A 288,358-nucleotide genomic window follows, 5' to 3' on the forward strand; every position below is an offset into this window, starting at 1 on the left:
GTGATCTTTAACACCAAAGCCGCAGGCACTGAATATAAGATGCAAAATGCAACCTTGTACTGAAATCACATGTGCTATGTAATGTGAATAGTATTGTTCACCGTGAAAAAGTATAATCATTGTTCTGTAAAATGTATCTTTTAAAATACTTCTCTCCCTTTTTTCCCTCCCTCCCGCAGCTGCAAATTTTTCAAGCCTCCCTCCTCCGTCCCGAAGGCTATCTCAGTTAAAGCGGCGGAAAAAACGCACGCGAGATGAAATGTTCTCGGAAATGATGCAATCGACCCACGATGAAAGAGCTCATCTGAATGAGTGGAAGGACATGGTATCAAAGTACAGGAAAGATTCCAGTGAACGTGAGGACAGGAGGGACCAACGTGAGGACAGGAGGGACCAATGTGAAGAGAGGAGGGACGCTCAAGATGAGAGGTGGTGGCAGGAGGATCAGAGGAGGCAGGATGCAACACTGGGACTACTGCGGGATCAAACGGATATGCTCCGGCATCTGGTGGAGCTTCAGGAACGACAGCAGGATCACAGAGTGCCGCTGCAGCCCCTGTATAATCGCCCACCCCTATCACCATGTTCCATAGCCTCCTCACCCAGACGTGTAAGAACGCGGGGGGCGGGGGGGGGGGAGGCTCCGTGCACCCGCCCACTCCACCCCAGTGGACAGCCCAAGCAAAAGGCTGTCATTATTTTGAACTTTTGAAGTGGTCTTTTCCTTTCCTCCTATCCTCCTCCCAAACCCCACCCCGGCTACCTTGTCAGTTCTCTCCCTATGTTTATAATCAATTAATAAAGAATACATGATTTTTAAATGATAGAGACTTTATTTCCTTTGAAAGCAAGCTGTGATCGAAGGGGGGAGGGTGGTTTGCTTACAGGGAATGAGTCAATCAAGGGGGTGGGTTTTCATCAAGGAGAAACTAACAGAACTTTCACACCATAGACTGGCCAGTCATGAAACTGGTTTTCAAAGCTTCTCAGATGCGCAGCGCTTCCTGGTGTGCTCTTCTAATCGCCCAGGTGTCTGGCTGCACATAATCAGCCGCCAGGCTATTTTCCTCAGCCTCCCACCCCACCATAAAGGTCTTCCCCTTACTCTCACAGAGATTGTGGAGCACACAGCAAGCAGGAATAACAATGGGAATATTGGTTTGGCTGAGGTCTGAGCGAGTCAGTAACGTGCGCCAGCGACCCGTTAAATGTCCAAATGTACATTCTACCACCATTCTGCACTTGCTCAGCCTGTAGTTGAACACCTCCTGACTACTGTCCAGGCTGCCTGTGTATGGCTTCATGAGCCTTGGCATTAAGGCGTAGTCTGGGTCCCCAAGGATAACTATAGGCATTTCAACATCCCCAATGGTTATTTTCTGGTCTGGGAAATGAATCCCTTGCTGCAGCTGTTTAAACAGACTAGTGTTCCTGAAGACGCAAGCGTCATGAACCCTTCCCGGCCATCCCACGTTGATGTTGGTGAAACGTCCCTTGTGATCCACCAGTGCTTGCAGCACCATTGAAAAGTACCCCTTGTGGTTTATGTACTGGCTGCCATGGTGCTCCGGTGCCAAGATAGGGATATGGGTTCCATCTATCGCCCCACCACAGTTAGGGAATCCCATTGCAGCAAAGCCATCCACTATGACCTGCACATTTCCCAGAGTTACTACCTTTGGTAGCAGCAGCTCAGTGATTGCTTTGGCTACTTACATCACAGCAGCTCCCAAAGTAGATTTGCCCACTCCAAATTGATTCCTGACTGATTGGTAGCTGTCTGGCATTGCAAGCTTCCACAGGGCTATCACCACTCGCTTCACAACTGTGAGGGCTGCTCTCATCTTGATATTCTGGCGCTTCAGGCAGGGGAAAGCAAGTCACAAAGTTCCATGAAAGTGCCCTTACACATGCGAAATTTTAGCAGCCACTGGGAATCGTCCCACACCTGCAACACTATGCGGTCCCACCAGGTTGTGCTTGTTTCCCGGGCCCAGAATCGGCATTCCATGGCTATAAACTGCCCCATTAACAGCATGATCTCCAAAGTGCCGGGCTCCGTGGTTTGAGAGAATTCTGGGTCCATGTCCTCATCACTCTCGCTGCCGCGCTGCCGTAGCCAACTCCTCCTCGCCTAGTTTTGCAGGTTTTGGTTCAGCATAAACTGCACGATAATGCGTGAGGTGTTTACAATGTTCATGACTGCTGTCTTGAGCTGAGCGAGCTCCATGCTTGCCATGGTATGGCGTCTGCACTGTTCACCCAGGAAAAAAGGTGTGAAACGGTTGTCTGCCGTTGCTTTCCTGGAGGGAGGGGGAGGATGTACCCCGAACCACCCGCAAAAATGTTTTTGGCCCCATCAGGCATTGGGATCTGAACCCAGAATTCCAATGGGCGGAGGAGATTGCGGGAACTATGGGATAGCTATGGGATAGCTACCCACAGTGCAATACTCCAGAAATCGACACTGGCCTCAGTACATGGACGCACACCGCCGAATTAATGTGCTTAGTGTGGCCGCATACACACGACTTTATACAATCGGTTGTCAAAAATCAAGTTCTGTAAATTCAGAGTAATCCCGTAGTGTAGACATACCCTTGATCTAAAGACTTTGAATTGATGGAGATTCCACCATGCCCTTTGGTAAATTTTTCCAATGATTAATTCCCTTCCTTGTTAAAAAATTGCTCCTTCTTTCTATTTTCAAATTCATCTAGCTTCTGCTCCCAGCCAGTGCATCTCCCTCTGCCTTTAGTAAATTAAAGAGCCCTCTTCTATCAGAAATCTCCGCCCCATGTAGGTACTTACAGACTGTGCTCTGGTCCCCTCTCAACCATCTCTTTGTGAGGCCAAGAGAAGATAGCAAGCTGCTCCTTAAACATCTAGCTACAATGTATACAAAGGAATGTAGGAGGAATTTTAGTTGGGGGAACAAATGCCGGAGATCTCAGGCTACCACTGGCCAAATGTCCTTGGAGTTTCTCTAAATTATAGATATTTTTCTTGTCCAAAATTGTCATTATACTCTGTGGGCTGGACCTCATTGTGATGAATGGAAATGAAGTGGGTCATCAAACTAAAATAGAAGAGCTGTAGTTTGATGCAGAGAAGCAACATCTAGGTTAGGAAGAGAGCTGCTGGGGAAATGTTTGTGTGGTTTTTTTACATGCCAAATTTGGACTTTCACCAAAAAAAGAACATGTCACAAAACAAAATCAAAAAAATCACTTCTCAAGAAGTGATTGTACCCACCAGATCCATAGCCTCCTGCTTCCTAGCCCTCACCCCAATCTAATGATGGAACCCACCTCCTTTGAAGCCATCTTACCAGGTTCAGGTGTGGTGTGGTTCTCTGGGCCAAAACCAACCATCCCTAAGGCATCCAGGGCAGCTCACTGTCTATCTGTCCTGGTGTTGAGGATGTTCTGGATGGCGGCTCTTTTTGTCTTTGGCTCCCCACAGGTCTTCTCCAGCAGAACACCGGAGACACAGAGGTCACTCACTGGCTCCAGACTATGTAGCTGAATTCCAAATCTAGCCTTGTTTTTTCACAGCAAAAAGAGAAAGGGAGTGCACACCGAAGACTGAGATTTTGCAAAGCACCTAAAGGTTTTGGATGCCAGTGAAATTAGTGGCAAACTGGGCATCTAAATCTCTTTGGTGATTTACATGTGGCAGTCACAGCATGTGTACCCCTTGGGCTGCCGTGCTGTCAGGTAGAGAGGAGATTAGCCAGCTTCCAGTGGGTCATGCTCCCCCAACACAAATTAAAAGTGACTAGGAAAGTATTATTGACCCCTTCACATAACACAAGAAGCAGGAGTCACTCGATGAAATTAATAGGCAGCAGGTTGAAAGCAAACAGAAGGAAGTATTTCTTCTCACAACGCACAGTCAGATAAGTTCGTGGAGGATAGGTCCATCAATGGCTATTAGCCAAGATGGTCAGGGATTCAACACCAGGCTCTGGGTGTCCCTAAATCTCTGACTGCCAGAAGCTGGGAGTGGACGACAGGGGATGGATCACTTGATAATTTCTCTGTTCGGTTTATTTTCTCTGAAGCACTTGGTATTAGCCACTGTCAGAAGACAAGATACTGGGCTAGATGGACCATTGGTCTGACACAGTATAGCCATTCTTATGTTTTTAAAAATGACCCCAGTAAGCCTCAAACTCACAACACCTGATTGTCAAGACTAGTGCTCTGAGCACTGGAGCCATATCTTAGCACTATAAAAGCATGACATGGGGCTGATGTGCTGACATACATTCAACAGCTTGGCATGTGTAAGTGATACATTATCCTTTCCCTGAAAGATTAGGGTGATTCTGTGAAGAAAGAAGAGGTCCCATTGGATGCCTTCAGGTATCTGTCCTATTTCTGAGGGGCAGAAATGTGCCCTTGGAAATTTAATAGTGAAAGAGAGAGAGAGAGAGAGAGAGAGAGAGAGAGAGAGAGACTGACCGGTGAGTGTTCTAAGTTATTTCCTCTGGGGACTTAAACAAGGTTCTGGACTTTGAGGAAGGAACAGGTTGGTGTGGGAGGGGGGTCGAAAGTTCTGGCTTGCTCCCCCATTTGCTCTATGCTATTGACGGAAGGTGGACTTTGGAGAGAGACACTCAGAGGTGTGTGCTCAGATACACATAACACAGACACACACAGGAAACAACACCAGTGACAGAAGGCTCTGACTGACCCAAGCCAAAGACACAACCACACCAATCACAAACACGCACACAAGAGACATAACATCAGACATGCAATACTCACACAAGAAAGGAATTCCACTACACAAACACACACAAGCAAACTCCGAAGTACACAAGAGGGATTCACACAATGGAAACACACACAAGCCCAAATATGAGACATGAAAATGTGTGACTCACAAAAGCAAGAGTGTTGGGTTTTCCTTTTTGAGCTGTGAATACCAGTAGAAAGGTGCTTGTCCTTGTGTAGGTTGTTTCTGTCCATAGAGAAGAATAAACTACATGGATATAAAGTATCATTCTACTGGAATACCTGCACCGAACTAGGGGTTGTACCAGTATGATAGCTAAATTGGTACAAAAACTGCTCTGTATCTATTCATCTATCCCCCTACACACACATCTCTCTCTCTCTCTCTCTCTCTCTCTCAACATTTGTACCCACCCAGTTCTGGGAATGTCTGAAGACTGCCAAATGCTACAGGAAAATGGGAAGTTGTCAGTGCAATGAGCATTCCCAGCACATAGCATTCATTGAGCTGCCAAGTTGGGGAGGAGGCCACCAGGTGTTATTACCATGCGAATTGGGTTTCTTCAAAGCTTCTGAACTAGCTAACATTCTAATTTTGCTTAGTCGGTCATATTGGTCCGTGTTTCAATCCTTCAGTTTCATCAGCTTTGATTAGCCAACTCATCTCTTCACTTCTGGTGGGGATTTGGGACCCAAGCAGGGGGGCTGGAGCCAGGGCTCCTGGGTTCTCTCCCCAGCTCTTGGAGGGAAGTGGAGCCTCCTGGATTAGAGTGGGGGAGGCTGTGACAGGACCACAGAGTTCTATTCCTGACTCTCAGAGGGGGTGGGTATAATGTGTGAGTGATGGCAATATAGCATTCAGGCCTGTATATTTGCCTGAGATAGAATTTTGGGTTTTGTTTGCCCATTTGTCTTTTTATATTCTTGTATTCTTACTAACATGTGTGAACAAAGAACAAAGACACTGTGTGTTGCTTCTGCCCAACCAGATGGGTTTGTTAGTGTGAAAGTTACTAATGACCCCCCTTAATTCCAGCAGTCGTTATGTCAGCCAGCAGCCATTAGGGGGAAGCAGACACCTTAAGGACACAGTAGCCTGAACTTTTCAACTGTTTTCCCTTCAAGGCCTTAAGGTAGTTGGAGCTGGTCCCAAGCTGGTTTTCACTGACCAGATAGCAAAAGCACGGGTCTAACCACCACCAATCAAGTGTTAACACTGCAAGGACCTTGGTCTAAATGTGTATAAAGGATCTGTAAAATGTGTATAAAACAGAGTTTTTGTACTAAGGTGCAAAGCTCTCCTTTCTTCTGCAGAATAAAGCAACTCCTCCTTATCCCTGTCTGGCTGTTATTGGCTCTCAGCTAGGTGGACCGAATATTTCGGTAACAGTTTCTGGCGACTCCGCCGGGACTCTCCTAGCTCGGACATTGGACTCCGGACGGCTGCGGCGAACTGGGAACGGCGCCAATGGGGTGTTTCGCCCCTTTTCTCTGCTTCACCACAGCCCCTGGGGTTCGTGCTCCGATAAGGTGAGTCCTAATAGAATAAGGAGACACTATCTGGTTCTGGTTTGGTTTGGTTTTGGTTTTGGTTAACCGGTTAATGAATTTCTGTCTTATACATTGGGCGTTAGGTGTGTGGACGGAACTGAGCCTCTCATTCGTAATTCCTCAGAGTGGAAGCCATCGCGTGCGATGAAGCTCTGAGGTCGAATTGGGATCCTTCTGTCCCGTCCCCTGTAGCGGTCAGTATTAGTAGAAATTCCTGTAATAGGATCCTATTAGACCATAATTCCCTCTGTTCTCTGTGTAATTCTCTGTTAGAGTGTCAGCAGGCAGATAGGTGGGTCTCCGATTAGGCCATAATTCCCTCTGTTCACTGTGTAATTCTCTGTTAGAGTGTCAGCAGGCAGATGGGTGGGTCTCTGGTAAAACCCTCAAAGGATAGTCCTTTGAATTATATGTTAAGCAAATGGCCCTTACCCAGTGTTCAAAAAGGGATGTCAAGGAAGCGTTTTTTATAACTTTGCACCCAGGATTGGCCAGCCCTGGGGACTGCGTGGCCCGAGTATGGCTCCTTTGATATTCCTACCCATTTAACCCCCTTATGCCTGACATTGGAAAACCAAGCGCCGGGGCAAATGGACTATTGGTTTTTGTGGGACGATGAGGCCCATCATCGCATGAAGAAGGTACAGATTCAAGCCCCTCTATTCCCGAAAGCTTCTGCCCCTCGTGAGGCTAATTATTCAAGCAAATCAGCTAGTGGAGCCACCAGCAGTGGGTACACTACCTCCCTGTCTGTTCCCAGCCTTAGTCCGTCCCATACAAGGAAGGGGGCACTCTATGGGGACGAGGTAATTAATATCCAAGCACCTCTCCGGACCATCCCAGTCCCTACAACGGATGGGAATGTTGTAGACCGTTATGTTCATGTCCCCTTTACCACTGCTGACCTTATGAACTGGCAAACCACTACACCTTGCCTTAGGGACGACCCGGACGTCGTTCACAGACGATTCCGTGCCATTTTCCAGTCTCATAATCCTGATTGGCAAGACGTGGGCCAACTTTTAGATTGCTTATTGCGCACGGAAGAGAAAGAGCGGGTACTGAGGGGGCCCGGGAGGCTGCCGAGGCTGCCAATGACGGTCGCAATTTTATAAGGCTCGCCAATCCGCCCCATTGGAACCCGAATGATTTGACCCAACAAGCAGATCTGAAGAAATTCCTAAACTATATTTTGACAGGCATAAAACAAGCAAAAAAAAACCCCTTTAAATTAAACAAAGGTTCATAATACTGTGCAAAAAAACCCCACACCCTTCTAACTTTTATAAAAAACTTTGTAAAGTATTTTGTATCTATACTAATATAGATCCCAAAGCCATGGACACACAGTCCACGGTCAGGCTTATTTTTATTTCCCAGTCAGCCCCGGACATCAAGAAGCGGTTGCAGCAGCTCGAGGGTGCTGAAGGAAAATCCCTGGAGGAACTGGTAAGCGTGGCCACCCGAGTATATCATACAAGGGAAAAAGTTCAAGAGACCAAACAGGTGAGGATGCTAGCAGCCCTTATAAACACTGGAAATAAACAACAGGGAGGGCGGCAGGGACCCCCCAAGTGGCAACCAAAATCAGATTATGGGGGGACCCCGAAACATGCCAATGACATATGTAACTACTGTAAGCAGCCTGGCCACTGGAAGAGAGAGTGTCCGTACCAACCTACCGGACGACAACCCCGTCGCCCAGACCGACCTCAACAACAGATGGCTGTAACAAGAACAGACGCTGTTGCTAGTGAGGAATGACGGCAACCAGGGGGTCCTTTTGTCACCTATTCAAATGATTTTACCACTTATGTCTGTTCCTCCACAGACCCCCAGCTTCGCCTAACATTGGGAGGAACCACCTATTCTTGTCTTTTGGATTCAGGGGCTGCACTTTCTACTGTTACTGCCAAGCCGGAAAAAGGAAGACTTACAGATAAGAGCATTCCGGTAATGGGTATAGGCGAAAAGCCATTTGACTGTTCTGTATTACAGAAGGCTGCTGTAGAAATCTCTGGTGTCTCCACCTCCCATGCCTTTCTGCTAGTCCCGGATTCCCCAGTTAACCTCTTAGGCAAAAATCTGTTGTGTAAACTACGTGCTCAGATTTTCTTTTCAGATGACAAAATTATTCTTCGGTTGCCTCAAACCCAACTTCCCCAGCTATGTGCTGTTCTAACCCAAGTTTCAAAGGACCCGATCCTGCCTGCGGACCCAATCTTACCCGAGCGACTCAAACAAAAGGTAAACATCTCCCTGTGGGGCACTTCAAGGGCAGACTTGGGGACTCTCCAGACAGAGCCAGTGCGTATAACCCTGAAGCCAGGCATTGAAATTCCTCGGATTCGTCAGTATCCCATCCCCCAAGAAGCTCTGCTTGGCCTCTGGAGTCTTATCACCACATTCCTGCGGTTGGGAGTGCTGGTTTACACCAAGTCTCCTTTCAATACTCCCATTCTGCCAGTAAAAAAACCTGACATAGACTCAGAGGGAAAACCGGTATACCCATTTGTCCAGGACTTACGTGCAGTAAATTAGGTTGTTCAAGCTAGACACAATGTGGTGCCAAACCCTCACACAATCCTGACTGCCATTCCAGCAGGTACTGCTTGTTATTCAGTAATAAACTTGTGTAATGCTTTTTTTAGTATTCCTCTAAATAAGGACAGCTGGGGCCACACTTACCAATTCAATTTCAGTCCCTACCCGCTGATGTTCCTGCCCACCGGATCGCTCCAGGAAACTGGGTCTATGTAAAAAAGTGAAAACACAAGCCTCTCCAACCCCGGTGGGCGGGCCCTTTCCAAGTCCTTCTTACTCTCACACTGCTATTCAAGTAAAAAAACAAGACACTTGAATACACCACACCTGAGTCAAGCTAGCCCCTAGGAAGGGGCCAGAAGCAGACGACTTCGGACCTCGAGGGAGCACCGCCAGCTCTTCCCACCGCGACCCGGAAAAGCCAGAAGCAAACAATACCTAAAAAGCTGAACCTCTTAAGGAACTAAAGCTTCTGTTCCGGCGGACAAAATCCTAAAACTTTATAACTATGGGTTCTCAGACGGTGCTGCAGTGGCTATTGCTTTTGGGTTTGCCCCTTGTACAAGCTAACCCACACCCAGCCGCTAAATCTCTTCAGTGAATAGCCACATTGGGACACTTATCTAATTGTTTGTTAGCTGTGTCACAAAACCCGCTCTAAAAAAAAAAATAATTGTGGGCTGTACCTGCAAATCTTTCTAAAGTACTCTCCTTACAGGTAATACAAAAAACGAAATGGGCATAAGTTAAAAAATATCAATATAACAAATATAAAAAAAAGTCTAAAGTTTGGCATTATTACTAGGCAGCTAAGGGGGTCCCTCTTTTTAAAATTCTTAAAATCGGGTATAACATGCCCCTTTGTTTAAAAAATGCTAAAAAAAGCGGGAGGGAATTGGGCTACCTTCCCCTGGAGGCCTGTAATCAAACCCTTCGGTTTGAGGTCAAAAATGGAACCTTTTACCCTTTAAATACCCCTAAAAATGCCCCAAAACCCCATTGTCTCCTGCACATGGCCATTACTGTAAAACCAACAGGCATTTGTTATCAAGGGCAGTAGTTTCCCTCATTTCTCCCATTAGGCCCCGTATATATTATATAAATATTTATTCTGGCATTCTGTTGCCCCACACATCCCTTGAAAGGATGTCTGAATGCCCGGAGTCTATGGGATCACTTGCAAGTTTTACAGCTAACATATTTGGGGTTACATATTGTAAAGCCATTTTAAACAATACCCATGCCCTAGGAAACTTAAATGTTTCCCATTAAAGGTGCCAGGACCGGCTAATAAGTAACTCCGGGCGCTGGAATAAATGGGTGACCGGGCACCATCGAGTTGCGGGTAATACCCTTACCCTCTATTTAGGCCTGGTCTACACTAGGAGTTTATATCGAATTTAGCGCCGTTACATCTAATTAACCCTGCACCCGTCCACACCACGAAGCTATTTAGTTCGACATAGAGCTCTTTTAAATTCGACTTCTGTACTCCTCGAAAACGAGAGGAGTAGCGCTAAATTTGAAATGGCAATATCGAATTAGGCTAGGTGTGGATGGAAATCGACGGTAATAGCTCCGGGAGCTATCCCACAGTGCACCACTCTGTTGACGCTCTGGACAGCACTTCGAGCTCGGATGCTCTGACCAGCCACACAGGAAAAGCCCCGGGAAAATTTGAATTCCTTTTCCTGTCTGGGCAGTTTGAATCTCATTTTCTGTTTGGACAGCGTGGAGAGCTCAGCAGCACTGGCAACGATGCAGAGCTCTCCAGCAGAGATGGCCGTGCAATCTAATAGAAAGAGGGCCCCAGCATGGACTGATCGGGAAGTCTTGGATCTCATCGCTGTGTGGGGCGATGAGTCCGTGCTTTCAGAGCTGCGCTCCAAAAGAAGGAATGCAAAGATCTACGAGAAGATCTCTAAAGCCATAGCAGAGAGAGGATACAGCCGGGATGCAACGCAGTGCCGCGTGAAAATCAAGGAGCTGAGACAAGGCTACCAAAAAACCAAAGAGGCAAACCGACGCTCCGGATCCCAGCCCCACACATCACGTTTCTATGAGGCACTGCATTCCATCCTAGGTGCGGCCGCCACCACTACCCCACCACTGACCGTGGACTCCGAGGATGGGATATTGTCCACGGCCGGTTCCTCGTCGGAAATGTTAGGTGACGGGAAGATGAGGAAGGAGATGAGGAGGACGAGGCAGTCGACAGCGCTTGCACCGCTGATTTCCCCGACAGCCAGGAGCTCTTCATCACCCTTACCGAGATCCCCTACCAACCGTCCACAGCCGTTACCCCGGACACCGAATCAGGGGAAGGATCAAGCAGTGAGTGCTTTAAACATCTAAACATTTAATTTTAACATAAGTGGAATATTCATATTGTTAAGAATGGGCTTTTCATTCACTCATTTAAACATAGAAACTTTTATTTATAACAAAACAGGAATATTAACTATATTAGTAATTTGGTGTTCATGATTTAGTTGCCTTAGTCAACTATTTAGTTCTAACTATGTATAAAAAATCAAATAATGTCCGGATATTCATGATTAGGCCACCACAGGACGATCCACTCTGTAGTCCCTTATGCTGCACTTAAAGGAAAAGACGGTCAATGTGCCCGGGAATGGACAGAGAGTCCTCCTGGGATAGCTCGGCATAGCTCTCCTGGAGGTACCGCTCAAGCATGCGCATCAGGTTCCGCGGCAGGGCGATCTTGTTCGGTCCACCGTGGTAACACACGTTCCCACGCCATGAGTCCATTAGGTAGTCCGGGATCATGGCACGGCACAGCATGGCGGCATACGGCCCTGGCCTCTGCATGGTCTCCCGAAGCATCCTTCCCCTCTCGGTCTCCGAGATCCTCTAAGGTGCCACAAGTACTCCTGTTATTTTTGCGGATACAGACTAACACGGCTGCTACTCTGAAACCTGTCATGAGAGTAATATCACACATGACGCCCTGCTTTAAATTAGGGAGGGGAATGTTAGTATTGGGACTGCTTTGCAGCCACGCGGTGGAGGCGGCAGAGGGGCAGCATACAGGGAGCTTTCCTGGGGACAGCCGTGAGGTGGTGGGACAGGGGCAGAGCTCATGCTTCCCTGATTGCTGCCAGCAGAGAGTGGCCTTGCATTCAGTGCGAAAGGAGCCCAGTGCTACTATTACATTTTTAAGCTGCCACAAGTCTACGGCTTACCATGTTTTCCTGCAACAGAAGTAGAGGTGTCCTGCCACGCTTCTCTGATCGCAACTGCAGGACCCCAGGCACTGAAGGCGAGGGCCGAAAATTCGACCTTGTCCTGAGTGCGCATGTGAAAGGTCCAGTGCATGGTGTTGTTCACAGAGAAAGACTATGTTCTTTGTTAGCAACTTCATTTATCTGTCTCAGGAATTCACTCCCTTTTTCCCATTGCCACAGACACATCTGCGACTGTCTCCCAACCCAGCCTGGCATCACACTCCCAGAGGCTAGCGCAGATTAGGAGAAGGAAGAGGAAGACGTGTGAAGACATGTTTTATGAACTTATGGACTGCTCACGAGAGCAGGCAGCCCAGACGACACAGTGGAGGGAGAACTTGTCACAAATGCACAGAGCAGTCATGGAACGGGAGGAGAGGTGGTGCCAGGAGGACCAGCAGGCTACTCAAACCCTGCTTGGACTAATGAGGGAGCAAACGGAGACGCTCCGGCGCCTAGTGGACGTTCTGCAAGACCGGAGGCAGGAGGACAGAGCCCTGCTGCAGTCTATCTCTAACCGCCCTCCCCCGCCACCAAGTCCCACACCCCCCTCACCAAAAGTCCAAAGAAAGAGGGGCGGCAAGGGCCGTTAAAACTTTCAGTCGGCCCCTGCACACTGCTGCAGCACTGGAAGGCTCTCGTTCCACAAAGTTTGAAAAGTCCTTTCCTACCCATCTCACACTAGCCCACGTCCAAGTTTCCTCCCCCCCTTTTCATGTGCGGTTCATAATAAAACATCTGTTTCTGTTAAGTACTGTTTCCGAGAGTGTCTTTTAGAGGGGATTCTGTCTGAAGGGGGGGAAGGGGTTTGTTACTTGGACAGGACAGTCACCTGTAGCAGGCTAAGAGGCGGGGGCAGGTCCAGCATCAGGACACATACACAGTGCAGTCACCAGTTACCCTGGTCAGTCTGGGAGGCGGTTTTCATGTTCTGGGGTGCGAGGGGGTTGATCTGTGACTTTGTGGTGGGGGAGGGCAGTTAGAGATCTTATGCCGCGGTCCTTATCCTGGATCACAGAGCCACGCAGCAGGGGGTCTGTTACCCTCCGCCCCCTGCCAGAAAGTCACTTGGCCGACACATACACGCAGTCCCGCCCAGGACTGCTGGCAGGCTGCGTTGAAACAACCAATCCAGCACTGCGGAGCCTGTCATTCCCGGAGTTTAGAAGCATCATTTGCATCAGAACACTAAACCCGCCCCCCGCCACAGTCTGCGTCCCCGGTTTAAAACATTCCCGCGAAAACAGTAAAAAAGAGAACCTTGTTCATTAACAAAACGGAACAGATTTTATTTGTTGGGAAGGTGGGGAAGGGGGTATGTAACTTGGAAGGATAGTCAACAGTAACTGGGTAAAGAAACGGGGGCAGGTTCAGCATCTGTGTCCACAAAGTAAACAGTCACTGGAGACCCTGCTCAGTCAGGAACCTGGCTTTCAAAGCCTCCCTGATGCACAGCGCGTCCAGCTGGGATCTTCTAATCGCCCGGCTGTCTGGCTGGGCGTAATCAGAAGCCAGGCTATTTGCCTCAACCTCCCACCCCGCCATAAAGGTCTCCCCCTTGCTCTCACACAAATTGTGGAGCACACAGCAAGCAGCTATCACAATGGGGATATTGGTCTCGCTGAGATCACAGCGAGTGAGTAGGCTTCTCCATCTCCCCTTGAGACGGCCAAAAGCACACTCCACCACCATTCTGCACTTGCTGAGCCGGTAGTTGAATAGTTCTTTCCCTGAGTCCAGTGCGCCAGTGTAGGGCTTCATGAGCCAGGGCATTAGCGGGTATGCAGGGTCCCCGAGGATGACTGTAGGCATCTCCACATCCCCAACAGTTACTTTGTGGTCCGGGAAGTAAAGACCTTCCTGCAGCCGTCTAAACAGACCTGAGTTCCTGAAAACCCGAGCGTCATGAACCTTGCCAGGCCATCCAACGTTGATATTAGTAAAACGTCCCCGATGGTCCACCAGTGCTTGCAGCACCATGGAAAAGTATCCCTTTCGGTTGATGTACTGGCTGGCCTGGTGGTCCGGTCCCAGGATAGGGATGTGAGTCCCATCTATAGCCCCACCGCAGTTTGGGAATCCCATCTCGGCAAAGCCATCTATGATGAGCTCCATGTTTCCCAGGGTCACTACCTTAGATAGCAGTAGCTTGACGATTGCCTTGGCTACTTGCATGACAGCAACCTCCACGGTAGACTTGCCCACACCAAAGTGGTTAGCGACGGACCGGTAGCTGTCTGGCGTTGCGACCTTCCAGAGGGCTATGGCCACTCGCTTCTGGACAGTCAGGGCTGCCCGCATCCGGGTGTCCTTTCGCTTCAGGGCAGGGGACAGCAACTCACACAGTTCGAGGAAAGTCCCCTTCCGCATGCGAAAGTTGCGCAGCCACTGGGATTCATCCCAGACCTGCAGCACTATGCGGTCCCACCATTCCGTGCTTGTTTCACGGGCCCAGAATCGCCGTTCAACAGTATCCACAAGACCCAGTGACAGCGAGATGTCCTGGGCGCTGGGTCTCATGTTCTCAGAGAGGTCGGAGCTAGTGTCCGACTTCATGCCGTCACGGTGGTGCCGTAGCCTCCTCTCATGATTGATCTGCAGCTGCCTCTGGTCCAGGTGAAGGAGAAGCTGCGAGGCGTTGAGAACTGCCACAACTGCAGCGATGGTCGCAGCGGGATCCATGCTCGCACTGCTGTGGCGTCCGCGCTGTCAGTAATCAGAAAAGCGCGCGAACTGATTTCCCGCCGGCGCTTTCAGGGAGGGAGGGAGGGCGGGAGTGACGGACGGATGACGACAGGCGCCCCAAAGCACCCTCGACACATTTTTTTACCCAGAAGGCATTTGGGGCTCGACCCAGAATTCCAATGGGCAGCGGGGACTGCGGGAACTGTGGGATAGCTGCCCACAGTGCACCGCTTCCAATGTCGACGCTTGCCCCGTTAGTGTGGACTCACAAAGTCTCACAAAGTCGAATTACTGTCCTTAGTGTGGACACACACGTTCGACTTTGTAATATTGATTCCACATAGTCGAATTAACTAAAATCGAAGTACTCTCGTAGTATAGACATACCCTTAGAGACCCCTGGCTTGTATTTTATCTGTGGCCACAATGTCTACAAAGCTCTCCGTTCAAGTTAGCAAGGTCGGTGTGGTGTGGCCCGGGTGTTACCAAATGTCCAAGTAAACAACACATTAAATGCCAGCCAGATCCTCAACCTGGGCAGCTATGCCCATAAGTTTTTCACCCCCCCCCCTTTATAAGTACTCAAGCAAAACGTGCCAACAATCCCCTAGTAGTCAGGCAAACGGGGTTTCACTCCTTTGTTCGTGCGCTCATTCCTGGGTTAAAAATAGCCAAATTTAAAAAAGCAGTAATAAATATTTCTGTAAAACTAAAAAAAAATAGCCAATGCATTAATAAACGCTTTCCAAAAGTTGAAACAGGAGGTTAATAAAGTGGCAAAAATAGCTTTGCAAAATAAACGTGTATTAAATGCTATAAATGCTAAATTAGGGGGGGCTTGTGCTCGCATCAAAAAAAATGTTGTTTCTATGTTAATTATTCTGGCTTAATTAAGCAGAATTTACAAGCCATTAAAAATGCTGCTGTTGTTTTTCATACTGTATTTCTTAATCACACCTTTAGTTTTAAGGACCTCCTTCCAGACCTTGGGTCATAGTTTACGGGGCTCTTTCAAACAATTGTTAAATAAATTCTTTTCTTTCTTTTCTTTCTATGTGTTATCTAAATAATAATACAATGTGCCAAATGCCTATGTAATGCTATAATCAAAAGCTCTGCTGTCCATAAAAAAACCCAGTATCTGTCCCTCCAGCTTAATCACAAATTGTGTAACGGGCCTGACAATTTTTGAATTTGTCAGGCCCGAAGGGGGGACTGTAAAAGTTACTAATAACCCCCCTTAATTCCAGCAGTCGTTATGTCAGCCAGCAGCCATTAGGGGAAAGCAGACACCTTAAGAACACAGTAGCCTGAACTTTTCAACTGTTTTCCCTTCAAGGCCTTAAAGTAGTTGGAGCTGGTCCCAAGCTGGTTTTCACTGACCAAATAGCAAAAGCACGGGTCTAACCACCACCAATCAAGTGTTAACACTGCAAAAACCTTGGTCTAAATATGTATAAAAAATCTGTAAAATATGTATAAAACAAAGTTTTTGTACTAAAGTGCAAAGCTCTCCTTTCTTCTGCAGAATAAAGCAACTCCTCCTTATCCCTGTCTGGCTGTTATTAGCTCTAAGCTAGGTGGACCCAATATTTCGGTAACATTAGTATAATGAGAAAAGATAAGGAAGAGAGTTAAAGTGTTGCTGGGTTTGGTGGGAATTTAATAAACGATTGCCTCAACTCCTATCTCAAGACAAAGGCAAGCAATCAGTCAGGATGGGTGAGGGGTTGGGGTGAGTTATAAGAAACACTATAAAGCTAAAGAAATGGTGCCCCTGGTTGAAACACAACCTCATTCCCTACCCCTCCCACTGGGTACAAAAGAGGTGATACTGAAGCCCCCAGAATTATGACCCCCCAAAATGAAACATGACCATAAATTATAAGAGGTGGGACCAGGGGAATGTAGTACCGGTAGTACACTAGATTTCTTTGTACACATTAAGTATCAAGGGGCGGCCGTGTTAGTCTGTATCTACAAAAACAAGGAGTCTGGTGGCACCTTAAAGACTAACAGATTTATTTGGGCATAAGCTTTCGTGGGTAAAAACCTCACTTCTTCAGATGCATAGAGTGAAAGTTACAGATGCAGGCATTATATACTGACACATGGAGAGCAGGGAGTTACTTCGCAAGTGGAGAACCAGTGTTGACAGGGCCAATTCAGTCAGGGTGGATGTAGTCCACTCCCAATAATAGATGAGGAGGTGTCAATTCCAGGAGAGGAAAAGCTGCTTCTGTAATGAGCCAGCCACTCCCAGTCCCTATTCAAGCCCAGATTAATGGTGTTGAATTTGCAAATGAATTTTAGTTCTGCTGTTTCTCTTTGAAGTCTGTTTCTGAAGTTTTTTTGTTCAATGATAGTGACTTTTAAATCTGTAATAGAATGACCAGGGAGATTGAAGGGTTCACTTACTGGCTTTTGTGTGTTACCATTCCTGATGTCCGATTTGTGTCCATTTATTCTTTTGCGGAGGGACTGTCCGGTTTGGCCAATGTACATGGCAGAGGGGCATTGCTGGCACATGATGGCATATATAACATTAGTGGATGTGCAGGTGAGTGAGCCCTTGATGGTGTGGCTGATGTGGTTGGGTCCTCTGATGGTGTCACCAGAGTAGATATGGGGACAGAGTAGGCAACGAGGTTTGCTACAGGGATTGGTTCCTGGGTTGGTGTTTCTGTGGTGTGGTGTGTAGTTGCTGGTGAGTATTTGCTTCAGGTTGGGGGGTTGTCTGTAAGCGAGGACTGGCCTGCCTCCCAAGGTCTGTGAGAGTGAGGGATCATTTTCCAGGATAGGTTGTAGATCGTGGATAATGCGCTGGAGAGGTTTTAGCTGGGGGCTGTATGTGATGGCCAGTGGTGTTCTGTTATTGTCCTTGTTGGGCCTGTCCTGTAGTAGGTGATTTCTGGGTACCCATCTTGCTCTGTCAAGGAGGGACACTAGGGGACGAGAGCTGAGGAAGCGTTGTTCTAAGTCAGCCATAAAAATGTTGGCATACTGTCGGGCCATACTGTTGGGCCATGCGGGTACCCATAGCAGTGCCACTGACTTGAAGGTATAAGTTGTCCCCAAATCTGAAGTGGTTGTGGGTGAGGACAAAGTCACAAAGCTCAGCCACCAGGCGTGCTGTGGCCTCATCAGGGATACTGTTCCTGACAGCTTGTAGTCCATCCTCATGTGGAATATTGGTGTAAAGAGCTTCTACATCCATGGTGGCCAGGATGGTGTTTTCAGGAAGAACACCAATGCATTGTAGTTTCCTCAGGAAGTCGGTGGTGTCTCGAAGATAGCTGGGAGTGCTGGTAGCGTAGGGTCTGAGGAGAGAGTCCAAATAGCCAGTAATCCTGCTGTAAGAATGCCAGTGCCTGAGAAGATGGGGCATCCAGGGTTTCTGGGTTTATGGATCTTGGTTAGCAGATAGAATACCCCTGGTCAGGGTTCTGGGGGTGTGTCCATGTAGATTTGTTCCCGTACTGTAGCTGGGAATTTCTTGAGCAGATGGTGTAGTTTCTTTTGGTATTCCTCAGTGGGATCAGAGGATAGTGGCCTGTAGAATGTGGTCTTGGAGAGTTGCCTGGCAGCCTCCTGTTCATAATCTGACCTGTTCATTATGACTACAGCACCTCCTTTGTCAGCCCCTTTGATGATAATGTCAGAGTTGTTTCTGAGGCTGTGGATGGCATTGCGTTCTGTACGGCTGAGGTTATGGGACAAGTGATGTTGTTTGTCCACAATTTCAGCCTGTGCACGTCAGCGGAAGCACTCTATGTAGAGGTCCAGTCTGTCATTTCGACCGTCAGGAGGAGTCCACGAATTGACACCTTCTCATCTATTATTGGGAGTGGACCACATCCACCCTGATTGAATTGGCCCTGTGAACACTGGTTCTCCACTTGCGAAGTAACTCCCTGCTCTCCATGTGTCAGTATAGAATGCCTGCATCTGTAACTTTCACTCTATGCATCTGAAGAAGTGAGGTTTTTACCCACGAAAGCTTATGCCCAAATAAATCTGTTAGACTTTAAGGTGCCACCAGACTCCTTGTTGTTTTTGTAGATACAGACTAACATGGCCGCCCCTTGATACTTAATGTGTACAAAGAAATCTAGGAGGAATTGCAGTCGAGGGAACAAATGTTGGAGGTCTCAGGCTGCCACTAGCAATATGTCCTTGGAGTCTCTGATGGGTATAGATGACAATTTTCTAAAAGAGAAAGTATCACACTCTGTGTATGATAATTCTATATTCAACATGTGTATTCTGATTAATAGAAATCAAGTTGGTCACCAAACTAAAATAAAAGACCTGCAGTTTGATGCAGATAAGCTACATCTAGGTTAGGAAGATAGCTGCTGGGGAAATGTTCTTTTGTTCCATGCCAAATTCAACTTTTCAGCGAAAAATGAATGTCACAAAACACAAAGGAAAGAATCACTTCTCCAGAAATGATCATACGGACCTGCTTGTGCACACTCGAAGCTGTGTCAGTTCCCCTCAGTCCTGACCCACAGCCCATTGTTATCCTAGCCCCAGGCATTGACCCCCAGCTCGTCAGTACCCCTCAGTCCTCACCTGATGCTACACTACCCTGTCTGCCAGAAGCAACCTTGCTACTTAGTGATGGACCAAACCGCCTCTGAAGCCAGCTTAATAGGCTCAGGTGAGGCGTGGTTCTCTGTGCCAAGACCAACCATCAGTAGAGCATCCAGGGCAGCCCATGTGCATCTGTGGAGGATTCTATGGAGGATGCTGCACATGTGCTGGATGGGTGCTCTTTTCATCCTGGGCTCCTCACAGGCCTTCTCCAGCTGAGCACTGCAGTCTCAGAGGCCACCGACCGACTCCAGACAATGCAGCTGATTTCCAATCCTAACCTTGCTTTTTATGCCCACATGCAAAAACTATAAATAGATATGGATGATGAAAACTGCTTCTTGCCTTATGACTATCAGGCCATCATGTTTTTGAAAGCAGAGGACAAAGAAAAGGAAAGAGATTTGTGAATCCAAACACACCAAAGACAGATTTTGCAATGTGCCTGTAGCGGGGTGGTCACCCACTCCTGCCTTAAAAGGTTTAAATCAGTCCAGGAAGAGGGCTGAGCCTGCGAGGGCTGCTGCTAGAAAAGCAGCAAGCCTCGGCTGATTGGGGAACCAGCCACAGATGTGGCCAGGCCCCAATCAGGGCCCAGCTGGCCCATATAAGAGGGCAGTGGGCCAGGAGCACACAGACAGTCTCTCTCTAGATGTGGAGAGGGATGGGTCTGGCTGCTAGGAGCTAAGCAGGGTACCAAGACTGGAGCAGGGCTGCGGAAGGCCAGAGGAGCTGGGGAGCTCCGGCCTAGAACCCTCCCCCAGGCTGTAGGCCTTGTTAAAGGACAAAGAAAGGTACTGGGGTTGCAGAAGGCAGCCCAAGGTTAGGCAGAGGCAGCAGGTCCAACCCCCCCTTGCCGGTGATGAGTGGCACTTACACTGCAGTCTGCCCCAGATAACAGGGGCTAGGTGATGACTGGCAGTGGCCATAGACTGAGGCAAGGTGGGGATAGAGGGTGGGGGTTCCTTGGGGAGGGGAGACCCAGATTTGTGGGGGTACTGCCAGGGGGCAGCACCTTGGCCTGAAAGGGGCACCGGGGTACAGGAGGGACACGGGCCCAGCGGCAAGCGGGACACCGGCCTGCAGAGGGCGCTCCGGAGGCTGAAGATACTAATTTCCTGGACAACCAGCAGGGGGGGCCACAGGGGTGAGTCTCGCCCCACCACAGTGCCCAAAGAATTTGGACACCATGAAAATTACTGGGAAACTAAGAGTCTAAATCTCTTTGGCTTTTTCAAGGTGGCAGTCCCTTGGGCTGCAGTGCTGTCAGTACTGGAAGAGAGATTAACCAGCTTCCAGCAGATCATGCTCCTGCAACACTAATTAAAAGTGAAAAGGGAAGTATTATTTACCCTTCACATTACTCAAGAACCAGGAGTTACCAAATGAAATGAATAGGAATCAGTTTTAAAACAAACATAAGGCAGTATTTCTTCATACAACGCACACTCAAGCTGTGGAGCTTGTTTGCCAGGGGATATTGTGATGGAGAAAAGTTGAACTGGATTCAGAAAATAATTAGATAATTTCATGAAGGATAGGTCCATCAGTGTCTCTGAGCCAAGATGGGCAGGGATGCAATGCCATGCTCTGGGTGTCCTTAAGCCTCCAAGAGCCAAAAGCTGGGACTGGATGACAGGGGATGGGCCACACGATAAATTGCTCTGTTCTGTTCATTCCCTCGGAAACACCTGACACTGGTCACTGTCAGAAGACACGATGCTTGGCTGGAAGGACAATTGGTCTAACTCAGTATGTCTGTTCTTATGTTCTTAAAAATGACCCTAATAAGACTTAAGCTCACAACATCTTACGAGGTTGACAGAATTTGAGCATTTTGTTCCAATCCCTCCTTTCTTCTTCCCCCACACATCCCATGGACTTTGAGGAAGGGAGCTGAGCTCAAGAGGACTCCGCGCATGATGCCTGAGAGGTGGATCTGAGCCCACATGGGTAATAAAACCCACCTCACCCTGAAGAGATGGCTCTAGTCCAACTGCAAGTTGTTGGTTGAAGATCGTAGGAAAGAAATTGTGACTCAGAGTCCTAGGAAGATCTGAACTTGCAACTATTTGCATACAAGACTCAGTGGTGTAGCCACAAAACATTTCTACCCTTGCACTTCAAAGTCAGCTGGATTCAGCCCATGTGCTTACTGCCTGACACCAGTATTCTGGAGGGAATTTTTAACCTGAGCCCTGAATACCCAGACATCTATAGCACTGGAGAAAGAACCCAGGAGTCGTGGCTCCCTGTTCTCCTTGCTCAAAGCACTATGGTAGGACTTCCCCTTGCCCTCCAGTGGTTCTTGTCACACAGACAGAAAGCAGAATGCCAGAGTCCGAAGTGCTGGCAATGCAATGTTTATTGGGGTTACCAAGCATATCCACAGCTCGGTACACCAGTAAAGATTTTTCTGTCCCCTTTTTCCCAACTCCTCCTTCTTAGCAGGCTTAATTATACCGGTAGTACATTCCCCTGGTCCCACCTCTTATAATTTATGGTCATGTTCCATTTTGGGGGGTCATAAATCTGGGGGCTTCAGTATCACCTCTTTTGTACCCCGTGGGAGGGGTAGGGAATGAGGTTGTGTTTCAACCAGGGGCATCATTTCTTTAGCTTTATAGTGTTTCTTATAACTCACCCCAACCCCTCACCCATCCCGACTGATTGCTTGCCCTTGTCTTGAGATAGGAGTTGAGGCAATCGTTTATTAAATTCCCACCAAACCCAGCAACACTTTAACTCTCTTCCTTATCTTTTCTCATTATACTAACAAACCCATCTGGTTGGGCAGAAGCAACACACAGTATCTTTGTTCTTTGTTCACACATGTTAGTAAGAATACAAGAATATAAAAAGACAAATGGGCAAACAAAACCCAAAATTCTATCTCAGGCAAATATACAGGCTATATTGCCATCACTCACACATTATACCCACCCCCTCTGAGAGTCAGGAATAGAACTCTGTGGTCCTGTCACAGCCTCCCCCACTCTAATCCAGGAGGCTCCACTTCCCTCCAAGAGCTGGGGAGAGAACCCAGGAGCCCTGGCTCCAGCCCCCCTGCTTGGGTCCCAAATCCCCACCAGAAGTGAAGAGATGAGTTGGCTAATCAAAGCTGATGAAACTGAAGGATTGAAACACGGACCAATATGACCGACTAAGCAAAATTAGAATGTTAGCTAGTTCAGAAGCTTTGAAGAAACCCAATTCGCATGGTAATAACACCTGGTGGCCTCCTCCCCAACTTGGCAGCTCAATGAATGCTATGTGCTGGGAATGCTCATTGCACTGACAACTTCCCATTTTCCTGTAGCATTTGGCAGTCTTCAGACATTCCCAGAACTGGGTGGGTACAAATGTTGAGAGAGAGAGAGAGAGAGAGAGAGAGATGTGTGTGTAGGGGGATAGATGAATAGATACAGAGCAGTTTTTGTACCAATTTAGCTATCATACTGGTACAACCCCTAGTTTGGTGCAGGTATTCCAGTAGAATGATACTTTATATCCATGTAGTTTATTCTTCTCTATGGACAGAAACAACCTACACAAGGACAAGCACCTTTCTACTGGTATTCACAGCTCAAAAAGGAAAACCCAACACTCTTGCTTTTGTGAGTCACACATTTTCATGTCTCATATTTGGGCTTGTGTGTGTTTCCATTGTGTGAATCCCTCTTGTGTACTTCGGAGTTTGCTTGTGTGTGTTTGTGTAGTGGAATTCCTTTCTTGTGTGAGTATTGCATGTCTGATGTTATGTCTCTTGTGTGCGTGTTTGTGATTGGTGTGGTTGTGTCTTTGGCTTGGGTCAGTCAGAGCCTTCTGTCACTGGTGTTGTTTCCTGTGTGTGTCTGTGTTATGTGTATCTGAGCACACACCTCTGAGTGTCTCTCTCCAAAGTCCACCTTCCATCAATAGCATAGAGCAAATGGGGGAGCAAGCCAGAACTTTCGACCCCCCTCCCACACCAACCTGTTCCTTCCTCAAAGTCCAGAACCTTGTTTAAGTCCCCAGAGGAAATAACTTAGAACACTCACCGGTCAGTCTCTCTCTCTCTCTCTCTCTCTCTCTCTCTCTCTCTCTTTCACTATTAAATTTCCAAGGGCACATTTCTGCCCCTCAGAAATAGGACAGATACCTGAAGGCATCCAATGGGACCTCTTCTTTCTTCACAGAATCACCCTAATCTTTCAGGGAAAGGATAATGTATCACTTACACATGCCAAGCTGTTGAATGTATGTCAGCACATCAGCCCCATGTCATGCTTTTATAGTGCTAAGATATGGCTCCAGTGCTCAGAGCACTAGTCTTGACAATCAGGTGTTGTGAGTTTGAGGCTTACTGGGGTCATTTTTAAAAACATAAGAATGGCTATACTGTGTCAGACCAATGGTCCATCTAGCCCAGTATCTTGTCTTCTGACAGTGGCTAATACCAAGTGCTTCAGAGAAAATAAACCGAACAGAGAAATTATCAAGTGATCCATCCCCTGTCGTCCACTCCCAGCTTCTGGCAGTCAGAGATTTAGGGACACCCAGAGCCTGGTGTTGAATCCCTGACCATCTTGGCTAATAGCCATTGATGGACCTATCCTCCACGAACTTATCTGACTGTGCGTTGTGAGAAGAAATACTTCCTTCTGTTTGCTTTCAACCTGCTGCCTATTAATTTCATCGAGTGACTCCTGCTTCTTGTGTTATGTGAAGGGGTCAATAATACTTTCCTAGTCACTTTTAATTTGTGTTGGGGGAGCATGACCCACTGGAAGCTGGCTAATCTCCTCTCTACCTGACAGCACGGCAGCCCAAGGGGTACACATGCTGTGACTGCCACATGTAAATCACCAAAGAGATTTAGATGCCCAGTTTGCCACTAATTTCACTGGCATCCAAAACCTTTAGGTGCTTTGCAAAATCTCAGTCTTCGGTGTGCACTCCCTTTCTCTTTTTGCTGTGAAAAAACAAGGCTAGATTTGGAATTCAGCTACATAGTCTGGAGCCAGTGAGTGACCTCTGTGTCTCCGGTGTTCTGCTGGAGAAGACCTGTGGGGAGCCAAAGACAAAAAGAGCCGCCATCCAGAACATCCTCAACACCAGGACAGATAGACAGTGAGCTGCCCTGGATGCCTTAGGGATGGTTGGTTTTGGCCCAGAGAACCACACCACACCTGAACCTGGTAAGATGGCTTCAAAGGAGGTGGGTTCCATCATTAGATTGGGGTGAGGGCTAGGAAGCAGGAGGCTATGGATCTGGTGGGTACAATCACTTCTTGAGAAGTGATTTTTTTGATTTTGTTTTGTGACATGTTCTTTTTTTGGTGAAAGTCCAAATTTGGCATGTAAAAAAACCACACAAACATTTCCCCAGCAGCTCTCTTCCTAACCTAGATGTTGCTTCTCTGCATCAAACTACAGCTCTTCTATTTTAGTTTGATGACCCACTTCATTTCCATTCATCACAATGAGGTCCAGCCCACAGAGTATAATGACAATTTTGGACAAGAAAAATATCTATAATTTAGAGAAACTCCAAGGACATTTGGCCAGTGGTAGCCTGAGATCTCCGGCATTTGTTCCCCCAACTAAAATTCCTCCTACATTCCTTTGTATACATTGTAGCTAGATGTTTAAGGAGCAGCTTGCTATCTTCTCTTGGCCTCACAAAGAGATGGTTGAGAGGGGACCAGAGCACAGTCTGTAAGTACCTACATGGGGCGGAGATTTCTGATAGAAGAGGGCTCTTTAATTTACTAAAGGCAGAGGGAGATGCACTGGCTGGGAGCAGAAGCTAGATGAATTTGAAAATAGAAAGAAGGAGCAATTTTTTAACAAGGAAGGGAATTAATCATTGGAAAAATGTACCAAAGGGCATGGTGGAATCTCCATCAATTCAAAGTCTTTAGATCAAGGGTATGTCTACACTACGGGATTACTCTGAATTTACAGAACTTGATTTTTGACAACCGATTGTATAAAGTCGTGTGTATGCGGCCACACTAAGCACATTAATTCGGCGGTGTGCGTCCATGTACTGAGGCCAGTGTCGATTTCTGGAGTATTGCACTGTGGGTAGCTATCCCATAGCTATCCCATAGTTCCCGCAATCTCCTCCGCCCATTGGGTTCAGATCCCAATGCCTGATGGGGCCAAAAACATTTTTGCGGGTGGTTCGGGGTACATCCTCCCCCTCCCTCCAGGAAAGCAACGGCAGACAACCGTTTCACACCTTTTTTCCTGGGTGAACAGTGCAGACGCCATACCATGGCAAGCATGGAGCTCGCTCAGCTCAAGACAGCAGTCATGAACATTGTAAACACCTCACGCATTATCGTGCAGTTTATGCTGAACCAAAACCTGCAAAACTAGGCGAGGAGGAGTTGGCTACGGCAGCGCGGCAGCGAGAGTGATGAGGACATGGACCCAGAATTCTCTCAAACCACGGAGCCCGGCACTTTGGAGATCATGCTGTTAATGGGGCAGTTTATAGCCATGGAATGCCGATTCTGGGCCCGGGAAACAAGCACAACCTGGTGGGACCGCATAGTGTTGCAGGTGTGGGACGATTCCCAGTGGCTGCTAAAATTTCGCATGTGTAAGGGCACTTTCATGGAACTTTGTGACTTGCTTTCCCCTGCCTGAAGCGCCAGAATATCAAGATGAGAGCAGCCCTCACAGTTGTGAAGCGAGTGGTGATAGCCCTGTGGAAGCTTGCAATGCCAGACAGCTACCAATCAGTCAGGAATCAATTTGGAGTGGGCAAATCTACTTTGGGAGCTGCTGTGATGTAAGTAGCCAAAGCAATCACTGAGCTGCTGCTACCAAAGGTAGTAACTCTGGGAAATGTGCAGGTCATAGTGGATGGCTTTGCTGCAATGGGATTCCCTAACTGTGGTGGGGCGATAGATGGAACCCATATCCCTATCTTGGCACCGGAGCACCATGGCAGCCAGTACATAAACCACAAGGGGTACTTTTCAATGGTGCTGCAAGCACTGGTGGATCACAAGGGACGTTTCACCAACATCAACGTGGGATGGCCGGGAAGGGTTCATGACGCTTGCGTCTTCAGGAACACTAGTCTGTTTAAACAGCTGCAGCAAGGGATTCATTTCCCAGACCAGAAAATAACCATTGGGGATGTTGAAATGCCTATAGTTATCCTTGGGGACCCAGACTACGCCTTAATGCCAAGGCTCATGAAGCCATACACAGGCAGCCTGGACAGTAGTCAGGAGGTGTTCAACTACAGGCTGAGCAAGTGCAGAATGGTGGTAGAATGTACATTTGGACATTTAACGGGTCGCTGGCGCACGTTACTGACTCGCTCAGACCTCAGCCAAACCAATATTCCCATTGTTATTCCTGCTTGCTGTGTGCTCCACAATCTCTGTGAGAGTAAGGGGAAGACCTTTATGGTGGGGTGGGAGGCTGAGGAAAATAGCCTGGCGGCTGATTATGTGCAGCCAGACACCTGGGCGATTAGAAGAGCACACCAGGAAGCGCTGCGCATCTGAGAAGCTTTGAAAACCAGTTTCATGACTGGCCAGTCTATGGTGTGAAAGTTCTGTTAGTTTCTCCTTGATGAAAACCCACCCCCTTGATTGACTCATTCCCTGTAAGCAAACCACCCTCCCCCCTTCGATCACAGCTTGCTTTCAAAGGAAATAAAGTCTCTATCATTTAAAAATCATGTATTCTTTATTAATTGATTATAAACATAGGGAGAGAACTGACAAGGTAGCCGGGGTGGGGTTTGGGAGGAGGATAGGAGGAAAGGAAAAGACCACTTCAAAAGTTCAAAATAATGACAGCCTTTTGCTTGGGCTGTCCACTGGGGTGGAGTGGGCGGGTGCACGGAGCCTCCCCCCCCCCCCGCCCCCCGCGTTCTTACACGTCTGGGTGAGGAGGCTATGGAACATGGTGATAGGGGTGGGCGATTATACAGGGGCTGCAGCGGCACTCTGTGATCCTGCTGTCGTTCCTGAAGCTCCACCAGATGCCGGAGCATATCCGTTTGATCCCGCAGTAGTCCCAGTGTTGCATCCTGCCTCCTCTGATCCTCCTGCCACCACCTCTCATCTTGAGCGTCCCTCCTCTCTTCACATTGGTCCCTCCTGTCCTCACGTTGGTCCCTCCTGTCCTCACGTTCACTGGAATCTTTCCTGTACTTTGATACCATGTCCTTCCACTCATTCAGATGAGCTCTTTCATCGTGGGTCGATTGCATCATTTCCGAGAACATTTCATCTCGCGTGCGTTTTTTCCGCCGCTTTAACTGAGATAGCCTTCGGGACGGAGGAGGGAGGCTTGAAAAATTTGCAGCTGCGGGAGGGAGGGAAAAAAGGGAGAGAAGTATTTTAAAAGATACATTTTACAGAACAATGATTATACTTTTTCACGGTGAACAATACTATTCACATTACATAGCACATGTGATTTCAGTACAAGGTTGCATTTTGCATCTTATATTCAGTGCCTGCGGCTTTGGTGTTAAAGATCACTGACGCAGGAACGGGCAACAGAATTTGGCTTGCATGCATCCATGGTAGGCCATTGTCTTTCAGCTTCTGCAACCTTCATTAAAGCAGTGCCCTCCTTTCCCATACCAAGCAAAGCCCATTGAGTGCTGCGGTTTTCCTGTTAATGTGCAGCAGCAGAAACCAAACTAAACCCCACCATCACCCATCCAATTCTCTGGGATGATTGCTTTACCCCGCCCCCCACCGTGTGGCTGGTATGAGGGAAGATCCCTGCAGAAACCAAACTAACCTCCCGCCCAATCCAATTCTGTGGGATGATCACTTTACCCCTCCACCACCACGTGGCTGGTATCAGGGAAGATCCCTGCTAACCAAACACGAAAAGTTCAGCGCCAATGCCGCCCCCCCCACCACCACCACCACTTGGCTCTCTGCAGGGAAGGATTTCTTTTCAGCCTCAGTCAAACAGCCCAGTACGAACGGCCACCTCTGTCCTCTTAATTAAATTCCTGTATTTCAACCATGTTACCATGAACAATATCACTTTCCTGAGGATAACACAGCAAGATAAAGAACGGATGTTGCTTGAATGCCAGCAAACACTGGGACCATACGCTGCCAGGCTTTGTCATGCAATGATACCAGATTACTTGCTACTAGCATGGAGTGGTCAAGTGCCCTACCATGGAGGACGGAATAAGGCTGCACTGCCCAGAAACCTTCTGCAAAGGCTTTTGGAGTACCTCCAGGAGAGCTTCATGGATATGTCCCTGGAGGATTTCCGCTCCATCCCCAGACACGTTAACAGACTTTTCCAGTAGCTGTACTGGCCGCAAATGCATCCCAAGTCCTCAGGGCAAATTAATCATTAAAAAACATTTGCTTTTAAACCATGTTTTATATTTACAAAGGTACACTCACCAGAGGTCCCTTCCATGGCCTCATTGTCTGGTATAATGCCTTGGTAGGGATGGGAATGTACTTCAGTCAGGCTGAGAAAAAGATCCTGTCTCTTGGGGAGAATGGAGTGCTGTGTGCTCTCCGCAAGCTCGTCCTCCTCCTCCTCCTCCTCATCTTCCCCGTCCACAGAATCCTCAGGCCTGGCTGAGATTAACCCCTCCTCGGAATCCACGGTCAGAGGTTGGGTACCGCATGAGGAATTTTTGGTTAAATTGGAAAATATGGGGATCAATATGAAAATCCAGAGGTGGATAAAGAACTGGTTAATAGTGAGAAGTGTAAGGTGATGCATTTAGGGATGACTAACATGAATTTTAGTTATAAGCTGGGGACGCATCGGTTGGAAGTGACGGAGGAGGAGAAGGACCTCGGAGTCCTGGTTGACCGCAGGATGACTATGAGTCGGCAATGTGACGTGGCTGTGAAAAAAGCTAATGCGATCTTGGGATGCATTAGGCGAGGTATTTCTAGTAGGGACAAGGAGGTGCTGCTTCCGTTATACAAGGCGCTGGTGAGACCTCATTTGGAGAACTGTGTGCAGTTCTGGTCCCCTATGTTTAAGAAGGATGAACTCAAACTGGAACGGGTACAGAGAAGGGCCACTAGGATGATCCGAGGAATGGAAAACCTTTCCTATGAAAGGAAACTCGAGGAGCTCGGTTTGTTTAGCCTAACCAAAAGAAGGCTGAGGGGAGATATGATTGCTCTCTTTAAATATATCAGAGGGATAAATACCAGGGAGGGAGAGGAATTATTTCAGCTCAGTACCAATGTGGACACGAGAACAAATGGATATAAACTGGCCGTGGGGAAGTTTAGACTTGAAATTAGACGAAGGTTTCTAACCGTCAGAGGGGTGAAATTTTGGAACAGCCTTCCGAGGGAAACGGTGGGGGCAAAAGACCTCTCTGGCTTCAAGATTAGGCTAGATAAGTTTATGGAGGGAATGGTTTGATGGGATAACGTGATTTTAGTCAATTAGGCAATAACGTGCCATCACTGGTAAAAGGAGGGTCCGGCTAGAGAATCTTGCCTGTATGCTCGGGGTTCTACTGATCGCCATATTTGGGGTCGGGAAGGAATTTTCCTCCAGGGTAGATTGGCAGAGGCCCTGGAGGTTTTTCGCCTTCCTCCGCAGCATAGGGCAGGGGTCGCTTGCTGGAGGATTCTCTGCGACTTGAAGTCTTTAAATCACGATCTGGAGACTTCAACAGCTGAGTTAAGGGGAAGTGGGTGGGTCAGCTTTTGTGGCCTGCATCATGCGGGAGGTCAGACTAGATGACCATAATGGTCCCTTCTGACCTTAAAGTCTATGAGTCTATGAGTCTATGGTGGCAGCCCCCCCTAGAATTGCATGCAGCTCAGTGTAGAAGCGGCATGCCTGCGGCTCTGACCCGGATCTTCCATTTGCTTCTTTGGTTTTCTGGTAGGCTTGTCTGAGCTCCTTAACTTTCACGCAACACTGATATGAGTCCCTATTGTGGCCCCTCTCCATCATGCCCTTGGAGATTTTTTCAAATGTTTTGGCATTTCATCTTTTGGAACGTAGTTCTGCTAGCACGAAATCCTCTCCCCATACAGCGATCAGATCCAGTACCTCCCATATGGTCCACGCTGGTGCTCTTTTTCGATTCTCGGACTGCATGGTTATCTGTGCTGATGAGCTCTGCGTGGTCACCTGTGCTCTCCATGCTGGGCAAACAGGAAATAAAATTCAAATGTTTGCAGGGCTTTTCCTGTCTACCTGGCCAGTGCATGCGAGTTCAGATTGCTGTCCAGAGCGGTCACAATGGTGCACTGTGGGATAGCTCCCGGAGGCCAATAGTGTCGAATTGCGGCCACACTAACCCTAATTCGAAATGGCAATGTCGATTTCGGCGCTACTCCCCTCGTCAGGGAGGAGTACAGAAATTGATTTTAAGAGCCCTTTATGTCAAAGTAAATGGCTTTGTTGTGTGGACGGGTGAAGGGTTAATTCGATTTAACGCTGCTAAATTCGAACTAAACTCATAGTGTATACCAGGCCCAAGACTCAGTGTCTTTCTACAAGCTATGTATCAGTATAAAATCAGTGTGCATTGAATCAGCCATTTGCTAGCAAAGAGTGCTCACGTATCTCCCAAACCCATTCTGGAAGTAGACACCCAAAACTAATTAAAATTCAATGACTCTGCCCTTGTAGAACAATTGGTGTACTAAGGAATGTGGGTGGTGATGGATAATCACCAGAATATGAGTTCCCAGTGCCAAAAAATGGCTAATGAGATCTTTTGAGGCATAAACAGGGGACTCTCGAGTAGGAGTAGACAAGTTGTTTTACATCTGTTTTTGGACCTGGCCTGGCTGCTGCTGGAACACTGTGTACAGTTCTGGTGTCCAAAATTCCAGAAGGATGTTGGTGAATTGGAGAGGGTTCATAGAAGAGCCAAGAGAATGATTAGATTATCAGAATGCATGTATTGTACTGATAGACTTAAGGAGTTCAATTTAGCTTAACAAAGGGAAAGCTAAAAGGTGACTTGATCACAGTTTATAATTTGCATATGACACAAAACTGGGGGGTTACCAACACTCTGGAGGATAGAGCTAAAATTCAAAGGGATCTTGATAAACTGGAGCACTGGATTATATACAACAAAAAGAAATTCAACAAAAAACAGCAATTGTAAGGTGTTACACTTAGGGAAGAAAAATCAAATGCACAAATACAGAATGGGGGATTGGTGCTGAGAAGGAACTGGGAGTTGTGGTGGATCACAACCTCAACATGAATCAGCAATGTGATGCTGTTGCAAAAATAGCAAATGCAATTTTAGGTTACATGAACAGAGGCATAGCATGCAAGTCACAGGAGGTGATAGTACGGCTCTACTCGGCACTGGTTAGTCCTCAGCTGGAGCACTGTGTTTAATTTTGGTCAGCAATATATAGAAAGAACGTAGAAAAACTGGAAAGGATCCAGAGGTGAGCAGCAAAAATGATTAAAGGGATGGAATGCAGCCATATGAGCAAAGGCTGAAGGAACTGGGTATATTTAGTTAGGAAAACAGGAGAGTAAGGGGGGACATGATAGCGGTCTTCAAATACTTGAAAAGCTGCCATAAAAAAGATGGAGAGAAGTTGTTCTCTCTTGCCAAGGACAAGGGGCAATGGGTTCAAACTACAGCATTTAGATTAAATCTTAGGAAAAACTTCCTAACTGTAAGGATAGTAGGCCACTGAAACAGACTGCCTAGGGAAGTTGTGAAAGCTCCTTCACTGGAGGCTTTCAAGAGGAGGCTGGAGAGCCATCTAGCTTGGATGGTTTAGTTAAAAGAATACTACATCTTGGGAGGGGGTTAGACTAGATGATCCTTGTGGTCCCTTCTAACCCTATGATTCTGTGATTCTGTGGAGGGCTGGTGCCAGAAAAAGAAGGTGTCTATGGCCTAACACAGTTTGCGAACCCCATTGCTGCAAATCCATCCACTCTGTCCGGCACATTGCCGAGAGCCACAGAGCTGCATAGCAGGAGATGCTTAATAGCCTTGCACACATCCACTGTGGATTTTCCAACTGCAAAATGGTTTCCCAGCATGGCAAGCTCCCAGAGGGTGATAAAATGTATATAGCACTGAACAGATGTCTCCAGTCTAACTGCAAACTGTTAGGCAAGGCCCCAGGGAGATTTGACCTCACAACACCTCATCTACAAGACGAATGGGGTACCTACTCAGCTACTGTACAACAATCTTACCCCTTCACTTTGAAGTCAACTGGACCGAGGCCATGTGCTTACTGCTTGACACCAGTATTCTGGAGGGAACTTTCCAGTTGAGACTGCAATGCACAGACAGCTCCAGCACTGGATTCATAGATTCATAGATTCTAGGACTGGAAGGGACCTTGAGAGGTCGTCGAGTCCAGTCCCCTGCCCTCATGGCAGGACCATATACGGTCTAGACCATCCCTGATAAAGAACCCAGGGAGTCCTGGCTCCCAGTTCCCCTTCTTTCAAGCATTACACCCCTCCCCTCTGACAGTAAGGAACGGAACCCATGACTCCTGAGTCACAGCCTCCCCCAACTCAAACCCATTACATCACACTCCCTTCCCAGAACCAGGCATAGAACCCAGGACTCTCAACCCTCCATAATCTATCCCACGAGACCTCATTCCCCTCACAGAACCAGGGGTGCAACCCAGAAGTCCTAGCTCCAACCCCCTCTGCTCTTTTCCCAAATCCCCACGAGAAGCTGAGCTGAGTTGAACAGTTTAAAGCTGATGAAACAGAGGAAATGAAGGACTGTAACAGATACCAACATGACTGCCTAAGTGAAAGCAGGACATCTGCGAGTTCAGAAGCTCTTAACGATGCAAGGAAACAAGGGCCAAAGAGTCCCAGTTTGCATGGTAATAACACCTGATGGACGCCTCCCTGGCTTGGATGCTCTAGCAATTATACCTTTCAAGAATGCTCACGGCAATAACAACCTCCCATGTTCCTGGAGCATCTGCCAGTCCTCAGACACACCCACAATGGGATGGGCTCAAATATAGGGGGGAAGAGAGAGAGAGATAAGCTTTTGCACCAATTTAGCTATTATAACCATACTTTATAGCTGTATAGCTTATTCATCTCTACTGACAGCAATCTGCTATGCCAGCACCTTTCTACTGGTATTCACTGCCCCAAGAGGAAAACCCAACACTCTTGCTTTTGAGAGTCACATATTTTCATGTCTCATATTTGGGCTTGTGTGTGTTTACTTTGTGTGAAGCCATCTTGTCTATTTCAGAGTTTGCTTTGTGTGTGTGTTCTCTGTATATGAATCATTTGCTTGTGTGAGTCTTGTGTTTCTCGTGTTATATTTCTTCTGTGTGTGTTTGTGGGTATATGCCTCCGGCTTGCGTGCATCTTGCATTTTTTCCTTTCCACCTTCTGTGTGTTGCCATCTTTTCTCCATGCATTTGTGTTTCGTATGGTTAGTCCTCTTCCTTGTGAATGTCAGAGCCTTGTCTGTCTCCAGTGTTGTTTTCTATCGCTGTTTTTGTCTATGTGCATGCGTTCCTCCGAGTGTCTCTTTCCAGATACCAACTTCCTTCCCTTACCTGGAGCTGATAGGGGAGGAAGCCAAAACTCTAACCCAAATCAAACCAACCCAACCTGTTCCCTTTGAAAATTCCAGACCAGGCTTTGTTCCCTAAAGGAAATAATTCACAAAATTCATCTCTCTCACTCTCTCTCTCCCTCTCTCATTGTATCCTTCCCCATCTCTCTCTCCTTCTTGCATTATTAAAATTCCAAGGTCACATTTCTGCCCCTTACAAATAGAGTAGACACCCAATAGGAGTACTTCCTTCCGAGAATCACCATGATCCTGCTGGGAAAGAATCACACATCACTTAGCTGCTGGGCTGTGCAATGTTTGTCAGCACATCAGCCCTTTGTCAAGCTATCCCACTGGTAACACAAGAACATGACTTCCTTGCTCCATGGTCAGTGGACTAGTCTTAGTGATAAGGTGTCATATGTTCCAGCCTTGCTGGGGCCATTGTTAATTTGTGCTGAGGGAGTTTGAGCTACTGGAAGCTGGCTAATCTCCTCTCTGTGACAGGGCAGTCAGGACCAAGGGCCAAAGCAAGGGCAAAGCTGAGGCTGGAAGAAGTGGAGAAATTTATAGTCAGGTTCCAGGACAGGGTCAATACCAAAGGTCAGAGTCCGAGTCAGGGGCCAGGTCAGGAGACAAAGTTCAAATCAAGCTGAGGTCAAAGCCAGGAGCAGGAAGGGTCATGGCAGCTGCAGACGAGCCACACTGCTGTCTGGATGCTTTCTGGAATCCCCCTTGGGTTTATATAGGGCAGGGAGCCAATCAGGACAGGAGCCATGAGGCTGCTGCCTGCCAGACCCCTTGAGGTGGGACTTCCTATGGTCTGGGTCCACGGTGGGTCATGGGCAGTGGAGCACAAGCTGGTTACAGCTGCTGCTGGGTAGCAGCCTACAGATTCTAGCAGCTCTGAAGGCCAAGGGTCTAGACCTGTGGGGTCTTATACTTTCCCTCTGTGCTGGTAGCATCTGGTGTATGTGTGCTGTTACTGCCACCATCAAATGGCCAAAGGGATTTGGATGCCCCATTTCCCACTAATTTTCACAGCATCCAAACTCTTTAAGCCCCTTGCAAAATCTCAGCCTCTGGTGTGTTTGATGCCCGTCTCTCTCTTCCTCTCTCTTTCTGCTGCAGTTTCAAGAATACAATGGCCTGAGAGATGAGAAGAAGCAGTTTCCCTCATGCAGCTGTATGTGTATTGATTGCAGGTGGATGAAAAAAGGATTAGGAAAATGGACATAACATTTATGAGAAGAGGTCCTTTAAATACATTAGGAGATTGAAAAAGATGAAGGAAAGTGTAGTTCTTCCACTTAGTGGGAAAAGAGAGATAGTAAATGATGACTTCAAGGGGGCTAATGCCTATTTTGCTTCAGTCTTCACAAAAAAGGTAAATGGTGATCACATACTCAACACAATATATATTAAGAAGGAGGAAGGAATGCACATCAAAATAGGGAAAGGACAGGTTGAATATGTAGATGAATTAGGTGTATTCAAGTTGGCAGACCCTGATGAAATTCATCCTAGGGTACTTAAGGAACTAGCTGAAGCAATCTTGAACCCATTAGCATTTATCTTCTAGAGTTCATGGAAGGATGAGTGAGGTTCCAGAGGAATGGAGAAAGGGACACATAGTGCTTATCTTTAGAAAGGGGAACAAAGAGGACCTGGGGAATTATAGACCGCTCAACCTAATTTTGATACCTGGAAAGACAATAAGAAAAATAATTAAACAATGAATTTGTAAGCATCTAAACGATAACAGGGATAGGAGGAAAAGACAGTATGGATTTGTCAAGAACAAATCATGTCAAACCAACCTAATTTCCTCGTTTGACAGTCCTACTAGCCTACTGGATAGGGTGGAAGCAGTAGATGATATCTTAGTAAGACACAGTCCCACATGATGTTCTCATAAACAAACTAGGAATATGTGGTCCAGATGAAATTACAATAAGGTGGTAGACAACTGGTCGAAAGACCTTACTCAAAGAGCAGATATCAATGGGTCACTGTCAAACTGGGAGGGCCCTGCACTTGCAATCCCTCCTGAACCTGTCCCATGACCCCATTGTGCGCTGCAACCCCCAGGTTGAGAAACACTGACCTAGATGAGTTGAATACCCCCAGAAGACCTCTGGGTACTCCCTGGTTGAGAAACACTGTGTTAAGGAGTGTGGTTCATGGTGGATAATCAGCTGAATGTGAGCTGCCAGTGTGACACTGTGGCCAAAAGGACTAATAATAATATAGGGAGATATCTTATCTCCTAGAACTGGGAGGGACCCCAAAAGGTCATTGAGTCCAGCCCCCTGCCCTCACTAGCAGGACCAAGTACTGATTTTTGCCCCAGATCCCTAAGTGACTCCCTCAAGGATTGAACTCCCAACCCTGGGTTTAACAGGCCAATGCTCAAACCACTGAGCTATCCCTCCCACAAATTAAGGGAGATATCCTATCTCCTAGAACTGGAAGGGACCTTGAAAAAAAGGGACCACTGAGCTATCCCTCCCCCCTGGGATGCAGAAAAAGGGACTCGAATAGGAGCAGAGAGGTTATTTTACCTCTGGTTTTGATACTGTTGCTGCTGGAATATTGTGTCCACTTCTGGTGTCTACAATTCAAGTAAGATGTTGATACATTGGAGAGAGGTATGAGAAGAGGCATGCAAATGATTAAAGGATTAGAAAACATAACTAATAGTGATAGACTCAAGGAGCTCAATCTATGTAGCTTAACAAAGAGAAAGGTTAAGGGATGAGATGATTGCAGGAGATAAGTACCTACATGAGGAATAAATATTTGGTAATGGGATCTTCAATCTAGCAAGGTCCAGTGCCTGGATCTGGAAGCTAGACAAATGAGGCATACATAGAGCACATTTGGCATAAATATGTACTAGTGAGAGTAATTAACTATTAGACCAACTTAGCAAGGGCGTCGTGGATTCTCCATCGCAGACAATTCTGAAATCAAGATTGGATATTTTTCTAAAGGACCTGCACAAGGAATTATTGGGGGGAATTTCTCTGGCCCATCCTTTCGAGGAGGTCAGACCATATTATGGCAGTGGTCCCTTGGAACCAATGAACCTACAAGCTCAAGCAAGCTGGTTCTCCCAGGTTGCCTGAAGGATGGGGAATGCTGTGGCAGTGGAAAATCCCCAGCACCAAAGAAGGAAAAAGACAGAGGAGGTTTTGGAGCTGCTATTCAAAAGGGACATGCTCTTTGAGCAGCAGGACCACCACATTTGAACAGGTTAGGGGGACAGAGAGACACCCTGAGCAGAACCTGATGGCTGAGTAAGAGGAGAGGGGTGCAAGGGAGCCCTGAAGGGACAGTCCAAACCCCAAAGGGTTCTCGGAGGGATGATGACACTGGAGAAAGGGGTTTCCCTGCAGGTTTTGTGGATTTTCTATAGCTCTGTACCTCTCTTGTGCTTTCCCCATGAATAAAGTGGGTGTGTGCCTGGAGACTCAGGGCCAGAGAGACCCTGCCTCAGCTCTTCCCAGCCCTGAAAGGCAGGAGCACAAGGTTTGGGTGTGGTGCTGCAGCCTAGTGAGTGTCCATCTTGGGGAGCACATCCAGGGTTATAACACCCCAATGTGGGGGTTCTTCCACCTTCCTCTGATGTGTCTGTGGCTGGCCATCATCAGACAGAGGACAGTGATGGACCCGTCACTCTGAGCCACTCTGGCACTTAATTATTATTAATTAATTATTTTTATTACAGAGACGCCTCAGAGCCCCATTTCTGGACCAAGGCCCTGTCGTGCCAGGTGCTGTGCAAACACAGCACAAAAATCTGGTCCCTGCTCCAGAGAGTTCACAGTTACAATCTGAGTGTAAGACAAAAGACTACAGATGGAGACAGACAAAAGGACAAGCAAACCTAAGCTGCCATTCACCATTGGTGTGACACAGGTGGAACGTCAGTGAATTTCCCTGCTTCTTTTTTTCCTATGTGTCTTATCGTGGGCTGTGGTATGTGATTGCTCTAATGGTGCCTTGCATCATGGGTTTGCAACATGGTGTCATTGTCACTGGGTACAACACTCACTGGCCGGACTGGCGCCTCCTCATGACATTCTGGGCATTAGCTCGAGTCCAACATTCTCCTCCCCCATCCACGGTTGGCACACTGTCACTCCATCCACCTGCAGCTCCTCCCGCAGCCTCAGGAACAGCTGTGTCCTCTTTGTGGCTCAGCTCTCCGGACATGTCACTGTCCATGTGCCCCCTTTCCAGCAGAGGTTTAGCTCCTCAATAGTCCTAGGCAGTCTTCCCGCTCACTGCCTCGGTGCCACTCACCCAGTGGATGGTAGGGGAACCCGGGACCGCCCTCTTCTCCAGGTGCCAGCCCAGGGACCCTCCGCTCTGCAGTCTGGGCCTTCTGTCCCTGGCCTCAGAGGCACCAACTTTCTATTGTGCCGGGGGGTTTGACCCCCTGCTCTGCCCCATGCCTCGCCCCCACTCCACTCCTTCCCCCAAGGTCCAACCCCTGCCCCATCCCTTCCTGTCCCTGCTCCGCCTCCACCCCACCCTTGCACCACCTCTTTCCCCAAACCCCCAACCCACCCTGCCCTGCCTCTTCCCGCCCCGCCTCTGCTCCATCCTGCCTCTTCCCACCTGTTCCACCCACTCCTCCAAGGGCACCCTGCCCTCTCTCCTCCCCCACCTGTCCCCCAGCACCTCCTGCATGCCATGGAACAGATGACACAGAATCGGTGCCTATGCCTGGCCTCACTGCTCTATCCCTGGGCTGCTTCCTACCACTGGATCCCTTTGTCTTCCTGGGCCTACCAGTTCCCCAAAGCCTCCTCCCACTTCCCAGGGAGTGACGGCCTCCTGCGGTTCCCTCTCACCCCCTCCCTTTCTCCTGGGAGTGTCTGCCTTTTCCCAGCAGCCCCTTCTGCTTTCAGCTCCTGGGTTTTATAGGTCCCACCTATTCCTGCCCTGCTGATCCCCCTTAATCAGCTGCCCAATGAGTTAATTGGCCCGCCTGGCCTGCACTGAACCCTTCAGGGTGAGTGTGGGGTAGATACCCCATTATAGTCACCAACAGTTTTCAATGGTTTGTAAAATACTGTCTCCCATTTCTTTCCAGCTAGATGAGAAGCGGTGATCCAGAAACTGATGGATTTGAGATGACAGAATATAGTCTCCGTGGTAAGATGTTGCAAGGTGATAGCACAAGCATATAGGGACAAAATCAGAAGGGCTAAGGCATAAAATGAGTTACACCTAGCAAGTCACATGAAAAGGTGATAAGAAGAGGTTCTTTAAATACATTAGGAGCAAGAGAAAGATGAAGGAAAATGTAGGTCCTCTACTTAGCAGGAAAGGAGAGGAAATAACTGATGACATCAAGATGGCCAAGGTGTTTAATGACTCTTTTGCTTCAGTCATCCCTAGAATGGTTAATGGTGACCAGATCCTCAACACAGTAAATATTAGCAAGGAGGAAGGAATGCAAGCCAAAGAAGGGAAAGGACAGGTTAAAGAATATTTAGATGAGTTAAATGTATTCAGGTTTTCAGGGCCTGAGGAAATCCACCCTAGGTTACTTAAACAACTAGCTGAAGCAATTTTGGAACTGTGAGCCATTAACTTCAAGGACTCCTGGAGGACAGGTGATTTCCCAGAGCAAGGGTGGGCAAACGTTTTGGCTCGAGGGCCACATCTGGGTATGGAAATTGTATGGCAGGCCATGAATACTCATGAAATTGGGGTTGGGGGGCACGAGGGAGTGAGGGCTCCAACTGGGGGTGTGGGCTTTGGGGTGCATCTTTGGATGAGAGGTTTGGGGTGCATGAGGGTGCTCTGGGCTGGTAATGAGGGGTTCAGAAGACAGAAGGGGATCAAGGCTGGGACAGGGGGTTGTGGTGTAGGGGGGTGAGGGCTCTGGCTGGCGGTGCATACTTTTGGGTGGGGATGAGGGGTTTGGGGTGCAGGAGGTTGCTCCGGTCTGCAATGGAGGGGTTTGGAGGGCAGGAGGAGAATCAGGGCTGGGGTTGGGCCCCAGGAGAGGGTCAGGGATGCAGGCTCTGGGCAGAGCTTGCCTCAAGCAGCTCCCGGAAGCAGTGGCATGTCCCCCATCCAGCTCCTAAGTGGAGGCACAGCCAGGTGGCTCTGCACGCTGCCCCATGCGCAGACCCCTGCAGCTCCAACTGGCTGTGGTTCCCGGCCAATGGGAGCTGTGGACGCAGCCCGCGGGCTGTAGTTTTCCCACCCCTGTCCCAGAGGAATAGAGAAGGGCAAATGTAATATCTATTTTTGAAAAGGGGATCAAAGAAGACAGAAGGAATTATAGACCAGCCAGCCTAACTTCAATACCTGGAAAGATACTGGAACAAATGGTTAAACAATGAATTTGTAAACACCTAGAGGGTTAACAGGGATAGCCAGCACGGCTTGGTAAAGAACAAATCCTGGCAAACCAACCTAATTTCCTTCTTTGACGGAGTTAATAGCCTAGTTGATAGGTGGAAGCAGCACACATGATAGATCTTGATTTTAGTGAGGGTTTTGACACAATCCCATGTGACATTCTCAAAAGCAAGCTAGGGAAAGCTGGTCTAGATGAAATTTCTACAAGGTGGGTGCACATCTGATTGAAAGACCATACTCAAAGAGCAGTTATCACTGAGTCGCTGTCTAACTGGGAAGATGTAGCTAGTGTGGTCCTGCAGGGGTCAGTCCTGGGTCCGATATCATTGAATACTTTCATTCTTGACTTGGATAAGGGATAAGATTGACACAAATATGGGAAGAGTTGCAAGCCCTTTGGAGGACAGGATTAGAAATTATCTTGACTAGTTAGAGAATTGATCTGAAATCAACAAGATGAAATTCAGGACAGAGAAGAGCACTTGGGAAGGAAAAATCAAATGCAAAACTACAAAGTGGGCGGGGTGGGATGGTTAATTGGTAGTATTGCTGAAAAGGTTCTGGGGGTTGAAGTGGAGCACAAATTGAATATGAGAAGGCATGGCAGAATTCATTTTTTTTTTTTTTTTTGCATTTTGACATATAGTATCAATATTTATTTTGAAGCAATTTTTCAATTTTTATCAATTTTAATTTTCACAGTGGTGGGAGATTATGGGGGGGGGTGAGGCAAATGGAGGTCAGACATAAGAATATAACATAAAAACGGCCATACTGGGTCAGACTAAAGTTCTATCTAGCCCAGTGTCTGACAGTGGCCAATGCCAGGTGCCCCAGAGGGAATGAACAGAACAGGTAATCATCAAGTGATCCATCCCCTGTCACCCATTCCCAGCTTCTGGCAAACAGAGGCTAGGGACACCATCCCTGCCCATCCTGGCTAATAGCCACTGATGGACCTATCCTCCATAAACTTATCTAATTCTTTTTTGAACCCTGTTAGTGTTATAGCCTTCACAACATCCCCTGACAAAGAGTTCCACAAGTTGACTGCATTGTGTGAAAAAGTACTTTCTTTTGTTTGTTTTAAACCTGCTGCCTATTAATTTCATTGAGTAACCACTAGTTCTTGTGGTATGAGAAGGAGTAAATAACACTTCCTTATTTACTTTCCCCACACCAGTCATGATTTTATAGACCTCTATCATATCCCCCCTTGGTCGTCTTTTTTCCAAGCTGAACAGTCCCAGTCTTATTAATCTCTCCTCAAATGGAAGCTATTCCATACCCTTAATCATTTTTGTCATTCTTCTCTGTACCTTTTCCAATTCCAATATATCTTTTCTGAGATGGCATGACTAGACCTGCACACAGTATTCAAGGTGTGATTTGTTCTCTCTCCCTTTCCTAATGGTTCCTAACATTTGATTAGCATTTTTGACTGCTGCTGCACATTGAGCAGATGTTTTCAGGGAACTATCCACAATGACTCCAAGATCTCTTTCTTGTGTGGTAACAGCTAATTGAGACTCCATTATTTTATATGTGGAGTTGGGATCATGTTTTCCAATGTGCATTGGTTTGCATTTATCAACATTGAATTTCATCTGCCATTTTGGGGCTTAGTCACCCAGTTTTGAGAGATCCTTTTGAAGCTCTTCGCTGTCTGCCTGGGACTTAACTATCTTGAGTAGTTTTATATCATCTGAAAATTTTGCCACCTCGGTGTTTACCACTTTTTCCAGGTCATTTATGATTATGTTAAATAGGACTTGGCCCAGTACAGACCCCTGGAGGACAGCACTGTTTACATCTCTCCATGCTTAAAACTGACCATTAATTCCCAGCCTTTGTTTCCTATCTTTTAATCAGTTACTGATCCATGAGAGAACCTTCCCTCTCATCTCATGACAGCTTACTTTGCTTAAAAGCCTTTGGTGAGGGACCTTGTCAAAGGCTTTCCAAAAGAAAATAATTATTTAGTGACACTAGATGTTAAGATTCAAAATGTTAAAGCTTTATAACTGTTAAAACACAAATTATCAACATTACATTTCAAATACATAAAGCACATGTCCTTAAATCAACTTCGAATAAGTTCTCAGGTAGCATTTTTCTTACTACGCCTATCCATAAATATCGATTATTATTGATGGATTTTTTTCCATCAGCTTCTGTGTGTATGGTGAATTCAATACTTACCAATAAAAATCTAATCCTTCTTAACCTGAATATGAGTCAACGATGTGATGTAGTTGTAAAAAATGTTAATATCATCAGGACTGTATTAACAGAAGAGTCATATGTAAGACATGGCATGTAATTTTCTCGCTCTACTCAGCACTGGTGAGGCCTCAACGGAAGTGTGACATTGTGCTCTATATGATTTTATGAAAATATGCTAATGAGTGTGAATATAATGTAACTGGAATATGCTTCATGCAAAAGGTGTCTTGTAAGGTATCATTACAAAGCTTATAATCTACTGCGTGTGGCCATCCTATTTGTATAAATGTAGCACTCTTGTATCTGAAACTAGGAATATGAAATATAACTCTGAGGGCCTATTGTAATTATGCAAAGTGTGGTCCATTAAAGGCGGTTTGGAATCTTGATGGCTCCCATCAACCAGGACAATTGACTGTGGATGACTGTTTGCTTGCAGGCCTTCCTGTGAGTCAGGCTGGTAGGAATGAAGGTTTGGGGTCTCACAGGACTTGTGACCATGTCACCTGGTACTGAAATCCATCTTAAACCTGGTGCTTTTCCATTTAGAAAGAGGGGTGGAGAAAGCAGAGAGACAAAATATTCCCGCCTTGTGCCAAAGCTATATAAGGGAGTGGAACAGAACAAAGGGGGCTGCAATCATGAGAAAGCCCCTAGCTACCACCTGAGCTGGAACAAGGGCTGTACCAGGGGAAAGGATTCTGCCCAGACTAGGAAGGCGTCCAGTCTGTGATAGAAGCTTATTCAATCATCTCTGAGGTTGAGGTTTTATCTGTATTCAGTTTTCTTACTGGATTAGACATAGGCTTGCGTGTTTTATTTTATTTTGTTTGGTAATTCACTTTGTTCTGTCTGTTATTACTTGGAACCTCTTAAATCCTACTTCTTGTATTTAATAAAATCACTTTTTATTTATTAATTAATCCAGAGTATGTATTAATACCGGGGGGGGGGGGGGGAGGTAGCTGTGCATATCTCTCTATCAGTGTTATAGAGGGTGTACAGTTTATGAGTTTGTCTTATATAAGCTTTATACAGGGTAAAACAGATCTATTTGGGGTTTGGACGTCTGAGTGTTAGAGACAGGAACACTTCTTAAGCTGTTTCCAGTTAAGCCTGCAGCTGTTGGGGGATGTGGTTCAGACCTGGGTCTGGGTTTGCAGCAGACTAGCGGGTCTGGCTCAATCCAGGCAAGGCACTGAAGTCCCAAGTTGCCAGGGGAAACAGGCTCAGGGGTAGTCTCAGCACATCAGTTGTCAGTTCCCAAGGGGTTTCTGTGATCCAACCCGTCACATGGAACACTGTGTCCAGTTCTGGGCCCCAACCTTTAGGAAAGTTGTGAATAAATTGGAGCTTGTCCTGGGGAGAGCAACTAAAAGGGTTGGAAAACCTTAGCTATGAGTAAAGGATAAAAACACTGAGCAGGTTTAGGCTTGAGAAAATAAAACAGAGCGGGGACCCGATAGCAGTTTTCATCTACATTTAGAGCTGTTACAAAGAGGACTGATGGATTGTTCTCTGTCTCCACCAATTGTAGGACATGATGTAATGGGCTTACTCTGCAGCAAGGGAGATTTAGGTTAGTTAAGAGGAAAATGTTTCTAAGCATAAGGGTAGTTAAGCTCTGGAATAGATTTCCAAGAGACATTGTGGAATCCCCATCATTGGAAGTTTTGTAATGTCTTGATGACTTTCTGAAGTCCCTTCCCACCGCATATTTCTAGGATCTAATTATTGTTGGTCTTGAACTCTTGGAATGAATGATCTTCCTTCCATTCGTTCCTTTATTTACTTCCTTCTTTCATAGCCATTAACCACCTGTACATAAATCAAGAACCTCCAGGGCACACTCCGGGTTCTCTGTTGTGGGCAGTGCTAACTCCAGTGCACCCGCCAAGCATCTCGGGGGTGCTGTGCCACAGGGAGGGGCTCAGAAGGGGGTGCTCTAACCTCAAAATTTGAACTGGCCTCAATGTGGCCCTGGGGGGTGCTGTGCTGTGGGGAGCGTTGTGCAACGGGACAACAGCTGGTACCCGATGGGGTTTGTTGAGTATCTACAGCTCCCCTGAGGCTGAAAGATTTGGAGGAACATTGTTCGAATCCCACACTTATTGTACCTCCTAAAGTCCCATGGACTTGGAGGAAGGGAGCTCAGCTCAAGAGTACACTGTGCATGACACTTGAGAGCTGGAGCTGAGCCCATGTGGGCAATAAAATGTACCTAGCACTGAGCAGATGTCTCCAGCCATTGGGATGAAGACAGTGTGAAAGAAATATTTATACAAAGCCCCAGGGAGATTTGAACTCACACTACCTTGTTTACAGGACAGCGATGTATCCATCAAACTACCACACAACAATTCTACCCCCTTCCCTCTGCAGTCAGCTGGATCTTGCCCCTGTCCTGAGTGCTTGGCATCACTAGTCTGGAGGGACTCTTCAAGCTGAGACCTCATTGTGTAGACAGCTGCAGCACTGCAGAAAGAGCCCAAGAATCCTGGCTCCCAGTTCCCTTTCCACAAAGCACTACGCCCCTCCTCACTGAGGGCTGAAGAAGAAGCAAAAACCTGAGGTGACAAATTTAAAGTTGATGAAACTGAAATATGGTAACAGGGACCAACGTGACCTGCTAGGTGAAACTAGGATGTTATCTAGCTCGGAAGCTTTAAAGACTCCGAATTTGCATGGTAACAAGTCCTGGTGTCTTCATCCCCCAGCTGGGAAGTTTCATCAATTATACCTTTTAAGTGATTACACAATTACACCTGGAGATGATGCTCATGGCAATAACAACCTCCCATGTTTCTGTAGCATCTGCCAGTCTTCAAAGACACCCACGATGGGATGGGCACAACTATGGGTATGTCTACACTACGGGATTACTCCGAATTTACAGAATTCGATTTTTGGCAACCGATTGTATAAAGTCGAGTGCATGCGGCCACACTAAGCACATTAATTCGGCGGTGTGCGTCCATGTACCGAGGCTAGCATCAAATTCCGGAGCGTTGCACTGTGGGTAGCTATCCCTTAGCTATCCCATAGTTCCCGCAGTCTCCCCCGCCCATTGGAATTCTGGGTTGAGATCCCTATGCCTGATGGGGCCAAAAATTTGTCACGGGTGGTTATGGGTAAATGTCATCAGTCAATCCTCCCTCCGTGAAAGCAACGGCAGACAATCATTTCATGCCCTTTTCCCCGGATTGCCCAGGCAGACGCCATAGCACGGCAACCATGGAGCCCTGTCAAGGCTGTATCCCCACTTTGAACTTTAGGGTACAAATGTAGGGGCCTGCATGAAAACTTCTAAGCTTATCTACCAGCTTAGCTCTGGTCCGCTGCCACCATCTTAAGAATTCCCTCCCTGGGAAGCCTTGAGAAACCTTTCACCAATTCCCTGGTGAATACAGATCCAAACTCCTTGGATTTTAAACAAGGAGAAATTGACCCTTCCCCCCTCCTTCCTTTCACCAACTCCTGGTGAATACAGATCCAAACCCCCTTTGGATCTTAAAACAAGGAGAAATTGACCCTTCCCCCCTCCTTCCTTTCACCAACTCCTGGTGAATACAGATCCAAACCCCCTTTGGATCTTAAAACAAGGAGAAATCAATCAGGTTTTAAAAATGAAGGCTTTTAATTAAAACAAAAGGTAAAAATCATCTCTGCAAAATCAGTATGGAAAATAACTTTACAGGGTAATCAAACTTAAAGAGCTCAGAGGAATCCCCTCTGTCTTAGGTTCAAAGTATAGCAAACAAGATAAGCACTTTAGTAAAAGGTACATTTACAAGTTGAGAAAACAAAGTAAATCTAACCTCGTTATCTCCACACTGATTTATACCTGCCTCTGGAGATTTCCATTACTTGCATCTGAAGAAGTGAGGTTCTTACCCACGAAAGCTTATGCTCCCAATACTTCTGTTAGTCTTAAAGGTGCCACAGGACCCTCTGTTGCTTTTTACAGATTCAGACTAACACGGCTACCCCTCTGATACTTGACAAAGTAAATCTAAGACGCCTTGCCTGGCTTTACTTACAATTTTGAAATAAGAGAGACTTGTTTAGAAAGATGGGGAGAACCTGGATTGATGTCTGGTCCCTCTCAGTCCCAAGAGCGAACAACCCCTTAAACAAAGGACACACACAAAAGCCTTCCCCCCCCCAAGATTTGAAAGTATCTTGTCCCCTTATTGGTCCTTGGGGTCAGGTGTCAGCCAGGTTACCCGAGCTTCTTAACCCCTTACAGGTAAAAGGATTTGGAGTCTCTGGCTAGGAGGGATTCCATAGCACTGTACACAGGAAAGCTGTCACCCTTCCCTTTATAGTTATGACACGCCCCCCAAATCACAGATAGTGTTGGACGTCCGGTTCCACACTGGCTGTGATTTCTTCCTGGAGCTCTAGGAGAAAACAGAGTTAATAAAACACATGTACCTTTAGACATACTACTGATTATATAAAAACTAACAATATGTTTTACTTCAAGAACAATTGTTAACCAGTTAACTCTGGGAAACTTTCCCGGGAGAGTGCATCAGCCACTTTGTTAGAAGCTCCCGAAATGTGTTGTATTTCAAAATCAAAATCTTGGAGAGCTAAACTCCACCGAAGAAGTTTTTTGTTATTTCCCTTGGCGGTATGAAGCCACTGTAGCGCAGCATGGTCTGTTTGTAGTTGGAAACGTCGTCCCCAAACATATGGGCGTAACTTTTCCAGCGCGTACACAATGGCGTAGCATTCCTTTTCGCTGATTGACCAGTGGCTTTCCCTCTCAGACAGTTTCTTGCTGAGAAACACGACAGGATGGAATTCTTGATCCGGTCCTTCCTGCATTAAAACTGCTCCCACGCCTCGCTCGGAAGCATCTGTGGTTACTAGGAACGGTTTGTCAAAGTCTGGGGCCCTTAGCACAGGGTCAGACATGAGTGTTGCCTTAAGCTGGTTAAAGGCCTTTTGACACTTATCAGTCCACTGAACTGCATTTGGCTGTTTCTTTTTGGTTAGGTCTGTCAGCGGGGCGGCGATTTGGCTGTAGTGTGGTACAAATCGCCTATAATATCCGGCCAAGCCTAAGAAGGATTGGACCTGTTTTTTTGACTTTGGAACCGGCCACTTTTGGATAGCATCCACTTTGGCCTGTAGGGGATTTATAGTTCCTTGACCCACCTGGTGCCCCAGGTACGTCACTCTGTTTTGGCCTATTTGACACTTTTTAGCCTTAACAGTTAGTCCTGCCTGCCGGATGCGCTCGAAGACTTTTTTCAGGTGCTCCAGGTGTTCTGTCCATGAATCAGAAAAAATGGCCACATCATCGAGGTAGGCAACTGCAGATTCTCCCAATCCTGCTAGGAGACCATCTACAAGTCTTTGGAAGGTGGCGGGTGCATTTCGCAACCCGAAAGGGAGTACATTGAATTCATACACCCCTGCCTGGGTGACGAAGGCGGACCTTTCCTTAGCGGGTTCATCTAGTGGTACTGGCCAGTACCCCTTGGTTAAGTCTAAAGTAGAGATGAATTGGGCATGTCCCAATTTCTCCAATAGCTCATCTGTGCGTGGCATTGGATAGTTGTCAGGACGAGTTACAGCATTTAGCTTACGGTAGTCCACGCAAAAGCGTATTTCCCCATCTGGTTTGGGAACTAGAACCACTGGAGATGCCCATGCACTGCTAGAGGGGCGGATTATACCCATCTGTAGCATGTCCTGGATCTCCCTTTGTATAGCCGCTTGGGCATGAGGTGACTCCCGGTAGGGTGGGGTTCTAATTGGGTGAGCATTACCTGTGTCAATGGAGTGGTATGCCCGTTCGGTCCGTCCTGGAGTGGCTGAGAAAATCGGTGCAAAGCTTGTGTACAGCTCCTTTATCTGCTGTCGCTGCAGACGTCCCAGGGTCGTGGAGAGGTTCACCTCTTCCACGCCACCATTCCTTTTTCCTTCATAGTAGACACCTGCAGGCCACTCCGCGTCATCAGTTTCCTGGGCTGTAAACTGGCAAACGTTTAATTCTCTAGAATAAAAGGGCTTAAGAGAATTAACATGGTATACCTTAGGCTTTATGTTGGAGGTGGGGGAGGCTATGAGATAGTTAACAGCTCCTAGGCGCTCCTGGACCGTGAATGGTCCTTCCCACGACGCTTCCATTTTATGGGCCTGGAGGGCCTTTAAGACCATGACTTGGTCTCCTACTTTGAAGGACCGTTCTCTGGAATGTTTATCATACCAGGCCTTTTGCTCTTCCTGAGCATCCTTTAGGTTTTCTTTAGCAAGGGCTAAAGAGTGTCGGAGGGTGTTTTGTAGGTTGCTTACAAAGTCTAGAATGTTAGTTCCTGGAGAAGGTGTAAACCCCTCCCATTGCTGCTTCACCAACTGTAATGGCCCCTTAACCTCGCGGCCATACACAAGTTCAAATGGTGAAAACCCTAAACTGGGATGTGGTACAGCCCTGTAGGCAAAAAGCAACTGCTGCAACACTAGGTCCCAATCATTGGAGTGTTCATTTACGAATTTACGTATCATGGCCCCCAAAGTTCCATTAAACCTCTCCACCAGACCATTGGTTTGATGGTGATGAGGGGTGGCAACCAAGTGATTCACCCCATGAGCTTTCCACAGGTTTTTCATGTTCCCTGCCAGGAAATTAGTTCCCGAATCTGTAAGTATGTCGGAGGGCCACCCTACCCTGGCAAAAATGTCTGCTAATGCCTGGCACACACTTTTAGTCTTGGTGTTGCTTAAGGGTACAGCTTCCGGCCATCGGGTAGCAAAATCCATGAAAGTCAGTACGTACTGCTTTCCTCTGGGTGTCTTCTTTGGGAAAGGACCCAGAATATCCACAGCTACTCGCTGAAATGGGACCTCAATTATGGGTAGTGGCTGGAGAGGGGCTTTAACCTGGTCTTGGGGCTTTCCCACTCGTTGGCACACCTCACAAGACCGGACATAATTAGCAACGTCCTTGCCCATTCCCTCCCAGTGGAAGGACTTTCCCAACCGGTCTTTGGTTCTGTTCACCCCAGAATGGCCACTGGGATGATCATGGGCTAAGCTCAAGAGTTTTACCCGATACTTAGTGGGAACTACCAGCTGTCTTTGAGGATGCCAGTCTTCTTGGTGCCCACCAGAAAGAGTCTCCTTGTATAAAAGTCCTTTTTCTACAACAAACCGGGATCGGTTAGAAGAGCTGAGAGGCGGTGGGGTGCTCCATGCCGCCCCCCAAGCTTTTTGAAGGCTGTCATCTGCTTCCTGCTCGGCCTGGAACTGTTCCCTTGATGCTGGAGACATCAGTTCCTCCTTGGACTGTGGACTGGGGCTTGGTCCCTCTGGAAGCGATGCAGGTGCTGGGGCTTTTTCCATTGACTGTGAACCGCTGTCCGCTGGTGCACTATGTGGTATTTCAGGCTCTGGCTGAGCCTCTTGGGTAGGGTTATCTGCTGCTTCCGCCAGTTTAGGCTCGCTGGTGCCCTCTGGCATTGGAGTTGTAGACGGGGTTGCAAGCGCTGGACTCAGTGCTGGCAATGGTTCTGGTGCTGGTTGCGTTGCCAGTTCCGGTTCTGGGACTGGCTTTGGCTGGGTCTCTGGGATTGGATCCACTACGGCTGTTGCAGTCGTTGGCAGGGGATCCGGTTCCACCACCTGGTTTTGGGTCTCCGGTAACACAGACGGGGCCCTGGTGAACGGCTCAGGAACAGGGATGGGGGTGAAAGCTTGCTTAGCCTGGCTGCGGGTGACTATTCCCATCCTCTTGGCTAGCTCTACATGGTTGGCCAAGTCTTCCCCCAGCAGCATGGGAATGGGATAATTGTCATAGATTGCAAAAGTCCACATTCCTGACCAGCCCTTGTACTGGAGATGCAACTGGGCTGTAGGCAAGGTTACAGACTGTGACACGAAGGGTTGAATTGTCACTGTAGCCTCCGGGTTGATGAGTTTGGGGTCCACTAGGGATTGGTGAATAGTTGACACTTGTGCCCCAGTGTCCCTCCAAGCGATAACCTTCTTTCCGCCCACTCTCAAGGTTTCCCTTCGCTCCGAGGGTATGAGAGAGGCATCTGGGTCTGGGGTTCTTTGGTGTGATTAGGGTGTAATGAACTGTAATCGGTTGGGGTTCTTGGGGCAGTGAGCCTTTATATGCCCCAGTTCATTACATTTAAAACATCGCCCTGCTAAGGTATCACCGGGGCGATGTTGGTTGCTGGAGACTGGTGTGGTGGGGTGAGAAGGCGTCTGGGGTTTCCCTTGGGATGTGGGTGGGGTCTTGGGTTGTCCCCGGTGATAAGGTTTTGTTTCGGCTTGCCCCTTCTGATATTCGCTCCAACTGCTACTAGCTTTTTTCTTTTCCGTCACCTCCACCCATTTGGCTCCAATCTCCCCCGCCTCGGTTACAGTTTTGGGCTTCCCATCTAGGATGTACCTTTCTATTTCCTCAGGAACACCCTCTAAAAACTGCTCCATTTGCAATAGGAAGGGCAACTCTTCCGTAGATTTAACATTTGCTCCTGATATCCAGGCATCCCAATTTTTCCCAATGTGGTAGGCATGTCGGGTAAATGACACATCAGGTTTCCACCTTAGGGCTCTGAACCGCCGACGGGCATGCTCAGGTGTTAGCCCCATTCTGATTCTGGCCTTGTTTTTAAAAAGTTCATAACTGTTCATGTGTTCCTTAGGCATTTCAGCCGCCACCTCTGCTAAGGGTCCACTGAGCTGCGGCCTCAGCTCTACCATGTACTGGGTTGAAGGGATGTTGTATCCAAGGCAGGCTCTTTCAAAATTTTCTAAGAAGGCCTCAGTATCATCGCCTGCCTTGTAGGTGGGTAATTTCCTGGGATGGGAAGTGGTACCTGGAGAGGAGTTGTTAGGATGGTCTGATGCACCCTGCCTAGTCCTGGCTGCTTCCAGTTCCATCTCTTTTTCTCTCAGCTCCATCTCTCTTTTATGGGCCTCCTGTTTGGCTTTTTCTTCTCTTTCTCTCAGCTCCATCTCTCTTTTATGGGCCTCCTCTTGGGCTTTCTCTTCTCTGTCTCTCAGCTCCATCTCTCTCTTGTGGGCCCCCTCTTTGGCTTTCTCTTCTTTGTCTCTCAGCTCTATCTCTTTTTCTTTCAGCTCCATAGCTCTCTTGTGGGCCTCCTCTTTAGCTTTTTCTTCTTTGGTAGTCATTTTCCTGGTTTTCTTGTGCTGGGTCACACCCCTCTGCAGTTGACTGAAACTGGGATCTATTTAGCTCAGGCTCCTGCTGAGTACTGCTGAGTTAACAGAGACTTTCTAACAAGCTACTCCCGAGGATGTAAAAAGAAAAAAAACACAATTCAGATTGTAAATTACCTTTACCAGATCAAAGTTTGCTCACTGATTGAACCGTTCTCTTAACAAAGGACCTTGTTAAAAAAACTTAACACCTCTGCCTTCAGGCAAGGAGAGATAAGATATGCATCTACCTTCAGCTCTGCTCTCCAAGCAGCTAGAAGGAAAAAAAAATCTCTTACTGGCTTTTGGGTTTAAAACGATCCCACCGCTGTGCCACCATGTCAAGGCTGTATCCCCACTTTGAACTTTAGGGTACAAATGTAGGGGCCTGCATGAAAACTTCTAAGCTTATCTACCAGCTTAGCTCTGGTCCGCTGCCACCATCTTAAGAATTCCCTCCCTGGGAAGCCTTGAGAAACCTTTCACCAATTCCCTGGTGAATACAGATCCAAACTCCTTGGATTTTAAACAAGGAGAAATTGACCCTTCCCCCCTCCTTCCTTTCACCAACTCCTGGTGAATACAGATCCAAACCCCCTTTGGATCTTAAAACAAGGAGAAATTGACCCTTCCCCCCTCCTTCCTTTCACCAACTCCTGGTGAATACAGATCCAAACCCCCTTTGGATCTTAAAACAAGGAGAAATCAATCAGGTTTTAAAAATGAAGGCTTTTAATTAAAACAAAAGGTAAAAATCATCTCTGCAAAATCAGTATGGAAAATAACTTTACAGGGTAATCAAACTTAAAGAGCTCAGAGGAATCCCCTCTGTCTTAGGTTCAAAGTATAGCAAACAAGATAAGCACTTTAGTAAAAGGTACATTTACAAGTTGAGAAAACAAAGTAAATCTAAGACGCCTTGCCTGGCTTTACTTACAATTTTGAAATAAGAGAGACTTGTTTAGAAAGATGGGGAGAACCTGGATTGATGTCTGGTCCCTCTCAGTCCCAAGAGCGAACAACCCCTTAAACAAAGGACACACACAAAAGCCTTTCCCCCCCAAGATTTGAAAGTATCTTGTCCCCTTATTGGTCCTTGGGGTCAGGTGTCAGCCAGGTTACCCGAGCTTCTTAACCCCTTACAGGTAAAAGGATTTGGAGTCTCTGGCTAGGAGGGATTCCATAGCACTGTACACAGGAAAGCTGTCACCCCAGGCAGACGCCATAGCACGGCAACCATGGAGCCCGTTCAGCCTTTTTTCACTGTCACCGTGAAAAAAGGTGACACACATCACCGTGTGTGCTGGATGCTGCTGACAGACGCGGTACTGCAGCGCTACACAGCAGCATCCCCTTGCCTTTGCAAGTTAGCAAAGACGGTTACCAGCCATACTGTACCATCTGCTGCTTTGCAAGTTGGCAAAGACGGTTACCAGTCATACTGTATCGTCTGCTGCTGTCAGGGGTGCTCCTGGCTGGCCTCAGTGAGGTAAATCGGGGGCGCTTGGTCAAAATTGGGAATGACTCCCCAGGTCATTCTCTTCTTTAAGTTTTGTCTAATGGAGAGTCAGTCCTGCCTAGAATATCAGGCAAGCCTACTAAAGAACCCGAGAGGCAAACGGCCGCTCCGGGTCAGAGCCCCAGACATCCCACAGAAATGAGGAGCTGCATGCCATTCTAGGGGGTGCCCCCACAACAACCCCACCCGTTGCTTCCCTCCTCCCCCACCCCTCCCGGGCTACCTTGGCAGTTATCCCCCCATTTGTGTGATGAAGTAATAAAGAATGCATGAATTTGAAACAACACTGACTTTATTGCCTCTGCAAGCAGAGATCAAAGGGGGGAGGGCGGTTGGCTTACAGCGAAGTCGAGTGAACCACCATTCTGCACTTGCTCAGCCTATAGCTGAAAATGGGAATCTGTGATAAGCACTAGGATAGAAGCACAGGCAGGACTGAATCTCCATTTGTGTGTGGGCTTTGGTTGACACTGGTAAAATACAAAATGTCCCAGGATATGTATGTTGGGGGACAGTTCTAAATGGCAGCTTAATTTTTTTATTTGCAGCAAAATGTAGAGGTCTAAGTATCTGATTGTGAGCCATGGGAGCAAGGGGTAGGCTGGGGTAGGTGCGACCACGCAGTGCTGCCGACTGGGAGAGCAGCCACAGACAGAAGCCTCCAGCTGGCATGATATTCCAGGCAGGACTGAATCTCCATTACACAAAACTTAAAGAAGAGAATGACCTGGAGTCATTCCCATTTTTGTCCAGGCGCCCCCGACCAACCTCACCAAGGCCAGCCAGGAGCACCCATGTCTGCCCAGGCGCCCCTGACCGACCTCACCGAGGCCAGCCAGGAGCACCCACGGGATGACGATGACGGTTACCAGTCATACTGCACCATCTGCCGTCGGCAAGGCAAGGGGATGCTGCTGTGTAGCGCTGCAGCACCGCGTCTGCCAGCAGTATCCAATAGACATACAGTGACAGTGAAAAAAGGCGAGAAACGATTTTTTCCCCTTTGCTTTCACAAGGGGCGGGGAGGTGCCTGACGACATATACCCTGAACCACCCGCGACAATGTTTTTGACCCTTCAGGCATTGGGAGCTCAACCCAGAATTCAAATGGTTTTCGGAGAGTGCAGGAACTGTGGGATAGCTACAGTCGTCAGTCGCCCCTCCCTCCGTGAGCGTCCATTTGATTCTTTGGCTTTCTGGTACGCTTATCTCAGCTTCTTGAGTTTCATGCAGCACTGTGCTGAGTCCCTGTTGTGGCCTCTGTCCATTATGGCCTTGGAGATTTTTTGAAATGTTTTGGCATTTCGTCTTTTGGAACGGAGTTCTGATAGAACAGATTCATCTCCCCATACAGAGATCAGATTCAGTATCTCCCGTACGGTCCATGCTGGAGCTCTTTTTTGATTCTGGGACTGCATGGTCACCTGTGCTGATGAGCTCTGCATGGTAACCTGTGCTGATCAGCGCTCCACGTTGGGCAAACAGGAAATGAAACGCAAAAGTTCATGGGGCTTTTCCTGTCTATCTGGCCAGTGCATCCGAGTTCAGATTGCTGTCCACAGCGGTCACAATGGTGCACTGTGGGATAGCTCCTGGAGGCCAATACCGTCGAATTGTGTCCACACTAACCCTAATTCGAAATGACAATGTCGATTTCAGTGCTACTCCCCTCGTCGGGGAGGAGTACAGAAATCGATTTTAAGAGCCCTTTATGTCGACAAAAATGGTTTCATTGTGTGGATGGGTGCAGGGTTAATTCGATTTAACGCAATCACAATCCCTTCCACACCATGCACTTCCCACAGTGAGTCCACCCGGGCGGAGCTCTTGGGGAAGCCAGAGGGCCCTGCACCCCAACTCTGCAGTCAGACGTGACTCTCAGCAAGCATTATAAAACTGAACGTTTATTAGTCAACAGGAACACAGCGTAGGACAGAACTTGTTAGCACAGAAATCAGTGACTTTCAGCCAAATCCAACTTGGGGGGTCCCGGGCCAGACACCCTGGACTCCCCCTCTTCCAGTCCCACATTGCAGACTGCCCTGGACCCCACTGCCTGGCCTCCAACACGCCCACTGCTCCTCCCCCGGGCTTTGTCCTGCTTTCCAGGCAAAGTGTCACCTGGTCGAATCCCCCTCCTGGTCTCAGGTTACGAAGTGCACCGTCCATCACCTATGTGCAGACTGCTGGACAGCTTCACCTGCCCTGATGGCCTCAGCAAAAGTCACACACCCAATTCCCACCACCTAGGCATGGTACAGTGCACAGGGAAACTGAGGCACACACAGTATTAGTATAGGACAGTAAGACTCACCTGCAATATAACAAAGTGCAAAAAAAACCACTTCGCCACAGGATGTTTCTGGCATAACGTGCTGTTTGTTCCTCACGCACACCCTGCCTACTAGGTCACTGCTTCTAATTGTCAGCTGTCACAGGATTGCACTGACCCAACTGTTCACTGGAATTTTCCCTCCCACTCCTCCCACCTCCACGTGCGGCTGGGCTCTATATAACCCGCTCTGAGATGGGTAGGAGGATCAGGGTGAGGTTCAGCTCCACAGAGGCTGGGATCCATCGCTCCGACAACAGCGAAGGAACAAGGACTTGGGTAAGTTACAGGAGATTCCACCAGCCTGGAGAGAGCAGAGAACAGTTTCACATGGGGCTGGAATGGCAGGGTTTGTTTCTGAGAGGCAGCATGATCCAGGGATTAGAGCGAGGGGGCAGGGATTGGGAGTCTAGACTCCTGAGTTCACACTCCACCTCTCTGGGTTCAGGGGCTGATCTCAATTTGGGTTTGTGGAGCACCTGTCAAATGTGGGGGCCCAGCTTGGTCAGAGTCCGAGACTCAGACACCTGGGTTCTAACCTGGCTCTGGGAGGGGAATAGACCTATCTTGGTCGGGGTCTGTGCTGTGCCTGGCACAATAGCACAAGAATAGTAGGAGGAGCTTAGGGGGGCAGAGCAGTGTGGGAGGGGAATCATAAGAAGGGAGGAGCTTTGGGAACAGAGTGAGGTGGGAGGGGGTTGGGCCCAGGAGGTGCCATGGAGGAGGCGGATTTCCACCTCGCGCTGTCTCCATCCATCACCCCCCCTCTCCCCACTGCAGGTCGATCCAGTGAAAGACACGGCCATGGCTCTGAGGGGACCCCGCCCGGTGCTCCTGCTGCCGCTCGTCCTGCTGGCCGCCTGCCTGGTCCTGACCAGTGGGCAGCCATGGATCGAGCCAAACTTCATATTCCTTAGGAAGCATGTAGACTATCCAAAGACTAATGCCACCAACGACAACGCCTACTGTAACATGATGATGCAGAATCGGGGAATATATGGGAAGCTAGTCAACACCTTCATTCATGAGCCTGTCTCAAAAATAAACAGCATCTGCAAGGAGGGTGGGACACCCATAACAGCTGGCCTGCGTGAGAGCAAAGATGAATTCAGCATCACTCAGTGTGTATTTCAGCCTGACTCATCGTCATTCTCTTTCCTCGGGATAGTGAAGAAGCAGAAAATTATCATTGGCTGCTGGAATTTGTACCCTGTGTACTACCTGGAGCAGATCTAGGGCCCGGGGCTGGACCTGGAGGGGAGGCAGGAACCCTACTGCTTCCTCTAACCCCGCTCTGTCCCTCCCACACCGACCATGGCACCCAGCTCCTCACCCGCCTCTGAACACTGGTCATATTGTTTAGGTGTTTCCACCCTTAGCGCCCATTATACAGCATAGCCACCCCTTCCCCACTCCCACCCTCTGCTGCCCCTAGTACCCATTATACGGTATAGCCGCCCTCCCCCACCCCCACGCTCTGCTGCCCCTAGTGCCCATTGTACTGTATAACCGCTCCTTCCCCACCCCCACCCTCACCCTCTGCTGCCCCTAGTGCCCATTGTACTGTATAACCGCCCCTTCCCCACCCCTCACCCTCTGCTGTCCCTAGTGCCCATTACACAGTATAGCCGCCCCTTCCCCACCCCCACCCTCTGAAGCCCCAGTGCCTATTATACAGAATAGCCGCCCCTCACCTATCCTGTTCTCCCTGCTGACAGATAGTGGCCATCTTAAAAAAAAAAAGTCTTAATTAAGAAATATCTACCAATTTCACTCTTCTGGGATTGCGTACTCAGTCTAATGATGGAAAATCCTCATATTCATTGAATGATCTGGTATTTGTCATTCTTCTCTGATGTTTTAAAAAAAAAGTCCCCTCTTTCTGCCATTCTCTGTGCTCCCTAAATCTTATTAAACCTGGTACCTGCAAAGCAATCTGTCTTGTGTGAGATTGGGGATGGATGGAACATAAATCCCCAGGTCCCAGAGCCCACTCCCCTCCCAGTGTCAGAACCCAGGAGTCCTCACTCCCAGCCACCCCACTTCCCTTCCAAAATTGATATTGATACAGGAGATTTAAACCTCCATCCTTCAGGGCCTGAGCCATTCACTAACTGAGGAAGGTCAGGAAGAAACTTTGCCTTTGAGCAAGTTTTTTCATTATTCTTCTCTTGAAGACTTTCCTTTCTTTCGAGCAGCAGGGACTGGCTAGTGTCAGAGGCTGAGCTAGAGGGACCCTGGCCTGTGTCACCCCCAGAATCATTGCTGACAGCTGGGTCAGTCCAGCTCTGATTCCTCCACAAGTCATTGTCAAAATTCATATCAGTTAGGGTATGAACCAGACCCCTCAGATGAGAAATGCACCCTTAGACTAACAGAGGAAGAAGCAGTAGCTGGTGTTCCCAACAGGGAAGCTGAGCAGTTTAAGATGTCATGGGTTCAAATCCCACCACTGCCAATGCCCAAACCTATTAGCCACTCACAGAACATGATGTGATGAGCACAAAGGATAAATGTGGAGTTTGAGAGGAAGGTGTGGTCCATAAAGCAGGACTCTAATTCACCCTGACTCCTGTTGCTCCTTGACACCCCATCCTGAACCCCCTGTAGGCTTCTCCAACTTACTCCAGCTCTGACACCCCCAAATTGACCTCCCTTCCTGGACTTTCTCAATCACTCTGCCCCTGGGCTCTGTTGCGCACAGCTCTCTGTCTCCAGCCGCTTCCTAAATGCGATCTGCAATATTGTTCTTCTTTGCAAAAATCCTGCATTCCTTAGGGATTTAAACCCAGGCCCTCACACACTGGCTCTAAGAGCCACATGCCTCGACCAAGGAGTCTGGTAGCTGGGGCTTCCCCTGTGTACTCTCTCCTCCCTGATGCAGAACTCTGCAGTTAGGCATCCCTGGCTCACTGCCACCTACTTCCTCCTGGCAGAGTGCGACGTGGGGTGTCTCTGCCCGGGGGTGATACTGAGGCTCAGAGAGCTTAGCCCAGTTCAGGGAAGTGTTTTCACATTTACATGAGCAATAAGAATATCCTGAGTGACATTAACTACAATAAACTGCACAGAAGAGCTGTAATTCCTCCTGGCTTCACCACTAAGTTACAGGCATTAGGGATGGCAGGGTGCAGGGGGTGGGGGTGTAGGTAGTGTTCTCATTGATCCCTCCAGTGGAAGGATGGATTCACAGATTCCAAAGCCAGAGGGGACCATTGTGATCATCTAGACCAGGGGTGGCCAATCTGTGGCTCCGGACCCACATGCGGACATTAATATGCGGCTCCTTCTATAGGCACCGACTCCGGGGCTGGAGCTACAGGCGCCAACTTTCAATGTGCCTGGGGGGTGCTCACTGCTCAACCCCTGGCTCTGCCACAGGCCCTGCCCCCACTCCACCCCTCCCACCCCCTCCCCTAAGCCTGCCGTGCCCTCGCTCCTCCCCCTCCGAGCTTCCTGCATGCCACAAAACAGCTGATCGGGAGGTGCGGGGAGGGAGGGGGAGGAGCTGATCGGCAGGGCTGCCGGTGGGTGGGAGGCACTGGGAGTGGGGGGGGAGTGGATGAGGGGCTGCTGACATATTACTGTGGCTCTTTGGCAATGTACATTGGTAAATTCTGGCTCCTTCTCAGGCTCAGGTTGGCCCCCCCGATCTAGACCAACAATCCACATGAAGGTGACACACTATGGACAACAAGTGATGCTAATTGACACCATAAGGTGCTCTCTTTGCACTGAAGTTGGACCATTTCACCCCCTGCTGATGGGAATTCATCATTAGCGCCTCTGGGCAAACCACAGCTCAGCTCTCCTTCCGGGCTCCATGGCCCAAAAGCAGCTGGGAGCGGCGTTCAGATAGCAGACGGGGAGATTCCAACTTCTGCCATCTGGGGGCAAGTTTTACTCAGCGAATCTGGAACTGGGGAAAGTCCTTGTGCCAGTTCCCTGGAGGAACATTAACCATGCAATTAATGAGTTAGTTAACTGATTAGTCAATTAATGACACCTTCCTTTAAGGTATGTTCCACACTGTTACTGGACAGCTGCTGCGGCCTTTAGTCCCTATTAGAGTTATGATGGGTGAGATTACAAAACAATTGGGGCAGAAGGTCCCCTGCTCCGGGCTTGGCCAAGGGTGGGGGGATAAAATCACCAGGGGCTGGAATGGACTTTTAGTTAATTCATTTACTGAAGACCCCCCCACTCCCAAGGAAATGTGAACTCACAACTCCTGGGTTACAAGAGCAGGGCAATAACCCCTGAGACACACAGCCTTTGCCTGCTGGGCTCCCCCTGGCCCAACTCCCAGTTCAGCACTCGGCTTTGATGTGATTCTTTCCTGGGGGTGTCACGTGAGGTCTCTGCACTTCAGACTGATTCACGGGGCTCCCAAGGTGATGCTGGGGGAGGGTTTGTGGGTGCTGGGAAGGGGGGTAAACTCCCCCCCAGCCACTGATGGGATCCCTACCTGATGCCCCCCATTCCTCCAGCCTACACTCCCCACACCACCCATCTCCCGCTGCTGATCTGGCCAAGGGCCTGGGAGCCAGATTCTGTTCCCAGACCTGGCACTGACCACAGAAACTCCCCAGGCCCCAGAGCCTGCTAGGAGATGGAATGCTTCTCCAGGGTTCGGGGGGATCCCAGGCAGGTCCCCCAGGGCAAAGAGACTCACCATCTGGGTACCCCCTCGCAGTCAGGCGCAGCATTGCAGGGCTTCTCCGCATTTCACCCCTGCTCATCAACAAGCCAAACCACTGGGGTCCCCTTGGCGACTGTGACCTGCTCCTCCGGCCAGGTCGCTCTCGGCTCTCGCCCCTTTCAGGGCAATCCAGAGTCCAGGCCAAACCACAGGATGCATGGATAGGTGGGGGATGAGTATGGTGAGAAGATGGATGTGTCTGGGGTTTGATGTATAGGTGGGGGGTGGGTACGGTGACAGATGGATGTGTCTGGGGGGTGGGTCTGCATGGATAGGTGGGTGCGGTGATAGATGGATGTGTCTGGGGATGGATAGACAGACATTAATGCTGTGATTCCAATGTCATGAAGGGACCTTTTTTCTTATTGTCTGGGTGATGCCGAGCTCCCATCCCTGCCTGTGCAAATAGCCAAGGTATCGTTAGCTGCCGCTGATGGCAGCTCTGTGGCTGGGTAACAACATTGCTGCGAATCCAGGCCCCAGCCCTTTGAGCAAGGAAGCTACTGACTTTCCGTCCTGTGCGGGGGCCCATGTTTGAGTGACTGGAAAGAGGCCAGTCCCCAGTGACCAGGACAGTGCCAGGTGTGAGCAATGCCAGGAGTCCTGGTTCCTACTGTTTGTCTGGGCTACGCCTCATCCCTCTGTCCCTGAGCTAAAAATGGAACCCAGGAGTCCTGGCTCCCAGACTGCTTCTCTAATCCACTAGACGCTGCTCCCTTCCCACGTGTGGGATAGGACCCAGGAGCCTGGCCCCCTGCTCTGCCCCTGTAAACCCCCCTCCACCCCCCTGAGTTTTGAGCTTTACGCAAATCTTTGTCTCTGTGCTGTGTTTCTTTGCGTCTGTGTGTGACTGTAACTGTGTGTGATAGCTGGGTGTGACAGCTTGGTGTGGTAGCTGGGTGTGACAACTGGGTGTGATAGCTGGGTTTGGTAGCTGGCTGTTTTGTCCATGAGTGTCTGTCCATGGCACAATTATACTTGTGAGTTGTGCCTTGGAGCAATAGCCAACAGCCTCCCAGTACTGGCAGCAATCCCTGGACTTAAGAGACACTCAGACACCTGCCCTAGACACACAAACACTGTACCAACTCCACACCTATACCCATATCTGTCTATGCACACACCCTACAACCCCTCACACACAACATCCACCCTCACAGTTAAGGCCCTGCATACATACATACTATCATCCAAACATTCACACTGACATTGTACATACAGTCACATGCCAAGACCCAAACACACACACACACACACAGACACACACACACACACACACACAGAGAACCCTGCACATACCAGACGCCTTATCCTCACAAACCCCAACACTCCACATCGTCTAACATCACCTCAGACACTGTCCACACTCAGTCAAACCCTAGTATTCTAAACTCACATACATACATACACACGCACACACACACACACACACACACACCCTAGGGAATGCTGCAAATACAGACACGCAATGCGTTAGCCCTCTGAGGCAGCTCGCTACATTATACTGCTGATCCCTTTATTTGTGTGAGGTTGTGTGTGTGTGTATGTTGTTTGTGGGGTTTTCTACTTTTCTCTATCTTTGAGCCCCTAGATCCGCCACCCCACCTGGCTGCATTGTCCCAGGGCAGAGAAAAGCCACACAGAACTGGAGCTGTCACTCAGAAGGGAAGAAATCCTGTCCCTCTCTCTCTCTCTAGAATCCCCCCGGCAGACAAAGCCCAGACAATTTTTACCTCCAGGTAGCTAGTCAAGGTCAGCGCTGTACCCCCACCTGCGCCCACTGTCATCCAGTCAAATGGAGATACATGGCTGCACCTTGCTCCCGGAGGATTTGCCATGGAGAGCGGGATGCTGAAGCTGTGTGCGTCTGAAGACAGTGATTATCTATGTGTGTGTCTAGCAGCTCCCTCCTCTTGTCACCCAGCCACATGCCCATGGGCAAACCAACCAGCTTTGCAGCCCAGCCCCAACTGGGACGTTTGCCAGGGAGAGCCCTGGCTGGAAGCCCAGGGGAAATCACTGCAAAACATCACCACCTATAAGTCTCCCTGTGCCTCTCTGACAGCTGATCCGGCTGACTGCAGCTTCCCTAGACATTGTCAATATCAGTTCAGGTGAGTTATATCTGTATCAGCTGGCTCCATAGCTCAGGGGTTAAAGCACTGGTTTTGTAAACCATGTGCTTTAACTTGCTATGTTCAAAGCAAGTTTCATACAGGGGAATATCTCGGAATTAACCCCTGAGATCCTCCAGTTTATCTTCACTCTAGACCTGCCGCAAGTGACTCGGTCTCTCCAGTTATTCTTTTTGCATGAGCCTAATTTGAGTGCTGCATGTTGGCTCCACTGTCCTGCCTCCCCCCCAGACTGACCCCCACTGCTAAGAAGTGTAAAGAGCTATTTGGGGGTGTACTCCATGGATCACAACGTCACAGCAAGGTGCAATGCCCTGGGATCGCTTTGGCAGGGTGTTAGGAGAGAACATGTGTGCCCCTTCTGGGGAGCGTGTGTGGAAATGGTGCCAGTCATGTGTGTGTGTGCACACGGGTGGTGGTCATGTGCCACCCACTGCTGGAGTGGATGAGTCCAGCTGTGTGTGTGTGTGTGTGTGTGTGTGTGTGTGTGTGTGTGTGTGTGTGTGTGTGTGTGTGTGTGTGTGTGTGTAAAAATTCCAAATTAGTTGCATCTCACAAGCTGGGCCTGCATAATCACACACACGCTCTGCAGCTGCTAGCAGGGAATTTTGTCCCCAACAGCAAATGATTCTGTGACTTTACATGATTAAAATATGACCCCGTATACCATTATTCCTACCACTGTTATACAATTGCAACAAATCTTGTACAAAGTATGTCATGTAAGGTGTCAATGGTAAAGTTATGATTTGCTGAATATTGTCTCCTAGAGGCGCCGGGGGGGTGGTATGTAATTGTCCCAGGTCACTGGGTGGGGGCTCGAGCCGGTTTTGCATTGCGTTATTGAAATGGAACCCCTAGATACTGAACCCAGCCCTTGTTGCTGCCAACTTAGATGGGCAGAAGGGTTACATACAATTGCAACAAATCTTGTACAAAGTATGTCATGTAAGGTGTCAATGGTAAAGTTATGATTTGCTGAATATAATTACCCTATTTGTATGCATGTATCATTGTTGTATCAGAAGTTATGAATATTGACTATATACCTGTATTTCAAATGGGTTTGCTCCTGGGGTGACACCCACAAGGTAGTTTACATCCAGTCTAGCCAGCATCTTGTAGATGAACCATTCGAGGCAATGGCCCATTAAGAAAAACAATAGGCCATAGAAGAAGCTTATCTCCACCCCATGGACTTTCCTGTGGACGTTTTAGCCAGAATATGAGTAATGGCCCCTGCTATGACTCATCGAAGCATGCAAGGCCATGTGACTAGCTCACGTGATACTGAACTCCATGTTGTGCCTGTACTTTTCCACTAACTGGGCTGCTTCGGACAATGAAGTTCCCTCCACAAGGCAGCAGTTATAAAAGGCCCTGAAGCAACTTCATTTTGCCTCTTTCCTGCTCTGATCTCTGGACTATGGACTTACACAAAAAGGAGCATTTCAATCAACGGACTGAGGGCTTGCCAATCTTTTGAATGCCACCAGAGACTTAACAAGCCAGCAGTTTATTCCATCACTGATACAAACCAGATACAAGAATTTTGCAAGGTGTATCTGTATTTGATTCCTTTAACCATTTTAACTCTCATCTTTCTTTCTTTCTATAAATAAATCTTTAGATATTAGATACTAAAGGTTTGGCAACAGAGTGATTCTTGGGTAAGATCTGAGTTATATATTGACGTGGGCAGGTGGCTGGTCCTTAGGAATCAGAAGAACCCGTTGGTTGATGAAATTGGCTTTAAATAACCACTTATCATTAAGTCTAGTGTCTGGGTGTTGAATCCAGGACTGGAATACCCAAGGAGGCTGCATTTCTAACTTCCTGTCAGCCAGTGTGGTGAGACAGAAGTTTACTTTTGTTACTGGTTTGGTATATCTTGTGGGAGAATAACCACCAGTTTTGGGGTGTGTCTCCCCTATTTCTCAGCAGTTTTTCCTGAATTTGGTATTCTCAGCTGTTCCCCACTGAGGCATGGGGACAGCTTCCTCCACTGTATGCAAAAGGAGCAATGGCTTTAACTCTGCCTAAATAGTTGGCATAGCTGCTAAAGCCAGGAAAACACACACACACACACACACACACACACACACACACACACACACGTCAGTGTATTAGAATATTGAGGCTGCACTCTAATTACACTGATGTTCGTTCTTTCCATGCCCGTACACACCCAGCTCTCTATCTCAGCTCTGGGTGCTGAGCACTGTACTATCGGAATACAAGATATAAACTCTCTCCGGCGTTCCAATAGCTGCTGTGCTAACACTGGAAAACCAAGCTCAGAAAAGCCAGGTCATTTCGAAAGTAGGAGGCTCCTACCCCAATATTGACCCAGTAACATTTCCGAATGCAGTTTTGATTTCACCGCACAAACAGCTCAAGCTTTATATTGAGCAAAGAAAACAGAATTAGAAAAATATGCTCCAGGTTCAGTGTGGCCGAGTAAACAGGAGAAACCTGAATGTCTCACATCATTATTGTTCAGAACTTTGCCTGTAGGACACAGCTAAACACAAACACAGAACCGCTGGCTCTGAAAAGTCCCTCCCTGGGTGGGTTTGATTTCTCGGTGTTGCCAAATGTCCCAGAAGTGGATTTTTTATTATTATTAATAATCAAGAAAAGCAGAAGAGAAGAAAAGACAAATCTAGTACCTGTGATGGGATCCCAGGGCTGGAATAACAAGGAGGAGGCTGGTCAGGTTTAAGGGGCACCAGCAGAGCTGGGGGAGCGTGAGGAGAAGCCCAGCACTGGGCTAGCAGGGGGATGTGGGTCAGGATTGAGGGGGTAGCACAGGCAAGAGAACATCCCCAAAATAATTCCTAGAGCAGAGCTTCTCTAGAAACATCCCATCTTGAGTTTAATGCTGGAGAATCCACCACAACTCTTGATAAATTGTTCCAGTCATTAATTACTCTCACTGTCAAAAATTTAAACCTGATTTCCAATCTGAATTTATCTAGCTTCAACTTCCAGCCATTGCATCAAGTTAGACCTTTCTCTGCTAGACTGAAAAGCCCGTTGTTAAATATTTGTTCCCCAGGTAGATGCTTATAGAGCGTGATCAAGTCACTTTCTCCTTGTTAAACCACACAGATGGAGCTCATTGAGTCTATCACTCATTAAAGCAGGTTTTCTAATCCTTGAATGATGCCTGTGGCAGGGTGCAGAGTTGTGTAAACCACAAAACCTGGTTTGTGGGTCTTATTTGTAAGAATCTTGATCTGTAAGGTAAAGCAGACTGTCAGGAGAGAATTGTTAGCTTCGGGTGTCCCCCAAGACAAGGGAATAAGCAAAAACCCAAGGCCACCAAAAACAGACCAGTAAGATAAAAATGAGATGAGCCAGTTGTGTTAACAGCAAAGAATAGATGGCAGAAGTGCATAGATAAAAGTCAGTTGGAGCAGGATAAGCAAAGATGTATCAGTTTAGGTTAGTTATTGGGATTTAGGCGGTGAATGTTTTAATTAGGGGTTAAGAAGAGACAGGTACACAAATGAGGTTACTGGGTAAACTGAGCCCTGGTCTACACTATGAACCTATGTCACTATAATGACATCACTGAGGGATTGGAAAATCCACACCCCTGAGCGACACAGTTATACCGACCAAACTGCGCGTGTAGACAGCGCTATGTCAATGGGACGGTTGCTCCCGTCAACATAGCTACCGCCTCTCGGGGAGGTGGATTAGCTACACTGATGAGCGAAGCTCTCCTGTAGGCGTAGCTAGCATCTTCACTAAGTGCTGCATCACTGTAAGGGTAGACAAGTCCTAAATTGGTGCAAAGTTATGGAACAGGGGATAAAAGGCAGGTGACTGATAACAGGAGAGTGGGCAAGACACAGGAGAAGAACAAAGCAAACACCAGAGGTTTGAAAAAAGCCGTCCTGAACCTCGGAGAGGTAACATGATCTTCCTCATCCAACACCTCCTCCTCACTGCTCAGTCCAGAGGCCTGTGACTCCAGCTCCCTTGAGGTATCCATGGGGCCAGGGTGGCCAAGTGTCTGGTTTTCGACCCTAACACCTGGTCAAAAAGGGATCCTGGCGGCTCTGGTCAGCACCGCTGACCGGGCCATTAATAGTCCAGTATACAGTGCAGTGGGGCTAAGGCAGGCTCCCTGCCTGCCCTGATTCCCCGACTCCCAGGAAGTGGTTGGCAGGTCCCTGCGGCTCCTAAGCATACTGGGGGCAAGGGAGGCTCCGCATGCTGCCCCTGCCCCAAACACCGGTTCCGCAGCTCCCATTGGCCAGGAACCACAACCAATGGGAGTTGCGGGGATGGTGCCTGCGAGCGCAGGCAGCGCATGGAGCCTCCCTGCCCCTTGGCTAGGAGCCGTAAGGACCTGCTGGATGCTTTCCAGGAACCGCCTTATGTAAGCGCCACCCGGACCCAGCATGCCCTCCCGCGCCCCAACCCCCTGTTCCAACCCCAAGCCCCTTCCCACACCCTGAACCCCTCAGCCCCAGCCCAGAGCCTCTCCTGCACCTCAAACTCCTCATCCCTGGCCCCACTCCATAGCCCACCTCCCCACACACATGTCAACCCTCTGCCCCAGCCCGGAGCCCCCTCCCGCACCCAAACTTCCTCCCAGAGCCCGCACAGCCTCCCGCACTCCAAACCCCTCAGCCCATATTCCCCTCCTGCACCCCAGACTCCTCATCCCCGGCCCCACCCCAGAGCCTGCACCCCCAGCTGTAGCCCTCATGCCCCCCTGGACCCCAAGCCTCTGCCCCAGCCCTCAGCCCCCTCCCTCACCCAAACTCCTTATCCCCAGCCCCACCCCAGAGCCCGCACCCCCAGCCAGAGCCCTCACCCCCTCCCGCACCCCAACTCCCTGCCCCAGCCTGGTGAAAGTGACAGGCAGGGACTTGGGGAAAGGGCAGGGCAGGAGTTGGGACAAAGGTGTTTGGTTTTGTGCCATTAGAAAGTTGGGAACCCTACACAGGGCTCTTGGCAGTGCTGGTGAGGTCTCCGCCGAGGATGGCATGCGGCTTTGTAAAAGCGGCATGTCTGTGGCTCGGCACCAGAGTGATTGTAGCCTCCCTCACCTTGTGGTATGCCTGCCTCAGCCCCTTTCACGTGGCACTGCTGCGGGTCCCTCTTGTAGCCTTTCTCCCCCATGCCCCGAGCGATCTGCTCATAGATATCGATGTTCCTACGGCTGCAGCGGAGTTGTGCCTGCACAGCTGCTTTTCCCCACGGACCCAGGAGATCCACCACCTCCTGTGCAGTCCAGGCAGGAGCCATCCGCAGCATGGAGCCGGCATTCTCAGCTGGGCAGTTGCTAGGTGAGCTCTCCACGCTGAGCAAATAGGACATGGAATTTCAAAAATTCACGGGGCATTAAAAGGGAAAGGGCCTATATCTGTGTACGTGGCTGCCAGGCAGCGGAGTTCAAAACGGTGACCGGAGTGGTCACGGTGGGGCATTATGGGACACATCCTGGAAGCCACTAAAGTCGACATAAGTAGTGCAGTGTCTACACTGTCACTGCGTCATTCTAACTACCTCGCCCTAAGCGCTACGTCTCTCACGGAAGTGGAGTGATTAAGTGGGCACAGCCAGTAACTTACGTCGGTGGGAGCAACATTTAGTGTAGGTGCTTACAGAGTTAGGTCGACATAAACTGCCTTGCCTCGACCTGAATTTGTAGTGTAGACCAGGCCTGAGATAGAAACTCTCTCAGGCGTTCTAATGGGAGTTACTCATACGATGCCAGGCTGACATCAGGCCCGAACTGGGTTTGTACTTGAAGCAGTAGCTGGTGAATTTTTGATGAAATGGGTGCAGTGCTGAAGTTGGGAAACCCAGTTCAGAAAAGCCAGGTCATTTCGAAAGTAGGATGCTCCTACCCCAATATTGACTCAGTAACATTTCCGAATGCAGTTTTGATTTCACCGCACAAACGAGAGATCAAGCTTTATATTGAACAAAGAAATCAGAAATGGGAAAATATGCTCCAGGTTCAGTGTGGCCGAGTAAACAGGAGAACTCTGAATGTCTGACATTGTTACTGTGGAGAACTTTCCCTGTAAAACACAGTTAAACACAAACACAGAACAGCTGGCTCTGAAAAGTCCCTCCCTGGGTGCGTTTGATTTCTCGGTGTTGCCAAATGTCCCAGAGGTGGATTTTTTATTGTTATTAATAATCAAGAAAAGCAGAAGAGACGAAGAAAAGAAAAGACAAATCTAGTTTTTGTATTGGGATCCCAGGGCTGGAATAACAGGGAAGCGGCTGGTCAGGTTTAAGGGGCACCAGCAGAGCTGGGTGAGGGTGAGGAGGAGAGAAGCCTAGCGCTGGGCTAGCACGGGGTGGTGGGTCAGGACTGAGGGGTAGCACAGACCATAGAAGATCCCCAAAATAATTCCCAGAGCAGAGCTTCTATAGAAACATCCCATCTTGAGCTTAATGCTCGAGAATCCACCACAACTCTTGGTAAATTGTTCCAGTGGTTAATTACTCTCACCGTCAAAAATTTATGCCTGATTTCCAATCTGAATTTATCTAGCTTCAACTTCCAGCCATTGGATCATGTTAGACCTTTTCTCTATTAGACTGAAGAGTCCATCAATAAATAGTTGTTCCCCATGTACATGCTTATAGAGCGTGATCAAATCACTTTCTCTTTGATAAGCAACTCCTTGAGCCGTTCTGAACCTCGGAGATGTAACATGATCAATTACCTTTCTTGCCTTAACTGTCTTTGCCGTATATGCCATTCAGAGGTGGTAACAGCATTGTCTTAAAATGTACAAAATAAAGGCTATAAGGAACTCTTTAAACTGAAATGGAAATGGATCTCAATTGTCATCCATTCCCGCCCTAGAATGGGGCCCCGGCAGAGAACAATGCTCAGAGCTGTCACCCCAGCTATGCACAAGGCTGGCTCTCCTGTCTAGGCAGAACTGAAGGGACGGACCCAGGTAAGTCACAGTCCATGGGGTGGATGGCAGCAGAGCCAGCTCCAAGAAGAAGCAGAGATTTCATAATACAACGCTCTTACCCACCGTGGTAAGGGTGTGGGGGGGGGCAGGTGATGGGTTCCTCCACATAAACCAGAACTCCCTGTCCTACTGCTTTGGGTACCAGACCCTATTCTCCCAGAGCTGAAGATAGAACCCAGGAGTCCTGGCTTTCAGCTCTCTGGCTGTAAAGCACTAGACCCCACTCCCCAACCAGAACTAGAACATAGGAGTCCTGGCTCCTAGTTATAACCACTAGGCATCACTCCCTTTCCAGAGCTGGGAACAGACTGCTGATGCAGAGATAACTGCTTTTAACTAAATCTTTATCTTAAACAGAACTCTCCTTTATTAGCCGGCCGTGAGACTTGCCCTCACCCCAGCTCGTTTACCAGGGCAGCAGGCTAACCCCTGAGATCTGGAGCTACACAGTTTTGCCCCCTGCCCTCCTGAGCTTAGCACCTCTGTCGATGCTCCCATCTGGGTCCCACAGAGGGGGGCTCCAGCTACCGGAGCGATGACATCCCAGACCAAAGGTGGAAGCTCATGGGGACATCTGGGGGGAGACTTCGGAGTCTGCTATGGAGCCCAAATCACATCTAAGACTGCCATGAGCTACCCATAGGCTAAGGGACCCTACACCCTGCCCCACAGCTCCTAGGGTCTCTCAAAGAGAGCACTGGGGTGGGTGGGGAAATATCTGGGCATCGGCTTCTCTGGGGGCCAGTTATGGAGCTTTTCTCCCATGTGAACGAGGGGAAAGGCAGAGCCCGTGCAGTCACTTCTTTAGGGGGAGCGGTAACAGAGATGGTAATTTTTCAGCTGTCTAAGAACCTTTGGGGTCCATTCTATTCAATGAATGGTTTACGGTGGTCTGGGATTGTATGGAACCTCTTGAGGGGGAGATGGGACAGATGTGAGACCTGAAGGTTCAAAGGGCTACACTGACCAATGTGCCAGACTTTTGGGACGACAAGGGTTAAGTGGCTTTCCTGACGGATTTCTAGGAAGAGGTGAATGCAACATCCCCACTTCGGGTTATGCAGAAACCCACCCAACCGTTTGTAGCTACACCCTGAGGTGTGGGCCATTGTCTGCTGATCACCTGGTACATGAGGCCAAGATCAAAGGCCCAAGTATACAAAGGAAAGATGGAACTGTTCTTGGTTTTGAATCTGAGACAGTCATGAATGTATAACCACGGGGAAAAACCAGTTGTGGGTTTGAATGACTGATACCTACCGACACCTACAGGAGCTGGAGTTGGGGTGGCCTCTGATAAGCTAGTTAGCATGATGGGTTCTTTTACTGTTTTTAATAGGTTCTCTGTTGTGCTTTCGCCTGGAGAATAACTGCATTTGCTTACAAAGAGCTGTGTGGTAACTCGTAACTGTGGCAATTACTGTAACTGTGCAATTAAGGAAAGCGCAGACACAGCCTGGAAAGCAAAGAGCAGACACGGCCTTTAGGCAGTCTGGCTTGCTGGGGATATCACAGTGTAGGCAGGGAACTGTGCAGCCTGGAAAAGCCGCAGTCGGGAGGAGAGAAACGCACATCACCGGCCAGTAGAGGTGATGGCTGAGGAGCCGGGAGCCTAGAGTGAGTTGCCCTTGCTGAACCATGGAGGGGGAACACAGGTGCAGCTTCGCTGAACTCTGACAGCTACCTCTTTACTCCCCTTAGCTATTCACATTGACGCTCTCCTTTGAACCACAAAAAGTCCCATTCCAAACAAGTGCCTTACACAAAACCCCGGGTCCCAGTCAATGCCCGTTTCTCCCCCTCTGCTGCCCCTAGTGCCCATCACCCAGTATGTTTTGGGTGGTGCTAGGTGGCCCCAGAGGAGCCCCACGGGATTGGGCCCCCCAGAAGAGCACAGCGGAGGACACGTCCCCAAACGCAGTTCAGACATCACTCTGGGGCTGAGGTGTCCGGACGCCTGGCAACCGTACGCACGTAGACATGTAGACACCCAGGGAAATTTCACATCCCACACTCTGGTGCCAGGGGATTTAGGTGCCTACAGGGTTTGGCGGCAGCTTAGCGGGGTTCTGTGAATGCCAGCAGGGCCTGATCCTGGCACTTGGGGGTGCAGCACTGCAAGGAGTGAGGCTGCTGACTCCCAATGAAATCAATGGATGTCAGGAGCCTCAACAGGAGCCAAACTCCTTGTCAACCTTTAGCTCTAGGGGCCTTTAGGTGCCTAAGCCCCTTTGTGAACCTAGCCCCTGGGGCTGGCCCATGGGAGTTGGGCACCTCATTCCCTTAGGTCTCTTGGAATAGCTCAGCCCCTCCGAATAGCAAAACAGGACACAGCTATTCCTCTCTCCTGACCGGGGATGTGGTGTTGATATCACAAGTTGGCAGACCCCCTTGGTCCTGTCTTAGGCACATGGTTGGCTTGTGCTAAGCCCTTTGTGCCGGGGAGAGCTCCCCGTGCTATGGGCCTGAATGGATACAAACAGGGTCAGCGTCCGTTCCAAGGTCTGTTTTTTTAACAGTTGACATTACTGGCACTGGTTGCACAACACTGCCCGTTCCGCAGTGTTAGCTGAGCCCGGGAGCCCCTCCTACCCCATTGGGCTCTATATAATGGGCAGCTACGGGGGGACGGCGTCAGCAATGCTCTGCAGACAGCTCATCTATTCCCCAAAGGGACAGGAGCTGAGGAACCAGGAATTTGGCCAGGAGGAGACTACGCCATGGTTAGTTCTTAAGCTGATCTGAATCTTCAGGCTGGAGATCCCACATATGTAGACAGAGGATGGCTCAGTTAACTGGCTGTGGGAGGGCAGAATGTCAGGTGGTGTTGGACAGGTGCAATTGCATGGCAGAGCCCTTGGGTCCTCTGCCCAGCTGTGGGAGGAGGGGAGGTCTAGGGGTTGGAATGGGGTGGCTGGAACTCAGGCTTTCTGGTTTCTGTCTCTAGGTCTTGGAGGAGAAGGGAATCCAGTAAATTAGAGCAGTGGGGCTGGAAGGCAGGGCTCTTGGGTTCTAGGCCCAACTCTGGGAGAAGAAGACAATGAAGTAATGGGAGAAGGGGGTGGGGGTCTAGGATTCGCAACACCTGGGTTCTAGCCCCAACTCTAGAATGGGAGTGGGGTCCAGTAGGTTAGAGAAGCCCTTCCAAATGGGTTCTCTCTACAGGGCAATTTTGGAGTGGAATCCATTTTAGTCAGGACTCCTGGGTCCTATCCACAGCTTGGTGGGGTGGGGAGTGGAGTCTAGTCATAAGAGTGTGGGGGGGGGGGCGGGGGGGAATGCTGAGAGCCACGACACCTGAGTTCTATCTCCAAATCTAGGAGGGGAGTGGGGTCAAGTGGATTAGAGTGGGGCGAGGGCTGGAAGCCAGGACTCCCCTCCCAGACCTGGGGTTCTATCCCCAGGTCTAGGAGGGGAGTGGGGTCTAGTGGATTAGAGCAGGAGGCTGGGGGGGTGGGGTTGAGATGCAGGACTCCTGTCTGTAGGAAAGAACTTGTCACCTAGAGATTCAGGAAGAGGGTTTGGCAGACCCCACTGTGGCTCCTCTGAGCACTGGAGCGGAAGTTTCCACCAGTTTATATCTTATCTGTGAACTGCAGAATTTCAAAACACAAAGCAGGTGAGAATCAGTTCAGGTAGAGAGGGAAGCTCAGAGCTCAGGCTGTCTGCTTATTTCCTTAAAGGAGAATAAAATAAAGAGGACGGGTTGACTGGACACGATCGCCAGGAGGTGACATTCAGCGTTCCATGCTGTGCAAAGCTGGGCTGACCGTCTGACCAGCGCTACCTGGGTCCCCTGTGGGACACTTAGCCTATGTCTACTGTGACAAAGTTCCTCCTCTATCTTGGTGGGTCCTGCACTTATTGGCGAATTTTCTTGCCTCAGAGATTCACCATGTGGGTTGAGGAACAGCCCAGAGACCTTCCCCTCTGGAAGAACCCACAGTCCAGGTCAATTGGGAGGTTTGGGGGGAACCCAGGCCCGCCCTCTACTCTGGGTTCCAGCCCAGGGCCCTGTGGACTGCAGCTGTCTTTAGTGCCTCCTGTAACAGCTGCATGACAACTACAACTCCCTGGGCTACTTCCCCCTGGCCTCCTCCAAACACCTTCCTTATTCTCACCACAGGACCTTCCTCCTGGTGTCTGATAACGCTTGTGTTCCTCAGTCCTCCAGCAGCACACCCTCTCACTCTCAGCTCCTTGCGCCTCTTGCTCCCAGCTCCTCACACTCCCACCACAAACTGAAGTGAGCTCCTTTTTAAAACCCAGGTGCCCTGATTAGCCTGCCTTAATTGATTCTAGCAGCTTCTTCTTAATTGGCTCCAGGTGTCCTAATTAGCCTGCCTGCCTTAACTGGTTCTAGCAGGTTCCTGATTACTCTAGTGCAGCCCCTTCTCTGGTCACTCAGGGAACAGAAAACTACTCATCCAGTGACCTGTATATTTGCCCTCTACCAGACTCCTGTACCCCACTGGTCTGGGTCTGTCACACTACACTACAAATCTACACTACAGACCTTACAGCAGCACAGTACCGCTGCAGTTGCACCGCTGTAAAGTGTCCCATGTAGTCGCTCTATGCCAATGGGAGAGAGCGTCTCCCGCCAACATAGCAATGTCCACACCGGCGCTTTTCTCGGTGAAACTTCTGTCACCCAGGGGGGTGTTCTTTCACACCGCTGACCAATAAACGTTTTATCAACAAAAGTACTAGTATAGACAATGTCTTAGAATTCATTGGAGCCTAGTGCGTGAACTGCTACTGCTGGACGACTCTGGCTGGGGTCTGCAAAGGGGCCTAAGGGAGTTAGGGGATCTCTTGTGGGATTTGGGCACCTAACTCTGGAAGGCTCCTTTCAAAATCCCAGCTCAGGTTCCCCGTCTGGCAGATCAGTTACGAGAGAGATGGGAGCACATGCTGGGATGGGGGTTACAAAGAGGTTCTGAGTGGGGGGATCTCTCTGGGGATTAGTTTTGGGGTGGGATCCATTGTCCAACCCATGGGGAAATTTTGGACCATTCCTTGCCTTGAGGCATCCCTTCCTTACCCATTTGCACAAGAAGCCCTATAGACAGGGCCGGCTCCAGGATTTTGGCTGCCCCAAGCAGCCAAACAAACAAAGAAACAAAAAAATAAAAAGCCGCGATCGCAATCTGCCGCAGCAGGTCCTTCGCTCCGAGCAGGAGTGAGGAACCATCCACCGAATTGCCGCGGAACAGCTGGACGTGCCGCCCCTCTCCAAAGTGGCTGCCCCAAGCACCTGCTTGGTAAGCTGGTGCCTGGAGCCGGCCCTGCCTATAGAGCTGGGGTGTTCACACTCTGAACCGGCCTCCGTGAATTGCCTCCCACCAGAACCATTCCTAGATTTTAAAGCCAGAAGGGGCCATTCAATTATCTAACCTGACCTCCTGTATATCACAGGCCAGAGAATTTCACCCCGTTACACCAACACTGAGCCCAAGCACACGTGTCTGGCTAAAGCACCTTCCACAAAGCTGTCTAGTCTGGATTGGAGCCAGCCAGAGATGGTGAAGATCATAGGCTCCAACTTTTCCCGGGGCCAGTGGGTTCTCATGCCCCCCGCCTCCGGGCCTGGCCCGTCCCTGCCCCACCCATATTCCAACCCCTTCCCCAAAGTCCCCACTCCAACTCCGCCCCCTCCCTGCCCCTATTGGACTCCTTCCCCAAATCCCCGCCCGCCTCTTCCCCGAGCGCGCCGTGTTCACCCTCCTCCCCCCTCCCTCCCAGCACTTGCCACCCCGAAACAGCTGGAGCTAGGGGGAGAAGCGGCACGCTCAGGGGAGGAGGCGGAGGTGAGCTGGGGCGGGGTGGGGAGCTGCCAGTGGGTGCAGAGCACCCACCAATTTTTCCCCGTGGGTGCTCCATCCCCGGAGCACCCACAGAGTTGGCGCCTATGGTGAAGATGGAATTTGTTCCCCTTGCTCATTTGTTCCAATGATGCCTCATCCCCTCCATTAAAAACTGGGGCCTTATTTCTAAGTTCAATTTGTCTGGCTTCAACTTCCAACCCTTGGTTCTTTCTCTGCCATTCTCTGCTAGATTGAACAGACATTGAGTGCCTGGTGTTTTCTCCCCATGAAGGTCCATGTACACTCTCATCAAGTCACCTCTCAGTCTGCTGCTAGATACATTAACAGATCAAGCTCTTTAATTCTCTCACTCAGGCAATTTCTTCAGCCCTTAAATCATTGTTGTGGCTCTTTTCTGCTCCTTTCCAGAAGGTGGACCCCAGAACTGCAGTCAGCATTCACAGTCAACTGTATCGGTCCCACCAACGCCATGAAGAACCTCTAATGCAACTAGTGCCCATTATACAGTATAGCCGCCCCTTCCCTGCCATCACCTTCTGCTGCCCCCCAGTACCACCCTGTCCCTGCCCCCAACCTCTTCTGATCCTAGTTCCCATTATACCAGTGGTTCTCAAACTTTTTCTTCGTGGACTACTTCAAAATTGCTGAGGGTCCTGGCGGATCACTTAATGATCTTTCCACATGTTGTTTGTACAATTAGCTAACTATTATAAAGTGCTTTGGATAAAAGCGCTATATCAAAAATACTTAATAATAATAAACTTTTTTGTACTACAAATAAAAGCACACAACTTATATTTTAATATCAGTAGTCTTACCTTTCTAATGCGATGGATGTGCCCTCTCTCCCGTGCCACAGCAGCCCCCGAGCTGGGACTGGGAAGGAGGGGGGGTCTCTCTCCCACCAGAGCAGCCATAGAGCTGAGGCTGGGAAGGAAGGCCATCTCTGCCCGGCAGCCGCAGCCCTGGAGCTGGGGAAAGTCACCTCTTTTTCTGGCTGCCACAGCCCTGCACGTCTCAAATTCCCCCCACCCCCTCTTCTCACCCCCTACCCCCTCCCACCTAACCCCTATTCACCCCAAGGCCACCCCCTCACCTTGCATGTGCGTCTTCTTTAGGGTCCAGGCACCTAATTAGTGGAGCCGCGCTGGCCCTTCATTGTCTTGTGTGCGGCCGCCCAGGCTTGCACCTTAGAGGGAAATATCCACACACCACCTGAATGGAGCTTGTGGACGACTGGTGGTCCATTGAAGGAAGTTTGAGAACCTCTGCATTGTACACTATAGCCGCTCCTTCCTCACAGCTCACCCTCTGCTGCCCCAGTGCCCACTATACAGTATAGCCCCCCTTCCCCACCCTCCACCCTCTGCTGCACCCTAGTGCCCACTATACAGTATAGCTGCCCCTTCCCCGCCCCCACCCTCTGCTGCCCCAGTGCCCACTATACAGTATAGCCGCCCCTTCCCCACTCCCACCCTCTGCTGCCCCTAGTGCCCATTATACAGTATAGCTGCCCCTTCCCCACCCCCACCCCCTGCTGCCCCTCGTGCCCATTATACAGTATAGCCGCCCCTTCCCCACACCCTCTGCTGCCCCTAGTGCCTATTATATAGTGTAGAGCAGTGCTTCTCAAACTAGGGCCGCGCTTGTTCAGGGAAAGCCCCTGATGGGACAGGACAGTTTGTTTACCTGCCACGTCAGCAGGTTCGGCCGATCACGGCTCCCACTGGCCACGGTTCGCCGCTCCAGGAAGCAGCGCGGGCCAAGGGATGTGCTGGCTGCCACTTCCCTCTGCCCCCATTGGCCTGGAACAGTGAACCGCAGCCAGTGGGAGCCGCGATCGGCCAAACCTGCAGACGCGGCTGGTAAACAAACTGGCCCGGCCCGCCAGGGGCTTTCCCTGAACAAGTGGCAGCCCTAGTTTGAGAACCACTGGTGTAGAGCAGGGATCTCAAACTCAAATCACCACGAGGGGCACATGAGGACTAGTACATTGGCCCGAGAGACGCATCACTGAAACCTTTTCATAGAACGATACAAAAGTATAGTCATAGTCAAAAATGAAAAAAATGAAGAGTAATACAGTATGATATTAAAAGTCAATGTATTAACTTTTTAAAAACTGTAATGTGAAAAGTCAGTGCTAATTTTGACAGTCATTTCATTTTTGGCCACTTAGCTGGCAGCGTTTTGCATCAACCAGAGCATCAATATTAGGTTTGATATCCTGAGACAAAACCAATCTCAGTGGTGCTTGCAAATGTTCATCGGTGAGCCTTGACCTTAACACAGATTTGTTAATCTTCATGGAAGAGAAAAACTGTTCACATATATATGTACTTCCAAACATTGCCATTACCCTTGCAGAAGCAGAGAATAACATGGGAAATCTTTCTTGTGAAAGAAACCAGTAGAATTCTGGAATTCCAACATCTGTATACTTCTGCTTCAAAATGGTATCACACGGAAGCTCCACTAATTCCATCTGCATTTCCTCTGCAACATTGTCAATTTCCACAGCAAATGGTGTGGAAAAAAGTTGAAAATGTGGTTCAAGTGCCTTGAAATCTTTAAACCGCACATCAAACTGTTTGTGTAAGTTAGAAATGATACAGTATCTGCATATTCTTTCAAGGATTTGGGTTCAACTTTTCCTAAGGAATTCAGAGTCGAGCAATGGACCAAACTGCCAGCAGTCAGCTGTTTCCCCCACAACGTAAGCTTGACTTTGAATGACTTAACACTGTTATACATCTGTGTTATCACCTGTTTTCTACCCTGAAGCTTGAAGTTCAGTGCATTCAGGTGATCAGTTACATTGGTTAGAAAAGCAAGGTTGCAGATAAAAGTGAAATCAGCAAGCTGTGGAACCTCCTTGTTTTTCATTTTCATGAAGGAATCAATCTCCTCTCTAAGTGCAAAAAACGCTTCAAAACATTTCCACGACTCAGCCATCTAACTTGAGTGTGATACAGAAGTTCCCCATATTGGCTGTCCATACTTGCTAGAAAAGAAGTGAGCTGTCTGTGATTCAGCCCTGGTGCACATATAAAATTAACAGTTTTAACAACTACATCCATAACTTCCTTCATTTGTAGACTTTTACTACACAGGGCTTCTTGGTGCAAAATGCAATGTATACTGGTGAAGCTAATTCCTGATATATTGAGGCTGTTCAGTCTGGTCTTCAACGTTTTCAGAGCACATTGATGGCGCACCGTCTGTAGCCAAAGATACCAGTTTGTTCCATTGCAGCGCAGCTTTTTCAATGCACTCTTCCAATCCTTGAAATATGTCACATCCCATTGTGGTACCCTTCAGTGGCATTAAGTCTAGCAATTCTTCAGTTATATTCAAATTGCAGTCCACACCTCTAATGAACACTGCACACTGGGTGGTATCTGATACATCTGTACTCTCATCGGGAGCAATTGAAAATGCTTCCAAGTCTTTTGCCATTTGAATCAATTGTTTTTGCACATTATCTGCTAAATCCGTTATCCTGCAGGCAACTGTATTGGCAGACAAGCTTATGCCTTCAAAAACTTTCTTCCTATCAGAACATAACATTTTGCCAGCCTTCACAAGATGTTCTTTTACGAATAGGCCTTCTGTAAAAGGTTGCGAAGATTTAGCTATCATTTCGCTTATCACAAAACTTGCTCTTACTGAATCTTCGCTAGACTTGTTAATCTCCAAAAAGAAATGTCTTTGCTTGGCAAATGCTGCTTTAAGTTGCTAAACTTTTTCCTCTTGGATTTTTCCGGTGAATGCATCATATTTTTCACGGTGCATCATGTCGTAGTGCCAACGCATGTGATACTCCTTGGGAACAGCAATCGTTTGCTGACAAATAAGGCATTGAATTGTATCTTCTACCTCTCAGAAAAAATATAAATTCTCCCATTTGTCTTGGAAAACTCTCTTTTCTTCCAGGAGTGTTCTTTTTTTCAATGCCGAAGTCATTTCTGAGGGGTTTTAATAAAATATAAACACTCAGTAATGCACCTCACTCAAAGGACAAAAGGCACTTACTTTTAGAATTACTTTGGTTAAAGCCCCCCGCCCCACTGCTCCTAGTGGCTCTCTGCTCTCGTAGAGCCTGTACTGCACCAGGGGGAGCTGAGCAGTTAATTTCTACCCTCTCTCCAGCCACATAGGCTGGATAGTCAGGAGACAGGGACACTGAGGGCTTCCCAGGGGGTTCTGGGAGAAAACGTGCCTCAGTCTTGGCCTCCTTCCACCAAAGGTCTCCAAGCTGCTCAGGGGTCTTTGCCCCCCCTGGCTCCCGCCAGAGGCTGACCCAGGGCATCCCACCGCAATGATCAGAAACCTTCTCCCCATCACCAGCCTCCAGCGAGCCTGCCCGGTTTGTCCCTTTCTTCTCCTGCTTCCTTTGGCCTTCATCACTCAGCCCCTCCCTAACCCCTCCCTGCATGGGAGCAGGCGCCATCAGACCCCGCTCGGCTGCAGACTGGGCTGAACCAGCCCAGCTCCCCAAGTCTCCTCTGGTGGGATGGGCTCCCCATGCCCCTGGGCAACCCCCCCCCCAGCCCTTCCATGCCCCTGCTCCAGCTGGGATCTGGCATCTCCCAACACGGCACCCAATGGGGTGACCTTCCCACCCAGACCTGTGTTGGGGCTTGGTGGAGCTTAACAGGGGATGGTTCCCACCAGCCACTCCGGGATGTGGCGTGCCGGGGCATGGGGAATGGGGTGCAGCGGGACAGGGCACAGGGGTGCAGGCAGAGGGAATATGGCACTGCAGGGGGAGAGGTGTCAGAGACCAGACCGAGCTCACTTGTCATGGACATGGCGACGGACCGTCTCTCCCTGGATGGCACCTCTCACCAGGTGCACAGTGTCCAGTACGCAGATGTACAGCCCGGCTGTCCCTGTCTCAGCCCTGAGCTCCAGCCGGGCGCCCCCAGTCGACTCAGGGACCCCATCAGCGATCAGCCCCCCTGGCTGCCTGGTAATACACAGGGAACTGGGAGCCCAGAGAGAGTGTAGGGGCGGCCGGGGCCTGGAACAGAGGCAGAGGAGAAGACATCTGGGGAGGGGAAAGGGACTGGTGACACCCTGAAAACAGTGATAAAAAACCAGCCACATTTCCCTGCCTGCTGCACTCCCCCAGCATGCGAAACAGCACATGGCAGGTAACACACAGAACAGATGTACAGTCCATCCCAGTATGTTATGGGGAGGAAAAGAAAGAAAGAAAGAAAGAAAGAAAGAAAGAAAGAAAGAAAGAAAGAAAGAAAGAAAGAAAGAAAAAGATTCTTTCAGTGTCTTCGGACAGGGCTGGACACGGAGCAAGGTTGGCGAATGGGCCGTGGCTGGACATGGAGGAGGGACGGGGGATGGGGCCGGGGATGGATGTCAGGACACCCAGGCTCTGATCCAACCAGACTTCAGCCTGGGAATGTCTCAGGTTCGACAGCCTGTCAGTGGGTCGCACAGCCCGGCTGTCCCTGTCTCAGCCCTGAGCTCCAGCCGGGCGCCCCCAGTCGACTCAGGGACCCCATCAGCGATCAGCCCCCCTGGCTGCCTGGTAATACACAGGGAACTGGGAGCCCAGAGAGAGTGTAGGGGCGGCCGGGGCCTGGAACAGAGGCAGAGGAGAAGACATCTGGGGAGGGGAAAGGGACTGGTGACACCCTGAAAACAGTGATAAAAAACCAGCCACATTTCCCTGCCTGCTGCACTCCCCCAGCATGCGAAACAGCACATGGCAGGTAACACACAGAACAGATGTACAGTCCATCCCAGTATGTTATGGGGAGGAAAAGAAAGAAAGAAAGAAAGAAAGAAAGAAAGAAAGAAAGAAAAAGATTCTTTCAGTGTCTTCGGACAGGGCTGGACACGGAGCAAGGTTGGCGAATGGGCCGTGGCTGGACATGGAGGAGGGACGGGGGATGGGGCCGGGGATGGATGTCAGGACACCCAGGCTCTGATCCAACCAGACTTCAGCCTGGGAATGTCTCAGGTTCGACAGCCTGTCAGTGGGTCGCAGGCCGGGCTCCTGGCAGGCTGCAGGGGATCCTGGGCTCTCAGGCCTGCAGATCGGGTCAGCCCTGCCAGGCCAGACCTTCCCACTGCCTGCCTGGGAGCCGGCCAGCCCCAGAGCCCGGGAACCCTGTGGGCAGAGCCCGGCACAGGGCCGGCTCCAGGCACCAGCTGAGCAAGCTGGTGCTTGGGGTGGCAGATTGTTCGAGGCGGCATACTGCCCAATCCTAGGGCGGCACGGCCGCTTTTTTTTGTTGTTGTTCCGCTCCAGCCACCCTGTAGGGGGCGGCGGCGCGTAGAACCAGAGCACCCTGCAGGGCAGTCCTCTTCCTTCCCTCCCCGCCGACCGGAGCGGAGCCCTCGCGGCAGGCGGCAGGAGGCAGCGCAGCGGGAGGGGCCGCGTGGCAGCGCCCCTGCTGTAGCCCTGGCCGCCCCCTTCTCTCTCTCTCTCCCACCCGCTCCCTCCCCCTCTCCCACCCCCCTCAGCCGGTCCCCCTGTACCCGCGCTCCGGCCGCGCCACAGGTTTGTTTTTTGTTTTGGGGTTTTTTTTTTGCTTGGGGCGGCCAAAAAGCCAAAGCCGGCCCTGGCCCGGCACATGGCAGGGCCCCCAGACCCTTGCAGCTGCTGGGTGAAACCCACACGATTCTTGTCAGTTTCACTGTGTGTATTCACAAGGGAGGCCCCTGAACAATGGGGGGGGCTGATCTTGGTTGGGGTGTGGGCAGTGCCCGGCACAACTGGGGGGGGCCCTGATCCATGTCTGTGCAGCGCCTGGCACAACGGGGGGCTTGATCTCAGCCGGGGTCTGGGCTGCACAGAGCATGATGGAGCCGGCTCTTCTGGGAAACTCCCCATCAGACAACAGGCTGAGGCCCCATGCTGCAAAGAATGGGGAAACTGAGGCACGGCCTCACCAAGCAGAGAATAACCAGCTGCAGTGCTAGAGCTCGAAGGAGATGCCGAGCCTCCACGAGCTCTGGGAAGGGGCCGCTGCCTTTGGGGAGCAGGGAAAAGCCCCATGGAGGGGGACCCAGGTGGCTGTGAGTGGCGCCATCTGGAGTCTGCCTGTGTGGAACTGAACCTGCTGGAAACAGACTCCGGTCCTGTTAATCTCCGAGGAACCCAGGCATCTGAGGTGCAGAGAGCTGATGGAGGGAGCCAGGGAACGACACAGAGGCTGAAGGAGGAGTGCAGGAAGTGAAGGAGAGAAAGAACAGACCCAGAGGGAACGACACAGGAAAGAGGAGGAGCGCGGAGGTCACATGGGATTTATTTATTGTTTGATGGACACAATCCGGTCAAGCTGAGGCACAGCCTCTTATCAGCCACGCTTCGGGCGCGAAGACCTGCAGGAAGCTGTCATTTTACAGCCCTCGCCGACCTGTATCAGGGTCTGGGGGACAGAAAGAGAGTGGAAGGAAGAGAGAGAAAGAGAAAGAGTGAACAGGCCGGGCTGTGAGGAGGAGCGTGAGTGGGAGCAAGAGATGGAGAGAGAATGAAAGTGGGCGACAGAGGAAAAAGACAGAAACAAATTGAAGAGTGAGACAAAGAGCAGAGAGTGAACGAGGCCAGGGCCAAAGGAGGGGGGCAGAGGGGAGGGGGGACCAAGGCAGGAGTTGAAGCCGGGTTCAGGGGGTCACTCACCCAGCACAGGGAGAAGGCCAGTTAGCTCCATACTGGGTTGAACTGGACGAGGCTGGGAGCTGCATCCCCCGCGCCCGGCCCTGCCTCTCTGCTGACAGCAGCCGGCCCCCGCCCCGGGGCCACTCTCGGTGCAGCGAGAGGAAGTGCTGTCCGAGGGATGCAGCCACCACCCAGCCCCAGCACCGAGGCTCAGAGCGGCGGGCTCAGAGCCAGGCCAACCACGGCTGGGAAATGGGGCTCCCAGCATGCCTTGCAGCTACCAGCCGCTCTGCACTGCCCGAACTGACAGCTTGCTGCTCCCAAACACTTGCTCCAGGTGTGAGCAGTGAGGCCTTTGTGGGGACGGGGCTCAGGGGGGAGGTTGGATCCTGTTATAGCCTGTATCCCGGAAATGCAGCCAGCTCTGGGGTGGGGCAGCTGGGGAACAGCCGCAGAGGAAGCACCAGGCAGGGTATCTTTCCAGCCCCACTCCCCACTTCCTGCAGCATTTCCAAGAGCTGCTATTTGGGGCCTGGGGGCCAGGCTGTGGCTGGTACTGTCCCCGTCTCTGGGTGCCTGGTGCTGTACTTTCCCCTTTAGGGGGTGCTGGCTCCACCCCTCAATAACAAGCTCCACCCCTAATCTCAGGCCATGCCCCATGTATCTCTGAGCCCCGCCAATATCAGGTCCCACCCTAGAGCTGGGGCATCGGGATCATTCCTGACTGGGAGGGGGCAGCCACATGCCCCTGCCCCCAACACACAGAGCCCCCTGCCCCCCTGAGCCAGCCAATCCCTGCCCTGGGGCTGGATCAGAGCCAGCACCCTCTAGAGGGGACAGTACAGGGGTGACTAGCAGCAGATCTCCTCCCCAGCACCAGGTGCCCAGAGCCTGCAGCCGGCTCAGCTGAACTCTGTGGCTTGAATTCGGCTCTCAGTTCGTCCGCAGCCGGGTCTCTGCTCCAGTAACAGTCACGTCCCCTCGGCCCGGCCTCAGCGTGTCTCCAGGACGGGGACTGCACCGGTCACGGCCCAGCCCCCGGGCCCCAAAAGCAGCTCCTGGAAATGCTGCAGGAAGTGGGGAGCGAGGCTGGACTGAGACCCTGCCTGGTGCTTCGGGGGAGGGGCTGGGGGGGCTTGGCAGGGGGTGCCGTGCTGCAGGGAGTGGGGCAGGGGGCTCAGTAGTCTGCACTTTCCCCTTGTGGTCAGTGCTGACCTCAGTGCTGTAATTCTCCCCCAGCACTGCCTGTTACTCCAGAATGAGGGGGCCCTAGGCAGTGTCGCTCTGTGGCTGTTCCCCAGCCGCCCCACCCCAGAGCTATCTCCATCTTAGCCCCAGGCGGGCCATCACATGTGGCGTTATGTGTGGCTGTCCACCAGCCACCCCACCCCAGAACTGGCTGCATTTCCGGGATATACGATGCAACAGGATCCTCCCCTTCCCCCAACCACCCCCAAAGCCCTCTCTGCTCACACTGGATGAGGGGAAAGCAGTGGATGTGTTATTCCTTGACTTTAGCAAAGCTTTTGATACGGTCTCCCACAGTATTCTTGCCGGCAAGTTAAAGAAGTATGGGCTGGATGGATGGACTATAAGGTGGATAGAAAGCTGGCTCGATCATCGGGCTCAACGGGTAGTGATCAATGGCTCCATGTCTAGTTGGCAGCCGCTATCAAGCGGAGTGCCCCAAGGGTCGGTCCTGGGGCCGGTTTTGTTCAATATTTTCATTAATGATCTGGAGGATGGAGTGGATTGCACCCTCAGCAAGTTTACAGATGACACTAAATGGGGAGGAGTGGTAGATACACTGGAGGGTAGGGATAGGATACAGAGGGACCTAGACAAATTAGAAGATTGGGCCAAAAGAAACCTGATGAGGTTCAACAAGGACAAGTGCAGAGTCCTGCACTTAGGACGGAAGAATCCCACGCACTGCTACAGACTAGGGACTGAGTGGCTAGGCAGCAGTTCTGCAGAAAAGGACCTAGGGGTTACAGTGGACGAGAAGCTGGATATGAGTCAATAGTGTGCCCTTGTTGCCAAGAAGGCTAAAGGCATTGCCAGCAGATCGAGGGATGTGATCATTCCCCTCTATTCGACATTGGTGAGGCCTCATCTGGAGTACTGTGTCCAGTTTTGGGTCCCACACTACAAGAAGGATGTGGAAAAATTGATTAGGGGGCTGGAGCACATGACTTATGAGGAGAGGCTGAGGGAACTGGGATTATTTAGTCTGCAGAAGAGAAAAATGAGGGGGGATTTGATAGCTGCTTTCAACTACCTGAAAGGGGGTTCCAAAGAGGATGGATCTAGACTGTTCTCAGTGGTAGCAGATGACAGAAAAAGGAGTAACAGTCTCAAGTTGCAGTGGGGGAGGTTTAGGTTGGCTATTAGAAAAAACTTCCCCTAGGAGGGTGGTGAAGCACTGGAATGGGTTAGCCAGGGAGGAGGTGGAATCTCCTTCCTTAGAGGTTTTTAAAGTCAGGCTTGACAAAGCCCTGGCTGGGATGATTTAGTTGGGGATTGGTCCTGCTTTGAGCAGGGGGTTGGACTAGATGACCTCCTGAGGTCCCTCCCAACCCTGCTATTCTATGATTCTATGGAGCTGTCAGCGTGGGCAGTGCAGAGGGGCTGGCAGCTGCAAGGTATGCTGGGAGCCCCGAGGCTGGGCTGTGGTCAGCCTGGCTTTGAGCCCACAGCGCTTGATGCCTCAGTGCTGGGGTGGGGCGGTGGCTGCGTCCCTCGGACAGCACTTCCTCTCGCTGCACCAAGAGTGGCCCCGGGGCCCCGGCTGCTGTCAGCAGAGAGGCAGGGCCGGGCACCGGGCATGCAGCTCCCAGCCTCGTCCAGTTCAACCCAGTATGGAGCTAACTGACCTTCTCCCTGTGCTGGGTGAGTGACCCCCCCAAACCGCCTTCAGCTCCTGCCTCGGTCCCCCCTTCCCCTCTGCCCTCCTCCTTCTGCCCCTGCCTCCTGCCTCTTCCCCTCTGTCCCCCTCCTTCAGCCCCTGCCTCCTTCCCCCCTTCCCCTCTGCCCCCCCCCTTCGGCCCCTGCCTCATTCCCCCTTCCCCTCTGCCCCCCCCCTTCGGCCCCTGCCTCATTCCCCCATTCCCCTCTGTCCTCCTCCTTCAGCCCCTGCCTCATTCCCCCTTCCCCTCTGCCCCCCCCCTTCGGCCCCTGCCTCATTCACTCTCTGCTATTTTTTTCACTTTACAATTTGCTTTTTGTCCTTTTCCTCTGTCGTCCACTTTCATTCTCTCTCCATCTCTTGCTTCCACTCACACTCCTCACCCTCCCCGCAGCCCGGCCCGTTCACTCTTGTCTCCCTCTTCCTTCCGCTCAGTTTCCATCCCCCAAACCAGGACACACATTGGGTGAGGGCTGTAAAATGAATCCGTTTCCTGCAGGTCTTCGCGCCTTGAGCGTGGTTGATAAGACGCTGTGGCTTGGCTGGACCGGACTGTGTCTGCGAAACAATAAATAAATCCCACGCGACCTCCGCACGCCTCCTCTTTCCTGTCTCATCCCCTCTGTGTCGGTTCTTTCTCTCTGCGTCACCCTCTGCCCCCCTCCTTCGGCCCCTGGCTCATTTCCCCCTTCGGCCCCAGTATCATGCAGGGAGCTGCAGCACGGAGCCTAGGATTGTTGTTTGATGGGGAATTTCCTAGAGCAACAGGCCCCGTCAGGCCAGGCGCTGCCCAGACCCCAGCCGTGATCAGGGCCCTGTTGTGGCAGGTGCTGCACAGACAGAGATCGGGGCCACCCTTGTGAATACAGAGAGTGAAACTGACAAGAATTTGATAGTTTCACCCAGCAGCTGCCAGGGTGTGGGGGCACTGCCATGTGCCAGGCTCTGCCCCCAGGGATCCCGGGCTTCAGGGCTGGCTGGCTCCCCGGCAGGCAGCGGGAAGGCCTGGCCTGGCAGGGCTGCCCCGGATCTGCAGACTTGGAGTCCAGGATCCCCTGCAGCCTGCCAGGAGCCCGGCCTGCGACCCACTGACAGGCTGTCGAACCTGAGACATTCCCAGGCCCAGCTCTGGTTGGATCAGAGCCCAGGTATCCTGACGTCCAGCCCCGGCCTGAGCCACTGACCCTCCTCCATGTCCAGCCCCCGCCCCATCCACCGACTCTTTTTCTTTCCTTCTTTCCCCTTGCTAACCCTAACATACCAGGAAGGTCTGTAAATCCAGTATCCAGAGTCATTTGCTCCACACCCCTCGATCCTGCCCCCCATCACCCGTCCCACCACAGAGCTCTCACCTGCCTCTTGTCTCCTCTCTTACAGCCTGGCTGCAGGTCATCCCCTGGCTGGTGTCGTCCGAGGGGACCGAGGGATCCGGTTCATCCCCTGGTCTGTGCACGGGGGTCTGTGGGTGTCGTTGTTGGAAGGGGGGACTGGCTGGCTCATGGGGGTGGAGAATGGGGAATGGGGCCTTTCCCCTCTAGGGGGCACCATCTCCCATCTGGTCTCACCATGGGGGGGAGTGGCTGGCTGAGGGGTGGGGGATGGGCTGTTTCCATCTCTTGTCCTCTCCCCAAACTTCCTGTGTCTCCTGACCACAGCTCCTGAGTCGTTTGCTCCCAGGCTGGGGCGGGGGGGCTGGAGACTGGGGCTCTCCTGGCAGAGCCAGGCCTGGGCCGAGCAGACTCTCTCCTGGGGCTCCTGGGAACAGTCCGCGTTTCCCAGCCTCGCCACACGGGGGCCCCCTGAGTCCGCCCCTCTGCAGCCAAGAATGGGGTGGGGGGAGCTTGGTGTGGGGCGGTGGGCCGCAGGCAGTTGTGGCCCTGTGTCTCCAGAGGTGCCAGTCTTCTCTGGGTCCCTGTGGAGACGGGGGAGATGCAGACCATACCGCTTGTCTGGAGATCACCAGAGCTGATTGAGAGAGAGGGGATATGGGGGGGTGAAGAGAGGGGTGGGGTCCCAACAGGGTTGGGGTGCAGGAGTAGGGTGTTGGGTGGGGTCCCAGGGAAGTTAGGGGCCAGGATGAGATTTTTCGGTGGGGTCCCAGTATGGGTTAGGGTGCAGGGAAGGGAAGTCTGTGTTACAGGCACTCAGAATTTGGGGTTCTGACCCCACCCCATCCCCACCCTGGGGTGACTGACCCCCCCCCCCTTGCGCCACAGCTGTTGCCTTCCTCTTTCACCACCCCGCTGATGGTCCCTCCTTTCCCAGATTCCCAGCTGCCCACCCCGATCCCGGCTCCCCCGGCCCCCGGCCTGTCTCTGAGCCCCCCGAGTCCAGTGTGGGGGCAGCAGGTCCAGCTGACGTGCTCTGCTCCGAGGGGCTCCGGGGCCGTGGAATTCATTTTGTATGAGCAGAGGAGTGGGCGCTGGGCGAGGCTGGGGTCCCAAAGAAGTGGGATCTGGAGGATCAGCCCAGAGAACAGTGAACTCAGCCGGACTTTCACCTGCTCCTATCGGGTCCAGAGCAGCCCCCCAAGACAGCCCCACTCCCAGTCTCTGCAGAGTGATGCAGTGACCTTGGCTCTGACAGGTAATGGGAACCGGGGTCGAGATCTCGGCTTTCGCCTTGCCGCAAAAGGAGGGATTAGGAGCCAGGACTCCTGGGTTCTCTCCCCAGCTCTGGGAGGGGAGTGGGGTCTGATGGTTGGGGTGGGGGCTGGGAGCCAGGACTCCTGGGTTCTGTCCCCAGCTCTGGGAGGGGAGTGGGGTCTGATGGTTGAGGCGGGGGCTGAGAGCCAGGACTCCTGGGTTCTGTCCCCAGCTCTCAGAGGGGAGTGGGGTCTAAGGTGGGTTGGAGCATGCAAAGGGGTTGGAAGACAGGACTCCTGGGATCTATTCCTGACCATTCCACTGAATTGGCGGTTGTGCTCCGTGCCTCAGTTTCCTCTTTTGTGAAACGGGGATGTAACCGCCTTGACCCACCTCCCATAGGGCTCCTGAGGCTTGAATTACATCCCTGCCCCTTGAGCTCCTGGGCAGCGCTTTCCCCTGGCTTCTCAGGGAGAGAGACAAGGGGGAGGGGGAGGGAAGTATCCGGCGGTGGGAGAAAAGGAACCAGAAGTGGGTGGGTTGGGTGTTCACGGGATCAGCTGGAGCTGAGGGCAGGGCCCCAGTCATTGATTCCTCTCCCCGTTTGCTCCAGAGCCCCTGCCGGCCCCTGCACTCTCTCTGAGCCCCCAGCACCCTGTGTATGTGTGGGGCGAGCGGGTGACCCTGGAGTGTTCGGCTCCCAGGGGCCAGGAGGTGGCTGGATACAGGTTCTACAAGAGACACCGAAGCCAGGCCCCTGAGGAGCTGCCTGCAGGGGCCATGGGGCCCTTGGAGATGCTCACAGTGGAGATGGGAGATCCCAGCGAATACAGCTGTGCCTATTGGGTCCTGCGAGCCAGCCGGGAGATCCCTTCCCGGGAGAGCCCCCCCGTGCCCATCGCTGTGATCGGTGAGTCTCACTAGCCCGGCCGGGGGGGGCACCGGGTAATTCTCCCCCAGCAGCCACCGGGACATGCTGGGGCCAGACGCCCCCACCTGCTTGGCTTCGCTCTCTGGGCCCCAGGCAAGGGGAGAAGTGGGGGGGGCGCTGGGAGCCACAACTCCTGGGCTCTATCCCTGGCTCTAGGAGGGGAGTGGTGTCTAGTGGTTAGATCTGGGGGACCTGGGAGCCAGGACCCCTGAGGTCTATCCCCTGTTCTGGGAGGGGAGTGGGGGTTAGTGGTGAGGGGTGGGGAGCCAGGACTCCTGGATTCTATCCCCAGCTCTGGGAGAGGAGTGGGGGCTAGTGGGTTAAGCCAGGGGATGTGACATTTTAGCTGAGCTGGAGATACAAACTCACCGGCCCCATTCAGCCGGCCTTTCTCATTCCACTAATTTCTAGCACAGGGGTCGGCAACCTTTGGAAAGTGGTGTGCCAAGTCTTCAGTCATTTAAGGTTTCGCATGCCAGTAAAACGTTTCGCATGCCAGTAAAATGTTTTGTGTGCCAGACCCGCAGCGCGGGCGGCAGACGGAACGCCAGAGCGGCAGCGCTCAGCCAGGGTCCCGTCCGCAGGCCCCGCTCAGCCCGCTGCCAGCCAGGGTCCTGGCCACTGGCCCCACTCAGCCCCTCAGGCCTATCCCACTGCCAGTCTGGGGTTCCATCCACTGGCCCCTGCCAGCCAGGGTCCCGTCCGCTGGCCCCACTCAGCCCGCTGCCGGTCTGGATTCCATCCATCCAAGCTGGCAGCTGGCTGAGCGGGGCTGACGGCTGGCAAGGGGCCGGCGGCCAGGACCCCAGGCCTATCCCGCTGCCAGTCTGGGGTTCCATCCACTGGCCCCTGCCAGCCAGGGTCCCGTCTGCTGGCCCCGCTCAGCCCGCTGCCGGCCTGGATTCCGTCCATCCAGGCCGGCAGTGGGCTGAGCGGGGCCGGAGGCGGGGACCCCTGGCTGGCAAGGGGCTGGTGGCCGGGACCCCAGACCAGCAGCGGGCTGAGTGGCTCATCCCACTGCTGGTCTGAGGTCCTGCCACCGACCCTTCTCAGCCCGCTGCTGGCCCGGGTTCCGTCCATCCAGGCTGCAGTGCCCTGTGTACATCCCAGGGGAGCGGGTGACCCTCAGGTGCTCAGCTCCGTGGGGCGAGGGAGTGGCCAGGTACAGATTCTACAGGCAGCCAGGGGGGCTGATCGCTGACAGGGTCCCTGAGCCCAGCTGGAGCTCAGGACTGAGACGGGGACGGCCGGGCTGTATGTCTGTATGTACTGGACACTGAGCACCGGGCGAGAGGTGCCATCCAGGGAGAGCCAGCCTGTCTCCGTGTCCATGACAGGTGAGCTCAGTCTGGTCTCTGACACCCCTCCCCCTGCGCCCCTGCACCCCATCCCCCTGTGCCCTTGCACCCCATCCCCCTGCACCCCATCCCCTTGCGCCCCTGCACTCCATCCTCCTGCGACCCTGCACCCCATCCCCCTGCACCCCATCCCTCTGTGCCCCAGCACCCTGTCCACCTCCACCTCACCCGCCTGCGCCCCTGCACCCCATCCCTCTGCGCACTGTGCCCCTGTGCCCCTGAACCCCATCCTCCTGCGCTCCTGCATCCCAGCCCCCTGCGCCCCATCCTCGTCCCCCCGCGCCCCTGCACCATGTCCCCGCATCCTGTACCCCCATCTCCCACACCCTAACTCCTGTCTCCCCTGCACCCCAACTCCCATCGCCTCCGCCCCCCATCCCCCTTCCCCTGCATCCCAACTCCTGTCGCCCCTGCACCCTGTCACCCTGCACCATCTCCCCTGGCTCCCCTGCACCCCATCCCCTTCCGACCCATACCCCATACATCTGCACCCCTGCACCCCATCACCCCTGTACCCCATCCTCCTGCGCACCCACACCCCAACTCCAGTCACCTCTGCACCCCCGCACCCTGTCCCCCTGTCTCCCATCACCCTGTACCCCTGCATCCTGTCACTCTGCGCCATGTCCCCCTGCGCCCTGTCCCCCTATCTCCCATACCCCAATGCCCGTTGCCCCTAAACCCCATCCCCCTTTCCCCCCACACCCCAACTCCTGTCACCCCTGCACTCCATCACCCTTGGACCCTGTTGCCCTGCATCCAGTGCATCCTTGCACCCTATCCCCTGGCTCCCCTGCACCCCATGACCCTGAGACCCATACCTCAGCAACCCTGCACCCTGTCCCCCGTTGCTCCTGCACCCTGTCCCCTTGTCCCCCTGCACCCCATCCCCCCGTGCCCCTACACCCCAACTCCAGTCACCCCTGCACTCAATCCCCCTGCATCCCTGCACCTGTTGCCCTGTGCCCCCTGCATCCCTGCACCCCGTCCCTAGTTCCCCTGCACCCCATCCCCCTGTCCCCCTGCACACTGAACCCCAAAGAGGCTGGGGTGAACCGTTCCCCAGCTGAGCTCCATGGAGCCAGGTCTGAGGGGGAAGGTGACCCCATTGGGCTCCCAGGGGCTGGCCAAGCTTAGCTGGAAGCCTGACTCTGGTTCTGGGCACCCGTGTTGGGAGACGCCGGATCCCAGCTGGAGCAGGGACAGGGAAGGGCTGGTGGGGCACCCAGGGGCACGGAGAGCCAGTCCCACCAGAGGGGAGTGGGGGAGCTGGGCTGGTTCACCCCAATTGCCGGCTGAGTAGGCAAGAGAACAAAGGGGATGAGCACCACTGGGTGCTGGGAGACGGGGAACTGCTTCCAGAGCCGCCGGGGCCCCAACTCCCCCTGAACGTCACCCTCAGCGACAGCAGGACCTACCGGTGTGGGTACAGCACAGAGCTCCACGGGCACCACCTCCGCTCACCCCCCAGCGAGCCGGTGCCACTGAACATCACAAGTACGAACATCCACAGCCCCCATTCTACATTATAGACAGCCCTCCCCCACCCCCTGCTGCCCCTAGTGCCCATTATACAGAATAGCCGCCCCTTCCCCACCCCACCCTCTGCTGCCCCTAGTGCCCATTATACAGTATAGCCGCCCCTTCCCCACCCCCACCCTCTGCTGCCCCTAGTGCCCATTATACAGTACAGCCGCCCCTTCCCTGCCCCCACCCTCTGCTGCCCCTAGTGCCCATTATACAGTATAGCTGCCCCTTCCCCACCCCTCACCCTCTGCTGCCCCTAGTACCCATTATACAGTATAGCCTCCCCTTCCCCACCCCCACCCTCTGCTGCCCCTAGTGCCCATTATATAGTATAGCCTCCCCTTCCCCACCCCCACCCTCTGCTGCCCCCTAGTGCCCATTATACAGTATAGCCGCCCTTTCCCACACTCAGCACTGTGGTTTCTCTGTTGACCTCTCCCCTGTCCTGCTCCCCTCAGATCCCCTTCCACAGCCAGCATTGAGTGTGGATCCCCCGTCCGGAGTGGTGAGCGAAGGGCTCCCCCTGCTCATCACCTGCATGGCCCCTGGGAACACCAGTGAGAGGAGGTTTCACTTCTACAAGGACGGAGCTGAGATCGTCTCTGGGGACACACGGTCTGAGATCAGCACCACAGAGCCCAGCACCGGCTCTATGACAGTCTCTGTGCTCAGCATCCTGCGAGCAGGTCCCAGCAACACCGGGCAATTCAGATGCGGGTACGAGGCGAACATGGGCAGGAGGTGGATCCCATCCCCCAGGAGCCAGGCTGTGAACGTCACCGTAACAGGTGAGGCCTGTAATCGCACCCCGCAATAACCCCAGCACCCCAACATCTGCCCCCCTGGGGGAGACCCTGGAGCCAAGACACAGCACATGTTGAGGGGGGGGCGACAGAACCACACATGGCCCCAGGGGTGCAGTACCTGAGCCTGACACCAGCTGGCAGCATTTCATCATGGGCGGTACCAAGAGCATCTGGCAGGCAAAAAATCCCACCTTAAAGGGGAGGGCCCAGATTGTCCTCTGCCGTAGCTGGGGTCTGGAGCAGTTAGTGGGTCCCCAGATGCTGCCCCCTCCCTTGTTCCTGGCTGTTAACTCATCCCCTCCTTTTACCAGCCTGGTCTCTGCCCGTCCCCCTGGTGGCTGGGTGCGGTGGGGCTGCCACAGCTCTGGCGCTGCTGCTGCTGCTCATCTGCCTCTGCAGGAAGAAGAAGGCAGGTGCGTGAGACGTAGGATGGGGAATGGGACCCAGGCGTCCGGGACAGCAGCACAGGGCATTCACCCCTAGGGGGCACCACAGAGCTCAGTGCCTGTGGGGAATGGGACCCAGGCATGAGGGACAGGAGTGTTCTCAGCGCTCTCAGCCCCCACAAGGAGTGACGTGGGATAGCAAGAGCCAGTTGCAAAAGACTGTGGGTAACTGGCTAGAGCAGGACTGCCATGCAAGGGATCATGGGTAGTTGGGTACCACAGGACTCTGGTGCAAAGGACTGTGGGTAACTTGGCACAGCAGACTCCTGATACAAAGGATTGTGAGTGATTTGGCTTTGGGGGGGAAGGGAATACATATATGGGGCTGAGACCCAGACAACTTCAGGTGGGGGGCAGGATGGGGGATGGGACCCAAGCATCCAAGAAGCAGCACAGTCACCTCACCCCTGGGGGAGCCGTTCAGGTCCCAGACCCGGGGCCGGACAAACTGGGAGGGGGGATGGGACCCAGGTGTCCGGGATGGAAGGGTGTTCCCCCTTAGGGGGCACCGCTGCTGGGGAGAGACGGGGACGAGAGACTCTGTGGAATCTCGCTTTAATTCAATCTCTTTCCCTTCCTTCCCCAGCTAGCCACCGGCTCTCCATGTAAGTTCCTCTGGGTCCCCAGGCCCCACCATGGGGCCGGGAGCCATTTGTCCCTGGGAGGCCAAATCTGTTCCAACAGGTCCCTCGATCCCCTGGGGATAGAACCCAGGAGTCCTGGCTCCCGACCTGCCCCCCTCCCCCACACCGGTAGGGCAAAATTCTCTGATTCCCACCAATTCTCTCCTCCTGCACCTCGCAGCCCCCTGGTGGTCACATTGGGAATTGCAGCCACCACCCTCTGGGCTCAGCTAATCCTAGCAGTCCCCCCATGCCAGGCCGAGCCCCATATTGACACCCCAACCCCGGCCAACAATTCCCTTCCAGGTCCTACTGGAAGAGAGGAGAGCTGCACCGGTCACGGATAATGAGATGGTATGTAAGGGGGTGGGGTCTGGTCCTCCTGGCTCTGCCCCCCCAGGGGACTGGCTCTAGGGTCACCCCCCCAGCCCGGCTCGCTCACACCCTCTAGGGGCGACACCAGCACATAGCGGGTTTGCACAGCCTGGATGGGGGCTGGGCATTGAGCTAAAGTGATAGGGTCTCCGGTCCGTGGATCCAGGTGGCCGGGGGGGTCAATCTATGGGGGGGGAACGTGGCCCATGGAAAATAAAGGGGGGATTTCTGCAGCTGTGATGCCATGAATGATATGGGGGGGCTGGGGCCCATGTGGGGCATTGGATGGCTACATGTGCCCAGGGGCTGATCTCAGTGGGGAACACCAGGGGGAGCAGGGATCGTTTGGAGGGTGGGGGAGACCAGGGTGGATCTCAGCAGAAGATGGGGGGCAGGGAGACCAGGATGGGGCAGAAGAGGGGTCAAATAGTACACAGGATGGGAGAGAGGTTGGGGGAATCAGGGGCAGGGGTAAGGAAAAGAGAACGAAGGAGGGAACTGGGAGTGTGACCGATGGGAATGAGCGAATGGAAAGGGGCAAAGACAGGAGAAATAAATGGAGGAAAGGAAATAAATAGAGAGAAAAAGGAGGAGAGGAGGAAAAGGGGGAGGGAGGAAGGAGAGAGAATGAAGGAGATGGAGGAAGAAAGAGAGGAGGAACGGCTAGGAAAGAAGGAGAGAAGAGAAAGTGGTGACCCAGAATCCTTTGCAGCACCGTGGGGAATTGGGGGTTGTATGGGCTGAGGAAAGGGGCTCCCAGCAGCCTCCCACCACTCCACTGAACCTCCGATTCTGCCTTCGCAGGTCGGCCGAGATCTCCGGGATAAATATATGTGAGTAACGACTGCCCCGCCCTTACTGGGAGCAGCCCCCCCACTTCCAGGACACCACCGGCCTCCCCTTTAAGAGGGGGATTTCTGACTGTCATACCCTGGTTTCAGTGGGATACGATGTTGCATTTCAATTGGTGGGTTTCTCCCCACACAGGCTCAGCGCACAACATCCTATGTCGCTGTAAAATGGTTCCCTGTTCAAACACCTCGCACTGAGCACAGCGATCCTGAGACCTTCACTTTCGGCTGAGGCCCCAAGGTCCACAGGACCAAGAACCCTCCTGTTTAATGGCTGTTTCCCCTTCTCTTCACAGGTGGTGTCGCGGCAGAGACACAGTAAGTTGCCCCAATTCCAAAGGCCGATACAGCCCCACCCCTCAGGGACTTGCTCTGTCTGTCCCCGGTGGGGCTGTCCATGCCCGCCCACCCTGACAGACTGGCCCATCCCATAAGAACCTCATTGTTTGAGAGGGGCAAGGGGAACAGCCACCCCAGCCCAGCATCTAATATGGGTAAATTTCCTAGGTCCCCAACTTCTAATCTATAGTCACGTAATCTGTGATGCAACACTGCCACCTAATGGCATGGGGCATCTTCTCCCCTAGGCCAAGGTGGTAGGAACTGAGTTGAAAACAACTAGGCCTGGCAGAATTCGGTTTTCATTTTTCTGTAAGTTAAATGGATAATATCAATGGTTATTTTTAAGTTTTTCCCCCCCAATTTTTCCTCTTCAAATTGTCACAGTTCTAGGAAATTCTGAGCAGGGCTTAGACTTTAATTATTTAAGGACAGGAGAGATTGAGATTCAAAAAGATCAGAGCTTGCTAACCACTAAAACAAATTGCCAACATCCCATATCAATATAGGCAAAGTAAATATCCTTAAAGCCAACTAATCAATTCCCAGGCAGCATTTTTCTTACTTTGCCTACTTGTAAATTTTGATCATCATCAATGGAAATATTTTTTAGGTCCGTTTGTGTGTTTACGGCAAAGTTGACCTTTGCCAATGTTGACCAAGGAAGAGCTAATGCTCCCAAACCTACAAATGAAAGAGAGAACATGGAATGAATGAGTGAGTTTGAGAGGAGATGAATGAGAGAGAGGAGGAATGGGAGACAGAACGAAAGAATGAGACTAAAGGAGAGCATGAATCAATGAAGGAAGGAAGTAGAAGAGATGACTGGGAGACAGAGAAGGAAGGGGTGTGTGAAAGAGGGAACCAAAGAGAACAGAAAAGTGATTATGAGAAAGAATGAATGAAAGAAAAAAAGAGGAGATGATTGAGAGAGAGAGAGAGAGAGAGACTGAAGGAAGGAAGGAGAAAATGACCGAGTTTGCAAAGAGATGGATGAGAAAGAAAGATGAATGAATGAATGGGAATGGATGACTGCAAAAACCAAAAGCTATAGTAACCTTGACCCAACCACCGCACCCAACTACACTATCCCCAGTGCCGTTCCCCCAGTGACCCTACATCTTCCTGCCCTGGGATCAGAACCCCAGCCCTGCTCAGCAGACCCTGCGCCATCACTGATGTTTGGTTCTCTCTCTTTCAGGCCCGTCTATGTCAACATACCCTTCAGGGCCGGCACAGGTGAGTAACACTGCCAGGTGGCCCCACAGTTGACACATACCCCGCTGGTTGGAGACATGGGGTCTGGAACCCTGGGGCAGGGTCCATAGACACCGACTCCAGTGCCTCGAGCACCCACGGGGAAAAATTGGTGGATGCTTAGCACTTACTGGCAGTTCCCAACACCGCCCCCCTGCCCCAGCTCACCTCTGCCTCCGCTCTGCCTCCACCTCGTCCCCTGAGCACACCGCATGCCCGCTTTCTCCCCCAGCTCCCAGCGCTTGTGCCATGAAACAGCAGTTTCGCACGGCTAGGAGGGAGGGGGAGGACGGGGAATGTGGCGCGCTCGGGGAAGAGGCAGGGCCGGGGTGGGGATTTGGGGAAGGGGTCCAATAGGGGCAGGGAGGGGGCGGAGTTGGGATGGGCACTTTGCAGAAGGGGTTGGAATGGGGGCGGGATGGGGGTGGGGATAGGGGGGCATGAACACACACTGGTGCCGGGGAAAGTTGGCTCCTATGGCGGGGTCTCTGGGGCACTTCCCCTTTAAGAGGGGAATTTCTGACTGCCACACTCTGGCTTCCTTGTGGGTAACTCTAATCTGAGGTTGCCACCCAGCAGGTAAAGATGGGAACCAGAGCACAGAGGAGAAATTCACCCTCTGGGCTCCTCTGGGAGACCAGGCCGCAGGGCAGGGGGATGATCTGTTGTGTGATTAGCTCTGCAGCAGCGGAGCCGTGATGGGCAGGTCCAGCCGGTGACCCACACCCAGCCGGCGCGGCCCAACAACCCTGGAGGGAAGTCCGTAGTGGGTCGAAATCCTCAGGAAAGGGACAAGAGAGAAGAGGATGCAGATGCCAGGGTAGGGTACAACTCCTCGGTAACATCTGGAGAACGCGCCCCCCCTCTGAGCCCCACATCCTGCTCCTTGCAACACGGCTCCCCTGTCACTGCATAGGGGTCAGCAGAGACGCCAAAGGGAGAGCCCCCCCCTTCTGAGCCTCCCATCCTGCTCCCCACAGCACAGTGCCCCCTAGTGCCACACTGAGGCATTGGCGTCAGCACAGACTGCAGGTGGAGAGATCCCCTACTACAATCCCCATCCAACGGCCTGCAGCAGAGCACCCCCTAGTGTCGCACCGGGGCATTGTAATCTGCACTGAGCAGAGAGTGCCCCCTACTGAGCCTCCCACCCTGCTCCCTGCAGCTCAGCCCCCCCTAGCTGACTTAAGTCCTGTTCTTTCTTTCCTAGGCGAGCAATATCGTCTATTCTACGCTGACTCCCCCTAGCGCCGTAGCCCAACGGAGAGGAGGAAAGTACATCTCGGAGGATGTGGTGTACAGCGAAATCCCGTACTGATCACGGCCTCCGCCACCACCCCGTCCCCGTCACACCCCACGCTGAGAACACCTCGCATAATGCCCCATCCCCCAAACCTTACCTTCCTGCAAACCCCTCTAACGGCCACAAACTTCTTCCTGGTGTACTTTGAATGTAAGGGAGTGTGGGGCTTGCAGACAGGACTCCCGGGTCCTATCCCAGCTATGGGAGGGGAGTGGGGGCTAGTGGTTAGAGCAGGGGAGGCTGGCAGCCAGGACTCCTGGATTCTGTTCACAGCTCTGGGAGGGGAGTGGGGGCTAGTGGTTAGAGCTGGGGGGTGGGGCTGCGAGCCAGGCTCTGCGAAGGGAGTAGGTTAGAGCAGGGAGAGCAGTAATTCCTAACACTTGGGTTATTTTCAGCATACGGGTTAGAGGAGGGAGTTTGGGTTTTAATCTGTCAAAGACAAGTGTTTGCAGAACTATGTGCAATAGTCCAGAGGGGCCCCTACCCCTGCATCTGTTCAAATGCACATTGCGCCCTTTTGTTGTGGGAAACCTTCTCTTACAATGGGACCCCCTGGATATTATTACTCTTGTTCCTTCGCCGTGGAGTTCTGGGTCAGTGTTTTCAAAAAATCCTTTAAACAAAATGTAATCACATTGGTTTTCATTAAGGGGTTAGATAGGGGAGTGGCCTTGAGACACACAGACAGATCTCATCCCCTCCAGTACAGGGCAGAAGGGAGGGACACACACAGCTGGATGACAGCCTGCGAGCAGGAAATCTATGCAACATCCCCAGCATCGGAAGATCTTCCCATACTGGGATACTTTAATTGAACCACTGAAATGCAGCCAGCTCTGGGGTGAGGACTGACCACCCTTTAACACAGTTAGCGCTACCCCTCCAAAGGGATTTTCACCCGGGGCTGAAACGCAGCCACTTCTGGGGTATGGTTTAACAGCAGTTTAGCAGCATCAGGCAGGGCCGCCCAGAGGATTCAGGGGGCATGGGGTCTTCGGCGGCGGGGGTCCTTCCGCTCCGGGTCTTCGGGGCACTTCGGCGGCGGGTCCCGGAGTGAGTGAAGGACCCGCCGCCGAATTGCCGCTGAAGACCCGGAGCGGAAGAAGCTCCAGGTCTTTGGCAGCGGGTCCTTCACTCGATCCGGGTGTGTTTGGTGGCACTGAAGGACCTGCCGCTGAAGACCCGCCGAAAGCTCTTGTGGTGGCCCCGGAAAACACTCGTGGGGGCCCCTGCAGGGCCCGGAGCCTGGGGCAAATTGCCCCACTTGCCCCCCCCCCCCCCCCCGGGCGGCCCTGGTGTCAGGGCAAATGCTGCAAAAAGGGTTCTCACTCCCAGCACCAAAATGCAGCCACTTCTAGGGTGGAACCGGCAGAGCTGTTCGGGAGATGGGGGCATGGAGAAACCTGGGTCCAACTGAGGCTGCAATTTGAGGGAGGCAAAACGAGTGGTGAAAACGCCAAGGGATCTGTGATGACCACTACTGGTGAACGAAGGAGTATTTCATTTTATACCAGACACCACAGCGCCCCCTAGTGCCACGGGTATTGGGGTCACCATTGACTGCAGGGCCTGAGCCCCTGCCCTGCTCCCTACAGCACAGCGCCTCCTGGAGCCACACTCGGGGATTGAGGTCAGCACTGACTCTGAAGGGACAGCGCCCCCTACAGGCTCCCCTGCCCTGCTCCTTGTAGCGATTTAGCGATCTCCCCTCCGAGCACTTACATCACCCTTGTGTCTCTCCCATACATGGTGGGATTGGACCACAGCACGGGAGGCTACGCCAGTCTGTTTTGCTCCTGGCCTGCATGGGGTCCACAGCAGGGTCATAGGCTGAGCAGGGGAGTCCAGACTCACAGAGATCTGATGCGTTCCCTAAATCACCAGCTCGAATGCTCTCCATGAGTTTGCTTGATAGCTCACAGCAGAGAAATCATTCCCTTTTCTATGACTGAATGTCGCCTATTGTGTTAACTGGAGGAGGCTTAGCCAGTGGCCAAAAGAGGAGGAAGCTGGGACACGGAACTGCTGGGTTGGATTCCCCCCCCCCCTCCACTGAGTCATATGCCTCAGTTTCCCGCTTCTGTTACACGGGGATTGTCACAGCTGCAAAGTGCGGTGAGATGCTCAGATCAAAGATGTGGCGAGGACACCAAAAGATTAAATCTCCCCATCCATCGCTCTGTTCACACTGCGGAGGCAGTATTTCACGTCAGCTCCTTGAGGCAGGGCTGCAAAGGCAGTGATGGCGCAGCACAGGGGCGGAGGGGTCTATTAATCATCTCTGCGACTGCAAGGGCACCAGCTGTTTCTCTGCGGCTGCGAAGCTTCCTGCGTCGGCTGGCTGCCCTGGGCTGCTGCGTCCTGCGGTTTCCTAGGCCAGGGCAGTGGCTGGGTTGCTATTGGCACCCGCCCCAATGCACCGGGCCTGTGCGTCCTGCCCTTCGTGTGATTAAGGGGTCGACGCACATGCCACGCTGGGTCTCCTTCCTGCTCATAGACACACACACGGTGGTGGCTACTGCATTGGCGCCCCCCCCCACACACACACAGCTGCGTAGCCAGCATGGAGGGGCAGGTCAGTGTGATCCTGTACACTGACCATCCCCAGCCAGAGACCTGGCCAGCCAGAGCCGGAAGCTGGCAAAGCAGGGTCCTCTGGACATACCGAGATCTTCCTGCAGTTTTCAAATGGGCTGACGGGACATTTGCTCCAAGCCACCTCTCCCTATAGTCTCTTCCCCACCACTCCACGCCTGCCCCTTCTCCCCAGCCCTCTCACTCCCTTTAGCTGATCCCCTCCTTGCTAAACCCACCATCACCCCCAAAATAGCCATGCCGTCATCTGCCATCCCATTGATCTCTCCGCCCGGTGTGTTCTTCCCCCGCCCTGTGGCCACCTGGTCTATTTCAATCCATGGCCAGACTTTAGGCCCAGCTGAAACAGACATAGAGGGGCAGGCAGAGGTGAAAGTAAACTGCGTACTGGGAAGAGCTGGTTTGCCATACCAGGGCGGCCCGGCTTCCCCAGGGGGCTATTTAAAAAGTCCGGGGCTCGCGCTGCTTCTACCGCCCTGGCCCTTTAAATAGCCCCCAGAGCCCCGGGCTGCTGCTGCTACCCCGGTGGGAGGGGCGGGGGCACTTACCTTACAGGGTGGGCTGGGGCTGGCTCTGACTCCCTCAGCTACGCCCCTTCCGCCCTAGGCCCCGCCCCTTCCGGGGGCCAGAGCTGGCCCCAGAGTACCGCTAAGTCACTGGACTTACTTTCACCCCTGAGAACATCCATCCCACCTAGGGGAGCTGGAGGGAGCTGTCCATGGGCGATGGGTGATCACACCAAGGGGAGACTGAATGGAAGGTTCGACCAGGCCAGGCAGCTGCTGTGGGGTCGGTGGCAGGGACACCCCCTGTGGAGAGACAGAGCCAAAATGCAAAGAGCCAAAGGGCAGATGGGGTGCAAGGGGCAGGGGGACAGGGTGTAGGGGGACGTGGGGCAGGGGGACAGGGCACAGGGGCGCAGGCAGAGGGGGTGTGGCAGTGCAGGGGGAGGGGTGTCAGAGACCAGACTGAGTTCACCTGTCAGGGACACAGAGACGGGCCGGCTCTCCCTGGATGGCACCTCTCGCCCAGCGCACAGTGTCCAGTACACAGACGTACAGCCCGGCCCTCCTCGTCTCAGCCCTGAGCTCCAGCCGGGCACCCCCAGTCGGCTCAGGGACCCCGTCAGCGATCAGCCCCCCTCGCTGCCTGTAGAATCTGTACCTGGCCACCCCCTCGCCCCGGGGAGCTGGGCACCTAAGGGTCACCCGCTCCCCTGGGAGGTACACAGGGTGTGGGGGAGACAGAGCAAGCTGGGGGCGGGGGGCAGCTCTGGAGTAGATGGACAGAATGGGGTGCGAGAAAGGGAAAGAGACAGCTCAGATGAGACCCTCCAGCTCATAGCTGGTGAGCCCAGAGACGGGGCCCTTGCCCCCTGTGAGTGTCTGCCCCCAACCCCTCCCCCATTCGCCCCCATTCTCTCCCTGCAGCCCAGCTGGGCCCAGAGTGACCAGCACCAGAGCTGGTGTCACAGGGCAGCACCACATTAGATCACCAGTGTGAGCCCCACTCCCCCGCATGGCACTTAACACCCCCACTACCAGCCATGCCAGGCCACACGCAGAGGACCACCAGCCATGGGTCAGGCTGTAGGAACTGGTGGATTCAGACCCCAGGGTCAATCTCCACTGCCCAGGCCCCACCTCTGGGAAGCACATGACACCAGGGCCTCCTGCTAGTTGGTTCTGGCTCCATCACGGAGCAGCTGGGGCAGGCTGGGGACTGGTGGGATCAGAGGGGGATAGTGCAGGGGTCCCATAGGGATCCAGGGAGGCTGCAATGTCCTGGCCGGGTTCGCCTGAGGGGTAGGAAGTGGAGAACTCGGAGCTGGTGTTGAGATGGGGCTGTGGCAGCAGGGCCAGGCCTGCATTCAGACTGAACCAGCCAGGCTCTTTCACTCCCCCTGGTTATACAAAGGTACTGGGAGCCCAGAGAGAGTATAGGGGGAGGCCAGGGGCCTGGAACAGAGGCAGAGGGGGAGACATCTGGGGAGAGGAAAAAAGGGGAGAGGGGCTGGTGAGACCTTGAAAACAGTGATAAAAATCCAGCCACATTTCCCTGCCTGGTGCACTCTCCCAGCCTGCGAAACAGCACATGGCAGGTAACCCACAGAACAGATCATCCCTCACCACCCTGACATCCCACTGCAGCTGGGGGCTGCAGTACCGCCTCCTGCCTCTGGGGAGACCCTGGTGGGGCTGGGGGCTGCAGTACTGCCTGCTGCCACTGGGAGGCCCTGGTGGGGCTGGGGGCTGCAGTACCGCCTGCTGTCACTGGGGGCTCGAGAGGAAGCGAGGGGATGGGTGGATTTTGGGGGGTGTCTGTCATCTGTAGCCCTCCCACCATTTATCGAAGGCACCAGCTGGTGCTTGTGGGCATGAGACCCCAGCAGAGACACCCCCGCGGTCCCCTTGTCCCACACGCTGCAACAACAGGGCCTCACCGGTCCTTGCAATGGAGACAGGCTGGCTCTTGGGGGATTCTCTTCACCTGTTACACAACCCCCCACCCGCAAGCTCCTAACCCCCCTGGGTCCTCACCCACCCTCTTTCCCCCCTATTTCACCCTCCCTCTTCATCACCCCAGGTAGTTTTATGACCTCCAGACAAGAGGCGGCATCTCCATCTCCCCCGTCTCCACAGGGACCCAGGGGTGACTGGCACCTCTGGAGACCCAGGGCCCCAAATGCCCCCCCGCCCCACACCGAGCTCCTATCCCTGGCTGCAGAGGGGCGGACTCAGGAGGGCCCCCATATGGCGAGGCTGGGAGGCGCGAGCCGGGAGATGGAGAGACTGACAGGGTCTGTCTGTGCCCAGCAACCCCAGGAGAGAGTCTGCTCAGCCAGGGCCTGGCTCTGCAGGGAGGGCCCCAGGCCCCCGCCCCCCACCCTGAGCCTGAGAGCAGCCCAGGCAAGGTCTGCGGTCAGAGCAGACAGCTCCAGTGACAGACAGGAAGTGGGGGAAGGGGACAAGAGGAAGCAACAGCCCATCCCCCCACCCCCCCTCACCCCAGTCAGCTAGTTCCCCACCCCAGGGGCCCTATGAGAGCCAGCGCCCCCTAGAGGGGAAAGGCCCCATGCCCATTTCCCACCCCCTGAGCCAGCCAGGCCCCCACCTTCCAACAACACGCACAGACCCCAACTCACAGACCAGGGGATGAATCTGACCACACCAGCCGGGGGATGATCTGCAGCCAGGCTGTAAGAGAGGAGACAAGAGGGGGGATGAGAGCTCTGGGGTGGGACGGGTGATGGGGGGGCAGGATCGAGGGGTGTGGGGCAAAGGATTCAGGATACTGAATTTACAGTCCACCCCGGTATGTTATGGGGAGAAAGAAAGAAAGAAAGAAAGAAAGAAAGAAAGAAAGAAAGAAAGAAAGAAAGAAAGAAAGAAAGTGATTCAGTGTCTTGGGATGGGGCGGGACAGGGAAGAGGAAGGTCGGTGGATGGTCCAGGGCTGGACACGGAAGAGGGTCAGTGGATGGGCTGGGGCTGTTCACAGAAGAGGGTGGGTGGATGGAGCCGGGGCTGGATGTCAAGACACCGGAGCTCTGGTCCCACTAGAGCTGGGCCTGGGAACGTCTCTGGTTTGGCAACCTGTCAGTGGGTCGCAGGCCAGGCTCCTGGCAGGCTGAAGGGGATCCTGGGCTTCCAGGCCTGCAGATTGGGGCAGCCCTGCCAAGCCAGGCCTTGGAGGGGTGCAGAGGGTGACGAGGAGAGAAAGAACAGACACAGAGAGAACGAGAAAGGAAAGAGGAGGCGTGCGGAGGTCGCGTGGGATTTATTTATTGTTTCACAGACACAATCCGGTCCAGCCAAGCCACAGCGTCTTATCAGCCACGCTCAAGGTGCGAAGACCTGCAGGAAACGAAGTCATTTTACAGCCCTCGCCGACCTGTGTGCTGGTTTGAGGGACAGAAACAGAGTGGAAGGAAGAGGGAGACAAGAGTGAACGGGCCGGGGTGGGGGAAGGAGTGAGGCGTGTGAGTGGAAGCAAGAGATAGAGAGAGAGATTGGAAGTGGGTGACAGAGGAAAAAGACAGAAACAAATTGTAGAGTGAGACAAAGAGCAGAGAGTGAATTAGGCAGGGGCTGAAGAAGGAGGGCAGAGAGGAAGGGTGAACCGAGGCAGGGGCCAAAGGAGGAGGCAGGGGCCGAAGGAGAAGGGGAGAATGAGGCAGGGGCCAAGGAGGAGGCAGAGGGGAAAGGGGGACTGAGGCAGGGGCAGAAGGACGGGGGCTCTTCCCCTGTCGCCCCACCCCAGAGTTGGATGCATCTCAGCCCCAGGCGGGACATCACGTGCATGCTATGTGTGGCTGTCCCCCAACTGCCCCAGTCCAGAGCTGGCTGCATTTCTAGGATACAGGATATAACAGGATCCAACCCTGTCCCCCACCCCCACCCCCAAAGCCCTCACTGCTCACACCTGGAGCTGTGAGCCCAGGCGGTGCACAGCGGCTGGTAGCTGCAAGGCATGCTGGGAGCCCCGAGGCTGGGCCGTGGTCAGCCTGGCTTTGAGCCCGCAGCGCTTGACGCCTCAGTGCTGGGGCGGGGCGGTGGCTGCATCCCTCACACAGCACTTCCTCTCGCTGCTCCAAGGGGGTCCCCATGGCCCCGGCTGCTGTCAGCAGAGAGGCAGGGCCGGGCCGGGCGCCAGGGATGCAGCTCCCAGCCTCGGCCAGTTCAACCCAGTATGGAGCTAACTGGCCTTCTCCCTGTGCTGGGTGAGTGACCCCCCCCAACTTAGCTTCAGCCCCTGCCTTGGTCCCCCCTTCCCCTCTGCCCTCCTCCCTTGGCCCCTGCCTCTTTCCCCCTTCCCCTCTGCCCCCCTCCTTCAGCCCCTGCCTCGTTCCCCCTTCCCCTCTGCCCCCCTCCTTCAGCCCTGCCTCGTTCCCCCTTCCCCTCTGCCCCCCTCCTTCAGCCCTGCCTCGGTCCCCCCTTCCCCTCTGCCTCCTCCTTGGCCCCTGCTTCATTCTCCCCTTCTCCTTCAGCCCCTGCCTCCTTCCCCCCCTTACCCTCAACACTCCTCCTTCGGCCCCTGTCTCATCCCCTTTGTGTCTGTTCTCTCCTAGGTACCCTATGCACCCCTCCTTCCACCCCTGTCTCATTCCCTCTCTCCCTCTATCAGTGCTCCGCACCTCGGACGCCTGGGTTCCTTCGAAATTAACAGGACTGGAGCCTGTTTCCAGGAGGTTCAGTTCCCCACAGGCAGACTCCGGATGGGGCCCCTCACACCTGCCTGGGGCCCCTCCAAAGGGCTTTTCCCTGCTCCCCAAGGGCAGCGGCCCATTCCTAGAGATCGCTGGGGCTGGCGTCCCCTTCCAGCTCCAGTGCTTCAGCTGGTTATTCTCCGCTGGGCGAGGCCCTGCCTAAGTTTCCCCATTGCCCTGCAGCATGGCATCTCCTGCTGTGCAGGGAGCTGCAGAACGGAGCTTAAGTATGTAGTTTGATGGGGAATTTCCTAGAGCAACAGGCCCCATCAGGCCAGGCACTGCCCGGCCTCTGGCCAATGTCAGGGCCCTGTTGTGTCAGGCGCTGCACAGACCCTGACGGAGATCCAGGCCCCTTTGTGCCGGGTGCTGCACGGACACGGATCAGGGCCCCCCTTGTGAATACAGACAGTAAAACTGAGAAGAATCGTGTCAGTTTCACCCAGCAGCTGCCAGGGTCTGGGGGCACTGCCATGTGCTGGACTCTGCTCCCACAGCTCCCGGGCTCCAGGGCTGGCCAGCTCCCAGGCAGGCAGTGGGAAGGCCTGGCCTGGCTGGGCTGCCCCGGATCTGAGGCCCTGGGAGCCCAGGATCCCCTGAAGCCTGCCAGGAACCCGGCCTCCGAACCACTGACAGGCTGTCGAACCTGAGACATTCCCAGGCTTAGCTCTAGTGGGACCAGAGCCCAGGTGTCCTGATGTCCAGCCCTGGCCCGAGCCACTGACCCTCCTCCGTGTCCAGCCCTGTCCTCTTCCGCCGACCCTCTTCCGTGTCCAGCCCCAACCCGAGCCACCGACCCCCCTCCTTGTCATGCCCTGGCCCCATCCACCAACCCTTCTCCGTGTCCAGCCCCGGCCCCTCTCCCGACCCTCTTCCATGTCCAGCTCCGGCCCCATCCACCGACCCTGCTCTGTGTCCAGCCCCCGTCCCATCTGCAAACCCTTTTTCTTTCCTTCTTTCCCCTTGCTCCCCGTAACATACCGGGATGGTCTGTAAATCCAGTATCCAGAGTCATTTGCCCCACACCCCTCGCTCCTGCCCCCCATCACCCGTCCCACCCCAGAGCTCTCACCCGCTTCTTGTCTCCTCTCTTACAGCCTGGCTGCAGATCCTCCCCGGGCTGGTGTCATCCGAGGGGACCGAGAGACGCGGTTCATCCCCTGGTCTGTGCAGGGGGGTCTGTGGGTGTCGTTGTTGGAAGTATCAGAGGGGTAGCCGTGTTAGTCTGAATCTGTAAAAAGCAACAGAGGGTCCTGTGGCACCTTTAAGACTAACAGACTTCTGTTAGTCTTAAAGGTGCCACAGGACCCTCTGTTGTTGGAAGGGGGGACTGGCTGGCTCGGGGGGGGGGGGTGGAGAATGGGTCACGGGGTCTTTCCCTTCTAGGGGGCACCGGCTCCCATCTGGTCTCACCATGGGAGCGAGTGGCTGGCTGAGGGGTGGGGGATGGGCTGCTGTCATCTCTTGTCCTCTCCCCCCATTTCCTGTGTCTCCTGACCACAGCCCCTGAGTCAGCTGCTCCCAGGCTGGGGGCGGGGGTGGGGGGCTGGGGCTCTCCCAGCAAAGCAAGGCCCTGGCTGAGCAGAGTCTCTCCTGGGGGTGCTGGACACAGACAAACCCTTCCCAGCCTCGCCACATGGGGGCCCCTGAGTCTGCCCCTCTGCAGCCAAGGATGGGGTGGGGGGAGCTCGGCGTGGGAGGGGTGGGGCTTTTGGGGCCCTGGGTCTCCAGAGGTGCCAGTCGTCCCTGGGTCCCTGTGGAGACGGGGGGGGGAGGGGTGTGTGCAGACGATGTCCCTTGTCCGGGGCTCACCAGGGCTGATTGAGAGGGAGGGGAAATAGGGGGAGAGAAGGGGGTGGGGTCCCAGCAGGGTTGGGGGGTAGGAGGGGTGTGTTGGGTGGAGGCCCAGGAAGGTTAGGGGCCAGGATGGGGGTATTGGGTGGGTCCCAGGATGATTAGGGGCAGGGGAAGGGGAGTCTGTGTTACAGGCACTCAGAATTTGGGGCTCTGACCCCCCCACCCAGGGCTGACTGACCCCCCCTTGCGCCACAGCTGTTGCCTTCCTCTTTCACCACCCCGCTGATGGTCCCTCCTTTCCCAGATTCCCAGCTGCCCACCCCGATCCCGGCTCCCCCGGCCCCTGGCCTGTCTCTGAGCCCCCCGAGTCCAGTGAGGGGGCAGCAGGTCCAGCTGACGTGCTCTGCTCCGAGGGGCTCCGGGGCCGTGGAATTCATTTTGTATGAGCAGAGGAGTGGGCGCTGGGTGAGGCTGGGGTCCCAAAGAAGTGGGATCTGGAGGATCAGCCCGGAGAAGAGTGAACTCAGCCGGACTTTCACCTGCTCCTATCGGGTCCAGAGCAGCCCCCCAAGACAGCCCCACTCCCAGTCTCTGCAGAGTGATGCAGTGACCTTGGCCCTGACAGGTAATGGGAACCGGGGTCGAGATCTCGGCTTTCCTCTTGCCGCAAAAGGAGGGATTAGGAGCCAGGACTCCTGGGTTCTGTCCCCAGCTCTGGGAGGGGAGTCGGGTCTGATGGTTAGAGTGTGTGTGGGGTGGGGGGTCTGGGAGCCAGGACTCCTTGGTTCGGTCCCCAGCTCTTGGAGGGGAGTGTGGTCTGATGGTTGCGGCGGGAGCTGGGAGCCAGGACTCCTGGGTTCTGTCCCCAGCTCTCAGAGGGGAGTGGGGTCTAATGTGGGTTGGAGCATGAAAAGGGGTTGGAAGACAGGACTCCCGGGTTCACTGAGTTGGCAAGCACACTCTGTGCCTCAGTTTCCCCTTTTTGTTAAATGGGGTGTAACCGTCTTGACCCACCTCCCATAGGGCTCCTGAGGCTTGATTTACATCCCTGCTCTTTGAGCTCCTGGGCGGCGCTTTCCCCTGGCTTGTTAGGGAGAGACAAGGAGGAGGAGGAGGGAAGTATCCAGCGGTGGGAGAAAAGGAACCAGAAGTGGGTGGGTTGGGTGTTCACGGGATCAGCTGGAGCTGAGGGCAGGGCCCCGGTCACTGATTCCTCTCCCCGTTTGCTCCAGAGCCCCTGCCGGCCCCTGCGCTCTCTCTGAGCCCCCAGCACCCTGTGTATGTGTGGGGAGAGCGGGTGACCCTGGAGTGTTCGGCTCCCAGGGGCCAGGAGGTGGCTGGATACAGGTTCTACAAGAGACACCAAAGCCAGGCCCCCAAAGAGCTGCCTGCTGGGGCCACGGGGCCCTTGGTGATGCTCACAGTGGATATGGGAGATCCCAGCGAATACAGCTGTGCCTATTGGGTCCTGCGAGCCAGCCGGGAGATCCCTTCCCGGGAGAGCCCCCCCGTGCCCATCGCTGTGATCGGTGAGTCTCACTAGCCTGGCCGGCTAGGATAGGGATAGGGGCCCCCACCTGCTTGGCTTCGCTCTCTGGTCCCCAGACAAGGGGAGGAGAGGGGGGCGGGCGCTGGGAGCCATAACTCCTGGGTTCTCTCCCTGGCTTTGGGAGGGGAATGGGGGCTAGTGGTTAGAGCCCGGGGGCTTAGAGCCAGGACTCCTGGGTTCTATCCCTGGCTCAGGGGGGCTAGTGGGTTAAACCAGGGGATGTGACATTTCAGCTGCGCTGGAGATACAAACTCACCTGACCCATCCAGCCGGCCTTTCTCATTCCACTGATTTCTAGCACATCACGCCAGGACCACCCCCGCAGCCCGGCTGTCCTGATGAAACCTCAGTCCAATGCTAGCTACCGCCCGCACCTCCGGAGGTTGGGTCTGGGCCATGCCCTGGGCAGTGGGGACCGAATTTGGGATCTCGGGATGGCAGAGCATGAGCCGCCTTGGCTGGGTGAGACCCAGCTCTGTTAGATGAGGCTAGAACAGGTTCCCCAGCAGGGGACATCCCCCAGCTCAAAGCCTCCTCCGAGCCGGCAGCCCATGGTTGGCTTGTCAGCTGTGGCCATTTGAAGGCGTCTCCTTGGTGAGATGGGGGCAGGTGTATCTGGAGGTGACAACTAGCCGTGACCCTGTAACCTAAAGGTGATGTCTCCCAAAGTGCACTGACCCGCAGTGGGCCGGGGGCTCCCGAATCCCCTAGGACTCCTTCCCCCTCACCGTCTCTTTCAGCCCCCCTGCCTGCCCCTCGGCTCACCGCGACCCCAGCACACCCGGTCTACGTGGTGGGAGAAGCCGTGGCTCTGACCTGCTCGATCCCTGGGGCTCCCACGCTGGCCACGGTTCAGTTCTCCAAGGACGGAGGGGAGCTGCCCTCGCCTCTGCTCAGCAGCAGCCCCACACTGCAGCTCGCCCGCGTGGGCACGGGGCACGCCGGGGCCTACTCCTGTCGGTACCGGAGGAGGGAGTCCGGGAGAGAGATCTCATCCCCCCTCAGTGGGGCCATTGCCATCTCCGTGCTGGGTGAGACCTCGTTCCCCACAGGACCCGCGGGCAGCAGCCTCCAGCCTCCACCACGGAGCGACTCCCTGGGCCGGGGACACGCTGGGAACCGAGGGTGGCAGGGAAGAGATGAAACAGATGGTTGATAGGGACCATCACCATGAACAGCCTGAGGTGGGGGGGTCCCTGCTGGAGGGGCTGAGGGCTGTGTGTCCCTGCTGCCCCCTGCTGGAGGGGATAGGGTGACCAGATGTCCCGATTTTATAGGGACAGTCCCGATTTTGGGGACTTTTTCTTATATAGGCGCCTATTACCCCCACCCCCTTCCCGATTTTTCACACTTGTTGTCTGGTCACTCTACTTGGTGTGTGTGAGAGAGAGAGACAGAGAGAGAGAGATCACAACCTACTACTGCTGTGTGTGTGTGTGTCCCTGCGCCCCCTGCTGCAGGAGATGAGTCCTGCTGTGTGTGTGTGTGCGCACGCTAGAGAGAGAGAGAGAGAGAGAGAAAACCTACTATTTTTGTGTGTGTGTGTCCCTGTTCCCCCGCTGGAGGGGAAGAGCCTTGCCGTGTGTGTGTGTGTGTGTGTGTGTGTGTGTGTGTGTGTCCCTGCGCCCTCTACTTGAGGGTTAGAGCCCTGACCTGTATGTGTGTCTCTGCTGCCCTGGCTGGTTGGGCTTCCCCATGTCTCATCTTGTCCCCTGTCCCTTTTCCTCATGTCACCCAGTCCCCCTAGCTGCCCCCCAGCTCTCTGTGTCCCCGTCCCATCCCGGCTACATCTCCGGCGACTCCATCACCCTGACGTGCTCGGCTCCTGGGGGCCACATGCTGTCCAGGATCCAGTTTCTCAAGGACGGTCAGAACCTAGATTCCCAGATGCCTGGTCCTGACCCACTCAACCTCAGCCGCACCCTCCAGCTGCCCCCCCTGGCCCCATCGCACTCCGGGGTGTACAGCTGTGGGTACTGGTTCCTGGAATCGGGGCGGGAGATCCCATCCGGGCCGAGTCACGCCATCCACATCCTGGTGCTGGGTGCATGCACGTCCCTCCGGAGGGTGGCACTGGGTGGGGAGGGAGAGAAGCCACTGACGGGGCTGATCCAGAGGGAGGCAGAGAGGGGAGACCGGGCTGGCTGGGCCCCTTTGGAGGCAGACAGACAGCAGCAGATCCGGCGGGGTGAGGGGCTGGTGCGATCTGGGGATCAGTACCTGGGTATCTCTGCCAGATACCTGCCCTGCCCACACCAGCCGCCCCTGTGCTCCCCTGCACCCCCCGATCAGCCAACCTTCACCCCACCCAGCCCGCCTTGACTGACGTAAGAACAGCCCCCAGCACTGTCCACCTGCCCACCCACCCCTTCCCAGCCTGCCCCCTACTGCCATAGCCCCATCCCAAGGCCAGCTCTGATCTCTCTCCCTCCCACCCCTCAGGCTGCCTCAGCCGTGAGGTCGCAGCCCCCCCAGAGCGCTATGGGAACCCCGCGCCATCCCCCTCTGACCCTGCTACTCCCCAGCCTCCCCCGGCTGCCCCGTGACAGACCCGTGACAGACAGCAGGAGGCTGGGTGGGGCCTGGGCAGTGGGGCTCGACCCTGGGGTCTGAATCCATCGGCTCCCACAGCCTGACCCACAGCCGGTGGTGCTGGTCGTAGGGATGCACCCAGCTCTGTGACTGGCCCAGCACGACTGGGGGGAATGAGGGCCACCCAGGGGGGCACCTCTCACTGGCGATCTAACCGGGTGCTGCCCTGTGACACCAGCTCTGGCGCTGGCCACCCCAGGGAGCTTGGGGGCACAGACTCATTGGGGAGCAAGATCCATTTCTTGACTCACCGGCCTCCCCCCACACCCCTCCCCCTGTGCCCCTGCACCCCGTCCCTCTGCATCCTGTGCCCCTGCACCCAGTCCCCCTATGCCCCTGCAGCCCAGCCCCCCTGCACCCCGTCATCCCATGCCCCTGCACCATGGCCCCGTGCCATGTCCCCTCGTCCACCGCATCCCAACTCCTGTCGACCCTGCACCCCTTCCCCTTCCAATCCATACACCATATGCCCGCACCCCTGCACCCTGTCCCCCGTCACCCCTGCACCCCCATCCCCATCCCCCTACACCCCATCACTCCATCTCCCACCACCCCTGAACCACATTCTCCTGTGCCCCCACACACCAAATCCAGTCACCCCTGCACCCCACACCCTGTCCCCCTGTGCCCCATCACCCTGTCCCTTTGCACCACGTCCCCCTGCTCCCCGTGCCCTGTCCCCCATTATCCATATCCCAACTCCCATCGTCCCTACACTCCAACTCCCGTCGCCCCTGCACCCCATCACTCTTGGACCCTGTTACCCTGCATCCAGTGCATCCTTGCACCCTGTCCCCTGGCTCCCCTGCACCACATCCCCCTGAGACCAATACCCCATACCTCAGCACCCCTTCACCCTGTCCCCCGTTGCCCCTGGACCTCATCCCCCTGTCCTCCTGCACACCATCACCGCTGAACCCTAACTTCCCTGTGCCCCTACACCCCAACTCCAGTCACACCTCCATCCCTGCACCTATTGCCCTGTGCCCCCTGTGTCCCTGCACCCCATCCCTGGCTCTCTTGCACCCCATCCCCCTGCACCCCTGCACACTGAACCCCAGAGAGGTTGGGGTGAACTGTCCCCCAGCTGAGCTCCACTGAGCCCCAAGCAGGGTCTGATGGTGCCATAACCACAGCGGGGGTAGTGGGGAGGGGCCAAACAATGGCAGCCAAAGGAGGCGAGAGAACAAGGGGATGAGCACCACTGGGTGCTGAGAGACAGGGAGCTGCTTCCAGAGCCACCGGAGCCCCGGCTCCCCCTGAACCTCACCCCCAGCGACAGTGGGACCTACTGGTGTGGGTAAAGCACACACCTCCACGGGCGCCACCTCCACTCACCCCCCAGCGAGCCGGTGCCAGTGAACGTAACTGGTACGGACACCCACAGCCCCCATTCTACATTATAGACAGCCCTCCCCCACCCTCTGCTGCCTTAGTGCCCATTATACAGTATAGCCGCCTCTTCCCCACCCCCACCCTCTGCTGCCCCTAGTGCCCAGTATACAGTATAGCCGCCCCTTCCCCGCCCCCACCCTCTGCTGCCCCTAGTGCCCATTATACAGTATAGCCGCCCCTTCCCCGCCCCCACCCTCTGCTGCCCCTAGTGCCCAGTATGCAGTATAGCCGCCCCTTCCCCACACTCAGTACGGTGGTTTCACTGTTGACCTCTCCCCTGTCCTGCTCCCCTCAGATCCCCCTCCTCAGCCACAGCTGAGTGTGGATCCCCCATCTGGAGTGGTGAGCGAAGGGCTCCCCCTGCTCATCACCTGTGCAGCCCCCGCGGACACCAGCAAGAGGACGTTTCACTTCTACAACGATGGAGCTGAGATCGTCCCTGGGGACACAGGGTCTGAGATCAGCACCACAGAGCCCAGCACCGGCTCTATGACAGTCTCTGTCCTCAGCATCCCACGGGCCGGTCCCAATAACACCGGGGAATTCAGCTGCGGGTACGAGGCGAACATGAGCGGCAGGTGGATCCCATCCCCCAGGAGCCAGGCTGTGAACGTCACCGTGACAGGTGAGGCCTGTAATCGCACCCCGCAATAACCCCAGCACCCCAACACCTGCTACCCTGGGGGAGACCCTGGAGCCAAGACACAGCACATGTTGGGGGGGGCGACAGAACCACACACAGCCCCAGGGGTGCAGTACCTGAGCCTGATACCAGGTGGCAGCATTTCACAATGGGCGGTACCAAGAGCATCTGGCAGGCAAAAAATCCCTCCTTAAAGGGAGGGCCCAGATTGTCCCCTGCCCTGGATGGGGTCTGGAGCAGATAGTGGGTCCCCAGACGCTGCCCCCTCCCTTGTTCTTGGCTGTTAACTCATCCCCTCCTTTTACCAGCCTGGTCTCTGCCCGTCCCCCTGGTGGCTGGGTGCGGTGGGGCTGCCACGGCTCTGGCTCTGCTGCTGCTGCTCATCTGCCTCTGCAGGAAGAAGAAGGCAGGTGCGTGAGGCATAGGATGGGGAATGGGACCCAAGTGTCCGGGACGGCAGCACAGGGCATTCACCCCTAGGGGGCACCGCAGAGCTCAGTGCCTGTGGGGAATGGGACCCAGGCATGAGGGACAAGAGTGTTCTCACCTAGGGGGCGCCTTCAGCGCTCTCAACTCCCACAAGGAGTGACATGGGATATCAAAAGCCAGTTGCAAAGAACTGTGGGTATCTGGCTAGAGCAGGACTGCCATGCAAGGGATCATGGGTAGTTGGGTACCACAGGACTCTGGTGCAAAGGACTATGGGCAACTTGGCACAGCAGACTCCTGATACAAAGGATTGTGAGTGATTTGGCTTTGGGAGGGAGGGAATACAAATATGGGGCTGAGACCCAGCCAACCTCAGGTGGGGGGCAGGACGGGGGATGGGACCCAGGCATCCAAGAAGCAGCACAGTCACCTCACCCCTGGGGGAGCCATTTAGGTCCCAGACCCAGGGGTGGAGAAACTGGGAGGGGGGATGGGACCCAGGCATCCAGGAAGGCAGGGTGCTCCCCCTTAGGGGTCACCACAACAGGGGCAAGACAGGGAAGAGAGACTCCACGGAATCTCGTTTTAATTCAATCTCTTCCCCTTCCTTCCCAGCTAGCTGCCGGCTCCCCACGTAAGTTCCTCCTCATCCTCAGTCCCCTCCATGGGGCCAGGAGAAGTTTGCCCCTAGGAGGGCAAATCTGTTCCAACAGGTCCCTCAATCCTCTGGGGATAGAACCCGACCGTGCCCTCCCCCCCACTGGTAGGGCAAAATTCTCCAATTCCCCCCAACTCTCTCCTCCTGTGCCTCGAAGCCCCCTGGTGGTCACATTGGGAATAGCAGCCACCATCCCCTGGGCCCAGCTCATCCCAACAGTGCCCCCGCCTCCAGCTCCATCCCCCTATTGACCCCCCCACCCCCATTTCCCTTCCAGGTCCTACTGGAAGAGCCAGGAGCTGCGTCAGTCGCGGATAGCAAGACGGTATGTAAGGGGGCGGGGGCTGGTCTCCCTTCCCCCTCCCCCAGGGGACTGGCTCTAGGGTCACCCCCCCAGCCTGGCTCACTCACACCCTCTAGGGGCGACACCAGCGCATAGTGGGTTGCACAGCCTGGATGGGGGCTGGGCATTGAGCTCAAGTGATAGGGGCTCCGGTCCGTGGATCCAGGTGGCCGGGGGGTCAATCTATGGGGGGGGGGTACGTGGCCCATAGAAAATAAGAGGGGCGAGTTCTGTTGCTGGGACACTGTGAATGATAAGGGGGGGCTGAGGCACATGTGGGGCATTGAATGGCTACGTGCACCATGGGTCTGATCTCAGAGTGGAATACTGCGGGGAAGCAGGGATTGTTTGGAGGGTGGGGGAGACCGGGGTGGATCTCAGGGGAAGATGGGGGGCAGGGAGACCAGGCTGGGGAAGAAGGGGGTCAAATAGTGCACAAGACAGGAGGGAGGTTGGAGGGAAATCAGGGGGGAGGGTTAGGAAAAGAAAATGAACGAATAATGAGAGAGAAAAAGGGGGAGAGGAGGAAAAGGCGGAGGGAGGAAGGAGAGAGAATGAAGGAGACGGAGAAGGACAAAGAGGATGAACAGCTAGGAAAGTAGGAGAGAAAAGAAAGTGGTGACCCAGAATCCTTTGCAGCAGCATGAGGAATTGGGGGTCATATGGGCTGACCTGTCCCCACCCCCATAGAGGACAGGGGCTCCCAGCAGCCTCCCGCCCCACCACTGACCCTCCGCTTCTGCCTTCGCAGGTCGTCCGACAACTCCGGGGTCAATATGTGTGAGTAACGACTGCCCCACCCCCACTGAGGGCAGCTCCCTCACCTCCAGGCCTGGTGCCAGAGCCTCGGATGCCCATCCCATCACCGACGGGCAGTGTGTGGGGGCACTATGGGCCTCCCCTTTAAGAGGGGGATTTCTGACTGCCGCGCCCTGGCTTCGGTGGGTTACGATGTTGCCTTTCAAGCAGTGGGTTTCTCCCCCCACAGGCTCAGTGCACAATATCCTATGTCGCTCTAAAATGGCTCCCCATTCAAATGCCTCACACTGAGCACAGCGATCCTGAGACCATCACTTTCGGCCGAGGCCCCAAGGTCCACTCGACCATGCACGCTCCTGTTTAATGGCTCTGTTTCCCCTTCTCTTTACAGGTGGTGTCATGGCAGAGACACAGTAAGTTCCCCAATTCCAGAGACCGATACACCCCCACCCCTCAGGGACTTGCTCTCTCCATCCCTCGCAGGGCTGTCCATGCCCGCCCACCCCAACAGACTGGCCCATCCCATAAGAACCTCATTGTTTGCGAGGGGCAAGAGGAACAGCCACCCCAGCCACCATATAATCCGGGCAAATTTCCTAGTTCCCAAATTTCGAATCTATTGTCACGTAATCTGTGATGCAACACTGCCACCTAGTGGGATGCGGCATCTTCTCCCTGAGGCCAAGCTGGTAGGAACTGTATTGAAAACAACTAGGCTTTGCAGAATTCGGTTTTCATTTTTCTGCAATTTAAATGGATAATATCAATGGTTATTTTTAAGTGTTCCCCCCCCCCCCCGCAATTTTTCCTCTTCAAATTTTCACAGTTCTAGGAAATTCTGAGCAGGGCTTAGACTCTAATTGTTTAAGGACAGGAGACATTGAGATTCAAAAAGATCAGAGCTTGCTAACCACTAAAACAAATTGCCAATGTCCCATGTCAAAATAGGCAAAGAAAATATCCTTAAAGGAAACTAATCAATTCTCAGGCAGCATTTTTCTTACTTTGCCTACTTGTAAATTTTGATCATCATCAATGGAAATATTTTTTTTAAGTCCGTTTGTGTGTGTATGGCAAAGTTGACCTTTGCCAATGTTGACCAAGGAAAATCTAATGCTCCCAAGCCTACAAATGAAAGAGAGAACATGGAATGAATGAGTGAGTTTGAGAGGAGATGCATGAGAGAGAGGATGAATGGGAGACAGAACGAAAGAATGAGACTAAAGGAGCACATGAATCAATGAAGGAAGGAAGTAGAAGAGATGACTGGGAGACAGAGAAGGAAGGGGTGTGTGAAAGAGGGAACCAAAGAGAACAGAAAACTGATTATGAAAAAGAATGAATGAAAAAAAAGAGGAGATGATTGAGAGAGAGAGAGACTGAATAAAGGAAGGAAGGAAGGAAGGAAGGAGAAAATGACCAAGTTTGCAAAGAGATGAATGAGAAAAAAAGATGAATGAATGAATGGGAATGGATGACTGCAAAAATCAAAATCTACAGTAACCTTGACCCAACCACCGCACCCACCTACTCTATCCCCAGTGCCATTCCCCCGATGACCCTACATCTTCCTGCCCTGGGATCAGAACCCCAGCCCTGCTCAGCAGACCCTGCGCCACCACTGATGTTTGGTTCTCTCTCTTTCAGGCTCGTGTATGTCAACATACCCTTCAGGGCCGGCACAGGTGAGTAACACGCCAAGGTGCCCACACAGTTGACAGAGACACATACCCTGCTGGTTGGAGAAATGGAGTCTGGAACCCTGGGGCAGGGTCCATAGGCGCCAACTCCGTGGGGGTTCCGGGGCTGGAGCACCCACAGGGGAAAAATTGGGGGATGCTTAGCACCCACCTGCAGCCCCCTACCCCAGTTCACCTCCGCCTCCACTCTGCCTCCACCTCATCCCCTCAGCGGGCCTACTTTTTCCTCCTAGCTCCCAGTGCTTGTGCCGCGAAACAGCTGTTTCACATCGTTGGGGGGAGGGGGAATGTGGTGCGCTTGGGGAAGAGGCAAAACCGGGGCGGGGATTTGGGGACGGGGTCCAATAGGGGCAGGGAGGGGGTGGAGTTGGGGCGGGCACTTTGGGGAAGGGGTTGGAATGTGGGCAGTGTGGGGCAGGGCAAGGGGTGGGGTTCGTGAGCACACACTGGCGCCGGGGAAAGTTGGCACCTATGGCGGGGTCTCTGGGGCACTTACCCTTTAAAAGGGGAATTTCTGACTGCCACACTCTGCCTTCCTTGTGGGTAACTCTAATCTGAGGTTGCCACCCAGCAGTTAAAGATGGGAACCAGAGCACAGAGGAGATATTTGCCCTCTGGGCTCCTCTGGGAGATGAGGCCGCAGGGCAGGGGGATGATTTGTTGTGTGATTAGCTCTGCAGCAACGGAGCCATGATGGGCAGGTCCAGCCAGTGACCCACACCCAGCCGGCGTGGCCCAACAACCCTGGAGGGAAGCCTGTAGTGGGTCGAAATCCCCAGGGAAGGGGCAAGAGAGAAGAGGATGCAGATGCCAGGGTAGGGTGCAACTCCTCGGTAACATCTGGAGAACGCGCCCCCCCTCTGAGCCCCACATCCTGCTCCCTGCAGTACAGCGACCCCCAGCGCCATCCTGGGACATTGGGGTCAGCAAAGACTTCATGGGGAGAGCGCCCCCTATTGCACCTCCAAACTGCTCCTTGCAACACAGCTCCACCTGTCACTGCATAGCGGTCAGCAGAGACTCCAAGGGGAGAGACCCCCCCCTTCTGAGCCTCCCATAGTGCTCCCCACAGCACAGTGCCCCCTAGTGCCACACTGAGGCATTGGGGTCAGCACAGACTGCAGGGGGAGAGATCCCCTACTACAACCCCCCATCCCACGGCCTACAGCAGAGCACCCCCTAGAGTCACACCGGGGCATTGTGATCTGCACTGAGCAGAGAGTGGCCCCTACTGAGCCTCCCACCCTGCTCCCTGCAGCACAGACCCCCCCTCCCCCCGCTGACATGAGGCCCTGTCTTTTCTGTCCTAGGCGAGCAATACCGTCTATTCCACGCTGACTCCCCCTAGCACCATGGCCCAGCAGAGAGGAGAAAAGTACGTCTCGGAGGATGTGGTGTACAGCGAAATCCCCTAGTGATCACGGCCTCTGCCACCGCCCCATCGCCGTCACACCCCACGCTGAGAACACCTCGCATAATGCCCCATCCCCCCAACCTTCCCTTCCCTGCAAAACCCACTAATGGCCACAAACTTCTTCCTGGTGTACTATGAATGTAAGGGAGTGGGGGGCTGGCAGCCAGGACTCCTGGGTCCTATTGCAGCTCTGGGAGGGGAGTGGGGTTAATGGGTTAGAGCAGGGGGTGGGGCTGGGAGCCAGGCTCTGTGAAGGGAGTAGGTTAGAGCAGGGAGAGCAGTAATTCATAACACTTGGGTTATTTTCAGCATACAGGTTAGAGGAGGGAGTTTGGGTTTTAATCTGTCAAAGACAAGAGTTGGCAGTTCTATTTGAAATAGTCCAGAGGGGCCCCTACCCCTACATCTGTTCCAATGCACATTGCGCCCTTTTTTTGTGGGAAACCTTCTCTTACAATGGGACCCCCTGGATATTATTACTCTTGTTCCTTTGCCACGGAGTTCTGGGTCTGTGTTCTCAAAAATCCTTTAAACAAAAATTAAATCAAATTGGTTTTCATTAGGGGTTAGATAGGGGACTGGTCCAGACACACACAGATCTCATCCCCTCCAGTAGGGGGCAGAAGGGAGGGACACACACACACACAGACACACAGCTGGGATACATTAATCAAACCACTGAAATGCAGCCAGCTCTGGGGTGAGGACTGACCACTCTTTAACACAGTTATCGCTGCCCCTCCAAAGGGATCTTCACCCAGGGCTGAAATGCAGCCACTTCTGGGGGATGGATTGACAGCAGTTTAGCAGCATCAGAACAAATACTGCAGAAGTGCATCTCTCCCCCAGCACCAAAATGCAACCACTTATAGGGTGGACCATGGCAGCTCTTGAAGAGCTGCCCAGCAGAGCTGTTCGGGAGATGGGGTTGTGACGTTCCCCTGGTGTTATCTAGACCGGTGATCTGCTAGGTCACTCCAATCCTTGACTCTGGGATCCAGCCTTACCCTGCTCTGCTGTGAGAACCCCCACTTCTGGGCTGTTCATGCACAGCCTCTGGCATAGAAGCTGCTCCTTGGATCGTGCAACCGAATGACACTAGCCAATATCTCTGGTGCCAGACACAACCCTAGGAACCTCCATCTTGCAGTGTCCAGTTATGCCCACTGGACGCTGCAAGCCTATATGAGTTCGTCAATTTAGCAAAGAAATTTATGTGTACCAGGCTTGTTATCCAAGGGGAATCTCTGACACGCTTCAAACCAAGTGCAATGTTTCATTTAGAATAAACAGATTTATTAACTACAAAGATAGATTCTAAGTGATTATCAGTCAAAACAGAACAAGTAGGATTTGGTCAAATTAAATAAAAGCAAAACACATTCTAAGCTGATCTTAACACTTTCAGTGCCCTTACAAACTTAGAGGCCTCTCATCACAGGCTCACTGGTTGCCTTTCAGCCAGGCTCTCCCCTTTGATCAGCACTTCAAACTCTTGGTGCCGGTGGTGTCTGTAGATGGTGGTGGAAGAGAGAGGAAGAGCATGGCTAACGTCTCCCCCTTTTATCGTGCCTTTTCTTCCCTTTTGGCTTTGTCCTCCCTTCAGAATCAGGAGAACATTACCTCATGTCACGAAGTGTGGGGGAGTCAGGGCCCTGCATCCCTCTTCCTGCGATTCACCGTGACTCTCAGCCAGCCAGTAAAACAGAAGGTTTATTAGATGACAGTCCCAAGCAGAGCTTGTAGGTACAACCAGGACCCCTCAGTCAAGTCCTTCTGGGGGGCAGGGAGCTTAGACCCCAGCTTTGGGGTTCCCTGCGGTTCACTACCCAGCCCAAAACTGAAAGCAAAACCCCCTCTAGCCGTTTCTCTCCCCCTTCCCCCAGCTCCTCCCCTCCCTTTGTCCAGTTTCCCGGGCAAAGGTGTCACCTGGCCCCACCCCCCTCCTGGCTCAGGTTACAGGCTCAGGTAACCCTCAAGTAAAATCATCCCCTGCTCTCCCATCCCCAATACAGACAGTCCCAATAAAACTAGACATTCCCAGGTCAATCCGCCCCGCTCCCTACTGCGTCACATCTCTCCCCCCTTTGAGACTGAACTGAGTGGGGTCATTCTGACCAGTGACCTTGGGAAGTTCAGGGTCCCCTCTCCGGGACAACACATCTGCTATTATGTTGGTACTTCCCTTCACATGGACCACGTCCATGTCATAATCTTGCAGGAGCAGGCTCCACCTCAGCAGCTTGGCATTGGCTCCTTTCATCTGGTGGAGCCAGGTCAGGGGAGAGTGGTCAGTGTACATGGTGAAGTGTCACACAAATAGGTATGGTTCTAGTTTCTTAAGGGCCCACACGATGGCCAGGGATTCCTTCTCGATGTCCGCGTAGTTTTGCTCCCGGGATAGCAACCTCTTGCTCAGGTACACGATCGTGTGTCTCTCCCCCTTTTCATCATGCTGCATTAGCACCGCCCCCAGTCCTGTGTGTGAAGCATCGGTGAACACCATAAAGGGCTTGTCAAAGTCTGGGTTTGCCAGAACTGGGCCACTGACCAGAGCATTCTTCAGCATACAGAGATCCCACTGGCACTCCTTGGTCCAGACCACCTTGTCTGTCTTCCCCTTCTTGCACATCTCAGTGATGGGGCGTGTCATAACTATAAAGGGAAGGGTGACAGCTCTCCTGTGTACAGTGCTGAGATCCCTCCTGGCCAGAGACTCCAAATCCTTTTACCTGTAAAGGGTTAAGAAGCTCAGGTAACCTGGCTGACACCTGACCCCAGGGACCAATAAGGGGACAGGATACTTTCAAATCTTGGGGGGGGAAAGGCTTTTGTGTGTGTCCTTTGTTTGAGGGGTTGTTCGCTCTTGGGACTGAGAGGGACCAGACATCAATCCAGGTTCTCCCCATCTTTCTAAACAAGTCTCTCTTATTTCAAAATTGTAAGTAAAAGCCAGGCAAGGCGTCTTAGATTTACTTTGTTTTCTCAACTTGTAAATGTACCTTTTACTAGAGTGCTTATCTTGTTTGCTATACTTTGAACCTAAGACAGAGGGGATTCCTCTGAGCTCTTTAAGTTTGATTACCCTGTAAAGTTATTTTCCATACTGATTTTGCAGAGATGATTTTTACCTTTTGCTTTAATTAAAAGCCTTCTTTTTAAGAACCTGATTGATTTCTCCTTGTTTTAAGATCCAAAGGGGGTTTGGATCTGTATTCACCAGGAGTTGGTGAAAGGAAGGAGGGGGGAAGGGTCAATTTCTCCTTGTTTAAAATCCAAGGAGTTTGGATCTGTATTCACCAGGGAATTGGTGAAAGGTTTCTCAAGGCTTCCCAGGGAGGGAATTCTTAAGATGGTGGCAGCGGACCAGAGCTAAACTGGTAGATAAGCTTAGAAGTTTTCATGCAGGCCCCTACATTTGTACCCTAAAGTTCAAAGTAGGGATACAGCCTTGACATGGTGGCGCAGCGGTGGGATCGTTTTAAACCCAAAAGCCAGTAAGATTTTTTTTTCCTTCTAGCTGCTTGGAAAGCAGAGCTGAAGGTAGATGCATATCTTATCTCTCCTTGCCTGAAGGCAGAGGTGTTAAGTTTTTTTAACAAGGTCCTTTGTTAAGAGAAGGGTTCAATTAATGAGCAAACGACTGGTAAAAGGTAATTTACAAGGTGAATTGTTTTTTTTTTTTTTTCTTTTTACATCCTCGGGAGTAGCTTGTTAGAAAGTCTCTGTTAACTCAGCAGCACTCAGCAGGAACCTGAGCTAAGTACATCCCATTTTCAGTCAACTGCAGAGGGGTGTTACCCAGCACAAGAAAACCATGAAAATGACTACCAAAGAAGAAAAAGCTAAAGAGGAGGCCCACAAGAGAGAGATAGAGCTGAGAGACAGAGAAGAGAAAGCCAAAGTGGAGGCCCACAAGAGAGAAATGGAGCTGGAAAAAGCCAAACAGGAGGCCCATAAAAGGGAGATGGAGCTGAGAGAAAGAGAAGAAAAAGCCAAACAGGAGGCCCATAAAAGAGAGATGGAGCTGAAAGAAAAAGAGATGGAACTGGAAGCAGCAAGGACTAGGCAGGGTGCATCAGACCATCCTAACAACTCCTCTCCAGGTACCACTTCCCATCCCAGGAAATTCCCCACCTACAAGGCAGGCGATGATACTGAGGCCTTCTTAGAAAATTTTGAAAGGGCCTGCCTTGGATACGACATCCCTCCAACCCAGTACATGGTAGAGCTGAGGCCGCAGCTCAGTGGACCCTTAGCAGAGGTGGCGGCTGAAATGCCTAAGGAACACATGAACAGTTATGAACTTTTTAAAAACAAGGCCAGAATCAGAATGGGGCTAACACCTGAGCATGCCCGTCGGCGGTTCAGAGCCCTAAGGTGGAAACCTGATGTGTCATTTACCCGACATGCCTACCACATTGGGAAAAATTGGGATGCCTGGATATCAGGAGCAAATGTTAAATCTACGGAAGAGTTGCCCTTCCTATTGCAAATGGAGCAGTTTTTAGAGGGTGTTCCTGAGGAAATTGAAAGGTACATCCTAGATGGGAAGCCCAAAACTGTAACCGAGGCGGGGGAGATTGGAGCCAAATGGGTGGAGGTGACAGAAAAGAAAAAAGCTAGTAGCAGTTGGAGTGAATATCAGAAGGGGCAAGCCGAAACAAAACCTTATCACCGGGGACAACCCAAGGCCCCACCCACATCCCAAGGGAAACCCCAGACGCCTTCTCACCCCACCACACCAGTCTCCATCAACCAACATCGCCCCGGTGATACCTTAGCAGGGCGATGTTTTAAATGTAATGAACTGGGGCATATAAAGGCTCACTGCCCCAAGAACCCCAACCGATTACAGTTCATTACACCCCAATCACACCAAAGAACCCCAGACCCAGATGCCTCTCTCATACCCTCGGAGCGAAGGGAAACCTTGAGAGTGGGCGGAAAGAAGGTTATCGCTTGGAGGGACACTGGGGCACAAGTGTCAACTATCCACCAATCCCTAGTGGACCCCAAACTCATCAACCCTGAGGCTACAGTGACAATTCAACCCTTCGTGTCACAGTCTGTAACCTTGCCTACAGCCCAGTTGCATGTCCAGTACAAGGGCTGGTCAGGAATGTGGACTTTTGCAGTCTATGACAATTATCCCATTCCCATGCTGCTGGGGGAAGACTTGGCCAACCACGTGAAGCTAGCCAAGAGGGTGGGAATAGTCACCCGCAGCCAGGCTAAGCAAGCTTTCACCCCCATCCCTGTTCCTGAGCCGTCCACCAGGGCCCCGTCTGTGTTACCGGAGACCCAAACACAGGTGGTGGAACCGGATCCCCTGCCAACGACTGCAACAGCCGTAGTGGATCCAATCCCAGAGACCCAGCCAAAGCCAGTCCCGGAACCGGAACTGGCAACGCACCCAGCACCAGAACCATTGCCAGCACTGAGTCCAGCGCTTGCAAGCCCGTCTACAACTCCAATGCCAGAGGGCACCAGCGAGTCTGAACTGGTGGAAGCAGCAGATAACCCTACCCAAGAGTCTCAGCCAGAGCCTGAGATACCACATAGTGCACCAGCGGACAGCGGTTCACAGTCAATGGAAACAGCCCCAGCACCTGCATCGCTTCCAGAGGGACCAAGCCCCAGTCCACAGTCCAAGGAGGAACTGATGTCTCCAGCATCAAGGGAACAGTTCCAGGCCGAGCAGGAAGCAGATGACAGCCTTCAAAAAGCTTGGGCAGCGGCACGGAGCACCCCACCGCCTCTCAGCTCTTCTAACCGATCCCGGTTTGTTGTAGAAAAAGGACTTTTATACAAGGAGACTCTTTCTGGTGGGCACCAGGAAGACTGGCATCCTCAAAGACAGCTGGTAGTTCCCACTAAGTATCAGGTAAAACTCTTGAGCTTAGCCCATGATCATCCCAGTGGCCATTCTGGGGTGAACAGAACCAAAGACCGGTTGGGGAAGTCCTTCCACTGGGAGGGAATGGGCAAGGACGTTGCTAATTATGTCCGGTCTTGTGAGGTGTGCCAACGAGTGGGAAAGCCCCAAGACCAGGTTAAAGCCCCTCTCCAGCCACTACCCATAATTGAGGTCCCATTTCAGCGAGTAGCTGTGGATATTCTGGGTCCTTTCCCAAAGAAGACACCCAGAGGAAAGCAGTACGTACTGACTTTCATGGATTTTGCTACCCGATGGCCGGAAGCTGTACCCTTAAGCAACACCAAGACTAAAAGTGTGTGCCAGGCATTAGCAGACATTTTTGCCAGGGTAGGGTGGCCCTCCGACATACTTACAGATTCGGGAACTAATTTCCTGGCAGGGAACATGAAAAACCTGTGGAAAGCTCATGGGGTGAATCACTTGGTTGCCACCCCTCACCACCATCAAACCAATGGTCTGGTGGAGAGGTTTAATGGAACTTTGGGGGCCATGATACGTAAATTCGTAAATGAACACTCCAATGATTGGGACCTAGTGTTGCAGCAGTTGCTTTTTGCCTACAGGGCTGTACCACATCCCAGTTTAGGGTTTTCACCATTTGAACTTGTGTATGGCCGCGAGGTTAAGGGGCCATTACAGTTGGTGAAGCAGCAATGGGAGGGGTTTACGCCTTCTCCAGGAACTAACATTCTAGACTTTGTAAGCAACCTACAAAACACCCTCCGACACTCTTTAGCCCTTGCTAAAGAAAACCTAAAGGATGCTCAGGAAGAGCAAAAGGCCTGGTATGATAAACATTCCAGAGAACGGTCCTTCAAAGTAGGAGACCAAGTCATGGTCTTAAAGGCGCTCCAGGCCCATAAAATGGAAGCGTCGTGGGAAGGACCATTCACGGTCCAGGAGCGCCTAGGAGCTGTTAACTATCTCATAGCCTCCCCCACCTCCAACATAAAGCCTAAGGTATACCATGTTAATTCTCTTAAACCCTTTTATTCTAGAGAATTAAACGTTTGCCAGTTTACAGCCCAGGAAACTGATGACGCGGAGTGGCCTGCAGGTGTCTACTATGAGGGAAAAAGGAATGGTGGCGTGGAAGAGGTGAACCTCTCCACGACCCTGGGACGTCTGCAGCGACAGCAGATAAAGGAGCTGTGCACAAGCTTTGCACCGATTTTCTCAGCCACTCCAGGGCGGACCGAACGGGCATACCACTCCATTGACACAGGTAATGCTCACCCAATTAGAACCCCACCCTACCGGGAGTCACCTAGTGCCCAAGCGGCTATACAAAGGGAGATCCAGGACATGCTACAGATGGGTATAATCCGCCCCTCTACCAGTGCATGGGCATCTCCAGTGGTTCTAGTTCCCAAACCAGATGGGGAAATACGCTTTTGCGTGGACTACCGTAAGCTAAATGCTGTAACTCGTCCTGACAACTATCCAATGCCACGCACAGATGAGCTATTTGAAAAATTGGGACATGCCCAATTCATCTCTACTTTAGACTTAACCAAAGGGTACTGGCAAGTACCACTAGATGAACCCGCTAAGGAAAGGTCAGCCTTCGTCACCCAGGCAGGGGTGTATGAATTCAATGTACTCCCTTTCGGGTTGCGAAATGCACCCGCCACCTTCCAAAGACTTGTAGATGGTCTCCTAGCAGGTTTGGGAGAATCTGCAGTTGCCTACCTCGATGATGTGGCCATTTTTTCTGATTCATGGACAGAACACCTGGAGCACCTGAAAAAAGTCTTCGAGAGCATCCGGCAGGCAGGACTAACTGTTAAGGCTAAAAAGTGTCAAATAGGCCAAAACAGAGTGACGTACCTGGGGCACCAGGTGGGTCAAGGAACTATAAATCCCCTACAGGCCAAAGTGGATGCTATCCAAAAGTGGCCGGTTCCAAAGTCAAAGAAACAGGTCCAATCCTTCTTAGGCTTGGCCGGATATTATAGGCGATTTGTACCACACTACAGCCAAATCGCCGCCCCGCTGACAGACCTAACCAGAAAGAAACAGCCAAATACAGTTCAGTGGACTGATAAGTGTCAAAAGGCCTTTAACCAGCTTAAGGCAACACTCATGTCTGACCTTGTGCTAAGGGCCCCAGACTTTGACAAACCGTTCCTAGTAACCACAGATGCTTCCGAGCGAGGCGTGGGAGCAGTTTTAATGCAGGAAGGACCAGATCAAGAATTCCATCCTGTCGTGTTTCTCAGCAAGAAACTGTCTGAGAGGGAAAGCCACTGGTCAATCAGCGAAAAGGAATGCTTCGCCATTGTGTACGCGCTAGAAAAGCTACGCCCATATGTTTGGGGACGGCGTTTCCAACTACAAACAGACCATGCTGCGCTACAGTGGCTTCATACCGCCAAGGGAAATAACAAAAAACTTCTTCGGTGGAGTTTAGCTCTCCAAGATTTTGATTTTGAAATACAACACATTTCGGGAGCTTCTAACAAAGTGGCTGATGCACTCTCCCGGGAAAGTTTCCCAGAGTTAACTGGTTAACAATTGTTCTTGTAATGAAACATATTGTTAGTTTTTATATAATCAGTAGTATGTCTAAAGGTACATGTGTCTTATTAACTCTGTTTTCTCCTAGAGCTCCAGGAAAGAAATCACAGCCAGTGTGGAACCAAACGTCCAACACTATCTGTGATTTGGGGGGCGTGTCATAACTATAAAGGGAAGGGTGACAGCTCTCCTGTGTACAGTGCTGAGATCCCTCCTAGCCAGAGACTCCAAATCCTTTTACCTGTAAAGGGTTAAGAAGCTCAGGTAACCTGGCTGACACCTGACCCCAGGGACCAATAAGGGGACAGGATACTTTCAAATCTTGGCGGGGGAAAGGCTTTTGTGTGTGTCCTTTGTTTGAGGGGTTGTTCGCTCTTGGGACTGAGAGGGACCAGACATCAATCCAGGTTCTCCCCATCTTTCTAAACAAGTCTCTCTTATTTCAAAATTGTAAGTAAAAGCCAGGCAAGGCATCTTAGATTTACTTTGTTTTCTCAACTTGTAAATGTACCTTTTACTAGAGTGCTTATCTTGTTTGCTATACTTTGAACCTAAGACAGAGGGGATTCCTCTGAGCTCTTTAAGTTTGATTACCCTGTAAAGTTATTTTCCATACTGATTTTGCAGAGATGATTTTTACCTTTTGCTTTAATTAAAAGCCTTCTTTTTAAGAACCTGATTGATTTCTCCTTGTTTTAAGATCCAAAGGGGGTTTGGATCTGTATTCACCAGGAGTTGGTGAAAGGAAGGAGGGGGGAAGGGTCAATTTCTCCTTGTTTAAAATCCAAGGAGTTTGGATCTGTATTCACCAGGGAATTGGTGAAAGGTTTCTCAAGGCTTCCCAGGGAGGGAATTCTTAAGATGGTGGCAGCGGACCAGAGCTAAGCTGGTAGATAAGCTTAGAAGTTTTCATGCAGGCCCCTACATTTGTACCCTAAAGTTCAAAGTAGGGATACAGCCTTGACAGGGCGGCTATGGAGTTAAAGTGGGGCACAAATCTTCGATAGTACCCCGCCATCCCAATAAAGGCTTGGACCTGCTTTTTGGAGCGGGCCAGTCTCTGATCACTTTCACTTTGGCTGGTTCCGGCTTTAGGCAGCCGCTCCCCACCTGGTGGCCGAGGTAGGATACTTCAGCCATCCCCACCTTGCACTTCTCAGCTTTTATGGTCAGCCCAGCCTCCTGGAGTCAGTCCAGCACTGGTTTAACCTGGGACACGTGGTCCTCCCAGGTCTGGCTAAAGACACAGATGTCGTCAATATACGCCACGGCAAAACTCTCCATCCCCCTCAGTAGCTGATCCACCAGGCGCTGGAAGGTAGCAGGCGCCCCCTTGAGGCCGAAAGGCAGGGCCAGGAACTCATAGAGCCCCAGAGGGGGGATAAATGCCGATTTCAGCCTGGCATCTGCATCCAGTGGCACTTGCCATTGGCCCTTTGTAAGATCCATGGTGGTAAGGTACCGAGCTCTTCCCAATTTGTCTAGGAGCTCGTCAGGCCTGGGCATGGGGTAGGCATTGGATACAGTGATGGAATTGAGCTTCCGATAGTCCACACAGAACTGGATCAACCCGTCCTTTTGGGGGACCAGCACCACAGGCGAGGCCCAAGGGCTGGAAGATGGCTGGATCACCCCCAAAGCCAGCATGTCATTGACCTCTCTTTCCAGGTCCTGAGCAGTTTTCCCTGTGACTCAGAAGGGGGAGCATCTGATAGGAGGATGTGATCGTGTCTCCACCCGGTGGACAGTCAGATTAGTGCATCCAGGCTGGTTGGAAAATGTCAATCGGTACAAACACAGCACCCCTCTGATCTCAGCTTGCTAGGAAGGGGTTAGCCGATCAGAGAGGGGAATTGTTTCCAGGGGGAAACCAGCTCTTGTCCCAGGGAATAGATCTACTAAAGGCTCATCTTCCTGCTCCTCCCAATGTCCACACACAGCCAACACCACATTCCCCCTGTCATAAAATGGCTTCAGCATATTCACATGGTACACCTGGTGGTAGAGTGCCCGGTTCGACAGCTCCACCACATAGTTTACCTCATTTAGTTGCTCGACAACCTTGAAATGACCTTCCCAGGCAGCCTGTAGTTTGTTTTTTCTCATGGGGATGAGAACCATCACCTGATCCCTGGTGGCGTAGGCGCGGGCCCATGCCGTGTGGTCATACCAGACCCTCTGCTTCCTCTGGGCTCTGGCCAGATTCTCCCTGGCCAGGCCCATGAGCTCAGCAAGTCTTTCCTGGAAGGTCAGGACATACTTCACCACCGACTCTCCATCAGGAGTGGCCTTCCTCTCCCATTCATCTCTCATCAGGTCTAGGGGGGCCCTTACCCTCCTGCCATATAACAGTTCAAAAGGCGAGAACCGGTAGACCCCTGGGTACTTCCCTGTATGCGAACAGCAGGTGAGGTAAGTACTTGTCCCAATCCTGCAGGTGCTGGTTCATAAATGTTTTTAGCATTCCGTTGAACCTCTCCACCAGCCCGTTGGATTGGGGGTGATACGCTGAGGCCCAGTTGTGACGGACCCCACATTTCTCCCACATGCACCGGAGTAGGGCTGACATGAAGTTGGACCTTTGGTCTGTTAAGACTTCCTTGGGGAACCCCATTCGGCTGAAAATGGTCAGCAGTGCATCTGCCACAGTGTCTGCTTCAATGGACAATAAGGGCACTGCCTCGGGGTAGCGGGTGGCGAAATCTACTATCACCAGAATGTATTTCTTCCCCGACCGGGTTGTCTTGCTGAGAGGTTCCACTACGTCCATAGCCACCTTCTGGAAAGGCTCCTCTATGATGGGCAAGGGTCTCAAAACCGCTTTCCCCTTGTCCCAGGCCTTCCACACCCTCTGACAGGGGTCACAGGATCGGCAATATTGTTGGACAGTAATAAAGACCCCAGACCAGTAAAAGTTCTGTAGCAGCCTCTGCCTGGGTGCACCGGATCCCCTGGTGCCCTGCGAGAGATATGTCATGGGCCAGGTACAGTAGCTTGCGGCGATACTTCTGGGGTACCACCAGCTGCCTCCTGATCCCCCAGGACTCCATCTCCCCTGGGGGAGCCCATTCTCGGTATAGGAACCCCTTCTCCCACAGGAACCTCTCCTCATGACCTGTACCGCACTGAGATCAGCCAGGTCCCTTAGCTTCCACAAGAGGGATCTTTCTGCAACTCGGCCTGGAACTCAGCGGCTGGGGAACGGATAGGGACCTGCTCTCTCCTGCTGGCTGGGTCGGAAGCCGCAGCCCCCTTGAGCCTTGTCCTTGGGTGCTCCCTTCCCACCATGGTAGGGTCCTGCGCCTCTGGTGTGATATCCTTCCCGAGGTCAGGGGATCGTGCCCCTCGACGGCTCTGGCTATGGGTCACAACTAAGGTGTTCTGGGGTTGCTTGGCCAGTCCTCTAGGTCCCCCCAATCAACACCTCAGTGGGCAAATGGTGGTGCACCTCCATGTCCTTGGGGCCCTCCTTGGCTCCCCTGTTTCAGATGCAACCTCGCCACAGGTACCTTGAATGGGGTCCCACCCACCCCCATCAGGGTCAGGAAGCTGTTGGGCATCACCCGATCTGGGGCCGCTACCTTAATCCGGGCCAGCGTCACCTCAGCGCTCATGTCCCAGTATCCATTGACTTTCCTTCCATCCACCTCCAGGGGAACGAGGCACTCGCTCCGCAGGGACAGCCCCGCGCCCACCCTATAAATGGAGAACCTTGTGTCTGGAGCATCCAGCCCCCCAGAGAAGCTGGCCTGGGGCACTCCTCCCTCCTGAGCATTTGGGAAGCTGTCAGCCCCCCTTGCCTGGGAAGCCGGCCCCTCATCCGGATGGGTCCCGACCCAGTTAACCCTGTGTGGGTTCGATCTCCTCAGTCTGTCCTTGAGCTTGGGGCACTGGGTCTGTATGTGGCCTCTCTGGCCACAGTGATAGCAGCTCAAGTTCTGTTGGTCCCCTCGAGTTGGTCGGTTGGTCCTGACGCCGGATGTTCCCCTTGGGAGGGGGTTCTCAATGTTCTCCCTTTGGGAGGTCCCAGGGTGACTCTCTCTCTGCATCATGGTGGACCTGCTCCTTTGGGACTCCTCCCTGCCACCCCCTGACCGGCTGTTCACAAACTCGTCAGCCAGCTGCCCTGCGTGTCACGGGTCCTCTGGCTTTCTGTCCACCAACCATAGCCTCAGGTCGGTTGGGTCCTGTTCATACAGTTGCTCCAGTACCATTAGGTTAAGCACGTCCTCCCTAGTTGGGGCCCCATCTGCCCACTTGTGGGCGTATCCTTGCACCTGGAGGGCGAGTTCTAGATATGTGACCTCAGGGGTTTTACGCTCACTCTGGAATCTTTTCCGGTACATCTCAGGAGTCAGCCCAAATTCGCGTAGCAGGGCCTTTTTGAACAGTTCATAGTCCCCTGCCTCCTCCCCTTTCATTCGGCTGTACTTTGCTGTCATAACTATAAAGGGAAGGGTAACAGCCCTCCTGTGTACAATACTATAAAATCCCTCCTGGCCAGAGACTCCAAAATCCTTTTACCTGTAAAGGGTTAAGAAGCTCAGGTAACCTGGCTGACACCTGACCCAAAGGATCAATAAGGGGACAAGATACTTTCAAATCTTGGTGGGGGGGAAAGGCTTTTGTCTGTGCTCTTTGTTTTGGTGGTTGTTCGCTCTTGGGACTAAGAGGGACCAGACATCAATCCAGGCTCTCCAAATCTTTCTGAACAAGTCTCTCATATTTCAAACTTGTAAGTAAACAGTCAGGCAAGGCGTGTTAGTTTTATCTTTGTTTTCTCAACTTGTAAATATACCTTTTACTAGGGTGTTTACCTCTGTTTGCTGTAACTTTGAACCTAAGGCTAGAGGGGGGTCCTCTGGGCTCTTTAAGTTTGATTACCCTGTAAAGTTATTTCCCATCCTGATTTTACAGAGATGATTTTTACCTTTTTCTTTAATTAAAAGCCTTCTTTTTAAGAACCTGATTGATTTTTCCTTGTTTTTACATCCAAGGGGGTTGGATCTTGATCCACCAGGAGTTGGTGGGAGAAAGGAGGGGGGATGGTTAATTTCTCCTTGTTTTAAGATCCAAGGGGTTTGGATCTGTATTCACCAGGGAATTGGTGAAGAGTCTCTCAAGGCTACCCAGGGAAGGGAATTAGCACCTTGGGAGTGGTGGCAGCGGACCAGATCTAAGCTGGTAGTTAAGCTTAGAAGTTTCATGCAGGCCCCCACATTTGTACCCTAAAGTTCAGAGTGGGGAAGCAGCCTTGACATGGTGGCAGAGCGGTGGGATCATTTTAAACCAAAAGCCAGTACGATTTTTTTTCTCCTTTCTAGCTGCTTGGAAAGCGGAGCTGAAGGTAGATGCATATCTGATCTCTCCTTGCCTGAAGGCAGAGGCGTTAAGTTTTTTTTAACAAGGGTCTTTGTTAAGAGAAGGGTTCAAGCAGTGAGCAAACAGCTGGTAAAAGGAATTTACAAGCTGAATTGTTTTTTTTTTCTTTCTACCTCTTGGGGATAGCTAGTTAGAAAGTCTCTGTTACCTAAGCAGCCTGAGCTGAGTGCATCCCAGTTTCAGTGAACTGCAGAGGGGGTGTGACCCAGCACGAGAAAGCAGGAAAATGACTACCAGTGAAGCAGTTAACGAACTAGAATTGGCCAGACTAGAAGCAGAAGAAAATGAAAAGAAACATCAGAGACTGCTCCAATTAAAAAAACTTGAGAAAGAAGCTGCTATGGAGGAGAGAGAAAGAAAAGAGAAAGCCAAAGAGGAGGCCCACAGGAGAGCTATGGAGCTGAAAGAAAAAGAGATGGAGGAGAGAGAAAGAGAGATGAAGCATGAACTGGAATTAGCACGGGCTAGGCCGGGTACACCAGCCAATCCTAGCAACCCCTTTCCAGGTACCACTTCCCATCTCAGAAAATTCCCCACCTACAAGGCAGGCGATGATACTGAGGCCTTCTTAGAAAATTCTGAAAGGGCCTGCCTTGGGTACAGCATCACTACAGACCAGTACATGGTAGAGCTGAGGCCGCAGCTCAGTGGACCCTTAGCAGAGGTGGCGGCTGAAATGCCTAAGGAACACATGAATGGTTATGAACTTTTTAAAAACAAGGCCAGAATCAGAATGGGGCTAACACCCAAGCATGTCCGTCAGCGGTTCAGACCCCTAAGGTGGAAACCAGACATGTCATTTACCCGACATGCCTACCACATTGGGAAAAATTGGGATGCCTGGATATCAGGAGCAAAGGTTAAATCTACGGAAGAGTTGCCCTTCCTAATGCAAATGGAGCAGTTTTTAGAGGGTGTTCCTGAGGAAATAGAAAGGTACATCCTAGATGGGAAGCCCAAAACTGTAACCGAAGCAGGGGAGATTGGAGCCAAATGGGTGGAGGTGGCAGAAAAGAAAAAAACTAGTAGCAGTTGGAGCGAATATCAGAAGGGGCAAGCCGAAACAAAACCTTACCACCGGGGACAACCCAAGGCTCCACCTACATCCCAAGGGAAACCCCAGATGCCTTCTCACCCCACCACACCAGTCTCCATCAACCAACATCGCCCCGGTGATACCTTAGCAGGGCGATGTTTTAAATGTAATGAACTGGGACATATAAAGGCCCACTGCCCCAAGAACCCCAACGGATTACAGTTCATTACACCGCAATCGCACCAAAGATCCCCAGGCCCAGATGCCTCTCTCATACCCTCGGAGCGAAGGGAAATCTTGAGAGTGGGCAGAAAGAAGGTTATCGCGTGTAGGGACACTGGGGCACAAGTGTCGACTATCCACCAATCCCTAGTGGACCCTAAACTCATCAACCCGGAGGCTCCAGTGACAATTCAACCCTTCATGTCACAGTGTGTTACCTTGCCTACAGCCAAGTTACATGTCCAGTACAAGGGCTGGTCAGGAATGTGGACTTTTGCAGTCTATGACAATTATCCCATCCCCGTGCTGCTGGGGGAAGACTTGGCCAACCATGTGAAGCTAGCCAAGAGGGTGGGAATAGTCATCCGCAGCCAGGCTAAGCAAGCTTTCACCTCCATCCCTGTTCCTGAGCCGGCCCCCAGGGTCCTGTCTGTGTTACCAGAGACCCAGCCAAAGGTGGTGGAACCAGATCCCCTGCCAACGACTGCAACAGCCGTAGTGGATCCAATCCCAGAGACCCAGCCAAAGCCAGTCCCAGAACCGGAACTGGCAAAGCAACCAGCACCAGAACCATTGCCAGCACTGAGTCCAGCGCTTGCAAACCCGTCTACAACTCCAACGCCAGAGGGCACTAGCGAGCCTGAACTGGCAGAAGCAGCAGATAACCCTACCCAAGAGGCTCAGCCAGAGCCTGAAATACAACACCAGCTGACAGCGGTTCACAGTCAATGGAAACAGCCCCAGCATGTGCATCGCTTCCAGAGGGACCAAGCCCAAGTGCACAGTCCAAGGAGGAACTTATGTCTCCAGCATCAAGGGAACAGTTCCCGGCCGAGCAGGAAGCAGATGACAGCCTTCAGAAAGCTTGGGCAGCGGCGCGGAGCACCCCACCGCATCTCAGCTCTTCTAACCGATCCCGGTTTGTGGTAGAACAAGGACTTTTATACAAGAAGACTCTTTCTGGTGGACACCAGGAAGACAGCCATCCTCAAAGACAGTTGGTAGTTCCCACTAAGTATCGGGTAAAGCTGTTGAGCTTAGCCCATGATCATCCCAGTGGCCATTCTGGGGTGAACAGAACCAAAGACCGGTTGGGGAAGTCCTTCCACTGGGAGGGAATGGGCAAATACGCTTTTCCGTGGACTACCGTAAGCTAAGAATGTTGCTAATTATGTCCGGTCTTGTGAGGTGTGCCAACGAGTGGAAAAGCCCCAAGACCAGGTCAAAGCCCCTCTCCAGCCACTACCCATAATAGAGGTCCCATTTCAGCGAGTAGCTGTGGATATTCTGGGTCCTTTTCCAAAGAAGACACCCAGAGGAAAGCAGTACATACTGACTTTCATGGATTTTGCTACCCGATGGCCGGAAGCAGTACCCTTAAGCAACACCAGGGCTAAAAGCGTGTGCCAGGCATTAGCAGACATTTTTGCCAGGGCAGGGTGGCCCTCCGACATCCTTACAGATTCGGGAACTAATTTCCTGGCAGGGAACATGAAAAACCTGTGGGAAGCTCATGGGGTGAATCACTTGGTTGCCACCCCTTACCACCATCAAACCAATGGCCTGGTGGAGAGGTTTAATGGAACTTTGGGGGCCATGATACGTAAATTCATAAATGAACACTCCAATGATTGGGACCTAGTGTTGCAGCAGTTGCTTTTTGCCTACAGGGCTGTACCACATCCCAGTTTAGGGTTTTCACCATTTGAACTTGTGTATGGACACGAGGTTAAGGGGTCATTACAGTTGGTGAAGCAGCAATGGGAGGGGTTTACGCCTTCTCCAGGAACTAACATTCTAGACTTTGTAAGCAACCTACAAAGCACCCTCCGACACTCTTTAGCCCTTGCTAAAGAAAACCTAAAGGATGCTCAGGAAGAGCAAAAGGCCTGGTATGATAAACATTCCAGAGAACGGTCCTTCAAAGTAGGAGACCAAGTCATGGTCTTAAAGGCGCTCCAGGCCCATAAAATGGAAGCGTCATGGGAAGGACCATTCACGGTCCAGGAGCGCCTAGGAGCTGTTAACTATCTCATAGCATCCCCCACCTCCAACATAAAGCCTAAGGTATACCATGTTAACTCTCTTAAGCCCTTTTATTCCAGAGAATTAAAGGTTTCCCAGCTTACAGCCCAGGAAACAGGTGACGTGGAGTGGCCTGAAGGTGTCTACTACGAAGGAAAAAGTAATGGTTGTGTGGAAGAGGTGAACTTCTCCGCGACCCTTGGACGTCTGCAGCGGCAGCAGATCAAGGAGCTGTGCACTAGCTTTGCACCAATGTTCTCAGCCACTCCAGGATGGACCGAATGGGCATAACACTCCATTGACACAGGTAATGCTCACCGAATTAGAACCCCACCCTACCGGGAGTCACCTCATGCACAAACTGCTATAAAAAGGGAGATCCAGGACATGATACAGATGGGTATAATCTGCCCCTCTAAGAGTGCATGGGCATCTCCAGTGGTTCTAGTTCCCAAACCAGATGGGGAAATACGCTTTTGCGTGGACTACCGTAAGCTAAATGCTGTAACTCGTCCTGACAACTATCCAATGCCACGCACAGTTGAGCTATTGGAGAAATTGGGACATGCCCAATTCATCTCTACCTCAGACTTAACCAAGGGGTACTGGCAAGTACCACTAGATGAACCCGCCAAGGAAAGGTCAGCGTTCGTCACCCAGGCAGGAGTGTATGAATTCAACGTACTCCCTTTCGGGCTGCAAAATGCACCCGCCACCTTCCGAAGACTTGTAGATGGTCTCCTAGAGGGATTGGGAGAATCTGCAGTTGCCTACCTCGATGATGTGGCCATTTTTTCTGATTCATAGACAGAACACCTGGACCACCTGGAAAAAGTCTTCGAGCGCATCCGGCAGGCAGGACTAACTGTTAAGGCTAAAAAGTGTCAAATAGGCCAAAACAGAGTGACGTACCTGGGGCACCAGGTGGGTCAAGGAACTATAAATTCCCTACAGGCCAAAGTGGATGCTATCCAAAAGTGTCCGGTTCCAAAGTCAAAGAAACAGGTCCAATCCTTATTAGGCTTGGCCGGATATTATAGGCGATTTGTACCACACTACAGCCAAATCGCCGCCCCGCTGACAGACCTAACCAGAAAGAAACAGCCAAATGCAGTTCAGTGGACTGATGAGTGTCAAAAGGCCTTTAACCAGCTTAAGGCAACACTCATGTCTGACCCTGTGCTAAGGGCCCCAGACTTTGACAAACCGTTCCTAGTAACCACAGATGCATCCGAGCGGGGTGTGGGAGCAGTTTTAATGCAGGAAGGACCGGATCAAGAATTCCATCCTGTCGTGTTTCTCAGCAAGAAACTGTCTGAGAGGGAAAGCCACTGGTCAATCAGCGAAAAGGAATGCTACGCCATTGTGTACGCGCTGGAAAAGCTACGCCCATATGTTTGGGGACGGCGTTTCCAACTACAAACAGACCATGCTGCGCTACAGTGGCTTCATACCGCCAAGGGGAATAACAAAAAACTTCTTCGGTGGAGTTTAGCTCTCCAAGATTTTGATTTTCAAATACAACACATTTCAGGGGCTTCTAACAAAGTGGCTGATGCACTCTCCCGGGAAAGTTTCCCAGAATCAACTGGTTAAAAATTGTTCTTGGAATGTGGAACATATTGTTAGTCTTTATATAATCAGTAGTATGTCTAAAGGTGCATGTGTCTTATTAATTCTGTTTTCTCCTAGAGCTCCAGGAAGAAATCACAGCCAGTGTGGAACCGGCTGTCCAACACTATCTGTAATCTGGGGGGCGTGTCATAACTATAAAGGGAAGGGTAACAGCCCTCCTGTGTACAATACTATAAAATCCCTCCTGGTCAGAGACTCCAAAATCCTTTTACCTGTAAAGGGTTAAGAAGCTCAGGTAACCTGGCTGACACCTGACCCAAAGGACCACTAAGGGGACAAGATACTTTCAAATCTTGGTGGGGGGGGGGAAGGCTTTTGTTTGTGCTCTTTGTTTTGGTGGTTGTTCGCTCTTGGGACTAAGAGGGACCAGACATCAATCCAGGATCTCCAAATCTTTCTGAACAAGTCTCTCATATTTCAAACTTGTAAGTAAACAGCCAGGCAAGGCGTGTTAGTTTTATCTTTGTTTTCTCAACTTGTAAATATATCTTTTACTAGGGTGTTTACCTCTGTTTGCTGTAACTTTGAACCTAAGGCTAGAGGGGGGTCCTCTGGGCTCTTTAAGTTTGATTACCCTGTAAAGTTATTTCCCATCCTGATTTTACAGAGATGATTTTTACCTTTTTCTTTAATTAAAAGCCTTCTTTTTAAGAATCTGATTGATTTTTCCTTGTTTTTAGATCCAAGGAGTTTGGATCTTGATCCACCAGGAGTTGGTGGGAGGAAGGAGAGGGGATGGTTAATTTCTCCTTGTTTTAAGATCCAAGGGGTTTGGATCTGTATTCACCAGGGAATTGGTGAAGAATCTCTCAAGGCTACCCAGGGAAGGGAATTAGCACCTTGGGAGTGGTGGCAGCAGACCAGATCTAAGCTAATAGTTAAGCTTAGAAGTTTCATGGAGGCCCCCACATTTGTACCCTAAAGTTCAGAGTGGGGAAGCAGCCTTGACAGTTGCCATGGCTTTGGGGTCCAGTAAGGCAGTGAGAAACTGGAGCCTGTCTGCAGGATCAACCCTGTGCAGCTCGCAGGCATTCTCAAAGGCATTCAGGAAGTCATCTATGTCCTCCCCTTCCTTACACTGGGCCAGGATGCCCTTATCAAATCTCCATGCAGTCCTAGGTGCCCCATCACTCACCGCAGCCGGGGGCTCGCTGCTCCTCAGCTTAGCCAACTCCAGCTCATGCTGTCTCTGTCTCTCTTCATGCTGTCTCTGTTTCTCCCGTTATGCTCACTGATGTTCCTGCTGCCTCAACTCCAGCTCTTTCAGCCTTATCTCCTTCTCCAATTCCAGCCACCTCAACTCCAGCGATGGAGAGCTCTGCCGGGACGATCCCCTGCTGGCCGGGGGGGTCACAGTGCCATTGGTATTTGCCGGACTCCTCCCAGCCCTTCCCCTTGGCATAGGTAGGAGGGGTCTCGGGAAGCCCTCCGCAGCCATCTGACCACTCCCAGCTGGAACAGACACCAGTGCCTGCGCTGCATCTGCCCGGCTGCTTCCCTCAGAGATAGGGATCAGTTCATTTGATTGGTCCCCCTCCTCCAGCTGGGCAATCAGCTGTTCTTTTGTGAGCCTCCCAATGCGCAGCCCCCTCTGCTTGCACAGATCGACCAGGTCACTCTTAAGGCACTTGCTATACATCTCCTTGCTGGCCACTAGCAGGCCTGTGTGCTCACTGCTCCCCACAGTTTCCAGGTAGAACCCCTAGTGTGCCAGCCCTTCTCGAGGTCACCACCTCTCTGCCAGGGTCGAGCTGCAGACTCCTCCGCCCCTGGGACCGCTTGCTACAATCCCCAGGGGGACCTTGTTACTGCAAAAGTCCTTCTCGCTGGTCACACACTCCCAGGGGTTAATCGCCCCCTGAAACCGTCCCTCTCTGAGCCTTCAGCACACCTGTTCCTCGTTATCCCCCCTTCATTTTACTGCTCCCCAGTCACTTACTGCAGGAAGCGCTGTCCACAGGGTGCAGTAGATCCCACCACTGCCACCAGTTGTCACGAAGTGTGGGGGAGTCAGGGCCCTGCACCCCTCTTCCTGCAATTCACCGTGACTCTCAGCCAGCCAGTAAAACAGAAGGTTTATTAGATGACAGGAATGCAGTCCCAAGCAGAGCTTGTAGGTACAACCAGGACCCCTCAGTCAAGTCCTTCTGGGGGGCAGAGAGCTTAGATCCCAGCTTTGGGGTTCCCTGCAGTTCACCATTGTCAAGGCTGCTTCCCCACTCTGAACTTTAGGGTACAAATGTGGGGGCCTGCATGAAACTTCTAAGCTTAACTACCAGCTTAGATCTGGTCTGCTGCCACCACTCCCAAGGTGCTAATTCCCTTCCTTGGGTAGCCTTGAGAGACTCTTCACCAATTCCCTGGTGAATACAGATCCAAACCCCTTGGATCTTAAAACAAGGAGAAATTAACCATCCCCCCCCTCCCTTCCACCAACTCCTGGTGGATCAAGATCCAACCCCCTTGGATGTAAAAACAAGGAAAAATCAATCAGGTTCTTAAAAAGAAGGCTTTTAATTAAAGAAAAAGGTAAAAATCATCTCTGTAAAATCAGGATGGGAAATAACTTTACAGGGTAATCAAACTTAAAGAGCCCAGAGGACCCCCCTCTAGCCTTAGGTTCAAAGTAACAGCAAACAGAGGTAAACACCCTAGTAAAAGGTATATTTACAAGTTGAGAAAACAAAGATAAAACTAACACGCCTTGCCTGGCTGTTTACTTACAAGTTTGAAATATGAGAGACTTGTTCAGAAAGATTTGGAGAGCCTGGATTGATGTATGGTCCCTCCCGCCAAGAGCGAACAACCACCAAAACAAAGAGCACAGACAAAAGCCTTTCCCCCCCACCAAGATTTGAAAGTATCTTGTCCCCTTATTGATCCTTTGGGTCAGGTGTCAGCCAGGTTACCTGAGCTTCTTAACCCTTTACAGGTAAAAGGATTTTGGAGTCTCTGGCCAGGAGGGATTTTATAGTATTGTACACAGGAGGGCTGTTACCCTTCCCTTTATAGTTATGACAACCATCCAGCCCAAAACTGAAAGCAAAACTCCCTCTAGCTATCTCTCTCCCCCTTCCCCCAGCTCCTCTCCTCCCTTTGTCCAGTTTCCTGGGCAAAGGTGTCACCTGGCCCCACCCCCCTGCTGGCTCAGGTTATAGGCTCAGGTAACCCTCAAGTAAAATCATCCCCTGCTCTCCCATCCCCAATGCTGACAGTCCTAGTAAAACTAGACGACATTCCCAGGTCAATCCACCCCGCTCCCTACTGCGTCACACCCCATCACAGTCCCAAACTGACCAAAGGAAGGGGGGAGACTCCCTGGAGTGTCCAACAGATCCTTTGTTGCTGCCTAGGCCAGTGTCCTTTGTTCCTGTGAGGTTGGGCTGGGTTTGCTCCATACATGCCCTGACGAGGTGTGAACTGCCCCTCTGCTCCTGGAGAGTTTTGCCTGAGCTTGTTTAAAGCCATGAGGACACATTTTCAGCCTCACAAATATATACATGAAATTACAACCTGTAACATTACTGTAGCATTACTGTAACAACAATTCCTATAACATCACTATAACAACAATGCACAGCGCATCATGAGCCTTTCAAAGACACCTGACATGACAAACTCTAGGGTACAGATGTGGGGACCCACATGAAAGACCCCCTAAGCTTATTTCTACCAGCTTACGTTAAAAACTTCCCCAAGGCACAAATCCTTCCCTGTCCTTGGATGGGTACTGCTGCCGCCACCAAGTGAGTTAGACAAAGATTCAGGAAAAGGGCTACTTGGAGTTCCTGATTCCCCAAAATATCCCCCCCCCCAAGCTCCTTCACCCCCTTTCCTGGGGATGCTTGAGAGTAACCAAGGTGAGCACAGACCAGACCCTTCCGTTTTTAGTACACTAAAAACCAATCAGGGTCTTTAAAACAGAAATTTATTATAAAGAAAAAAGTAAAAGAACCACTTCTGTAAAATCAGGATGGAATGTAATTTTACAGGGCAGTCAGATTCAAAACACAGAGGATTCCCCTCTAGGCAAAACTTTAAAGTTACAAAAACAGGGATAAGCCTCCCTCTTAGCACAGGGAAAATTCACAAGCTAAAACAAAAGATAATCTAATGCAGGGGTAGGCAACCTATGGCACGCGTGCCAAAGGTGGCACGCAAGCTGATTTTCAGTGGCACTCACACTGCCCGGGTCCTGGCCACTGGTCCGGGGGACTCTGCATTTTAATTTAATTTTAAATGAAGCTTCTGAACCATTTTAAAAACCTTATTTACTTTACATACAACAATAGTTTAGTTATATATTATAGAAAGAGACTTTCTAAAAACGTTAAAATGTATTACTGGCACACGAAACCTTAAATCAGAGTGAATAAATGAAGACTCGGCACACCACTTCTGAAAGGTTGCCGACCCCTAATCTAACGCATTTCCTTGCTATTACTTACTATTTCTGTAATATTAGATGTATCATTTCAGTAGAAGCTGGATTATTTGCTTGGTCTCTCCCTTTGTCTCAGAGAGCCCCCCCCCCCCCCCCACAGCACAATGCCCAAACCTTCCCCCTTTGATTTGAAAGTATCTTCTCCTCTTATTGGTCCTTTTGGTCAGGTGCCCACCAGGTTATTTGAGCTTCTTAACCCTTTACAGGTAAAGCAGGGATTTTATGCTAACCTTAGCTGTATGTTCATGACAACCACAAGTGGTGAACGAAGGAGTATTTCATATTAAACCAGACAGCACAGCACCCCCTAGTGCCATGCTGGGGTACTGGGGTCACCATTGACTGAAGGGTGAGAACACCCCCTTCTGAGCCCCTGCCCTGCTCCCTACAGCACAGCGCCTCCTAGAGCCACACTTGGAGATTGAGGTCAGCACCGATTCCAAAGGGACAATGCCCACTACAGGCTCCCGTGCCCTGCTCCTGGCAGTGCTTTAGAGATCTCCCCTCCAAGCACTGATGTCACCCAAGTGTTTCTCCTAAATTAGGTGGGATTGGACCACAGCATGGGAGGCTACACCAGTCTGCATTGCTCCTGGCCTGCATGGGGTCTGCAGGAGGGTCTGGAATCACAAGATCTGATGTGTTCCCCAAATCACCAGCTCGAACACTCTCCGTGAGTTTGCTTGATTTCTTGCATCCACTTTTCTACGATTGAATCTCACCTATTGCATTGCATGGAGGTGGCTTATCCAGTGGACAAAAGAGGAGGAAGCTGGGATGCGGGACTCTTGGGTTCAATTTTTTCCCCTCCACTGAGTCGTGGTTTCCCCATTTATAAATTGGGGAGCACGCTTCTGTTACACCAAGATTGTCACAGCTGCAAACTGCAGTGAGATGCTCAGATCAAAGATGTGGCTTGGGGGCACCAGAGGATTAAATCTCACCATCCTTTGCTCTGTTCACACTGTGGAGAAACTATTTCACTTCAGCTCCTCGAGGCAGGGCTGCAAAGGTGGTGATGGTGCGGCATGGTGGAGGGGGTCTATTAATCATCTCTGCAACCGCAACGGTGCCAGCTGTTTCTCCGCAGCTGTGAGGCTCACCGTGTTGGCTGACTCCCCTGGGCTACTGTGTACTGGTGTTTCCAAGGCCAGAGCAGTGACTGGGGTGCTACTGGTACCCACACCAATGCACCAGGTCTGTGTGTCCTCCCCTCTGTGTGATTAAGGGGTCGACGCACACCCCACGCTGGGTCTCCTTCCTGGTCATAGTCACACACACACACACAGAGTGATGGCTACTCCATTGGTGTCCCTCCCCCACAGCTGCGTAGCCAGCATGGAGCGGCAGGTCTGTGTGATCCTCTACTCTGACCATCCCCAGCCAGAGACCTGGCCAGCCAGAGCCAAAAGCAGCCAAATCAGGGCCAAATCAGGGCCCTTGGATATACCAAGATCTTCCTGCAGTGTTCAAATGGGCTGATGGGCCATTTGCTCCAAGCCACCTCTCCCTATAGTCTCTTCCCCACCGCTCCGCACCTGCCCCTTCTTCCCAGCCCTCTCACTCCCTTTTGCTGATCCCCTCCTTGCTAAACCCAGGTCCTTAGGCCCAGCTGAAATAAACATGAGCAATAAGCTGGCACAAAGACACCCTGTTAAGCACCTTCCTCTAGGAGGACAGGTTATATCAGTTATTTGACCAATTTCTGTTGGTGAGAAACACACATGCTGTCAAGCCACACAGAGCTTGTCAGCTCACTGAAGAAAGCTTCATCTGGATTAGTGTAACGGGGTCAGCACCCACCTCTCACGAGCGCCCACTGGTTGGGTGGGTCCGTGGTCTTTAAACCACTCCCAGCCCTGCCTTTGGGCCGTACTCCCATGGCTTCCTCCCTCCAGGCAATGGTTTTGCCCTCTTAATTAGTTTTGGCCCCAGTCTTCAGCTGGGCCTCCATCAGTTCATTCACTTCTGGGGGTTTACAGATGTCCAGTTGTAGGCCCTTCCCCAGTAGCCTGGGGGGGGGGGGCAGCCTTCATGGCTGCCTTACCCTTAGCTCAGGGCTCTTCTAAACTGAGGCCCAGGAGCTCTTCCTTGCTCCTTCAGTCCCTACTAGCACTGGGCTGTCCATTGTGCTGCAGTTTCCTCGGCCAGCCACACCACCCATGCTCCTCCAGCTCTAGCAAGGAACTACACTGTCTCTGGCTCTGTAGCTCCTTTTTATACGGCCCTCCTGGACACTGATTGGCTACTTCACCTGCAGCCACTCTTCCCTGCTTGGAGGACCTCGCCACTGCTCCTTACCTGGGATGAGTGTGGCAGGACCTTGAGGTCTCCAGCAGGGGGCTGTCACAACCCAGTGGCCCCCTCCCTCAGGGGGTCCCCTGGGGAGGCAGATCAGCTTGTATGTTGCTAACGCTGTTGCAGGCATTGCACAGTATTCTGGGAAGGGTTAAAGGTGTGAGTTGGAGTGAGAGGTTCCTCTGAAGGTTGCAAGAGGCCAAAGAGGGAGGGAGACAGAAGGGAATGGGTTAACTCGACACTCCAGCTAGGTCCGAAGATAAGAGGCTGACTCCAGCCCAAGGCCACTGCACACAACCGACTCTCAGCTACCTGCCAAGAAAGATGGGAGCCTAGATTCCAACCCCGATCAGTCGTGAGAAAGGAGAACTAAGCTAAGCAGGACTGCAGAGACTGCAAAAACTAGTGAGACGGCGAAGGCCTGCGAGGGGGAAAACAAAGTCTCACGTCCCTGAAGCCGGTGTGTTTTGGGAAAGCTGAGGAAGCTGCAGAAAGCCGGTTTGGACTGAGACAAAGAGCACAGGGGACAGAGGTCCTTGAACGAAAGGCCCCCAAAAGAACCCAGGACTTAAAACCCTCCCGAGAGCTGAAGCAAATCAGAGATCAACAGCGGACCCTGGGCAGCCTGTGCACAGGACAGAACTCTCATCCACACTTCCCCCCTCTTCTTCTTATGTTACACCCAGGCATGGCCATCCTCGGGTCCTGCGTGTGTGAGTATGAAAGTGGGTTAGGGCTGGGGCACTAACACTTTCTTTCTTCCTCCGAGTGATGTGGAAGCGTTCCCAGCACTCACCGCTGTTATTTGCTTAATAAAGCTTAAATGTAGTCACTTGGTGTGCTTCTTCATCTCCTCCCCTAACGATCCTGCGGCCTCAGCCTGATCACCTGATGCCTCAGGCAGATTGGTAACAGAAATCTGCCACAGGGCCTCTGGGCATAGTCCACCCCATCACACTTAGTTATAAGCATCAGGGCGGTTCCCGGGTCTGCCGGTTGCTCAGAGCAGCTGTTAGACCATAATGATGGTCAGGCCAATGGTCCATCTAACCCGGTGTGCTGTCTATGATGGTGCCAGTGCTTCAGAAGGAAGGAACAGAACAGGGCAATTTATCCAGAGATCCATCCCTGGTCATCCAGTCCCGGCTCCTGGCAGCCAGAGATGTAGGACACCCAGAGCACAGGGTTGAGTCCCTGACCATCTTGAACCCAATTTTACTTTTGGCCTTCACAACATCCCTGAGCAGTGATTTCCACTGGTTGTCAGAGCGTTGGGTGAAGAAGTATTTCCTTCTGTTTGTTTTAAACCTCCTGCATATTCATTTCATTGGGCAACCCCTCGCCCTAGTAAATAACCCTTCCAATTGACTTTCTCCACACCCTTCATGTCTTTATAGACCTCAATCATATCCCCTCACCCCTTAGTCATTTCTCTTCTAAGCTGAATGGTCCCAGTCTTTTTGGTCTGCCCCCTGTTCTGTCCAGATTTATTTCCGTCTCCAACTGTGACAAAGGGAGGAATTTTTTTGCAATATTTTCATGATGCTGGCATGTACCTCAGTTTCCCCTCTGGACTTCACAGTGCTACCCAGCAGGAGGGGAAAAGGGGGAAGGCGGCTATCATGTAGCTGACTGCCAAGTGTCCCTGCAAATCCCGGCTCATGTGCATTGCTCCCTGAAGTGTTGACAAGCCTCTATCGGGCGTCTTTCTCAACTGCCCTCACTGGGCAGAGATTAGGGGGTGAAGAGTGAGGGCTGGGGATCAGAGGCTCAATCCAGGAGGCAGGGAGGTTGTGTGGCCAACCCTGAAGGATGTGTGATCCCCCTCAGTGAAGGAGTTCCTCCAAAGACCTGTTGAGAAGCTGGGAGTAGCTTATTGGTATGGTGTACCGGACTGTACCACCCTACTTCCACCACTACCTGACCCCTGGACCCAGCCTTCTTCTCTCCTCAATGGTGGGAATTTTGGTTGGCTTTCTGCCCTTCATAGCGTCCCTGATCCAGCCACTCTTCCCTTGCTCTGCGCCCCCTGGCTTTGGAGGTGAGCCTAGATGATCACAACAGTCCCATCAGGACTGGAAATCTGAGCCCTGCTGGACAGACAAGGGAAGAGCAGCAGGGATAGAAGGTCTCTGGGGAATGATTGAGGGAACAGAGGCTGGGACAAGAAGGAGACAACGGTACAGGGTGGTGAGGGGGATGGTGCTGGGGTTTACGCCTCAAAGCAGAGAGTGGAATGGTGTCTGCTACGAATCATGTCTCTGGGACGCTCCGTCCCAGGGTGGGGCTTTGGATGGACAATCTTCCGAGCTCTGGGGACGCCCTGCTAGGTCTAACCTGTGCTACCCCCTCTTTGCTCCCTAGTGACTGCCTCTGTGGTTACCTATGTCACTCCCACACCCCACCGAGGGCTGTGAACCCACAAGGTCCCACCCTCCACAGCCGAGATGGACCCTATATGGCATCAGAGCCCGGTGAGTACCACTGATGGGATGCCAGATCCTCACGGGCAGGACGTCGGTGGCCTCTATGGAAGCCCATGGGCAGCGCGCTCAGACCAGAACAGCACAAGGGATGCCAGCTCCCTAGGGACACCCCAAGCCAGATGCAAAGTCACATCCAAGGAGAAGAAAGTTCATCCCCAAAGTTGCCCATTCTATCAGGCAGTGAGGCCCACACAGAAGGATTGTGCATGTGAGGACACAACTGTCGGAGAATAACAGAGTTCTCACTCTTTTGGTTTGGTACAGCAAAGTCAGATACTTTATTCTTTCAAGCAATTGCGTAAAGGGAGAGAGTGCACTAGGACACAGGTTCTCCCCCTCCTAAGCAGGTCTCTCAACAGGTAAACAATTAAAGCAAGCATTTATACCTTTGTTACAGACAATAATAAGCAACAGCTGCATTTTGTTTATACATAAGTTGTCAAGGCTCCTTCCCCACTCTGAACTTTAGGGTACAGATGTGGGGGCCTGCATGAAAACGTCTAAGCTTAACTACCAGCTTAGATCTGGTTCGCTGCCACAACTCCCAATGTGCTAATTCCCTTCCCTGGGTAGCCTTGGGAGACTCTTCACCAATTCCTTGGTGAATACAGATCCAAACCCCTTGGATCTTAAAACAAGGAGAAATTAACCATCCCCCCTCCTTTCTCCCACCAACTGCTGGTGGATCCAGATCCAACCCCCTTGGATCTAAAAACAAGGAAAAATCAATCAGGTATTAAGAAAAAGGCTTTTAATTAAAGAAAAGAAAGGTAAAAGAAAACCCTCTGGGAGAGATTACCATACCAGCTACTCTCACAGACAGATTCCAAACACTGAGGATGTTCCTCTGGGCAAACCCTTAGTTACACACAAAAAAATACCCAAAATACCCAATTTGACTATTCCTCTAATTGCACAAGACAGGTTACAAAGAAATAAACATAAACCTATTTATTTCCTTCACTAATACTCACTACTTAATAAGAGGCTGAATTCTGGAGCTTTCCCACTCGGGTCCAAAGTGAAACTCAACAGACAAAGGGAACTTTTCTCCTTCCCTTTGAACCATCTTGTCCTCCCATTGGTTCCTCTGGTCAGGTGTCAGCTAGGCTAGGTGAACTTCTTAACCCTTTACAGGTAAAAGAGGCATTAACCCTTAACTATCTGTTTATGACACACACCCCAAATCTCAGACAGTGTTGGACCGCACTGGCTGTGATTTCTTTCTAAACTTTAGAATAAACAGATTAATAAAACACATGCACCCTTACACATACTACTACTTAGGTAAAAACTACACAATTTTTCACATTTCAAGGACGATTTTAACTTGATTCTGGGAAATTTTCCCGGGAGAGTGCATCAGCCACTTTGTTAGAAGCTCCTGAAATGTGTTGAATTTCAAAGTCAAAATCTTGGAGAGCTAAACTCCACTGAAGAAGCTTTTTGTTATTCCCCTTGGCAGTATGAAGCCACGTTAGCGCAGCATGGTCAGTTTGTAGTTGGAAACGCCGTCCCCAAACGTATGGGCGTAGCTTTTCCAGCGCGTACACAATGGCGTAGCATTCTTTTTCACTGATTGACCAGTGGCTTTCCCTCTCAGACAGTTTCTTGCTGAGAAACACAACAGGATGGAATTCTTGATCCGGTCCTTCCTGCATTAAAACTGCTCCCACACCACGCTCGGACGCATCTGTGGTTACTAGGAATGGTTTGTCAAAGTCTGGGGCCCTTAGCACAGGGTCAGACATGAGTGTCGCCTTAAGCTGGTTAAAGGCCTTTTGACACTCATCAGTCCACTGAACTGCATTTGGCTGTTTCTTTCTGGTTAGGTCTGTCAGTGGGGCGGTGATTTGGCTGTAGTGTGGTACAAATCACCTATAATATCCGGCCAAGCCTAAGAAGGATTGAACCTGTTTCTTTGACTTTGGAACCGGCCATTTTTGGATAGCATCCACTTTGGCCTGTAGGGGATTTATAGTTCCTTGACCCACCTGGTGCCCCACATAAGTGACTTTGTTTTGGCCTATTTGACACTTTTTAGCCTTAACAGTTAGTCCTGCCTGCCTGACGCGCTCGAAGACTTTTTCCAGGTGCTCCAGGTGTTCTGCCCATGAATCAGAAGAAATGGCCACATCATCGAGGTAGGCAACTGCAGATTCTCCCAATCCCGCTAGGAGACCATCTACAAGTCTTTGGAAGCTGGTGGGTGCATTTTGCAGCCCGAAAGGGAGTATATTGAATTCATACACCCCTGCCTGGGTGACGAAGGCTGACCTTTCCTTGGCAGGTTCATCTAGTGGTACTTGCCAGTACCCCTTGGTTAAGTCTAAGGTAGAGATGAATTGGGCATGTCCCAATTTCTCCAATAGCTCATCTGTGCATGGCATTGGATAGTTGTCAGGATGAGTTACAGCATTTAGCTTACAGTAGTCCATGCAAAAGTATATTTCCCCACCTGGTTTGGGAACTAGAACCACTGGAGATGCCCATGCACTGTTAGAGGGGCAGATTATACTCATCTGTAGCATGTCCTGGATCTCCCTTTTTATAGCAGTTTGGGCATGAGGTGACTCCCGGTAGGGTGGGGTTCTAATTGGGTGAGCATTACCTGTGTCAATGGAGTGGTATGCCCGTTCGGTCCGTCCTGGGAACATTGGCGTAAAGCTAATGCACAGCTCCTTGATCTGCTGCCGCTGCAGACATCCAAGGATCGCGGAGACGTTCACCTCTTCCAAGCCACCATTACTTTTTCCTTCGTAGTAGACACCTTCAGGCCACTCCGCGTCATCTGTTTCCTGGGCTGTAAACTGGGAAACCTTTAATTCTCTGGAATAAAAGGGCTTAAGAGAATTATCATGGTATATCTTAGGCTTTATGTTGGAGGTGGAGGATGCTATGAGACAGTTAACAGCTCCTAGGCGCTCCTGGACCGTGAATGGTCCTTCCCACGACGCTTCCATTTTATGGGCCTGGAGCTCCTTTAAGACCATGACTTGGTCTCCTACTTTGAAGGACCGTTCTCAGGAATGTTTATCATACCAGGCCTTTTGCTCTTCCTGAGCATCCTTTAGGTTTTCTTTAGCAAGGGCTAAAGAGTGTTGGAGGGTGCTTTGTAGGTTGCTTACAAAGTCTAGAATGTTAGTTCCTGGAGAAGGCGTAAACCCCTCCCATTGCTGCTTCACCAACTGTAATGGCCCCTTAACCTCGCGGCCATACACAAGTTCAAATGGTGAAAACCCTAAAGTGGGATGTGGTACAGCCCTGTAGGCAAAAAGCAACTGCTGCAACACTAGGTCCCAATCATTGGAGTGTTCATTTATGAATTTACGTATCATGGCCCCCAAAGTTCCATTAAACCTCTCCACCAGGCCATTGGTTTGATGGTGGTAAGGGTTGGCAACCAAGTGATTCACCCCATGAGCTTCCCACAGGTTTTTCACGGTCCCTGCCAGGAAATTAGTTCCCGAATCTGTAAGGATGTCGGAGGGCCAATCTACCCTGGCAAAAATGTCTGTTAATACCTGGCACACACTTTTAGCCTTGGTGTTGCTTAGAGCTACTGCTTCTGGCCATCGGGTGGCAAAATCCATGGAAGTCAGTATGTACTGCTTTCCTCTGGGTGTCTTTTTCGGGAAAGGACCCAGAATGTCCACAGCTACTTGCTGAAATGGAACCTCAATTATGAGGAGTGGCTTTGACCTCGTCTTGAGGTTTTCCTACTCTTTGGCACACTTCACATGACCGGGCATAAGTAGAAACATCCTTGCCCATTCCCTCCCAGTGGAAGGACTTCCCCAAATGGTCTTTGGTCTTTGTGGCGGACCTGCCACCGCAGCACCCCACTATCACCTCTGTCTGGTGGGGTAGCGCGGCCTAGCGGCCTGAGTCCATACCACCACCAGCCCCCACGACCAGGGTAGCGCAGTCTAGTGGCCAAAGTTTATACAATCCCCCTTCACGAGCGGGATAGCGTGGCCAAAGTTTATACAACCCCTCTTATGGGTGGGGTAGCATGGCCTAGCAGCCAGAGTCTATACAACCCCTCTTATGGGTGGGGTAGCATGGCCTAGCAGCCGGAGTCTATACAACCCCCCCCCACAAGCAGGGTAGTGCGGCCTAGCGGCCAGAGTTTATACAACCCCCCTCCTGAGCGGGGTAACGCGGCCTAGCGGCCAGAGTCTCTAGGATCCCTCACGGTTCCAGGGTGTGGGGGTAGGGGGGACTCAGGCCAACCCTCTCCCCCAAGCCCCGACCCAGGGCCCTGGTAGTGGCAAGCTCTCCTTGCCACTCACTCGGTGGGGATCCGCCCACAACACACTGAGCGTCAATACAGCTCTAACACCGTTTGTCTCTAGAGTTCCTAGGTCTCTAGGTCACTTCCTACCATGGATACCAGTTCATCTGCGGCAGAGGGTCCTCCGGTCTGTTCCTCCCCTGTGACATCCTCCGTCGGGGTCTCAAGTAGTGCCTCAGCTTGGCTGACTCCTGGATCCTGGTGTGCAGGCTCTCCCTCTTCAGGAGCTAGCAGTGTGCGTCCTTCTCCTCCAGTGGTCAGTCCCGACTGAGCTGATCTGCAGGCTTTTATATCTGTTCTCCAGTTGGAGCATGCCCAGCAGAGCTTCCGGGGCGTGGCTCCCTTTGCTAGGAAGGAAGGGTTAACTCCTGTGGTACCAGTGCAGGGCTGCTCTGCCCAGTCATAGTCCTGTTCACCCCAGCATGGCCACTAGGATGATCGGGGGTTAAGCTCAAGAGCTTTACCCGGTACTTAGTTGGAACTACCAACTGTCTCTGAGGATGCCAGTCCTCCTTGTGCCCACCAGAAAGAGTTTCCTTGTATAAAAGTTCTCTTTCTACAACAAACCGGGATCGGTTAGAAGAGCTGAGAGGCGGTGGGTTGCTCCGTGCCGCTGCCCAAGCTACCTGGAGGCTTTCATCTGCTTCCTGCTCAGCCTGGAACTGTTCCCTTGATGCTGGAGACATCAGTTCCTCATTGCATTGTGGACTTGGGCTTGGTCCCTCTGGAAGCAATGTAGGTGACGGGACTGGTTCCATTGACTGTGAACCACTCTCCGCTGGTGCACTATGTTGTTTTTCAGGCTCCGGCTGAGCCTCTTGCTCAGGTTTAGCTGCTGCTGCCAGTGTGGGCTCGGTGGTGCCCTCTGGCGTTGGAGTTGTGGACGGGGTTGCAAGTGCTGGACTCAGTGCTGGCAATGGTTCTGGTGCTGGTAGCTCCATCAGTTCCAGTTCCTGGCCTGGCTCTGGCTGGGTCTCTGCGACTGGATCCACTACTGCTGTTGCAGACGTTGACATGGGGTCCGGTTCCACCACCTCAGTCTGGGTCTCTGGTAAAACAGCCTGGGCCCTTGTAGAAGGCTCAAGAACAGAGCTAGGTGTGAAGTCTGGCTTAGCCTGGCTGCAGGTGACCATTACCACCTTCTTGGCCAGCTTCACATGGTGGGCCAAGTCTTCCCCCAGGAGCATGGGAATGGGATAATCATCATAGAGTGCAAAACTGCACATTCCTGACCAGTCCTTGTACTGGACAGGCAACTTGGCTGTAGGCAAGTCAAACTAATTTGACTTAAAGGGTTGAATCGTCACTTGGGCCTCTGGGTTGATGAATTTGGGGTCCACTAGGGACTGGTGGATAGCTGACACCTGTGCTCCAGTGTCCCTCCACGCGATAACCTTCTTCCCACCCACACTCACAGTTTCCCTTCTCTGTGAGGGTATCTGGGAGGCATCTGGGCCTGAAGACCTTTTGTGTGACCCCGGTGCAATGAACTGTAATCTGTTGGGGTTCTTGGGGCAGTTGGCAGGTCTGCTGAGTCCATTTTCTTATCCCATAAACACTGTTTTATATCATCACTGGTCATAGTCAGGAACTGCTCCTATACAACCAAATCACACATCCCTACGCCCCTTACTTTAACCCATTTATGTAACAGATCCTTCATCTGGTTTACATAGGCCACATTACTTAGTCCAGGCCCTCTCTTAAGGGCTCTAAATTTTACTCTGTACGTTTCAGGTGTAATTTAAAATTGTTTCAAAATTAAATCCTTAAATTTACCATAGTCAGAAGCATCCTCAATAGGCATCTTGTTGAATATGTCCAGAGCTCTGCCAGTCAATTTTGCTACCGATGTGGTCATCTTCTGATCATCAGGAATTGCATGGAGTGTGCACAGTCTCTCAAAGGTGATGAAATATTCAGCAATATCACTGGATTCATCATACTGTGGACATAGTCGCTCCCATTTGTGGATTTTTGGGTAAGGATTGTTAGGGTTATTTGGTAGACCCATCTTAGCCCTTTCCAGATCTAAGTGCTTCAGCTCTAATTCCATATTGAAGCATTTCGCCTCTGCCTCCAAGCGTTTTGTCTCCATTTCCATCTCCAAGCATTTTCCTCCATCTGTCTTTCATGTTCTTTCTGTCTTTCTTCAGCTTCAAACTGCCTAATTCTAGATTTTTCTGGACATCACTTTCTGTCATCCTAGACTTCCTGTGCATAGCCTAGCCTAACCCGAGAGCTAGAAAGAAAGAAAAAATCTTGTGAATTCCCTTGCAGGTCTTAACTACTCTGCCCTGAGGCAGAGAAAGAAAAACCTCCAGCTGCTCTCAGCTAAAACGAAAAAAAAGTGTCCTTTTTAAAAAAAAAAAAAAACCCTCCCTGCTTTCCAAGCAGCCAAAAGAAATGAAAAAAAAATCCTTTTAATATCCTGAGGTTTGTGCTTCTGGTTCAAAATGATCCCACCACTCTGCCACCATGTCAGGGTTCCCTCCCCACTCTAAACTCTAGGGTACAGATGTGGCGACCCGCATGAAAGACCCCCTAAGCTTATTTCTACCAGCTTATGTTAAAAACTTCCCCAAGGCACAAATCCTTCCTTGTCCTTGGATGGGTACTGCTGCCACCACCAAGTGAGTTAGACAAAGATGTAGGAAAAGGACCACTTGGAGTTCCTGTTTCCCCAAAATCCCCCCAAGCCCCTTCACCTCCTTTCCTGGGGAGGCTTGAGAGTAACCAAGGTGAGCACAGACCAGCCCCTTGGGTTTTTAGGACACTAAAAACCAATCAGGGTCTTAAAAACAGAACTTTATTATAAAGAAAAAGTAAAGGAAGCACCTCTGTAAAATCAGGATGAAAGGTAATTTTACAGGGCAGTCAGATTCAAAACACAGAGGATTCCCCTCTGGGCAAAAGTTAAAGTTACAAAAACAGGGATAAACCTCCCTCTTAGCACAGGGAAAATACACAAGCTAAAACAAAAGATAATCTAACGCATTTCCTTGATATTACTTACTATTTCTGTACTTTTAGATGTATCATTCAGTAGGAGCTGGATTACTTGTTTGGTTTCTCTTTGTCTCCCAAGAGAACAGCAACAGCCCAAACAAAAACCTTCCCCCACAGATTTGAAAGTATCTTCTCCCTTTATTGGTCCTTTTGGTCAGGTGCCAACCAGGTTATCTGAGCTTCTTAACCCTTTACAGGTGAAGGAGGGATTTTATGCTACCCTTAGCTGTATGTTTATGACAAAGGTGCTGGACAGGTTTCCTTTGAGGATGAGGATAGATAGAGGGGGCATATGGGGGGTATGGGGATGGTGGATAGATGTGGATTTCATTACTTTGCTTCAAAGTGTGTGCAGAGGGTGTCAGTTTTGATAAATCTGCATTTTTAGGTGGGAAAAACTTCTGTCAATAAATTCCCAGCCAGCTGTAACTTCTTCTAGCCTTGGTCCAATCTACAGGGGGTCGACTGTTTCAGTCCTTCTCTATTCCAGGCTGTCGTGTAGCAGTTTCTCAGAAACTCCGCAGCTAATCAAATCCTTTCATATAACATCCCACCATCTAGTTTTGGGCCTTCCACCCCTTCTATAACCTTCTACTTCTAAATGTAATGCCCTGTTTCCTATATATTCTTCTTTTCACATGCCCGAACCATCCAAGCTGGGAGTCCCTCAGCTTTTCGATAACCCCAGTACCACCTACGCGCTTCTCCTGATTCGTTCGTTCCGAGCATGGCCCATCCTTGCATCTCCAAGCATCCATCTTAACATTTTCATTTCTGCAGCATTCGAGATCTACCTGGTCTTTTCCTCAGCCCCCAACATCTGGAGCCGTACAAACGTACAGGCCTAATAACCATTGTGTAGATCTTATTGTTCAACTTGAGAGGCATTCTCCTATCTCAGATCGCTCTGCTTACTAATCTCTCTTTCCTGCTCTGCTTATAGGTTCGTCGTTGAGTTCATCACTATCCTACCATCCCTAACTGCACTACAGCAATACAAATAATCAATAATAATTATGATAGTACAGTAGTAGCATATTTTAAAATGGACCAGGCATCAATAACATTAGAAAATGAAGCAGCAACAGAAGCCCTAGTAATTTATTAGGTGACTACTAGAGGTGGTGGGGAAAAAGTTCCTCAAAACCTTTCTTTAATCAAAAATGTTTTTTTGACCAAAATAAACGTTTTCACTGGGGGGAAAAAATCATTATGGCCCAAATGTTCTAGGCATTTTTGTTCAATGAAGCCAAATCTTGAAATTATTCGGCAAAAAAATAATTCAGCAAAGTAATTGAAGTTTTTTAGTTTTTTTGGAAACTAGCCATTTGAACTGAAAACATTTCTACAAGACTGTGTTCAGATTTTCACAGAAAAAGTGAAACATTGCTGCAGGCATTTTTGGGGGTGGAAAAACAAATTAGTTTCAAAACTCCACACCAAATATAATTGGCATTTTCGAAACAGCCCTGTCAATGACCTCAGCAGAAATATGACAAGGACGCCATGGTTGAATGTACTTAATCACCTGGCAAATGGATCAAGAAGGGAGAACTCAGATTCGACTGCATCTTCCTCCTGGACATGTCTATTTCATAGCTACAGGTGTAGGAGCCAGCAATGTCTGGATCGGCCGTATGGAGCTGGAGACTGGCCCCCTGCAAGGAGGGGGTGGATTCCAACAGTAAGTGGTGTCCATTCTTGAGCATTTGAAAGGTTGTAGTGTGTGACAGATTTAAGTTACAAATCTGCCTGAGGTGTCAGGTGATCAGGCTGAGGCTGCAAGATTGTTAGGGGAGGAGATGACGGAGCACACCAAGTGACTGAGTTTTAAAGCTTTATTGATAAAATAATAAAATAACAGCGGAGAGTGCTGGGGGTTTTTCACGTCACTCAGAGGAAGGAAGAAAGCGTTAGTGCCCCAAACCCTAACCCACTTTTATACTTACACCCGCACTACCCGAGGCTGGCCACGTCTGGGTGTAATGTAAGAAGAAGAGGGGGAGGGGTGGACGGGAGTTTTTGTCATCCAGAGTCCGCTGTTAATTTTTGACTTGCTTTAGATTTTGGGAGGGATTTTAAACCTTACGGTCTTTTGGGGGCGTCTTGTCCCGGGACCTCCACCCCCTGTGCTTTTGGTACCAGTCCAGACCAGCCTTTCGTGGCTTCTTTAGCTTTCCCAAAACATCCCAGCTTTAGGGACGCTACATTGGTTGTTTTTCCCCTTGCTGGCCTTCACTGTCTCACGAGGTTTTGCAGCCGCTGCAGGTTTGTGCAGCTGAAATTTCCTTTTTTATGGAATTTAGGCACCCGTCTTTCTTGGCAGGCCGCCGAGCGTCGGTTGTGTGCTGTGGCCTTGAGCTGGAGCCAGCGTCTTATCTTTGGACTGAGCTAGCTGAAGCATTGAGTTAACTTGTTTTCTGCTCTCTCCCTCCCTCTTCGGCCTCTTACAACCTGCAAAGAAATCTTTCACTCCACACTCACACCTTTATCCCTTCCCAGAATACTGTGCAATGCCTGCAACAGTGTTAGCAACATACAATGCTGATCTGCCTCTTCAGTAGACCCCCTGAGGGAGGGGGCCCTTGGGGTGTGACAGCAGACATGTAGCTCCTGGGCAGTGAGCATGCAATGGTGACAGAGTCATTCCACCTCATTGGTCCTTCTGGTCAGGTGCCAACTAGGTTATTTGAGCTTCTTAACCTCTTACAGGTAAAGCGATTTAATACAGCTTCCAAGGAGGGATTTTATGCTAGTCCTTCCTCAATATTTATGATACCAGCTAATCCCCGCTGTTTCCATTACTCTCTTTCCTCTCTACTTCAGCCTGATCCCCATCAGGTCCACTCTGAACGGCCTCCCATATGGGGTGTCCAAAAGGCTACCAGTACGTTAGGAACTATTAGGAAAAGGATAAGAAAAGGAGTTGGGATGATGACACTATATAAATCCATGGTACGCCCACCCCTTGAATGCTGCATCCAGTTCTGGTTGCCCCATCTCAAAAAGGAACCAGAGAAGGTTCAGAGAAGGGCAAGAAGGATGATTAAGGGTGTGGAGCTGCTTCCGTACGAGGACAGATAAGGGCTGCGCAGCTTAGAAAAGAGATGACTCAGGGGGGATATGACAGAGGTTTCTGAAATCAGGAATGGTGTGGAGAAAGAGAATAGGGAAGTGTTATTTACCTTTTCCCATGACACAAAAACCAGGGGTGACTCGATGAAATGAAGAGGCATCAGGTTTAATATAAACAAGAGGAAGTACTTGTTTGTATTAAATGGGGCCTGGGGATCAATGCTGACTAGTATGGAAAGGGCCTCCTACTGAGCCTCCTAACCACTCTCTGCAGCACAGCGCCCCCTAGCACTGAATGAGGACATGGGGGCCATGACTGGGTGTGAGGGGAGAGCGCCCCCTACAGAGCTACTCTCTGCCCTCTGCAATCCAATACCCTCCAGTGTTGCAGTGGGACATTGGAGCCAGCATTGAGACCCTTCCCCCAACCTGCAAAGTACACTGTGTTGCAAGACACCCTAGTTTAAGCTAAAGTGGTCACTTCAGTCCTGCGGTTGCAGGTCTCAGATGTACGTCGCATTTGCAGGGTGCGCTATTTTGTGCCCCGCTGTGTCTCAGTGCATAGCACTAACCAGGAGCACGTGTCTGCGGTCCCTGGGGCTGGGGTAATTTCATCCCCACGTGGCCTGAGGGGGAAGCAGCTGTTGCTTTTTATGAGAGCAGAGACTGGACAGGCAGCTGAGCAGAAAGAACAACCTCAAACCACAGGTTATTCAAGGCACCCTGGGGACTGAACATGTTCTCATTGTTCTGGGTCAGTGGCTGACTCTCTGTTTATCCCCCTGCCTCTCTCTCCATTGCACTACAAAGGAAGGAAGAGGTTGAGGGACAAGACACAGAGAGACAGAGGGAGAAATAAAGAGGGACCCAAAATTAGGCCAAACTCCACCTCCGCATCAGCTTGAATGGTCTCTGGCGTGAGGTTGTTCCTTCAGCTCAGCCACCGGCCCCGTCTCCATTCCTGTAAAAAGTTACATGACTCAGCTGCTGGGTGACGCTGCCGGCTGAGACACGTCCGTGACCCCTGCCCACGCGGCATTCGCCTGAGAGCAGTGACCGGTGAGCTGGGTGAGAAGTGCAGGTCTAATTCAGTTCTGTCCAGTTATATGTTCTGAGTCAGTGCTGAGCCCCGTGTCCCAGTGCAGTGCTAGGAGGCGCTGTGCTGCAGGGATCAAGGTGGGGGCTCACTAGGGAGCGCTCTCCCCTCCCAGTCAGTGCTGACCCCCATGCCCCAGTGCTGGCCCCATGGCCCGTCACAGCCAGGAGTGCGGGTTTGGTGCTGGGCCCGTGCCCCCTGGTGTACCTGGCCAGAGTAATGGATGGAGTGAGGAGCTGTTACCTGGTTACCCTGTAGATGATCCCTCTGCTATTGTTGGACCAGGCCCTGCAGAGCGGCTGGGAGATGCAAGGCATGCTGGGAGCCCCCCGGCCTGGCCACAGTCAGCCCACATCATGTGGTACCTCAATGGTGGGGCGGAGAAGCAGCTCCGTCCCTTAGGCAGCACTTCCTCTGGCTGTGATCAGAGGGGAGCAGGCAGCTCGCAGGAGATGGGGGTTGGGGGTGCAGCTTCCAGGTCTCCCCAGCATGGAGCTAAATGTGTCTCCCTGCGCCAGGTGAATGACTCACCCTGTACTCCTTCTGTGCCTGCCTCATTCACGTCTTCCCTCCATCTCCCCCTTTCCCTGCCTCACTCTGCCACCCTCCTCTTCATCCTCCCCACTCCTCCGTCTCTCTCTCTCTCTCTCTCTCTCTCATTCACACATTCCCTCCGTGTGTCTGACTTTCATTCCCCCTCTCTCTTCCCCCCTTCTCTCACAGTCGCCTCTCCACTCCTCCTTCTGGCTGTGTCTCGCTCAATCTTTCTATTTCTGACTGTCCTCATTGTTCTCAGTCAATGACCTCCCTCTGCACTTCTCCTGCTGTGTCTTTCTCTTTCACTCTCTCCATCTCTCCTCTTCTTCAGGCACTGTCTCTTCTTCTCCCTCTTCACTCATCCCTTTGTCAGTGTCTCATTCACTCTTTCCTTTTCTCACTCTCACTCTGTCATTCATCTATTTACTCCCTTTATTTTTCTCGTTCCCTTCCTCTATTTGCGAAGAAGCCTGTCTCTTCATTCATCTCTTTGAATGTCTCAATCCCCCTTTCCCTCTCTAATTCTTTCATTCCATCTCCCGCATTAATCCATGAGGTTTCTCCATCCCAGACACCAGGGTTCTCCAGCAATCAGCAGGGCTTGAGGCTGTCCCGTCCCAGGAGCTGGTTCCTCTCTCGGATGCGCAGACTTTGGGGAAGTGTCTCACCCCATGGGACGGACGGTTACAGATATTTGTAGGAGCTCGGTTGCTATTTAGGTAGCCCATTGAAGGAGCAGATTCACTGGGCAGCAGCATCCTGTTACACCCAGCATGGAGCTCCTCCATCTCTTGGGTGAGTGACCCTGCACTCCTCCTTCAGCCTGTGTCTCCTTCCCCCCTTCCCTTCATGCATCTCACCTTCTCCTTCCACCTCCAGCTTCTCCGGGCCTCTCGTCCCCCAGACTCCATCTCCAGCCTCCATTCAGTGACAGTCTGGGGGGCGTCCAGCAATTCCCAGCCATGCGGGGTCTGCTCACGGGGCCTTTCTGTGCAGGGAGCACAAACCCTGAGCCTCAGGCTTCTTCAAATAGACTCACAGTCACCAGGTGGCTGCTTTCCTAGAGCTTTACTCAAATATCGAGCTCCTGGTCTTTCCCCGATGGTCATTTCCTTCCACCTACTGTCTGTCACTCTCCCCTAGGGAAATAGATCTTGAGCCACATCCACCTGGGCAAATCCACGTCTCCCTAAATTATATTCCCTGTTTCCCAGCCCCTTTCCTTCCTGTGCCATCCCCAGAGCTCTCACTCCCTGTCTCTTCTCTTCTCTCCTTCAGCTTCTCTCCAGATCCTTCTCCAGCTGGTGTCACCTGCAGGTAAGGAGGGACACGATCCACACACACACCAGCTGTCAGTCCAGATGGGTCCTCTCCAAGAAAGGGGGTCACCCTATCGGGCAGACTTCAAGTTCCAGTCTGGCTCCATGGTGGGGGGTCTGGCTGGTTGGGTCAGAGAATGGGACATGGGGCCTTTCACTTCTAGGGACCACCAGCTCCGATCCTGCCCCAGAGGAACTGTCTGGTCAGTGGGGTGGGGAATGGGACCAGACAGGGGACACTGATTCCAGTATGCCCTTGTGTGCCTGGCTTCTCACTGTAGGGTCCCAGGCACTGTGTGTGGTGACCCCCCTTCCCAGGCATTGTGTGCAGAGACCCTCCCACCCCACCTCTGAGTGTGTCTCACTCTGATTATGCTCCACTCGGCACCCAGATTTGGGACCTGCAGGGGGCCCTGGGAAGACTTCCCAAAGTGACTGTTGATTTGTGGGGGGCTCAGTTTTCTGAGGTCCCCTGGAGGCCTTATAGGGACTGGATTCTCTGATAGGGCTGAGCCACCCCCCCTCCCCCTTAGAACCAGACTCCTGTAATCTGCTTGAAATGGAGCACCCCAAAAACAGACTCTAGCCCTGGCCCCAGGGCAACATGCAGAGTGAAATCTCAGCAGCGCTGGCTGCAAGCCGGGAGGTGGGGGGGGATTTGAGCCTCGGGGCTTCCATTGGGGGGAGGTCTCTCTCCCTAGCTGCCATCTCCTCTCATCTCCCCACCCCCACCCCCACTCCCACTTCCGTCCGGTCTCAGCACCCGCACAGAGCTGACTGAGCTGCACCATGCCCAGCAGAGCCCGTGACGTGTGGCGTGGCCAGGTGGGAACCAGAACCCGCTAGAGGTGACAGGGGCTCCTGCCGCATCCTCATGGAGCACAGGAGCAGGTGTGAGGCCAGGAGGGATGAAGCCAGAGCTCTGGGGCCTGTGGGGTGTAGACACCTGGTGACTTGTTCTGTGGGAGGAATGGAGAGCTGTGAGGGGCTGCTGGCTACAGCCAAGGGGGGCAGGAAGTGGGAGGCAGCACTTAGCTGGGGGAGCGTAACTTCTCCTGAATCTCTCTGCCCTTCCTCAGCCCCCCTGCAAGCCCCCACAGTCATCGTGGACCCCCAGCACCCTGTGTATGTCCCGGGGGAGCGTCTCACCCTCAGATGCTCAGCCCCTGGCGGGGAGGCAGTGACCAGCTACCAGTTCTACAATCAGCGTGGGGAGCGGGTCAACACGGAAACTACTGGCCTGTCCGGGGGGCCCTGGCTGGTCCTGATGGCTGAGCCAGGGAAGGCCGGAGCATACAGCTGTGAGTACCAGGCAGTGAGAGACAGACAGCCCGTCTACTCTGAACGCAGCCAGCCTCTCCAGGTACCAGTACTGGGTGAGTCCCCTTTCTCCTGCTGTCTAATAGGGGATTCCCATCCCCATCACATGTGAGACCCAACTCCTCATGTGTGGGGAGGGTCACCAGCCTGCTCACTTCAACCCCCAGGGTCTCCTGCCCTTGGTGGATGGTCCCGTTGTCTTCGCTCCACCTACCCGGAAAAAAAAATGAACCCCCCCCCCCCCCCAAACAAACTAAAACCATTTCACAGATTCTCAAACCAGAAACGGCCCCTCTGATCACCTAGTCCCATCTCCACTGGACATCCCCAATGTAATTCCTGTTTAAACCAGAGCAGATTTTCTAGGGAAACACCCACGCTTGTTTTAAAAATGGCCAGTGATGGAGAATCCACCACGACCATGGGTAGGTTCTTCCACTGGTGAATTCCCCTCCCTATTGAAAATTTCCACCTTATTCCCAGTCTGAATTAGTCTAGCTTCAGTGTTCAGCGATTGGATCCTGTTAGATCTTTGGCTGCCAGATTGAAGAGCTCTTTGGTATCAGATTTCTGTCGTCATGTTAGGTACTTATAGATCACAATCAAATCTCCTCTTCACCTTCATTAAGCTAAACCTGTTGAGCTCTAGAGATTCCTTCAGCACCTGAGCTGGTGGTGAGGCGGACTGTAGATTTCAAGAATGTGGCTAAGTTTTATGTCGCTGGTTTGATTTTGGCTTGAAGGAGCTTCATGATGGACCCTTCTGGCCTTTCACTGCAGATACGGCACATTGTTCAATAGTGCTTGTGACCTGGTCCTCCAAAGTCCTTGCATGGGACGGGAGGGGATGGTTGAAATTAGTTGCGGACATGTCAAAACATTTCATTTAAATATTGTGGATCAGAATGAGACATTTTCCTCCTTCTTGAAACAAAAGCCTTTATTTTTGGTTCTGTATCTGCCCGGAGTGGCTGTGGTACCTGGTGGGAGTTTCAGTTGTGGTGTTTCGTGGCCCCATTCTCCTTTCCTGGCCAGCCCCCCTCTCAGAACTAAGCCCCCCATGTTGCATTGCAGCAGTTCAACTAGAGGGGTGAGTGCTGTGCATCTTGGCAGATGCAGTCCGGGACAGGAGTCTGTTCTGTATTCAAGTTTTGTCGGTAAACACCGATTTCTCTGCCCACACACAAACCAACAGAGAAATATTTCCAGCCTTCATAACTGAAATTTACCACGAGGCAAAGTAAAAATTATGATGACTGAGATCTATTTCAGGCTATTTACTTTGTATATTTTGTCTGTGTGGTCTCACCACAAGCACTGGGCCGGCCACGTTGCGTGAGCACGGCCTCTGGAGTGCAAGCTGGGGGTTTCTTCCTTTTCATCTCATCAGACCCTAAAGGAGCCCGGTTTGAACCAGCCACTCCTAGGACACTTTCTCACTTTCTCACCCCTTGGGGTGCAGGGGGCAGCCGGCCCTCATGCTCTCTCTAGCCCCTAAGCATTCTGTCTATCTCCCCGGGGAGTGTGTTACTCTCTGGTGCTCGGCTCCCAGGAGGGAGATATGGCTTCTGCGATGAAATGGGGGTGCAGGTCTCTGCAGATTTTTCCAATCAGAACAGGGGTGCTCAGCTGGGACTCATGCTGTGATGGGGATCCCAAAAGCATACACCTTCCCATACTGGGGAACAGAGTCTGGGTGGGAAACCATCTCAGAGCGCAGCCATCCCTGCTTGGCCCTAGTGACTGGTGCATCTGTTTCCTAGGGCTGGTTGAGCTGCGGTCACTGGCATATCTCCCTCTACAGTGGCTGAGACACAACTAGCAATCTAGCTGCTGTCAAGGGCATCAGCTCAGTTTAGCTACTGTGACAAAGTTCCTCCTCTATCTTGGTGGGTCCTGCGCTTATTGGTGGATTTGTTCACCTCAGAGATTTACCATGTGGGTCAGGGAACAGCCCAGAGACCTCCCTCTCTAGTAGAGCCCACAGTCCAGGTCAATTCCTCCTGTGTCTGATCAGGAGTTGGGGTAATGGGGGGAACCCGGGCCCACCCTCTACTCCAGATTCCAGCCCAGGGCCCTGTGGACTGCAGCTGTCTATAGTGCCTCCTGTTACAGCTGCGTGACAGCTACAACTCCCTGGGCTACTTCCCCATGCCTCCTCCCAACACCTTCTTTATCCTCACCACAGCACCTTTCTCCTGGTGTCTGATAATGCTTGTACTCTTCAATCCTCCAACAATATGCCTCCCCACTCTCAGCTCCTAGTGCCTCTTGCTCCCAGCTCCTCACATGCACGCTACAAACTGAAGTGAGGTTCTTTTTAAACCCAGGTGCCCTGATTAGCCTGACCTAATTGATTCTAGCAGTTTCTTCTCAATTGTCTCCAGGTGTCCTAATTAGCCTGCCTGCCTTAATTGGTTCCAGCAAGTTCCTGCTTGTTCTGGAACTGCCCCTGTTACCTTACCCAGGGAACAAGGGACCTGTTTGTTCTGAGGGCTGAGATACCTGCCTTCCACTCTTTTGAGGTTGTCCTGCTGGTCGGTTGCCCCCCTGGCTGCTGCGGGGAGGACCCTGCTGGTATGACCCTCAGAGGGGAGTGCGAGGCCCCACTTTTTCCATCATTTTTGGGGCCTCCCCTGGCTGGGTTGCTGCTGCTTCTCGGGAGCTGTTAGTGCTGCTGGAGCTGAGGAGGGAGTAGAGGAGGCCTTGTTTTGTGGAGGGGGTTTGTAACATCCTTGCTTCTGTGGTGGTAGGTGCCTTTGCTGTGGGGAGCTGGGGGAGTGGCCTGGGGCCCTCTCCCTAGTCCACCCGCTCCACCACTGCCACCACCATTGCCCCCTCCACCTTTCCACCTGCCTTCTGGCTCTGTTCCCTGGCCCAGCAGTTTGCTCTGCCCTCTAACCATCCAGAGAATGTTGCGGCAGCAAATGGGCATTTGTTTTTCAGACGCCCGTGGGTGCTCATTTCCTTTCCCCTCCCTTGGCTTTGTCCTCTCTCCCTTGCTGCATTTGGCCGGTGGCCCCCCTTTTCCTCTGCCTTGTCCACTGCCCTGTTCTTGCAGCTGCTTTCCCCTGTTGCTGGCCCAAAGGGCCCGAGGGGGGCAACAGCGGGGTTCGTTGCCCGGTGTGCTTCGCACCAAGGAACACATCGAGGTGGAGAAGCAATCCAAGTTTATTCAAGAGCTCTGAATAGGCACTAGGAGACCAGCATGTCTCAAATCAAGCGCAGCACATACAAGCAAGTTTTCCCTTTTATATTCCAAGCTGTTTCTGTGTAAGCCTTTGTTCTGTTACTCCCTCTTACCCCTCCTACCCCTCCCTCCTCGAGCAGTTACAGTTAGAAAGATTCCCGTCCGTATGCTTATCTTCGACCTTGCAAGTTCATGCACACGCAGTCTTTCCCTCCCCCTTTTCCCCCGCATTATCACTAAAAGTTTTGCTAGTGTGAACGAAACTGCAGCTGTCTGCTAGAAAAAGCTGACCATTACATTTCTGCTACAGCATGTAAGCAGTTAGCTTGGAGGTAGGTCAAAGTTCACAAGATGGAGTTACTGTGGCTCACCTAGACCCAGAGCAGGGGAGTGTCATCGGCACTTATGGCCTTCCACTCCCCCGAGTTACCTGGTAGCTATGCCTAGTGACACCAACACCCCCTTTCCCTTTGCTGCCTGCCCCGCCCGTCCCCCTTCTACTGCCCTGTTTGCTCTGGTTTGCCCTGTTTTAGTTTTTGGTTAGTTTGATTAGTTTGTTTGCCCTGCCCTTGTCCCGCGGCGCAGGCGTGGTTGCCAGCCCCATTTCCCCCCCATTTCATGTTTGGTTGTTTTTGAACCCACCCTGTTCTTTGTTCCGTGCCTGAGGTGCGCCTGATTTAGCCCTCCCCTGCATTCCGCCCCCTTGCTTCTTGCCCTTCCTCCAGGTCAGCCCTTATTGCCTGCATGCCCACGTTCCGCTGTTGGCGTTTGAGATTCCTCCCCCCCTCTTTTTTTTTTCATTGACTCCTTCACTGACGCGCATTCCCCCATGATGTCTTAGTTTTTTCCCTTCCTTTCCTTAGTGCAGCCGGGGGAGCCGGTTTCTTTTTCATCTTGTGATGGAATTGTGTTCCTTGTCTTCCTTTGTCCCTTTCTGTGGGTTCCCTCCACCCTGCTTTCAGCCTAGTGGGTGGGGTGTGGTAGCCGTTCTCCCCCTCTCCCCTTCCCTTCCCTCCCCTCCCACTCCTCCCTCCTCCCTCTCCTTCCTTCCATTTCCCTGCCCCAGTGGCTGTCCCCTTCCCTCCCTTTCTGTGGTGGGTAATTCAGGGGGTGGGACTTCCCTGGACACCCCTGCAGTTCCCTTTCAGTCCCCCCACACACACCCTCCCTTGCGATGGCCGCCTTGACTGCCGCTGCCGGGCTGCCTGCCAACGCTGCCATTGAGGAACCAGTGGGCAAGGATAGGGGCTCCCGAGACTCCGCTGCTGCTGCCGTGACCTTGGCCGCCTCCACTTCTGAGACCGCTCCCTTGGCCGGTGGGAAGGGCCGGGGGGCGAAGAAGGGCAAGGGCCCTGCCCGGAATGTGAAACCCTCCGTGACAGTGGTTCCTTCTCCTGCTGTGGCCCTGTCAACAGCCACAGCTCCCCCTTCTCCCTTGCCTGTTTCCTCCACCAGATCTGGGGGTGCCACTCTCTCGGCCCCCAAGGCGTACGCCCAGGTGGCTGCGACCCCTCCGCTCACCGCCTTGCCGTCTGCTCCAGCTGCCTCCCGGAATACCATTCCCGGCGGCCGGGGCCCCTTTCCCACCCTAACCAGGGAGCACGGGGTGTGTTGCCTCCTGGTGCCGGCCTCGCCCCACGTAAAAACGTACGTGCGGGTGTTGGCATGGGTGGTGGGGCCCCCGGCCGTGGTGGTGGCCTCTCAGATGTTTGGGAAGGTGGTGTTCTTCCTGGCGGCGGAGGCCACTGCCCAGGAGGCAGTGGAGAGGGGCTTGGCGGTGGGGGGCGTTCATGTCCCCCTCGAGCCTTTGGAGGACCTGGGCGTACGGGTGGTGTTCTCCTCTGTTCCTCCCTTCCTCCCCAATGCCGCCCTTTTGCCATTCCTCTCCACCCTGGGGAGGCCCCTGTCTGTCCTCAGCCCCCTTTCATTGGGCTGTAAGGACCCCGCCCTCCACCACGTTTTGTCATTCCACTGGCAGGTGCAGGTTCAGGTTCCGCTGGCGGCACGTGACGGGGGGGCTTTGGAGGGATCCTTTCTGGTGTCCCATCGAGGGGTCCAGTACCGGGTTTATTATTCTTCGAGGGTGGCCCGGTGCTTTCTCTGCCGGGCGACGGGGCACATCTGGAGGGACTGCCCCTTGGCCCGGCTTGGAGGGGCATCTGGGACCCCCGATACCTGGAAGGGCGTTGGCTCCATCATCGCCGGCGGCCCTGATTGCCCGGTCCCTGGGGTCGCCCCTCCTCCATCCGTGACCATTGTCAACACCACTCGGGTCTCGGGGGAGGCTCCCCCGACGTGCCCAGATGAGCGTGCGGGCCCTGCCGCTGAGGTCGGTAGTAGACCGGGGCCCATGGAGGAGAGGGTGGCAGGGCCGGTAGCAGGACTCGAGCGGGGCTTGCCTCAGGGGGAGTCTGTCCCTTTCCCTGTTGTCCTGCCCTTGCCTTCCCTTACCCTCCCGTTATTGCCCTCGCTCCCAGGTCCCGACCCAGATGGCCAGCTCCCCTCTTCAGGGAGCTGGGAGCTTGTGCAGGGGAGATGCCGCAAGCGGGGAGCACGGGCCCAGCACCCCCTCTCATTGGCGAGGGGGAGGGGACCCCCTGTAAAACTATGAAGGGGGTTGCTGGTGATGGGCCTTCCGTTGACTCCCCTGCTGATGTTCATCATTTGGAGTCGGCCGAGGTCGCTGCAGCCATGGAGGCGGGTAGTACCACCTCTCCTATGGAGTCCCTCCCTGAGGGGATTATGGATGGCACCCCCGCTGCCCTGTTGCCATCTGTGCCCCCTGTAGGCGCCGCAATGGCTACTGCCCCGGCTGCTGTTGAGGGGGAACCTGTAGACGCAGGTGGGGACTTTGCCTCTATTTTTGCTGAGATTGAGGCCCTGGGCTTGACTCCAACCTCCGAGGGAGTGGATGCCCCCTTGTTACAGGGCCGTGGTAAGGGTGGTTGCTATCTGGCACCCCCCCTCCCCTTCCCTCCGCCTCAGGTGGTTGCCCCCGTTTTGGCCCCTGTAACGCCCCAGGTCCTGACCACCTGCCCAGCCACAATTGGTAATCTGGCTGACGCCGCCTGCCCATTGTGGCGATGGCCGATGCCGAGCGGCCGGCCTCTGAGCCCACGGGTGCCCTACCCCATGAGATAGGGCCACAGCTCTCGCCTCCCCCGGTGCTGTAATCATGGGTGCCTCGTTTAGTGGGGCACCTGAGCCTAGCGCTGTGGAGGCACCCCACTCCCTTGCTGCCCCTTTAACTACAGTGTCAGGTCATGAGGCACCGTGCCCCGGAGTCTCTGCCACTCGGGCCCTAGATTTTGTCCCCGCTCCCTGCCCCGACCCTGCTCCCATCCTAGATCTGTGTCCTGTCCCTGTCCCTGACCCTGTTCCAGCTCTTTTTCCTGTCCTTAACCTCTTTTCCCTCCCCTCTCCTGTTGCTGCCATTCCTGGGGTTGCCTCATTTTCTTTTTATGCAGGCCCCCGGGAGGCGGTTTTTGTTTTTCCCTCTTCTGGCCCATCAGGGGCTGCAGTTCTCCCTCCACCACTGTCCCAAGGGCCGAGTGTTGTGTCGGGTGGCACGGTGCCGGAGGGACGGGCGCCATGGCGGGGCTCTGATCCCTGCGTGCCCATCTCGCTGGGCCACGGGGCTGGCAGGGGGGTCCAATTGGGGGATGCCCTGGGGTCTGTGACCCAATCCCTGCCACGCAGAGGAGCAAGATGTGGTCTTTCTTGGAGGACACTCGTGGCTCCACGAATAGAGTGCATCTCGCTCTTCAGCGCTCGGGCGATTTCCATCTTGTTCTCCAGATCGTGAGGGCCATTATGGGGGAGGGCAAAGGGACCGGGAAGCGGGATGCTGCGGCTTACCAGCGGGCCCGCGGCTTCCGTGATGCCCTGTTGGCTTTCGGGGTTGGTCACGGTTTGCTGCAGGGTCCGATGGGTGCCGCTAGCGCCCCAGACCACGAGGATCATCCCCAGCCCTCCTTATGTCGCCGTCCATCTTTGCCACTTTGAACATCCGCGGCTGTAAGTCGGGTCTCCGCAGGTGCCAGGTGCTCTCCTTCCTTCAGGAGGGGGGCACTCAGTTATTTTCCTGCAGGAGACCCACGCGGATCCAGCCACCGAAGCGAGATGGCAGCTGGAGTACAGGGTCTACTTTAGCCACCTTTTGGCCCATCAGGGCGGGGTGGCAACCCTGTTCTCCCCGCACCTACAGCCCGAGGTGCTGGGGATTACCGAGGTCGTGCCGGGTCGCCTGCTGCATCTCTGGGTTCGGGTGGAGGGGCTAACTTTACATCTTGTCAATGTCTATGCCCCAGTCTCTGGCCCGGTGAGAGCGTGCTTCTTTCAGCAGGCATCCGCCTTCCTCGGTACTTTGGATCCTCGCGAGTGCCTGGTCCTGGGCGGAGACTTCAACTGCACCCTCGAGGAGCGGGACCGCACGGGGATCGAGCTGAGCCCGGCCGCTGCAGACGTCCTCAGGGAGATCGTAGTCCATCACTCCCTGGTGGACGTCTGGCGCGACCACCACCCGGACGATGACACTACGTTCACTTTTGTCCGGGTGGAGGAACAACGGTCAAGCCACTCCCGGTTGGATCGCATTTATTTCTCTCGCTGTCATCTTTCGCAGGCCCACTCCTCCAGTGTTCGGCCGGCCCCATTCTCAGACCACCACTTGGTGGCCGTGACGGCCTCTCTTTCTTCGGAGAGGCCAGGGTCGGCTTATTGGCATTTTAATAACAGCCTGCTGGAGGATGTGGGATTTGTGGCATCTTTCTGGGAGTTTTGGCTGGCCTGGCGGGAACAGAAGTGTGCCTTTCCCTCAGCGCGGCGGTGGTGGGATGTGGGGAAGGTGCGCGCCCGGCTCTTCTGCCATAGCCACACCCGGGGTGCCAGCCGGCGGAGGGATGTGGTGATAGAGCAGCTGGAGCGGGAGGTATTGGAGCTGGAAAGGTGTCTGGCCACCAGCCCCGGAGAGCCACCCCTCTGTGGAGCGTACCAGGAGAAGTGGGAGGAGCTCCGGACCCCCGACGATCTTCGGGCCAGGGATGCCTTCGTACGATCCCGTATCCGTCTCCTGCGGGAGATGGGTCATGGCTCCTGCTTCTTCTATGCCCTGGAGAAGAGGGGAGCGAAAAAGCAGAGGACGGCACCCCCCTCACAGATCCGGTGGAGATGTGCGAGAGGGCCAGGGCCTTCTACGCTGGCCTTTTCTCCCCGGATCCAACCGACGCCGATGCCTGCGGAGTGCTTTGGGACGGACTCCCGACGGTCAGCACGGGCAACCGGGACTGGCTGGAGCTGCCTCTCACTCTGGCCGAGTTCTCGGAAGCCCTCCGTCTCATGCCCACCAATAAATCTCCGGGCATGGACAGGCTGACCGTGGAATTCTACCGCGTGTTCTGGGATGTCCTCGGCCTGGACCTTGCCATCATCTGGGCCGAGTCCTTGGAGAGTGGGGTCCTCCCTCTTTCGTGCAGGTGAGTGGTGCTCGCCTTATTGCCAGAGAAGGGGGACCTCCGCGATCTTTGGAATTGGCGTCGCATCTCGCTCCTCAGCACGGACTATAAGGTCGTGGCGAAGGCCATCTCGCTGCGGCTGGGGTCCGTGCTGGAGGACATGGTCCATCCCAACCAGACCTACACCGTCCCGGGCCGTACCATCTTTGACAATCGTTATCTGGTCCGGGATCTCTTGGAGCTTGGGTGTAGGGATGGTCTGTCGTTCACCCTCCTGTCCCTGGATCAGGAGAAGACGTTCGACAGGGTGGACCATGGGTATCTCCTGGGCATTCTGCGGGCATTCGGCTTTGGACCCCGGTTTGTGGGGTTTCTCCAGATGCTGTACTCCTCCGCAGAGTGCTTGGTCAAGCTCAACTGGACCCTGACCGCGCCTGTCAGCTTCGGGCGAGGGGTGCGTCAAGGCTGCCCGCTGTTGGGTCAGCTGTACACGCTGGCCATTGAGCCCTTCCTTCGTCTCCTTCGCATGAGGTTGACGGGGTTGGTGCTCTGTGAGCCGGAGATGCGGCTGGTCCTGGCAGCGTACGCCGATGACGTGCTCCTCGTGGTCCAGGACCCGGACGACCTGGTGCGGGTGGAGGCTTGTCAATCTGATTATTCAGCAGCCTCCTCCGCCCGGGTCAACTGGGTCAAGAGCTCTGGCCTGGTGGTTAGGGCTGGGTGGCAGGCGAGCCCCCTCCCACCCGTGCTTCAAGCCATCCGGTGGAGCGCGGGTCCGCTACTCTATCTTGGCGTTTATTTTTCTGCCACGCATCCGTCTCCGCCGGAGAACTGGCACAGTTTAGAGGACAGGGTGACTGGGCGGTTGCGGAGCTGGACAGGACTGCTCCAGTGCCTCTCCCTCCGGGGGAGAGCACTGGTGCTCAACCAACTGGTCCTGTCCATGATCTGGCACCAACTCAACACCCTGTGCCCGCCCCGGGCGTTCCTGGCCAATCTCCAGAGGTTGGTTCTAGGGTTTTTTTGGCCGGGACTGCACTGGGTCTCTGCAGGGGTTCTCCATCTCCCCCTGGAGAAGGGCGGACAGGGCCTGCGCACGCAGGCCCATGTCTTCCGCCTCCAGGCTCTGAAAAGACTCCTTTATAGTGCAGGTGGCTCGGCGTGGAGCATGTTGGCGCACACCTTCCTCCACTGCCTGCGAGGGCTCCGATATGACCGGCAGCTCTTTTTTCTCCATCTGAGAGGTCTTCCGTGAGACCTCTCCCAGCTGCTGGTCTTCTACCAGGACCTCCTCCAGACCTGGAGGCTGATTTCAGCAACCAGGTCCTTTGTGACCACCGAGTGGGTGGATCATAAGAAAAGCCATACCAGGTCAGACCAAAGGTCCATCTAGCCCAGTATCCTGTCTACCGACAGTGGCCAATGCCAGGTGCCCCAGAGGGAGTGAACCTAACAGGCAATGATCAAGTGATCTCTCTCCTGCCATCCATCTCCATCCTCTGACTGACAGACAGAGACTAGGGACACCATTCCTTACCCATCCTGGCTAATAGCCATTAATGGACTTAACCACCATGAATTTATCCAGTTCTCTTTTAAACTCTGTTATAGTCCTAGCCTTCACAACCTTCTCAGGTAAGGAGTTCCACAAGTTGACTGTGTGCTGCGTGAAGAAGAACTTCCTTTTATTTGTTTTAAACCTGCTGCCTATTAATTTCATTTGATGACCCCTAGTTCTTGTATTATGGGAATAAGTAAATAACTTTTCCTTATCCACTTTCTCCACATCACTCATGATTTTATATACCTCTATCATATCCCCCCTTAGTCTCCTCTTTTCCAAGCTGAAGAGTCCTAGCCTCTTTAATCTCTCCTCATATGGGACCCGTTCCAAACCCTTAATCATTTTAGTTGCCCTTTTCTGAACCTTTTCTAGTGCCAGTATATCTTTTTTGAGATGAGGAGACCACATCTGTACGCAGTATTCGAGATGAGGGCGTACCATCGATTTATATAAGGGCAATAATATATTCTCAGTCTTATTCTCTATCCCCTTTTTAATGATTCCTAACATCCTGTTTGCTTTTTTGACCACCTCTGCACACTGCGTGGACATTTTCAGAGAACTATCCACGATGACTCCAAGATCTTTTTCCTGACTTGTTGTAGCTAAATTAGCCCCTGTCGTGGTCAAAGACCCCCACGCAGTCATTTTAGTTCAAAGACTCATGCCTGAGGCCAGTTTATTGACATACAAACCAGTGCACTGGGGTGTAGTCCGGAGACCAACACCCCTAGCAACAGCTCACAGGCTCCTTTTATTCCATTAAACCACAAGCAGGGTACAAACAATACGTCATGAGTTAAGAAATTGGGGACCAATTATAAGCTGGGCATGGGGTGAACACGTGCTGGTCACGAGCTAGGAAGCAGGGGTTGGGGTCAGTCCTTTCACCCCCCCTCCCTACCCTCTGACCTAATTTCCGAGGAGTGGGTGTTTGTTTGGGTAGAAGGGTGCTTGCTGGTTTCCGCAAGGGTGGTGCTCGGCCCTAGCTTGGGTACATTTCTTAAGACTTGAACTATGTCATTTTCCGGGGGATTTTAGCAAAGGCTTAAGGGGGGGGCTAGTTTGCAGATAGCTGGGCTATGGAAAATTTTGCAAATAGTTATAGCAGCAAGGATGATTAACTGTCTGCAAAACAATTTCTTAATATCGAGCATCTTACGTTATTTTCGTAGCTTGCGGTTATCATATTTCATCAGCTATGAACATATTTCATTAGTACTGCTGGGGGGGGGGGTTATTCTTTCATTCCCTCCTCTGTTGCTGCTTTTGACTGGGCATAGCCTCACAAACTGATTTGAGCAGTTTGGTTCAGGCTTTTAGGCCTACCCCATTACCCACGAAAGTCCTCAGTATGGCAGATTTCTAGGGGAGATGTTTCAGGGTCTTCAGGCCCAGGATCTTGGTTATCGGAAAGAAGGCCACCCTGCTCTATTTCCCCACAATCTCCCTCCTCTGATGCCATATAGGCATCACTATCCTTATTCAGAATGGAGGTCATTGGGCAATACTCAGACTCCGAGTTTATACTAAGGTGGTCAACAGTTGGGTCTGAAAGATTATTAACATCGGTGGAAAAGAACAGGGCCCTGAGGGGTGGTTGTGGCTGAGGCTGGGATATAGGACAAACTCTACATAAGCAGCACAAAAAGGCAATTAACAATCCACAACAAGCAGCTAAAATAATACCAAGCAAAATCTTTACAACTATAGAAGTGGAAAGGCTGGGTGCAAGCTGACCCAATTCTTTAGAGACAAAACACGCAATATTATGAGAAGAACATAAGGCACCTAATTTATAAATGGCCTGAAAGGCTTTAACTGTTTTGTTATATTTTACTTCTATTACATGTATTTGGGCTTGAAAGCGAGATAGGTTGGAGAGGAGGTTAAATAGAGAGGTTAAATTTAAGAAACGGTTAGAGAGGAGTCCAATTAAAAGTAAGAGGGATGGCTGGGTTGAGAGACACATAGATTTGGGGCATACCAGGCCAGGTAATAAAGCGGCTGCCTTGTGCAGTGGTTAAGTTAAGATTGTATGGAATGGGGATTTGGGGCTGAGATGGCAGGGCACACCCATCCTTTTTGCTAAACAATAATTTTCCCTCTGGGTTCTTTCCAATTGCTTCTCCTTCCCAACAGGCCATGTCCAATACATTGATCATTTCCCCAGGATGCAATTTGCGGAGGCAAAATAGCTGTGGGGGTTCCAAGGGCCATAATGACCACAAGGTTCCGATACCCACCCAGATATGTTGAGCAGCAAAATTATAGGGAGTGGTGATGAAATGGCTAGGTTCATGGGGTGGTTTAACTTCCCATACCTGCCGGTGGATAACCCAGTCTCATAGACAATTCGCCCAGGGTTTTGGCACAAGTAAGTGCACTGGAGCCCAGGTGCCATTTACCGGTTCCGAAGCTTGGAAGGTACATGCAACAGAATCACAGCTTTATTTTGACAATGTTCACGTATTTCTCCACTTCCACAGCTTGGGTGGCACTCCCACAGTAGTGGTAAGGGTTTCAGGCCACCGCTGATTTAAAACATTGGTTTGCATTTTTTTTCCCCCCAAGGGACCGTTAAAGAAATCCTGCATTTGACTACAAGCTGAATCCCAGACAGTGTCCTTTCCTGCTAAGGCTAGGGTGTTTATTAATTTTGATAGAAGGGTTTGGATTGTGGTTCCCAGTCCTGACAAGGCATGGAGGGCTTTTATATTGGTATAGGTGTTAGTTAACCCTGCCTCAGTAAGGAGGCCTGATGCCCTTTCCAAATTTCCCAGACGTTTTTTGTGATCCCGGGTTTTATCTATTGTCCAAATAGTGGCAGCCCCAGTTAGGCCATGCAAAGCTCCTTCCACCAAACCTCTCCTTCCTCGATAAAAACTTTCCCACTGCACAAGCTGGGCCAGTTGAATGGCCGCTCTCTGAAAACAATTAGGGTACTAGGTAGTTATTTGGAAAGCAGAGAGGGAAATGAGAAAGTGGTGGTTTTCATAGTAGCATTTAGCACAATTCACCACTGTAAACAACAATTCCATCGGTAGGATGTGCTATACCACATTTGTTGTTCCGAGACTTGAATTTTCCTGAGGCTACGGCCAGACAGATTTGTATGGGAATTGGAGAAGATACGAGGGGGAGTAGCTGGGGAGCGGGGACTACAACAATGGGCAACCATATAGAGCCGGAATATACTGCAACACGACACAGGCCAAACTGGAGGCTACTGATTGGCCAAGATTACTTTTTCCCTCCCCACCCCAAGTTCGTTAAGGAGGAGAGGCTGAGAAATATTAAAAGTTTCATTTTCAGGTAGTTTTGGCTAGCTTCCGCAAGCTATTCTTCAAGATTTCGTAGTCTTAGTTCACTTAGCTGTCCGGCAATGAGGCTGCAAGGGAGGGGTTACCAGCACAATCACCTTGCTTGGTTGGAGGCTTTATTATGGCCTCAGGTGGAGAAGTCATTTTTTTTTAGCAAGGTCCGAAGGTTTAATGGATTTGTCAGCGGACAAGAGTCCCTTAGCATGGGGCGAGGGCAGTTCTTTGCTGATGGACCCTTATGCAAACCCAGTCTCTGGTTTCAGCGAGTGGCAGGACTGCTGTATATAAAAAGACCTAACACATTTCGTTAGTGCCTGACTATTGTGTAATTTATTAAATGACTGTTTATTTGAGCTAGGCCAGCAGGGCACTGTTGGTAGTTGCATTGGGTGCCCTGGTAAAAATTTTTATGAGGGCTGAATTTGGTTCTTTGATTGGGAGTGGCCTTTAAAGGGCATTTGGCCATACTGGATCTGTGAAGCTGCACACATACTGGATCTGTGAAGCTGCACACATACTGGATCTGTGAAGCTGCACATAGCTCTTTTATAATTAGCTCAGATATGCCAGATTGTGATACAAAATTCCTAAGCAAAAGCCCCACAACAGCCCCCGCATGACATATTTTACCAATGCAAAACTGTTGCAAAACCTCCGTCCAAGATCCTGCATTTGCCCCTCTTCCACAAGAAAACACACCACCAAAACTAACACATAGTAATGTATTTTCCCGCAAAAAAAGCAAATGCCTGTAACACTTAAACACCCGAACAAATTAATCCAAATACCTTGAACGAGTTCTTAAAGAGGGACCAACACATATTTACAATTATAACATTTAAACATTTGAATAAAATTAATTCAAATATCTAGAAAAAGTTTTTAAAGAGAGAAAAGTGCTGTTTGCCCAATCATCATGTCACTGGCAGTAGTGCTGGGCCACAGAGGAAAAGTTTTACTTAACTGCAGCAATCAACGGTGCACAGTCATCCGGTGATGCACGCGAGCGGATAGGGTCAGAGCACCTGAGGCGCAACCGTCCAGGGAGCGCCGAAGGTGTACAGGGTACAAGGTGTACCCAGCAAAATAGTCAAAGCCAGAAGAATGGAAAATCCAATGCTTTAAAATCCTCCACCCCCCTGGCCCCGACCACCCCACTGCAGCCACAACTTTGGTTTTTATTTTAAACACTTTAAATTTTGTAAAGCATTAAATTACTTTGAGAATTAAATGCTAAATACCAAAATTAAACAACACTAGAAAACATCTTAAACTTATAAACAAAAAATTATACACACCAGGAGCGTTTTTTAACAAATTTAACTAACTTTTTATATAGTCAAATGATTTTACCTTAATAACCTTTTGCCTGGATTACTTACAGACACTCCCAAAGGAATGGCTGCAAAGAAACCAAGAATTTCTTTTTTAACATTTATTCATAGTTTTACCGCTTATGCCATTTGTGACGGGTTGGATTACAGAAACCCCCCTTGGGAGCTGCCACCCAATGTACCAAGACTACTTCTGCTCCTGCTTTCCCTGCCAGCCTAGGACTTCAGCACCCCGTCTTGCTGAGCCAGACACTCCAGTCTGCTCTAACACAGACCCCGCTGAATCACTTGTCCCAAAGCTGCAAGTTTACCTGAAAACAGCTCACAGTAGTGTGCTTGTCTCTAGCACTCAGATGCCCAAATCCCAATGGGGTCTAAACCCAAATAAATCCGTTTTACCCTGCACAAGCTCATGCAGGGCAAACTTATAAATTGTTCACCCTCTATAACACTGATAGAGAGATACATTTTATATTTCTAGATTTAGATACAAGAGTGGTACAAATTAGATGACTATACTCAGTAGATTATAAGCTCTGTAATGATACCTTACAAGAGACCTTTTGCATGAAGCATATCCCAGTTGCGTTATATTTACTTATCACCATATTTTTTCTAAAACTATTCCAGTTACATTATATTGACTTATTATTAAGTTTCTATAAAATCATATAGACTTTACATTACACCACTATTTAAGCAATTATTATTATAAAAGAAAGAAAGCAAGAAGCCAACTCTGCAATTACTTAATTTCCACCAGCAACTACAGAGTTAACCCCTCAACCCCCCCCCTCTCCTGACTTCCTTAAACTGCGGTTGTCTGCCCGCTTGGGCCCAATCCTTTTTTCTTATGGGCACAGGCATTGTTTTACTATCAATTCAGCAAGGAGGGTGGGCTGTTTTTACCAACCCTCCTTGTAGAAGAGGATTAATTATTTAAACAATGCAATTACTATTATACTTAAAGAGTGGTTAAACAACACAACAACACTAAAACACTTGCTATCATGCTGGAAGAATAGTTAAACAACACTAAAATCTATATTACACAAATTAGAACACTGCAATAAGCTCTGCTCTCTCTTCCGGGGGAGAGCAATCCTTCCCCTATGCTCCTTTTTAAACCTGGGTGTAGCCTCACCCCTTTCAACATTCACAACACTGGGGAGGATTTTATAAGGGAGGTCCTCGCATGCACCCTGTCCGGCAACGAGTTACCAATCCGCCCTTGAGAGGAACGGGGTAGGATGCCCGATTGCCCCAGGTTTTAGCAAACGATTTCCAGGGGCTCCTCTCCTACACAGCAAGGGGAGGGAGCTCACTCCATACGCGAGTCCATGCTCCCGAGGAAGATTTGGGGAAGGGTTTTGGTCGTAGGCCAATCACACAAAAATTAGGAAAGCTTTGGTCACCGTACACCTCTCCCCCAGTAGAGAGCACCGGCCCACCTTCAAGAGAACGGGATGGGATACTCTGCTACCTAGGAGTACGCGGACGGATTCCTTGGGGCCTCCCCGCTCTCCGAGCAAGGAGGTGGTCGCCGTACACCCCTCCCCCAGCAGAGAGCACCGGCCCGCCTTCAAGAGAATGGGATGGGTTGCTCCACTGCCTAGGAGTACGTGGACGGTTTCCCGGGTCCTCCTCTCTCTCCGAGTGAGAAGGGACACAATGGTCACTTAACGGGTAGAAAAGGGTGGGGACCTACTAGAGCGGGGGTCTCCGATTCACAGTCCCTTACCCCGCCCGCAGCTGGTCCCGGAGTCACCTTACGACCTACAATCACACCACACCTAAACCGGGATCTTTGCTATAACAGTCCTTTCCAGCCCCCAGCCTATTGCTAGTGGGAGTCCTGTCAATCCCCGGGCCGCAGATCTCATCAGTTCACACAGCCTATTGCTAGTGTGGTCCACCAGCCTATTGCTAGTGGGAGCTACTCCGGCCCCTTCGGCTGCACCGGATCCTCCTGGATTACGCCCCAACTCCTGTTGAAGTCCAGGCAGTGGATTCCGCCCCCCCTCTACTCTACTCAGGGGATTATACCCCACCTCGCTTAAGGGGTCCACCCGCGTCCTACAGGTTCGGTGGATTACGCCCCTACTCACTATGGGGTCCACTTTCCCGGGGTGCTCCTGCAGCCGGTCCCTCACCTCCCTCTGAGATCACCACTGCCCAGAGGGATATGGCCACAAAGCTAAGCGAGCAACAATATAGAAAGCTTAAAAAGGCAAAGCATAGGAGTTTGGTGTACTTCTTTTTCTTATCAAGATTAGAAACCCTCTCAGTTGTTTACCTCTAGTTCTCGGGCCACTTAGTTCTTGAGTCAGTGGTGGTTTCCTTTATGTCCCAGAGAGATCACCCAGCCTATTCAGCCTCTGTTCCTGCCTGAATAATCTCCTGTCATCCGAAACTTGTTTTTATTCTGGGCTGGCACTCTAAAAGTGTTTAACTGCCAGACGGATGTTCCAGTAATTTTACCGAGGCTGTTCCAAGGAAACCGTTGGGTCTAAGACCTCGTGTATGCACCACAAAACAGACAGTCACCTACGCCCCCCCCTAGCTTATAGCCTAAGGAAACAATGATAGAGAGAGCGCAGCATGATGCAAGAATTTAAACAGACAAGTTACAGAACAGACACTCACAAAACGAACAGGCGTCAGGCAAATGAGTCTTACCTTAAAAGGTTCGGATCACAGCGCGGCCTTACCTGAACCCAGAGCCTATGGGCAGCTCCCCACCGAAGCCCAAATAGAGACAAGGGTCTCTTACCTGGCGCCTGGGATCGGTGTGAGAGCGGTCCACGGTCCTCCGGTCCGGTGGGACGTCGAATGATCCCGGACGAGCCCCCAAATTGTCGTGGTCAAAGACCCCCACGCAGTCATTTTAGTTCAAAGACTCATGCCTGAGGCCAGTTTATTGACATACAAACCAGTGCACTGGGGTGTAGTCCGGAGACCAACACCCCTAGCAACAGCTCACAGGCTCCTTTTATTCCATTAAACCACAAGCAGGGTACAAACAATACGTCATGAGTTAAGAAATTGGGGACCAATTATAAGCTGGGCATGGGGTGAACACGTGCTGGTCACGAGCTAGGAAGCAGGGATTGGGGTCAGTCCTTTCACCCCCCTCCCTACCCTCTGACCTAATTTCCGAGGAGTGGGTGTTTGTTTGGGTAGAAGGGTGCTTGCTGGTTTCCGCAGGGGTGGTGCTCGGCCCTAGCTTGGGTACATTTCTTAAGACTTGAACTATGTCATTTTCCGGGGGATTTTAGCAAAGGCTTAAGGGGGGGGCTAGTTTGCAGATAGCTGGGCTATGGAAAATTTTGCAAATAGTTATAGCAGCAAGGATGATTAACTGTCTGCAAAACAATTTCTTAATATCGAGCATCTTACGTTATTTTCGTAGCTTGCGGTTATCATATTTCATCAGCTATGAACATATTTCATTAGTACTGCTGGGGGGGGGGGTTATTCTTTCATTCCCTCCTCTGTTGCTGCTTTTGACTGGGCATAGCCTCACAAACTGATTTGAGCAGTTTGGTTCAGGCTTTTAGGCCTACCCCATTACCCACGAAAGTCCTCAGTATGGCAGATTTCTAGGGGAGATGTTTCAGGGTCTTCAGGCCCAGGATCTTGGTTATCGGAAAGAAGGCCACCCTGCTCCATTTCCCCACACCCCCATCATATTGTATGTATAGTTGGGGTTATTTTTTCCAATGTGCATTACTTTACATTTATTCACATTAAATTTCATTTGCCATTTTGTTGCCCAATCACTTAGTTTTGTGAGATCTTTTTGAAGTTCTTCACAGTCTGCTTTGGACTTAACTATCTTTAGCAGTTTAGTATCATCTGCAAACTTTGACACCTCACTGTTTACCCCTTTCTCCAGATCATTTATGAATAAGTTGAATAGGATCAGTCCGAGGACTGACCCTTGGGGAACACCACTAGTTACCCCTCTCCATTCTGAGAATTTACCATTTATTCCTACCCTTTGTTCCCTGTCTTTTAACCAGTTCTCAATCCATGAAAGGACCTTCCCTTTTATCCCATGGCAGCTTAATTTACATAAGAGCCTTTGGTGAGGGACCTTGTCAAAGGCTTTCTGGAAATCTAAGTACACTATGTCCACTGGATCCCCCTTGTCCACATGTTTGTTGACCCCTTCAAAGAATTCTAATAGATTAGTAAGACACGATTTCCCTTTACAGAAACCATGTTGACTATTGCTCAACAGTTTGTTTTTCTGTGTGTCGGACAATTTTATTCTTAACTATTGTTTCGACTAATTTGCCCAGTACAGACGTTAGATTTACCGGTCTGTAATTGCTGGGATCACCTCTAGAGCCCTTTTTAAATATTGGCGTTACATTAGCTAACTTCCAGTCATTGGGTACAGGATCTCCTCGCGGAGCCCCTGTTACACAATCCCCATCTTCGTGTGCAGGTGGTGGAGTCCTCCTTGGTTTGCCGGAGGTTGGTCCTGGTGGGAGTCACCAAGATCGGAGACCTCCTGGACTACGACCTGGGGGGCTGGGTGGATCCCCAGGCGCTCGGTTGGCGCATGGGGCTCTCCACCCTTACGACCCCCCGGCGTGTACTCCAGGAGGTGGAGGCAGCCCTGTCTCCCACGGCTCGGTTTTTCCTCGAGTGGGTCCTGTGAGAGGGTGCGCCCCGCCCACACCTCACTGCAGGCCCTCAGGATCTTTTCATCGGCCCCCTGCCCCGTGAGCCTTCCCGGCCTCCCTCCCCCTATACCTCCAGCCGGCTGCATGTCATGCAGCCGGTTCATTTTCAAATCACGCCAAGTGACCATCTGTATGCGCTCGTGCTGCACATGCTTCATTACCCCTCCCTAGTGTCCTGCCCAGACACCAAGTGGCGGGACCTTCTACCAGCAGTGGAGGGTGGGGAACCCCAGTGGGCCAGTTTCTATTCCACATTAGTCCGGCAGCCCGCCGGGGATATCAGCTGGCAGCTCCTGCATGGAGCTGTGAGCACGGGCATGTATTTGGCGTGGTTTACCACTGTCCCTGAAGCCTGTCCCTTCTTCTGTGGCGTGAGGGAGACCCTGGCGCACGCGTGCCTTCAGTGCGCAAGGCTGCAGCCCCTCTTCCAGTTCCTCCAGAACTTCTTATTGAGGTTCTGGCTGCACTTTTCCCCACACTTATTTCTTTACGCACACCCGATCCGAGGCCTCACGAAGTTGTGGGATCACCTCGTCAACCTCCTCCTAGCCACGGTCAAGGTGGCCATTCGAACACCAGGGAGAGGAGATTGGCAGAGAGGGGGGCCTGCGACTATGGGGCCGTTTTTCGTTCTTTCATCCGTTCATGTATCCAGGCAGAGTTCCTCTGGGCAGCATCCGCCGGCTCTCTCAATGTTTTCAAGGAGCAGTGGGTGCTCTCCAGAGTTCTCTGCTCGGTGTCCCCTTACGGTTCCTTAGTTTTGGCCCTTTGACCCCCATGCCTGTTGTCCCCCGAACTCAGTTGGGTTCCGGGTGTAGTAGCCCCTCCCTAGGCTAGAGGAGGGGCTTTCAGCACTGGGCGAGCTAGATCTCACCCACGTCCCAGTACTCAAAAGGAACACTCTCCTGTATCCATCTGGCCTGACACTGTCACACTACCTAGTTCTACTCCTCCTAGTTGTCAGGTTTTCAAGAACTGAAATTCACTCCCCTCTCAGAGCCGGGGATAGAATCCAGGACTCCTGGCTCCCAGCCCATGCCTTGATTTGATCTCTAGACCCCACTTCCTCATCTGCAATTGCTCTTCTATTTCCACACTCTCGGTACATTAACACCCCCTCTTCTCTCCTATTGTTGCTCTTCGCAGATTTCCCTCTTGCTCCTTCCATCTCTGCGATTTCTGATCCCCCTGGGAAGAGCCCTGTTACCATCAAATGCTCGGCCACACCGGGACACGTGGCTACAAGGTACCAGTTTCTGAGGCAGGGGAATGTCATTGTCTCACAGCCGGGTGCCCGTCTCCAGCTCCATCAATCTGATTTGGACGCTGCCGGCCCTTACACCTGCAGCTATGAGATCAGTGTCTCAGGGAGAATGATCCAGTCATTGCCGAGTGCCCCCCTCTCAATCCATCTGACAGGTGAGTCATATTTCCATCTACACCTCTTGGGTCAGATAATGGCTGTTCAGATGTCTGGCCTGCAGACTGGAGGGGTTGTGGGCTAAATTGAAATTGAAATTAATGGAGATATCCCATCTCCTAGAACTGGAAGGGACCTTGAAAGGTCATCGAGTCCAGCCCCCTGCCTTCACTAGCAGGACCAAGTACTGATTTTGCCCCAGATCCCCAAGTGGCCCTCTCAAGGATTGAACTCACAACCCTGGGTTTAGCAGGCCAATGCTCAAACCACTGAGCTATCCCTCCCCCCAACATACCAGCTACTGACTGGTACGTTTATGATGGACTGAGCAATCTGTCTGTAGAGCTGATGAATGCTGTCTGATATTGGCGTGTTGGTATCTGGGCCAGACTGCAGACTGCACTTTGGATGGAGGATTCTTTACCTTCGCTGTGGTCATTTGGTCTCCATCTTCGGATGAACCTCCGAAGGAAGGTGGGAAGAGAATCACACAAGAGGGTCATTGAGTTAAAATGCTCAGCCATTGCAATATGATTTCTCTGGGTAATCAGAGAGCTCCTGTCCAGGAGAGCTGGTTTGTCAAGGGAGGTCGTGTTAGCAACTAAGTCCCTGTGACGCTCTCCTCAGCAAGGGAGATATGTGCTGCTGCTGAAATGTCTGTCACTTCCCTGACATTCCCATCTGTCAACCTTGCCGGCAAACTCCTTGAGAGCTGCCAGTCAAAACCTGGCCTTTCAGGTCCCAATCGGTGTCCCCAGAGGCATCTCCCTGCTGTTAGGAGACTCACAGTAATTATTAAATTCACTTTTTCCAAAGAGACCGAGCACGGTTGGCCTGTTGGGTTAGCTGTCGGCTCAAACCTGCCTTATCCCAGGAGCATCACCTGATGGTCTTTAAAGACCAATCAACATTCCCTGAAATGGGCAAGAAAATGAAGAAAATCAATAAATGAAAAGTGGGTGAACCCAGAGCTGATGCTCCTCAGAGAAAACATCTCTGGGTGGGGAAGGAACGTTAATGACCAGGGAGGGAAATATGGAGTGGTAGCAAATGAACTTGGGTGTCGTCTCCCTTCGGACACATCAGCCATCTCCTGGGATTGGGTGGAGGGAGCACCATAGCACTGGGGGTTGTTGGAGGGCTCAGTCCCCACTGACTCACTTCAGGGCCTTCCGTGCTCCCAGAAACCTTTCGGCCAACTCTGCGGCTGTCCCCAACGGGTCCTGAGTTCACCACCGGAGATTTTGTTACCCTGACGTGCTCAGCTCCCAGCTGGGAGAAGAAGATGGGGTTCTGCTTCCTCAAGGCTGGGGAACAAGTGGCATGCACAAGACAGGTGCTGGAGGACTCTCAGAGTTACCAGATTGGCAGACTCGGCATGGAGGATTCTGGCTCGTACACCTGTATGTACCGGGTAGCCGAACCTGGGCAGGAGATCTCCTCCCTAGAGAGCCAGCCCATCTCCATCACAGTCACAGGTGAGGCCCTTTCTCTCAGCATGTGATAGCAGGGACCAGCATCAGAACATAATAGCTGCCATGCTGGTCCCTGGACCGTCTAGCCCAGTAGCCTGTCTCCAATGGTGGCCCATACCAGAGCTTCAGGGGGAGCGTACAGAACAGGGCAATTATGGAAGGATCCAGCCCAGGTGTCCATCGTGGCTTGTAGTAGTCGGAGGTTCAGACTCACCCCGAGCATGGGGTTGCGTCCCCGACCATCTTGGCTAAGAGCCATTGATGGACCTGTCCTCCATGAATGGATCCAGTACTTCTGGGAACCCAGATATCCTTTTGGCCATCACAGCATCCCATGGCAAGGAGTGTGACAGAGAGCAGGCAACTGGATGGTTGACCTCAGGGGGCTGGACAGTGAATCTCTGGGGCTCTTTCTCCACCTGGCTTGTCCTTACACTTCTGGCCGGGTTTGGTGCCGAGGGACACTCTGATTTGCTCTTTGCTGTAGGGGCTCAGAGGGTGGCCACCAGGGGATGGGAGGTATGAAGGGATTCTCCGTTGAAGAGTGGAAGTGTGAGTGTAGAAAGAAATATAGATGAGAGCTAGAATTTGTTAAATGAAATCAATTACATACAGTAATGGCAAAGTTCTTGGTTCAGGCTTGTAGCAGTGGTGGAATAAACTACAGGTTCAAATCAAGTCTCTGGAACATCCACAGCTGGGATGGATCATTCAGTCCTTTGTTCAGAGCTTCAGTTTGTAGCAAGGTTCCTCCACAGGTTAGAAGCAGGACTGAAGACAAGATGGAGGAGTTTTCAGGGCCCTTTGTATCCTCTGCCCATGGAAAGACACCACGTTGTTCTTACTGTGGAAAATCACAGCAGCAAGATGGAGTCTGGAGTCACATGGGCAAGTCATATGTATCACATGCATGACTCCGTTTGCAGGTGGACACCATTGTTTACATGTTAGTTTGAATGTTCCCAGGAAAGCTCAGATGTGGATTGGCGTCTCCCAAAGTCCATTGTCAGTTAAGCGTTTCTTGACTGGGCACTTACTGAGAATAGTCCTTTCTCAAGAAGCTGACCAAATGCTTCACTGAGGCTACTTAGAATCAAAACACATTGAGATACAAGTACAGAGCCAATATTCATAACTTCAACCACAAAAATGGTATATACATACAATAGCATAATCATAACCAGCAAACCATAACCTTTTCATAGACATCTCACATGACAACCTTTGTACAATATTTGCTGCAAATATATAACAGTGGTTGCAACAATGATCTATACGGTCACAGTTTATGTCAATAACATTACAACAGCACTCCTGGGTTCTATTCCTGACCATTTCTCTGAGTTGGCAGTCATGCTCCATGCCTCAGTTTCCACTTTTGTGAAACGGGGATGTAACCTTCTTGACCCACCTCCCACAGGGCTCCTGAGGCTTGAATTACATCTCTGCCCCTTGAGCTCCTGGGCGGCGCTTTCCCCTGGCTTGTCAGGGAGAGAGACGAGGGGGAGGGGGAGGGAAGTATCTGGCAGTGGGAGAAAAGGAACCAGAAGGAGGTGGGTTGGGTGTTCACGGGATCAGTTGGGGGGGCTGAGGGCAGGGCCCTGGTCACTGATTCCTCTCCCCGTTTTCTCCAGAGCCCCTGCCGGCCCCTGCGCTCTCTCTGAGCCCCCAGCACCCTGTGTATGTGAGAGGAGAGCGGGTGACCCTGGAGTGTTCGGCTCCCGGGGGCCAGGAGGTGGCTGGATACAGGTTCTACAAGAGACACCAAGGCCAGGCCCCCAGGGAGCTGCCTGCTGGGGCTATGCGGCCCTTGGAGATGCTCACAGTGGAGATGGGAGATCCCAGCAAGTACAGCTGTGCTTATTGGGTCCTGCTAGCCAGCCGGGAGATTCCCTCCCGGGAGAGCCCGCTCGTGCCCATCACTGTGATCGGTGAGTCTCACTAGCCCAGTCAGGGGGGGCACCAGGCAATTCTCCCCCAGCAGCCACCGGGACATACTGGGGCCAGGGGCCCCCACCTGCTCGGCTTCGCTCTCTGGGCCCCAGGCAAGGAGAGAAGTAGGGGGGCAGGCACTGGGAGCCAGGACTCCTGGGTCTCATCCCTGGCTCTGGGAGTGTAGTGGGGTCTACTGGTTAGAGCCGGGCATGCTGAGAGCCAGGACTCCTAGACTCTATTCCTGGCTCTGGGAGAGGAGTGGGGACTAGTGGGTTAAGCCAGGGGATGTGACATTTTAGCTGCGCTGGAGATAAAAACTCACCTGCCCCATTCAGACGGCCTTTCTCATTCCACTCATTTCTAGCACGTCATGCCAGGACCACCCCTGCAGCCCGGCTGTGGTGACAAAACCTCAGTCCCATGCTAGCTACCGCCCGCACCTCTGGAGGTTGAGTCTGGGTCATGCCCCGGGCAGTGGGGACTGAATTTTGGATCTTGGGATGGCAGAGCATGAGCCGCCTTGGCTGGGTGAGACCCAGCTCTGTTAGATGAGGCTAGAGCAGGTTCCCCAGCAGGGGACACCCCCCGAGCTCAAAGCCTCCTCCGAGCCGGCAGCCCATGGGTGGCTTGTCAGCTGTGGCCGTTTGAAGGCGTCTCCTTGGTGAGATGGGGGCAGGTGTATCTGTAGGTGACAACTAGCCGTGACCCTGTAACCAAAGGTGATGTCTCCCAAAGTGCACTGACCCGCAGTGGGCTGGGTGCTCCCGAATCCCCTAGGACTCCTTCCCCCTCACCGTCTCTTTCAGCCCCCCTGCCTGCCCCTCGGCTCACTGCGAACCCAGCACACCCGGTCTACGTGGTGGGAGAAGCCATGGCTCTGACCTGCTCGATCCCTGGGGCTCCCACGCTGGCCACGGTTCAGTTCTCCAAGGATGGAGGGGAGCTCCCCTCGCCTCTGCTCAGCAGCAGCCCCACGCTGCAGCTCGCCCGCGTGGGTACGGGGCACGCCGGGGCCTACTCCTGTCGGTACCGGAGGAGGGAGTCCGGGAGAGAGATCTCATCCCCCCTCAGTGGAGCCGTCGCCATCTCCGTGCTGGGTGAGACCTCGTTCCCCGCAGGACCCACGAGCAGGAGCCTCCAGCCTCCGCCACGGAGCGACTCCCTGGGCCGGGGACACGCTGGGAACCGAGGGTGGCAGGGAAGAGATGAAACAGATGATTGATAGGGATCATCACCATGAACAGACAGAGGGTGGGGGGGGTCCCTGCTGGAGGGGCTGAGGGGTGTGGGTCTCTGCTGCCTCCTGCTGGAGGGGATGAGCCCTGCTTGGTGTGTATGTGTGTGTGAGAGAGAGAGAGAGAGAGAGAGACAGACATATGACAACATACTATTGCTCGTGGGGGAGGGGGCGTTAGAGAGATAACAACCTACTACTGGTGTGTGTGTGTGTGTGTGTGTGTGTGTGTGTGTGTGTGTGTGTGTGTGTGTGTGTGTGTGTGTGACCCTGTGCCCTGTGCCGCAGGAGTGGAGTCCTGGTGTGTGTGTGTGTGTGTGTGTGTGCGAGAGAGAGAGAGAGAGAGAGCAACCTACTATTGCTGTGTGTGTGTGTCTCTCTGTTCCCCCTGCTGGAGGGTTAGAGCCCTGCCCTGTGTGTGTGTGTCTGCTGCCCCGGCTGGTTTGGCTTCCCCGTGTCTCATCATCTCCCCTGTCCCTTTTCCCCATGTCGCCCAGTCCCCCCAGCTGCCCCCCAGCTCTCTGTGTCCCCGTCCCATCCCGGCTACATCTCCGGCGACTCCATCACCCTGACATGCTCGGCTCCCGGGGGCCACACGCTGTCGAGGATCCAGTTTCTCAAGGACGGTCAGAACCTAGATTTCCAGATGCCTGGTCCTGACCCACTCAGCCGCGCCCTCCGGCTGCGCCCCCTGACCCCATCGCACTCCGGGGCGTACAGCTGTGGGTACTGGTTCCTGGAATCGGGGCGGGAGATCCCATCCGGGCTGAGTCATGCTGTCCACATCCTGGTGCTGGGTGAGTGCACGTCCCTCCAGAGGATGGCACTGGGTCGGGGGGAGAGAAGCCGCTGACGGGGCCGATCCAGAGGGAGGCAGAGGGGGGAGACCGGCCGGCTGGGCCCCTTTGGAGGGAGGCAGACAGAGAGCAGCAGATCCGGTGGGGACAGGGGCTTGTGCGATCTGGGATCGGTACCAGGGTATCTCTGCCAGATTCCTGCCCTGCCCACAACAGCTGCCCCTGTGCTTCTCTGCACCCCCCGGTCAGCCAACGTTCACCCCACCCAGCCCACCCCAACTCTGACGTAAGAACAGCCCCCAGCACTGTCCACCTGCCCGCCCGCCCCTTCCCAGAATGCCCTCTGCTGCCATAGCCCCCTCCCCAGGGCAGCTCTGATCTCTCTCCCTCCCATCCCTCAGGCTGCCTCAGCCATGAGGTCGCAGTCCCCCCAGAGCACCATGGGAACCCCACACCATCCCCCTCTGACCCCGCTACTCCCCAGCCTCCTCCGGCTGCCCCATGACGGACCCGTGCAAGACAGCAGGAGTTGCTGATGCAACGTAGTGCCCACGGGTGGGGCCCGGGCCATGGGGCTCAACCCTGGGGTCTGAATCCACCGGCTCCGACAGCCTGACCTACGGCGGGTGGTGCCGGTCATAGGGACGTACCCAGCTCTGTGAGTGGCCCAGCATGGGTGGGGGGGGATCAGGGCCACCTGCAGGGGCACCTCTCACTGGCGACCTAACCGGGTGCTGCCCTGTGACACCAGCTCTAGCGCTGGCCACCCCACGGAGCTGGGCTGCAGGGGGCGAATGGGGGGGGGGTGTTGAGAGCACAGACTCACTAAGGGCAGGACCCATTTCTTGACTCACCAGCGATGAGCTGGGGGGTCTCATCTGAGCTGTCTCTTTCCCTCTCCCCTCCCCATTCTCTCTGTCTACCCCAGAACCGCCCCCCACCCCCCGGCTCACTCTGGCTCCCCAGCACCCCGTGTACGTGCCCGGGGAGCGGGTGATCCTCAGGTGCTCGGCTCCCCGGGGTGAGGGAGTGGCCAGGTACAGATTCTACAGACAGCGAGGGGGGCTGATTGCTGACGGAATCCCTGAGCCAACTGGGGGCGCCCGGCTGGAGCTCAGGGCTGAGATGGGGATGGCCGGGCTGTACGTCTGTGTGTACTGGACGCTGCGTGCCAGGCGAGAGGTGCCATCTGGGGAGAGCCGGCCTGTCTCCATGTCCGTGATAGGTGAGCTCGGTCTCGTCTCTGACACTCCTCCCTCTGCATCCCTGCACCTGGTCCCACACTCCTGCACACGCCCACAGGCACTGCCCCCACAGCTCCCATTGGTTGTAGTTCCCAACCACTGGGAGCTGCAGAGCTGGCATTTGGGGCAGTGGTCGCGTGGAGCCTCCCTGGCTGCCCATGTGCCTGGGGCCACAAGGATCTGGCAGCCGCTTCCAGGAGCCGCGCAGAACCAGGGCAGGTAGGGAGCCTGCCTTAGCCCTGGGCCTCCACTGCACCACCAACCGGACTTTTAACGGCCTGGTCGGCAGTGCCGACCCGAGCCACCAGGGTCCCTTTTCAACCGGGCTTTCCGGCCAAAAACCAGACACCTGGCAACCCTGGCTCCTTCATTGCTCCCCCGGTCCCTGCCGGCAAACTCCTTGGTCCTGCTACTCTTCCACCCAGGCAGCAGCCCTCTCTTCTTCAGCTCCCAGCAGCAACTACCTGCTGCTCTGTCCTGCAGCTCATTTTATACGGCCCTCCTGGCCCCTGCTTGGCCGTCCCTGTAGCCCCTCTGATTGGTTCCTTCCTCGCAACCAGTCTAGGCCCCTTGGAGGACCTGTCCACTGCTCCTTTCCCTGAGGCCTCAGCAGGGGACCTTTGGGCTTAGTCCACCCCCTCCTCCTCCTACGTGGGAACAAAACTCTGGACGCTCATCAGAAGTGGGGAGTGATAGAAACAGGGGAAATTTCACCCCCAAGCCCCAGGTCCTGCCCGTGGGGACTAACACCAAGAATTGCTGCACTGAGCCGGGACCCATGTGCTGGGAATGAGGGAGGAGGAGAGAGACCCGGGGGTGTCGGTCGATGCAGGAGGAAGAGGGGCCGCGGCCAGGAGAAAGGCCGACGTCACCCTGGGCTGGCACAGCCGAGGTGTCTCCTGTGGAGAGGGCGGGTTTAATGCCCGTGGAGAAGGCACTGGGCAGAGCTCAGCTGGAAGCTGGGCACGATCCTGCGCAGCCCCGTCCCCGAAGGAGGAACCCCGGCTGGAGCAGGAGCAGAGGAGGACTGATGGGACACTGGGGGGAAAGGGGATCTGGTCCTAACAAGGGATCCTGGTCCAGTCTGAATGAAGGCCTGGCCCTGCTGCCATAGCCCTGATCCCCAGGCCAGCTCCATTCTCCCCCTCCCACCTCTCAGACTGCCCCAGCCGTGACATCACAGCCCCCCCAGAGTGCAATAAGACCTCCGCACAATCCCCCTCTGACCGCAGCACTTCCCACCCTCCCCCAGCCGCTCTGTGACGGACCCATGCCAGGCAGCAGGAAGCGCTGGTGTAATGTGGTGCCCATGGGTGGGGCCCAGACAGTAGGGATCAACACTGGGGTCTGAATCCACCGGCTCCCACAGCCTGACCCATGGCAGGTGGTGCTGATCATAGGGATGCACCCAGCTCTGCGTGTGGCCTGGCGTGGCTGGGGGGACGAGGGCTGCCTTGTGGGGGGGGCCTCTTACTGGCGATCTAACCGGGTGCAGCCGTGTCACACTAGCTCTGGCTCTGGCCCCCCCGGGGATCTGGGCTGCAGGGGGCAAATGAGGGGGGGTTGGGGGCACAGACTCACTGGGGGCAGGACCCGTCTCTGGGCTCACTGGCAAATGAACAGGGGGGGTCTCATCCGAGCTGTCTCTTTCCCTCTCCCTCGCCCCATTCTCTCTGTCTACCCCAGAGCCTCCCCCTGCCCCTCGGCTCGCTCTGGCTCCCCAGCACCCCATGTATGTCCCAGGGGAGCGGGTGACCCTCAGGTGCTCGGCTCCCCTGGGTGAGGAGGTGGCCAGGTACAGATTCTACAGGCAGCGAGGGGGGCTGATCGCTGATGGGGTCCCTGAGCCGACTGGGGGCACCGGGCTGGAGCTCAGGGCTGAGATGGGGACGGCCGGGCTGTATGTCTGTGTGTACTGGATGCTGCGTGCCGGGTGAGAGGTGCCATCCAGGGAGAGCCGGCCCATCTCTGTGTCTTTGACAGCTGAGCTCGGTCTGGTCTCTGGCACCCCATCCCCCTGTGCCCCTGCACCCCATATCTCTGCGCCCCTAAACCATGTCCCCTCATCCACTGCACCCCAACTCCTGTCACCCCTGCACCCCATCCCCCTTCCCAAGCATCCCAACTCCTGTCACCCCCGCACCCCTTCTGACCCATACCCATACACATGCATCCCTGCACCCTGCACCCCATCACTCCATCTCCCACCACCCCTGAACCCCCATTCCACACACCAAATCCAGTCACCCCTGCACCCCCGCACCCTGTCCCTCTGTGACCCATCACCCTGTCCCTCTGCAGCACGTCCTCCTGTGCCCCTGTGCCCTGTCCCCCATCTCCCATACCCCAACTCCCATCGCCCCTACACCCCTAATCCCATCGCCCCTGTACCCCATCCCTCTTTCCCCCCACACTCCAACTCCTGTCGCCCCTGCAACCCATTACTCTTGGACCCTGTCACCCTGCATCCAGTGCATCCTTGCACCCTGTTCCCTGGCTCCCCTGCACCCCATCCCCCTGAGAGGCATACCCCTTACCTCAGCACCCCTGCACCCTGTCCCCGTTGCCCCTGCACCTCATCTCCCTGTTCCCCAGCACCACAACCCCCCTGTGCCCCTACACCCCAACTCCAGTCACCGCTGCACACCATCCCCCTGCATCCCTGCACCTGTTGCCCTGTGCCCCCTGTGTCCCTGCACCCTGTCCCTGGCTCCCCTGCACCCCATCCCACTGCACCCCTGCACACTGAACCCCAGAGAGGCTGGAGTGAACCTTCCCCCAGCTGAGCTCCACCGAGCCAGGTCTCGGGGGAAGGTGACCCCATTGGGCTCCCAGGGGCTGGTCGATCTCAGCGGGAAGCCTGACTCCGGTTCTGGGCACCCATGTTGGGAGACGCTGGATCCCGGCTGGATCTGGGACAGGGAAGCGCTGGTGGGGTGCCCAGGGGCACGGAGAGCCGGTCCCACTATAGGGGACTGGGGGAGCTGGGCTGATTCACCCCAATTGGCAGCCAAGTGGGGTCTGATGGTACCATAACCACAGCGGGGAGAAGGGAGGGGCTGAGCGCTGGCGGCCAAAGGAGGCAAGAGAACAAAGGGGATGAGCACCACTGGGTGCTGAGAGACGGGGAGCTGCTTCAAGAGCCACCGGGGCCCCAGCTCCCCCTGAACATCACCCCCAGCGACAGCAGGACCTACCAGTGTGGGTACAGCCCAGAGCTCCATGGGCGCCACCTCTGCTCATCCCCCAACGAGCCGGTGCCACGGAGCGTGACTGGTACAGACACCCACAGCCACCATTCTACATTATAGACAGCCCTCCCCCGCCCCCTCCTGCCTTACTGCCCATTATACAGTATAGCCGCCCCTTCCCCACCCCCACTCTCTGCTGCCCGTAGTGCCCATAATACAGTATTGTCGCCCCTTTCCCACACTCAGCACTGTGGTTTCTCTGTTGACCTCTGCCCTGTCCTGCTCCCCTCAGATCCCCCTCCCCAGCCAGTGCTGAGTGTGGATCCCCTGTCCAGAGTGGTGAGTGAAAGGCTCCCCCTGCTCATCACCTGCATGGCCCCTGGGAACACCAGCGAGAGGAGGTTTCACTTCTACAAGGATGGAGTTGAGATCCCCTCTGGGGACACAGGGTCTGAGATCAGCACCACGGAGCCCAGCACCAGCTCTGTGAACTTCTCTATGCTCAGCATCCTGCGAGCCAGTCCCAGAAACACCGGGCAATTCAGCTGCGTTTACGTGGCGAACATGAGCGGCAGGTGGATCCCATCCCCCAGGAGCCAGGCTGTGAATGTCACCGTGACAGGTGAGGCCTGTAATCGCACCCCACAATAACCCCAGCACCCCAACACCTGCTACCCCCAGGGGACATCCTGGAGCCAAGACACAACACATGTTGGGTGACAGAACCACGATGGTCCCAAGGGTGCAGTACCTGAGCCTGACACCAGGTGGCAGCATTTCATCATGGGAGGTACCAAGAGCATCTGGCAGGAAAAACATCCCTCCTTAAAGGGGAGGGCCCAGATTGTCCCCTTCCGTAGCTGGGGTCTGGAGCAGTTAGTGGGTCCCCAGACGCTGCCCCCTCCCTTGTTCCTGGCTGTTAACTCATCCCCTCCTTTTACCAGCCTGGTCTCTGCCCGTCCCCCTGGTGGCTGGGTGCGGTGGGGCTGCCACGGCTCTGGCTCTGCTGCTGCTGCTCATCCCACTCTGCAGGAAGAAGACAGCAGGTGCGTGAGGCGTAGGATGGGGAATGGGACCCAGGCGTCCGGGATGGCAGCACAGGGCATTCACCCCTAGGGGGCACCGCAGCTCTCAGTGCCTGTGGGGGATGGGACCCAGGCATCACGGACAGGAGTGTTCTCACCTAGGGGGCACCTTCAGACCTCTCAGCCCCCACAAGGAGTGACATGGGATAGCAAGAGCCAGTTGTAAACAACTGTGGGTAACTGGCTAGAGCAGGACCGCCATGCAAGGGATCATGGGTAGTTGGGTACCACAGGACTCTGGTGCAAAGGACTGTGGGTAAATTGGCACAGCAGACTCCTGATACAAAGGATTGTGAGTGATTTGGCTTTGGGGGTGAGGGAATACAAATATGGGGCTGAGACCCAGCCAACTTTGGGTGGGGGGCAGGACAGGGGATGGGACCCAGGCATCCAAGAAGCAGCACAGTCACCTCACCCCTGGGGGAGCCGTTCAGCTCCAGACCCGGGGCCAGACAAACTGGGAGGAGGGAAGGGACCCAGGCGTCCAAGATGGCAGAGTGCTCCCCCTTAGGGGGCACCACAGCTGGGAAGAGACAGGGACAAGAGACTCAGTGGAATCTCGCTTTAATTCAATGTCTTTCCCTTCCTTCCCCAGCTACCCGCCGGCTCTCCACGTAAGTTCCTCCGGGGTTCCCAGGCCCCTCCGTGGGGCCGGGAGCAATTTGTCCCTGGGAGGGCAAAACTGTTCCTATAGGTCCCTCGATCCCTGGGTATAGAACTGAGGAGTCCTGGCTCCCAACCGCCCCCCCCCAGTAGGGCAAAATTCTCCGATATCCACCAATTCTCTCCTCCTGCACCTCTTAGCCCCCTGGTGGTCACATTGGGAATTGCAGCCACCACCCTCTGGGTCCAGCTAATCCCAGCAATGCCATCCCCAGCCAGGCCGAGCCCCATATTGACCCCACCCCCAATTCCCTTCCAGGTCCTACTGGAAGAGCCAGGAGATGCGCCGGTCGTGGATAATGAGACGGTATGTAAGGGGGCTGGGTCTGGTCTCCCTGGCCCCACCCCCCCAGGGGACTGGCTCTAGGGTCACTCCCTCCCCCCAGCCTGGCTCGCTCACACCCTCTAGGGGCGACACCGGCACATAGTGGGTCATGCAGCCTGGATGGTGGCTGGGCATTGAGCTCAAGTGATAGGGGCTACGGTCCATGGATCCAGGTGGCAGGCGGGTCAATTCATGGGGGAGGGATGTGGCCCATAGAAAATAAAGGGGGGGTTTCTGCAGCTGTGATGCCATGAATGATATGGGGGGGCTGGGGCCCATGTGGGGCATTGGATGGCTACATGTGCCATGGTGCTGATCTCAGTGGGGAACACCAGCGGAAGCAGGGATCATTTGGAGGGGGGGAGACTGGGGTGGATCTCAGGGGAAGATGGGGGGCAGAGAGACCAGGGTGGGAAGGAAGAGGGGTGAAATAGTGCACAGGACAGGAGGGAGGTTTGGGGGGAATCGGGGGGAGGGAAAGGAAAAGAGAATAAAGGAGGGAAGTGGAGTCTGACCAAAGGTAACGAGCAAAGGGAAAGGGGCAAAAACAGGAGAAATTGATGGAAGAAAGGGAATAAATAGAGAGAAAAAGGAAGAGAGGAGGAAAAGGGGGAGGGAGGAAGGAGGGAGAATGAAGGAGATGGAGGAGGACAAAGAAGACGATCGGCTAGGAAAGGAGGAGAGAAGAGAAAGTGGCAACCCAGAATCCTTTGCAGCAGTGTGGGGAATTGGGGGGTCATATGGGCTGAGCTGTCCCCACCCTCATAGAGGACAGGGGCCCCCAGCAGCCTTCCGCCCGCCACTGAACCTCCGCTTCTGCCTTCGCAGGTCAGCTGAGATCTCCGGGGTAAATATATGTGAGTAATGACTGCCCCGCCCCCACTGGGGGCAGCCCCCTCTCCGGGGCCTAGGGTACCCATCCCAGCACCACTGGGCACTAGGGGAATTTCTGACTGCTGCCCCTTGGTTTCACTGCGTTACGATGTTGCATTTCAAGCAGTTGGTTTCTCCCCCCACCAGGCTCAGTGCACAATATCCTACATTGCTCTAAAATGGTTCCCCGTTCAAACGCCTCACACTGAGCACAGTAATCCTGAGACCTTCGCTTTTGGCCGAGGCCCCAAGGTCCACTGGACCGTGAAGGCTCCTGTTTAATGGCTGTTTCCCCTTCTCTTCACAGGTGGTGTCGCAGCAGAGACACAGTAAGTTGCCCCAATTCCAGAGGCCGATACAGCCCCACCCCTCAGGGACTTGCTCTGTCTGTCCCCGGTGGGGCTGTCCATGCCCACCCACCCCAACAGACTTGCCCATCCCATAAGAACATTGTTGTTTGAGAGGGGCAAGGGGAACAGCCACCCCAGCCCACCATATAATCCTGGTAAATTTCCTAGGTCCCCAATTTCTAATCTATGGTCACGTAATCTGTGATGCAGCACTGCCACCTAGTGGGATGGGGCATCTTCTCCCCTAGGCTAAGCTGGTAGGAATTGCGTTGAGAATGAGTAGGCTTGGCAGAATTCAGTTTTCATTTTTCTGTAATTTAAATGGATAATATCAATGGGTATTTTTAAGCTTCCTCCCCCCTCCCCAATTTTTCCTCTTCAAATTGTCACAGTGCCAGGATATTCCGAGCAGGGCTTAGACTCTAATTGTTTAAGGACAGGAGAGATTGAGATTCAAAAAGATCCGACCTTGCTAACCACTAAAACAAATTGCCAATGTCCCATGTCAAAATAGGCAAAGTAAATATCCTTAAAGCAAACTGATCAATTCTCAGGCAGCATTTTTCTTACTTTGCCTATTTGTAAATGTTGATCATCATCAATGGAAATATTTTTAAGGCTGTTTGTGTGTGTATGGCAAAGTTGACCTTTGCCGATGTTGACCAAGGAAAATGTAATGCTCCCAAGCCTACAAATGAAAGAGAGAACATGGAATGAATGAATGAGTTTGACAGGAGATGAATGAGAGAGAGGATGAATGGGAGACAGAACGAAAGAATGAGAATAAAGGAGCACATGAATCAATGAAGGAAGGAGGTAGAAGAGATGAGTGGGAGACAGAGAAGGAAGGGGTGTGTGAAAGAGGGAACCAAAGAGAACAGAAAAGTGATTATGAGAAAGAATGAATGAAAGAAAAAAAGAGGAGATGACTGAGAATGAGAGAGAGAGAGAGAGACTGAATAAAGGAAGGAAGGAGAAAATGACCGAGTTTGCAAAGAGATGAATGAGAAAAAAAAGATGAATGAATGAATGAATGGGAATGGATGACAGCAAAAAACAAAATCTATAGTAACCTTGACCCAACCACCGCACCCACCTACTCTATCCCCAGTGCCAGTCCCCCAGTGACCCTACATCTTCCTGCCCTGGGATCAGACCCCCAGCCCTGCTCAGCAGACCCTGCACCATCACTGATGTTTGGTTCTCTCTCTTTCAGACCAGTATATGTCAACAGACCCTTGAGGGCTGGCACAGGTGAGTAACACTCCCAGAGACACATACCCCGCTGGTTGGAGACATGGGGTCTGGAACCCTGGGGCAGGGTCCATAGACACCGACTCTGTGGGGGGTCCGGGGCTGGAGCTCCCACAGGGGAAAAGTTGGTGCATGCTTAGAACCCACTGGCAGACTCCTGCCCCAGTTCACCTCCACCTCCACTCTGCCTCTGCCTCGTCCCCTGAGCAGGCCGCGGGCCCACTTTTTCCCCCTAGCTCCGAGTGCTTGTGCCGCGAAACAGCTGTTTCACGCGGTTGGGAGGAGGGGGAATGTGGCGCGCTTGGGGAAAAGGCAAAACTGGGGCGAGGATTTGGGGATGGGGTCCAATAGGGGCAGGGAGGGGGCGGATTTGGGGCTGGCACTTTGGGGAAGGGGTTGGAATGGGGGCAGTGTGGGGCAGGGCCAGGGGTGGGGTTCATGAGCACACACTGGCGCCGGGGAAAGTTGGCGCTTATGGCGGGGTCTCTGGGGCACTTACCCTTTAAAAGGGGAATTTCTGACAGCCACACTCTGCCTTCCTTGTGGGTAACTCTAATCTGAGGGTGCCACCCAGCAGTTAAAGATGGGAACCAGAGCACAGAGGAGATATTTGCCCTCTGGGCTCTCCTGGGAGACCAGGCCTCAGGGCAGGGGGATGATCTGTTGTGTGATTAGCTCTGCAGCAACGGAGCCGTGATGGGCAGGTCCAGCCGGTGACCCACACCCAGCCGGCGCGGCCCAACAACCCTGGAGGGAAGCCGGTAGTGGGTCGAAATCCCCAGGAAAGGGGCAAGAGAGAAGAGGATGCAGATGCCAGAGTAGGGTACAACTCCTCGGTAAGATCTGGAGAGCGCACCCCCCCCCTCTGAGCCCTACATCCTGCTCCCTGCAGTACAGCGACCCCCAGTGCTGTCCTGGGGCATTGGGGTCAGCAATGACTGCGTGGGGAGAGCGCCCCCTATTGCACCTCCATCCTGCTCCTTGCAACACAGCTCCCCTTTCACTGCATAGGGGTCAGCAGAGACGCCAAGGGGAGAGTTCCCCCTTCTGAGCCTCCCATCCTGCGCCCCACAGCACAGTGCCACCTAGTGCCACACTGAGACATTGGGGTCAGCACAGACTGCAGGTGGAGAGATCCCCTACGACAATCCCCCATCCCATGGCCTGCATCAGAGCACCCCCTAGTGCCCCATTGGGGCATTGTGACCTGCACTGAGTAGAGAGCACCCCGCACTGAGCCTCCCACCCTGCTTCCTGCAGCACAGCACCCCCTAGCTGACATGAGGCCCTGTCTTTTCTGTCCTAGGTGATCAATCCTATCTATTCCACGCTGACTCCCCCTAGCACCATGGCCCAGCAGAGAGGAGGAAAGTATATCTCAGAGGATGTGGTGTACAGCGAAATCCCGTACTGATCACAGCCTCTGTGACCACCCCGTCCCTATCCCATGCCCCGCTGAGAACACCTCTCATAATGCCCCATCCACCCAACCTTCCCTTCCCTGTAAAACCCGCTAAAGACCACAAACTTCTTCCTGGTGTACTTTAATTGTAAGGGAGTGGGGGGCTGGGAGCTAGGACTCTATCCTAGGTTCTATCGCAGTTCAGGGAGGGGAGTGGGATGTAGTGGTTAGAATGGGGGGCTTAACAGCCAGGACTCCTGGGTTCTATCCCCATCTCTAGGAAGGGAGTGGGGTTGGTGGGTTAGAGCAGGGTGTGGGGCTAGAAGCCAGGCTCTGTGAAGGGAGTAGGTTAGAGCAGGGAGAGCAGTAATGCTTGGGTTATTTTCAGCATATGGGTTTGTTATAACTATAAAGGGAAGGGTAACAGCTCTCCTGTGTACAGTACTATAAAATCCCGCCTGGCCAGAGACTCCAAAATCCTTTTACCTGTAAAGGGTTAAGAAGCTCAGGTAACCTGGCTGACACCTGACCCAAAGGACCAATAAGGGGACAAGATACTTTCAAATCTTGGGGGGGGGGGGAAGACTTTTGTTTGTCCTCTTTGTTTGGGAAGTTGTTCGCTCTTGGGACTGAGAGGGCCCAGACATCAATCCAGGTTCTCTAAATCTTTCTGAACAAGTCTCTCATATTTCAAACTTGTAAGTAAACAGCCAGGCAAGGCGTGTTAGTTTATCTTTGTTTTCTCAACTTGTAAATATACCTTTTACTAAAGTGTTTATCTCTGTTTGCTGTACTTTGAACCTAAGGCTAGAGGGGGGTCCTCTGAGCTCTTTAAGTTTGATTACCCTGTAAAGTTATTTTTCCATCCTAATTTTACAGAGAGGATTTTTACCTTTTTCTTTAATTAAAAGCCTTCTTTTTAAGAACCTGATTGATTTTTCCTTGTTTTTAGATCCAAGGGGGTTGGATCTTGATCCACCAGGAGTTGGTGGGAGGAAGGAGGGGGGATGGTTAATTTCTCCTTGTCTTAAGATCCAAGGGGTTTGGATCTGTATTCACCAGGGAATTGGTGGAGAGTCTCTCAAGGCTACCCAGGGAAGGGAATTAGCTTTGGGATGGTGGCAGCGGACCAGATCTAAGCTGGTAGTTAAGCTTAGAAGTTTTCATGCAGGCCCCCACATTTGTACCCTAAAGTTCAAAGTGGGGAAGCAGCCTTGACAGGGTTAGAGGAGGGAGTTTGGGTTTTAATCTGTCAAAGACAAGTGTTTGCAGAACTATGTGCAATAGTCCAGAGGGGCCCCTACCCCTGCATCTGTTCCAATGCACATTGCGCCCTTTTGTTGTGGGAAACCTTCTCTTACAATGGGACCCCCTGGATATTATTACTCTTGTTCCTTCGCCATGGAGTTCTGGGTCTGTGTTTATAAAAATCCTTTAAACAAAATGAAATCAAATTGGTTTTTATTAAGGGGTTAGATAGGGCAGTGGCCTTGACACACACACACAGAGAGAGAGATCTCATCTGTCTCTCTGGAGATATACCTATCTCATAGAACTGGAAGGGACCTTGAAAGGTCATTGAGTCCAGTCCCCTGCCTTCACTAGCAGGACCAAGTACTGTCCCTGACAGTTTTTTTTTTATTTTTTGCCCCAGATCCCTAAATGGCCCCCTCAAGAATTAAATTCATAACTCTGGGTTTAGTAGGCCAATGCTCAAACCACTGAGCTATCCCTCCCTCTAGCCTGTACCTATCCTCTCTAGTAGAGGGCAGAAGGGAGGGACACACACACATGGCTGGAGGACAGCCTGCGAGCAAGATATCTATGCAACATCCCCAGCATCAGAAGAGCTTCCCGTACTGGGATACGTTAATCAAACCACTGAAATGCAGCCAGCTCTGGGGTGAGGACTGACCACTCTTTAACACAGTTAGCGCTACCCCTCTAAAGGGATCTTCACCCGGAGCTGAAATTCAGCCACTTCCGGGGCATGGTTTAACAGCAGTTTAGCAGCATCAGGGCAAATGCTGCAGAAGCGGTTCTCGCTCCCAGCACCAAAATGCAGCCACTTCTAGGGTGGAACATGGCAGCTCTTGAAGAGCTGCCCGGCAGAGCTGTTCGGGAGATGGGGGCATGGAGAATCCTGGGTCCAACTGAGCCTGCAATTTGAGGGAGGCAAAACGAGTGGTGAAAATGCCAAGGGATCTGTGATGACCACTACTGGTGAACGAAGGAGTATTTCATTTTAAACGAGACAGCACAGCTACCCCTAGTGCCATGCTGGGGAATTGGGGTCACCATTGACTGCAGCATGAGAACACCCCCTTCTGAGCCCCGCCCTGCTCCCTACAGCACAGCACCTCCTAGAGCCACACTCAGGGATTGAGGTCAGCACCGACTCTGAAGGGACAGCACCCCCTACAAGCTCCCCTGCCCTGCTCCCGGAAGTGCTTTAGAGATCTCCCCTCGGAGCACTGACGTCACCCATGTGTCTCTCCCATACGCGGTGGGATTGGACCACAGCACGGGAGGCTTTGCTAATCTGCATTTCTCCTGGCCTGCATGAGGTCCACAGCAGGGTCATAGGCCGAGCAGGGGAGTCCAGACTCACAGAGATCTGATGCGTTCCCTAAATCACCAGCTTGAACGCTCTAAGTGAGTTTGCTTGATTGCTCACAGGAGAGAACTCTTTCCCTTTCCTACGACTGAATCTTGCCTAGTGTGTTGCCTGGAGGAGGCTTAGGCAGTGGCCAAAAGAGGAGGAAGCTGGGACATGGAACTTCTGGGTTGGATTCCCCACCCCCCTTCCACTGAGTCGTGTGCCTCAGTTTCCCGATTTATAAACTGGGGATCACGCTTCTGTTGCATGGGGATTGTCACAGCTGCAAACTGCGGTGAGATGCTCAGATCAAAGATGTCGGGGGGGCACCAAAGGATTAAATCTCACCATCCATTGCTCTGTTTATGCTGTGGAGAAACTATTTCACTTCAGCTCCTCGAGGCAGGGCTGCAAAGGTGGTGATGGTGCAGCACAGTGGCAGTGGCGTCTATTAATCATCTCTGTGATCGTAGCTGTATCAGCTGTTTCTCCGCGGCTGCGAGGTGCGGTTTCCAAGGGGAGGGCGGTGTCTGGGTTGCTATTGGCACCCGCCCCAATGCACCAGGCCAGTGCATCCTGCCCTCCATGTGATTAAGGGGTTGACACACACCCCAAGCTGGGTCTCCTTCCTGCTCATAGACACACACACACACTCCATTGGTGTCCCCCCACCAGCTGCATAGCTGGCATAGATTGGCAGGTCTGTGTGATCCTCTGCTCTGACCATTCCCAGCCAGAGACCTGGCCAGCCAGAGCCGGAAGCTGGCAAACCAGGGTCCTCTGGACATACCGAGATCTTCCTGCAGTTTTCAAATGGACTGATGGACCATTTGCTCCAAGCCACCTCTCCCTATAGTCTCTTCCCCACCGCTCCGCACCTGCCCCTTCTCCCCAGCCCTCTCACTCCCTTTAGCTGATCCCCTCCTTGCTAAACTCACTATCTCCCCCCAAAACAGCCATGCCATCAGCTGCCATCCCATTGATCTCTCCACTCGAGCTGTCCTACCCCTTCCCCTGCCCTGTGGCCCCCTGGTCTATTTCAATCCATGGCCGGTCCTTAGGCCCAGCTGAAATAGACGTGAGCAATAAGCTGGTACGAAGACACCCCGCTAAGCACCTTCCTCTGGGAGGACAAGGTGGGGCAGGTGATATCGGTTATTGGACCAACTTCTGTTGGTGAGAGACACACTTTCAAGCCACACTGAGCTCGTCAGCTCACTGAAGAAAGCTTCATCTGGGTTAGTGTAACGGGGTCAGCACCCACCTCTCGTGAGAGCCCCCACTGGTTGGGTGTGTCCGTGGTCTTTAAATCAATCCCAGCCCTGCCTTCGGGCCATACCCCCACAGCTTCCTCCCTCCAGGGAATGGTTTTGCCCTCTTAGTCGGTTTTGGCTCCAGTCTTCAGCTGGGCCTCCTGACTGTTCATTCACTTCTGGGGGTTTACTGATGTCCATTTGTAGACCCTTCCCCAGTGGCCTATGGGGGGGCCCAGCCTTCACCGCTGCCTTACCCTTAGCTCAGGGATCTTCTAAGCTGAAGTTCAGTAACCAGCCAGGAGCTCTTCCCTCCCCCCAGTCCCTACTAGCACCCGGCTGTCCATTGTGCTGCAGTTCCCCCAGGCAGCCACACCATCCCTGCTCCTCCAGCTCTAGCAAGGAACTGCACTGTCTCTGTATCTCCCTTTTATATGGCCCTCCTGGGCATTGATTGGCTGCTTCCCCTGCAGCCACTCCTTACCTGTGATGAGTCTGGCAGGACTCTGAGGCCTCCAGCAGGGGGCCTCTGGACATAGCCCAGCCCATCATATTTAGTTATAAGCATCAGGATGGTTCCTGGGTCTGCCAGTTGCTCAGACTGGGTCAGGCCAATGGTCCATCTAACCCGGTATCCTGTCTCTGACAGTTGCAGATGCTTCAGAAGGAAGGAACAGAACAGGGCAATTTATCCAGTGATCCATCCCCTGTCATCCAGTCCCAGGTCCTGGAAGCCAGAGGTTTAGGACACCCCGAGCACAGGGTTGAGTCCCTGACCATCTTGAACCCAATTTTACTTTTGGCCTTCACAGCATCCCCAAGCAGTGAGTTCCACTGGTTGTCAGTGCATTGGGTGAAGAAGTATTTCCTTCTGTTTGTTTTAAACCTCCTGCCTGTTCATTTCGTTGAGCAACAGTCCCATCAGGCCTGGAAATCTGAGCCCCTCTGGCTGGACGAGGGGAGAGCAGCAGGGATGGAAGGACTCCGGGGAATGATCGGGGGACCGGAGGCTGGGATGAGAAGGAAAGAATGGTACAGGGTGGTGAGGGGGACAGTGCTGGGGTTTGCTCCTCAAAGCAGAGATCAGAATGGTTTTACAAACATTGAATCTATCTCCCCTTGTAAGTATTTTCACACTTGCTTCTTATCAAACTGTCTGTACTGAGCTATCTTGATTATCACTTCAAAAGTTTTTTTTCTCTTACTTAATTGGCCTCTCAGAGTTGGTAAGACAACTCCCACCTGTTCATGCTCTCTGTATGTGTGTATATATATCTCCTCAATATATGTTTCACTCTATATGCATCCGAAGAAGTGGGTTGTAGCCCACGAAAGCTTATGCTCTAATAAATTTGTTAGTCTCTAAGGTGCCACAAGTACTCCTGTTTCTTCTGCTGATTGACACTGAAAAGTGTCCCCCACCCTCGTATCTGCAGAAGGGGGAATCTGATACTGTTTTCCTCTGTCACATGCTTTGAGCTCTGCATGCGTTAAGATCCAAGGATTAGAACTAATAAAGGCCTGTTGGATCCCCCCAACTCCCCAGCTTCTCCCACCCCCAAATCCAGGTGCCAGCAGTAATTCAGGGCTCCTCAGTGGGAGACCCAGATTCCACCCCTCTTCCCGGTCTCTGTCCCGCAGTAGTACCTTTCCTCCTCCTGCAGAGGCAGAGGAGGAGAAGCAGCAGGGGGAGCAGAGCTGCAGCCCCGACGCATCCGGCCGCCAGGGGGATCCACGGAGGCCAGGCTGGGGATGAGAAGAGGACGGGTGAGCCGCCTGCAAACAAGGGGTATTTTGCGCCCACTGCTAGAACACTGGAGCTGCCCTCGGCTGCAGTGCTGCCCTCTGTGGCTCAGACGTGGGAGCCGCACCCTGGGTCATAAATCCCACCAGAGTGTCTCTGGTGAGGCAGGTTCTGTCCCTGACCCCTCCATGCCTCATGCTCCATCTCCCAGGGGTGATGCCTGGCTCTGATTTCTCCCATAGCAAGCAGCTTCCCCAGTGGTTTGGGGGTGTATCTGAGGGTATGTCCCCACTGCATTATGAACTCGGATGTGCGGGACTCAGGCTGGTGGAGCTGGTGTTTCTCAGTCCATGCTGAGATTGCAATGGCTGCACCTGGGTCTCTGGGCCATGCTAACGCTTCCACACTGCACCACGCAGACCTTCTGAGCCGGGTCTGGGGCTTGAACTGCATCCACACTGCAAACGGTCCAGGCTTGAATCCACATCACAGCAGGACTTGGTCTCTGAACCACCCCCACAGCAGGGTCCTGAGAGTGCTTGCTGACACGAGTCAGACTGATTTATGTGTGGATGAGTGAGAGCCGGGCTTAGTGTGAAGTGTAGACATAATACCCTGAATGGAGCCTGGGGAAGCCTTCGCTGTCACTGTGACGTTCACAGCCCAGCTCCTGGGGAACAGGATCCACCTCCCGCTAATATTCTCCTCGTACCCACAGATGAATTCCCCGGTGCTCTCGGGAACGGCCCATGGGATGCTGAAAACAGAGACATTCATAGAACCAGTGCCAGGCTCCATGGTGTTGATCTCAGACCCCATGTCCCCAGAATGAGCTCAGCTCCATCCTTGTAGAAGTGAAACCTCTGGTTGCTGGCGTCCTCGGGGGCCTTGCAGGTGATGAGCAGGGGGAGCCCTTCGCTCACTGCTCTGGATGGGGGATCCAGGCTCTGTGCTGGCTGTGGAGGCAGATCTGAGGGAAGCAGGATAAGGGAGGGGTCAGCATAGGAAGGACCCTGATGAGTGTTGGGAAGGGGCAGCTATACTGTATAATGGGCACTGGGACCAGCAGAGGGTGGGGAAGGGGTGGCTGTACTGTATAATGGGCACTAGGGGCAGCAGAGGGTGGGGAAGGGGCGGCTGTACTGTATAATGGGCACTAGGGGCAGCAGAGGGTGGGGGTGGGGAAGGGGCGGCTACACTCTATAATAGGCACTAGGGGCAGCAGAGGGTATGAGCAGGGACAGGGTGGCTATTCTGTATAATGGGCACTAGGGGCAGCAGAGTGGGGAGTTTTCTTATTACTCAGCCAATGGGGCGGATTTGCTGTGGAGTGAATTCACCGTTAATTAACTCTGTCTGTAGTACCTTCCCTCGGATGAACCCCCCCAACCTCGGGGGGCACTGCTCTCTCTAGGCCAGACTCACCATGCTACAGACCAGATTGCAAGGGTCCAGCCAAGAATAGGAGCCCCGGTATTGACCTGGAGGTAGGGTAATGTAGCCAGGGGTCCAACGTCCTCCCTGGTCATGCTGGTGGAAGAGTGGGCATTTTCTCCACCCAACTGCTGCACGCTCTGCCCCCCGGTGCGTCTAGGGGCTTCCCTCTGGGCATGGACCCTGACCAGCCCCTGGATCTGCCGTGCATGCTGTCACGGAGTAGCCCCCACTTCCTGCAATTCACCGTGACTCTCAGCCAGCCAGTAACACAGAAGGTTTATTAGATGACAGGAACACAGCATAGAACAGAGCTTGTAGATACCGACAACAGGACCCTCAGTCAGGTCTATCTTGGGGGGCAGGGAGCTTGGACCCCGGCCCCTGGTCTCCCTCCGTTTCCCCAGCCAGCTCCAAAGTGAGACCCCCTCCAGCCATCTCCTCCAGCCACACCCCCGGCTACTCCTCCAGCCTTTGTCCAGTTTCCCGGGCAAAAGGTATCACCTGGCCCCACCCTCTCCTGGACTCAGGTTACATGGTCAGGTATCATCCCTCAAGTGAAGTCACACCCTGATATGCCATCACCAATGCAGACAGTCCCAATAAAACTCCCACGCAACAGTCCCAGTTTAATACCGCCTACTCCGTCACATCTCTCCCCCCTTCGAGACTGAACTGAGTGAGGTCACTCTGACCAGTGACCTGGGGAAGTTCAGGGCCCCCTGTCTGGGACAATGCATCAGCTACCATGTTGGCACTCCCCTTCACATGGACCACATCCATATCATAATCCTGCAGGAGCAGGCTCTACCTTAGGAGCTTGCCATTGGCTCCTTTCATCTGGTGTAGCCAGGTCAGGCGAGAGTGGTCGGTGTACACGGTGAAGTGTCGCCCAAAGAGATATGGCTCTAGTTTCTTAAGGGCCCACACTATGGCCAGGCATTCCTTTTCTATGGCCGCGTAGTTTTGCTCCCGGGGTAACAACTTCTTGTTCAAGTACACAATGGGATGTCTCTCCCCCTTTTCATCCACCTGCATTAACACCGCACCCAGCCGCATGTCTGAGGCGTCAGTGAACACCATAAAGGGCTTGTCACAGTCTGGGTTTACCAGAACTGGGCCACTGACTAGAGCCTCCTTCAGTGCACAGAGAGCCCTCTGGCACTGCTCGGTCCAGACCACCTTGTCTGGCTTCCCCTTCTTGCAAAGCCCAGTGATAGGGGCAGTTATGGTGCTAAAGTGTGGCACAAATCTTCGATAATACACCGCCATCCCAATAAAGGCTTGGACCTGCTTTTTGGTTTGGGGAGTGGGCCAGTCTCTGATCACCTCCACCTTGGCTGGTTCTGGTTTTAGGCAGCCACTCTCCATCTGGTGACCCAGGTAAGATACTTCAGCCATCTCCACTTTTCACTTCTTAGCTTTTATGGTCAGCCCAGCCTCCTGGAGTCAGTCCAGCACTTGTTTAACCTGGGACACAGGGTCCTCCCGGGTCTGGCTAAAGACACAGATGTCATCAATGTACGCCACTGCAAAACTCTCCATCCCCCTCAGTAGCTGATCCATCAGACACTGGAAGGTAGCCGGCGCCCACTTCAGGCCGAAACGCAGGGTCAGTAACTCATAGAGCCCCAGAGGGGATAAAGGCAGATTTCAGCCTGGCATCTGCATCCAGTGGCACTTGCCAGTAAGCCCTTTGTAAGATCCATGGTGGTAAGATAGCGAGCTCCTCCCAACTTGTCTAGGAGCTCATCAGGCTAGGGCATGGGGTAGGCATCAGATACAGTGATGGCATTAAACTTCCGATAGTCCACACAGAACCAGATCAACCCATCCTTTTTGGGGACCAGCACCACAGGAGAGGCCCAAGGGCTGGAAGATGGCTGGATCACCCCCAAAGCCAGCATGTCCCTGACCTCTCTTTCCAAGTCCTGAGCAGTTTTCCCTGTGACTCAGAAGAGGGAGCATCTGAGAGGAGGATGCGATCCTGTCTCTACTTGGTGGACAGTCAGATTAGTGCATCCAGGCGGGTTGGAAATCAGCAATCGGTACAAATGCAGCACCCCTCTGATCTCAGCTTGCTGGGCAGGGATCAGCCAATCAGAGAGGGGAATTGTTTCCAGGAAGGAGCCAGCTCCTGTCTCAGGGAATAGATCTATTAATGGGTCATCTCCCTGCTCCTCCCAATGTCCACACACAGCTAACACCACATTCCCCCTATCATAGTATGGCTTCATCATATTAACATGGTACACCCGGTGGTGGTGTGCCCAGTTAGAGTGTTCCACCACATAATTTACCTCATTTAGTTGCTTGACAACCTAGAAAGGGCCTGCCCAGGCGGCCTGTAGTTCGTTTTTTCTCACAGGGATAAGAACCATCACCTGGTTTCTCGTGGTATAGGTATGGGCCCACGCCAGGCAGTCATACCAGACCTTCTGTTCCTCTGGGCTCTGACCAGATTCTCCTTGGCCAAACCCATGAGCTCAGCAAGTCTTTCTCGGAAGGTCAAGATATACTCCACCACTAATTCTCCATCAGGAGTGGCCTTCCCCTCCCATTTGTCTCTCATCAGGTCCAGGGGCCCCCTTATCCTTCTTCCATATAACAGTTCGAAAGGCAAAAACCCGGTAGACTCCTGGGGCACTTCCCTGTACGCGAACAGCAGGTGAGGTAAGTACTTGTCCCAGTCCTGTGGATGCTGGTTCATAAAGGTTTTCAGCATCATCTTTAGAGTTCCATTGAACCTCTCCACCAGCCCATTGGACTGGGGATTATATGCTGAGGCCCAGATGTGCCGGACCCCACATTTCTCCCACAAGCACCGGAGCAGGGCTGACATGAAGTTGGATCCTTGGTCTGTCAAGACTTCCCTGGGGAACCCCATGTCACAGAGTCCCCGGGCGATGCTCTGGAACTACTCCATACGAAGCCAGTCAGGACTCTGGGGGAGCCTCCTCTCTCTGAGCAGACTGTCTCCAGGGCAAGAAGCTTACACAGTTTCGATCTTCCTGGGTCTGACCTCGGAGCATTCAGCATCCCCTTTTCACACCGTGTGCTTCCCACAGCGAATCCGCACAGGCGGGGTTCCTGGGGAAGTCAGAGGGCCCTACACCCCAACTCCGCAGTCAGACATGACTCTCAGCCAGCCGGTAAAACAGAAGGTTTATTAGACAACAGGAACATGGTTTAAAACAGAGCTTGTAGGTACAGAGACCAGGATCCCTCAGTCAGGTCCATCTTGGGGGTAGGGAATCCAGATCCCAGTTCTGGGTCTCCCTCCATTTCCCCAGCCAGCTCTAAACTAAACTCTCCAGCCCCTCCTCTGGTCTTTGTCTCTTTCCCGGGCCAGGAGGTCACCTGATCTCTTTGTTCTCCAACACCTTCAGTTGGCACCTTTGCAGGGGAGGGCCCCAGGCCATCAGTTGCCAGGAGACAGGGTGTCAGCCATTCTCTGTGCAGACAGCATCACACTGGCTCCCTAAGGCTCTGCAACAATCACACACCCTTATCCCACCACCTAGATACTTAAGAAATGCATAGGGGAAACTGAGGCACCCACACAGTATTCAGAGAAAACATTAAGAACATTCCCACTTCGTCACACCCCACTTGGCTGAAAATGGTCAGCAGTGCATCTGCCACGGTGTCTGCTTCAATGGAAGACAAGGCCACTGCTTCGGGGTAGCGGATAGCAAAATCTACCAACACCAGAATATATTTCTTCCCCGACCGGGTTGTCTTGCTGAGAGGCCCCACTATGTCCACAGTCACCTTCTGGAAGCTCCTCTATAATGGGCAAAGGTCTCAAAGCCACTTTCTCCTTGTCCCAGGCCTTCCCCACCCTCTGACAGGGGTCACAGGATCGGCAAGACTCCAGGCCAGTAAAAGTTCTGTAGCAGCCTCTGCCTGGTGTGTCACAATCTCTTGTGCCCTGAGAGATGGATGTCATGGGCCAGGTACAGTAGCTTGTGGCGATACTTCTGGGGGACCACCAGCTGCCTCCGGATTCCCCATGACTCCACTTCCCCTGGGGGAGCCCATTTTCAGTACAGGAATCCCTTCTCCCACAGGAACCTCTCCTGGCAGCCTCTCCCCATGGTCTGTGCTGCACTGAGGCCAGCCAGGTCCCTTAGCTTCTGCAAGGAGGGATCTTTCTGCAACTCGGCCTGAAACTCAGCAGCTGGGGAAGGGATAGGGACCTGCTCCCTATCGCCGGCTGGGTCTGAAGCTGCCACCCCTCTGAACCTTGTTCCTGGGCACTCCCTCCCCACCACGATAGGGTCCTGCACCTCCAGGGAGGCCCCTCTCTGGCTCTGGCTATGGGTCATGACTAGGGCATTCTGGGGGTTGCTTGGCCAATCCTCTAGGTCACCCAACATCAACACCTCAATGGGCAAATGGTGGTGCACCCCCACGTCCTTGGGGCCCTCTTTGGCTCCCCATTTCAGATGTACCCTCACCACAGGCACCTTGAATGGGGTCCCACGCACACCTGTCAGGGTCAGGTAGGTGTTGAGTACCACCCGATGTGGGGCCACCACCTCGGGACGGGCCAGCGTCACCTCAATGCCCGTGTCCCAGTATCCATTGACTTTCCTCCCATCCACTTCTAGGGGAACAAGGCACTCGCTACGCAGGGACAGCCCTGCGCCCACCCTGTAAACTAAGAACCTTGAGTCCGAAGCATCCAGCCCCCCAGAGGAGCTTGTCTGGGAAACTCCTCCCTCCTGAGCAGTTGGTAAGCCACCAGCTCCCCCTGCCTGGGAAGCCTGCCCCTCCTCCGGCTGGGTCCCTACCCATTTAACCCTGTGTGGTTTGGGTCTGCTCAGTCTGTCCTTGAGCTTGGGGCACTGGGTCCGTATGTGGCCTCTCTGCCACAGTAATAGCAGCTCATGTTCTGTTGGTCCCTTTGAGCCGAGTAGTTGGTCATGACGCTGGTTGTTCCCCTGGAGAGGGGGTTCTCCACATTCTTCCTTTGGGGGGTCCCAGGGTGACACTCTCTCTCTGCACCATGGTGGGTTTATTCCTTTGGAGCTCCTCCTGTCCACACCCTGACCAGCGGTCCACAAACTCGTCAGCCAAACTGCGCGCTGCAGGTCTTCTGGCTTTTTGTCTCCCAGCCACATCCTCAGGTTGGATGGGCAATGTTCATACAGTTGCTCCAGTACAACCACTTTAACCATGTCCTCCTTAGTCTGGGCCCCATCTGCCCACTTATAGACATATCCCTGCATTTGGAGGATCAGTTCTAGATATGTGACCTCAGGGGTTTTACTCAGACTCCGGAATGCCTCGGGCATCATCCCAAACTCGTGTAGCAGGGCTTTTTTGAACAGTTCATAGTCCCCTGCCTCCACCCCTTCCATTCAGCTGTACAGCCCCACGGCTTTGGGGTCCAGTAAGGGGGTGAGAAACCAGAGCCTGTCTGCAGGGTCAACCCTGTGCAGCTTGCAGGCCTTCTCAAAGGCCATCAGGAATTCCTCTATGTCCTCCCCCTCCTTACGCTGGGACAGGATGCACTTATCAAATCTCCATGCAGTCCTGGGTCCCCCCTCACTCACTGCAGCAGGGGGCTCTCTGCTCCTCAGCCTCGCCAACTCCTGTTCATGCTGACGCTGCTTTTCCCATTCTTCCCGCTCCTCCTTCAGTTCCTGCTGCCTCAGCTCCAGCTCTTTCAGTTTTACCTCCCTCTCCCATTCCAGCCGCCTCAGCTCCAGGGATGGGGAGCTCCTATGGGAGGATCCCCTGCTGGCCGCAGGGGTCAGGGTGCCCTCAGTATTCGCTTCTAGCCCCTCCCCTAGCCATAGATAGGAGGGGTCTTGGGATGCCCTCGGCAGCAGTCTGACCCCTCCCAGCCGGGACAAGCACCGGTGCCCACCCTGCATCTGCCGGGCTGCTTCCCTCAGAGACAGGGATCGGTTCATCTGAGCGATCCTCCTTCTCCAGCTGGGAAATCAGCTGTTCTTTGGTGAGCTTCCCAATGCACAGCCCCCTCTGCTTGCACAGCTCGACCAGGTCCCTCTTAAGCAGATGGTTATACATCTTCCCGCTGTTCCCAAGTTGCTGTGGACTCGCAGGCCTGGGTGCTCTCAGCTCCCCACGGTTTCCAGGAGGAACCCCTAGTGTACCAGCCCTTCTCCAGGTCACCACCTCTCTCCCAGGGTCGAGCCGCAGACTTCTCCACCCCTGTATCACTCACCAGCAGGACCCCGTTCCTGCAACAGTCCTTTTCTCTCCCAGGGTCAAGCCGAAGACTCCTCCGCCCCTGGGACCACTCGCCGCAGTCCCCAGGGGGACCCCATTACTGCAACAGTCCTTCTCACTGGTCACACACTCCCAGGGGTTAAGTGTAGTTTCTCCGCTCCCCGAAACAGCTCCTCTCTGAGCCTTCAGCACACCTGGTCCTTGTCAATCCCGCTTCGTTTTACTGCTCCCCGTGGTCACTTTTAGGTCGCTATCTGGTTTAAATATTCTACTCATAATATACAATTTAAAGTTAAAATGTCTGAGATTTTTTCTTATGTGTATTCACTACTTTAATTGGATCCAATTTATTTGGATCCAGTCACTTACTGCAGGAAGCACCATCCACGGGGTGCAGCACATCCCACCACTGGTACAAGTTGTCACGGAGTGGCCCCCACTTCCTGCGATTCACCGTGACTCTCAGCCAGCCAGTAAAACAGAGGGTTTATTAGATGACAGGAACACAGTCCCAAACAGAGCTTGTAGGTACAGACAACAGGACCCCCTCAGTCAGGTCCATCTTGGGGGGCAGGGAGCTTGGACCCCAGCCCCGGATCTCCCTCTGTTTCCCCAGCCAGCTCCAAACTGAAACCCCCTCCAGCAGCCTCCTCCAGCCACAATCCCGGCTCCTCCTCCAGCCTTTGTCCAGTGTCCCAAGCAAAAGGTGTCACCTGGCCCAAACCCCCTCCTGGACTCAGGTTACATGCTCAGGTATCGTCCCTCAAGTGAAGTCACACCCTGATATCCCATCACCAATGCAGACAGTGCCAGTAAAACTCCTAGGCAACATTCCCAGGTTAATACTCCCTACTCCGTTACACATGTGTCAAGGGACCAGGGATTTGGGGTCTCAGCATGGGGAGGGGGTTGGAAGGAGCAGCCTCTTGGTCCCATGCTACCACCATAGTATCAGACCTGTGCAAGAGGGACGCCTCACCTGTCAGTGACACAGAGACAGGTGGACTCCGCCCAGATGGGATCCATTGTTCAGACCAGTATAACCAATACGCGCAGATGTACCTCCCGCCAGTCCCCAGTGGAGCGCCGAGCTCCAGCCGGGCACCCTCCTTGGTGGCTGGGGGAAGCTCATTTGAGTTCTGCTCCTTGCTTTACTTGAAGAATCTGTATCTTCGCCTCCCATCCGAGTGGGGGGCTGTGCACTGGAGGGCAACGTGCTCCCCTCGGAGATACATGGGTTGTGGGGGATCCAGGACTAAAGTGGGGGGCAGCGGGGGAGCTGGAATAGATGGAGGGGGTGGAAGAGATGAAAGGGAGGAAATGAGAGAGCTTAGAATGAGAAATACTCCTTGTGACGTTGCACCCCATAAGGCTTTATGGAAATATGCTAATGAATGTATATATGACATAACTGGAATATGTATTATGCTACATATGCCATGTAACATATCTATGTAAAGGTTATGGTCTACCGAATATATTCATCCTATTTGTATGCATGTGTCATTATTGTGTTCAAAGTTATGAATATTGGCTGTATACTTGTTTGATTTTAAATAGCCTTAGTAAGGCACTTGCTCAGCTTCTTTAGAAAGGAATTTGCAAGTTAAGTGCCCAATCAAGAAGCACTTAACGGGCAATGGATCTTGGAAGGCTCCAATCCACATAAGGAGTCTACATGAGTATGTTCAAGGTAGTATGTGAACAATGGCTGCTACCTGTAAGTTCTGAGTCATGCATGGACATGTGACTTGCCCATGTGACTCCAAAACTCCATCTCGTAGCTGGAATTCTACACAGAGGGAGGGAGGGGTATCCACCCACAAGAGAAAGTTTATTTAAACCCCTGGGAGACCCCTCCATTTGGTCTTCAGCTGGCTCCACACCAAAGGATTACTGAAAGAAACTGAGACAAAGGACAGTAACCATGGGAGTGTGAGTGATTGCTGGACCCAGACCAGAAGGAGGCTAGTCTGTAAAAGGAAGCTTACTGGAACACCTCTGAGGGTGAGGTTTTATCTGTATTCAGTTTTCTTACTGTATTAGGCATTGATTTGCGTGTTTTGTTTTATTTTGCTTGGTAATTCACTTTGTTCTGTCTGTTACTACTTGGAACCACTTAAATCTTACTTTCTGTATTTAATAAAATCACTTTTTACTGATTAATTAACCCAGAGTATGTATTAATACCTGGGGGGGGGGGGAGAGAACAGCTCTGCATATCTCTCTATCAGTGTTATAGAGGGCGAACAATTTATGAGTTTACCCTGTATAAGCTTTATACTGGGTAAAACAGATTTATTTGGGGTTTGGACCCCATGGGGAGTTGGGCATCTGAGTGTTAAAGACAGGAACACTTCTTAAGCTGCTTTCAATTAAGCCTACAGCTGTTAGGGGACATGGTTCAGACCCTGGGTCTGGGTTTGCAGCAGGCTAGCGGGTCTGGCTTAAACCAGGCAGGGCCCTGAAGTCCCAAGCTGCCAGGGCAGGGAAAGCAGGAGCAGAAGAAGTCTTAAGAACATAAGAACATAAGAAAGGCCGTACTGGGTCAGACCAAAGGTCCATCTAGCCCAGTATCTGTCTACCGACAGTGGCCAATGCCAGGTGCCCCAGAGGGAGTGAACCTTACAGGCAATGATCAAGTGATCTCTCTCCTGCCATCCATCTCCATCCTCTGACGAACAGAGGCTAGGGACACCATTCTTACCCATCCTGGCTAATAGCCATTTATGGACTTAGCCACCATGAATTTATCCAGTCCCCTTTTAAACATTGTTATAGTCCTAGCCTTCACAACCTCCTCAGGTAAGGAGTTCCACAAGTTGACTGTGCGCTGCGTGAAGAAGAACTTCCTTTTATTTGTTTTAAACCTGCTGCCTATTAATTTCATTTGATGACCCCTAGTTCTTGTATTATGGGAATAAGTAAATAACTTTTCCTTATCCACTTTCTCAACATCACTCATGATTTTATATACCTCTATCATGTCCCCCCTTAGTCTTCTCTTTTCCAAACTGAAGAGTCCTAGCCTCTTTAATCTTTCCTCATATGGGACCCTCTCTAAACCCTTAATCATTTTAGTTGCTCTTTTCTGAACCTTTTCTAGTGCTAGAATATCTTTTTTGAGGTGAGGAGACCACATCTGTACACAGTATTCGAGATGTGGGCGAACCATGGATTTATATAAGGGCAATAATATATTCTCAGTCTTATTCTCTATCCCCTTTTTAATGATTCCTAACATCCTGTTTGCTTTTTTGACCGCCTCTGCACACTGCGTGGACATCTTTAGAGAACTATCCACGATGACGCCAAGATCTTTTTCCTGACTCGTTGTAGCTAAATTAGCCCCCATCATGTTGTATGTATAGTTGGGGTTATTTTTTCCAATGTGCATTACTTTACATTTATCCACATTAAATTTCATTTGCCATTTTGCTGCCCAATCACTTAGTTTTGTGAGATCTTTTTGAAGTTCTTCACAATCTGCTTTGGTCTTAACTATCTTGAGTAGTTTAGTATCATCTGCAAACTTTGCCACCTCACTGTTTACCCCTTTCTCCAGATCATTTATGAATAAATTGAATAGGATAGGTCCTAGGACTGACCCTTGGGGAACACCACTAGTTACCCCTCTCCATTTTGAGAATTTACCATTAATTCCTACCCTTTGTTCCCTGTCCTTTAACCAGTTCTCAATCCATGAAAGGACCTTCCCTTTTATCCCATGACAGCTTAATTTACGTAAGAGCCTTTGGTGAGGGACCTTGTCAAAGGCTTTCTGGAAATCTAAGTACACTATGTCCACCGGATCCCCCTTGTCCACATGTTTGTTGACCCCTTCAAAGAACTCTAATAGATTAGTAAGACACGATTTCCCTTTACAGAAACCATGTTGACTATTGCTCAAGAGTTTATGTTTTTCTATGTGTCTGACAATTTTGTTCTTTACTATTGTTTCAACTAATTTGCCCGGTACCGACGTTAGACTTACCGGTCTGTAATTGCCGGGATCACCCCTAGAGCCCTTTTTAAATATTGGCGTTACATTAGCTAACTTCCAGTCATTGGGTACCGAAGCCGATTTAAAGGACAGGTTACAAACCTTAGTTAATAGTTCCGCAACTTCACATTTGAGTTCTTTCAGAACTCTTGGGTGAATGCCATCTGGTCCCGGTGACTTGTTAATGTTGAGTTTATCAATTAATTCCAAAACCTCCTCTAGTGATACTTCAATCTGTGTCAGTTCCTCAGATTTGTCACCTACAAAAGCCAGCTCAGGTTTGGGAATCTCCCTAACATCCTCAGCCGTGAAGACTGAAGCAAAGAATCCATTTAGTTTCTCCGCAATGACTTTATCATCTTTAAGCGCTCCTTTTGTATTTTCATCATCAAGGGGCCCCACTGGTTGTTTAGCAGGCTTCCTGCTTCTGATGTACTTAAAAAACATTTTGTTATTACCTTTGGAGTTTTTGGCTAGCCGTTCTTCAAACTCCTCTTTGGCTTTTCTTATTACACTCTTGCACTTAAGTTGGCAGTGTTTGTGCTCCTTTCTATTTGCCTCACTAGGATTTGACTTCCACTTTTTAAAGGAAGTCTTTTTATCTCTCACTGCTTCTTTTACATGGTTGTTAAGCCACGGTGGCTCTTTTTTAGTTCTTTTACTGTTTTTCTTAATTTGGGGTATACATTGAAGTTGAGCCTCTATTATGGTGTCTTTAAAAAGGGCCCACGCAACTTGCAGGGATTTCACTTTAGTCACTGAACCTTTTAACTTTTGTCTAACTAACCCCCTCATTTTTGTATAGTTCCCCCTTTTGAAATTAAAGGCCACAGTGTTGGGCAGTTGAGGTGTTCTTCCCACCACAGGGATGTTGAATGCTATTGTATTATGGTCACTATTTCCAAGCGGTCCCGCTATAGTTACCTCTTGGACCAGCTCCTGCGCTCCACTCAGGATTAAATCTAGAGTCGCCTCTCCCCTTGTGGGTTCCCGTACCAGCTGCTCCATGAAGCAGTCATTTAAAGTATCGAGAAATTTTATCTCTGCATTTCGTCCTGAAGTGAAATGTTCCCAGTCAATATGGGGATAATTGAAATCCCCCACTATTATTGGGTTCTTAATTTTGATAGCCTCTCTAATTTCCCTTAGCATTTCATCATCACTATTACTGTCCTGGTCAGGTGGTCGATAATAGATCCCTAATGTTATATTTTTACTAGAGCATGAAATTTCTATCCATAGAGACTCTATGGAACCTGTGGATTCGCTTAAGATTTTTACTTCATTTGAATCTACACTTTCTTTAACATATAGTGCCACTCCTCCCCCTGCACGGCCTGTTCTGTCCTTCCGATATATTTTGTACCCCGGAATGATTGTGTCCCATTGATTGCTCTCAGTCCACCAGGTTTCTGTGATGCCTATTATATCTATATCCTCCTTTATCACAAGGCACTCTAGTTCACCCATCTTATTATTTAGACTTCTGGCATTTGTGTACAAGCACTTTAAAAACTTGTCCCTGTTTATTAGCCTGTCTTTTTCTGATGTGCCAGATTCTTTTTTATGTGGCTGTTTATCATCTGATCCGGCCCTTACATTATACTTTTCAGTCCTCTGCTCCTGACTATAACCTGGAGATTCTCTATCATCAGACTCTCCCCTAAGGGAAGTCTGTGTCCGATCCACACGCTCCTCTGCAGCAGTCGGCTTTCCCCCATCTCCTAGTTTAAAAACTGCTCTACAACCTTTTTAATGTTTAGTGCCAGCAGTCTGGTTCCACTTTGGTTTAGGTGGAGCCCATCTCTCCTGTATAGGCTCCTCCCATCCCAGAAGTTTCCCCAGTTCCTAATGAACGTGAACCCCTCCTCTCTACACCATCGTCTCATCCACGCATTGAGACTCTGAAGCTCTGCCTGCCTACCTGGCCCTGCGCGTGGAACATCAGTTGGCAGCCCCAAGGGGGTTTCTGTGATCCAACCCATCACACTCCCTCTGTTAACAAATGATCCCACAGGGCATGTCTTCACGGCATGCTAAGTTGGCATCTGTGGGACGTGGGCTGGTGGACTCTGTGTCCAAGCCTATGTGTGAGCATCGGCCCTCCATCATGAACCTGGGTTTCCAAGGGCTGGGCCCGGATCTCTTTGCCATGCTAACACATCTGTATTGCACCATGCAGACCTTCGGCGGCATCCGCACTGCAAAGCGACGGGGCTGGGACCCGAATCACCATGAGACTTGGCCTCTGACCCGCACCCCCAGCAGGGCCCTAGGACCTGGGTCAAGCTAATTTGTGTGTGGACGGAACAGGAGCTGGGGCTCACAGCTGAATCAGAACCCACCCTCAGTGTGCAATAGACACGCACCGAAAAGGCCCTGCCACCCCCATCAGCGGATCCCTGTGCCCCCCAACAGCCCCTGTACCCCAACCCACTCTTCAACAGCATCTCTGCTGCCTTGTGGCAAATGGTATCATTAATCCCATGAGCACCTCCTACTGGGTACTCTGTGGCCTAGATCAGAATTGGGGGTGGGTGGGAATGGGTAGTACGGGGGGGACGACAGGGTTAGCGACTGTCGGGGTCTCGGGTAGAGAGAATGGGGAAGGCGATAACCGATGGAGTGTCCATCACTAGGACATAGGGCAGGTGCCCGGTCTACCCTGAGTACCAGGTATGGCAGCAGCCGATACCCACATCAGAGTGTTCTTTAGGGCCCTCCCCTCACATTTGGCACTGGTGTGATGGCTACTGGAATACTATGTCCACCGTGGGGTGGCCACCTGTCTGGTTTTTCACCGGAAAGTCTGGTCGAAAAGGGGACCTGAGTGTGTCCGGTCAGATCTACTGAATGGACACCCAGAGTCCGGTTACTGCAGGTGGGGAGGTACCGAGTCATCACCCATGCGAGCCCCTACTCAGCCAGGGCCACTTCCTACCTGCATCAGGTGGCTGCAGCTCCCAGCCCCAGCTCTGCAGCTGAGTCCCTCCTGACCCATGCAGGGATGGGGGGAGAGGGGAGAAGCAGTGAGCAATGGAGGGAGGGGGAAAGAGGAGTGAATGAGGTGTGTGGCCTCAGGAGGAAGGGGCCGGGTAGGAGCAGGGTTTGGGGGAAGAGGTGGAGCAGGGATGAGGCCTGAGGGGAAGGGGCAGGGGTGGAGCCTCGGAGGGTGGGCAGGGGAGATTCCACTACTCCTGCTGGAGTGTCCGGTTTTTAAACATTACAAAGTTGGCAACCCTAAAGAAGGTAAATTGGAGAGGGGTCAGCCATGAGATTTGAAAACCTGCCTTACAGTGATAGACTCCAGAGGCTCAGTTTGTGTGGCTCAACAAAGAGAAAGTTAAGGGCTGGCTTGATCCCCCTCTTTAAGTATCTATATGGGGAACCAATACTTGATAATGGGCTCTTCAATCTAGCAGTGGAAGGTTTAACACAATCCAATGGCTGGAAGTTGAAGCTAGACAATACAGATCGGAAAGAAGGGATACATTTTCAATGGTGAGAGTAATGAACCGTTGGAACGACTTACGGAGGATCATGGTGGATTCTCCATCAGTGACAATTATTAAATAAAGATGGGAAGTTTTCCTAAAAGGTCTGCCTGAGGAATAATAGTGGGGAAGGTCTCTGGCCTGTGTGACACAGGAAGTCAGACTAGATCAGTGTTTCTCAAACTTTTGTACTGGTGACCCCTTTCATATAGCAAGCCTCTGAGTGCAACCCCCCCTTATAAATTAAAAACACTTTTTTATATATTTAATACCATTATAAATGCTGGATGCAAAGCAGGGTTTGGGGTGCAGGCCGACAGCTCGCGACCCCCCATATAATAACCTCATGACCCCCTGAGGGGTCCTGACCCCCAGTGTGAGAACCCCTGGACTAGATGAGCACAATGGCCTTGGAATCAGAGTCGCTGAGTTCTCAGTCACCAAAGGGCTTGCAACCTCATAAGAATGGCCATACTGGGTCAGACCATGGTCCATCTAGCCCAGTAGCCTGTCTCCAACAGTGGCCAATACCATAGCTTGTGGGGGAGTGCAGAGGGCAATTTGGAGAGAGCCACACATTCACTAATAGCAGCCACACTTGGGGTGGCTGGGGCCACTCAGATTATCCATGGGGTTGGGGGCAGATCAAAGCCAGGTCCGGAGTCTCCTAGTATTCATAGACTCATAGACTCATAGACTTTAAGGTCAGAAGGGACCAATATGGTCATCTAGTCTGACCTCCCGCATGATGCAGGCCACAAAAGCTGACTCACCCACAACAGAATCTTCCAGCCTGCGACCCCTGCCCTATGCTGCGGAGGAAGGCGAAAAACCTCCAGGGCCTCTGCCAATCTACCCTGGAGGAAAATTCCTTCCCGACCCCAAATATGGCGATCAGCAGAACCCCGAGCATACAGGCAAGATTCTACAGCCGGACCCTCATTTTACCCGCGATGGCCCGTTAATGCCTATTTGACTAAAATCACATTATCCCATCAAACCATTCCCTCCATAAACTTATCAAGCCTAATCTTGAAGCCAGAGAGGTCCTTCGCCCCCACCGTTTCCCTCGGAAGGCTGTTCCAAAATTTTACCCCTCTGACGGTTAGAAACCTTCGTCTAATTTCAAGCCTAAACTTCCCCACGGCCAGTTTATATCCATTCGTTCTCGTATCCACATTACTACTAAGCTGAAATAATTCCTCTCCCTCCTTGGTATTAATCCCTCTGATATATTTAAAGAGAGCAATCATATCCCCCCTCAGCCTTCTTTTGGTTAGGCTAAACAAACCGAGCTCCTCGAGTCTCCTTTCATAGGAAAGGTTTTCCATTCCTCGGATCATCCTAGTGGCCCTTCTCTGTACCCGTTCCAGTTTGAGTTCATCCTTTTTAAACATAGGAGACCAGAACTGCACACAGTACTCCAAATGAGGTCTCACCAGCGCCTTGTATAACGGAAGCAGCACCTCCCTGTCCCTACTAGAAATACCTCGCCTAACGCATCCCAAGATCGCATTAGCTTTTTTCACAGCCACGTCACATTGCCGACTCATAGTCATCCTGCGATCAACCAGGACTCCGAGGTCCTTCTCCTCCTCCGTCACTTCCAACCTATGCGTCCCTAACTTATAACTAAAATTCTTGTTAGTCATCCCTAAATGCATCACCTTACACTTCCCACTATTAAATCTCATCCTATTATTGTTACTCCAATTTACAAGGTCATCCAAGTCTCCCTGCAAAATATCCCGATCCTTCTCCGAATTGGCAATACCTCCCAACTTTGTGTCATCCGCAAACTTTATCAGCCCACTCCTACATTCGGTTCCGAGGTCAGTAACGAATAGATTAAATAAAATCGGACCCAAAACCGAACCTTGAGGAACCCCACTGTTGACCTCCCTCCAACCCGACAGTTCCCCTTTCAGTACTACCCGCTGCAGTCTCCCCTTTAACCAGTTCTTTATCCACCTCTGGATTTTCATATCGATCCCCATCTTTTCTAATTTAACCAGTAATTCCTCGTGCGGCACAGTATCAAACGCTTTACTAAAATCTAGGTAAATTAGATCCACCGCATTTCCTTTATCTAGAAGGTCTGTTACTTTCTCAAAAAAGGAGATCAAGTTGGTTTGGCACGATCTTCCTTTCGTAAACCCATGTTGTAATTTGTCCCAATTGCCATTCACCTCAAGGTCCTTAACTACTTTTTCCTTCAAAATTTTTTCCAAGACCTTGCATACTACAGAAGTTAAACTAACAGGCCTGTAGTTACCTGGGTCACTTTTTATCCCCTTCTTGAAAATAGGAACCACATTAGCTATTTTCCAGTCCATCGGTACCTCCCCCGAGTTTACAGATTTATTAAAAATTATTGCCAAGGGGCTTGCAATTTCTCGCGCCAGCTCCTTCAATATTCTAGGATGAAGATCATCCGGTCCACCCGATTTAGTCCCATTTAGCTGGTCAAGTTTGGCTTCCACCTCTGATACTTTAATGTCAATTGCCCCTCCTTTATTCCCCTCTGTCCCGCTCCCTCTATTCCTAAGCCCTTCATTAGCCTTATTAAACACCGATGCAAAATATTCATTTAGATATTGTGCCATGCTTAGATTGTCCTTAATCTCCACTCCATCTGCAAGCTTCAGTGGCCCCACTTCCTCTTTCTTTGTTTTCTTCCTATTTATATGGCTATAAAACCTCTTACTATTGGATTTAATTCCCCTCGCGAGGTCCAACTCTACACGGCTTTTGGCCTTTCTCACCGCATCCCTACATGCTCTGACCTCAATAAGGTAGGTTTCTTTGCCGATCTCTCCTCTCTTCCATTCTTTGTACGCTTTCTGTTTTTTGTTAATCGCCCCTTTGAGACGCCCGCTCATCCAGCTGGGTCTAATTCCCCTGCCTACTGACCGTTTCCCCTTTCTCGGGATACAGGCCTCGGACAGCTCGTGCAACTTCAGCTTGAAATAATCCCAGGCCTCATCTGCCTTTAGCTCTCTAAGTATGTTAGCCCAATCCACTTCCCTAAGTAGTTGCCTTAATTTATTAAAGTTGGCCTTTTTGAAATCGTAAACCTTAGTCACAGTCATAGTTTTATTTCTGTTAACCCTTCCATTTAGTTTAAACCAAATTAGCTCATGGTCACTCGAGCCAAGGTTGCCCCCTACAACCATTTCCTCAACGAGGTCCTCACTACTCACCAGCACCAAATCTAAAATGGCATCCCCCCTCGTCGGTTCAGCTACTACTTGATGAAGGAATTCATGGGATCTCCTTGAAACCATCCCAGGAGAGTTGTGTGACAGAGATGGAGACTGGCTGGCTCTCCCTGGATCAGATCCCCCAGCTGGATGGGTGTATCCAGTATGCACAGGTGTACGAGCCGGAGTCCCCTGGCCCTATGAGGCTCAGGGTATGCGTGTTGCTGCTTATAGGTGAGACCCTCCTTCCGCTGTCCTTGGAGAACTGGAATCCCATCGCCATGTGAGCTCCAGCAGGTACTGAACATGTGAGGATGACAGTCTCTCCCGGGAGGTACACAGTAAACTGGGGGCTCAGGGAGAGTGATGGGGCTCCAGGGGGTGCTGGAATAGATAAACAATGTCTATCAATATGGGAAAAGGGGCTTGGAGTGAGAGGAGCTGGGACAGCCTCACTGATATGTCCCAGAACCCCCAGCTCTGCCAGGCTGCAGCCCCTGCCTTAGATGCCAAAGCTGCCCCGGTGGTGGTGTTAGGCACCTGCAACCCATGCAATGGCAGGGGGGCTTGCGGCAGTGAGTGGGGACCCCTGGCAGGTGACTCAGTCACTCAGCCCTGGTGACAAAGGAAAAGCCAACGTGAAATGCAAACCCTGCCCAGCGGGGCGCTGCAGGGACGCAACCCCCCTGCCCTCCAGCCTGATGGGCAGCAATGCTGCTAGGAGCCCTGGAACTGAGCTTTGCAGGGGGCCACCACTGGCCAAATGCCATCACTGCCGGCCTGGCTCCCAGGAGCAATTATCACAAACACCTTTGGCGGCGTAGAAAGTCTCATCCACTGGGAAGCAATTACAGTGCAGCTATGGTGGGTGCAGTACTGCCTCCCCCCACCAGGGGTTGCATGGCTGGGCTGGTGTTGCTCCTGCCCTTTGGATACTGCTGTGTGTGTATAGGGTTAGCTAAACAGAGGGGAGTATATGGAGATAGAGGGGTGTGTATGGGATGGATTGATGTGTATATAAGAATATTTGCAGTCTTTGTGTAGCCATGTTGGTCCCAGAATATTAGGGAGACAAGGTGGCGGAGGTGATATCTTTTATTGGACCAACTTCTGTTGGTGAAAGAGACAAACTGTTGAGCTCCACAGAGCTCTTCCTCAGGTCTGCAGAGGGTAACCAGAATGTCTGAGCTACAAACAAGGTGGACTAGATTAAGCAAAAGGGGCTCACACATGCTGAAGGAGATCATGAAGTAGGCAACCGAGGGTTAGCAGGTAGTACCAAGTGTTACTGATTGTCATAATAAGCCATAAAACCAGTGTCTCTATTCAGTTCCTGGTTTGTCATGTCCAACAGGTTAGGAATTAAGTTCCGAGGCTTGTCTTTAGAAGGTGCTGGGCAGGTTTCCTTTGAGGATGAGGATAATAGAGGGGGCATATCGGGAGTATGGGGATGGATGGATAGATGTGGATTTCATTATTTTGCTTCAAACTGTGTGCAAAGGGTGTCAGTTTTGATGAATCTGCATTTTGGGTGGAAAAAACTTCTGTCAATAAATTCCCAGCCAGCTCTAACTTCTTCTAGCCTTAGGCCCATCTACATGGGGTCGACTGTTTCAGTCTTTCTCTATTCCAGGCTGTCATGTAGAAGTTCCTCAGAAACTCTGCAGCTAATCAAATTCTTTCATTTAACATCCTTCCATCTAGTTTTAGGTCTTCCAACCCTTCTCTAACCTTCTACTTCTAAACGTAATGCCCTCTTTCCTATATATTCTTCTTTTCACATGCCCAAACCATCCAAGTTGGGAGTCCCTCAGCTTTTTGATAACCGGTACCACCTGCATGTTTTCCCTGTTTCGTTCGTTCCGAGTATGGCCCATCCTTGCAACTCCAAGCATCCATCTTAACATTTTCATTTCCACGGCATTCGAGATCTGCCTGGTCTTTTCATCTGCCCCCAACATTTGGAGCTGTACAAACGTACAGGCCTAATAACCATCGTGTAGATCTTACTGTTCAACTTGAGAGGCATTCTCCTATCTCAGATCGCTCCGCTTACTTCTCTCTGCCCTGCTCTGCTTATAAGTTCGACATTGAGTTCACCACTATCCTACCATCCCTAACTGCACTACAGCAATACAAATAATCAATAATAATTATAATAGTACAGTAGTAGCATATTTTAAAATGGCCCAGGCATCAATAACATTAGAAAATGAAGCAGCAACAGAAGCCTAGTAATTTAGTAGGTGACTACTAGATCAGATGGGGGAAAAGGTCCTCAAAACCTTTCTTTAATCAAAAATGGTTTTTTGACCAAAATAAACATTTTCACCGGAAAAAAAATTATTATGGCCGAAATGTTCTAGGCGTTTCTGTCCAACGAAACCAATTCTTGAAATTGTTCATCAAAAAAATAATTCAGCAAAGTAACTGAAGTTTTTTGTTTTTTTTGGAAACCAGCCGTTTGAACTGAAAACATTTATACAGGAGTGTGTTCAGATTTTGACAGAAAAAGTGAAACGTTGCAGGCATTTTTTGGGGTGGAAAAACAAATTTGTTTCAAAATTTCGCACCAGATATAATCAGCATTTTCCAAACAGCCCTGTCAATGACCTGAGGAGAAATATCACAAGGATGCAACTGTTGAATGTACTTAATCACCTGGCAAATGGATTGAGAAGGGAGAACTCAGATTCGACTGCATCTTCCTCCCGGACATGTCTATCTCGTAGCTACAGGTGTAGGAACCAGCAATGTCTGGATTGGCCGTATGGAGCTGGAGATGGGCCCCCTGCAAGGAGGGGGTGGATTCCAACAGTACGAGGTGCCCATTCTTGAGCATTTGGAAGGTTGTAGACATGTAGCTCCCGGGCAGTGAGCATGCAATGGTGACAGAGTCATTCCAGGGGCCACCTGCAGTCACAGAGATGAACGGGGCTGTGGGATGATCTGAGAGTAGAAACTGAAGGGGAGAAGGAGGAATGTACACGAGTGAAGGTAGAAATAGCAGAGCTAGTGACAGGTCTGGGGAGGGTCTAGTGCTTAGAGCGATGGGTGGGATTAGGCTGAGAAGCAGGTGGAGCAGAGACAACAGGACCATCCACCAAGGGCAGGAGACCGTGGGGGTGGAAATGAGCAAGCTGTTGACACTCCCCACGCATGAGGGGCTAGGCTGGGGTCTCACATGTGATGGGGACGGGACAGGACATCCCCTATTAGACAGCAGGACAAAGGGAACTCACCCATCACTAGTACCCGGACAGGCTGGCTGCGTGCAGAGTAGATGTTCCGCCCATCTCTCACTGCCCAGTACTCACAGCTGTACGCCCCAACCTTCCCCATCTCAGCCGTCAGGACCAGCCAGGGCACCCCAGACAGGCCTGTGGTTTCTGTGTGGACCTGCACCCCACGATGATTGTAGAACTGGTAGCTGCTCCCCGCTTCTATGCCAGGGGCTGAGCATCTGAGGGTGAGACGCTCCCCTGGGAAATACACAGGGTGCTGGGGGTCCCCAATGACCCTGGGGGGTGGCAGAGGGGCTGAGGAAGGAAAGGAGAGGCAGGAGAAGTTACACTCTCCAATTTCTACCTCCCTTGCCAAGAGCCAGCAGCCCCTCACAGCTCCCCATTCCTCCCACACAGCAAGATGTCTTATGCCACGTGACTGTGCCCAAGAGTCCTGGCTGCATCCCCTCAACCTCACACCCATCCTGCGAACCACGGGATTGGGGAAAGAACCACTTTCACATCTGGGGGTGCCGGTTCCCACCTGGCTGTGCTGTGTGTAATGGGCTCTGCAGGGACCGGTGCACCTGGGCTGGCTCTGTTTGGGTGATGAGACCAGATGGACGAGGGAAGTGGGGCTGGGGAGATGGCGGCGAGGGAGAGAGGATTTCCCCAGGGAGCCCCCCAGACTCATCCCCTGGCTTGCAGCCAGTGCTACACTGCACATGGACCAGGGGACAGAGATAGGGTCAAGAGTGTCTGGTTTTGGTGTGCTTTATTTGCAGCCCCTTAAAGGAGCCTGGTTTTAAGGGGGTTGGTGGCTCAGCCCTATCAGGGAATCCAGCCCCTCTAAGGCCTCCAGGGGACCCCAGAAAATTCAGTCCCTCACAAATCACCAGTCATTTTGGGAAGTCTTGTCTGGGGCCCTCTGTGGGAACCAAATCTAGGAGCTGAGTGGAGCATAAACAGAGTGAGATGCATTCAGCGGTAGGTGGGGGTTCCTGCACACAATGCCCGGGACCCCACAGTGAGAAGCTAGGCACACAAGCACATAGTGGAACCAGTGTCCCCTGTCTGGTCCTATTCCCCACCCCCCTGAGGCATCCGGTCCCTCTGGAGTGGGAATGGAGCCAGCGCCCCCTAAAGGTGAAAGGCCCCATGCCCCTCTGAGCCAACCAGCCATTCTCCCCACCCTGGGGCTGGACTGGAACTTGAAGTCTGCCTGATGGGACCCACCTGGATGGACAGCTGGGGTGTGTGTGTGGATCGGGTCACTCCTTACCTGCAGGTGACACCAGCCAGGGAAGGATCTGGAGAGAAGCTGAAGGAGAGAAGAAAAGATACGGGGATTGAGAGCTCCGGGGACGGCACAGGAGGGGAGGGGGCTGGGAATCACAGAATGTAATGTAGGGAGACATGAGCCCAAGTGATGAAGCTCATTATCTATTTCCTTAGTGGAGAGTAGCCACCTGGTGACTGTGAGTCAATTTGCAGAAGCCCGAGGGTCAGGGTTCGTGTTTCCTGCACAGAAAGGCCCCATGAGCAGACCCCACGTGGCTGGGAAATGCTGGATGCCCACCAGACTGTCGCTGAATGGAAGCTGGGGGATGAGAGGCCCTGAGGAGCTGGAGGTGGAAAGAGAAGGTGAGACGCATGCAGGGAAGGGGGGAAGGAGGCACAGGCTGAAGGAGGAGTGCAGGGTCACTCACCCAGGAGATGGAGGACACTGAGCTCCATGCTGGGTTTAACAGGATCCTGCTCCCGGGTGAATCTGCTCCTTTTATGGGCTACATAAATAGCAACCGACCTCTTCTGAATACACTGCTCTACAGCCAAAATGCTTCTGAAATAAATGTAGTCAAACTTTACTAATTCTGGGTCACCAAGAACAAAAATGATGCTTAAAATTGTTGATTGGCTCTAGTTTTCAAGATATGCTATTGGGTCAGTATATACGACCCTTGACTTGGGAATGGCGGAGGATAAGTGAGTTATAAAGGGAAAGGATCTCAATTTAAACCAGAAATGACTAAAATACATCTTTGACAGGATCTATGAATAAATCTATGACTGGGTTTGGACAGTACTTGCTTTTTAGGCAAAACAATGAATGATGCAATCTGAACCTGGTATTGCGTCATACATGATATGAATTGCATCATGTTATTCCTAGAAGTCATGGATGATGCAATCATAACGAAGCTTACATCACTCTGCTGAACAAATTGCCCTATATCAGCTCTAGAAATCATACAGTGTCACGCTCTCTTATTTGTCAGTGTTTGATTTTTGCAAAGGGACATGTCAAGGCTGCTTCCCCACTCTGAACTTTAGGGTACAAATGTGGGGGCCTCCATGAAACTTCTAAGCTTAACTACCAGCTTAGATCTGGTCCACTGCCACCACTCCCAAAGTGCTAATTCCCTTCCCTGGGTAGCCTTGACAGACTCTTCACCAATTCCCTGGTGAATACAGATCCAAACCCCTTGGATCTTAAAAAAAGGAGAAATTAACCATCCCCTCCTTTCTCCCACCAACTCCTGGTGGATCAAGATCCAACCCCCTTGGATCTAAAAACAAGGAAAAATCAATCAGGTTCTTAAAAAGAAGGCTTTTAATTAAAGAAAAAGGTAAAAATCACCTCTGTAAAATCAGGATGGGAAATAACTTTACAGGGTAATCAAACTTAAAGAGCCCCGAGGACCCCCCTCTAGCCTTAGGTTCAAAGTTACAGCAAACAGAGGTAAACACCCTAGCAAAAAGTACATTTACATGTTGAGAAAACAAAGATAAAAACTAACATGCCTTGCCTGGCTGTTTACTTACAAGTTTGAAATATGAGAGACTTGTTCAGAAAGATGCGGAGAGCCTGGATTGATGTCTGGTTCCTCTTAGTCCCAAGAGCGAACTCCCCCAAAACAAAGAGCACAAACAAAACCTTTCCCCCACCAAGATTTGAAAGTATCTTGTCCCCTTATTGGTCCTTTGGGTCAGTTGTCCGCCAGGTTACATGAGCTTCTTAACCCTTTACAGGTAAAAGGATTTTGGAGTCTCTGGCCAGGAGGGATTTTATAGTATTGTAAACAGGAGGGCTGTTACCCTTCCCTTTATAGTTATGACAGGACACATTTCTGTTTAGCCAAAGTGAGCAGAGATGCCTCGTACTTGTGTGAACAGTGCAGATAACTTCTGCTATGTTTGTGGTGAAGTGACTTTTGCATCACAAAAGCGCAGTATAACCACTATGGTTAAGAAAGCCTATCACCTTTATTTTGGCTGCAAAATTGGAGATCAGGACAAGAGGTGGGCCCCACACATATGCTGCAACACTTGTGCAACAAATCTTCACCAGTGGTTGAACAGGAAAAGGAAATCTATGCCTTTTGCAGTGCCAGTGATTTGGAGAGAGCCAACAGATCATACCAGCAACTGTTACTTCTGCATGGTGCCTCCAGTTGGGAAAGGTGTGTGAAAGAAGTAAAAGTGGACTGTGCATTATCCAAACATTCCATCAGCTATACGCCCAGTACCCCACGGAGAAGGACTGCCGGTTCCTGATGCACCAGAATCATTCTCACTTGAGTCAGACGAGGAAGAGGATGAAACTTCTGGTCCTGAACCATCAATGTCACAAGACCCACATTTTCTCCCATCCTCCTCCTTTGAACCACACCTCATAACACAAGGTGAACTGAATGACATTGTCAGGGATTTGGAACTACCCAAGAGTAAGGCAGAGCTGTTGGGCTCCAGACTACAGTAGTGGAATCTCCTGGCAGGTGATGTTAGGGTTTCCATATTCCGTGACCGTCAAAAGGATCTTGTCCCATTCTTCTTCATGGAAGGTGATCTTGTAGCCTGCAACAACATCGATGGTGTGATGGCAACCCTCACCATCGTTCACGATCCAGATGAGTGGAGACTGTTCATTGATTCATCGAAGGCGAGTCTTAAAGCTGTTTTACTGCATAATGGCAATGTTTTGCCATCAATTCCAGTTGGTCATGCAGTCCATATGAAGGAAACCTATGACAACATGAAACAACTTTTGAGGTGCATAAACTATGACCAACATCAGTGGCAGCTTTGTGGCGATTTGAAGGTTGTTGCTCTCTTGCTTGGTCTGCAGACTGGATACACAAAGTACTGCTATTTTCTCTGCGAATGGGATAGTCGTGCAAGAGATTCCCACTACATCAAGAAAGATTGGCCACTCCGACAGTCATTGGAGCCTGGGAGGAAAAGTGTTCAGCATCCACCACTTGTTGAATCAAGGAAGACTATTTACCACCCTTACACATCAAGCTGGGTCTGATGAAGAACTTTGTCAAGGCCATTGACAAAACACAAGCAGCTTTCAAGTACCTCCGTGGAAAATTTCCAAGGTTAAGTGAAGCTAAGATAAAGGAAGGTGTCTTTGTTGGTCCTCAGATTCGTGAACTTCTTCGAGATGATGCATTTGACCATGCACTGTGTGGCAAGGAAAAGACGGCCTGGAAAGCCTTCCAGTTAGTGGCAATAAATTTTCTCGGAAACAACAAGGCAGACAACTACAGGTTGTTGGTGGAAAACCTCCTCAAGGCATACAAAAGCCTTGGTTGCCACATGTCACTAAAGATACATTTTTTGCACTCTCATCTAGATTTTTTTCCACCGAACTGCGGAGCAGTGAGCGACGAGCACGGCGAGCGATTTCACCAGGACATTGCAACAATGGAGAAACGCTATCAGGGCAAATGGAGCCCATCAATGCTTGCAGACTATTGCTGGACAGTGACAAGAGATGCTCCATTTAATGAATACAAGAGACAAGCCAAGAAGCGCCGAGTAGACACTGAATAGGACTAAACTATGTACAGAATAGTTTTTTGCCTTTTGTTTCATAATAAATTTGATTTATATAACCCTTTTGCTGATTTTTAAAGTGTTACATAAACAGGACAGGTGAAATATTATCATGTAAAGCAACCATAAACACATGAAAAGACCTAGGTTTACAATTTATTATTAAAACTCTACTATCTACACAATATACATAGACATAAAATGTAAAAACTTAAATATCTTAGAAACAGATCAGTTGTTTTAATTGTCATATTTGAATTCAGCACATCAAAATACATAATAAATAGCACATTTTATCTCTGAAGCAGACGACTTCTCAAAAATTGTAGACCAGTGATATCTGTGGCTCTCTCATCCGACCCGCAGTTAAAGCCTCTTCCCCAAAGTCTGTGCATCCAAGAGAGGAACCAGCTCCTGGGATGGGCCAGACGGAGTCTGAAAGTAGCAGGGGCGGGTGGTGATGATGCAGCCTCTAAACCAGCATCACACAAGACCTGGGTTGTATGGTCCATCATGCTGGGGGCGATGGAGAAGTGGCTGTTACTTTTTAAAGGAAGGGAGTTGGTGGCTGACCGTTTAAGCTGACAGAGGTAGAATTTGGCCTAGTTCTCGGTGAGTGCCTGCCTCTTTATTTATCCCTTTGTCTCTCTGTCTCTCCTGTCCCTCAACCTCTTCCTTCCTTTCTAGTACAATGGATGAGGTGTCTCTCCTCCTGGGTTCTGTGCCCCGCACACCTTCCCCCTTCCTCCTGTCCCTGTACTGAATTCCCATCCTGTTCTCCAGCTATTGTCATGTTTTCAGCAGCATCACGGCTAAATTTGGATGTGACGGTGGAGACTGAGGTAGCTTCACAGCTGTTTCTGGGGAGCTCCTTCCAAGCACGGGGGCAGGCTGGAGAAAGCACAAAAGGCCTTCTCTGAAAATTTCAGGTGGGCCATGCGGCTTGGCATCGTGGGCACATGCGACTCACTGGGCTAGAGGCAGGGTCAGGGCCTGTAACGTTAAGGCAGCTGGGGAAGCAGGGAAACGGAAGGAAAACAGAGATGGGGAGAAAGTTAAGAGGGTTTAAATGGAGCTGGGAAATTTCCCTCCTGTGCTGCCCCTGAGCACAAGTGCCAGAGAGAAAGGACAGCCATGGAAAGGCCCTGACTTCCTGGGGTTAGCTCTGATACTGCTGCCAAGATGTTAATAGACTTTTCTTTCATTACAGAGCCACAAGGTGGGTGAAGTAATACCTTGTAATGGATCAACTTCTGTTGGTGAAAGATGCTGGGCCAATAAAAGCTATCACCTCACCTACCTTGAGAGGGGCAGGGCCAGAGAGAGAGGTGTGTTATGGGGTGTTTGTCTCCCGCTTTTCCATCCCCCACTTGAAAAGCATTTCCAGCTGAGAACCAGGAGCCAAAGAGTCTCTGTGGAAGGATGTTCCCTGCTGTTTTTTTCACCCTTTTGAACTTCCGTTCTCTTCCCTTCCTGCCTCATGACTCTGCTTGCAGCTTAAATGCAAACTAAGCAAACATATGCTCCTTTGTTCGAGACAGACCTGTTTGCGGACTTCTGTCTGGGCAGGGTGTGGGATTTCGAACATGTGGAACCTCATACGGGGAAATTTTATAACTACACACACAACGTTTCCACACATTTTATGTGGACAATATTGACCAGCAAATTATGAGGGAAGTGGCAGCTGTACTGTATAATGGGCGGTGGGGGGCGGGGAAGGGGGCTATACTGTACAGTGGGCGCTAGGGGCAGCAAAGGGAGGAGGTGGGAAGGGGTGGCTATACTGTATAATGGGCACTAGGGGCAGCAGAGGGTGGGGGGAAGTGGCATCTATACTGTATAATGGGCACAAGGGACAGCAGAGGGTGGGGGTGGGGAAGGGGTGGCTGTACTGTATAATGGGCACTAGGGACAGCAGAGGGTGGGGGTGGGGAAGGGGTGGCTGAACTGTATAATGGGCACTAGGGGCAGCAGAGGGTGGGGGTGGGGAAGGGGCGGCTGTACTGTATAAAGGGCACTAGGGGCAGCAGAGGGTGGGGGTGGGGAAGGGGCGGCTGTACTGTATAATAGGCACTGGGGCAGCAGAGGGTGGGGGTGGGGAAGGGGTGGCGATACTCTATAATGGGCACTAGGGGCAGGAGGGGGTGGGGAAGGGGCAGCTATACTGTTTAATGGGCATGGATGAGGTAGGGTCCAGCAGTTTTGAGTTCTCTGACCATTATCTGATACTTGTCTCCTAGAGCTGAGACCTGGACCCAGGAATCCTAGAGGTCATCCTGGTCCCCCTTCCATCCAGCATCTACATGAATTCAGAGAACTGACACCGCTGATTTCTAGGCACTTCTAGGGGACTACATTCACACCTCTCCAAGGCCATGAGGCACCGTTGCTCTGCAGAGATGCCACCTGGTGGGGATTGTCTGGTATGAGCCAGCAAATGTCCCTGCGGGTTCCTGCCCACTTTCAAAGATCTCCCAGGTTTCATTTCACTGAGACACCAGCCACTGCCCATGTGCTCTTGTCCTCAGCCTAAAGAATAAGACCCTGACTGGCCCTGAGCCCCCTGAAGCAGAGTATCTCAGCTGGATGTGCTCCCCTTTTATGGATGTGGGACTTTTGGACATCCAACTCAATGTGGGCTCTGGTGGTGGTCGGGCAAGTGAGGTTGGCTGGCAGCCTCCGGAGAAAGGTGAGGGAGGTCGGCTCAGAAAGGAGGGGACCCAAAAGGTGAAGCAACAGTCAAGAAAGTGCTGGGAAGAACTATGTGTCTACATCACCCACTCCACACCCCCTGGGGTATGTGAAGCACCCAGCATGATGGTGGGGGGGCAGATCTGGGTCAGTGTGGCACCCAGAACAATTGGATGGGGCCTGATCTCAGTTGGGGTCTGTGCAGTGCCTGGTAGAATAAGAGGGGAGCCCTGAACTCAGTCAGTGTCTGAGTAGTGCCTGGTACGATGGTGCAGGAGGCATCCTGGTCGAGGTCTGTGCAATACCTATCATTATGGAGTGGAGGCCTGATCTCGGTGGGGATCTGGGCAGCATCCGGCATGCTTGGTGTGGCCCTCATCTTGGTCACAGCCTCCAGGTGCTGCTTTAAGACTGGTAATTAATTAATTAATTAATTAATGGTATAATACAGCTTCCCATCCCACCCTAGCACTGAAGTCTGTGGGATCATCCCAAGAGCTCCAGGGTGATGCTTTCACCTTGAGCCCAAGCAATGATTCCCCATGCCTCTTCATGGGCAAATCCGACCCGCTAATTGTGCAATTCCATAGCACCATAACCTGAAGCCCACATCCATGCCATTTCCACACCACACCCTCACCAGCTTTTTCAGGTATTTGCAGCCAATCCCCCCATCTTCATTACTGTCTTGCCTTTCTACTCCCTGGCTGATCCCCATCAGGCCTGCTCTGAACAGCCTCCCATATAGGATGTTCAAAAGGCTACCAGTATGTTAGGAACTATTAGGAAAAGGATAAGAAAAGGAGTCGGGATGATGACACTATATAAATCCATGGTATGCCCACCCCTTGAATGCTGCATCCAGTTCTGGTTGCCCCATCTCAAAAAGGAACCAGAGAAGGTTCAGAGAAGGGCAAGAAGGATGATTAAGGGTGTGGAGCAGCTTCTGTACAAGGACAGATTAGGGCTGCTCAGTTTAGAAAAGAGATGACTCAGGGGGGATATGACAGAGGTTTCTGAAATCAGGAATGGTGTGGAGAAGGGGAATACGGAAGAGTTATTTACCCTTTACCATGACACAAAACCAGGGGTGACTTGAGGAAATTAATAGTCATCAGGTTTAATACAAACAAGAGGAAGTACTTTTTTGTATTAAACGGGGCATGGGGATCAATGCTGACTCTTAGGGAACAGAGCCTCCTACTGAGCCTCCTAACCACTCTCTGCAGCACAGCGCCCCCTAGCACTGAATGAGGACATGGGGGCCAGGACTGGGTGTGAGTGGAGACCGCCCCCTACAGAGCTACTCTCTGCCCTCTGCAATCCAATACCCTCTAGTGTTGCAGTGGGACATTCGAGCGGCACTGAGATGCCTCCCTCAACCTGCAAATTAGCCTTTGTTGCAAGACATCCTAGTGTAAGCTAAGGTGATCACTTCAGTCTTGCGGTTGTAGGTCTCAGACGTACGTCGCATTTGCAGGGCGTGCTATTTTGTTCCCAGCCGTGTCTCAGCTGGTAGCGCTAACCAGGAGCAGGTGTCTGCGGTCCCTGGGGCTGGGGTCATTTCATCCCCACGTGGCTCGAGGGGGAAGCAGCTGTTGTTTTTTATGAGAGCAGAGATGGGGCAGGCAGCTGAATGTAAAGAACAACCTCAAACCACAGGTTTTTAAAGGCACTGCGGGGACTGAACGTGTTCTCATTGTTCTGGGTCAATGGCTGACTCTTTGTTTAACCCCCTGCCTCTCTCTCTTTCCTGTCCCTGGAGTTCTCATCTCTTCTCACATCTGGCCTCTCTCCAGTGTCACCCCTGTGCAATAAAGATCATGATTTATTTGACTCCTTCGAGTCCAGTGAGATCCCCAGCCACTAACTAGGGTTCTCCTAGAGTTGAAGAGCAAAAGTTCAAACTGAGACACACTACCAAGTAAGTGATGTTTAGTGACACCCCTTTGTTGTCGTTTCTGGAGTTGGCAATACCCTCCCGGGGGATCTATATTGATTATAAATCCCTAGTCCCCCTACAAAATATTTTTGTTGATCTTTCCAAACTCTTGCGCTTCCCTGTCCCTTGCCTCCATTTCCCCCAGCCGGGAATTGAACCCACCTCTAGAGCCAGGTGGGAAAGGGTTGTCCCTGCCTGGGAAATGTTTTGAGATTTCAAATATTTTCCTTTGCCGCATGCAGATGAAACAATTGGTGCACAGTTTTGAATTTCCCCCCAAAATGTCTGTAACAGTGGAGACAGTGAGGCCCAAGTGAACATGATGTATGGGGCCCCCACATTTCTCTTCACAGGCCTGCTCTGGGATGTGAGAACCCAGTTTCAGGTCTCTGCTCTGTGTAAGCAGTTGACCCTGGGTGTTCTCCATCCTAGATGAGCTCCATAGCCATGGGGCTACTCATAATGGTCCCTTCTGGCTTCATAATCTGTGATCATCCTGTCTGAGCCCCTCCATAACACCTCCCAAAAACAATCCCTAGAGCAGAACTACTAGGAAACCCTTCCACTCCTGATTTAAAACTTGCCCGTGATGGAGAATCCACCACAACTGTTGGTGATGCCATCAATCAGGGCCTGCTGAGGACACTTCTGCTGCCCTTTGCTCATACAATTAAAGACCGTTTCATTACCCCAGCCTTCAATCATAAATTGAATTTCATCCTGGAATGGCCCCAACTAATCACTGGCAAAGCAGCCCTGGATTCTGAACACCCAGGTAGAGTAGCTCTGTTGACAGATATAGACACACTGCCCCTGAAGACTGCCCCCCACCCCAATTCATCGCTGGATCCAAGGCGGAGATTATTCGGACACTGGCTTCCACTCTGCACAAGAACCCCCCATGACTCTGGGGGTCCTTTAGCCAGTATGGGTCCGGGAAGAGGCCATGACAAGTTAATCAGCCAGCCACTGGCTTGTGGCACATGTGTCCCTCCCATTGGGTGTAATATTGAGAAACTGACCAGACACAGAAATAACAGCCCTGCCGGGACACCAAAGGGCTTGTTTGAAAATTTGGGAGAATGTTAAGAAGCTCTGATTCGAGCTGGGGAATTTGGGGCACATCACAGGGTGAGCCCAGATGATTCCAGAGGGGGTGTTTAAGGGAGCAGTCTGTTAGCAAGATCTCGGCAGCAGCATCAGAGCTAACCCCAGTAAGGCCTGGTCTACACTATGAGTTTAGGTCGAATTTAGTAGCATTAAATCAAATTGACCCTATACCCATCCACACAACAAAGCCATTTACTTTGACATAAAGGGCTCTTAAAATCGATGTCTGTACTCCTCCCCGATGAGGGGAGTAGCACCGAAATCGACATTGCCATTTTGAATTAGGGTTAGTGTGTCCGCAATTCAACAGTATTGGTCTCTGGGAGCTATCCCACAGTGCACCATTGTGACCGCTCTGGACAGCAATCTGAACTCGGATGGACCGGACAGGTAGACAGGAAAAGCCCCGAAAACTTTTGAATTTCATTTCCTGTTTGCCCAATGTGGAGAGCACAGGTGACCACGCAGAGCTCATCAGCACAGGTAACCATGCAGTCTGAGAATCGAAAAAGAGCACCAGCATGGACTGTACGGGAGGTACTGGATCTGATCGCTATATGGGGAGAGGATTCCGTGCTAGCAGAACTACGTTCCAAAAGACGAAATGCTAAAACATTTGAAAAAATCTCCAAGGGCATGATGGAGAGAGGACACACAACAGGGACTCATATCAGTGCCGCGTGAAAGTTAAGGAGCTCAGACAAGCCTACCAGAAAACCAAAGAAGCAAACGGAAGGTCCGTGGCAGAGCCGCAGACATGCCGCTTCTACGCTGAGCTGCATGCAATTCTAGGGGGGGCCGCCACCACTACACCACCTCTGACCATGGATTCCAAGGAGGGGGTAATCTCAGTCATGCCTGAGGATTCTGTGGACGGGGAAGAGGAGGAGGAGGAGGAGGAGGAGGAGGAGGAGGAGGATGAGCTTGCGGAGAGCACACAGCACTCCGTTCTCCCCAACAGCCAGGATCTTTTTCTCAGCCTGACTGAAGTACCCTCCCAACCCTCCCAAGGCATTATCCCAGACCATGAAGCCATGGAAGGGACCTCTGGTGAGTGTTCCTTTGTAAATATAAAACATGGTTTAAAAGCAAGCTTTTTTAAATGATTAATTTGCCCTGAGGACTTGGGATGCATTCGCGGCCAGTACAGCTACTGGAAAAGTCTGTTAACGTGTCTGGGGATGGAGCGGAAATCCTCCAGGGACATCGGAGTTACTCCAAAAGCCTTTACAGAAGGTTTCTGGGCAGTGCAGCCTTATTCCGTCCTCCATGGTAGGACACTTGACCACGCCATGCTAGTAGCAAGTAATCTGGTATCATTGCATGACAAAGCCTGGCACCGTATGGTCCCAGTGTTTGCTGGCATTCAAGCAACATCCGTTCTTTATCTCGCTGTGTTATCCTCAGGAGAGTGATATCGTTCATGGTAACCTGGTTGAAATACGGGAATTTAATTATGGGGATAGAGGTTGCTTACCATGGCCGCATGCAAGCCGAATTCTGTTGCCCGGATCTGCATCTGCTATCTATAACACCAAAGCCGCAGGCACTCAATATTAAGATGCAAAATGCGACCTTGTACCGAAATCACATGTGCTATGTAATGTGAATAGTGTTGTTCACCGTGAAAGAGTATAAGCATTGTTCTGTAAAATGTATCTTTTAAAATACTTCTCTCCCTTCTTTCCCTCCCTCCCGCAGCTGCAAATTTTTCAAGCCTCCCTCCTCCGTCCCGAAGGCTATCTCAGATAAGGCGGCAAAAAAAACGGACGCGAGGCTAAATGTTCTCTGAAATCATGGAATCGACCCGCAATGAAAGAGCTCATCTGAATGAGTGGAAGGACACGGTATCAAAGTACAGGAAAGATGCCAGTGAACGTGAGGCCATGAGGGACGCTCGAGATGAGAGGTGGCAGGCTGCAATGCTGGGGCTGCTGCATGATCAAACGGACATGCTCCAGTGTCTGGTGGAGCTTCAGGAACAGCAGCAGGATCACAGAGTGCCACTGCAGCCCCTGTATAACCGCCCTCCCCCCTCACCATGTTCCATAGCCTCCTCACCCAGACATGTAAGAACGCGGGGGGGAGGCTCTGTGCACCTGCCCACTCCACCCCAGTGGACAGCCCAACCAAAAGGCTGTCATTATTTTGAACTTTTGAAGTGGCTTTTTCCTTCCCTCCTATCCTCCTCCCAAACCTTTGTGGGGTCTCATGCGGAGCGGATAAAGCACACGACCAATGTGGTTGCAAGCTGAATCGAATCCTGTTTATTACAAGCTTTCTTTTATAATCCTTCTCAACATTACATAACACAATTAGGCTATAATCACACATCTACCGATTGGACAAGAAGGAGAATCATGTGTTTATCACATGTATAGCCCCACACCGATTGGTTCAATCGTTCCTTACATAAGGCCATGATTTATTACCTTGTTTACCTCATTTTATATAATCCCTAGATCACCAGGGGGCGCCTTTGTCTTACAAGGCCATGAGCTATTGCCAGGCAAGTGTCCCATCGTGACCCTTACCTTCTCATGGAATTTTCCATTAGGTTGGCGTAAGGATGATACATCCCCACACCTCCCCCCTTTTTCTTAAATAAGGAACTATTAAGAAACGTAATATTACGTAAATACCCACGAAAACCATCGGGGTGTAAATAAGGATAGCCAATAAGACATATTCTAAAGGGATCCGATGGGGTGGCCATGGACAAGTAAAAAAGGCTTCTTGGCCAGTCTGGTTCACCCAGGTGACCCAAACATTTTGTCGTGGGTTAACAAAAGGTACAGAGTTTGGACATACAAAGACCCCTGCTCCTATAATAAGGAGTCCGAACAAATAGAAGTACAGCATTATCAGGTGTTTAGGCTGTGACAAACAACAAGTGCAGGTCCGGTGTCGCGGGGTCGTTGTTCGGCTCCTGCATGGCGGCGTCGGGCTCCTCAGCAATTCGTGTCTTGAACCATGGCCGGACCCACTTCGCTGGAACCCACCGGGGACCCGCATCGGTGGAAACATCGGATGAGTATGCTGGAGGCTTCGGAGCAAACGGGTTGGTGACATCCAGTGGCCGGTGCGTGGACACGTTATCCCGTCCAGTACACCCAATCGCGCAGCCCCACAAACCACAACGAGGACAGGGGGTAGCTACATCATCCGCCGGAGGGATCTTATCTGGTGGTTTTTTCCTATATGTCCTTTTAAAGTTAGATAAGCCCGGCTCCGCCATTCTTTCCAACCTATTCTGCAACTGCTCACCCTGCCCTGGGAACTCCGCCTGGAACCCTGGGGTACAAGCATCATTGGTGACAGGAAAGCTGGGCTGGTTCAGGGCTCGCAATGTGTGGGACTGCGGGGGATGGCTCTCACCGGCCAAATGGGACAACTGATTCAGCATGTCCTGTAGCTGAAGGCCCTGTTTGTACATTTCCGCTCGAAATTCTTGTAACTTATCCCCTTCTGGGCTCGAGACCTCCATTCTATCCGCGGGGTCGTCCGATAACGGGACGGTACTAGGATCAACTTCGGGTGCACTGGGGATGAGTGGTATGATAGTGTCCTCACCCCCAAAGAACTCACGGGCTCCCACCAACAACACACAAGGCGGCTCCTTTTTGCCGAAAGAGGTCATTAATGGCCGACTGGAACTCGGCTTCTGCCGCAAGCATCTCTATCAGTTTTTTAGATTTGCACCATATTTGGCTCAATGACACGGCCTCCTTGTCGCCGTGAGAGACCGACTCCCAGAGGTCAGAGCCTAGACTCTCCCAGACTGCCTTATCAAAGACAGTATTCGGTGTAACAAAAACCCGCGTCTTTGTCCCCATTTCAGCAAACGGGACAACGCGTCAGAGGGAAGCTTCTCTCCCCGCTTTTCAGCGATGCGTAATAAAAAATTATGCACCGTCTCCTCCTCTGCAGACAAAGCAGAGCCCATTTTATCAAATGCAGCCGCTCACCTGTGAGCTCACGAACGTCTCTCTCGGACGACCAGGAGCCGGTATCCTCCGGTACCTCCTGCCACGGCTGCCACCGTCTCTCTCGGACGACCAGGAGCCGGTATCCTCCGGTACCTCCTGCCGCGGCTGCCACCGTCTCTCTCGGACGACCAGGAGCCGGTATCCTCCGGTACCTCCTGCCGCGGTTGCCACCGTCTCTCTCGGACGACCAGGAGCCGGTATTCTCCGGTACCTCCTGCCGTGGCTGCCACCTCCGCCTTTTCTCACCGAACGCTTCAGTCGGCTGCCTCGATGTCCAAGCCGAATCACGTCGGGGTCACCATTTGTGGGGTCTCATGCGGAGCGGATAAAGCACACGACCAATGTGGTTGCAAGCTGAATCGAATCCTGTTTATTACAAGCTTTCTTTTATAATCCTTCTCAACATTACATAACACAATTAGGCTATAATCACACATCTACCGATTGGACAAGAAGGAGAATCATATGTTTATCACATGTATAGCCCCACACCGATTGGTTCAATCGTTCCTTACATAAGGCCATGATTTATTACCTTGTTTACCTCATCTTATATAATCCCTAGATCACCAGGGGGCGCCTTTGTCTTACAAGGCCATGAGCCATTGCCAGGCAAGTGTCCCATCGTGACCCTTACCTTCTCATGGAATTTTCCATTAGGTTGGCATAAGGATGATACATCCCCACAAACCTTGTCGGTTCTCTCCCTATGTTTATAATCAATTAATAAAGAATACATGATTTTTAAATGATAGTGACTTTATTTCCTTTGAAAGCAAGCTGTGATCGATGGGGGGAGGGTGGGTTGCTTACAGGGAATGAGTCAATCAAGGGGGCGGGTTTTCATCAAGGAGAAACAAACAGAACTTTCACACCATAGCCTGGCCAGTCATGAAACTGGTTTTCAAAGCTTCTCTAATGCGCAGCGCTTCCTGGTGTGCTCTTCTAATCTCCCTGGTGTCTGGCTGTACGTAATCAGCGGCCAGGAGATTTGCCTCAACCTCCCACCCCACCATAAATGTCTCCCCCTTACTCTCACAGAGATTGTGGAGCACACAACAAGCAGCAATAACAATGGGGATATTATAGACTAACAGACGTATTGGAGCATGAGCTTTCGTGGGTGAATACCCACTTCGTCGGATGCATGACATGCATCCGACGAAGTGGGTTTTCACCCACGAAAGCTCATGCTCCAATACGCCTGTTAGTCTATAAGGTGCCACAGGACTCTTTGCTGCTTTTACAGATCCAGACAAACACGGCTACCCCTCTGATACTTGAATGGGGATATTGGTTTGACTGAGGTCTGAGCGAGTCAGTAATATGCGCCAGTGACCCTTTAAACATCCAAAGGCACATTCTACCACCATTCTGCACTTGCTCAGCCTGTAGTTGAACAGCTCCTTACTACTGTCCAGGCTGCCTGTGTATGGCTTCTTGAGCCAGGGCATTAAGGGGTAGGCTGGGTCCCCAAGGATAACTATAGGCATCTCAACATCCTCAACGGTTATTTTCAGGTCTGGGAAGTAAATCCCTTGCTGCAGCAATTTAAACAGATTAGTGTTCCTGAAGATGCGAGCGTCATGAACCCTTCCCGGCCATCCCACGTTGATGTTGGTGAAACGTCCCTTGTGATCCACCAGTGCTTGCAGCACCATTGAAAAGTACCCCTTGCAGTTTATGTACTGGTTGCCCTGGTGCTCCGGTGCCAAGATAGGGATATGCATTCCGTCTATCGCCCCACCACAGTTTCGGAACCCCATTGCAGCAAAGCCATCCACTATGACCCGCACATTTCCCAGAGTCACTACCTTTGGTAGCAGCAGCTTAGGGATTGCTTTGGCTACTTGGATCACAGCAGCCCCCACAGTAGATTTGCCCACTCCAAATTGGTTCCCAACTGACCAGTAGCTGTCTGGTATTGCAAGCTTCCACAGGGCTATCACCACTCGCTTCTCATCTTGGTATTCTGGTGCTTCAGGGCAGGGGAAAGCAAGTCACAAAGTTCCATGAAAGTTCTCTTACGTATGCGCAAGTTTCGCAGCAACTGGGAATCATCCCACACCTGCAACACTATGCGGTCCCACCAGTCTGTGCTTGTTTCCCGGGCCCAGAATCAGCGTTCCACAGCTAGAACCTGCCCCATTAACAACATGATCTCCAAAGCGCCGGGGCCCGCAGTTTGAGAGAATTCTGTATCCATGTCCTCATCACTCTCGTCACTGCGCTGCCGTAGCCGCATCCTCCTCGCCTGGTTTTGCAGGTTCTGGTTCAGCATAAAGTGCACGATAATACGCAAGGTGTTTACAATGTTCATGACTGCTGTCTTGAGCTGAGCGGGCTCCATGCTTGCTGTGGTATGGTGTCTGAACAGTTCACCCAGGAAAAAAAGGCGCAAAACTGTTGTTTGCCATTGCTTTCCCAGAGGGAGGGGAAGGATGTACCCAGAACCACCCACGACAATGTTTTTGGACCCATCAGGCATTGGGATCTCAACCCAGAATTCCAATGGGCGGGGGAGACTGCAGGAACAGTGGGATAGCTATGTGATAGCTACCCACAGTGCAACGCTCCGGAAATCGACGCTAGCCTCGGTACATGGATGCACACCGCCGAATTAATGTGCTTAGTGTGGCCGCATACACTCGACTTTATACAATCGGTTTCCAAAAATCGAATTCTGTAAATTCCTCTCTTGGATGCGCAGACTTTGGGGAAGTGTCTGGTTCCATGGCACAGACGGTCACAGATATTTGTAAGAGCTCAGTTGCTATTTAGGTAGCCCATTGAAGGAGCAGATTCACACAAGTAGCATCCTGTTACACCCAGCATGGAGCTCCTCCATCTCCTGGCTGAGCGACCCTGCATTTGTCCTTCAGCCTGTGTCTCCTTCCCCCCTTCCCTGCATGTGTCTCACCTTCTCATTCCACCTCCAGCTCCTCAGGGCCTCTCGTCCCCCAGAATCCATCTCCAGCCTCCATTCAGCGACAGTCTGGTGGGTGTCTGGCATTTCCCTGCCATGCGGGGACGGCTAACGGGGCCTTTCTGTGCAGGGAGCACGAACCCTGAGCCTTGGGCTTCTGAAAATAGACTCACAGTCACCAGGTGGCTGCTTTCCTAGGGCTTTACTCGAGTATCGAGCTCCTGGTCTTTCCCCGATGGTCATTTTCTTCCACCTACTATCTGTCGCTCTTTCCTAGGGAAATAGATGTTGACCCACACCCACCTAGGCTCACATCTCCCTAAATTACATTCCCTGTTCCCTAGACCCCTTCACTCCTGTTCCATCTCCAGACCTTTCACTCCCCATCTCTCCTCTTCTCTCCTTCAGCTTCTCTCCAGATCCTTCCCCAGCTGGTGTCACCTGCAAGTAAGGAGGGACCCGATCCACACACACACCCTAGTTGTCTGTCCAGGTGGGTTCCCTCTATGAAAGGGGGTCAGCCTATGGGGCAGACTTCAAGTTCGAGTCTGGCCCCACGATGGTGGTCTGGATGCTTGGGTCAGAGAATGGGACATGGAGTGTTTCACCTCTAGGGGCTGCTGGCTCCGTTCCCACCCCAGAGGAACAGGCTGGTCAGTGGGGTGGGGAATGGAACCAGACAGGGACATTGATTCCAGTATGCTGTCATGTGCCTGGCTTCTCACTGTGGTGTCCCAGGCATTGTGTATAGGGACCCCCCCCCCCCTTCCACCTACCCCCACTCTGTTTATGCTCCACTCAACTCCCACATTCAGGACTTGCAGGGGCCCCCGGGCAAGACTTCCCAAAGTGACTTGTGATATGTGAGGGGCTCAGTTTTCTGGGGTCCCCTGGAGGCCTTAGACGGGCTGGATTCTCTGATAGGGCTGAGCCAACCTCCCCCCCTTAGAATCAGACCCCTGTAAGCTGCTTGAAATGGAGCATCCCAAAAACAGACTACCTAACCTTGGACACAGGGTCACATGCAGAGTGAAATCTCAGCAGTGCTGGCTTCAAGCCGGGATGTGAGATGGGATTTGAGCCTCGGGGCTTCCATGGGGGAGGTCTCTCTCCCTAGCTGCCATCTCCTCTCATCTCCCCACCCCCACTTCCACTTCCCTCATCTGCCCAGTCACAGCACCCGCACGGAGCTGACTGAGCTGCACCATGCCCGGCGGAGCCCGTGACGTGTGGCGTGGCCAGGTGGGAACCAGAACCCCCTACAGGTGACAGGGGCTCCTGCTGCATCCCCATGGAGCATGGGGGAGGGAGGGGGAGGCCAGGAGAGATGCAGCCAGAGCTCTGGGGCCTGTGGGCTGCAGTCACTAGGTGACTTGTTGTGTGGGAGGAATGGAGAGCTGCGAGGGACTGCTGGCTACAGCCAAGGGGGGCAGAAATTGGGAGGCAGCACTTGGCTGGGGGAGTGTAACATCTCCTGAATCTCTCTGCCCATCCTCAGCCCCCCTGCAAGCCCCCACGGTCATCGTTGTTGGAGAAAAACTGAGTTTTTACTTTTTGTTTGGGTACAGCAAGTTAGAAGCTTTATTTACTTTTACAACTGTGCAGAGGGAGAGAGCCAAGCAGGTCTTTTTTACTGATACCTAATTACAACAAGCATTTATACCTTTTAATAATGAGGGACAGCTGCATTTTGTTATACATAAGCCATTTTGATATTTTATTTTTTAATTGTTTTGACTTTTGCCAACATACAATATTTTTTATACCTTATTTACACAAGGTTTTTTACACCTTATCTATACAAGGTTACAATAACCTTTTACACAGTACTTTTTTACCCGCCTTACACAATCCTTGCTTTTATAAATCTCGCGTTATCAGGGCTACAGTTAGCCTGACTTTTGCTAACAAACTGTCATGCATTGCAGTTCTTTTCTGACAGTTTTTTTTTTGCTTTCACAACCCCCCCTTTTGTACTTTTAGTACAACAAACATTTTTAAACCTTTATTTGCATTAAGTCCTGGACTTTAGATTTTATATTAGATGTTTTAATTTTAGCGGTTTTGATTGGATGTAATGACAATGCATGATTAGCATGAACATGAAAGGTATTACTATTATTACGTTTTTTACAACAACAATAACATAATTTTAAGCTAACTAATAACAATACAAGCAATAACATTTTTATAGCAATACTATAATGGGGTTGTTGTACAGCCTTAGTTACAAAGCACAATACATTATACTTAGTACATAAAGTGGATACTTTATAAGCAGTTTGAAAGGCATACTTTTTAACTTGATATATATTTTAAAGCATGTGAATTTGCCCTTGTACTTTAGAGATTTTTTGAATTTTTGGTAACAGTGAAAACAAATTCTGAAATTTATTAGGTACTAAACTAGTTTAATTAAAGGGTATTTGGAACCTAAGGGCTACTTGGAAAGCTTTATTTGCAGGCCAGTAAATAATATGATTGCCTGCAGTGGTAGTGAGATTAAAATGTATGTTTTGTAATGTGGTGTTATTAACATACACACAACTATTATTAGCTTGAAAAAGTAAGTGTCCTGTTAGGGTAGTTTTTTGTTTCCTACCCTTCCAGCAAACGTAGTTATAAACAGTGACAACTTTTTTTGGCTTCAGTTTACGGTTACACTGAAGCTGTGGGGGTTTTAATGGCCAAAATGTTCACTGACTTTTTAACCCCATTTAAATGTGAGGTGTAATTTCAGGAGCACTGACTAAAAATTGATTGGGCATATTAGGTGGTTTAATTTTTTAGATGTTTTGGTGAATTATTTAATTTTACATGCATTTTTTTTATGGACCCGGCAGGATACGGTATGTGGGAGCCCACACCCCCTTTACCGGTTTATATGCTTGGAAGGAGCACTGAGAACGTTTGCACTTTTATTTAGAAAGTTTTTAAGTAAGTTTTTATGGCCACAGATTAGATGGTACTTTTGATGTGTCTGTAAGGGCAGTGGGCCAAGCCTGATGTTTTAGATTATTTTGAATGGACATTAGCTGGTTATTTAGGAAATTCTGAGTTTTTGAACATGCTAGATTTTACTGCAATGCCTTTTTAGCCTTAGTGATATTTAGTACCATTTTTTTTAGCAACTTTTGGGTTATAGAACTAAGGGCGGAAATAACATGTAACTTACCAACTTTAGCCTGTACCTGGGTTAGTTGTGCTTTAGAAACAAGGCCAATGGCCTTTTTTAGTTGGCCCAATTTTTTATTATGTTTTTGGTTTTTAAAAATATTTTACACTGCTGCTGCACTATTGGCCCCATTTCACAGGGATTTGGTTAAGTTTTTTTTTTTTTTTAGAGGAAATAACCCAAGCCCTTTGTTGTGCTAATTTAATGGCAGCCCCCTGTGAACAATTTGGGTATTTGTTTGATTATTTACTAATTGGGTGACCAAATAACAATAAGGGCCTTTTTTATTTAACACAGTACAAGTTTTAGGAACAACCATTATATTTACTTTACTATAGAACCCATTAATTGCAATTATTAATTTTTGGGGTTTGCTGGTAGTGATATTATGTATTTTTATTTTTACTGATTTATTTGTTTTTTATTTAATTGTTTGCTTATATACATTATTCTGAACTTTAAAGAATAATTTTTTTGAACAAAATTTTAGTAAATTACTAAGATGTGAAAGCCTTGGCCAATGGGTTTTATTGGAATATACAGTACGGTTTGTATTTGGGTAAGTTACAGTGGTGGTGGCAGGGGTTAAGGGACTAGTGGGTGTAGTCCTAGTGGTGGCAAGGCGGTTTTGATATTTATTTTTTGAAAGCCAATTAGGAAGGGCAGTGCATTTTGAAGGTACCTGTTTATAAGCACAAAGTTTTGCCCCTGGAAAGAATTCACCCCACCACTGGACCCCACATTTTTAGGAACGGTTCCCACAGTTTTCTTTTTGCCAATAAACGATGCTTCGTTTTTTTTACCAGGGCCAGTTTTTAATGTTTTTTGTAGTCAGGAATTTTTGGACTTTGGTGGTTTTAGCAGAGCGAGTGTTTTTTTTTTTTTTTTTTAAAAGCAGTTGTGATTTACCATAGTGCAGGGGAGAGGTTACTAGCACTTTACCCTGTACTGGTGTGATTTCTGTAAAAGAATTTAAAGGCATTGTAGATTTGTTAGTGGACAAAGGAGAGGTTACTAGCACTTTACCTTGTTTTTTTTTCCTGCTGTTCAGGAGGCACAGCAGAGCTAGCAGGAGAAATAGGCTGATTAGCAGCTGGAGAATTCTTTCCAGGTGGAGGGGTTTTTTTGCAGTAAGAAGCATGGTTTTAGGTGGGCAGTTCTTGGCACTTTACAGCGGTGTTGGTGGTTAACAGGACTTGGAAAGGGCCTTTTTAGCATGGAGCCAAAGCAGTTTTTTGTTGATGGACTTTACATAGACTTAGTCTTTTTGTTTTAATGAATGGCAGGGCTGCTAGGGTCTTTGGGTAGCACTTTTTTTATTTGTGAGAAAAGAAACCTAACACATTTTATTAATGCCTGGCAGTGTTTTGCAGATATTATAGTTGTTGGGCACATTTAGGCCCCCCCTTTTTTTGGCTGTTAGCCAAGTCTTAGCTGTGGGTAGTATTTTTGGATGGGGCCAACGTTTTATTTTTGGACTGAGCTTGCTAGCTATTTTTTTTTTTAGTTAACTTTTTTTTTTTTTTTTTTTTTTTTTTTGGCTTTTTTTAACCTACAAAGGAAACTTTTACTTTTTACTTATACACCTTTTTTTAACAATGAACACATACACATTGCCATTATACAGTACATTAGTTTTATTATTTAATGTATACCATGTACACTCTTTCAGTAAAATAACTTTATTACAGAGCTTTGGAGCAACAAACCAGGACAAGCACACCCACTTTTGAGGAGTTTACTTGGTACAACCTTAGGTGTTTAATAGCTTTTTTTTTTTTCCAGCCCTTTGGCTAGAAATTTGAGGTAGCCAGAAGGATTTTATGGGCAATATGGGGAGTGGGTTAACCTTTTATGTTCTTGCTTTTAAAGACTGTTGGTATGCAAATTTTAACAACCATTTTTTTAATTAAAAAATCTGGCCAATGAAGTTTTTTTTTTTTTACTTAAGCAACTGTATTAGACTTTAGTATATTACATTTTTTTGATTTATTCAAACACTTTTTGTATTTTAAGTTGAATAAAACAAGTATTTGCTTTTTGATTTAACCCTTTTATTTAATTTTGAACTAGACTGTTTTATGAAATTATTAAACCCAACAATTTTGGCCACAAGACAAACACCACAAGACAGGATAAAGAACACAAAAATAATTTTTATTGTACCAGTAAATGCATGGTACATTGAATGCTGTTCAGCTGGCATTTGTTTTTTTTGATGATTTGAAAGACAAAAGAACAGAGGTCTACCCCTTTTGGGTAGTTAGTTATTGCTTAAAATATTTTTTTTATATACACATACTTTTGTTGATTTTAGACAAAACAGAGGAATTACCCCATATTTTCTTGTATTTGTTTTATAGGCAGCCCAGGTTTTAGTGGCTTTTACCTTATTAGTTAGAAAATTGCATTAATACAGATGCTTTTTGGCTTGCTTTTAGATTTAAAGCTATTTACAGCTTAAAGATTTTTACTTTAAAAGGGACACAAATAACTTTTTAGACTTTTGATTGCCTTTTACTTTTAGCTCCTGCTTTTAAACACCCAGTGATCTGAAAAAGACAACACAACCTATATTGGTAGGTTTGCATTTTTTTTACCTTTGCTACAATATACACTGCACATGTTTTGGGGAAAATGCACATTTTTTTTACAATTTAATTTTTATAACACTAGCCACATTAATTTTTACACAAGGTGTAATTGTTTTTTTTATGCTTACAAAATTTTTATGCACCCCTAGTAAAGTGACAGCTTGACCACACAGAGCCAGGGGCACTGTTTTTTTTTATTTTTTTACCAGATTTTTTATCTGCTATTTTGTTACCCAAAAACAAATTTAAATTTTTTATTTTTCTGGCTTTGACTACCCTGCTGCAGCCACAACCTTTGGTTTTTAGTTAAAACATTTTAAATCTTGTAAAACATTAAGTTACCTTAAGGATTAAATGCTAAACACCATATTAAACAACACTAGTTTTTTGTGTTTGGCAAAAGTATTTTTGGTTTTTGCAACTTTAAACAATACCAATTTATTTTAAACTTATAAAACACAGATTGTACACAGCAGGAGTGTTTTTTAGCACATTTGACTAACTTATTCATAGTTGAATAATTCCACTTAAATAACCTCTTGCCTGAATTACTTACAGACATTTTTACCAAGTTTTACTGCTTGATTTTTTTTTAGCAACTACAGAGTTAACTTTTTACTTTTTTTTTTTTTAAATTACTTGCTTGTTTTTTAAAACGACACCCAACTTAACTTAGATTTTACCATTTTAATTATTATTCTGGTGATTTGAAATTTTTTTGCTTATAATTACTTACTTTTTTTTTTTTACTATGCCCTTAAAGTTTTTAACCTGTTTTTTAATTTTTTTATTTATTGCCTGCCCGCTTGGGCCCAATTTTGCTTTTTTTGCTGAACCGTCCCTTCCATGGGCACCGGCTTTTTTACTACCAATTTAGATAGGAGGGTGGGCTTTTTAACTAGCCCCCACCCTTTTTGGTTTTTTTTTTTAAACATTTTTACTTACAAGGCTACCCGAGTTCTTCCTTGTGAGGCTTGCCACTTGGGCAAAACGCATGGCCCATTGGCGTTTAACTATTTAATTTTTTTTTGTGGCAAACACACTGCTGTTACAGCATATGCAAACACAAATGGTTAAATTTTGACAAGTTTTTGAAGGACCGGTACTTGCTTAGCCAGTGCTTCCTTTTCTGCCTGGAAGTCCTGTTTTAAGGCTTGCAACTTGCCCTGGGCATAGGTTTGAGTTGCTGCCTGGTTTATGATTTATGCTTTTAATTGCTTAATTTTAGTTATTAAGTACACAACTTTTTCTATTACTTTAACTTTTTTATTGCCCAGTCCTGCTACGACTGGGGTAGATTTACCTGACACCCTTTCCGGTTAACCGGGGTGGAGAGAGGAATGCTAAATTCCTCTCCGGTTTTTAGACTTACTGCGGCTGAGAGTAGGCACACTTTTATACTTACACACGTATGTCCAGACTGGCCACGTCTGTGTATAACGTTGAGAGAAGGTGCTGTGCAATTTTTAACTTGCTTTTTTTTTTGGGAGGGCAGTTCTTTTACACCCTGAAGTTTTTTGGGGCGTCTTTTTAGTGATTTTAGTTCAGGCCGGCTGCCTGTGGCTTTTTTAGCGTTCCCAAACCACGCCGGCTTCAGGGTCGCAAAGGCAGACTGTTGGATTTTACTGGACAGTTAAGCTTTGCAAATGTAATTTTAGCACTGTAACTTGTATTGCCTTTGGTTTGACTATGTTTATATTTTTTTACAGCCAGCTGGGGCCGAAAGTAGTTTTTTTTTGTACTTAGCCTGGTCTGCATTGATTTTTGACCTTGAACGCAGATTAACTTTTTTTTTATTTTTGGACCAAGCTGAATTTTAAATTAACCCGTTTTTTTTTTTAATAGACAAATTGCTTTTATTGTGTGTCAGAGGCTTTTTTTTTTGGTGATTAAAAACTTCTTTGAGATGTATGATTTTATTTAGATTGAAGGTACCTTTTAGTGGGCATTGTTTAGATGAATTTTTACGCGTGTAATGATTTTAATTTTTTAAATACCTGCAGGTTGATGGACCATAATGTACGTACATAAAATAAGCTGGGGTACCCTTAGGGGGTGAGAGGGAATCCTTAGACTGTTTTTTACCCATTTTTTAATTACACACACAGGGAGGAGGATGCCCTGTTCGCGCTAGCGGCATATAAACTAAGGATTTTTTCCTACAGGGTATTTACACAGGAAAGACTAACGAGGATGGCCATGACCTCCTACACCTCCCTTCAGCAAAGAGCGTCGGCTAATTTTAGAGAGACGGCGCCGCTTACTCTGTTGCATTCAGTGAGATGGTTTGACTGTCAGTGGCTCACACGGAGAGGAAAAGGGGAGGGAAGATGGGTTTACACACTCCTAGACCCAGGCAGCCTCCTCGCCGGACGATGCCAGGCCGAGTTAGCGTACCGTGGGTCGGATCTCCTAAAAGATCCTCTAGTTACCGGGCTTGCGTTAGAGTAGTTTTGGTCACGAGCCAAAAGACTTCGCAGAGTACTCTGGGCGTTTTTCGGTAACACTTAATTTACACTGGTGTACACACACACACACACACACACACACACACACACACACACACACACACACACACACCAAGGCCTTACTTCAGGTACTATTTTCAAGTACCTTAGGTACTATTTTTAAGTACCTTGATGCATTACTTGAGGCGGTAAAAACCCCTCTTGAGGCGGTAAACAACCCCTCTGTTTGGACTATGAGGCGGTAAAAACCCCTCCTGCTGAGGCGGTAACAACCCCTCAACACAGGTGCAATTTTATGCACCTTGCATATGCATACAGAGGGCGGCAAACAATTTCCCTACGCCGCTCAGCATTTGACCTTGCTGCACAGTTAATAAGTTTGGATGGCGTGAGCCCAACAGGGACAGACGGCCCCACGGACAGTCCTCCTTCGACACCCCAATAGAGATTTTAAAAGGTTTTTTACCTCTATTGTGGCGCCATGGGGTTCGAAGGGGAACGATCCGTAGTAACTGCCGGTGCCTTTGAGGGCGTTGCCATCCCGGACGAGCCCCCAAATTGTCGGAGAAAAACTGAGTTCTCACTTTTTGTTTGGGTACAGCAAGTTAGAAGCTTTATTTACTTTTACAACTGTGCAGAGGGAGAGAGCCAAGCAGGTCTCTTTTACTGATACCTAATTACAACAAGCATTTATACCTTTTAATAATGAGGGACAGCTGCATTTTGTTATACATAAGCCATTTTGATATCTTATTTTTTAATTGTTTTGACTCTTGCCAACATACAATATTTTTTATACCTTATTTACACAAGGTTTTTTACACCTTATCTATACAAGGTTACAATAACTTTTTACACAGTACTTTTTTACCCGCCTTACACAATCCTTGCTTTTATAAATCTCGCGTTATCAGGGCTACAGTTAGCCTGACTTTTGCTAACAAACTGTCATGCATTGCAGTTCTTTTCTGACAGTTTTTTTTTTGCTTTCACATCGTGGATGCCCAGAACCCTGCATATTTCTGGGGGAAGCATCTCACTGTCACATGCTCAGCCCCTGGTGGGGAGGCGGTGACCAGCTACCAGATCTAAAATCAGCGTGGGGAGCGGGTCTACATGGAAACTACTGGCTGATCCAGGGGGCCATGGCTGGTCCTGATGGCTGAGATGGGGAAGGCCAGGGTGTACAGCTGTGAGTACTGGGCAGTGAGAGATGGGTGGCACATCTACTGTCTATGCAGCCAGCCTGTCCTGGTACGAGTGATGGGTGAGTCCCCTTTCTCCTGCTGTCTAATAGGGGATTCCCATCCCCATCTTCATCACATGTGAGACCCCCAATCTCTCATGTGTGGGGAGGGCCACCAGCCTGATCACTTCCACCCCAGGATCTCCTGCCCTTGGTAGATGGTCCCATTGTCTTCGCTCCACCTACCCCAAAAAAACAATGAACCCCCCACAAACAAACCAAAACCATTTCACAGATTCTCAAACCAGAAAGGGACCCTGTAATCACCTACTCTCATCTCCATTGGACATCCCCAATGTAATTCCTGTTTGAACTAGAGCAGATCTTCTAGGGAAACACCCAACCTTGTTTTAAAAATGGCCAGTGATGGAGAATACCACAACCGTGGTTACGTTCTTCCAGTGGTGAATTCCCCTCCGTGTTGAAAATTTCTATCTTATTCCCAGTCTTAATTTGTCTAGCTTCAATGTTCAGCCATTGGATCCTGTTAGAACTTTGGCTGCCAGATTGAAGAGCCAGCTGCAGTGGCACAGGAGCCAGCAAACAGAGCTGTAAACAGGGGAGTTTGAGTGGGAGTTTGCAAGGGAAGTCTGGGAGGAAGACTAAGAGACAAGCAGAGGAACCGACAGGTTAGTGAATGGAGTGTGTGCTGTTCTGGCAGTGTTTTGGTGCTCGTTGGGGTTTGTTTTGCTGTGCGGGATGGTGTTTTGGTTTGGTTTGTGTTCCTCAGATTTACAGGATTTAGGTGGGAAGCCTATGACAGATACAGAGGCAGCAGTTGTAGTGACCCAAGCAGTGGAAGACACAATGAAGATGACTGGATGTGGAAGCTGTGGCATGTACATGATCCTGGAGGGGGTACCTGAAAAGAGTTTCATCTGCATGAAGTGCTGCCTGATAGAGCTGATGGAAGAAAAGATCCAAGGATTGGAGATGCAGGTGGAAACTCTAGTTGAGTTTAGAAGGGGGTTCGAGCAGATGATGGAGCAAAGACTTGAGGAGTCTGAATGGAAACGCTCAGACTTGCAGATGGAAGCAGGACCAAAGAACTCTGAGGGGAGCTGCTGGGTGAGGAAAGTGGACGGTGGAAGCATGTGACTAAGAGAACCAGGCAGAGGAAAAGACAGGCTAGTGAAGGAGAAATAGAGCTTAGGAACAGGTTTGTGGAGTTGGAAAATGAAGAAGGGGCACAGCAGGTGGTCATTGAAGGTGAGAGGGCAAGGAAGAAGAGAAGAGCAGCTAGTCCTATAGGAAGAGGGGAAGAGTCAATGGAGATAACAACACCAAATATGAACCCCAGGAGGATACGGGATGGGTTGCAGAGGATTGCAAGGGACAATAGAAATCGAGAGGACTTGCAGCCAGAGGGAAGAGGGGATAGACCGGAGAATCGCACCATCACCAGGAAAAGGCAGGTCTACGTGATTGGGGACTCCTTACTGAGAAGAATAGACAGGTCTGTAACCAGAGCTGATCCACAAAACAGAAGGGTGTTATGTCTGCCGGGTGCTAAGATACAGGATGTGGACCTGAGGCTGAAGAGGATCCTAACAGGAGCGGGAAAGAATCCACTGATTGTTCTTCATGTGGGAACAAATGATACAGGTAGATTCTCGCTGGAACGTATCAAGGGAGACTATGCCAGGCTGGTGAAGACGCTTAAGGAAATCGAGGCTCAGGTGATCTTCAGCGTGATTCTGCCTGTTCCTAGAGAAGGGCAACAAAGGTGTGACAAAATTATGATGATCAGCAGATGGCTCAGGCAGTGGTGCTATAAGGAGGGCTTTGGGATGTATGGCCACTGGGAAGCATTCATGGACAGAGGACTGTTCTCTCGGGATGGACTTCACCTGAGTAGGGAGGGAAATAGACTTCTAGGATGGAGGCTGGCACAACTGATTAAGAGAGCTTTAAACTAGGAATTGGGGAGAGATGGTTGGGAGATGTCCAGGTAATCTCCAGACCAGAATTTAACATTGAGAGGGAAGAAAACGAAGTAAGAAAGGATACAGCCATGGGTATGAGAATGGACATGAGGAGGAAGAGTACTGTAGATACCAGTCTAATAGGTGATACTCGTGGTAGAATGTCTGTGGCTAAAGAATGTGAGTAAAGCCAAACAGCAAAAATTAAGATGTTTGTAGACCAATGCGAGGAGCCTAGGTAACAAAATGGAGGAACTAGAGATACTGGTGCAGGAAGTGAAACCAGATATTATAGGGATAACAGAAACATGGTGTAATAGTAGTCATGACTGGAGTACAGGTATTGAAGGCTATGTGCCTTTTAGTAAAGACAGAAATAAAGGCAAAGGTGGTGGAGTAGCAATGTATATCAATGATGAGGTAGACTGTAAAGAAATAAGAAGTGATGGAAGGAATAAGACAGAGTCTGTCTGGGCAAAAATCACATTGGGGAAGAAAGCTACTAGAGTCTACCCTGGAATAGTGCTTGGGGTGTGCTATAGACCACCGGGATCTGATTTGGATATGGATAGAGACCTCTATAATGTTTTTAATGAAGTAAATACTAATGGGAATTGTGTGATCATGGGAGACTTTAACTTCCCAGATATAGACTGGAGGACAAGTGCTAGTAATAATAATAGGGCTCAGATTTTCCTGGATGTGATAGATGATGGATTCCTTTACCAAGTAGTTGCTGAACCAACAAGAGGGGATGTCATTTTAGATTTGGTTTTGGTGAGTAGTGAGGACCTCGTCGAAGAAATGGTTGTAGGGGACAACCTTGGTTCGAGCGATCATGAGCTAATTCAGTTCAAACTAGATGGAAGGATAAACAAAAATAGATCTGGGACTAGAGATTTTGATTTCAAAAGGGCTAACTTAAAAAAATTAAGGAAATTAGTTAGGGAAGTGGATCAGACTGTAGAACTTGTGGATCTAAAGGCAGAGGAGGCCTGGAATTACTTCAAGTCCAAGTTGCAGAAACTCTCAGAAGCCTGCATCCCAAGAAAGTGAAAAAAATTCATAGGCAGGAGTTGTAGACCAAGCTGGATGAGCAAGCATCTCAGGGAGGTGATTAAGAAAAAGCAGTAAGCCTACAAGGAGTGGAAGATGGGAGTGATCAGCAAGGAAAGCTACCTTATTGAGGTCAGAACATGTAGGGATAAAGTGAGAAAGGCCAAAAACCATGTAGAGTTGGACCTTGCAAAGGGAATTAAAACCAATAGTAAAAGGTTCTATAGCCATATAAATAAGAAGAAAACAAAGAAAGAAGAAGTGAGACCGCTAAACACTGAGGATGGAGTGGAGGTTAAGGATAATCTAGGCATGGCCCAATATCTAAACAAATATTTTGCCTCAGTCTTTAATGAGGCTAATGAGGAGCTTAGGGATAATGGTAGGATGACAAATGGGAATGAGGATATGGAGGTAGATATTACCACCTCCGAGGTAGAAGCCAAACTCGAACAGCTTAATGGGACTAAATCGGGGGGCCCAGATAATCTTCATCGAAGAATATTAAAGGAACTGGCACATGAAATTGCAAGCCCATTAGCAAGAATTTTTAACGAATCAGTAAACTCAGGGGTTGTATCGTATGACTGGAGAATTGATAACATAGTTCCTATTTTTAAGAAAGGAAAAAAAGTGATCCGGGTAACTACAGGCCTGTTAGTTTGACATCTGTAGTATGCAAGGTCTTGGAAAAAATTTTGAAGGAGAAAGTAAAGGACATTGAGGTCAATGGTAATTGAGAGAAAATACAACATGGTTTTACAAAAGGTAGATCATGCCAAACCAACCTGATTGCCTTCTTTGAGAAGGTAACAGATTTTTTAGAAAAAGGAAACGCAGTGGATCTAATTTACCTCGACTTCAGTAAGGCATTTGATACAGTTCCACATGGGAAATTATTAGATAAATTGGAAAAGATGGGTATCAATATGAAAATTAAAAGGTGGATAAGGAACTGGTTAAAGGGGAGACTATAACGGGTCATACTGAAAGGTGAACTGTCTGGCTGGAGGGAGGTTACTAGTGGAGTTCCTCAGGGACTGGTTTTAGGACCAATCTTATTTAATCTTTTTATTACTGACCTTGGCACAAAAAGTGGTAATGTGCTAATAAAGTTTGCGGATGACACAAAGCTGGGAGGTATTGCTAATACAGAGAAGGACCGGGATATCATACAGGAAGATCTGGATGACCTTGTAAACTGGAGTAATAGTAATAGGATGAAATTTAATAGTGAAAAGTGCAAGGTCATGCATTTAGGGATTAATAACAGGAATTTTTTGTCATAAGCTGGGGACGCATCAGTTGGAAGTAACAGAGGAGGAGAAGGACCTCGGAATATTGGTTGATCACAGGATGACTATGAGCCGCCAATGTGATATGGCCGTGAAAAATCTAATGCAGTCTTGGGATGCATCAGGCGAGTTATTTCCAGTAGAGATAAGGAGGTGTTAGTACAGTTATACAAGGCACTGGTGAGCCCTCATTTGGAGTACTGTGTGCAGTTCTGGTCTCCCATGTTTAAGAAGGATGAATTCAAACTGGAACATGGACAAAGAAGGGCTACTAGGATGATCCGAGGAATGGAAAACCTGTCTTATGAAAGGAGACTCAAAGAGCTTGGCTTGTTTAGCCTAACCAAAAGAAGGCTGAGGGGAGATATGATTGCTCTCTATAAATATTTCAGAGGGATAAATACCAGGGAGGGAGAGGAATTATTTAAGCTCTGTACCAATGTGGACACATGAACAAATGGATATAAACTGGCCATCAGGAAGTTTAGACTTGAAATTAGATGAAGGTTTCTAACCATCAGAGGAGTGAAGTTCTGGAACAGCCTTCCAAGGGAAGCAGCGAAGGCAAAAGATATATCTGGCTTCAAGACTAAGCTGGATAAGTTTATGGAGGGAATGGTATGATGGGATAGCCTAATTTTGGTAATTAATTGATCTTGGACTATTAGCGGTAAATATGCCCAATGGCTTGTGATGGGATGTTAGATGGGGTGGGATCTGAGTTATTACAGAGAATTCTTTCCTGGATGTTTGGCTGGTGAGTCTTGCCCACATGCTCAGGGTTCAGCTGATCGCCATGTTTGGGGTCAGGAAGGAATTTTCCTCCAGGGCAGATTGGCAGAGGCTGTGGGGGGGTTTTGCCTTCCTCTGCAGCATGGGACACGGGTCACTTGCTCTAGGATTCTCTGCATCTTGAAGTCTTTAAACCACGATTTGAGGACTTCAATACCTCAGACATAGGTTAGGGGTTTGATACAGAAGTGTGTGGGTGAGATTCTGTGGCCTGCATTGTCAGGAGGTCAGACTAGTCCCTTCTGACCATAAAGTCTATGATTCTAAGAGCCCATTGGTATCAAATTTCTGATGTCGCCTTAGGTACTTATAGACCATGATCAAATCACCCCTCCACCTTAGTTAAGCTAAACCTGTTGAGCTCTAGAGATTCCTTCAGCACCTGAGCTGGTGGTGAGGCGGACTGTAGATTTCAAAGACGTGGCTAAGTTTTAGGTCGCTGGTTTGATTCTGGCTTGAAGGAGCTTCATGATGGTCCCTTCTTGCCTTTGACTGTAAATACAGCACATTGTTCAATAGTGCTTGTGGTTCTTTGAATTCTCACTCTGTCCTCCAAAGTCCTTGCATGGGATGGGATGGGAGGGGAGGGTTGAAATTCCTTGCAGACACATCAAAATGTTTCATTTAAACATTGTGGATGGGAATGAGACATTTTCCTCCTTCTTGAAACAAAATCCTTTATTTTTGGCTCTGTTCGTATCCTGTATCTGCCCAGAGCGGTTGTGGTGCCTGATGGGAGTTTCAGTTCTGGTGTTTCATTGTCCCATTCTCCTTTCCTGACCAGCCCCCCTCTCAGAACTAAGCCCCCCGTGTTGCATTGCAGCAGTTCAACTACAGGGGTGACCGCTGTGCATCTTGGCAGATGTAGTCCAGAACGGGAGTCCGTTCTGTATTCGATTTTTGTCAGTAAACACTGATTTCGCTGCCCACAAACCAACAGAGAAATATTTCCAACCTTCATAACTAAAATTTACCACTAGGCAAAGTAAGAACAATGATGACTGAGATCTATTTCAGGCTATTTACTTTGTATATTTTGTTCGCGTGGTCTCACCACAAGCACTGGGCCAGCCGTGTTGCGTGAGCACGGCCTCTGGAGTGCAAGGCGGGGGCCTCTTCCTTTTCACCTCATCAGGCCCTAAAGGAGCCCAGTTTGAACCAACATCTCCTAGGACACTTTCTCACAGCCCCTTGAGGTGCAGGGGGAAGCCAGCCCCCATGCTCTCTCTAGTCCCTAAGCATTCTTTCTATCTCCCTGGGGAGCATGTTACTCTCCTGTGCTTGGCACCCAGGAGGGAGTTATCTCTTCTGTGATGAAATCGGGGTGCAGGTCTCTGCAGATCTTCCCGCTCAGAACAGGGGTGCTCAGCTGGGGCTCACAGCTGTGATGGGGATCCTGAAAGCATACACCTTCCCATCTTGGAGCGCAGCCATCCCTGCTTGGCCCAAGCAACTGGTGCATCTGTTTCCTAGGGCTGGTTGAGCTGCGGTCACTGGCATTTCTCCCCCTACAGTGGCTGAGACACAACCTACAATGTAGCTGCCCTCAAGGGCATCAGCTCAGTTTCGCTAACTGGTTCTTCTCCTTTCAGCCCTGGTCTACACTACGAGTTTAGGTCGAATTTAGCAGCGTTAGATCTATTTAACCCTGCACCCGTCCACATGATGAAGCCATTTTTGTCGACTTAAAGGGCTCTTAAAATCGATTTCTGTACTCCTCCCCGATGAGGGGATTAGTGCTGAAATCGACCCTGCTGGGTCAAATTTGGGGTAGTGTGGATGCAATTCAACAGTATTGACCTCCGGGAGCTATCCCAGAGTGCTCCATAGTGACCGCTCTGGACAGCACTCTCAACTCAGATGCACTGGCCAGGTTGACAGGAAAAGCCTTGTGAACTTTTGAATTTTATTTCCTGCTTGACCAGCGTGGCAATCTCAGAGGTGACCGTGCAGATCTCATCAGCACAGGTGACCATGGAGTCCCAGAATCACAAAAGAGCTCCAGCATGGACCGAATGGGAGGTACTGGATCTGATTGATGTATGGGGAGAAGAATCCGTGCTATCAGAACTCTGTTCAAAAAGATGAAATGCCAAAACATTTGAAAAAATCTCCAAGGGCATGAAGGACAGAGGCAATAACAGGGACCCGCAGCAGTGCCGCGTGAAACTTAAGGAGCTCAGGCAAACCTACCAAAGAACCAGAGAGGCAAATGGCCGCTCTGGGTCAAAGCCCCAGACATGCCGCTTCTATGATGAGCTGCATGGCATTTTAGGGGGTTCCCCTACAACTACCCCAGCCCTGTGCGTAGACTCCATCAATGGATTCTCACACAACAGGGATGCGGATTTTGGGGACGAGGAAGATGATGATGAGGAGGAGGTTGAAGATAGCGCACAGCAAGCAAGTGGAGAAACCATTTTCCCCGACAGCCAGGAACTGTTTTTCACCCTGGATCTAGTACCCTCCCAACCCACCGAAGGCAGGCTCCCGGACCTAGAAGGCGGAGAAGGGACCTCTGGTGAGTGTACTTTTGTAAATATAATACATGGTTTAAAAGAAAGCGTGTTTAATTATTAATTTGCCCTGAAGACTTGGGATGCATTCGCGGCCAGTACAGCTACTGGCCTGTTAACATGTCTGTTAACGTGTATGGGGATGGAGCGGAAATCCTCCAGGGACATCTCAATGAAGCTCTCCTGGATGTACTCCCAAAGCCTTTGCAAAAGGTTTCTGGGGAGGGCAGCCTTATTCCGTCCTCCATGGTAGGACACTTTATCACGCAAGGCCAGTAGCACGTAGTCTGTAGTCAGTAGTCTGGAATCATTGCATAACAAATCATGGTAGCAGTGGGGGGAGGTGTGAAGCCATCATCTCAGAGAATGGGGTGTGGGGTTGGGTTTGTGCTGCACGTTAACCCGAAAACCACAGCCCCTCCTTTTAAATGGCCAACCCATTTTAAATGGATGCTTGGTATGTGAAATGAGGGCTCTGCTGTTTGAAACCATTCCCACATGTGATGAAGGTTAAAGAAGCCTGCTGTGGCTTACCATGGCTGCCTGAAAGCCGAATTCTGTTGCCCGCCAGCCCTGTGTGTGTGATCTCTCACACCAAACCGGCAATATAAGAGGCAAAATGCGACCTTATAAAGAAAGCACACATGCTATGTAATGTTAACAGCTTGGTTCACCGTGAAAGAGTCTACCCATTGTTCTCTAAAATGTGTCTTTTTAAAGACTACACTCCCTTTTTTTTCCTCCCGCAGCTGCAAATGTTTCAGCGCTCCGCGTATCATCTCCGTCCCACAGGCTAGCGAAGATTAGAAGGTGAAAAAAATGAACTCACGATGAAATGTTCTGTGAGCTCATGCAGTCCTCCCTCACTGAAAGAGCCCAGCAGAATGCGTGGAGGCAGACAATGTCAGAGTGCAGGAAAGCACAAAATGAAGGTGCAACAGGTGGAGGGAGCAAGAGGAGAGGTGGTGTCAGCGTGATGAGAGTAGGCAGAAAGCAATGCTTAGGCTACTGGAAGATCAAACTCATATGCTCCAGCATATGGTTGAGGTGCAGGAAAGGCAGCAGGAGCACAGACCGCCACTGCAGCCCCTGTGTAACCAACCGCCCTCCTCCCCAAGTCCCATAGCCTCCTCACCCAGACACCCAAGAACGTGGAGGGGGGGCCAACCACTCCACCCCAGAGGACTGCCCAAGCAACAGAAAGCTGGCATTCAATAAATAAGTTTTGAAGTGCAGTGTGGCCTTGTCCTTCCCTCCTCCACCACCCCACCCAGTGCTTCCCTCCTCCCCCACGCCCCACCCCTCCCGAGCTATCTTGGCAATTATCCCCCCATTTGTGTGATGAATTAATAAAGAATGCATGAATTTGAAACAACAATGACTTTATTGCCCCTGCAAGCAGTGATCAAAGGGGGGTGGGGAGGGCTTACAGGGAAGTAGAGTGAACCAAGGGGGTGGGTTTTCATCAAGGAGAAACAAACAGAACTTTCACACCATAGCCTGGCCAGTCATGAAACTGGTTTTCAAAGCTTCTCTGATGCACAGCGCTTCCTGGTGTGCTCTTCTAACCGCCCTGGTGTCTGGCTGCACGTAATCAGTGGCCAGGCGATTTGCCTCAACCTCCCAGCCCGCCATAAATGTTTCCCCCTTACTCTCACAGATATTGTGGAGCACACAGCAAGCAGTAATAACAATGGGAATATTGGTTTCGCTGAGGTCTAACCGAGTCAGTAAACTGTGCCAGCGTGCTTTTAAATGTCCAAATGCATATTCTACCACCATTCTGCACTTGCTCAGCCTATAGTTGAAAAGCTCCTGACTACTGTCCAGGGTGCCTGTGTATGGCTTCATGAGCCATGGCGTTAAGGGATAGGCTGGGTCCCCAAGGATAACTATAGGCATTTCAACATCCCAAAGGGTTATTTTCTGGTCTGGAAAATAAGTTCTTTTCTCCAGCTGTTCAAACAGACCAGAGTTCCTGAAGATGCTAGCGTCATGTACCTTTCCCGGCCATCCCACGTTAATGTTGGTGAAACGTCCCTTGTGATCCACCAGTGCTTGCAGCACCATTGAAAAGTACCCCTTTCTGTTTATGTACTCGCTGCCTTGGTGGTCCAGTCCCAAGATAGGGATATGCATTCCGTCTATCGCCCCACCACAGTTTGGGAATCCCATTGCAGCAAAGCCATCCACTACGACCTGCACATTTCCCAGAGTCACTACCCTTGATAGCAGCAGGTCAGTGATCGTGTTGGCTACTTGGATCACAGCAGCCCCCACAGTAGATTTGCCCACTCCAAATTGATTCCCGACTGACCGGTAGCTATCTGGCGTTGCAAGCTTCCAGAGGGCTATCGCCACTCGCTTGTGAACTGTGAGGGCTTCTCTCATCTTGGTATTCTTGCGACTCAGGGCAGGGGAAAGCAAGTCACAAAGTTCCATGAAAGTGCCCTTACACATGCGAAAGTTTCGCAGCCACTGGGAATCATCCCAGACCTGCAACACTATGCGGTCCCAGTCTGTGTTTGTTTCACGGGCCCAGAATCAGCGTTCCACGGCATGAACCTGCCCCATTACCACCATGATGTCCAAATTGCCAGGGCCTGTGCTTTGAGAGAATTCTGTGTCCATGTCCTCATCACTCTCGTCACCGCACTGCCGTCACCTCCTCGCCTCCTTTTGCAGGTTCTGGTTATGAACATACTGCAGGATAATGTGCGTGGTGTTTACAGTGCTCATAACTGCCGCGGTGATCTGAGCAGGCTCCATGCTTGCCATGGTATGGCATCTTCATGGAAAAAAGGTGCGAAATGATTGTCTGCCATTGCTCTCACGGAGGGAGGGGCGACTGATGACATGGTCTGCGCCCTGGAAGCAGTGAGCAGCAGGTCTGGCTCCTAGGCAGAGGTGCGAAGCAGCTCTGCGCAGCTCTCGCCTGCAGGCACCGCTCCCCCCCAGTTCCCATTGGCTGGTTCCTGGCTGATGGGAGTGAAGAGCCGGTGCTTGGGGTGGGAACAGCCCACAGAGCCCTGTGGCCCCTCACCGCCTAGGAGCCGGACCTGCTGCTGGCAGCTTCCGGGACGCAGCGTGGTGTCAGAACAGGTAGGGACTGGACTGCATTAGCCAGGCAGCACCACCGATGGGACTTTTAACAGCCCGGTCAGTAGTGCTGACCAGAGCTGCCACGACCCAGTGCCTTCCATTCTGTGACCCAGTACTGGGTTGCGACCCGCAGTTTGATAACTACTGGTCTAGTGGGTTAGAACAGAGAGGGACTCACAACCAGGATTGCTAGGCTGTGTTCCAGACCTGAGAAAGGTTTTCAGCAGTTACCCCATTCTGGGGATGAGCAAGTCTGCATTGCTTTTAACAAACACTTTGGTCGATTCGAGTCCGGCCTCATACTGGGGGCACTGACTAACTGGTTCAGATGCGACAGGAAGAGAATATGGAACCTTTCCCCTCTAAGGGATGCCGGCTCACACCCGGCCCCAGGGCAGGGACGGCTGGCTCAGGATGGTGGGGAATGGGACATGGGGCCTTTCCCTATAGGGGGTGCTGGCTCTAATCCTGCCCCAGATCAGGGACTGGCTGGCTCCGGGGAGCAGGGAATGGGGTTCAGGGTTTTTTCATTCCTGGGCTCTCGTTCCAACCCAGCCCCAGTTCAGGTCTATGGGAGAGGATTGGAATCAGTCCTGTCTAGGGCACTAGCTTCCTTCTCTTCTGGGAGCTCAGTGTGGCTGTGCTCCAGGCCTGCTGCTCCAGCCCCTTTGAAATGGAAGCCCTGTGTGAGCAGCAGGGGCCTTCCTTGGCCCTCCCTCTTCCTTATGGTTCCAGTTACAAGGGATGTCCGGGAGCTGACCCGAAAGCCCAGCTGCAGCTGGCTCCCCTTGCTGCCTCGTTTCCCATGAAGACAGAGGTGCTGCTGAATGCCCAGCCATGAAGGGGGGCATCTGCCTCGGGGATGGCCATGGCTGGGGGCCTGTGCTTCCCGCAGCTCCCATTGGCCAGGAACGGTGAACCGCAGCCACTGGGAACTGCAAGTGGCTGTTCCTGCGGACGCTCAGGTAAACAAAGCATCTCACAGACTGCCAGGGGCTTACCCTAAACAAGCCGCGAACCAAGTTTGGGAACGCCTGACCTAGGGCATAGAGGGGAAATAATAGATGTGATATAGCTTGATCTGAGTCAGGCTTTTGACACAGTGCCACATGACAGTCTCATAAGCAAAGCGGGGAAATGTGGTCTAGATGAAACTACTATAAGGTCACTCCCCTCACACAATCGACAGTATAAAATCGATTTCTAAAAAATCGACTTCTATAAAAAGGACCTAATTTCGTAGTGTAGACATACCCTTAGAGTAACATACACCCTGCTTGCTGCACCACTGTGACATTCCCTTCTGGTGTTATCTGGACCGGTGATCTGCTAGGTCACTCCAATCCTTGACTCTAGGAGCCAGCCTTACCCTGCTCTGCTGTGAGAACCCCACTCCTGGGCTCTTCACACACAGCCTCTGGCATGTAAGCTGCTCCCAGCTACTTGCAAGCGAATGACACTAGCCAATATCTCCGGTCCCAGACACAACCCTGGGAACCTCCGTCTTGCAGTGTCCAGTGATGCCCACTGGACGCTGCGAGCTTAAATGAGTTTGTCAACTTAACAAAGAAATTGATATATACCAGGCTTGTTATCCCAAGGGGAGTCTCTGACACACTTCAAACCAAACGCACTGCTTCAGGTAGAATAAACAAACAGATTTATTAACTATAAAGGTAGATTCTAAGTGATTATAAGTCAAAGCATAACAAGTCAGATTTGGTCAAATGAAATAAAAGCAAAACGCATTCTAAGCTGATCTTAACACTTTCAATGCCCTTACAAACTTAGATGCTTCTCACCACGGGCTGGCTGCTATTCAGCCAGGCTCTCCCCTTTGATCAGCACTTCAGTCACTTGGTAGTGGTGGTGTCTGTAGATGTAGGTGGAAGAGAGAGAGAGAGAATGGCAAATGTCTCTCCCTTTTATCAGGTTCATTCTTCCCTCTTGGCTTTGCCCCCCCCCTTCAGAGTCAGATGAGCATTACCTCATCACAGTTTCAAACTGACCAAAGGAAAGGGGGTGAATTTTTTTTGTTCAAGTATAGCTTCTTTTAAATCTGCTATAGAATGTCCAGGGAGATTGAAGTGTTCTCCTACTGGCTTTTGTATGTTACCATTCCTGATGTCCGATTTGTGTCCATTTATTCTTTTACGTAGGGACTGTCCAGTTTGGCCAATGTACATGGCAGAGGGGCATTGCTAGCACATGATGGCATATATAACATTAGTAGACGTGCAGGTGAATGAGCCCTTGATGGTGTGGCTCATGTGGTTGGGTCCTCTGATGGTGTCGCTAGAGTAGATATGGGGACAGAGTAGGCAACGAGGTTTGCTACAGGGATTGGTTCCTGGGTTAGTGTTTCTGTGGTGTGGTGTGTAGTTGCTGGTGAGGATTTGCTTCAGGTTGGGGGGCTGTCTGTAAGTGAGGACTGGCCTGCCTCCCAAGGTCTGTGAGAGTGAGGGATTGTTTTCCAGGATAGGTTGTTGATCGTTGATAATGTGTTGGAGAGGTTTTAGCTGGGGGCCAGTGGTGTTCTGTTATTTTCCTTCTAGGGCCTGTCCTGTAGTAGGTGATTTCTGGGTACCCATCTCGCTCTGTCAATCTATTTCCTCACTTCCCCAGGTGGGTATTGTAGTTTTAAGAATGCTTGATAAAGATCTTGTAGGTGTTTGTCTCTGTCTGAGGGATTGGAGCAAATTTGGTTGTATCTTAGACAATGGATCGTGTGATGTGTCCTGGATGGAAGCTGGAGGCATGTAGGTAAGTATAGTGGTCAGTAGGTTTCCGGTATAGGGTGGTGTTTATGTGACCATCACTTATTTGCACTGTACTGTCCAGGAAGTGGATTTCTTGTGTGGACTGGTCCAGACTGAGGTTGATGGTGGGGTGGAAATTGTTGAAATCCAGGTGAAATTCTTCAAGGACCTCCTTTCCGTGGATCCATATGATGATGAAGATGTCATCAATGTAGCGCAAGTGGAGGAGGAGTACTAGGGGACGAGAGCTGAGGAAGTGTTGTTCTAAGTCAGCCATAAAAATGTTGGCATACTGTAGGGCCATGCGGGTATCCATAGCAGTGCCACTGACTTGAAGGTATAAATTGTCCCCAAATCTGAAATGGTTGTGAGTGAGGACAAAGTCACAAAGCTCAGCCACCAGGTATGCTGTGGCCTCATCAGGGATACTGTTCTTGACAGCCTGTAGTCCATCCTCATGTGGAATATTGGTGTAAAGAGTTTCTACATCCATGGTGGCCAGGATGGTGTTTTCAGGAAGAACACCAATGCGTTGTAGTTTCCTCAGGAAGTCGGTGGTGTCTCGAAGATAGCTGGGAGTGCTAGTAGCGTAGGGTCTGAGGAGAGAGTCCAAATAGCCAGATAATCCTGCTGTAAGAGTGCCAATGCCTGAGATGATGGGGCGTCCAGGGTTTCCAGGTTTATGGATCCTAGGTAGCAGATAGAATACCCCTGGTTGGGGCTCTGGGGGTGTGTCCATGTAGATTTGTTCCCGTACTGTAGCTGGGAATTTCTTGAGCAGATGGTGTAGTTTCTTTTGGTATTCCTCTAGCATGAAAGTTGCTACTTGGATTGTGCAACCAAATGACACTAGCCAATATCTCCGGTCCCAGACACAACCCTGGGAACCTCCGTCTTGCTGTGTCCAGTTATGCTCTGGTAGCTATACTTATAATCACTTAGAATCTATCTTTATAGTTATAAATCTGTCTGTTTATTCTACCTGAAGCAGTGCATTCGGTTTGAAGTGTGTCAGAGGCGCCCCTTGGGATAACAAGCCTGGTACATATCAATTTCTTTGTTAAATTGACAAACTCATATAAGCTTGCAGCGTCCAGTGGGCATAACTGGACACTGCAAGATGGAGGTTCCCAGGGTTGTGTCTGGGACCGGAGATATTGGCTAGTGTCATTTGCTTGCTTGCAAGTAGCTGGGAGCAGTTTACATGCCAGAGGCTGTGCGTGAACATCCCAGGAGTGGGGGTTCTCACAGCAGTGCAGGATAAGGCTGGCTCCCAGAGTTAGGGATTGGAGTCACCTAGCAGATCACTGGTCCGGATAACACCAGAGGGGAACATCACACCAGTGAGCACAGAGATTGGGACCTTCCCCCCAGTGAGTCTGTGCCCCCCCCAGTTATCCCCATTCGCCCCTGCAGCCCAGCTCCACGGGGTGGCCAGCACCAGAAGTGGTTTCATGAGGCAGCACCCGGTTAGATCACCAGCAGGGTGATCCTTGTGGGGCTGTGATCTTCAGTACTGCCTGCTGCCACTCGGGGGATCCTGGTGGGGCTGGGGCTCCAGTGCCACCTGGTGCTACTAGGTGGGGTCCTGGTGGGATCCTGCAGCTCCCCTGCCACACACCATGAGAACAGGGCCTCACTGGTCCTTGCATTGGAGATGAGGTGGCTTTTGGGGGATTCTCAGCACCTGTCATACAATCCCCCCTTCCCCTTAGCTCCTTACCACCCTCGGTCCTCACCCACCCTCTTCCCCCCCCCCATTTCACCCTCCCTCTCCATCACTCCAGGTGGCTTCATGACCCCCAGACAAGCGGCAGCGTCTCCATCTCCCCCGTCTCCACAGGGACCCAGGGATGACTGGCACCTCTGGAGACCCAGGGCCCCAAATGCACCCCACCCCCCACCGAGCTCCCGCCTGCCCCATCCTTGGCTGCAGAGGGGTGGACTCAGGGGGCCCCCATGTTGCGGGGAAGTGCATGATGGGAGATGGAGAGTGTCTGCTTGCCTAGGCCTGGCTCTGTTGGGAGGGAGCCAGGCCCCCACCCCTCACCCCCAGCCTGGGAGCAGCCCACGCAAGGTCTGTGGTGAGAGCAGACAGCTTCAGTGAGAGACAGGAAGTGGGGGGAGGGGACAAGAGAAAGCAACAGCCCATCCCCCCGCCCCAGCCAGCCAGTCCCTCCCACACAGGGGCCTATAGGAGCCAGCACCCCCTAGAGGAATCAGGCCCTGTGCCCATTTCCCACCCCCTGAGCCAGCCAGGCCACCCCCTTTCCAACAACAACATGCACAGACCCCCGTTCACAGACCGGGGATGAATCTGACCACATGAGCTGGGGGAGGATCTGCAGCCAGGCTGTAAGAGAAGAGACAAGAGGGGGGTGAGGGCTCTGGCGTGGGATGGGTGATAAGGGGCAGGAGCGAGGGGTGTGGGGCAAAGGACTTGGGATACTGGATTTACAGACCATCCCGGTATGTTATGGGGAGGAAAAGAAAGAAAGAAAGAAAGAAAGAAAGAAAGAAAGAAAGAAAGAAAGAAAGAAAGAAAGAAAGACAAAGATTCATTCTGTGTCTTGGGACGGGGCTGGACACGAAGGAGGGTCAGCGGATGGGGCCAGGGCTGGACACGGAGGAGGGTCAGCAGATGGGCGGGGGCTGGACATGGAGGAGGGTCAGCTAATCGGGCCAGTCCTGGACACGGAGGACGGGCGGCAGACAGGGCCGGGGCTGGATGTCAGGACACCTGGGCTCTGGTTCCACTAGAGCTGAGCCTGGGAACATCTCAGGTTCGACAGCCTGTCAGTGGGTCGCAGGCCGGGCTCCTGGCAGGCTGCAGGGGATCCTGGGCTCCCAGGCCGGCAGACCTGGGGCACCCCTGCCAGGCCAGGCCTTCCAACTGCCTGCCAGGGAGCCGACCAGCCCTGGAGCCCGGGAACCCTGGGGGCAGAGCCCGGCACACGGCAGGGGCCCCAGACCCTGGCAGCTGCTGGGTGAAACTGACACAATTCTTGTCAGTTTCACTGTGTGTATTCACAAGGGGGTCCCTGAACAATGGGTTGGGGGGCTGATCTAGGCTGGGGTCTGGACAGCATCCAGCACTAGAGGGGGGCCCCTAACTGAGTCTGTGCAGCACCCAGCACAACGGGGGACTTGATCTCAGCCGGGGTCTGGGCAACACATAGCATGAGGGGCTGGCTGTTCTAGGAAACTCCCCATCAAACAACACGCTTAGGCCCAGTGCTGCAGCTCCCTGCACAGCAGCAGACGCCGTACTGCAGGGCAATGGGGAAACTGAGGTAGGGCCTCGCCCAGCAGAGAATAACTAGCTGCAGAGCTAGAGCCCAAAGGAGACACTGAATCCCCACGAACTCTGGGAAGAGGCCGCTAACATTGGGGAGCAGGGAAAAGCCCCGGGGAGGGGGACCCAGGCAGGTGTGAGGGGAGCCATGCAGAGTCTGCCTGTGTGCAACTGAAGCTCCTGGAAACAGGCTCTGGTCCTGTTAATCTTCGAGGAACCCAGGTGTCCTAGGTGTGGAAGCCGATGGAGGGAGAGAGGGAATGAGACAGGGGCCAAAGGAGGAGAGCAGAAGGTGACTAGGAGAGACAGAACAGACAAAGGGGATAAGACAGGGGCTGAAGGAGAGGTGCAGAGGTTGACCACGAGAGAAAGAAAAGACACAGAAGGAACGAGACAGGAAAGAAGAGGAGTGTGGAGGTCGCCGCATGTGATTTATTTATTGTTTCGCGAACACAATCCGTTCACGCTGAGCCACAGCGTCTTATCAGCCAGGTGCGAAGACCTCCAGGAAGCGGAGTCATTTCGCAGCCCTCACCCATGTCTGTCCTGGTTTGGGGGACGGAAACAGAGCGGAAGGAAGAGGGAGACAAAGAGTGAATAGGCCGGGGTGGGGGGAGCGGGAGGAGTGTGAGTTGGAGCAAGAGATGGAGAGAGAGAATGAACGTGGGCAACAGAGGAAAAAGACAGAAAGCAAATTGTGGAGTGAGACAAAGAGCAGAGAATGAATGAGGCAGGGGCCGAAGGAGGGGGGCAGAGGGGAAGGGGGACCAAGGTAGGGGCTGAAGGAGGGGGCAGAGGGGGAGGGGAAACGAGGCAGGGGCCAAGGGAGGAGGGCAGAGGGGAAGTGGGGACCGAGGCAGGAGCTGAAGCCGGGTTGGGGGGATCACTCACCCAGCACAGGGAGAAGGCCAATTAGCTCCATAATGGGTTGAACTGGACGAGGCTGGGAGCTGCATCCCCCGTGCCCAGCCCTGCCTCTCTGCTGACAGCAGCCAGGGCCCCGGGGCCACTCTTGGTGCAGCGACAGGAAGTGCTGTCCGAGGGACGCAGCCACCGCCCCACCCCAGCACCGAGGTGTCAAGTGCTGCTGGTTCAGAGCCAGGCCAACCATGGCTGGGAATTGGGGCTCCCAGCATCTCTTGCAGCTCCCAGACGCTCTGCACTGCCCGGGCTGACAGCTCCAGATGTGAGCAGTGAGGGTTTGTGGGGCGGGCTCGGGGGGAGGTTGGATCCTGTTACATCCTGTATCCTGGAAATGCAGCCAGCTCTGGGGTGGGGCGGCCGGGGGACAGCCACACATAACACTGCACATGATGGCCCACCTGGGGCTAAGATGCAGCCAGCTCTGGGGTGGGGCAGCTGGGGAATAGCCGCAGAGCGATGCTACCTAGGGCCCCCTCATTCCGGGGTAACATGCAGTGCCCCCTAGTGCCATGCTGGGGCACTGAGGTGAGCACTGACTCCAAGGGGAAAGTGCCCCCAGTGAGCTCCCTGCCCCACTCCCTGCAGCATGGCACCCCCTGCTGAGCCCCCCCAACCCCTCCTCCCGAAGCGCCGAGCAGGATCTCAGTCCAGCTCCTCTCCCCACTTCCTGCAGCGTTTCCAGGAGCTGCTATGTGGGGCCGAGGGGCTGGGCTGTAGCTGGTGCAGTTCCCGTCCTGGGCACACACCGAGGCCGGGCTGAGGGGACGTGGATGTTACTGGAGCAGAGACCCGGCCGATACAATAGGTTCCTCCCCCTCCCCTGAGGCCCCAGCAAAGCCCTCTCTGCTCACACTAGAGCTCTCAGCACTGGCAGTGCAGAGTGGCTGGTAGCTGCAAGGCATGCTGGGAGCCCCATTTCCCAGCCGTGGTCAGCCTGGCTCTGAGGCTGCCGCACTTGACGCCTTGGTGCTGGGGCGGGGCGGTGGCTGCGTCCCTTGGACAGCACTTCCTCTTGCTGCACCGAGAGTGGCCCTGGGGCCCTGGCTGCTGTCAGCAGAGAGGCAGGGCCAGGCACGGGGGATGCAGCTCCCAGCCTCGTCCAGTTCAACCCAGTATGGAGCTAACTGGCCTTCTCCCTGTGCTGGGTGAGTGACCCCCCCCCAACCCTCCTTCAGCTCCTGCCTCATTCTCACCTTCCCCTCTGCCCCCCTCCTTTGGTAACTGGCTCATTACCTCTCTGCCTGTTCTTTCTCTCCTACTCACCATCTACAATCCTCCTTCTGCCCTGGTCTCACTCACTGTGTTTGTTCTTTCTTAATAGTCACTCTCTGCACCCCTCCTCCAGCCCTTTCTGGTTCCCTCTCTCTCTATTCGTTCTCTACCAGTCACCTTCGGCTCTTCTCCTTCATCCCCGTCTCACTCACTCTGTTCTTTCTTAATAGTCAAATTCTGCACCCCTCCTTCGGCACCTGTCTCATTAACTCTGTGTCTGTTCTTTCTCTGCTAGTCACCCTCTGCACCCCTCCTTCAGCCCCTCTGTCATTCCCTCTGTCTCTTCTTTCTTAATAGTCACCTTCTGCACTGCTCCTTCAGCCCCTTTCTCATTCCCTCAGTATCTGTTCTTGCTCTCCTAGTCACCCTCTGCACTCGTCCTTCGGCCTCTTTCTCTCCTAGTCACCCTCTGCACCCCAATTTTGGCCCATCTCTCATTCCCTCTGTGTCTGTTCTCTCTTTCCTCATCACCCTCTGCACTCCTTCTTCAGCCCTGTCTCACTCACTTCTTTATTAATAGTCACCTTCTATTCTCCTCCTTCGGCCCCTGTCTCCTTCCCTCTCTATCTGTTCTTTCTCTCTTAGTCACTCTCTGCACCCGTTCTTTGGCCCGTCTCAATCTCTCTCTGTTTTTCTCTCCTCGTCATCCACTGCACCCCTCCTTCGGCCCCTGTCTCACACACTCTGTCTGTTGTTTCTTAATACTCAGCTTCTGCTCTCCTCCTTTGACCCCTGTCTCCTTCCCTCTGTGTCTGCTCTTTCTCTCCTACTCACCCTCTGCACCCCTCCTTCGACCCCTGTCTCATTCCCTCTCTATCTGTTCTTTCTCTCCTAGTCACTCTCTGCACCCGTTCTTCGGCCAGTCTCAATCTCTCTCTGTTTTTTCTCTCCTCGTCATCCTCTGCACCCCTCCTTCGACTCCTGTCTCATCCCCTCTGTGTCTGTTCTTTCTCTCCGACTCAACCTCTGCACCCCTCCTTCGGCCCCTGTCTCACTCACTCTATCTGTTCTTTCACTCCTCATCAGCCTCTGCACCCCTCCTTCGGCCTCTGTCTCATCCCCTGTGGTTGTTCTTTCTTAATAGTCACCTTCTGCTCTCCTCCTTCAGCCCGTATCTCATTCCCTCTGTGTCTGTTCTTTTTCTCCTCCTCACCCTCTGCACCTCTCCTTCAGCCCCGTCTCATCCCCTGTGTCTGTTCTTTCTTAATAGACACCCCTTGCACCCATCCTTCAGCCCGTCTCATTCCCTCTGTGTCTGTTCTTTCTCTCCTCGTCACCCTCTGCTCTCCTCCTTCAGCCCCTCTCTCATCCCTCTGTATCTGTTCTTTCTCTCCTTCTCACTCTCAGCACCGCTCCTTTGGTGTCTGTCTCATTCCATCTGTGTCTGTTCTCTTTCTCCTAGTCACTCTCTGCTCTCCTCCTTCGGCCCCTGTCTCATTCCCTCTCTGTCTGTTCTTTCTCTCCTTGTCACCCTTAGCACCTCTCCTTCGAACCCTGTTACACCCCTGGTGTCTGTTCATTCTTAATAGTCACCCTCTGCCAGAGCCGGCTCCAGGCACCAGCCCAGCAAGCAGGTGCTTGGGGCGGCCAAGGGGAAGGGGTGGCACATCGGGCTGTTCGGTGGCAATTTGGCGGCTGGTCCCTCTGGGAGGGAAGCACCAGCCGCCGAATTCCTGTCAAAGAAGAAAGCGGCATGGTGGAGCTGCTGCCAGAGTGCCGCCGATTGCAATTGTGATCCCGGCTTCTTCTTTTTTTCCCCGCTGCTTGGGGCGGCAAAAACCCTGGAGCCGGTCCTGTCCTCTGCACCCCTCCTTTGGCCCCTGTCTCATCATCTGTGTTTGTCCTTTCTTAATAGTCACCTTCTGCTCTCCTCCTTCGGCCCCTGTCTCATTCCATCTGTGACTGTTCTTTCTCTCCTACTCACCCTCTGAACGACTCCTTCAGCCCGTCTCTTTCCCTTTGAGTCTGTTCTTTCTCTTCTCGTCACCCTTTGCACCTCTCCTTCGGCCCCTGTCTCATCCCCTGTGTCTGTTCTTTCTCTCCTTGTCACCCTCTGCACCCCTCCTTCAGCCCCTTTCTCTCCTAGTCACCCTCTGCACTCCTCCTTTGCCCCTGTCTCATTCCTTCTGTATCTGTTCTATCTCTGCTAGTCACCTCCTGCATCCCTCCTTCTGCCCCGTCTCCTTCCCTCTCTCCCACCATCAATTTTCTGCACCTCAGACACCTGGTTCCTGAGAGTTTAATGGGACTGGAGCCTGTTTCCAGCAGGTTCAGTTCCACACAGGCAGACTCCGTATTGCGCCCCTCAAACCCGCCTGGGTCCCCCTCCCCAGGGTTTCTCCCTGCTCCCCATGGGCAATGGCCCCTTCCTAGAATTCACGGGGGCTAGCAACCCCTTCGGGCTCTAGCTCTGCAGTTGGTTATTCTCGACTGTGTGAGGCCCTGCCTCAGTTTCCCCATTGCCCTGCAGCACGGCGTCTGCTGCTGTGCAGGGGGCTGCAGCACAGAGCCTAAGCATGCTGTTTTATAGGGACTTTCCAAGAGCAACTGGCCCTGTCAGGCCAGGCGCTGCCCAGACCCCGGCCATGATCACGCTCCCCCACCCCCCGTTGTGTCGGGTGCTACATAGTCACAGATCAGATCCCCCATTCTTAATACAGACAGTGAAACTGACAAGAATTGTCTGTTTCATGCAGCAGCTGGCAAGGTCTGGCGGCCTTGCCATGCGCTGGGCTCTGCCCCCATGGCTCCCGGGCTCCAGGGCCACCTTGTTCCCTGGGAGGCAGCGGGAAGGCCTGGCCTGGCAGGACTGACCCGATCTGCGGGCCTAGGAGCCCAGGAGCCCCTGCAGCCTGCCAGGAGCCCGGCCTGCGACCCACTGACAGGCTGTTGAACCTGAGATGTTCCCAGGCCCAGCTCTAGTGGGACCAGAGCCCAGGTGTCCTGACGTCCAGCCCTGGCCCCATCCGCTGACCCTCCTCCTTGTCCAGCCCCAGCCCATCCACCGACCCTCCTCCATATCCATCCTCCACCCATCTGCCGACCTTCCTCCATGTCCAGTCCCGACCCATCCGCTGACCCGGCTCCGTTTTCAGCCCCCGCCCCATCTGCCGACCCTCCTCCAAGTCCAGCCCCAGCCCATCCACCAACCCTTCGCCGTGTTTGGCCCCAGCCCCATCCACCCACACTCCTCTGCATCCAGCCTCAGCCCATCCACCAACCCCCCTCTATGTCCAGCCGCAGGCCCATCCGCCAACACTTCTCCGTGTCCAGCCCCGTCCCTGTCCGGCAACCCGTCTTCATGTCCAGCCCCAGCACCTGCCGCCGACCCTCCTCCATGTCCAGCCCCGACCCCATCCGCTGACGCTCCTCTATGTCCATCCCCAATCCCATCCGCTGATGCTTCATGTACAGCCCCGGCCCCAGCCGCCAACTTTTCCCTGTGTCCAGTCCTGGCCCCATCCTCTGAATCAATCAAACTTTCTTTCTTTCCCATCCTCCCCATGACATAGGGGGATGGGCTGTAAATCCAGTATCCAGAGTCCTTTGCCCCACATCCCTCGATCCTGCCCCCCATCACCCGTCCCACCCCAGAGCTCTCACCCCCCTCTTGTCTCCTCTCTTACAGCCTGGCTGCACAGTCTCCCCCGGCTGGTGTCATCCCACGAGACCGAGGGACCCGGTTCATCCCCTGGTCTGTGCACGGGGGTCTGTGGGTGTCATTGTTGGAAGGGGAGACTGGTTGATTTGGGGGTGGGGTGCAGGGCATGTGGCCTTTCCCCTTTAGGGGGCACTAGCCCCATATGACCCCATGGATGGAACTGGCTGACTGGGGGATGCCATCTCTTGTCCCCTCCCCCCATTTCTCGTGTCTCTCTCTAGCTGTCTGTTCTGACCACAGCCCCTGAATCGGCTCCTTCTCTGGGACTCCCAGGATGTGGGGTAGGGAGGGGGGGGAGGGGGGCTGGGGCCCTCCCAACAGAGCCAGGCCCGGGATGAGCAGACTCTCTCCTGAGGATGCTGGGCACAGACAGACCCTGGGGTCTCTCCATCCCCCAGCCAGTGAACGGCTGGGACCCTCCTCTTGGGGCAGCAATGCCAGGACTGTGGGCTGCCGCACTTAGGCACTGGGCTCTCGCCATTGCACCTGGCACCACCCGCAGGCCATGAGTTCAAGGCCCATCCAGAAGGAAGGATCCCCTGGGAGCAGGGTGGGGGGCAGGGGCGGAGAGCTCGGACGCTGGGTGGAGATCCGTAGTGACCCTGCCAGCTGGGCTTGGGGTGTCTGCCTTGGATCTAAGTTCCACCCATGCCCCCTCTGTGCCCATAGATCTAACCCCACATCCCCTCTCCCCCCAGACTCCTCTGTGCCTGAGGAAACCTTACGGCCAACTCTGCGGCTGCACCCACCGGGTCCCCAGTACCTGGCTGGATCCTCCATCACCCTGATGTGTTCGGCCCCCCTGCAGGCCAGGCGGCTGGGATTCTGGTTCTTCCACGGTATATCATCCATGCACGCTCTAGGGGCTGCCCCCCAGGCCTCCCGCAGCTACCAGATCCCCCGGCTCGGCCTGGAGCACGCCGGCACCTACACCTGCAAGTACTGGATAGAGCAGGATGGCCAGGATAGCCCATCCCCTGAGAGCCGCCCTGTCTCCATCACAGTGACCGGTGAGGCCCCCTTCTCCTGGCATGTGGGACAAGGGGGCTGGGAGGTCTCTGCTGGGGTCTCTCATGCACACAAGAACCACCTGGTGCCCTAGATAAATGGAGGGGGTCTGCAGACAACAGACACTCCCCAAAACTCACCGATAACCTCCCTTCCGCTGCAGCCCCCAGTGACAGCAGGCACTGCTGCAAGCCACAGCCCCTCCAGAGTCCCCCCAGTGGCAGCAGCTGGTACTGCAGCCCCCAGCTGTAGCGGGCTGTCGGGGTGGTGAGGGATGATCTGTTCTGTGGGTTACCTGCCATGTGCTGTTTCTGAGGTTGGGGGAGTACAGTGGGCAGGGAAATGTGGCTGGTTTTTATCTCACCAGCCCCATTTTCCCTCCCCCGCAACTATCTCCTCCTCTGCCTCTGTTTCAGGCCCCCTGCCACCCCCCACACTCTCTCTGGGCTCCCAGGACCCTGTGTATTACCAGGGGGAGCGTGTTAACCTCAGCTGCTCCGCTCCCAGGGGTGAGGCAGTGACAGGATACAGATTCTACAGGGGAAGAGGGGACCAGACCCCGGAGGAGCTCCCATCTCCCCGCGGGGCAGCCTGGCTGGAGCTCAGGCCCGAGACGGGGAATCAGGGGCCCTACACCTGCCTGTACTGGAGAAAGGAGTCTGGGCAGGACATCCCATCCACCGAGAGTAACAAGGTCTATATAACCGTGCAGGGTGAGTGCCCTTTGGCTGGGTATAAAAAGGGCTGTTTGTTGCCCTCGCCCGGGGGAGACGGGCTGGTGGGGCCGATCCAAGGGGAGGGAAGAGAGGAGGCCAGACCAGCTCAGCGAGGCTGATCTGGATCATGGTGGGGCCCAATGATTATTCCAGCAGGTGCCTCATGCCAGTATTAGATCTGGGAACTGGGGTCTGGGCCCCACAGCCTGGGCCCCACAGCCTGCCCCAGTCATGCCCAGGTTCCAAGGTCTCCCCCACAATTCACTTCTGAACAACATTCAGCTCCCACCAGCTATTGCTCTCTGCCAGCCCCCCAGCGCTACATCCTGCTGCCCCCCAGTGTCACTGGCACTGACAGCCCAGTGGGATGCTGCCAAGTGCCGCCAAGTGCAGCGACTGAGTGCTGATGTCAGGGGCAATTGGGGGGCTGGGTGTGAAGGGAGTTACAGGAGGGTCAGTTGGAGGCACAGAGGGTGGGGGCCAGACTCAATGTGGGAGGGGTCAGCTCCCCTGATGGGGGGGGCAGGCATTGGCTCTTCAGCCAGGTATTTCTCATTCCAAAGTCTCCCGCATTTCCCCTCCTCCTCTGATCTCCTCTCTCCCCATCCCAGCCCCCCCAGTGGCTCCCACACTCTCCCTGCACCCCCCACACCCGCTCTATCTCCTAGGGGAGCGTGTGACCCTCAGGTGCTCGGCTCCAGGGGGCACCAGGCTGCAGGGATACAGGTTCTACAGGGAACAGGAGAGGCTGATCCATAAAGAGGTCCCTGTCCCGGATGGGGATGCCAGGCTGGAGATCGTGGCCGAGATGGGGAAAGCCGGGGTGTATACCTGTGCGTACTGGACCCTGCGATCTGGGCGAGAGATCCTCTCAGAGGGAAGCCAGCCAGTGTCCCTATTAGTGCAAGGTAAGGCCTCTTTCCCTGGGGGGATGCAATGGGATATGGGGGGTATCCTCTCCCCACCTCCCCCCTATTCCCTGCAGACCTCACCCCCATCCTGCCACCCATCCGCCTGGCTCCCTCTGCCCTCCATATGCATGGCAAGGTGTACCCCTAGACCCAGGGTAGCATGCGGTCGGGTCCCCTGCAGTGCAGCAGCTTACTGTGGCACCCAGGAAGTGGCCACCAGGTCCCTGTAGCCCGAGAGTGGGCCAGGTCTGGAGGGAAGGTGACCCCATTGGGCTCCCAGGGGCTGGCAGAGCTCATCTGGAAGCCTGACTCCGGTTCTGGGCACCCGTGTTGGGAGACGTCAGATCCCAGCTGGAGCTGGGACAGGGAAGGGTTGCGGGGGGGGCGCCCAGGGGCACAGAGAGCCGATCCCACCAGAGGGGACTGGGGAAGCTGGGCTGGTTCACCCCAATCGCTGGCGGAGTGGGATCTGATTGTGCCATTACCAGAGCACGGGTGGCGGGGAGGGGCTGAGCAAAGGCGGCCAAAGGAGGCAAGAGAACAAAGGGGATGAGATGAGCCGGGCTGGGCTCGCTGGCGGCTGGCCATGGGGAGAAGGTTTCTGACCATTGGGGTGGGATGCCCTGGGCCAGCCTCCAGCAGGAGCTAGGGGGGCAAAGACCCACTGTCCCCAGCTCCCCCCGGGCTATTCGGAGACCCTCTGCAGCAGGAGGCCGAGATTGAGGCATGTTTTCCCTCCAGATCCCCCCGGGAAGCCCTCGGTGTCCCTGTCTCCGGACTATCCGGCCTACGTGGCTGGAGACAGGGTGGAAATTAGCTGCTTGGCTCCCCCCGGTGCCTCCCCGGTGCAGTACGGGCTCTATGAGAGTGGGAAGCAGCTAGGATCCCCGCCGGGAGACGCTGGGACTTGGCGGATGAGTGTTGAAGCCAGCAACACCAGAAACACCACCTGGACCTTCTCCTGCAACTATGTAGAGCTGATCCAGGGGAGGGAAGTGCCCTCCTATGCCAGCGACCCCGTCTCCGTCTCCGTGTTCCCAGCACTGGCCCCCCCGTCCCTGCGGCTCATCCCGCCCCTCCTGCTCTACGTGACGGGGGAAACGGTGACGGCCGAGTGCGTCATCCCCGCTGGGCCCTATGTCCCGCGGGCCCACTGGGTGCTGAGAGACGGGGAGGTGCTTGCAGAGCCGCCGGAGCCCCCACTCCCCCTGAACGTCACTCCCAGCAACAGTGGGACCTACCGGTGTGGGTACAGCTCAGAGCTCCACGGGCGCCACCTCCGCTCACCCCCCAGCAAGCCGGTGCCACTGAGTGTGACTGGTACGGACACCCACAGCGCCCGTTCTACATTATAGACAGCACTCCCCCGCCCCTGCTGCCTTACTGCCCATTATACAGTACAGCCAACGCTTCCCCCCCCACGCTCTGCTGCCCCTAGTGCCCATTATACTGTATAGCTGCCCCTTCCCCACCCCCACCCTCTGCTGCCCCTAGTGCCTATTATACAGTATAGCCGCCCCTTCCCCACTCCCACCCTCTGCTGCCCCTAGTGCCCATTATACAGTAGAGCCGCCCCTTCCCCGCCCCCACCCTCTGCTGCCCCCAGTGTCCATTACACAATATAGCCGCCCTTCCCCACACTCAGTACTGTGGTTTCTCTGTTGACCTCTGCCCTGTCCTGCTCCCCTCAGATCCCCCTCCCCAGCCAGTACTGAGCGTGGATCCCCCGTCCGGAGTGGTGAGCAATGGTCTCCCCCTGCTCATCACCTGTACAGCCCCCGGGAACACCAGTGAGAGGAGGTTTCACTTCTACAAGGACGGAGCTGAGATCCCCTCTGGGGACACAGGGTCTGAGATCAGCACCACAGAGCCCAGCACCAGCTCTGTGAACTTCTCTGTGCTCAGCGTCCCATGGGCCGGTCCCAATAACACCGGGGAATTCAGCTGTGGGTATGAGGCAAACATGAGCGGCAGGTGGATCCCATCCCCCAGGAGCCAGGCTGTGAATGTCACCATGACAGGTGAGGCCTGTAATCACACCCTGCAATAACCCCAGCACCCCAACACCTGCTACCCCTGGGGAGACCCTGGAGCCAAGACACAGCACATGTTGGGGGTGGGGGTGATAGAACCACATACGGACCCAAGGCTGCAGTACCTGAGCCTGACACCAGGTGGCAGCATTTCACCATGGGCGGTACCAAGAACATCTGGCAGGCAAAAAATCCCACCTTAAAGGGGAGGGCCCAGATTGTCCCCTGACCTAGCTGGGGTCTGGCGCAGTTAGTGGGTCCCCAGATGCTGCCCCCTCCCTTGTTCCTGGCTGTTAACTCATCCCCTCCTTTTACCAGCCTGGTCTCTGCCCATCCCCCTGGTGGCTGGGTGCGGTGGGGCTGCCACAGCTCTGGCTCTGCTGCTGCTGCTCATCTGCCTCTGCAGGAAGAAGGCGGCAGGTGCGTGAGGCGTAGGATGGGGAATGGGACCCAGGCATCCGGGACGGCAGCACAGGACATTCACCCCTAGTGGGCACTGCAGCTCTCAGTGCCTGTGGGGAATGGGACCCAGGCATCAGGGACAGGAGTGTTCTCAGTGCTCTCAGCCCCCACAAGGAGTGACATGGGATAGCAAGAGCCAGTTGCAAAGGACTGTGGGTAACTGGCTAGAGCAGGACCGCCATGCAAGCGATCATGGGTAGTTGGGTACCACAGGACTCTTGTGCAAAGGACTGTGGGTAACTTGGCACAGCAGATTCCTGATACAAAGGATTGTGAGTGATTTGGCTTTTGGGGCAAGGGAATACCAAGATGGGGCTGAGACCCAGACAACTTCAGGTGGGGGGCAGGACGGGGGATTAGACCCAGGCATCCAAGAAGCAGCACAGTCACCGCACCCCTGGGGGAGCCATTCAGTTCCCAGACCTGGGGGTGAAGAAACTGGGAGGGGGGATGGGACCCAGGTGTCTGGGAGGGCAGAGTGCTCCCCCTTCAGGGCACCGCAGCTGGGGCAAGACAGGGAAGAGAGACTCAGTGGAATCTCACTTTAGTTCAATCTCTTTCCCTTCCTTCCCCAGCTACCCGCCGGCTCTCCATGTAAGTTCCTCTGGGTCCCCAGGCCCCTCCATGGGGTCGGGAGCCGTTTGTCCCTGGGAGGGAAAATCTGTTCCAACAGGTCCCTCGATCCCCTGGGGATAGAACCCAGGAGTCCTAGCTCCCAATCGTGCCCTCCCTTCCACCGGTAGGGCAAAATTCTCCAATTCCCCCCAACTCTCTCCTCCTGCACCTCGAAGCCCCCTGGTGGTCACATTGGGAATAGCAGCCACTATCCGCTGGGTCCAGCTCATCCCAGCAGTGCCCCCGCCTCCAGGTCGATCCCCCTATTGACTCCGCCACCCCCATTTCCCATCCAAGTCCTACTGGGAGAGCAGGGAGATGCACAGGTCATGGATAATGAGACGGTGTGTAAGCGGGCAGGGTCTGGTCCTCCTGGCTCTGCCCCCCCAGAGGACTGGCTCTAAGTTTGTGCTCCCAACCTGGCTCGCTCACACCCTATAGTGGCAACACCAGCGCATAGCGGGTTGCACAGCCTGGATGGGGGCTCGGCATTGAGCACAAGTGATAGGGGCTCCGGTCTATGGATCCAGGTGGCCGGGTGGTCAATCTATGGGGGTTATGTGGCCCATAGAAAATAAAGGGGGGATTTCTGTGGCTGGGACACTGAACGATAAGAGGGGGCTGAGGCCCATGTGGGGCATTGGATGGCTACGTGCGCCCAGGGGCTGATCTCAGTGGGGAACACCGGGGGGAGCAGGGATCGTTTGGAGGGTGGGAGAGACGGGGTGGATCTCAGGGGAAGTTGGGGGGCAGGGAGACCACACTGGGGCAGAAGGGGGTCAAATAGTGCACAGGACAGGAGGGAGTTGGGGGGAATCAGGGGAGAGGGTTAGGAAAAGAGAACGAGGGAACTGGAGCATAACTGAAGAAAACGGAATGAAGACAGGAGAAATCAATGGAGGAAAGAATAAAGAGAGAGGAAAAGGAGGAGTGAAGAAAAGGGGGAGGGAGGAAGTAGAGAGAATGAAGGAGATGGAGGAGGACAAAGAGGATGATTGGCTAGGAAAGGAGGAGAGAAGAGAAAGTGGTGACCCAGAATCCTTTGCAGCAGCGTGGGGCATTGGGGGTCGTATGGGCTGACCTGTCCCCACCCCCATAGAGGCCAGGGGCCCCCAGCAGCCTCCCACCCCACCACTGACCCTCCGCTTCTGCCTTCGCAGGTCGACCGACAACTCCAGGGTCAATATGTGTGAGTAACAATTGCCCCGCCCCCACAGAGGGCAGCTCCCTCACCTCCAGGCCTGGTGCCAGGGCCTCGGGTGCCCGTCCCATCACCGACGGGCAGTGTGTGGGGGCTCTACTGGCCTCCCCTTTAAGAGGGGGATTTCTGACTGCCGCGCCCTGGCTTCAGTGGGTTACGATGTTGCCTTTTAAGCAGTGGGTTTCTCCCCCCATAGGCTCAGTGCACAATATCCTATGTCGCTCTAAAACAGTTCCCCGTTCAAACGCCTCGCACTGAGCACAGCGATCCTGAGACCTTCGCTTTCGGCCGCAGCCCCAAGGTCCACTGCACCGTGCAGGCGCCTGTTTAATGGCTGTTTCCCCTTCTTTTCACAGGTGGTGTCACGGCAGAGACACAGTAAGTTGCCGCAATTCCAGAGGCCGATACACCCCCACCCCTCAGGGACTGGCCCATCCCATAAGAACCTCATTGTTTGCTAGGGGCTAGAGGTACGGTACAGCCCGGCATCTCATCTGGGTAAATTTCCTAGATCCCCAACTTCTAATCTATGGTCCCATAATCTGCGCTGCAACACTGCCACCTAGTGGGATGGGGCATCTTCTCCCCTAGGCCAAGCTGGTAGGAACTGCATTGAGAACAACTAGTATTGGCAGAATTCATTTTTCATTTTTCTGTAATTTAAATGGATAATGTCAATGGTTATTTTAAGCATTCCCACCTCCCCCCCCCCCCCATTTTTCCTCTTCAAATTATGACAGCTGCAGGAAATTCTGAGCAGGGCTTAGACTTTAATTATTTAAGGACAGGAGAGATTGAGATTCAAAAAGATCAGAGCTTGCTAACCACTAAAACAAATTGCCAATGTCCCATGTCAAAATAGGCAAAGTAAATATCCTTAAAGCAAACTAATCAATTCTCAGGCAGCATTTTTCTTACTTTGCCTATTTGTAAATTTTGATCATCATCAATGGAAATATTTTAAAGTCCATTTGTGTGTGTACGGCAAAGTTGACCTTTACTGATGTTGACCAAGGAAAATGTAATGCTCCCAAGCCTACAAATGAAAGAGAGAACATGGAATGAATGAATGAGTTTGAGAGGAGATGAATGAGAGAGAGGTTGAAAGGGAGACAGAATTAAAGAACGTGTCTAAAGGAATGCATAAATCAATGAAGAAAGGAAGTAGAAGAGATGATTGGGCGACAGAGAAGGAAGGGGTGTGTGAAAGAGGGAACTAAAGAGAACAGAAAAGTGATTATGAGAAAGAATGAATGAAAGAAAAAGAGGAGATGATTGAGAGAGAGACAGAATGAAGAAAGGAGGGAGAATGAATTACTGAGTTTGCAAAGTATCAAAGGGGTAGCCGTGTTAGTCTGGATCTGTAAAAAGCAAGAGAGAGTCCTGTGGCACCTTTAAGACTAACAGATGTATTGGAGCATAAGCTTTCATGGGTGAATGCCCACTTCGTCAGATGCATGTGAAAGAGATGAATGAGAAAGAAAGATGAATGAAAGGGAATGGATGATTGCAAAAAATAAAACCTATAGTAATCTTGACCCAACCACCGCACCCACCTACTCTATCCCCAGTGCCATTCCTCTGATGACCCTAAATCTTCTTGCCCTGGGATGAGAATCCCAGCCTTGCTCAGCAGACCCTGCGCCACCACTGATGTTTGGTTCTCTCTCTTTCAGGCCTGTGTACGTCAACATACCATTCAGGGCTGGCACAGGTGAGTAACACTCCCAGGTGCCACCAGAGATGATGGAGACACATAGCCCGCTGGTGGGAGACAGCAGGTCTGGAACACTGGGGTAGGGTCTCTGGGGCACTTCCCCTTGAAGAGGGGAATTTCTGACAGCCACACTCTGGCATCCTTGTGGGTAACGCTAATGAGAGGTTGCCACCTCGTGGTTAAAGATGGGAACCACAGCACAGAGGACATATTCACCCTCTGGGCTCTCATGGGAAACCAGCCCGCAGGGCAGGGGGGATGATCTGTTTTGTGGTTAGCTCTGCAGCAACGGAGCCGTGATGGGCAGGTCCAGCCGGTGACCCACACCCAGCCGGCGCGGCCCAACAACCCTGGAGGGAAGCCCGTAGTGGGTCGAAATCCCCAGGAAAGGGGCAAGAGAGAAGAGGATGCAGATGCCAGGGTAGGGTACAACTCCTCGGTAAGATCTCAAGAGTGCCCCCCCGAACCCCACATCCTGCTCCCTGCAGTACAGCGACCCCCAGTGCTGTCTTGGGGCATTGGGGTCAGCAACAACTGTGTGGGGAGAGTGCCCCCTATTGCACCTCCACCCTGCTCCTTGCAACACAGCTCCCCCTTTCACTGCATAGGGGTCAGCATAGACTCCAAGGGGAGAGCCCCCCCTTTTGAGCCTCCAGTCCTGCTCCCCACAACACAGTGCCCCCTAGTGCCACACTAGGGCATTGGAATTAACACAGACTGCACATGGAGAGGTCCCCCCTCTACACCCCACCCTCCCATGGCCTGCAGCACAGCACCCCCTAGTGTCACAGTGGGGCATTGTGATCTACACTGAACAGAGAGCGCCCCCTACTGAGCCTCACACCCCGCTCCCTGCAGCAGAGCACCCTCTAACTGACGTAAGACCCTGTCTCTTCTTTTCTAGGTGATCAATACCATCTTTTCCACGCTGATTCCCCCTAGTGCCGTGGCCCAGCAGAGAGAAGGAAAGTACATCTTCGAGGATGTGGTGTACAGCGAAATCCCCTAGTGATCATGGCCTCTGTGACCCCCTTGACCCCGTCCCACGCCGCGCTGAGAACACTTCTCGTAATGCCCCATCCCCCAAACTTTCCCTTCCCTGCAAAACCCGCTAATGGCCACAAAATTCTTCCTGGTATACTATGAATGTAAAGAAGTGGAGGCCTTTTGTTGTGGGAAACCTTCACTTGCAATGGGACCCCCTGAATATTATTACTCTTGTTCCTTCGCCGTGGAGTTCTGGGTCTGTGTTTTCAAAAATCCTTTAAACAAAATGAAATCAAATTGGTTTTCATTAAGGGGTTAGATAGGGGAGTGGCCTCCACACACACATCTCATCCCCTCCAGTAGGGGGCAGAAGGGAGGGACACACACACAGCTGAAGGACAGCCTGCGAGCAAGAGATCTATGCAGTATCCCCAACATCAGAAGAGGTTCCCATACTGGGATACATTAATTGAACCACTGAAATGCAGCCAGCTCTGGGGTGAGGACTGACCACTCTTAAACACAGTTAGTGCTACCCCTCCAAAGGGATCTTCACCCGGGGTGAAACGCAGCCACTTCCAGGGGATGGTTTAACAACAGTTTGGCAGTGTCAGGGCAAACGCTGCAGAAGGGGATCTCACCCCTAGCACCAAAATGCATCCACTTCTACGGGGGAACGTGGCAGCTCTTGAAGAGCTGCCTGGCAGAGCTGTTTGGGAGATGGGGGCATGGAAAAACCTGGGTCCAACAGAGGGAGGCAAACCAATTGTGAAAACGCCAAGGGATCTGTGATGACCACTACTAGTGAATGAAGGAGTATTTCATTTTAAATGAGACAGCACAGCGCCCCCTAGTGCCATGCTGGGGAATTAGAATCATAGAATATCAGGGTTGGAAGGGACCTCAGGAGGTCTTCTAGTCCAACCCCCTGCTCAAAGCAGGGCCAATCCCCAGACAGATTTTTACCCCAGTTCAAACCACTGAGCTATCCCTCCCCCAAATAATAAATTAATGGAGATATCCTATCTCCTAGAACTGGAAGGGACCTTGAAAGGTCATTGAGTCCAGCCCCCTGCCTTCACTAGCAGGACCAAGTACTAATTTTGCCCCAGATCCCTAAGTGGCCCCCTCAAGGATTGAACTAATAACCCTGGGTTCAGCAGGCCAATGCTCAAACCACTGAGCTATCCCTCCCCCTCAATTGGGGTCACCATTGACTGCAGGGTGATACCCCCTCCTGAGCCCCTGCCCTGCTCCCTACAGCACAACCCCTCCACAAGCCACACTCGGGGATTGAGGTCAGCACCGACTCTCAAGGGACAGCGCCCCCTACACGCTCCCCTGCCCTCCTCCCGGCAGTGCTTTAGAGATCTCCCCTCCGAGCACTTACATCACCCATGTCTCTCCCATATGAGGTGGGATTGGACCACGGCACGGGAGGCTACACCAGTCTGCGTTGCTCCTGGCCTGCATGGGTTCTGCAGGAGGGTCACAGGCCGAGCAGGGTAGTCCAGACTCACAGAGATTTGATGCATTCCCCAAATCACCAGCTCAAATGCTCTCCGTGAGTTTGCTTGATAGCTCACAGCAGAGAACTCATTCGCTTTCCTATGACTGAATCTCGCCTATTGTGTTGCTTGGAGGAGGCTTATCCATCAGCCAAAAGAGGAAGAAGCTGGGACGCGGAACTCCTGGGTTGGATTTCCCGCCCCCTTCCACGGAGTCGTGTGCCTCAATTTCCCCATTTATAAATTGGGGATCGCGCTTCTGTTGCACGGGAATTGTCACAGCTGCAAACTGCGGTGAGATGCTCAGATCAAACATGTGGCGGGGGGCAACAAAGGATTAAATCTCACCATCCATTGCCCTGTTCACACTGTGGAGGCAGTATTTCACTTCAGCTCCTCGAGGGAGGGCTGCAAAGGCGGTGATGGCGCAGAGCGGGGGCGGGAGAGGGGGCATCTATTAATCATCTCTGCGACCGCAACTGTGCCAGCTGTTTCTCTGAGGCTGCAAGGCTTCCTGCGTCAGCTGGCTCCCCTGGGCTGATGCGCACTGTGGTTTCCAAGGGCAGGGCGGTGGCTGGGTTGCTATTGGCACCCGCCCCAATGCACCGGGCCTGTGCGTCCTGCCCTCCATGTGATTAAGGGATGAACGCACACCCCACGCTGGGGCTCCTTCCTGCTCATAGACACAGACACAGACACAGTGATGGCTACTCCATTGGCGTCCCTCCCCTCCCCGAGCTGCATAGCCGGCATGGAGTGGCAGATCTGTGTGATCCTGTACGCTGATCATCCCCAGCCAGAGACCTGGCCAGCCACAGCCAGAAGCAGGCAAATCAGGGTCATCTGGACATACCAAGATCTTCCTGCAGTTCTTAAATGGGCTGATGGGACATTTGCTCCAAGCCACCGCTCCCTATAGTCTCTTCCCCACCGCTCCGCACCTGCCCCGTCTCCCCAGCCCTCTCACTCCCTTTAGCTGATCCCCTCCTTGCTAAACCCACCATCACCCCCCAAAGAAGCCATGCTGTCAGCTGCCATCCCACTGATCTCTCTGCTTGGGGTATCCTACACCTTCCCCCACCCTGTGGCCCCCTGGTCTGATTCAACCCATGGCTGGTCATTAGGCCCAGCTGAAATAGACATGATCAATAATCTGGCATGAAGATACCCAGCTAAGCGCCTTCCTTCGGGGGGACAAGGTGGGGCAGGTGATATCAGTTATTGGACCAATTTCTGTTGGTGAGAGACACACACGCTGTCAAGCCACACGGAGCTCATCAGGTCACTGAAGAAACCTTTGTCTGGGTTAGTGTAATGGGATCGGCACCCACTTATGGGGGGGGGCAGTCACACCCCCTACTCCAGGCCCCAGCCTTCACTGCTGCCTTACCCTTAGCTCAGGGCTCATCTAAGGTGGCCACTCTACCCCGCTTGGAGGACCTTTCCACCGCTCCCTACCTGGGATGAGTGTGGCAGGACCCTGAGGCCTCCAGTAGGGGGCCTCTTGGCATAGTCCAGCCCATCACAGTTAGTTTTAAGCATTAGGGCGGTTCCTGGGTCTGCCAGTTGCTCAGAGCAGCTGTTAGACCATAATGATGGCCAGACTGGGTCAGGCCAATGGTCCATCTAACACAGTGTCCTGTCTCTGTCAGTGCCAGATGCTTCACAAGGAAGGAACAGAACAGGGCAATTTATCCAGCGGTCCATCCCCGGTCATCCAGTCCCGGCTCCTGGCAGCCAGAGGTTTAGGACACCCAGAGCACAGGGTTGAGTCCCGG

Source organism: Emys orbicularis, chromosome 12 (genome assembly GCF_028017835.1).
Source record: "Emys orbicularis isolate rEmyOrb1 chromosome 12, rEmyOrb1.hap1, whole genome shotgun sequence".
NCBI lineage: Eukaryota > Metazoa > Chordata > Testudines > Emydidae > Emys > Emys orbicularis.